The sequence below is a fragment of the Strongylocentrotus purpuratus genome, unplaced genomic scaffold, assembly GCF_000002235.5.
Source record: "Strongylocentrotus purpuratus isolate Spur 01 unplaced genomic scaffold, Spur_5.0 spur5_scaffold_5, whole genome shotgun sequence".
Taxonomy (NCBI): domain Eukaryota; kingdom Metazoa; phylum Echinodermata; class Echinoidea; order Camarodonta; family Strongylocentrotidae; genus Strongylocentrotus; species Strongylocentrotus purpuratus.
This window is the reverse complement of record NW_022145611.1, coordinates 28,695,878-28,955,199: the sequence shown is the minus strand read 5'-3', so window position 1 is coordinate 28,955,199 and position 259,322 is coordinate 28,695,878. Positions and strand designations below refer to the sequence as shown.

Here is a 259,322-nt window from a genome sequence, read left to right as displayed (position 1 = left end):
TTTCTCGCACTTGAAAAGAGGTACTCAGAAAAGAAAAGGGGCACTTTTCCTATGTAAAAAGGGGCACTTTGGGGGTACCTGAAAAAGTGGGGGCACAGTTCTCCCCCCCCCCCACATGGAGTGCCGCCTCTGGCATAATTTTTTTTTGTGTGTAAATCACTGGTATCGAATTAGAAATAAATTACGTTTGAATTTTATTTGGGGGTCAACTGCCCCCCCCCCCCAATCAGTACGCCAGTACGCCAGTATGCAAGCTGCTATATATACAACCTATCACGAAGATGATAAACTAAATCTACAAGCAGAGTGAAGAAGACAGACTTTTCAGGTGCAGTAGGCATTAAACATTGATCTTCGCCGGCGTGCGCCCCAGTTCTAATTTTTTTTTTAGAAAGATTCCATCCCAAGTTCAGGTACATTTCACCTCGACAATTACGAAATTTATTTAGGCACACATACGGCGGCAGTGAAGGGTTTTCATATCCTGTCTTATTTTGATGAGTCCCGTATAACATTCTAGACTCGCTCGCAAAAATTTAAAAGGAGACATAATTAGTAAAGACCAACTAGCCTACTACAGCAAAATAGATGCCACCCCCTCCAAACAAATTGTGCCTGTAAACGTGGTTTGCTTTTTGGATACACCGTGGTAAACGATTCGTGTAATTTGTATCATGCCGCAGGACCAACATTCGTCATAAGGGTTAGAGTTAGAGATAAAGACTAGCCAAGAAAGGGAGTTGGAAGAAATGTGAACAATGTTAGGAACCACTGGCTCACTTTACGATCACTTCTCTCCCCTCTCCTTTTCTTTTTTGCAAGTCACTCTTCTGATTTCTTATTTTAATTGTTATTGTTGTATCTAAGTTGAGGGCTGTAGGCACGTCAAGCTACTTTGCTTATTTTGTAGCCCTCCTCCATATAATGTATGGTAATTATGCATTCAATATATTTGTTTAATTTAGTATTTTATCTGTATCAAATGATATACACTTGAAATATTGTATCAAACTATATTATGTTCATGAAAATGTATGATGAAAAAAAAAAAGATGCAGAAACCAATAAATCGAATCAAGTAAACAAAAAACTACAATCTTGTACATCGAACATGCCAATAATTATCTTGGGAAAAGGTATGTGGTAAATTAGTTCCCCTAATTATATTGCTGTGTACCTGGTTCTCATTTTGATTGTCATCGTGGTGGTCATACTCTTCGCCATGGGCATGGCAGTCGTTCTGCTAGCCATCATCCTGATAGTAATCCTGGTTGCTACCAACTCGGGAGTCACTGTGTCTGCCATCGTCCAGGGGGGTGTTTCACAAAGATCCTAAGTTGAACTTATCTCTAAGTTGGACTTAAAAAATATGGAAAGCCATTAGCATCTTTGAAAATATTTTGTAAAAGTTATTTTGAAAGGCATTCATTGTTTATTGAAATCATTCATATGTTCTATCATCAAGGAGATTTCATGTTCTGGATGTGGAATTAATAAAAAGTCTAAAATACTTGAATTTCTGCTTTTGAATATATTTCATTTAAAGACTCCAACGGCTGTCCATAATTTTTAAGTCCAACTTAGAGTTAAGTTCTACTTAGGATCTTTGTGAAACACACCCCAGGTCGCATTGATATTTGTCACCATCATTATTTTCCCCCGAAGTCATCACCGTGGCCGTCATCGCAGTCGTCACAGGATGGTCACCTGTATAATAATGACAACTCTCTCCAAACCCGCAACAGATTCAACAGATATTTGTCCACACAATACATCCGGTCAATGTGTTTTTACAATCATACTTTTTAAATCGTTCTTTGCATTTCGTAATCATTTATATATATATTGCCTATTTTTAAACTCATTCATTTTTTCTTTTCCTCTTGTTAGTCTTCAGTGTTTTAAATATTCTTTCATATTACCTTTGCATTCCCGTCAAAGTATAATAATGAATATATATAATTACCACATGCATTGTAGCTGTTCAACATCTGCTTCAAAATAATCTTCATCACGAAAAATGTACTCTTGTTCAATCTGCTTTAACTATGTAATAGAATTAGACATTTGGATATTCCACCTAAAATAGTGTTTACGTCCAATCAACAATAAACAAATTCTATCCGTTGAACTTACATAACTTAAATAAATTTCATAAAAATAGGTACTAGATTTATATCATAATCTAAAATGAACATATCTTACTAAACACTTGCAGGAACATGAAGCTCAACTTTCAGGCACTGCTTCCAGTTCAGCCTATTAATTGCGCTGCTGCTACAACATATAATAGCCCTCGTCATCAACATGGTCGTCACCGTTTTCATCATCGTGGTTGTCATCGTGTGGCGTATTCAAATTAGTGATATCCGTCCCCTCTATCTTTTACCTGCATATAATGAGAACTCTCGCAAAAAATGCAACATATTTAATAAATATTTGTTTTCACAATAATTCGAGTGAAACTTTTTCCTTCTTTTTTACTTACCTGATAATACTTACCTACATAGATAAATGACACTTATATTTTCCTGGCAGTGTTGCATCAGGTCCCACTTACAGAAAAAACAAAAAACAATTACAAAGTAGATACAAGGAAGATGGCATCATTAAACTGAGTCTTAATCTTTGAACTCGTTCCGGAGTTGTTGATGGTGTATATATATATATATCAGAGTGGTGGGCCAGATCTTGAAAATGATCGACTTTCTCTTTCCGTAAATGTAGGATGTGAATAAGGTGAACGCAGTCGATGGACGATAGCTGAACGAAGTCGGCGCGGTGGGTCGTACAGGTGCATGAAGTCCTAGGTGCATGAAGTCCTGGATGCATGTAGATATACTGCATTGCAGAACCTGAAAGACATGAAGAGAGCGAGTTCAAGCTATTTTGCAATATCTAAAATGTATCAACACATCTGATGCCAATTTTAGGTCATAATTACATAATACTTGGTAGAGCATGGAACACAAAAGACTGCCAAGGAATAGGTGCTAAAGGAAACTAGTGAAGTGAACAAAGTATGTGATAGATGTTAGTTCTGCCTTCAATGAGTGTTACGACATATATCTCTAAAAAGATCTTCTATTTAGTATCTTCTTCTTTGTCGTATTTCCTCATATTTTCATGAATAGACCTAGTTTAATTGTTATGCTATGAGAGTACCAATACGACACATATCTTTTTAAAACATCTTCTCTTTCTTCTCTACTTCATTGTTGTATTTCTCGTCACATCGGTATGTAGTATAGGATAAGATTTGAATATTTTAATGTGGGGATATTACCAATAGTCATTAATGCCTTGCTAATTACGATTGCTATGCATTTATTCTCTAAAAGACCATTAATTCTAATACAGTATTTGGTAGGAAATGATTTCCACACTGACTGTAAACAGGAGAGCACTTTTTTAATTTAAAAGAATAAAGTAAAGTAATGCTACAATAAATTATATCTTGATAATATTAGGTCTAACTAATTATAAAAAGCTAGTTAACATGGGAATAAGACCATAAAGATGTAAGTATATCTTACCACAGAGAGATTCGTAACGCGACGATAGGTGACGAGAGGTGACGAGAGGTGACGAGAGGTGACGAGAGGTGACGAGGGGTGACGAGATGTGACGAGACTTGATGAGATGTAACGTGGTGTATTCAAATAAGCATGAATATTCAAATTTGCCCCTGATTTTTAGAACGCAAGCCTTCCAGATATGGAACTCTAATTTTTTTGAGATGGGTTAAGATAATATCAAATTAGACCCTTACGCTACATTTCTGTAAATTAGACATAATGATCAACTTCCCCATTGGTGCCATGAACGTGGGATGTGAAGATGCTGTACGTAGTATATGGACGATAGCTTAACGAAGTCGACAAGATCAAAGAAGTCATGGATGTATGCAGGTACACCGCAATGAAAACCTGAAAGACAAAAAGGAGAGCGAATCCAAGCTACTTTGTCGCATCTACGATGTATCAACTATACATCTCCAACTTTATTAAATCCTTAATACTAAGCCTAAAGCTTGAATGAAACGAAATATGAAGGGAATGACAATTCCGATGTCCATTAATGTTCATAATTCCATGATAGCCTACATGGCAAGAAGAAAAATAAAAGACTAATAACTTGAGACTCGTCAGAGTTTATAATGTGATACAAGAAACTAGCATATGCTTTACAGATAAGGAGAGATGTGACTTCTGCACTGAGTGAGTTTTACGACACATATTATCTCTAAAAACAGCTTCTATTTTCTTCTCTTCTTCATTGTCGTATTTTCTCATCACATCAGTTTGTAGAATGTTCGCAGTTTAAATTTAAGGGTGTTATTGATAATCCCATATCTACATTTATACCTAAACGTATCTTCCTTATATTCTCAAGTAAGTCGCAAATGTAATCACGTCGGTAGATAAATATACACACGCGATAGATCTAATTCAATTGCCTCGGCAAGACAATAGAAATATTGCAAATAAGACTATAGGTACATGTCCTCATATTCGTTGATTTTCATATTTTGTGTTAATCAACAAAAAAAAAATCCGATTCCATTTCTAGTATAGCAAGCCTACGAATATGAGACATATCTCTAAGACACATCTTCCTTTTCTTCTTATCTTCATGTGATAGGAACGATCTCTGTCCAATAATCATTATTATGAATAGTATTATTGTTATCATAACGTTGTTAAACATAAATCAAATATTACGGCGATAATCTATCATATATTCTCCAACAAAATAATAATCCATAATATATCTTACCGAAAAGTGTCGTTACGTGAAGAGACGTGACAAGACGCAACGAAACGAAACGAAACGAAACGAAACGAAACGCGGCGAGAGGCAACGAGGCATGGCGAGCCGCGAACATTCGATACGAAACGGAACAAATTCGAAAAGTTAGAAACTTCATAGGTTGCCCATATTTTCTACAACGCAACAATCTTCCTGATATAGAGCTAACCATTTTTGAGATGGGTTAGGGTCAGATTCAAATTAGGCCCTTACACTACATTTATATTAATTAAGCCTAATGTGTAAATGTTATAGTTTATATTTTAAACTTAACTCAAACCCAACCTTGACACATCTCAGTAAATTTCAGAGCTCCATTAAGATCAGAAGTGATATTGTTGTATTGTTTACAGGCTAACCTTCACTTGCCCGGACATCTCAAGGTTCAGTCTCTGCATTCTCCCCTTCAATCCTCTGATCCAGCGGGAATATTATCCAGATAGTAATTCATGAACATTCCATTTGATCCAAAGAAATTGATTATCCAAAGTCCGTCACGTTCCAATATTGTTCCATTTGCAAATGATCAGCAACGGTATTATTCCATATCTTAGGTCGTTGTGTAGATCGAGTATCATAACAATCATAAAGTTTGTCTTAATCTTGAATTTTCCCGGCACAGTCCGATCAACAAACCTCTTGCAAGGTTCGAATCAGTCAGGCCGAATAGGTTAGTTTTCTTCAAGATTCTGACATCAGATACTTCTCAGTTGAATAGTGAAACTTGCTTAGAATCAGCTACATGTTGTAGGGTCGCATTATCTTGCAAGCCTTTTTCTCTGACACAGATCAATCAACAAACCTCTTGCCAGGTTCGTATCAGTCAGGTTGACATTTTTCTCTGGTCCTCGATAGAGTCGCTTTAAGTTCATAATATTTGAGAGAATAGTTCAGTAGTTCAATTATGTTTTATTCCATCGTTAACATATATGGAGATTGTGCTTCCGAAGCAGACGTGGCCGTGTTCATTTGGAGATAACCATGATTGCATATTCATGAGACAATTTAGATTTGTTGCTTGCTTGCTAAATGAGAACACCCGAAGAAACATGATTGTGTTTCTTTCAGAATATAAAAATTCGGACTGCAATATGTTTCGGCATCATCGTACGTAGTATGTCCATCGATGGATGATGATTCCAAGGAAGATTTAATCAGAGAAATTTACAGGTTTTTGGTTGAATGAAATAAAGTCTCCTCGATTATTATACAGAGTAGAGTGTCTTTATATAATTCGTTGCAAATCGCCAATGGGCAAAGAGGTAAATCGTCATGTTCTCATCTCCTGAAAATAAGTTCATGTCCATTATAGAAGTTCTTGTCCACTGGAGAGGTGAAGAGGTACACTGAGTTTGTCTCGGTAAGGTCAATGACCCTGGCTAGATACTGCAACCCCGATTAAGAGTAGTCCGGTGAACATCGCAGACAGCCCTGGAAAACAAAAAGTATATAGAACTGATTATTGTTTAGGTTTTGTTTTTCTAAATTGAAGCATTGTAAATATTTGAAGAATACTCGTTCTTTTATTTTTCTTCTTTCCCTAGTCTCTCTTATCGTAGAAATCCCAGGCACATATTTTAAACTAATCTTTATCATATGAAAACTGATTTCATGAAAATATCCGTTCGCCGATTTGAGGGATAAATTCATTGGCACTGTTGTTTGAATTAATCTGAGCCAACCATCACTAACAGGTGCCAATGATATAAACACCAAAATCGGCGAGCAAATATTGTTATGAATGCAGTTTTCCACATAAAATGACTTGCAACAACAGTAAGTATTAATTTCAATATCAATTTTCACGGTCCTGAAAACAATTAATATGTGGAATAATTTTAAACATTGACCAATTCCTACCAAGTGTAATCCTGGTCGTCTTCATCAGCTTGGTATTCGCTCTAGTAGTGACTCTGGTAGTCGTCCAGTTCGTCGTCGTCGTCTTCTCTACGCTGCAATATAAATGAATATGTTTTTTTAATTAATCTCATCTGCCAGTATTGCTTCGCTCGACCACAGAAACCGCTGTTTCGTACCTCCTTGACGAAACGCCAATTGTAAGAACGTAAATTGTAAAACACAACGAGAGAGCATACCGTCATGATCTTTAATGTATTCATGTGTTACAATGATTTAATTATGTCATTATTGTTTATCTGTTTATGTTCAGGGACGTCACCATAGTCGTTAACCTGGTCGTCACCGCCCTGCTCGTCTCCATCGTCGATTTCAACCTGGTAGGTTTCCATCGTCCTTTGCTGTTGCTGCTGGTCGTCACCCTGGTAGTTATCCTTAAAGTCATCCTGCTCTCCGTGCTGCAACTAAAATGAATAGATAATGTTATACTCTCCTTTAATTCAACGGCAAGGCCAGAAATTGTCGGTTATGAGTTACGACACAAGTCCCGTCCAGTGCACGATGTAGGATCTGACGTTATCATATTCAACTCCTTATGGTCTTCGGCAATACATGGTTCTGGTAGAAAGGGGCAGACTAGAAAGTGTTTCATCGTCTGCTTCTGTTTCTACGACTAAATGGGGATGGATATACATGTAAAATCATGGCTAAAATCAATGTTCCTCTTCAAGAACTTTGATATAGTTAAGTGGTTAAACGGTTCATATAATTTAACTACTGTGTACCTGGTCGTCACCTTTCGTCATCCACGTCATTATCCTTGCCGGCATCAATCTGACAGTCGCCCTACCCGCCGTTATCATGGTAGCCATCCTTCTCGCAATCACGTTGATAGTAGCGCTACCCACCGTCACCCTGGTAGTCATCCTTCTCGCCATCAACCTGAAAGTAACCCCACCCGCCGTCACCCCGGTAGTCATCCTTCTCGCCAACAACCTGAAAATAAGCATACCCGCCGTCACCCTGGTAGTCATCCTTCTCGTCATTAGCCTGAAAATAACCCTACCCGCCGTCAACTTGGTAGTCATCCTTCTCGCCATCAACCTGAAAGAGACCGTACCCGCTGTCACCCTGGTAGTCATCCTTCTCGTCATCAACCTGAAAGTAACCTACCCGCCGACACCCTGGTAGTCATCCTTCTCGCCATCAACCTGAAAGTAACCCCACCCGCCGTCTCCCTGGTAGTCATCCTTCTCGCCATCAACCTGAAAGTAACCCCACCCGCCGTCAACTTGGTAGACATCCTTCTCGCCATCAACCTGAAAGTAACTCTACCCGCCGTCACCCTGGTATTCACCCTTCTCGCCATCAACCTGAAAGTAACCCTACCCGCCGTCACCTTGGTAGTCATCCTTCTCGCCATCAACCTGAAAGTAACCCTACCCGCCGTCACCCTTGAAGTCATCCTTCTCGCCGTCAACCTGAAAGTAACCCCACCCGCCGTCTCCCTGGTAGTCATCCTTCTCGCCATCAACCTGAAAGAGACCGTACCCGCTGTCACCCTGGTAGTCATCCTTCTCGTCATCAACCTGAAAGTAACCCTACCCGCCGTCACCCTGGTAGTCATCCTTCTCGCCATCAACCTGAAAGTAACCCCAGCCGCCGTCAACTTGGTAGTCATCTTTTTCGCCATCAACCTGAAAGTAACCCTACCCGCCGTCACCCTGGTAGTCATCTTTTCGCCATCAACCTGAAAGTAACCATACCCGCCGTCACCCTGGTAGTCATCCTTCTTGCCATCAACCTGAAAGTAACCCTACCCGCCGTCAACTTGGTAGTCATCCTTCTCGCCATCAACCTGAAAGTAACCCTTCCCGCCGTCAACTTGGTAGTCATCCTTCTCGCTTTCAACCTGAAAGTAACCCTACCCGCCGGCACCTTGGTATTCATCCTTCTCGCCGTCAACCTGAAAGTAACTCTACCCGCCGTCACTCTGGTAGTCATCCTTCTCGCCATCAACCTGAAAGTAACCCTACCCGCCGTCAACTTGGTAGTCATCCTTCTCGCCATCAACCTGAAAGTAACCTTACCCGCCGTCACCCTGGTAGTCATCCTTCTCGCCATCAACCTGAAAGTAACCCTACCCGCCGTCACCCTTGAAGTCATCCTTCTCGCCATTCTTCCCGCCATCCTTCTCGCCATCAACCTGAAAGTAACCCTACCCGCCGTCACCCTGGTAGTCATCCTTCTCGCCATCAACCTGAAAGTAACCCTACCCGCCGTCACCCTTGAAGTCATCCTTCTCGCAATCCTTCTCGCCATCAACCTGAAAGGATGCCAACCCGCCGTAAACTTAGTAGTCATCCTTCTCGCCATCAACCTGAAAGTAAACACTACTCGCCGTCACCTTGGTATTCATCCTTCTCGCCATCAACCTGAAAGTAACCCTACCCGCCGTCAACTTGGTAGTCATCCTTCTCGCCATCAACCTGAAAGTAACCCTACCCGCCGTCAACTTGGTAGTCATCATTCTCGCCATCAACCTGAATGTAACCCTACCCGCCGTCACCCTGGTAGTCATCCTTCTCGTCATCAACTTGAAAGTAACCCTACCCGCCGTCACCCTGGTAGTCATCTTTTCGCCATCAACCTGAAAATAACCCCACCCGCCGTCACCCCGGTAGTCATCCTTCTCGCCATCAACCTGAGAGTAACCCCACCCCCCGGCACCTTGGTATTCATCCTTCTCGCCGTCAACCTGAAAGTATCCCCACCCACCGTCAACTTGGTAGTCATCCTTCTCGCCATCAACCTGAAAGTAACCCTACCCGCCGTCAACTTGGTAGTCATCCTTCTCGCCATCAACCTGAAAGTAATCCTACCCGCCGTCACCCTGGTAGTCATCTTTTCGCCATCAACCTGAAAGTAACCCTACCCGCCGTCACCCCGGTAGTCATCTTTCTCGCCATCAACCTGAAAGTAACCCCACCCGCCGTTACCCCGGTAGCCATCCTTCTCGCCACCAACCTGAAAGTAACCCTACTCGCCGTCACCTTGGTATTCATCCTTCTCGCCATCAACCTGAAAGTAACCCCACCCGCCGTCAACTTGGTAGTCATCCTTCTCGCCATCAACCTGAAAGTAACCCTACCCGCCGTCAACTTGGTAGTCATCATTCTCGCCATTAACCTGAAAGAAACCCTACCCGCCGTCACCCTGGTAGTCATCCTTCTCGTCATCAACCTGAAAGTAACCCTACCCGCCGTCACCCTTGAAGTCATCCTTCTCGCCATCCTTCTCGCCATCAACCTGAAAGTAACCCTACCCGCCGTTGCTTTGGTAGTCATCCTTCTCGCCATCAACCTGAAAGTAACCGTACCCGCCGTCACCCTGGTAGTCATCTTTTCGCCATCAACCTGAAAATAACCCTACCCGCCGTCACCCCGGAAGTCATCTTTCTCGCCAGCAACCTGAAAGTAACCCTACCCGCCGTCACCCTGGTAGTCATCTTTTCGCCATCAACCTGAAAATAACCCTACCCGCCGTCACCCTGGTAGTCATCTTTCTCGCCAGCAACCTGAAAGTAACCCCAACCGCCGTCACCCCGGTAGTCATCCTTCTCGCCAACAACCTGAAAGTAACCCTACCCGCCGTCACCCTTGAAGTCATCCTTCTCGCAATCCTTCTCGCCATCAACCTGAAAGGATGCCTACCCGCCGTCAACTTAGTAGTCATCCTTCTCGCCATCAACCTGAAAGTAACCCCACCCGCCGTCACCCCGGTACTCATCCTTATCGCCATCAACCTGAAAGTAACCCTACTCGCCGTCACCTTGGTATTCATCCTTCTCGCCATCAACTTGAAAGTAACCCTACCCGCCGTCAACTTGGTAGTCATCATTCTCGCCATCAACCTGAAAGTAACCCTACCCGCCGTCACCCTTGAAGTCATCCTTCTCGCAATCTTTCTCGCCATCAACCTGAAAGGATGCCTACCCGCCGTCAACTTAGTAGTCATCCTTCTCGCCATCAACCTGAAAGTAACCCCACCCGCCGTCACCCCGGTACTCATCCTTATCGCCATCAACCTGAAAGTAATCCTACTCGCTGTCACCTTGGTATTCATCCTTCTCGCCATCAACCTGAAAGTAACCCTACCCGCCGTCAACTTGGTAGTCATCATTCTCGCCATCAACCTGAAAGTAACCCTACCCGCCGTCACCCTGGTAGTCATCCTTCTCGTCATCAACCTAAAAGTAACCCTACCCGCCGTCACCCTGGTAGTCATCTTTTCGCCATCAACCTGAAAATAACCCTACCCGCCGTCACCCTGGTAGTCATCTTTCTCGCCATCAACCTGAAAGTAACCCCACCCGCCGTCACCCCGGTAGTCATCCTTCTCGCCATCAACCTGAGAGTAACCCTACCCGCCGGCACCTTGGTATTCATCCTTCTCGCCGTCAACCTGAAAGTATCCCCACCCGCCGTCAACTTGGTAGTCATCCTTCTCGCCATCAACCTGAAAGAAACCCTACCCGCCGTCAACTTGGTAGTCATCCTTCTCGCCATCAACCTGAAAGTAACCCTACCCGCCGTCACCCTGGTAGTCATCTTTTCGCCATCAACCTGAAAGTAACCCTACCCGCCGTCACCCCGGTAGTCATCTTTCTCGCCATCAACCTGAAAGTAACCCCACCCGCCGTTACCCCGGTAGCCATCCTTCTCGCCACCAACCTAAAAGTAACCCTACTCGCCGTCACCTTGGTATTCATCCTTCTCGCCATCAACCTGAAAGTAACCCCACCCGCCGTCAACTTGGTAGTCATCCTTCTCGCCATCAACCTGAAAGTAACCCTACCCGCCGTCAACTTGGTAGTCATCATTCTCGCCATTCACCTGAAAGAAACCCTACCCGCCGTCACCCTGGTAGTCATCCTTCTCGTCATCAACCTGAAAGTAACCCTACCCGCCGTCACCCTTGAAGTCATCCTTCTCGCCATCCTTCTCGCCATCAACCTGAAAGTAACCCTACCCGCCGTTGCTTTGGTAGTCATCCTTCTCGCCATCAACCTGAAAGTAACCCTACCCGCCGTCACCCTGGTAGTCATCTTTTCGCCATCAACCTGAAAATAACCCTACCCGCCGTCACCCTGGTAGTCATCTTTCTCGCCAGCAACCTGAAAGTAACCCTACCCGCCGTCACCCTGGTAGTCATCTTTTCGCCATCAACCTGAAAATAACCCTACCCGCCGTCACCCTGGTAGTCATCTTTCTCGCCAGCAACCTGAAAGTACCCCACCCGCCGTCACCCCGGTAGTCATCCTTCTCGCCATCAACCTGAGAGTAACCCCACCCGCCGTCACCCCGGTAGTCATCCTTCTCGCCAACAATCTGAAAATAACCCTACCCGCCGTCACCCTGGTAATCATCCTTCTCGTCATCAACCTGAAAGTAACCCTCCCTGCCGTCACCCTGGTAGTCATCCTTCTCACCATCAACCTAAAAGTAACCCTACCCGCCGTCACCTTGGTAGTCATCCTTCTCGCCATCAACCTGAAAGTAACCCGACCCGCCGTCGCCCTGGTAGTCATCCTTCTCGCCATCAACCTGAAAGTAACTCTACCCGCCGTCACCCTGGCAGTCATCTTTCTCGCCATCAACCTGAAAGTAACCCTGCCCGCCGTCACCCTGGTAGTCATCGTTCTCGCCATCAACCTGAAAGTAACCCAACCCGCCGTCGCCTTGGAGGTCATCCTTATCGCCATCAACCTGAAAGTAACTCTACCCGCCGTCACCCTGGTAGTCATCTTTCTCGCAATCAACCTGAAAGAAACCCTCCCTGCCGTCACCCTGGTAGTCATCCTTCTCACCATCAACCTGAAAGTAACCCTACCCGCCGTCACCCCGGTAGTCATCTTTCTCGCCATCAACCTGAAAGTAACCCTACCCGCCATCACCCTGGAAGTCATCCTTCTCGTCATCAACCTGAAAGTAATCCAACCCGCCGTCGCCCTGGTAGTCATCCTTCTCGCCATCAACCTGAAAGTAACCCTACCCGCCGTCACCTTGGTAGTCATCCTTCTCGCCATCAACCTGAAAGTAACCCTACCCGTCGTCACCCTGGTAGTCATCCTTCTCGCCATCAACCTGAAAGTAACCCTACCCGCCATCCCTTTGGTAGTCATCCTTCTCGCCATCAACCTGAAAGTAACCAGACCCGCCGTTGCCCTGGTAGTCATCCTTCTCGCCATCAACCTGAAAGTAACCCCACCCGCCGTCACCCCGGTAGTCATCCTTCTCGCCAACAATCTGAAAATAACCCTACCCGCCGTCACCCTGGTAATCATCCTTCTCGTCATCAACCTGAAAGTAACCCTCCCTGCCGTCACCCTGGTAGTCATCCTTCTCACCATCAACCTAAAAGTAACCCTACCCGCCGTCACCTTGGTAGTCATCCTTCTCGCCATCAACCTGAAAGTAACCCGACCCGCCGTCGCCCTGGTAGTCATCCTTCTCGCCATCAACCTGAAAGTAACTCTACCCGCCGTCACCCTGGCAGTCATCTTTCTCGCCATCAACCTGAAAGTAACCCTACCCGCCGTCACCCTGGTAGTCATCGTTCTCGCCATCAACCTGAAAGTAACCCAACCCGCCGTCGCCTTGGAGGTCATCCTTATCGCCATCAACCTGAAAGTAACTCTACCCGCCGTCACCCTGGTAGTCATCTTTCTCGCAATCAACCTGAAAGAAACCCTCCCTGCCGTCACCCTGGTAGTCATCCTTCTCGCCATCAACCTGAAAGTAACCCTACCCGCCGTCACCCCGGTAGTCATCTTTCTCGCCATCAACCTGAAAGTAACCCTACCCGCCATCACCCTGGAAGTCATCCTTCTCGCCATCAACCTGAAAGTAATCCAAACCGCCGTCGCCCTGGTAGTCATCCTTCTCGCCATCAACCTGAAAGTAACCCTACCCGCCGTCACCTTGGTAGTCATCCTTCTCGCCATCAACCTGAAAGTAACCCTACCCGTCGTCACCCTGGTAGTCATCCTTCTCGCCATCAACCTGAAAGTAACCCTACCCGCCATCACTTTGGTAGTCATCCTTCTCGCCATCAACCTGAATCTACCCCTACCCGCCGTCACCCTGGTAGTCATCCTTCTCGCCATCAACCTGAAAGTAACTCTACTCGCCGTCACCCTGGTAGTCATCTTTCTCGACATCCTTCTCGCCATCAACCTGAAAGTAACCCTACCCGCCGTCACCTTGGTAGTCATCCTTCTCGCCATCAACCTGAAAGTAACCCTACCCGTCGTCACCCTGGTAGTCATCCTTCTCGCCATCAACCTGAAAGTAACCCTACCCGCCATCCCTTTGGTAGTCATCCTTCTCGCCATCAACCTGAAAGTAACCAGACCCGCCGTTGCCCTTGTAGTCATCCTTCTCGCCATCAACCTGAAAGTAACCGTACCCGCCATCGCCCTGGTCGTCATCCTTCTCGCCATCAATCTAAAAGTAACCCTACCCGCCGTCACCCTGGTAGTCATCCTTCTCGCCATCAACCTGAAAGTAACCCTACCCGCCGTCACTTTGGTAGTCATCCTCGCCATCAACCTGAAAGTAACCCTTCCCGCCGTCACCCTGGTAGTCATCCTTCTCGCCATCAACCTGAAAGTAACCCAACCCGCCGTCGCCCTGGTAGTCATCCTTCTCGCCATCAACCTGAAAGTAACCCAACCCGCCGTCGCCCTGGTAGTCATCCTTCTCGCCATCAACCTGAAAGTAACTCTACCCGCCGTCACCCTGGCAGTCATCCTTCTCGCCATCAACCTGAAGGAAACCCTCCCTGCCGTCACCTTAGTAGTCATCCTTCTCGCCATCACCCTGAAAGTAACCCTACCCGCCGTCACCCCGGTAGTCATCTTTCTCGCCATCAACCTGAAAGTAACCCTCCCTGCCGTCACCCTGGTAGTCATCCTTCTCGCCATCAACCTGAAAGTAACCCTACCCGCCGTCACCTTGGTAGTCATCCTTCTCGCCGTCAACCTGAAAGTAACCCTACCCGCCGTCACCCTAGGAGTCATCCTTCTCGCCATTAACCTGAAAGTAACTCTACCCGCCGTCACCCTGGTAGTCATCTTTCTCGCCATCAACCTGAAAGTAACCCTACCCGCCGTCGCCCTGGTAGTCATCCTTCTCGCCATCAACCTGAAGGAAACCCTCCCTGCCGTCACCCTGGTAGTCATCCTTCTCGCCATCAACCTGAAAGTAACCCTACCCGCCGTCACCTTGGTAGTTATCATTCTCGCCATCAACCTGAAAGTAACCCTACCCGCCGTCACCCTGGGAGTCATCCTTCTCGCCATTAACCTGAAAGTAACTCTACCCGCCGTCACCCTGGTAGTCATCCTTCTCGCCATCAACCTGAAAGTAACCCAACCAGCCGTCGCCCTGGTAGTCATCCTTCTCGCCATCAACCTGAAAGTAACCCTACCCGCCGTCGCCCTGGAAGTCATCCTTCTCGCCATCAACCTGAAAGTAACCCTACCCGCCGTCACCTTGGTAGTCATCCTTCTCGCCGTCAATCTGAAAGTAACTCTATCCTCCGTCACCTTGGTAGTTATCCTTCTCGCCATCAACCTGAAAAGTAACCCTACCCTCCGTCACCTTGGTAGTCATCCCTCTCGTCATCCTTCTCACCATCCTTCTCGCCATCAACCTAAAAGTAATCCTACCCGCCGTCACCCTGGTTGTTAACCTTCTCGCCGTCACCCTGGTAGTTGCCCAGCTCGCAGTCGCCCTTGTGGTCTTCCTTCTCACCGTCACCCTGGTAGTTGCCTTCATTTTCGTCACACTGAAAGTCGTTCTTTTTCAATTATTGCATTGTAAAAGAGTAAAAAATGTTACTTTCCCGTATAATTGACGGTCAAGACAAAGACATTTCCGAATGTCAACAACAATACATGACTTGAAGATGATGAAATCATAAACTGAATCCATGCCAACGTTTGAACTGCATTTTAACTGGGTCATCATCCTATTGGTCACTCTGGTCGTTTTCCTTCCAAGCCACCACCTAAGTAGTCGACATGATTGTAGCCCTCGTCGCTTGCACCCTGGATGTTGCTCTGGTCTTCATCATGGTAGTCACCTTCGTCATCTTCTTTGTGCTGCAATACAAATTAGTATAAATAACAGGCAAGACCAGATATTAGACAAAGAGGATGACATGATGCCAATCTTGGATAGAGTTATTTGGTTTGATACAAGGAGAGGGGAGAATGGAAAGGCATACCCTCATGGCTGCACTTATGCCATTCTTCAAGTCAAATATGTAGTAAATTAATTTCACTAATTCAAGTGAATTTTGCCTAGTCGTCTTCGTAGTTATCATCCTCGACGCCACCCTCCTGATCATACCTGATCGCCGTTACGTATCAATTAAGATATATTGCCCCGTTTTAAAATTCATTCGCTTATATATCTTCTCCTCTCGTAACCCTTTAGTGTTGTATATATTTTCTTTCATATAACCTATGCATTCCTGCTAAAGTATAATAATACTAAGTACAATTATCACGTGGGTTGTTGCAATACAATATCTGTTTCAACAAATTCTTCATCACGGGAAATATACTCCTTTTCATTCCACTTTGATTTAACAGATGCTAAACTAAATCCTAGATTTCGAACATTTGGATATTCCGTCTTAAATTTTCCTTCGTCCTGTCAACAATGATCTAATTCTATCTTCACGATGGTGGAAATTACCTAACTAATATTTACTAGGTTTATGTCGTTATCTAACATGAACAAGTCTTACTTAACGCTTGCAGAAACACGAAGCCTATTCCACTGCTGCTCCAATGTCACCCTCGTTGTCACCGTAGTCATCACCGTGGTCGCCATCGTGTGGCATAGTCAAATCAGTGATCTTCGTCCCCTCTCCTTTCTTTCACCTGTACAATGAGAACTCTTGCCAAAATCGCAACATATATTAGATAGATATTTGTCTTCATAATAATTCGAGTGACTTATTTCCTTCTTTTTGTTTACATTCATACTTTTAAAAATATGTCTTTGCACTTCATAATCACAATACATTTTCCCGGTTGTATTACACATTTATTAACGATTCTTCTTCTCCTGTAGCTCTTCAATATTGTGCATCTCCATTCATACTATGTATTCATCTCAGTCGAATGGCGATTATGAGACGTATGATTGTCACGTGCGTTGTAAAAGTACAACACCTGTTTCAGTATAAACTTTGTCATGAGAAATATACTCGTGTTCATTCTGCCTTGATTATATAGATAATAAAATAATTAGCAAACTTTTGAATACATACCTGATTATACTTACCTACATGTACATAGATAAATGACACTTATATTTTCCGAGAAGTCTTGCATCAGGTCCAACTCACAAAAAGAAGAAAAAATTAATCACATAGTAGATACAAAGTAGGTTTGTAGATGGCATAATTAAACTGAGTCTTAATCTTTGAACTCGTTTCGAAGTGGCTGAGGGTGTATATTTATATCAGAGTGGCGGGCCAGATCTTGAAATGATCGACTTCCTCCTGAGTGCCATGCATGTAGGATGCGAAGATGGTGAACGCAGTCGATGGACGATAGCTGCACGAAGTCAACGTGGTGGTTCGAAGAGGTGAATGAAATCCTGGATGCATGTATATATACTGCATTGCAGAACCTGAAAGACATCAAGAGAGCAAGTTAAAGCTATTTTGTCATATCTAAGATGTATCAAAACATCCTATCACTTTATTAAGTCCCTAGTCGTAGCTCTTCGGCTTGAATCACAAGAGGTATGAAGTAAATGACACTTCTGATGCCGATTTAAGGTCATAATTCCATAAAACTTGGTAAAGTATAGAGCATAAGTTCACAAAAGACCATTAATTCGAATATGTAGGAAATGATTTCCACACTGACTGTAAACAGGAGAGCAGGTTTTTTTTTAAATTTCCCATTTAAATGAATAATGCAAATGAATGCTACAATGATATTAGGTCTAACTAAATATAAAAATCTAACATGAGAATATTACCATAAAGATGTAAGTAAATCTTACCACAGAGTGTCGTTACGTATAACGTGACGTGACGAGATGTGACGAGACTTGATGAGATGTGACGTGGTGTATTCAAATAATTATGAATATTCAAATTTGCCCTTGATTTTTAGAACGCAAGCCTTCCAGATATGGAACTCTAAATGTTCTGAGATGGTTTAGGATAAGATCAAATTAGACCCTTACGCTACATTCATGTAAATTAGTCATACGATTAACTTCCCCATTGGTGCCGTGAACGTGGAATGTGAAGAAGCTGAACGTAGTCTATGGACGAAAGCTTAACGAAGTCGACAAGATCAAAGAAGTCATGGATGTATGCAGGAACACCGCAATGAAAACCTGAAAGACAAAAAGAAAGCGAATCGATGTATCAACCTTACATCTTGTTACTTTATTACATCCTTAAGACTAAGCCTAAAGCTTAAATCAAACGAAATATGAAGGGAATGACAATTCCGATGTCTATTAATCTTCATAATTCCATGATACTTGGTAAGAAGAAAAAAAAGGCTAACAACTTGCTTGAGATTCGCCAAAGTTTATGTGATACAAGAAACTATAGTGCTATGCATCAAGGATAGGAGAGATGTGAGTTCTGCACTGAGTGAGTTTTACGACACATAGTCTCTAAAACATCTTCTTATCGGTAGATAAATAGACAAATTGTATGCAGATAGATCTAATTCAATTGCCTTGGCAAGATAATATAAATATTGCTAATGAGACTATAGGTACATGCCCTACTCATATTCGTCGTATTTTCTTATTCTATGCTAATCAAAAAATTGTCAAATTCCATTTCTAGTATAGCAAGCCTACCAATACGAGACATATCTCTAAGACACATCTTCCTTTTCTTCTTATCTTCATGTGATAGGAACGATCTCTGTCCAATAATCATTAATATTAATAGTATTATTGTTATCATCTTTATGGTTTATCAAGCTCATTAACAAAGCAATCACAGAATATAAATAAATCAAATATAACGGCGATAATCTATCATATATTCACTAACAAAAAGATAATCTATAGTATATCTTACCTAAAAAATGTTACGTGAAGAGACGTGACAAGACGCAACGCAAAGAAACGAAACGAAACGCAACGCAACGAGAGGCAACGAGGAATGCCGAGCCGCGAGGATTCGATACGAAACGTGTCGCATTCGAAAAGTTAGAAACTTTTCTACAACGCAACAATCTTCCTGATATAGAGCTCAACATTTTCTGAGATGGGATAGGGTCAGATTCAAATTAGGCCCTTACACTACATTTATATTAATTAAACCTAATTTGTAAATGTTATAGTTTATATTTTAAACTTAACTCAAACCCAACTTTAACACATCTCAGTAAATTTCAAAGCTCCATTAAGATCAGAAGTGATATTGTTGTATTGTTTACAGGCTAACCTTCACTTGCCCCGACATCTCAAGGTTCAGTCTCTGCATTCTCCCCTTCAATCCTCTGATCCAGCGGGAATATTATCCAAATAGTAATTCATGAACATTCCATTTGATCCTAAAAATTGATTATCCAAAAGTCCGTCACGTTCCAATATTGTTCCATTTGCAAATGATCAGCACCGGTATTATTCCATATCTTAGGTCGTTGTGTAGATCGAGTACTATAACAATCATAAAGTTTGTCTATATCTTGCATGTTTCCGGCACAGTCCGATCAACAAACCTCTTGCAAGGTTCGAATCAGTCAGGCCGAAGTTTGGTTTGGGCTAATTCCTTCGAGTTTCTGACATCAGATATTTCTCAGGAGTATCGCTTTCAATGAATTATATTTTAAAGAATGGTTCAGTAGTTCAATGTTTGATTTCCATCGTTGACATATCTGGAGATTCTGCTTTCGAAGCAAGCGTCGCCATGTTTATTTGGAGATAAGCATGGTTGCAAATCAGAAAAATTTAATTTTATCGATAAATTTGAAGTTGCCTTCGAAATCACAAGTCCTGTTGGAAAATATTAATGTATTTTTTTAAATATAAATATTCAGTCTTTCATATATTCAGGCATCCTCGTAGGTCGTATGTCCATGGATTGCTTAGAAGTCCAAGATCGGTTGAATGCAATCATATGAAATCCAGTGTCCAGAAATTGTTATGCAAAGTAGAGTGTCGTTAGGTATCAGCAAATTCACTTTTAACAATAGACACGGAACAACACGTCGTGTTCTCATCTCCAGACAAGAAGATAATCTTCAGAAAGAAGTTCATCTTTAGAAACAAGTTTATCTTTAGAAGCAAGTTCATCTTCAGAAAAAAGTTCATGTCCAAAAATTGTCCACTGGGGAAATGATGAGGTATATTGGTAACCTCGAAGTCCTTGCCTAGACACAGCAGCACCCTACATGGCAACCGACGAGCTATTCATTCCTGCATTTCAACTTTGTCACATCTTAAGTTTTCCGGCTTATATCTCCAAACGCCCTGAAAAAAACAAAAACAAATTGTTCTTTATAGATTTTTTGTTTGTTTTACATTGAGGTTATGTAAAGCTCTTAGAAAAAATTCAAGTGCTATAACCGTAAGAATTGTCATTACATAATGTATTGCTATGTCGAGCAAGTATTGGGTATAGTCGTCAATGACATTGGCTACTTCGAGATAATGGTACCCTAGGATTACCCCCCCCCCCCCAAAAAAAAAAAAATGCACGTCCACCCATACTCATTTTCATGTATTATCCAGATTAATTCCCTTTTTTTATTTCAGAAATGTTAACACTACGTGACAATGACGTTTGATGCATGTGATTCACTGGCATATCTAGACTTAGGGGTGGGCAAAATCTCCGAGCCACTGCCGATCCATCAAGAACAATTATTTCATGGACTCTAATTTAAAAAAAAAAAAATTTGATCGCATTTAAAAACACACTAATTATGATTTAATTATGATTTAATTTATTATATTATTTCTGTTTAGTGCAGTTTGTTAGCAACAGCACTTTGAAATAATAACTATTGTAAGTGAGCAAAAAGAGCCAGAAAATATTGGATTTACCTTATATGCTAATGAGGAAAGTAACGAGAGTGTGAACTGTTCAAGGATTTCAACCTAAAAAGGCTTTCATACACTAAGGCCCGAATTCACAAAGGAGGTTTGTCGATAAACCAAGGTTTTCATGCGTCATATGATACGTTTCGACGCGTCATGTGACGTACGAAAACCTGGTTTGTCGACAAACCTCCTTTGTGAATTCTGGCCTAAGAGTTTACTGGGGCACGAAATTGAGAGAACCTCAATACAAGCTTGTGAGGGATCAAAGCAACAGACCCAAAGGTGGCAATCCCTGGGGCAAGGGGGTACATACCCCCCCCCCACACACACACACACACATGTTGTGAGGTACCCCAAAAGTGTTTTTTGTTTATTTTATTTTTGTAACCTCAGATAAGTGCCCCTTTATCTATCTAGCAAATGCTCCTCCCCGCCTCGTAAGTGTTCTTTTTCACCTGTGATAAGTGCTTCTAATCAAATCTTTCACTTTTCCACTTTTTCTTTCTCATAAGTGCCCTTTTTCCTTCTGATGAGTACCTTTACCCCTTTCTTATAAATGGACCTTTTCACCTCTGATAAGTGCTCCACTCCAACTCGTTAGGTTCCTCTTTTAATCTTTTCTTTGTAATAAGCGCATCTAAAAGGTCCCCCTTTTCTATTTCTAATGAGTTCCCCTTGTTAAATATAACAAATGCCCCTTGTCACCTATGATAAGTGCCCATGTTACTTTGAAACGTGCCACTTTTCCTTTCTAAAAAGTCCCTTCCCCTTCTTAAAAATATCCCTTTTCACCTCTGATAAGTACCCCTATGAAATATGATAACTTCCTATAATTGCTAATTTCGATAAGTACCACTATTTACCTACGTTTCCCACTGTTACCTACAAATTGTGTCGTTTTGCCGACACATGATCTAAAGAGCCATATCTAGTTTCAAAGGAGGGGGGGGGGGGGGGTGGCAAGGAAACACGAGGTAGAAAGGCCAAACAAATCTGACCATAAAAATCCCTGGATATACTCATTTTCAATTCAATTCTATCAGGGAAAGAGAGTGTGGAATATTTTCTTTTGAGGCCGCCATCCTAGTCAAGCATCGCTTATCATTGCGGTCTCCTGCACTTTTCCCCCAGATAGTTCGGATAATACCGGGGGGGGGGGGGGGGGGGACTCACATATTGAGACATACGGGGGTGCCGCTCTAATGGGTCACATTTTCACACAAAAAATCTCTAAACATGATTCTTATATTTGACAAAAATATCTTTAAACATGGGTCCGCTTTTTCAAAATTGTGACAAATGGGCTTTTCTTCGAGAAGAATCCCAAAATGACCTTTAAAAATGCGTAAGAGTTTTAAGGGCTGGAGCGGCACACCCCAGTCCAAACCAAATATGAGTACCCCCCCCCCCGGATAATACTTTAAATTTATAATAATACGAAATATTAAGTTTCGTTATATATGTAAAAAAAAAAAAAAATTACTGGTTGTTTATTTTGTATTATACATTACGTTTATATGTTCATTGTTATTCAGTTATTATATTTGGAAAAATGCAGATATAAAATCAAAATCAAATTTATCTCGAGTTCATAAAAAAGAATTATGATGGTTTACTTTGCCGAGTGTATCACGGCACACAGTCCCAGCTTGTATAGCGCCATCAATACACGTAGATTGATCGGAAGATAACCTCCGCCCAGTTTGTCTTCCTTTCATAATTCAAAATTGTGGTAGGGAAATATAATTAGAATCAAATTGGAAAATACGGGGTGGATTTATAATTAAATCATTTTACAAATCAAGACACTGACTTTATTATAATTCATTGAAGGAAAATAAGGATAGGCCTACCCAGTGGCGGCGGAGCGTCTTAGAAAGTGTGGGGAGGGGCAGGCGGGCTCCAACAAAAAAGAGCACTTTCTGGTAAATTGCCAACGAAAAAAAAAAAGACTTTATGATCAACCAAAAAATTATATATTAAGGTAAATAATCATCAAAGATCTCTTAAAAACTCATAAATTAGTGTCTATTTGTTTGCGACCTTGCTCATAAAGAGCTATATGACATCATATTTGGAGTAGGGGCGAGATTATTTGACACCTAACATAAATCCCCCCCCCCACTCAGTGTTATTTAGGGTACGCATATGCGTGTTCCCAGCACCCCCCCCTTTTCAGCATAAGTCCGGTGTGTTAAGTCAATACGGGTAGACCTTTTTGGGAACACGCATGTGCGTATGCCCTCTCTCCCATAATGAAGCCAAGGTCCACATACGCCCATGACCAGTCAAATGGAGAGAAAGAGAGCGAGAGAGAGAGAGAGAGAGAGAGAGGGGCGAGGGGGGGGGGGGGGGTAGAGGACATCCCATTGAAACGCGTGTTAAGAATTTAACACACATTTTCGATTGAATGCCAGACTTCATTTGGTTTCATGAAATGCTGGACTGTCCACAACACACAATAAAAGTACTCGCTCGGTATTTGAGATATGCGGCATTCGCGTGCCATGAGTTAATATCACAGGTGTCTCACATTCTTCTCTATCATTATTATCTTGTTAAAGAAATAAAACAAACCATGCGTCAAAGTACATGTTGCAGCCATGCAGTGTACGAGTACAGCGTTTGGCTGCTATATATGAAACAAAATTATTAATTTCGTGCTCCATACAAAATTATTACCAAATATTGTGGAGTTTTAAAAATAGATTCACGTCAATTTTGTAACTTTGCTAACTTTTTTCTGATCTCAGTTCCAGGACGGCTACTTATTGGATAATATAGTCTACACAGATCTAATAAAATTGTAGATGAAACCGGGAACGTATGGGGAATAAACAAATAATGTACTAAAATGATTTTAATCAAATTGCAACACTCAACGTTACCTAAAGTAAATTTTAACTGAATGCAACACTTTGATATAATAAAAATTGGAAAGCAACACTATATTAGGTTCTTCTGCATCATCATCATCATCATCATCATCTCCCTTTTATTCTATTTTTTGTTGTTGTTGGGGGGGGGGTCACTTTCATGTTTTATATTAAAAGTAGAGTCATAAAGGCATCCTTTTACAAAGTTAAAGGCAAGGGATAGGGTGGACTCGACCAAACTTGCAGGTTTTTTCGGGGCATGTGGGTCTACACCCGAAGGTTAGGCCACAATATTTTGTTTTGCCATTGACTTAGACGGTCTCGGATAACAGGCTGAATAATATAGACTGGTCTTCAGGGTAGGCTCTTGGACTTAAATTACACTTCCGTACATGCAGACAAATGCTTCACAATGTGTAAATCCCTATTTTCATAAGCTGCAAGGTTTTATTTATTTAAACTGTCAAATATTTTAATTTTTTTACACAATAGATGAGGACAAAAGAAGCACTTCATCGGACTTTCGCCAATCGGCACACCTGCAAGATTTTGTGGCCCAAAAGTGATGGAGAAAAATGAAATTTCAATCGGCTAAATCAAGAATGTTTTCGGCGAGGTTAAGAATTGTAAAAATTAAGGAACCTACCTCACTCTAGCCCTGTCGGTAAAATAGGATATCAGATCCTTTTTGCGTTGTTTGTTTAAACATTTCCGAAAAACTTGTCGGGAAATGTAGTCCGACATTTCGCGGTTTTCCCCATTAAAATACTCTAGCACTACTTATTTCATTCTAGATTATTCAAATGGAAGAATAAAGCCTGTTAACTAAGTAACTTGGGCAAACACAAAGCTCTCTCCTTAGGCTTAACCAATACATAACTGAATTACCAGCTCACCGTCTCAGGCTCTCACACCGGTTTCTAACTTAGAATGAAGAAAAATCTGTTATTTAATTCAAAAGGATATATTAACTCTCTACCTAAGAATTCTAACTTATTTCTCACCAAACTGGGCGTCTCCAATCTGCTTTTTTCTCTTCAAAGTTGCCCTCCTACAAGTAATTTCTAGAGAAGGCGACAGAACGTACTGCACCTGTTGATGGCGAATGGAATAATAGTGCTGTTCTAAAATTGCACTTTCTTAAAATCTCCGTTATCAGAGCGCTTATAATGCAAAGAGAGCTTAGTCAGAACTCACAGCACGCAAAGCACGAAAAGGGACAAGTAGTACCCCCGATAACGGCAGCTTTGAAACGTAACAAAACAGAGCTTGGTGGTATTTCTTAAACATTAAGGACTTAAAATGTTTTAAAAACTATCTAATCTTACTTTCGTGTAAAATTTAGATTTGAAAAGAATGGAATAAGACATGAAATATCAAGATAAAGGGAAACACCTTTTCACGTATTAACCAATCGTGTCGGTGCCTTCTCGAGGATTATGTACAATAGTTCTTCATTCATTAATCCGCGCACGCTTAGTTGATACTACGAAAAAAGCGGACAGTAAAGTCTCTCTGAAGATGAATCGGATGGTACCTGTTGCCGCGGCTGCCGCGCCGGTGCGTTGGAAGTCGTCTGCTCGGGCATGGTTGCGGAATAATTATGCATATTCTTTTCTTCTTTTCTACAGGTGTGTACGTTCATCCGGGAATGTCAAATTTTTTCCAAAGTAAAAGCGCGGTCCAACCTCCCCGATATCGATAACTTATAACTTACTCAATCGTTTTTGTTTGCTTGATTGTCTGCTTGTTTGTTTCTAAACACATAATAAAGTGTTAAGGATATCAAGATAAGCAATAAACAAAATAAATCGTGGTAATCTCGCAAAATATTGGAAGAGTTATCTTTGTATTTTCCACAGAGCGCGATACAAAACGCAATTAGATCACCAAATGCAAAAACAAATTTCTCTTTGAACCGTTCAAATCAGGATAATCATTTTCGTTAAATCTTCCATTTTTTGTTAAGTTTAGAATTTGTGCAAAATTTATCATACGTCTCCCTTTTCCCCTCCTGAGAGTTAACAAAGTGGAACCTACCTAAGTAATCATAGTTGTATTATTAGGGACTTTTAGAATTGCACGTTGACAGCCTTGACTGCAACGTGTGACGTCATTTTAAGGCACTGCGCATGCGTCACGTCGTCTCAGTCGGCGATCGAGAATGCGTCAACCTTGATTTTCCTAAATCTAGTACGGTACTAGTATATGCCGCGTGCGCATAAAATATACAGTTCCTCAGGTAGACAAAGGAACATCCCTTCCCTGCTATTATGTAAAAATGTGTAGAACAGGTGTCACATGCATGTTCACCTGTTCTACACATTTTTACATAATAGCAGTGAAGGGATGTTCTACCACGTAGCAATAGGCCATTTTCGTAATGTAACCAAATTTAATGCACAGGTCTTTGTGAAGTGCCTCAATACAAACTATTTCATTCACCTGATAGGAATAATAGTATTTCAATAGACAGAATCCTAACTGCATACATTATAGTTGTTGCCAGCTAGGTTGGACAAACATTATGGTTTGACCTACCTAGCAACACTTAATTTATGCAGTTGCATTCTGACTATTGAAATACTATTATTCCTATCAGGTGAATTAAATAATTTGTATTGAGGCACTTCACAAAGACCTATGCATTAAATTTTGTTGCATTACGAAAATGGCCTATTGTTGAGAGTAGAATGAGGAACTGTATATTTTGTCCTCTTTCTTTGTCTGTCATGTTCATATAGTGTTACTTCCTACATGCATGTATATCGTTGAGTGCAATCTAAAAGATTTCTAATTGTAGTCAACATGGGCAGTTGAGTACGTTGACACGCATGGTCAGTTGGCGTTCGTCGTGTTCTCGTCCACTCATTCTAAAAGTCCCTAATATCGGGTAGATGGGGCCGGATCTTACTCACATGTAATATATTCGAATCTTTTATATTCTTCTAACATCTCATAATACGATCATAACAGACCATTTTCAAAATGTATTTAAATTTATTTACGTTTATCCAGCGCGCGCTATTACATACACCCGTTATTATTGTATATGAAGAGTAAAAATGTAAATTGCATACATTAGTTGTTAGTAGGTCGGACAAACACCTTGGTCTGTCTGACATACAATGTCTGCGATGTGCATTCCGACTATTGAAATACAATTAATTATTCTTTACAAGTGAATGGAATAATTCGTAACGAAGCACCGTCAATGACGTCTGAATTAAATGTCATTAGGTTAGGAATATGCCTTGGATGCAATGGCGTAGCAAGGGTTCAAGCCTTGAGGGGCTATTGGCACCAAACAGGGGGAGGGGATGGTGCAGCAGTCTCAATATGTATGTAACAGGCTATTTGAGTATGTACTAGACCATTTTCGAAATTTAACCAATTTATTCTTAAGTGCCTGGATACGAATTATCTATTCACCAGCTGATGCATAATTATATTTCAAAAGTAAGAATGTAAATTACTTTATTGCTTTTAATGTTGCGGTTCCTCCGTTCTCGGAGGGGGGGGGGGGGGGGGGAGGGGCGGGGACAAGACGCGATAAATAACGCGGGCGCGCATAATTTATTATAGAGAGACACCTTTTAGTCACTACCAATCTCTTCTCAGAAAACAGTTTATATTACGACTGAATCATAAAAATATACTATTTAAATATGATTGATTTTCAGTAAAAAAGGGGAACAAAAATTATACAATACAAAATTGCCGAATTTGATTTTTAGTTTTTCAGACCCTCTGGGCTGCAGGTAGAGTCCAATAGGGACTTTTAGATTTGCACGACGAGAACGTGGACTGCCACGTGTGACATCTTTTTAAGGCAATGCGACGTCCTTTTAAGGCACTGGCAGTGTCCGGCAGTGCCTTACAAGGATGTCACACATAGCAGTCCACGTCTCGTCGTGCAAATCTATAAAAGTCCCTAATGTCCCCTGTCCACCCCATGATTTACGCCCATGATATTGTCCATTACTTAATATGACATATTTAAAAAAGTTTAGGTTATAATACCTACAGAGGAAGGAGGGGGGGGGGGCAAGGTGCGAAACGAAGAAATGCATTTATTGAGACTTAGAGAGAACTTCTTATAATAAGTAATGTCCCCTTCCCAGTTGTTGGCGTTTGCCAGCAAAATGTCGGTATAATATTATAGGGATCTCAAAATTATAGGGGAAACCTTTTCTTACACTTACCCATTGGATTTTGTGTTAAAGATCACGAAGCAGATGTACATAACATAGAAGGGTATTTTATTCGTCACAAAGGGCACACTGTATGTGTCACATCAGAATGAGAAATGGGTATTATGTTTGATCGGAGTACTTTTTATAATGGGACTATGAACATCTTTTTCAAAGAAAAGTGGAACTTAAACGAGAGGGCATTACCCCCCTCGGGCCACTTCCTCGTTCTGTCGACGTTGCCGTCGAAGCGAGGAGGACCAGTGAGGCTTTGCAGATGCAAAATGATTTCTATATTGTGATTAACGAGACTGATGTCTTCGCAGATTTATAGCATTTCGGGGCACTATATAGAAACTGTAGAAATCGGAGATATTGCGACATGCTCTCGACTCTCATACCAGAGACCCTGGATTAAATTCTTGCTCGGTACTTGTATCCTTGGAGAAGGTGTTTTACCCATAATTATATTACTTTGCCCCTCTCGACCCAGGTGCTTATTACATTTACATGCTGCGGGAAATAGTAATGGCAGGGCCCTCGGAAAGAGTATTATTAGTATACTCTTGAGACTATCTTTGGTAGATAATAAATTATGCTAGATAATGGACACAAAGAAGAAGAAGAAGAAGAAGAAGAAGAAGAAGAAGAAGAAGAAGAAGAAGAAGAAGAAGAAGAAGGAAAAGAAGAATGAGAAGAAGAAGAAGAAGAAGAAGAAGAAGAAGAAGAAGAAGAAGGAGAAGAAGAATGAGAAGAAGAAGAAGAAGAAGAAGAAGAAGAAGAAGAAGAAGAAGAAGAAGAAAACCGGTACGCTACAAAATATACCTAGAAATATAAAGATCGTCCTGATAACTCTTCCCAGTTTAAAAAGTTCTCACCAAAGGGGTTGGATCCTATAATGGAAGGGGGCGTCAGCAATAGGCCTATATAGTCCGGCGCCGGGCGAAGGGTGCGTGTGAGGGTGTGGGGGGGGGGGGGGGCTGGCTGGTAGTCCACAGTGGATCATTTAAAATCTAATCTCATGCCGTTTAGTATACTAATTAATTAGATAAGTTTTTTTTTTTTTTTAATTTTAATTTTATTTATGTTTTTATTAAGAAATCAAATCATAACATATACAAACTATCCCCAAAAATACAAATGCTGTGTTACAAAAGAAATTAATGACAAATTAAGATATTTACAAACGATTGAGATGATCTTGGGGGGGGGGGGAGGCAGAGTACACGTAATAGAAATAATTAGAATACAAGTACAAAAGCAAGAACCTCGAGATAGCATTGCATCAGAAACTGAATATTTTGTTGGGCCCAAAATGAAGAAAAAGGAGTAAAAATAAGCCATCCACAGGTACAATGGAAACTCCGGACCACCAACAGGTTGGAGGAGCAAAGTCGAGGAATGAGACAATCCGCTTTACCACCCCCCCCCTCACACACACACACACCATTAACACTCTCATACTAACACTCAAACACACAACCGCCCCTCCCCCCTCCCCCACCCCCAACACACACAATCCACACGCAACATTCGGGTAAGACAGATCGCCTCACACCCCGACCCCGCCCACTCCAGACACCCAGTCGGCGAATTGCGCAGACAGAGCGTGGGGAAATCAACTGAAGTGATAAAAATACAACGCATTCCTGAATAGGCAATAAGGAAACACGCGTAAACTGACCCAATTCCAATCGAGGTTATTGTTCATGTTACACAGTGGCACTGCATGGCGTACTGGTGGGGGGGCTAGGGGGGGGCGCCAGCCCCCCCAAATAAAATGAAACCATGACTTAATTTTAATTCCTTACAGGTGATTTATAAATGTTCGTGATAATAACATGATTTTCAACAAAATGTGCGTTTTTCCATTTCTGTTGCAAACTGACACATTCGCAAATAGCAATTTTTTTAATAGTCATTAGTGGCCACTAACAGTAACACTAGTTGAAACTTTCCAGAAGCTATACTGCGACAAGCACTGCCGGGAGATAACATGCTACCCACCACTCGGGCTGTGCATGCACAGATTTGCGAACGATCGTTCCATATACGTACATGTACATCAGTGGGAAACTGAATCCAGACAAGGATTAACGGTACAACGAATCGCCTTCTTTCTCTAATAATTAAATGAAACGTCAAAGCTTCCGCGCTTCGCGCGGAAGGGCGGGGGGGGGGGGGGAGGGAACTGAATTCAGACAAGGACACGATACAATGAATCGTCTTTTGTCTCTAATAATTTAATGGAACGTAATGGAACATGAGCGAAAATGATTTTAGACAAGGATTAAGAGTAATAATTAAATGAAACGTAAAAGCTTCCGCGCTACGCGCGATATGAGCGAAAATGATTTTAGACAAGGATTAAGAGTAATAATTAAATGAAACGTCAAAGGGGGACGGGACTGAATTGAGACAAGGACACGCTACAGTTAATCGTCTATTTTCTCTAATAATTGAATGAAACGTGATAGCTTCCGCGCTTCGCGCGGGAGGGGGGGGGGGACACTGAATTCAGACAAGGACACGGTACAACGAATCGCCATCTTTCTCTAATAAACGTGAAAGCTTCCGCGCTTCCCGCGGGATGGGCGAAAATGAATTCAGACAAGGATTAAGAGTAATAATTTATTGAAACGTCAAAGCTTCCACGCTTCGCGCGGGAGGGGGGGGGGTGGGGAACTGAATTCAGACAATTAGGACACGATACAATAAATCATCTTCTTTCTCTAATAATTTAATGAAACGTGATAGCTTCCGCGCTTCGCGCGGGATGGGCGAAAATGAATTCAGACAAGGATTAAGAGTAATAATTTATTGAAACGTCAAAGCTTCCACGCTTCGCGCGGGAGGGGGCGAACTGAATTCAGGCAAGGATTAAGAGTCGAGAACGGTACAATGAATCGTCTTCTTTCTTTAATATTGTAATGAAACGTCATAGCTTCTGCGCTTCTCGCGGGAGGGGCGGGCAAAACAAGAAAAGTCGAGAACGGTATAACCGATCGTCTCCTTCCTCTAATAATTTAATGAAGTGTCACAGATTCCGCGCTTCGCGCGGGAGGGAAAAACTGAAAAATAACTACTTAGTTCCTGGCCCCGGGTTTATAGGCTTAAATTAGTAGACATTGGGGCAATGGTGTTAATATATTTGTCGGTAATTGGTGGCTAGTTTTGTCAGTTAGCGGTGGCCTCTACAACCCTCCCCCCCCCCCCCCCTGAACGTCTAACCAATCAGAAGGCCTCTTTTTTCCAGGAAGTGCCGGTGAACATTAATGCGCCAAATATGGTTCTCAAATTGCAAAAGATCTCTTGGAGGGGGGAGGAGAAAGCAATTTTACGTCATATTACTCCAGGAAGTGCCTGATGCGTCTAATGTGGTTCTAAAATTGCAACTGCTTCCTACTCGGGGAGGGGGTCAGAACCCCCTCCCAGACCCACCCCCGCTTAGTCGCTCCGCTCCCTCGCCGCTAAAGCCTCGCTCTGTCGCTTTATCGTTTATATATATTTAACCCCATGCCATTTTGTGCCCCCCCCCCGGTAAGAAATTCCTGGAACCGCCACTGTTTTTCCATACCCCTTGAGCTTCGGGGCTCCGCCCCTTGACCCCCGCCGGGGCTTTACCCTTAGACCTCACTTTGACAAACGTTCAGCCCCCCCAAACGTTTTTGCTCATTACGCCACTGCACAGTGGCAATGTGATTTGTAAACAAAAATTATATGCACACACGTAATGTAAACTTATTTGACTATGGGAAATAACTAACAGCAATGTAAAAGGGGAAAAGAAAAAAAAAAGAGGTTGGAGTAACAATAAATACTTGTATCTCTGTAAAGGGGCACAGGAATATGTACAGAAGTAAACATGGGAGTACAAAAGACAAAATATTACATAACAAGATCACTGTAAGATCATATTAAAAACAAAGAGGAAAAAAGAAAGGTCTATATATTATATGATGACACAAAAGCTTAAAGGTTAAAACGCCATTTTTTTTAAAGTGACTAGGCAATTTACTTCTCTTTTTGGCTGACAGATATTCCGATTCTTTTTGTTTCTTAACCAGTGATTTGAACGCTGTGAAATTTGGGAGCATATTTCTAAACTTGCATGAATAAATATGATATTTCAATAATTAGATAAGTTGATGACACCATTTATGGGAACTTGTTCTACTTTATAATACAATTGTTCTTATCGGTCTATATACTTTGTTCGCACTCTCTTGTGAATCAAGAGGGAGTTATATTGTATGGCACGAGTTTAAAACTAGTCTGCGTTGACTATGCCTCTGTGTGAATACAAACATAACGGGTTATAGTCAGGTATTCGGGTAAGGAGAGAAATTACATAAGAGGAGAGGATAGAAGAATAAAGAATGGAAAAGAGAAGAATGGGAGGGGGCTGGAAAGTCATTATGCGGGCTAGTGACGTCAGCACCTCGGCGAAAACGCCCGTCCCGCATCCTCCGATCCTATGAGGTCGACATTGTCCGAATATTGATAGTTTCAAAATTGGCGGAGGAGGAATTGTCTGTAAATCGGGTACCTGCCCCCTCCCCTTCTTTATAAGCTGCGCCTATGATCATTTTCATAAAGCAAGAAAATCTATCAGGAAAGCTAAAGCAAGAAAATCTATCAGGAAAGCTAAAGCAAGAAAATCTATCAGGAAAGCTACATGTGTTTTGCGATTGGTGGGGAACCCCCTGCTCAGAGCGATATGACGTTGATATTCAAGAATGCTAACTGTCGACGTGTATGGCTTCTTTCTTCTTAATTCGAGCGCCATCTCGGACTTATTACACAGGCAGCTCTTTCACACGATCGTATGATTGTGTGTGATTTGTGTGTGCGTTTCCTGCATGCGCTGCTAATGTTCGATAGGACTGCTTCTGTTCAGAACCAAGCAGTGTGCATTCTTCCCGCACGGTCATTTTGGTATTGCTGGGAATTGGCGTTTTTGTGTGCTGTATGTGTATTGAGTGCACAAAATACACCTGTGCTGCTGGATCTGGATTCGCATATTTTGTGATAGACTCTGCCTGTCGGAAATGAGCTAGGACATTTATTCCAACAAGTTTAAATCATCATGGAGCCAGGAAAATACCCGCTGCTTTGACAAGTATGATGTCTTTAGACGAGTTTTCGGAACGTGTGCTACGTGGAACCTGCAAACATAACGGGAAGATATTAGGAGCAAGTCAACAAATGTGGATGGGTGTGTGTGTATGTTGTGGATTGCTCGGTAAATACAATGCAGTCAGCTGCTGGAAAATGAAGTAGACGAATGTCAACTTCGATACACATTGACTGTGTCAAGGATAATGGAATGAATTTATGAAGTATGAGGAATAGGATTATTATTATTATTATTACAAATTTATTGCCAATTTACTCTCTATCTTCCAATTAACATGGCGCAAAACCATGAATTAAGCACCTCGCCCCTGGCAGGTGGTGGGCAGGTTTCACTGACGAGAACGCTTTCAGGGGGCAGTGAGAGCACTAACCACAGTCTAAATCATGGTGTTCTTCCTGTTACAAGTCTATGCACAGCAATGCATGACTATGAATCTACGGCAGACGATGAGCTGACCATTCACAGGGGCGACCTGGTAGAAATAATCTCCAAAGATCACGCCGTTTCTGGCGATGACGGATGGTGGATGGGGAAAGTCGGTGACCAACAAGGGATATTTCCAAATAATTATGTCAGTGATTCACAGTTCATTCTCGAAAAGGAAATTAATTACGGAGTTAACGAAATTGATTTCAACGAAATTCAGCTGAATGAGCTGATCGGTGTGGGCGGTTTTGGCAAGGTATTCCGCGGCTCATGGAGAGGAGAGGAGGTCGCTGTGAAAGCCGCAAAACACGATCCAGAGGAAGATGATAATGTGCGGTCAACTATTGATAACGTCAGACAGGAGGCAAAACTCTTCAGTTTATTATCGCATCCCAACATTATATCACTCCGAGGGGCGTGTCTTAGGGAACCTCATGTGTGTATAGTTATGGAATATGCAAGGGGCGGCTCGCTGAACAGATTACTCTTCGGGAAGAAGATGGCTATGCCGCCAAACGTTCTAGTAAACTGGGCTTACCAAATTGCCGATGGCATGAACTACCTCCACTGGGAAGCTCCAATCCCTCTCATCCATAGGGATCTCAAGTCTAGCAATAGTAAGTATGAACCCTCTCCCTTCCTTAGAAAAGATAACAACAAAACAAAACAACAAACTTCAAATAGACAAATCCTAACCTTTGCTTTGAAGCAACAAATCGTATAATTTGTCACACAACAGTTGTCAAACTTCTTCCAAGTTTGAAAATAGGGGAGCCAATCGACAGTTATCACATTTAAGAAACTTGTGACCACCCTTGTCAAGAGAATTGTTAATTAAAAATAAAAGAAGAAAAACTCATAATAATGTCACAATAGTTTCTGATAAAAAAAAGATGTGATTCTGCCTGTCTGATATTTGGGGATGCAGGAATGATCTTACTTTGCTGCAAACCACTGCATACACATGTACACTGTACATGTGTACATTGTAATTTTATATGTATTTCTTATCCCTTTTATAGTTCAAGGTAATAAATACATGTGTAAGTAATAAGTGCCTGTTTTTTACCCATGTAGTACATTGTATTAGTACTTGAATGGGTCCCCGGTACATACAGACATTAATCCTGCTGCAGAGGGGCATATACATGTGTAAGTAATTATACTTGAAACCCAACATCAAGGTAAATCAAGGTAAACACATTTTAATTAACTCTTGAAGAGATGCATACCGTACATTTAGGACAAGGACACTTTGTATACCGGTATGTGCTGCTACACTCTACATGTTTACCTGTATTACAGTACTTGCAGGAGAAGAGGACTGGCTGGCTAGAGTTAAATTAATGTAACTCAATGTACATGTATTTGTATATTGCCCTGGCATGGGATTTGAATGAATTTGAACGTATTAATTAATGCTGCAAAGGAGAAGGTGCGAGGATGAAGGAAAAGTTCAGTGACTTGATATCAAATTATCAAAGTTGTGTTGCATATTATTTCAGATAATTCACATTTGAAATAATTGGATATAAATTTGATATCATTATCTGATGTCACAAGGAGGTGGGTCGTCCATTATATTAGCATAGTGTTTCGGTTAATTATTCTATTTTGAACATGGGTTCAGATTAAATGGACTCCAGACTACATGTGTACATGGCCCACTTAAAGCCAGTGAGCAGTGAATGAGCAGTTTTATTTGTTTATGAAAAGAGGTGTGACAGACCATTAAGCCTAAGGTCAAAATATAACTGGTTAGGATTAAATATATTTAGATTATAGAAGGCAAATTGTAATCACAATATTGCATGATGGGTCTATGATTTCCAATAATGTGTTGGCCTTATTACTTTATATAAGGAGACAATTGTTATAAATACAGTATACATAGGTAAACTATACAAGTAGGCCTGACTTATCCTTGTCTAGATATTTAGACAAAAAATCTAATGAGCTGCATACAAAAAATACTAATTCAAACTTGCTACACTCTATGTACATAATAATAATGAGTATGAGTTCATATAAAGTGAAATGTGTTGATCTGTCTGACACAGATTTGATGTGACGTATTATGAATGCAGCGTTGGAAGAAAGTAAGAGGAGTCCTCCCATAAACAAGGATTACAGATTGGCAATCCATCACTGGTGGTGTAGTGATTAGTAACAGCTGATGGATACAGGCTTTTTTTAGTTGACCTGAATATGACCTTACTACCAAACATTTCCAGCTGTACATACTTGCCTTCTCCAGTGTCATTGTACTCTTTTTATCCATAACAGGAATTCAGTCACATGTGCCAACAATATATCCACTAGTACATAGCTTCATGCCATGCTTTTATGCCTACATGTACATGGACAAATTTAGAAAATATATTATTTTAAAAAAATGTACAAAGATTTGTATATAATAAATATGGTAGGATTATTCCTTGAAATGCACTGTGTGCTGAAAACAGAGCTCTGCCAGAGCTAAAGCTAGGGTAATAATTTTGAAAGCATTTGGATATTATAATGTGCTATACAAGAACGTCATTAAAAATAATGATACTTGATAAACGTACACTGTACATGAACGCCCTGAATATACTGGGTCTTGTAAATGTACCAATCACCTAAATCTAGTTTAGCTTATATTAAGCTAGAATGTATACAAATTAACCTGAATTTTTTTACCTGGCAATGCAGGTTTCTATAGGTTAAAAGTTAAGAGATAAATGAATAAAAATAAAATAGAGGGTAACCTAAAACTGCGCGTACAGAACCCAAGTCGGACTTGAGTTATGTTCATACCCTGTTCTATACAAGCGCGTAAACGTGTGTCAACTAGTCAACCAGTCATTTTACTGTATTTTGAGAGTAAAATTATCCAGCAATCTCTTTGTTAAGTAATATTTGAAGCTGATATTTTGAATATAGTAAAGTGATATGGAAACTCCTACGTGAACAGTTAAGATCAAAACATTATCTTTTGATAATTGGGACACTTTAACAACAATTAACGTCTGATATTTTTTTTATTTGTCCATCCGAAGGACCTACATGTAAAAAAACATAGAACATTTCTTATAGTTGATGCTGATTGCTGAAGATGGTGAAAGGGAGATTCAAGTTATTTTGCCTGCTGAAAGCCCAGACAAACAGTTTGTGAGAGGTTGATGATTTGTATACAATTGTTATTGTTCCATGTAAAGGGGATGATATTTATTTTTAGAACTGAAAAACATTATATTGATTTTTAGAACTGAAAAACATTGATAGTTGATAGATACATGTACATGTACCGGTATCTACATTAGTTCAGACGATGTACCATATTAGATTTACAAATACCGGTACAGTGTATGTGTACTTGTGTAACCTAAATTAATAGTAGATCTATGTCTACATGTACATGTACATTCATTATATGTTGTACCCATTTTGTCAATAATGTTTTATTTACATTTTTAGGATTACAGACTAATTAATATTATATATTTCATTTTGCATCATAACATTCATTCAAAATCAGATATTCTACAAGGTAATATTCATTTTTATCACTTTAAAAACAATCCGTTTACATAGCAAAATAGCATTAATAGCCTTATATACTGTAAGTAAGTAAGTATGTGCAAACATTGTAGTGTTTTAATGCTAACTGTATGTGTGGTCGCCAATCAAGCGTAATAATGTATGAATTTGAGGCTGCAGAAGTTGTACAGGGCATGCATTACTCCGAGAGTGGAAGTGGTTTGTGTGCTTGCTTAGCTGTATTGTGCGATCAATACAGACCTGTAATGGGTGGCAAATAACAAGGTCTGGCTCTGTTATGCCAGCGTGGTTTCTCCACAAAGTCATTCCCGTTTGGCAATAAGGCACAAATTGAACAATCCATGAACCTGCCTTGCAGTCTGATAATATAAAATGCTTTAATAGTTTCAACCCTATCATATTGCAGAGGTTGGCGTCAAGAAATTGCCTGCTATGAAGCTCAATGTTTGATATAATATATTTCCTTCCAACATACAATTTTGAGCCTGTTAGACATTGGGGGACATTTTGGGTTGAACTATAATACTACTTCATGCATGGCCAGAGATTTGCAAGATGTCCTTGTACTTTGGTAATACAACCCACATCTTATTTATTCAGCTATTTAAAGTCTCTTGTTATTTTTGTAGTTCGATGTCTTACATATTGAATGCAATACTGTGTGTTCTGTGTAGTAATACGTCGGGACATCGTAAGGTACATAAAGCACACACAAAATGGAACTGACATGCTTACATATATGTGTGTGTGTGGTAGTTTGCATAATTTGTAAATTATTGTACCGTGCACCGTGTTGTGAAAGAGATTTCTATACTGAATAAGATAATTGCTTTGTTTATTAAAAATCCCATTTTCCAAACTGTAAATGAACAGAAGTTTAGAAATAAAAATTAGTCACTATAACTCAAGTGGAATATTTCAAACCTTTGTTGTCAGACAACTTGTAATTTACCGATATTCATATTTACATGTAGTTCCCCTCTCCTCAGTCCCATCTATTCAAAAAGAAGATAAAAAAGAGGCACCTTTTGGAGGCACCTTTTTCTCCAAGACCAACTAAAAAACCAGGAATCCAGGACAATTATACAGTACATTTATATGAAACACTCTTTTAACGATAAACTTTTCTGTATTAAATACACTGATCGTTGGATATAATACTCTTTTACTTTTGCATACTATTACTGTATTAGCAAAGATCTATAAAAGTATACCTGATATTGCAGTTATATAGTCAGAAATCAAACCAAGTTTTGCTACAGGTAAATACAAGTACTGTATACTTGTATAGTAGGCATACTATTGTTTGCGAAAGAACCTTAAGGGATGTGGAAAATTTTTAGATATTTTGGAAAGGTCTGATTTGTATACCGGTAGTACTTTATTGTTGGTTCATAGTTGATAGCTCAATACAGTAGTTCAACTATAGTTTGTTTACTGTAGTATAAATTTGCATAATGCTGCAACAAAGCTTTTGTCCTGCAAACAGGTTATACTTTGATTGACAGACACCTTTCTGCATGGATAGAGAAGGATGGAGGGGGTCAGAGCAACATTAGAGGGGAGAAGGGGGAGAGAGGGGAAAGAGGGAGGGGGTAGGAAGTAGAGAAAGAGGGGGGGGGGGTGAGAAAGGAGGGGGGGGAGAGAAAAGAGGGAGAGAGGGAGGGGGTAAGAAGGAGAGAGGGAGAGAGAGGGAGGAAGCAAGCTGCTATCAATATGCTATTAACAAGTACAGGTCAAGTGCTTCCCACATATGCATGAATAAAATACATGTACATGTACATATGTACAGTTTGTATGTAGGCCTAAATGTCCCTCAGTAAGTCTCCCACTCTCTATTCAACTTCATGCTTAGACATTCAGTCTCCTTCTAGCATTAGCTTGAACCTTCCAATGGATTCAACCAAAATCTGCGGAGAGAAGGGATTATGGGTAGAGAAGATCAAGTCTGTAATTTGATTTCTGTGTTTACCTTCTCAGGGCAGAGTAGGAATAGAATGGCTCGGAAACAGGGCAGCAGTTGAAATGTAAATTGACCTTTTAGAGTTTATTATAAATGTTTTCAATATGTTAATTCTTTAAATTATCTTTTAAAGATCATAAGAATACTGACAAAGTCTATTGAAATATTCTTAAGTAACTTTTAAAAATACCCAGAAAACAAATAGGCAACAACTACAAAAAACTTATTTGAGAAAATTCTCAATTGAGAATCAAAGAAGAGATGATGGCAGAAGCTGATTCTTCCACCATCTTGAAACATGGCCACTTTATGGCAGGGTCCATGCTTGAAACATGTGAAATGTTATGTGCTGTAGTATCTATAGTGTATGGGTGAAATGGTTGAATATTCAAATGAGGGTTAGTTATATTTACAACTGTACTATTGTGTCACAATTATTCAACATGTATGTTATTGCTCATCATTTTGCAATATGGTTCTCCGCTTGACACCTTTATTGGTGGAACATGACAGGAGACAACATTGGATCATATGCATACAGTATACAGTATGTACATGTACATGGTTAGGTCATGCCAACACACCTCCACCATACATTCTCAGCATAATTTAATACGTGTCATACACCCATGTTGGCTCTGATCAGCTCTATTTTATATCATAACTTGTACACATTGTTGGACACAAGTGTTTTAATAAGTTACATGTAACGGTCGACTCTGCATGTTTATTCTCCATCAGGGCTGTGCTGGCAGGGAAGATGATTTGAATCAGAATCTCATATCATCTACTGTACCTTCAGGGGCTAACATGTATGATTCATGATTATTGGGGCTGGTACGCTCGATGTCGGTGCAGTTCACATTTGTAACCACCTTCAGGGGCTAACATGTATGATTCATGATTATTGGGACTGGTATGCTCGATGCTGGGGCAGTTTACATAATTTATAACCACTTTCAACAAACATAAACCTACATACAGTGTAGAATAAATCTAAAGATATAACTAATATTGATGATGATGGAGGTCAGCCTACTAGCCTCATCTAGTACTCTTCTGGGTCTCTATCTTCTCACCTGATCTATTTTGTAGTCATACTTTTTATACATTATAATGTAGGTGAATCTCATCAGGTTCATCTCTATGTAATCAGAGGTGTTATTCATTATGCCAGATGGTTTTGTGTTTATTTTATTCTGAACTTTGCTTCCACTATTCAACTCATTTGTACATGTTTGTAGATATACTATAAGTGACACTGTACTTGCATGGTGTACATATCAGTAGAGCTCTATAGGACCCCTCTTCCAAACTAGAGATGGGCATTATAATCTCATTCAATCTGAGGTTGGGTGTGTCTTCATAATTGTCTTGCTTTCAAGCAGTAGGGCTTACATGTATACCTCTAGCTACTTCCAAATGAAAACCTCTGGATATTTGATAGGCAGAACATTTGAAATACTAGAGTTGGCCTCATGCGAGAATGAAAAGATCTGATTGAAAGCATCACAGTTGGATAAGGCATGAGTGATAATAACACGAAACATACTTCAGAATTTAATGACACATCTCATGAGAAATGCATGGATTAGCCTGGTTTGAATTTCCTACATTCACATTAATGGTGTGGATTTTGACAACTTGGCATACCGGTTTATGCATAGGAAAATTTGAAGAGAAAATTTGAAGAGAAAAATTTGAAGAGTTTATTATACACGACACACACATGATGATAACAAAAGTGACTTATTTTCATTCCCTTCTGCCTCAAAGCTCAATTTGTAATGTGCACTTTTATTACCTAATTTGTAACATCATTTTGTCATGCAGAGCATAAAAATAGACAATAAGGCTAACTACTCCATAATATTTTGTTTCTGAACAGAGATGTACGGCTCAAATTTACGCATTCTGTGGCCCTGGGGGAAATTTTTGCGGGTCCCATGAAAGGATCTTGCAAATTTATTAGAGCCATTATTGGATGAAAATTCAATTTGAGGCCATTATACCTGTGTAGGATACCATGGGTTAGAGTTTAGGTAGGATGAATTACATGGATTATAGTACAGACTGGGATAGTATGATACAATGATATCTCCATGTTTATAGACCTATACAGTACATTCCATAAAGTCGTGTGCAAGATAAGACATCAAGTTTACCTCACATTTATATTTAATTTTCCTGTATGTATTCATAAAATGGGAAGATTCTAAATGTATTGTTTTATGAGTTATATCGTATCACTGTTCCTTTTTTATTTTTATTTTTATTATTTTATTTATTTATTTTTGTGTGATTTTTGTGTGATTTTTTTTGGATTTTTTTTTTTGGATTTTTTTGATTTTTTTTGATTTTTTTGATTTTTTGGATTTTTTTTTTTTTTTTTTTTTTTTTTGATTTTTTTTTTTTTTTTTTTTTGGGGGGGGGGGGGGGGAGAGGGGTATTGAATCAATTTTGTTGTATAGGTCTGTAGGGGGGAGCAGTACAGGGGGCACATACCTAAAATGCAATGATAAGTACTATTTATGTTTGATATTGATTACACTTGTTTTTTAATGTATCTCCATGTATGTGATCTATATTCTATAGTGGTCCTGTATTCCAGTAATTCATCAATTAGATATATTTTCAGTGATGTCAAGCTATAAAAATGGGAAACCCATGCATTGATCACAAATGAGTCTTTGCTTTAAAATCTCTCTCTGTGTCATGATGTCAAGGAGGCATGACAATGTTGACTGAGATTCAATGATGATGTAAACAAGGGAAGAGCTTTCTGTGATGGAGAAGAGCTAGGGAAGAGCCGATGGATGTAGATTAATGCTCTCAGATGAGCAGAAGGGTGTGGACCCCAGTGTAGAGATGACTCATCTCTTTATAATATATCGTCCTTTGATAAGAAATTCCAGGGGTGTATTAACTGAGGAAGGGGCTCCCTTTACCCATTTGACAAAAAGCTGTGAGAATGTTGCAATACAAATGTGTAATGCAGTGGAGATAATAGAGTGTATTTAGAATGAAATCAAATATCTTGATTATGCAATTTTACCAGAAAAGATTCTCCAATCTCTGAAACCTGAATCATGTGATTTTCTATTTAAAAAAACAAACAAATAAACTTGAAATCATGTAAAAGTCTATTCATTATTCCATGGAGTTGCTGTACATTGTATGTACCGGTAATGCTACCTGTAGTACCCAAGTTCGTTATCCTTGCCCCCTCCCACCCCCCCCCCCCCCCAAAAAAAAAAAAAAAAGAGAGAAGGAATATAATGGCTCAAAATGTGTCTAAAATATTGCAAAGTTAAGAGGAAAAGAGAATAATTGTTATACATGTATATTACCTGAATTTTCTATTGTGTAGGAGTTAAAAGTTCATCAAGTTCAAGTTTTCTCTATTTTTCTCCGATACAAAATACTGTATAAAAGACATTTTAGACTTCAAGGTACATGTACAGTGTACCTGTAAATAAACATGCAGCCTACATGTGCATTTCCATTTTAATGTGATCATATTACATATATATCTTTAATATTATCTTTACAAAGCACACTAAAAACAATGATATACCGGTATGTTGTGCTTGATGTTTTTTTATATGAGGAAGAAAAAAAAGAGAAGCGTTTTTAATTATATGATATGTACTTGTACTGTACAGTAGGTCTGAAAGGAAAGGGTGATTGCATTTGTTATGATCCAGGGAAAGAGATATATAAGGACCATACTAGTAAAATGTGATGCATGCATTGAATCTACATGTATGTACCGGTATGCACTTCAGTCTATAGACAACTTATGTATTTGGGGTAGTGTACCAGTATTTACATGGGCATATACATGAACATGTATGTGCTTGTTAGTGATCAGACTCCTATATATTATTAGATTCTCCTCTCACAAGTATAATCTGCTAGTGAATACTGCTTGTGCACAGCACATTATAATCCTTTCACATTGCCCGCCAGCCATTTTACCAAGTGTTCCAAAGGTCACTAGCACCCTGTCGGGGGAGTTCACATTGAAGCACACCATCACTGAATGGCACTGGCCGATGTCGTTTTAACCTCAATTGTACAATTATGTTCATGCACATTGCGGAAGGTTTTTTGTTTGTGATTCAGATACAGTGAACTTAAGCTTAATGTGTAATATACATTGTAAGTACATGTACATTGTGGCTGTAGAGATTTACATACTTTGTACATGTATGTTAAACCAAATGAGACTGCATGATGAACAAAGTACATGTGTACTGTTTCTATGCAATAATAATTGTATGGGCATGTACTGTAGATATCTAGGCCCTACAGGTTGTACATTTAATCTTATTTCAGCAAATATATTGTTGTGTACATGTACATTAATGTACATCACCTGGAGCATACATGTACATGTACTTTAAGTTACATTTTTGTTTGCAGAATAGATCCCCCCCTTTTTTTTTGGGGGGGGGGGGGCATTTCTCTAGTGAATATGTCGTGTTAAAAACAAACAGAACATTTCATTTTGATAACTTCACCTCATACATGTTCATGTAGTGTATGTGTATTTTGTAGCAATGTCATGAATATTTGTTGTGTGACCAATCGTATGTACATGTACATGTAGTTATATATAACGAAGAGTACAATTTTATTATTACATTTTTTATACTGCATCTGAACAGTATGAAGTTCAATAACCTCTCAGTCTTCCTCTCCACTCTCTCTCTCTCTCTCTCTCTCTCTCTCTCTCTTGTTTTATGACTGCCAGTATGTCTCACTTATTTCACATCTGCAGAGAATCTGAGAAAATAACAACCGGCATTATTAATTATTCAACATTCAATGTGGGCAAAAGAGGAAAGAAGGCAGTGATATTTTATGTGAAAAATGATGGTCTGAAACACGATATTTTGTGTTGATGAACGGAATACAGTAGGAGTCTTTTTCTAAACCTGTGTCTACCGTCAACATATTCTTCATAATGGAGGAGGGGGTTCATTCCTAAAGATTTTTTCCAGGGCACTCACCAGATAACTCAGTTTTGATCTACTATATATCTGCCTGCAGTGTTCCGAATCCTGCTGCTCTCAGTCACATATCAATTATTGGCTTTCTTTATTTTTAGCCCATCAGTAGGCAGGTCGGTCAGTCAGTTCATGGATTATCTAGTTCTTTATGATTTGTATTCATGGTAAATGATACCTGCGGCCATGGTGCATTGACCGGTGTGATGAGATATGAAATAATTGAGTGCATGCTTGCTACACTGTAGTCTAGATGGCTCCAGCCTCTCTTGAGTGAGTTATTGTAGAGAAATACAGTTGTAGGTGTGATGTAGACTATACTCTAAAATCATAAACTTTTGTGAATTGTAAACAACGACTGTGTTTGTTAATTGTAAAAAGCAGCTGTTATTGTGGCAAGGAAATTTTTGAATTACAAATATTAATTGTTGTATCAGTTTTATTCAATATGACATAAAACTACGGTATTGCAAATCTGAAATCTAATTCACAAACATGTATGTACATGAAAGTTAATAGTAAAGTTAAACTGAATTATTACTCATACCCAATTTCTGCTGAACTGTACATGTATGTCCAGTCTCTTCTTCTGAATAATACAAAATATACACTTGTACAGTACGTGTGTACATTTTTTAACCACATTTTGTTTTGCTTTTTTGAGTGTAGACTGTAGACTACACATGTGAGCTACATGTACCTGTACATAAAGACTACTTCATTTTTCATTAGCACTGATGTTGTGATAATTGTATACTACGGGCCCATGTATTTTTGTGAACCTGTTATTTTGTGAAACGAATCAATAAAGATCTTCAATTCATCTATGTCTCTGTTTGGTAAATGGGAAATCCATACCTGTATATGCGTAGGTTTAATTGAAAAACAAATCCTTTAAAGTATCACTGAATGTTACGTAACTTTAGAATCATGTCAGCCACAAGGGTTGGGGCATCAACATGTACAGTATTTGTGCTTTCCTCTATAAAATGTAATAATTGTCATGTTGATCTGATAGATACAGGTATAGCCACAAATACTTAACTAAGCTACTCTGATGCGATAGCACTTAAGCGAGGAGAATCATGTGACCAAAAAACAGTATCATTCACCAATGTTTTGAGAGTGGGCATTTATATTGCAAAAATCTGTGAAATTTCTGTGGGCGATTAAAAAAAAACACACTCCAAAGGTGGATTTTACGATTTTATTTGCTTGTCGCGTTCGCTGGTAGTTGCTTAGCAACTTATGATGAAACACTGCAATGTGAGAAAATCAATGTAAATGCAGCTTACAGTATGTGTCGGACTGAAAAAAAGAAGTAGACAAATTATTGGGTTCTGAAATGAAACCGGCAAAGTGCTGTTTCTGTACATACATGTACATTATATGTGAATATAGAATATTCATGTACAACTGTAGGAGATAATGAATTTGCACTTTTAAACGTGTGTTGATCACTATACTTGTCCAGAATATGATCGTTCTTAACAATCCACATCTAATAAATCAAACATGTTCCGAAAGTTTGACTTTCAAACTTTTCAAAAGGTACATATTATGCTTGTACTGGTCATATCCTTCACATTTAATTGATTTTTTTAGAAGAAATAGATACTGTGATGTGATCGATAGCTCCTTTGTCTATCAATATTTAAATCTCATTACTGTGTGTAGAAATATTCCTATCATGGAAGACAATTCAACTTACAATATATTTAGATATTAACAGAGAGACATGTACCAGACTTGTTATTTCATCATTAATGACTCATTTATCAGGCATGCAAGAACAATTAAGGAAATGGAGATATCCTGATTTATTAATTTCTTCAAAAATGATGTAGTTAAACAAAAAATCATTCTGGGTGTGGGAGCTTATTATTATATTTGTCTGTTTGGAGCCAGAAGGGTGTTAACTGTTAGTAAAATAATATGAGTTACACGTAACACCCTTCTGGTTCCAATATTTTTTAATCATACATGTAAAGGATGACACCTCCAGGGTAGATTACAATGTATAAAGTATTAAAACGATATACTTCATGTACATGGAAGGTTTCTACATCAAAGGAATATGTACATTACATCAAATATCAAGGTGATATTGAATAAGATTCAAAAAGTGTTAAAAACAATCTTTCGGCTTATCATTTTATAGGTTGAATGCGTACAGGTGTATAGAAGGCTAGAAGCCAAGGTTATGATCATAGAACATGAACTTTGAAGGGAAGTAATTGAATGACATTTCTGTCAAAGATGATTTTTTGAAACTGGCAGGCGAGGGCGCTAATGATTTCTTTGCTCCCACACCTGGAGTAATCAAAGCCCCTCGTCAAATCATCAATATGTGATTGATTAAGGCCTCTGAATCTGTGATTGCCCCGCTTGGATGTGCACACTCCAGCACAATCGTCCTCTAGTCTGTTTGTACATCCCATTTCCCCCTCCGTCCTGCGTATCCGTTACAGGCCCTGGGGATGCTCAAGCTTATCAGGCTTCACGTCAGGCAGGGCCCCGGCCTCCAGATCTTTTTCGGCAACTACTGACGACGGAAAACAACCGGGTGTGCCACGTGTAGTCTCGATGACACTAGTCTTCACCATTTAGGGAATCTGATTTGTATTGGAGACAAGATGAAGTTTGGAATTTTCTTGTTCCTATATGTTTGTAAAAAAAAACTTTTTCAAATGAAGAGCTTTCATGTCATTTTGCAAAGCAATATTTGCAAATTTACTGTCGTGCAGGATTATCATTTGCTTATGATGATTGCACCCTGGAGGTAGTAGAGTACTACTGTAGATAAAATGAACAAATAAAATAAAGAAGTAGCCAGCCTGCTTGTATATGAAGAATACAATACATGGAACTCTAGATGTAAACATTACAAATAGCGGATTTCAGGTATAAGCTCTATTACATACAAGGCTTATGACTGGCTGTACCGGACCAGACTTACATGTTGTAAACTGATCTGACAGAATACACATTGTATGTTTAGAACCAGAAGAGCATTCATTCTGTACATTACAAGAGGATAGGAGTAAAGAACTTTCTGGCTGTAAGCAGATGACAGAAAGTGCAGAGACAGACTTGTATATATGTATATCTGTAGATGCATGTATAAACTGGCCAAACTGGGGTCTTATTGCCTGGAAATGAGGCCCAGAGATCAGGGAGTGTCTCTATGGATGAAACTCAGATCACTGGTCACACCATGGCTTGGAAGAAACCTAAAACATGATTGATCATAGTTAATGAAAACAAGAGACCATGGTGGTAGTTTTCTATATATATATGCACAACTACCACAGTGCGATAGCTGTGCATGAGCTGTTAGAACTGGTACATTAAGATGAAAAACAGTCATTCTTGTAAGGCATATCACTGTTGAGACCATATTTTTGTTCAGAAAAAGATCTAGGTATAAGAGATTTTTGTGTCTGTGGAATGAACTGGTTCAATCTGAGTCTGATGGTCTGATCTTGTAGGGAATGAGGCTGAAAGATGGTTGAGTGTCTCTTTGGAAGAAAAGTTCATATTGCACAACAGAATTTATTAGTCTCTTCTAAAACACTGAAGGGCATCTTCATAATTAAACCTAACTCAAGATATCAAATAAAGCTTCACCTTCAGCAACCTAGAATCACATTTTTAAGAGCTTGAGGTAACTAAACTTCAGGGGGTGTACAGGTGTACACTGTATACAGATTTTAACGAAGAGGCCCCAAACCAGCGTATGAACCTACTTAGGGTCAGGGAAGACACCTGTACAGTATTGTAGACAAGTGGCCTAACCTAAAGCAGAATGGAGTATAAGCCTGGCTGGATCAAGATGATTGAGCATCCATGCAAATGATCCTGTCAGACCTGTGTTAGGTAGGGTCTGATCTCCGTAAGAATAAGGCTGAGCGATGGTCGAGTGTCTCTATGGATGAAGTGGCGTCAGTCTGTGGTTACCCTTTGCAAGGTGGATGGGGATGCAGGGGGGATGCGCACGCTCCTGTGAGCTCACATTCTCCAGGGGGATGGCCCAGATTCCCTTCTCACTGTCACTGTACTGTGGATTGCTATACATGATCGATACCATTATGGTGTGGTGTTACCTAATCCTGTAGCGGTTCATAACATGATAGTGTCTGTTTTGTTCAAAGTGTCCATGCATTTTAACCTGCAAAAATAGGATTCATAGACAGTGCAATTGCTTGAAGGAAGTCAGATCATACTGCAGTATTTATTGCATTTGCAAAAAACAAAGCCTCTCTTTTTAATAGGTGCTCCTATGTAAAAAAAAACAACAACTTTTTTTTGTGTGCATTTTTTGGAGGGGGGGGGGGGGGGGGGACGGCAGAGGGCACACGCTTTTAATATAAAGGTTGGTCTTCTGCTCGTCGAGTTTTAGGACTTGATTTGATTTTCCCTCCTACCTGAAAGGTTTAAAAAATAAGAATATTGTGGTCAGTAATAGTACCGGGTCTTTTTGATACAATTCCAGTCATGGAGGATGTGTAGAAAAAATATTTTTGCTATGGACACAGTTAAAAGGGAATTATTGGTGCATCTCCTGCAAAATGATTTCTAAAACGCTGTTAATCTTTATTGCCTGTGTTGATCAGTGCTTACTTGCCAAGTCTACACATTTGAGTCAATTGAATAAAGATCGCACCATACCGGTACATGGAAATTATACTTCCTGTTTTTTTCATGTCCAATACTACTTGGATGTGTAGATTTACTGTGCTTGAATGCAAGACTATCAAATCGAGACTGGCATGCAAGAATGTAGTGTATAGGTAGGGTTGTGGCAGGTGAACATGCATGCAAGCATGTACTGCCATAGGGAAGATGTAGCATACAATGTTTGCCTATCTCTCTCTCTCTCTCTCTCTCTCTCTCTGTCTATCACGTGCCGAATGTTTTGCACTGTGACCTATTTTCAAGTTCAATGCAATATCCATCGCAATGCAAGGTGGTGTGGTAGCCGGGGACCAATGCCTTCATGCATCTAACATTGGTGCTGGTAAAGTCACTGCGAGGTGTAGTTAATTACACACGCCAGTGAGCTTAGGCAAATCAGAAAATTGAGGAAAGTGGGAGAGGCGTGGGGGAGGAAAATTCGTTGAGGGAGCTATGGAATAGAGATCATAATCCATATTTGTGATTGATTTTTTTTCTTCCTCGTGATGAAGGTTTGCAGTCAAGGCTTGCCTTATTCAAGTGACGTCCTAGGAATGTCAATATTTGTATTTCAGTACTTACAGCACACATGAATATGTTGAAAACATGCAGTTGTATGGATTTGTACATTTTGAAATATTCATTTCTCATAGTTGTCCTATCTATATGTATTCTTTTAACTTTGTTTGTGATTGGCAGATATTGAAGAAAAAACAAAAACACCCTTTTTGTGACTCTCCCCCTTATAGATTGTAAGCATTATGGTTATTACAGTGTATACTACATCCATGCATGTACATGTATGGGGTTCTACCCTTTTTCATCCTAGCCAGTCTTGCCAGACATGCAATTTAAAAAAAAACTCAACATTTTGAATATACCGTACTGTATTTTCTAATTCCTGTATGTTATACAGGACCCAACCAGTTTAGGTAGCGAACAAATATCTAATTATCTTTACAATAGTTCAAGAATGCTTCACATGATCAAATACATTTTTTTCCACCTGAAGAGCAACCTTTTTGTTACTTCTTTTCATACTTAACGCCCCCACATGACAATGGCAGAGACTTGTTTCTGTTATTGCTTGCTGGCTGAAAATTGTGTAATTTTGTGACGTCATTTTTTGCTCAATTAGGCCGATGATTAAGTAATTATCTTTTTTTTTGTGATTGTTTATTTCTTACTTTCCAAAACTACAGTAAAACTAAGATTAGTCAAAAGTGAGGATTATAAAAACAACTTGTTGATAAACTAATATTTTCTTGAGTATTTTATTTTTGAGGATTTTAAATTTCTGTATGGTCACAAACTTGAAAATAAGCTGGCAATGCCTGTGCAAGCATGCATTTTACGTATTAAGTACATGCAGTTTGCATTAATTATTGCATAAACAACCATTCGTGAAAATAGCATTTTATAAAAACTATAGGGTTGTCACTGCAATAGTACTGTACCTCGACAAAGAGTGATATTACAATCACCTCTCAAGGCAGTATACATGTATATTTGTATACTGTCCATTTAATTTACGCTCGTCAAATAGTGAATCCATTCACCAAGTCAAATGTCATGTATCTTTTCAGTTTGAAAGTCATGTTATGAAAGAAGCCAGTGTATCTCATGCTTTATTCTCTAGGGTGCATTCAGATATAAAGGAAGAAGCACAGTGGTATGAACTGTGTCTAATTTCCGTTTTTTTCCCACCCATACCAGAGCAGGTAGATTTTGTAGGTAAAATGAGCTTGGTTGTTTATAGACTGCTCAGTCTCTCATGCATCGCTTGGCAGCACTGTCCTGAACTGATCAGGCAAGAACGCCTACTTTTGTCAAAAACCACAGAGCTGGAATTGAACTTGATTTGCACTGAATCTCAGCAATATTACTCCCACTCCTCTCTCTCTTTCTCTCTCTCTCTCTTTCTCTCTCTCTCTCTCTCTTTCTCTCTCTCTCTCTCTCTCTCTCTCTCTCTCTTATTTCTCACTGTTTTGATCTTCCTTAAAATGTACACCATAGCTTTATCTCTTTCTGTAAATTGCTTTCTCGATGTATTCCTCACTCTTTAGTTCTCCCTGCTATCCTCTTTCTTACTCTCTCAATTTTTTTATCAACATCTATCTGTCTCTGAATTTCTCTATGTTCTTCATATAGTTCTATCTTGATACATTGCTTGGTCTAGATACATCCCTCTCTTTATGAACAGGTACATTGTATCTTACCTTCTCTTCATATCTATTTTTTTACCCTAGCTCTCACAATGTGTTATCATTTTCATTTTTTATTAATTTTTCATTAATTTTTTTTCTGCTACATTTCCTCATTCACTCTCCCTCTCTCTCTCTCTCTCTCTCTCTCTCTGTCTTTCTCTATCTCTCTCTTTCTCTCTTTCTCTCCATTTCACAATGGTGTCACATAGAGGAGGCGAGTCGTTCCATCTGTCTTCTATGTCCTCGTCTATATTACTCTCATGACATTTACAAATAGCTAAATATGAATGCTTACTGCAATTTAAAGAGTAAACAATATATTGCATCTGATCTTAATGCATGTTACCTTCAATTTCAAATGAGTTGTGCAGTTGAGCAAGGCTGCATTTAGATGCAGAATGGGGATAGCTAGAGGATTAGTTACAATATCAAGTGGAAAAAAAAAAGGAAAAAAAAGGGATGCCTGTAGTATTGATTTTAGTTTTAGACAGGATATTACAATTTGTATCAACAAAATCTAACAAGTTTTACTGTTAACTTTGCCAAAATGTTTTATTTAGATGTAATCATTGCATTGCTCATGTCTGTAAATGTAGAATTTTAAGTCCCCTAATATTTATTTTTGATACATGTACATGTAGATGAAATACAGACTTTACAGAATATTATCAAATGTTGGTGAAGTTTTTAGCTCAATTTTTTTAGGTTGGGGAAAATGCTGAAAGTTAATTACATGCAGAACAAAGACCTTGTTATGAAGTGCACATTTTTGTTCTATTGTGGATAGAAACCTCTTGATACTATATGTATACTGTGGTTTTATTCTGCTATAAAATTTCCCTTTCTTTATGTTACGCTTATATATCCTCCCCAACAGACACACCACAGTCCCTCCTATGACCTATCATGTCAGCCCTTTGTCCCAGCGCAATAACTACTCTTCCACTAGATTGCACTTTATTATTACATACAAAACATACCATTCCCTCGTTGCCTTTGAAGTTTGGTCTCTGTGAGGAGGGGATAGAGAAAGAGAAAGAGAGTGAGAGAGAGAGAGAGAAAGAGAGATAGAACGAGGAGCACAAGAGAGAAGAATAAAAAGGAAGGCATTGAAGCAATATGATATTGAATATGGATGGCTATAACTATATACCGGTACGCAATTCTCTTTCCAAGCCCACTCAATTTATTTTATGTAAAGATCCAAAGGTCACAGGTGAAGTCGAATGTAAAGTCCAAGGTGCGGTGATAAATGATATCTTTTGCTTACCTAGTTAGTTTTGAGCCATTCTGTGTGTACTTATTGGCCTCACAGAAATGTATGGAATTTTTTTGAAATGCTGAATACAAATAATGGATGTATTTGTTCTCGAAAAATATTTCTAGACCACAGGTGAAGTTTTTAAATATTTTTATGTCATATGATTGAAATGTATTTTTATGTAATTGTTTTATTTGTATATCATGTGAATGGTCCTTGAATTTGGAAAGATAAGATTTGTTTTTCTGCAACTTTGCTGTAGGATGTGTTTGACATTAATTGGACAAAAAGTAAACTGGCCTGGGCTGATTACCTAGTTTGGTATTGTACAATAGTGAAAACATGCTATACTCCGCCTCTCCAAGGGTTCAGTTTTATGTGGTAATGATAATATACAAAAATGATAATACGATAAAACATCAAAACGTGTGTGAAAGGAACCTGCATATATATTATAGACCACTTTCCTTGTCCATTGAGTGGTATTTGTAGACAGGTTTCACTATAGAAATATATAATCTATTTCAGAATTCTTTGTAAATATTCCAGGACTAAATCTAAGAAAGTCTTGTTGGCATTCCTCTAAGTTGGAGTACTGTTTGCTCTTGTATGTAAAAACAAACTAGACTATGACTGGAAATTGTGTCATATATATATTTTGTTATAACTCTTGATAAATTATGAAATTGTAACTATAGCAGATTTCTCATGTATTGATGTTAACCAAACTAAATACAAGGTTTACCGGTATCTTAATAGGCAATACACAGATCTGTTTATTTATAACATTAAATTCATGATTACGGTGCTACCCTGTCATTTCGCTCGTATTTGATGTTGACGATACCTTTACTTTTCTGTCTTGCAGTTCTCCTTGATCAGAAGGTTGAGCATAGTAACATGTACAACATCCAGCTGAAGATCACCGACTTTGGTCTCGCCCGTGAGATGTACAAGACAACCAGGATGAGTGCTGCAGGGACGTACGCCTGGATGGCTCCAGAAGTAATCAAGTCATCTCTCTTCTCAAAAAGCAGCGATGTCTGGAGGTATGTACCTGCATCGTACCACGGTGCATTTTTAGCCCAGTTTTGATTTACCAGTCTTTTCAGTGGGATGTTTGGAGAAGTTGAGCGCTGGTTCTTGTCACGGTTCATGTAATTAGTTGCCGGTGACGTGTGTGGTGGATGGTGAGAATCGAGTAGGATGTGAATGGATGGAAGATCAAGTAAGGTGGATGGATAGAAGAATGGATACGCTGTAGATGGCTTGCGAGACGAAGAAGCAGATTAGAAAGATACATTTAGATCGATAGATAGATGGATGGATGCAGGGGATGGATGGAGAGTTCAGTTTGGAAAAGAAGATGTGTGAAAATGAATGTGTTTTGATAGATAGTCTGATAGATCAATGGATAGGTGCCTTTAGGTGGATGAATCGCAGAAAAGATGGATTGATGAATGGTATAATAACGACAACAGGAATTGGTGGATCACTGCATGGATGTTTTAATGGATTAATTTAAGAATAAATACATGGAAGAGTAATGTATAATGGATGTAAACTTTAAGTCATATATAGGTGGATGATTTGATAAATCAAATGATTGATTGATAGAACAGTGGATTTAGATTGTTGAGTTTATATTCCATGTACCTGTTACGATAAACTCTGATGTGATGGAGTGAATACATGAAGCTTATTCTACATGTCCTGGTATAAATATACCGGTAAGTGCACTCACGCTGTGTTACTTTTCCAGTCTTGTTTTGCTAGGGCTTGGGCTTGGACTCTCTCATATTATTTAGGGCATGAGTGGATAAGTGATCTATATTAGAGTAACAGATCAATCACAGAGAGACAGCTTCTATCGTTGATGTCGTTGAATCTTGTTTCATCATTTTCATTTTGCAAACTAGGCTAAGTGATATGCATGTCACCATTAACTTATTTTCAAAGAATGCAGTTTGTGGGACTACATTGTAGGTAAATTGCTAGTACATTTCTATTTTCCTTGTCCAAGATTTACAGGGAATTCATGTGTGGTTGTTTACCAAATGCCTTTACATTGTTATGAATAATTGACTTTTCATGTGTAAAATCTGGAATTCATTTTGTTCCCTGGCAGCAAAGAATATGTAGGGTTTTCTTGTGTGTGTGAAGATATTAATATTTGACATATTCACTGGATGTACAATAAATCATAAATGATATTGCCTTTGAGCAATAAGTGGTTAAATGTTTTGATCAAGGCTTAAAGTATTTTAGTAAAAAATAGGATTACTTTTCTCATTTTTTTTCATAATTTAGTGCTTGATTGTCCTTACTAATTTTTGCCAGTGACCTGCATGGACAGTTTAGAAATAGACGAAATTTAAGTTATTTTATGAGTTATTTTTTGTCCTTAAAAAAAAAGAGAGAAATTTCCTACACTGTATGTCAAAGAATTTTGAATATTTTTCTTATCTGTACCTGTTGCTTTCTCTTTGTCTTTTTGTAATAAAAGGAGATTCATGTATATTCATGTGCCTACATGTAGTAATACAATTAACCCCAGTGTGTCCAAAGTCCATTAAAATGAAGTATTTGCAAAATTAATGGCAGCTCCACCTAATTTAAAAGGGAAAATTCAGGCACACAACATGCATAATATGTGACTATGTTGTCATGATGGATAACATCATTATTTTATTAGATTAGCATGATCCCTGAACAACATCAAACACCCGGAAGATATTGAGCAGAAACTGAGAATATGAATTATGTTTAAAGGGGTGATCTGGTTGGATGTACATGTAATATTGGTAAACCTTCTCTCCCTTCTTTCTCTTTCTCCTTCTCCTTCTCCTTCTCTTTCTCTTTCCCTTTCTCTTATTTTTTTCTTTTTCTTTCTCTTGCTCTCTCTTTCTCTGCTATTTCTCTCTTTGTCTGTCTATCTGACTGACTGTCTCTCTCTCTCTCTCTCTCTGTGTCACTTATTTATAATAATCATGAAGTTGAAGTGGAATATCTAACACTTGTGCTACTGTAATGACATATAAAGCACCCTGTAAAGTACAGGGCCACCACATTATTAAGTCAAAGGACCCCTTGTAGCTCACATCGTGATTGTGGAATAGACTTCAATATTTTCTAAACTTCTAAAGTATAGTTTTCTGCTTGATGTAATAATTATAAAAACATCTTTGAAATGCTTCTGTTTTAGTGATTTAAAAAAATTGTCAGAGCTTTCCTTTAATGGGCATTAAAATAAAGGCCTTTACAGAAATCTGTACAGATAGCATGTACATGAATTGTGATGTACCTGCAAATGTTCACGTTTTGCCTGATGTATGTTACAAAAATATTAAATTGTTCATAGTTCATACATTTTATTCAGCCGTAATATTCGGTGCAGTAATATTCTGTTTTGATAACATGTGTACTAAATTCATCAGAAACCAGGTACTAACTCTAATGTTTATGTCTCTGATCATGTTAAAGTTCATAATGTATTAATGAGAAGAATTGAATAATGATGGACCATGCGTATGATATATGATCACCCAGAGTAGCAAATTTAATTAAATCTATTCGTCATTTGCAACATAATTATGACATGGGTTTTGCCGCAGGAATACCAATAACCTGCAAAGCATGGTGTAGCAGTCTCAAGGCTGAGCTACAGACAGCGGAGAGGAGCAGTTAGTTCATGAAAACCAAGATAAAAAAGACCCGTTGACAAATTTCGAGGTCAATTAAACCTCATGTGCGGCCCAAGTGGTTAATTATCAGACATAATTTGCATCGCAGAGCTAGCCCCTTGCCATCTCAAAACAACAGGCAGTGTGGAGAGTTATTTTTACCAGGCCAAATTTGATGTGCTCTACTGTATAAACACATGATGCTACTGTGCATGTAGATGCAGGTCGTAGTAGCATGCTATTCAGCACCCGGCACATTTATGGTAATTTTAAAGAATTATTTTTCACCTCTCTCCAGCACTCAACCTTCTCTTTAACTTTGAAATGGATTTTATCGACCTGTAAAATATGGAGGCAAAAAATTCACCTGAATAAGGGATGATAGAGAATAAAAATTTCTAATACATGAAAGAGGCAGCCATTTTTAAAGGGAATTCGACAACAGTCTCATGTTTTCCTATAATTTCTCAAATTCTCAAATTGATCCAAAACAACATCAGAGAATTTATTGCTATTTTCTATTTTAATACCTAATCCGTGCCTTACAGCATGAAACAGGGATCGTAATTAGATTAGTGAGCCCCCTTTCTCAATTCCTATGTTGTTTGCTTCCCCAATGTATTAAATTTGCAATTAAAATGGTCTTATAATATGGCATTCATATTTCCTTACATGGTGACGATCAGCTTACTTCGTGCTCATGGCTGTTTTTTTTTTTTTTTACATCTGTTTGGTTATGTTCAGCCTTATATCCAGAAATCTATCCCATTTTCGGGCAATTTCCAGCTGCTAATGAAATTTACACAAAAAAGATGTTTCTTTTTTATTTATTTTTTCTACGAAGATCGGCTAAGATCAACACATTTAGATACGTACATACAAATTTTATTTTTTTAAACACCCAACACAAAAAGCTAAAACAAGCAAGCAATTGTTGCAATTCTTTGATGTAGCAATTTAAATTGAAATGTACAAGTTTTCGGATCCAGTGTGTTCTTAAAGTTTTTCCAAACCCATTTTGCCATTGAATTGGGTTTTTGTAATGGTAAGTGTAGTTCCTTTTTTCTTTTCAATAAGTGGTTTGTGTCTACTATATCAACACAAGCTTTCTGCAGAAGTACAGAATAGCAAAATTCAGTTGTGTTTTTGTTTTGTTTGATTTAAAAGATTCTAGCTTTTCATCTTTGGAGATCACTCCTTTAGCAAATATTGATTGTTTTACATGTAAATTACCATTGATAGCAAAGACAATGGCAAAAAGTCAAGAAAAAGTAGCTCACTTGTAGCATTTTTTTTTTAGAGGTCACAAAAGGGTTTGAAACATCCATTTTCTGTCAATAAATCCTTCACATGTAAAATAACTGCGTTCAACTAACTTTTATAGAAAACTACTTTACCATCTAAATTTCAATCAATAATTTATTCCACAATGGCTGCAATAATGTGTCTTTATATTTAACTGGATTGTAGAGCATATTCACTCTGTCCAGGCTTTAAATAAATCGGCCCCACAAAATGAACAGGGCGAGGCATCTGTCACGTCACTCATATGCAAATTACCTTAAAAACAAACACAAATAATTACTATTTACAGTGTCTATTTTTACTCCTGTAAGTTTAAGAAAATTACAGGAGCTTTTAACATGTATCGTCCTCAATCCACCGTCGATATAATTATTATACAGTATATCGTCCCCTGTTTAATGCGATCGGGTTTGCCATTCCATAAAAAGTGAAATACTGTAGCTTCTGCTGTAATATTTTGAAATATTTTTTGTTGTGGCTTTGGAAGAATTCTAAAGAAATATACAAATTTGGGTAGTATTAAAGATTTCATAATGTGATCTTGCCGAGTGAAGACAAGTTGCGACAACTCCAAACTCTTAGTAATCTACATGTACAGTACCTGTTTCATTTAACTTAGTCTGTATTAAAATTCAAGTTATAAAAGTTTTCTTCTTTGTTTAATGATATATGAATTCCAAGATATAGTCTGATAACCAGTTTATATTTATATCCATACATAATCTTATAGTATAAGGTCTTAAACAAACAATGTTGCTTTTTTCAATATTGATATTCAACCCTAAAATGTTTGTAAACAAGGCTAAGATCTCAAAGAATTTCCCCATATTTTATTGATCAGCAGACAGATAAATAAGAGTGTCATCTTTGTAATACCAACTCTGATTTCACTTCCGTTTATTTCAATTTCTCTGACCAAAGTACATTGCTTCAGCCTAATATTAAGAATTGCAGCCCTATCTTACACCTCTTAATAAACAAAAAGGTTGTGATGAATAGCCATTGTTTGTAACACAGCTGGAAATATTTTTGTACATTGTATTAATACTAGAAATGAACTCATGTTTAAAACCCATTGCTTTCAACTTACCCGGTAAGCATACATTCAGAAAATTACATTCAGTACAATTAGTCGCTAGATTGACAAGGCTTGATCTGAAACATTATTCTTTGTACAATATTCAAGAATGTCTGTGAATAATCAATAATCTGATATTTTCACCCATGTGCATGTACCTATTCTTTATGAACCCTCTTTGATCACAGCTTATGATTGATTCCCAAACGTTAAAAAAAGTCTATTTGCAAGCATGTTTGCTATAATCTTATACCGGTAATCTGTATGTTATATTATAATAGCATTCTGAGTTTAGTAAAAGATAATGAAGAAGAAAAAAATCTAGATAGAGAATGTCCATACCACAGATGCCTTTACTCTACTTTAATATGTGACAGACAGTTTGTTAAACCATGGACCTACTTCCATGGTTAAACTAACTTGTGAAAAATGTGAAATGGTCTCATGTTGAGTCAAGTTCTACAACAAACATTCACACTGACACAGGCTTGTCTCAAATTTGACTCAATTTTCAGTTGAAGCTTAACTCATTTATTTCATGTCAGAATGTATTTCCTTCTCTATTATGGTTTGTGACTCTGTGTTCAAGAATACAAATTTAAATGATATGCTTATATGAAGTCATAGAAATAATTCCTAAAGAATATCAGCAATACATGTAAGTGACATTCAATTATTTTTGACAGTTTTTCTTTAAAATGAAAAATGGGGTCTTTAAAAGGTATCTGTACGTTTAATCTATCCTATAAGAAGTGCATTCATGCACTTTGTGATCACATTGAAAACATGTTTTGATGCGAAATAATATGAAGCAAATTGTTGTTGTTAGTTCAGTTGAACACTGCAAGCAAGGAATTGGTTATGGTCAGCTTTTTGACATGAATGAGTGCAAAGTACATGCATTGCATATATTTTGTCATTCTATTTGGGGGAGATAGAACAGTAATGTATCTCTTGCTGACTTTATTGCACTTTTGTAATGTTCATCAATCAGCCATTGATTTACAGACATATAGATATACACAAGTACATGATCAAACATATTACATGTATATGCATATATACGGTATACATCGAGAACATACTTTTCATCTTGCAATGTCTGCATACTGATCAGTTGATTAAATCATGGAATTAATTGAACAGATATGAATTATTTATAATAAAATATCAATCGCTGGGATTGTGTTAAATCTGCTTAAATGACAGATCATACTTCACAGAAGGAACTTTGGATAAAACAACATCTCTCAATTATGGTTAGGAATATTTGAAAACATATATGCTATGACTTGGACATCTATTGTGACAGTGTGTTTGAATTGTCTCCTATTCCTGATTCTTTTATCTTAATCAGATAATGCAGTGACAAAGAAAATTCATTCAAATATTCTTCCCTTAGAAGTTTAGACCTGTAATATTCAGAATCTGTACAAAATAATCAAAAATGTACATTTTTCGTTGTTCTCTTGCTTGGTGAAAAAATGCACATATATTGGCCGGGTCCGTTTTTGACAGTCAGTTTTGTTGGGTGAAAGCAACATTAGCAATCGTTACAAACATTATTAAAGCATTTCAAGGCTGACAAAAACAGATCAGATGGTGAAACAAACATCTACATGTACACCCTGGCTGTTAAAGATGATGTACGCTGTATCCAAATGCTATGGACAATCATGTCTTGTGGGTTTTTCTTTATCCTAAGATAATAGGATTCTGTTAAAAGGAAATTATCTTAAGTCTTGCCTTCAATCACTCCGTCAGCTAGCTTCCCAACCCCCTAGAGAACACTCTATATACAATGATGCATTTAGAAAGTCACCATCTCTTCTCTGCATCAGAAAACACAAGACTTGTCTTCACCAGTTGATCAGATTATGTTACTCTACTCAGGAAACCTGCCTGTCCTTTGCCTATCCAAGCTCTTTGATAGAAATTTAGATAGTGACCCCATGAATATTCTGTAAAACATTCAGTACTTGTTTGTACACCTGTAAGTGTAAGATAGTAATCGTATATGTTTTTAAACATAATTTATCAGTGCTAAAAGAAACATTAGAAAGTTAACTAAATGTACAAGTAACAATATAGATGCTTTTAGAACGTGAATACAATTTATGGTTTTAGGCGCAGTGATAGCTGCAATATAAATCCTTGGTGGAAAATCCAATCTTATAGTCAAGAGACCATCCAACAAAGACATGACTCTGTTCACAATCAATGAGAAGATGGATTTTAATCACATTGGGCCAATTCATCTCTCTTAAGTCCCTTTTCCAATTTTGTCAGATATTTGTTTTCTCAAACAACTTTTTTCTTTGGCAGATTTCCAATCACACTTATCAATCGTCACTTTGTAATAAATGAATCCCCAAACCATAGGTGCAGTACTTGTATTTTTCACAAGCAAGAAATACCAGTAATGGAAAATCAAAAGATCATGAAAATGAGCAGTTTTCATTAGGTTTTTGTACATCTCTCTGATGTTTCTTCTTAATTCCCATAAGGTAGAATAAAAAGAATAGTGGTTTAAAGAAGATTAAACATTTGTACAATTAAAAATTGATACAAGATTACCATGAATGTGAATTCAGATTGATTTCTAGTCCTTTTCTATTGTGGCCTACTGTACATGTACGTAGTAGGCACATTGAACAGCTCTTCACACTAACTCTTTTAGCGAGGGGTCTGGATAAAAAAAAATATGTACCAGTATGTATTAATGTGAATGCATGCCCCCTCCCCCCTGTTCCAGTTTCATTTTTGGGGGGTCCAGAGTTAAAATTCGGGGGACCATGTGTACTGGGCCCTTGTTGATGTTGAGCCCTGCATAATAGGTTATCATTTGGAACGAAGGGTTTCTATTCAAGTATTCAGATGTTGTTTTGAGATAAGATAGTGATAAATGCATCTCTGAATGAACAAATATAATGAATAACAAACATTTGTTTTGGCACATCTGCTATTTATATTGGCAAAATTTATTTTATTCATGAATTAATGAAGTCCCTGGGGGAATTTTCGTACTCAGAACTACAAACCACATTACAACGTACATGTAGCTTAAGGGTGCGTTCAATCGAATTTTCGAAGCTAGAATCACAAACATGAATCAAATTCAAAACGCCGTTACAAAAAGCAAGGTCACTGCGGTTTGCGTTCAAGCGATTTTTCATCAACGCTGATTCTAGCTCATTGCGAGCCAAACCACTGCGCATCACACTGCGCAGTATGGCCCAGGAACTTCGGCGCGCGCTTTCTGGAATTGTTTACGGCCGACTGTCGACTGCTGTTTTGAGCATAGATCGCAATAATAAGACAAAGAATGAGAAGGTGATAGAAGGAAGAAACAAAGAATAACATAAGGAAAGACAGAAAGATAAAGTCGATAGAATGATTAAAACAAAGAATAACATAAGAGAAGGTGAAAGAAGGAAGAATCGAAGAATAACATAAGGAAAGACAGAAAGACAGAAAGAGAGAGTGATAGAATGCTTAAAACAAAGAATAACATAAAAGGTGATATAAGGAAAAAACAAAGCATAACATAAGAATAGAAGGAAGAAACAAAGAATAACAAAAGAGAAGGTAATAGAAGGAAAAAACAAAGAATAACATAAAAATAGAAGGAAGAAACAAAGAATAACATAAGGAAAGACAGAAAGAGAATGTGAAAAAAGGAAGGAACAAAGAATGACATAAGGAAGAACAGAAAGAGAAAGTGATAGAATGATTAAAACAAAGAATAACATAAGAGAAGGTAAAAGAAGGAAGAATCAAAGAATAACATAAGGAAAGATAGAAAGAGAAAGTAACAGAATGATTAAAACAAAGAATAACATAAGAGAAAGTGATAGAATTATAAAAACAAAGAATAACATAAGAGAAGATGATAAAAGGAAGAAACAAAGAATAACATAAAGAAAGACAGAAAGAGAAATTGATAGAATGCTTAAAACAAAGAATTACATAAGAAAAGGTGATAGAAGGAAAAAACAAAGAATAACATAAGTATAGAAGGAAGAAACAAAGAATAACATAAGGAAAGACAGAAAGAGCAAATGATAGAATGATGAAAACAAAGAATAACATAAGAAAAGGTGATAGAAGGAAAAAAACAAAGAATAACATAAGAATAGAAGGAAGAAACAAAGAATAACATAAGGAAAGACAGAAAGAGCAAATGATAGAATGATAAAAACAAAGAAAAGGTGATAGAAGGAAAAAAAACAAAGAATAACATAAGAATAGAAGGAAGAAACAAAGAATAACATAAGGAAAGACAGAAAGAAAAAATGATAGAAGGAAAAACAAGGAATAACATAACGGAACAGGCCACGATGGTATAGTGAACGCAAATTGCATGCAAAGCGGGCGCGCGGTTTTTCCCAAACCGGAAGAGGCTTCGTCATACAATCATGATTGAGAACTCCGTCCGTTCAATCGAATTTTAGCGACCGTGATTCTTTTGAATCATGATACAAAACGCATCTTTTTCAGCGTTTCATGTTTGTGTTTTCAAACACGTTTATTTTTACGACCGACGAAAAAATCGCTTGAACGTATTGCGTTTTAAACTAAACGTCTTTAGAAACCGTGATTTTAGGGTGAAAAAGTGTCGATTAAACGCACCCTAAGATTACTGGCAGTTATAGGGCGCGTTCATGCTTGATTTTGACGGCCAGAATCAGGCATCTGTTACGCGTTTAGTTTAAAACACGATTGCGTTCATGCTCACTTTTGTAGAATCACCGAAAAAAAGCGATCATGATCGCCGATGGTAAACTCACAAAAAGATGCGTTTACAATTTGTAAACGCGTTTAAATGGGGTCAACGCACTGACCTCAAGTGGGTCTACGTAGCATGCACAGTGAAGGTTTGCGAATCCAGCTGGAAGACCAATTAAGGCCACACACGGAGAATTGCCTGGGGAGCCAGAGAAGAGCCAGAGAAGTAAGCATGAACACTACATCGTGGAACTGCGATCACGATGAGCGTTTACGATGAGCGTTTCAGATCGCTCATTCTGCCTTCAAAATTTAAGCATGAACGCAGCCATAGAGACTTAGAGTCGTAGAGCTTAATGGCATCAATAGTCATTGAGTTCGTGCATTAGCATCGTAAGCTTTTAAATATCCAGTCAATTGATACCTTGTCAGTTCCATCAGTTGCTTGATTCCTGATGAATAATTCTAATTTTCTATCCCTCGTCTTGTAATCTTGTTAAACAGGGAATCAATGAATCCAACCTGGCAACGTAGGCGTTACACCAGCTATACAGACACTTGTACATGTACAGTTTATAAATGCAAGGGTACATTCAATGATTTTAGGAAAGGGGGAGGGGGCACCATTCTGAAATTTTAATTACAAAGCATAATAATTGTCATGACCTTATTGGGGTGACTTTTGAGTTTTAAAAATGGAGCAGAAGGGCATATTTTGGGGTTAATTCTGAATTTATACTTTCGTGTACAATATATGCTACTTGGGTCTGAAAGGGGGAGGGGCTTGGGTAGGTTTTGCCCCTCCCCCACCCTCGTTAGCTAAGTCTTTATGTGTCATGCTGATATTCAATTTTATACAGAAATGCATGTTGCCTAAAAATATATTTGGATTGATGTCTGTGCGTATTCAATGAAGCAATTATCCATGGTTGTGTCGGTTTGTGAAATGATAGTTGTCTTTGGCTTTATTCTGGATCAATGCTCATTATATGCATGAAAGTAATAGATCAAATAGATGCAATTAACAGTACATGTAGTACATGGGTACTAAAGAGACTAAAGACAAATTAAAGATTGAAATATTTGTTAAAGGGATTGTCGTGTCATTGGCAGAACAAGTACATGTAAGTATCTTTAAATTTCTGGAAATTAAATCTGATATATTTTGGAAATTAATCATAATTAATATTCTGAACTCCCTTTATGTGACCCTGCCTTCAGATTAGACTACAATGTGTTCAGACTCCTACAATATGTATATTGTTTGTATCACTATAAAAGAATTGTAGCGAAATGATAAGAAAATAACAAAATGGGAGAAATTTAAGGCAAAGCAACTTTGGTGTAAAATAATATGAGATGGATTTCTTCAACAACATAACATAGCCTGACATAAGATTCAAGAATAAAAGCGATGATAGAGGATAAATAAGCACTGTATACATTTACCTGACAAGGAAAAACTGACATGTCATTCATGTAGATTTAGTCGTACGTGTCGTGAGAGAAAATCTTGCGGTTGGGCAGTTCAGTAGAACAGGCAGTGCAAATCTAATTTGAATCACGAAAAGGCATGCTCAGAGCAAGCGCATCACAAAAATAGCTTACTGTAAACATTTCAATCAAATGGACGGCACTCTTTAAGTAGAAGAAGAGAGAAAAAAAGGAGGATTCGCGAGATTGGAAATATGACCTGGTCACTGCACTTACATTGAATATGGAGATGGGCACCAGTACAATGGCCAACAGTCGAGTAGAATTTTTCCTAACATGCGAATGTTTGCTTGCTCTCGATTTTTTTTTTCATGACACTTTTTTTTCTTCTTCACAGCCATTTATATTTTGCCCACAGTCTACACCGGCCCCCTAATATTTTCTCTCAATGTATGTACTATGTATGTTATGTATGTGAATTGGAAATTTGTGTGGTCAACAAGGATTTGTTTAAAAGGTTTTGTGAGTGTGTGGTATACTTTATGGATGTTGCAGATGCAATCTGAATGTTCTGATTCTTGTTGAACTTTTAAGTTTGGTGCTTTTTTAAAATTTCCTTTTATCTTTTGATTGTGCATTATCTGTCAACATGTGTTATGTATTATGTTGAATGTGAAAGAATGATGAATTTAAACGTAGTTTTGTATTTAATCTTTAGTGTTAGTGGGTGGACAGAATGGCAACATTTGATTTTTTTTTCTCCAGAAAATAACCTACAGAAAACTTGCCCATGAACATGCTTACAAATGGCAGGCACATAATCCTACATCAGTTTCTATTTTCTAACCTGTCATGTATATTCATTTGACAGTTGGAGTGTAAACATTGTATATTCTAATGAGTGAATATATATGTTTTTCATATGTGTCCCCTGTGAATTCTTGAGGTGTGCTTAATGATTTGTAGCTGATTGGCACATTAAAGACTCCTAAGAGTTGTTTGCTGGAATAATAAAAGCATTCTTGATTATTTTGTAATATTGAAGGGAAAAAAAGTCATGAATTCTCAATATTTGATTTCCACAAGGTAAATATATGGTGGGGCAGTAGTGTGAGCAAGGCTATGGTATAAATGTCAATGTGTCAATCGTTCACAATTTATTTACAGATATGTCACGATGATCATCTCCAGAGTTTTCATAATATTGATTTTCTTGTTTATTTTCTTGTGACATTTACAGCTTTGGGATCCTGTTATGGGAGCTACTGACGGGAGAGGTCCCTTACAAAGGTATTGACACTCTGGCTGTAGCGTATGGCATCGCTGTCAACAAACTCACACTCCCTATTCCATCAACATGCCCAGAAATCTTCTCAAAAATGCTGTTAGGTAGGTATCTATTTTTGCTTTTTCTTCATCATCTTATTTAAGATATCCATCAAATTCAAGATTGCTATCCATGTTTTATTAATGGTTCCTTTTTATGGAAATCATCTTGAAATTTGTCATGTTCTCTACCTCTCTTCCATTTCTCTTATCTTTTTGCCTTTGTCACCACAATGATTCTACTTCCTTTCTTTCCTCTTTCATTATCTACATCATAATTATTTTGGGTTTTATTCCATCTATTGCTCTTTCAGCCTTGTTCTCTTACTTTCTCTTTTATCAGACAAGTGTAAGATTATTCATCGTGGCCTTTGAAGGCTATTGCCCAAAGTGATTTTAGATTCTGTGATGTATTATTCAGCAGCCAGTAGCTCTAATGTTTCTCCGAAGCCGAGTTGTCCTTGTTGCCGTGTGACATCAGTAGTCACGCTTAATGTCAGGCTTAGAGCTGCCAGTTTGTAAGTAATGTGCTTACAATGTTCATCTAAATCGGTGGAGATTTCCCCGGCGCACATCCAAATGTATGCATCGCCAATTAAGTTTGGCAATTCAGGCATCACTTCTCATTTTTAGGCCTCTAATCTGAGTCATACTGATGGTCTATTTCCATGGATGTCTTTAGTGTGGAGCCCTTCTATGAGATTGATAGGGGACCAGGGGAAGGAGATGTGAAATAAGGAGAGGCAACAGAAGAAATAGAAAGGAGAGATGTGAAATAAGGGAGAGGCAGCAGAAGAAATGGAGAAATAGAAAGGAGAGGAGATGTGTAATAAGGGAGAGGCAACAGAAGAGATGAAGAAATAGAAAGGAGAGGAGATGTGAAATAAGGGAGAGGCAACAGAAGAGATGGAGAAATAGAAAGGAGAGGAGATGTGAAATAAGGGAGAGGCAACAGAAGAGATGAAGAAATAGAAAGGAGAGGAGATGTGTAATAAGGGAGAGACAACAGAAGAGATGGAGAAATAGAAAGGAGAGGAGATGTGAAATAAGGGAGAGGCAACAGAAGAGATGGAGAAATAGAAAGGAGAGGAGATGTGAAATAAGGGAGAGGCAACAGAAGAGATGGGGAATAGAAAGGAGAGGAGATGTGTAATAAGGGAGAGACAACAGAAGAGATGGAGAAATAGAAAGGAGAGGAGATGTGAAATAAGGGAGAGGCAACAGAAGAGATGGAGAAATAGAAAGGAGAGGAGATGTGAAATAAGGGAGAGGCAACAGAAGAGATGGGGAATAGAAAGGAGAGGAGATGTGAAATAAGGGAGAGGCAACAGAAGAGATGGAGAACTAAGAAGGAGAGGAGATGTGAAATAAGGGAGAGACAACAGAAGAGATGGAGAACTAAGAAGGAGAGGAGATGTGAAATAAGGGAGAGACAACAGAAGAGATGGAGAAATAGAAAGGAGAGGAGATGTGAAATAAGGTAGAGACAACAGAAGAGATGGAGAAATAGAAAGGAGAGGAGATGTGAAATAAGGGAGAGGCAACAGAAGAGATGGAGAAATAGAAAGGAGAGGAGATGTGAAATAAGGGAGAGGCAACAGAAGAGATGGAGAAATAGAAAGGAGAGGAGATGTGAAATAAGGGAGAGGCAACAGAAGAGATGAAGAAATAGAAAGGAGAGGAGATGTGAAATAAGGGAGAGGCAACAGAAGAGATGGAGAAATAGAAAGGAGAGGAGATGTGAAATAAGGGAGAGGCAACAGAAGAGATGGAGAAATAGAAAGGAGAGGAGATGTGAAATAAGGGAGAGGCAACAGAAGAGATGGAGAAATAGAAAGGAGAGGAGATGTGAAATAAGGAAGAGGCAACAGAAGAGATGGAAAAATAGAAAGGAGAGGAGATGTGAAATAAGGGAGGCAACAGAATGGATATAGAGAAGAACACAAGGAAGATAAAGAAGTTTGCATCTTGCAAGAGGAAGCTTTTTAAGGTGGAGAAAGGATGAATTAAAGAAAAAGATAATAACAATAAAATCATTAGAAGTAAGAATAGGAAGCTATTCCAGATAGTTTGAGAAGAAACTGGAAGAAGGAAACAAAAGCAGAGTGAATGAAAATGATCATGAAAAACAAATAATATTATATATTTTTTTTAAATTCATAATTTTAATTGAATTCCAGCTCTTTCTATAACAAATGCAGTGATTAACATGGCGTTGATTGGAAATAATCTTTTCCACAAATCTATTCATATTTATGACTTGAAGATAATTTAGAAATAAAATCTATAACATTGTTTCAAAGAACTCAAATCATTTCTTACACATCTTTAATGTCTTAAATAATTTAACGTGGTTTAATTTTAGTACTTCAGAATTGGGAGCGGATAAATTAAATTGCATTTTGCATCTCAATCATGAGTCTGTTCTATTCTCTCATGGAGATCTTGATAACACATTGTTGGAACAGAACAGCTACTATTTCATTTGCTAAATAAAATTAAGTACCAGTCAGAATGCCAATTAATTTTTCATTTTATATCTGCACTGTACAAGTCATCTTTAATGATTTATCATTTGATACGAATCGTAAGGTGCTCATGAAGAGTCTGCATTCTCTGATTGCCTGAATTTGGACAAGCGATATCCTTTAAAGACTTTAAGTTTGGGATGATTGCAAAACTCAAGCTGGTAGCCTCAGGCCAAACAGCAGCATACTGATTATGATCATGGAATATGATCCAGTCATGTTCCCATGTATGATAGTAATCATATCCTCCAGTTATGTATTCAGCCTCGTATTCAATGGCTTACCCGGGACTTGTTGGCGGATGTGTGAAATATCATATTAGCATTACAAATACCTGTGTTTGTCATCTGTGGATAGGAGGAATGAGATGCTCAATGATGGCTGATTGGGTACTGCAAGCAAACATTTTACTTTTTGCATGCATGTAGTCGGGGAAGTAAATCATAAGATTTCTTGCTCTTTCCTCTTGATGTGTTCTGTTTTGTTTGATTCATTTAGTTTGGAGTATTGAGTACAAGCTTAAAAGTGATCATTGCAGATTGTCTTGAATCGTTTTTCCTTTGTCCAACGTTTATTTCTAAATTGTTCCACTGATGGTTCAGTGTGGGAATTAAAAGTTGATTTACCATATGGGGAAGGTGACATTACTTGCCCTTCTGACACCTATCAGGACATTGGACAAGTGATCCTGACATAGCATCTTACAAGGACTTCACTGTATGAAGCACTGACAAATAAACTTGACCTCAAAGAGGAGTCCAGTACGTATCTTCCATTATCTTTGAGAGCATCTGGCTAACCCGAGCGTCACTCGCTTTCATCATCATGATCGTCATCTCTCATCATACCCGATGCTCCGGATGGACGAGACTGGTTATGAATCTCATCATCCGGACACAGTATTCACTCCAGAGTGTCATCTAGGGATGAATATTTCATCTGGGATGAAGGCACCGGCAGAGAGATGCATGATGCAGTCAAGAATTTTAGCAGATCCTCACAAACCTAGTGTTGTTTATGTATTTCCAACTAGGCGAGGAACTGTAATGTAATAGAGCTTGAAACGTTAGAGTATGCAGCAGACGGTCACCAGCTACGATTAGCCCATATTCTCGGCCGATTTGGAGACTTGAACTTGATGTGGTTGCAAATTTGCATCGGTTTGGAAAGAAATGATAGAGAAAGGAAATACAGCCTGCCTGGCAGGTATAAGAGGTCGATATATGACGTTGACTTTGAGAGAAACAGACACTGTAATGTGCACCGATGATGTAAGTTGGTAAGGCAGGAGAGATATCAGTGGATAACCCACTGGCGTCCTAACTGCCTCTCTACTCCCAAACCACCCCCTCATCCCCCCCCCCAAAGGGAAATGAGAGATGAAACCAAAAAAAAAAAAAGACCCCAAAAAAGGAGGAAGAAAAGAACATGAAATGTCATGCAGACTTACATCCTTATAAGCATGAAATTACAGATGTGAGGACAGTGATGACTGATGTGCTTATGTTCTTAGACGAAATCATGATAGGAAATAACTGCACTTATACCCCCTCCCCCCAAAAAAACAACAACAAAAAACAACAAAAAACACAACAACAAACAAACAAACATATGCATTTAACCTTATTGTGATTACTTTATGCTCCAACTCCTCATTTATAGAAAAACAGACAACAAACAAATGAAACTGCATTCTATATTGAACATTAAGCAAAGTAGTTACTTATTTAGGCGAGGCGTCAAAAATAAATATACCAGCCAGCGGCAGCTAACTGCACTTGTGCGTCCTGGCTGCATTTTTTAAATTAGCTCAGCCGGCTACCGCTGGCGGTAGGACCCTCAATTAACTCACGATGTCATCATAATGGTCTCCGAACAAAAGCATGCGCCGGCTGCCGCCTTTCGAATGGAAACCGAGCCTCAGATCCCAGCCTGGCGCAAGCCGGCTGGGCTAATAAGTGAAAAATAATTGCCCCAGCCAGGCTTCGGCCGTAATTGCAGCCTCGATGCGCCAATACGTGAGGCGGCAGCCTGCTGGTATCGATATTTTTGACGCCTCGCCTTAAGCATTTCAACACTTGTAGGAACATGTTTCAAATATATACCATCATTGATGTGTCAGGTGATAATAACAATAAAAATAATAATTGGATTAATGGCAGGACAATAATTGTATTGATAAAATTATTACCATCTTCAATATTCACATTCTATCAAACCATACATGAACATGAACACTTAACACCCATTTAGACACAAGATGGTAAACCAAAAACCACAGGGGCAAAAAATAATGAGATTCTTAACCTAGTGCGAGTCACCAATCTGTATGCAACAACACACAAATAAGTGGGTATGCATAGGGGCCTATTTGCTCGGCCATTTTTTTAATAAAAAACCACAACATTGCATTTTGCTTTTCGTTTACAGTGATGCGATTATTTTACCATGTCATGATGGTATGGACCTTGAGACATATATATTTTTTTGAATGCTATAGAAACTGCATGCACATATTCATGCAGTGCATCTGTGAAACACCATTCCATATTTTTCCTGGCTTAGATTAGATTTTATGCAAGTATATTTTGATTTGATTGAGACATGTTGCAGATATCGAAGCCTTGAAGAAATAAAATCATGATGTTGGTGTTGTTTGTGATCATAATTATCGTCGCTGTTTTCACGAAGTGACGGTAGTGAAAAAAAATTGCATTCACTTTGCGTTACGATTTTTCTCGCTACCGTCACTTCGTGAAAACAAGGACGTTATGTGTGCTGTGCCAAGGGAAATTCACATGCGGACTGAAAGAAATTCGTCCTGGGCATTTAATTATTATGTCGGAAGATATGTGTTGAGTGGAAATGAAAGACTTGTTTTGGATGACACACGATATGGATTTTCATGGTAAGCAACTCGTAATGGATTGAAAACAAAACGTGATGCCGTAAGTGGTAACACAAAAAAAAGGAATGAAAGAGTAAGAGAGAGTAGGAGATGGAGAGAGAGAATGTGAGAAATATCAAGATAGAGAGAGAGAGAGAGGGAGAGAGAGAGAGAGAGAGAAACAGAGGGGGTGGGAATAAATGCAAGTTGATTAAAAAATGCCATAATAGAGGGAGATAGGAAGAACAGCAGAAAGGAACCAAGGAAAGGGGGCAGAGAGAGAAAGAGAGAGAGGGAGAATATAGATTTATAGAAATGTAAAGTGACAGTGGTGTGAAAAATACTCCTTATAGTTGAGTGGAACTTTTATTTTTAGTGTCCTTACAGAAATTTTATGTTTGATATATTCAATAGAGCTGGATTTTTCAGAGCTTTTTTGGCACTTAGCAGAGCAATAAATACTCTCCGCTTCTGTGTAATTTCCACTGATATACAGAGAGACATATGAAGGAAGACGGTACGATAGTATAAAAAAAAGTGAAGGGAATTGAGATAGTAGAAAACAGAGGAAATATTCTTTACGGAATAGACATCTCAGTTGAGTTTGAGAGCGGATTGTATTTCCAATGGCTTCTTCTTCTTGCAGTCGGTCATGGAAGGCATCAGTCTTGCTAGTCTGACTACAAGCATTTTTTCAGTTACGATATTCATGAATTCCATCAAAATAGTACGATTGGATTACATTATGAAGGAAAATTTATAGAGGTTGTCACTTGAATTTGGGTCATCAATGATGTTGTTTTTATCATATCTAGTGACAGAAACACATCGCCTGCCCCCCTCAGACTGTTCACTAGATGTAATCTAAATAAACATATCTATCACACACTAGTATGTTTAAAATTATCCCATGATATAAATGTTTTAGATTTCTTTGCAGGTTTATTCATTTATTACCATATCATGATGAAATGACAACCAGCTTCCAACACCATGTTACATTCCTCATTCAAATGCAATTTCAAGAACATTTCTTCCTGTAGCATGCAAACAAGTTGTTTTAAATTGAAAACAATTGATATTAGGTATATTACCACAAGTGGTACATGCCTTCAAATTTATAGTAAAGTTTGACTTAGTTCTGGCACTTTGTACTCATGAACTCTATGAAAATCCATGCCATAATAGCAAACATATTTGTTATTTGATTTGTAGATACACATGTATATGGCAAGCCAGTAAACTATCTATCTGCAGCCTACTTCACCCACCTGTTTGTTTGTAACAGAGATAACATGAACTATTAATTGAGCTATCACTCCCCTATCATTGAAAACTCCTCTCACTAAATGCTATCGATTTTGCGAAGCTTGGAAATATACAGCTCATCTTAAAATCCATTTTCTGAAGGGTGGAACTCACACCTTCTCTCCTCGTTAGATAGCTTTCGTCCCGCATCCATACACCTGCTACTGTACGTAGGTAGCATTCCATGCAAGTTCATCTCAGGTGAAATAGACATTGGGTCGGTCGTGCAGCCCTACATCTCTGATGCAAAGATAGTCTCAGACACCAAACGCTTCTTTGGAAATTTGATGGGACTGTTTTGGGCATAGTTTGTATTACATGTATTGCAATTGAGCAAAATTTTTAGATTTTTTCTTTGATTCCGAACAAGTTCATATCAGGTTCCCTACTTCTGTAAAATGCTAATGAAAAGATAGTCTCACCCTGGAAGTACAATATGAATGTCTTATTTCAATTGGGGAAGGGGAGGGTTGCCTAGGATATGAAATTGTAATTTGTAAAGTGAAAATGATATCTAAGTTGAGAAGAAAAAAAAGTTTCTGTCCATCTTCTGAATTATCTTTGTATTGGTTACTTATTAAATGAAACATTCTATCTGATTGTTTTATTTTTTATTCAGATGAAATGATGTCTAGATTTTTAGGACAGATAGAAATAAAAGAAATACAGAGGGATTGAATTATCAGATAAAAAATACCATCGAGCTCTTAGAGATCCATATGGATAATTGAAAATGTCCAAGGTACATAACCATTTCAAATTGTATGCACAGTACAATGTAATGATTCCCTTTCAAGGAAAGTTATCAATACAATCAAGAGCCAATCACCAATTCAACTCAACTCGCACAGGTAGTATCCCTTGCTAGCTGAAATTGGCATTTGGACGTACATGCCTGGTATTTAGAAAGGTCATCCCTTGACCACTGCAGGCCATCAGTGGTACTGATCCGCTAAACGAGAATGCCAAAGACTTCTCACAGCTTTGGTGAATTTTAATTAAAATTTTATGCACTTCAATCTATTTTCATTTTCCTTTATTATAAGTTTGACAAGATTAGGGTTTACTCTATTATTTGTTTGAATTGAAAAGGGGACAATCAGGTTAGGTTTTTAGAGAAATCAATTGCTATTTTCATAATACATTTCTGCTCTAAATTGTCTAAAGCAGCAGAGTTTGCAAATAATCGTGTCTGATAGAAAGGGACATGCACATATACACATGAAGTCTTATCCTGTTTGTAATAATTAAGCATTAAGGAAATTACCCTTTTGCATAACATGTTCATTGCCAAAAAGTGGAAAATAATATCCTGTGACATACCTAATGCTCAATAGCTTTGTGTTTACAGTTTGTAAAACACAATGCGAGTATAGAACTATTTGACCCATAGTCAATGTTGATCAACAGAGCAATATCACAAATAAAAATCAAATTATCTTTCGGTTGCCGTGATGTAACTCAAACAAACATACAGAAATTCTGATAAAATTGGAATCATGTTCTACCATGCTGCTGCAAAAATTTCATCCCTACTTCCAAGGAGCAGGAATTCAATTATGTGCCAGGATAATTCATTTATGATATTACATTCAAGCAATTCATGCTAGTTGTATAGAATTTCTTGTTACAATTTCCAGTTTATGTGTTGCTTAGTGCTGCAAAATGCAATATAATATTCCTATCTTGAAAGCAAATCTATATTTGGGGGTATGAGTTTTTGTTCTTAGTTTAACAAGCAAACCAGAACAACCACCCTCCCACACTATCCAGGAGAGCTTTATTTTAAAGGATATATTTCATATTTTGGTGATCGTGGACAGTTCTTGTTAAAATAATAATAAAATAATTTTTCTACATTTCAATTAGGTGTATGTTTCCTTGTGTGACTATGGTAAATGATGGTGGATTAGCTAGAATGCAGTGTTCCATATTGAAGTTTACTAGCAGTTGAACTTTTGACATTTGGATGTATTATGTAGGAAGTAGGATACTTGGCCTTGCTTTGGGCATGACTATTAAACTACATTAGGATTAATGTATGTGTGCATTGGTAATAGATCTTCCACCGACCTCGATCCCATTTCTCCCACATCCCAAATCCCCATTGATATCTCGTTATCAAAGATTCACATCTTCAAGATTAAGCGTTTTCCTGGATACATGGAAAACATCTTAAATTTGTGTTTTGCAGTCATCAAATTGTAGAGAACAATTTTTATGTAGCAGTAGCTGTTTGTAAAAAATCTAGAATAACATATTTGTAGCATACGTTTTTATATATAAACAGTCTTCTATATTTCCAGTCATCTACAATTGCAACTTCGTCCCTATTCTCAACTCTTCTAAGACACCAGTGATAGAAACACCCTTGGGCATTCAGTGATGAAGCTCTAGAAAAGCTGAAGAAGAGCTCTAGTAAAAAATAACAAATGCCTAACATACATGAAGGGACTTTGAGAATCTCATCTATTTGTTTTTATCCAAACATTTGTTGTCGATTTAAATTTTGTGTGTAAATAAACCCTTACCCTTCTCTTCTATTTCTATCCTTGCACTTGACCCCTGCCCTTTCAAGTATTCCATATTGTATCCGAACCATTTGTGTTGCATCATTCTTTGAAATGTGAATATCCCCTTATCTCCTCAACCTTTTCTCAACTCTTTCACATTTACCTGTTCACATGGCTCGCTCATTGATCAAATGACCCATCTTTGGAATAATACCCCAACATTTTTTTCTAGCATCAATCTGTGAATGTGAAGACACCCCTTTCTCTCTTTAACATTTTCTCAGCTCTTTTCACATTTTCTGTTCACTTGACTCGGTCATTGATCAAATGACCCACCTTTGGATTAAAACTCTTAACATTTTTTTCTAGCATCATTCTTTTAAATGGAAGACACCTTATCTTCTCAACCTTTTCTCAAATGTTTCACATTTATCCCAGCACTTGACATGCCTATTTATCAAATGACTGAATAGTACATTAACATTTTATTCTAGCATCATTCTTTGAAATGTGAATACCCCCTTTCTCTCTTCAACTCACCCATCTTCATCTCCTGCTCTCATACTCCTCCGATCTTGATTGATTTCTCTAGCTACTTTTCATCGTACATCGAGGTATCCATTTCTTAATATTGGAGTTGCATGAAGATTTGAGAGTGGTTGGGACAGGTTCACCCTCCAAATGTCATACGTATTCCACTCCTCAATTTAGCTCAATTTACTCTCCTAGATCTGCGTAAGATGCGAAAGATACATTATGTGGATTACACTTTAGTATAGTCTGTTTTCAGCGAGGCCAAGAACAGGTACAAAAGTAGGAGTGGGAGCGAGAAAGTTAAGATAAAAAGCTATATAGAGAGACAAAGAGAGAAAAATGAATTGCAAGGGTAATGCAATAGGGAGTATTATAGAATTGACTACCGGCAGCTTCCTGGGAATAGTTTAAACTTGTAAGAAATTTTGGCTTGCTCCCAGTAAATAAAGACTGTGTGTTCAATCTTGTAATAAAAAGAGTCAGAAAAGATCTTGGAACCAGCGGTATTTGAACCATACATCTACTGCTTGCCGGACAGTGATTCTACTACCAGGCGTTTACTGGTTCTTGGCACAGTCACAATGAACTGGGAACAAATACCTCAGTTCTCCCAATATAGAATTGAGTTGCTTGTATGGATGGGAAGGGGGTATGTCTTAAAAGAGAATATGACTTGAAGTGAAATATCTGCCTTCCTTTTAAACAAATATGTACTGGTACATGTAAGTGGTTTTAATTATATGTCCTTCATCGAATGGTTCATTTCTAATATATATCGACTTTTTTGATTTATTCCTCATGTTCCCATTCAAAATCAAATCGTTGCAAGATACCCGCTCACTCTGTTTCTACCCTATATTTTACCCCTTTCAGACTGCTGGAACTACGACCCCCATGAAAGGCCGACGTTCAGTGAGATCATGCAGCAGCTCAAAGACATCTCTGAGTCTCCGTTCATCAACACGCCTCAGGACTCCTTCCATATCATGCAGCAGGACTGGAAGGAAGAGATTCAAGAGATGTTTGATGAACTCAGGGTCAAGGAAAAGGTTTGTCATAAAGAAGTAAAACATTTATCTGTAAAGGAATCAAATTAGGAGGGTATTTTAAGCTATTTGAAGAAGAAAGAAATGACATTGCCGATTTGATTCAGGAGATGTTTGATAAAGGGTCATAGAAAGGAGTTAACATTTGTCATAATTTGTCCATATAGGGTTGAAAAGAAGGAGGGCATTTGATGGCATTTGAAGGATCGCGAAGGCTTTACAACAAGTCACTGGTAGGATTATTCCGATTATAGGCTGAAATTTAACATTTCCCATTTCTTCTGATAAACTTCTCATTGATCATAATTCCACTCTTTTCTCCTTATGCTTTCAGTGTTTTCTTCTTTGTAAGCAAATATTGAATGATAACTAAATGGATAGTTGCTGAAGGGTACTCATACTACACGTTATGATGATTAGAATCAACAGGACTCGATCACTTTTACCAAGATATATTATTGTGTGAATTGTCTATACTATACTTGTTTCAATATGTATTTATGGATGTACTGCATTGATGATACCTGAGATTTCCAATATTACAATCACAACATTTGCAAAAAAATAAATGAATACATTCAGATAAATAAAATGCTCAAATATGATAGGATGTGTCCTTTCTATGCATTTCACTTGGTTGACAGTTTATCAGTCAACAAATGTTACACATTCTTGATGTAGAATTGCAAGATCCAAAGTTGGACATTTTCATTTGTTAGATAGATAAGTTTCTGTTTATATTGTTCAATTTCGGCTTTCTGTTTCATTCTTGCATTTTAATCTGATGAGTGCAAGATGAAAAGCTTAAGTATGGCTCTTTTCAACGCGATTCTCAGATAGAAAATTTAATAAGAGATAATGCTATGATGATACCTGCAGGAGCTGAGGACGAGAGAGGATGAGCTATCCCAGGCTGAGATCCAGCAGAAGCTCCATGCTGCCCTGCTGAAGAGGAGGGAGCAGGATCTGGCGGAGAGGGAGATCGAGCTCCTGGAGAGGGAACTCAACCTGGTAATCACACAGCAGCAGCAGGACGAGAAACCAGTCCCTAAGAAGAGGCACGGCAAGATCAAGGCTAACAAGCTTAGACGCAGCAACAAACGCATCAGTACTCCTCAAGGTAACTATGTGTAGATGTAGAAGGGTAGTACCCCAGTGATACCCTCAAACTGACTGATAATCATGGCCATTCAGCTTACCGTAATTAACGGTGTATAAACCGCACCTTTTTGCCGCCGAAAAAAATTCAAAGTCGGGGGTGCGGTTTATACACGGTACATCGATTTATGCCCCTCCACCTGGTGCTATGCCTGGCAATGTCTCCCAGCTCAGTAATTGATGTGTTAAATCACCACTCGTAAACTATAACAGCAGTCAATTTGTCTGTCATCTTGGTTTGAAAGTAATCTTTCTGATAGATCTCAATATGTAGTTTATAATAATAATTCCTCCAATTTTTCTTCTATTACACGGCGTACCACAAGGTTCTATCCTAGGTCCTCTACTGTTTTTTAATTTACATTAATGATCTTACACATTCAGCTGTACCTCGCAGTTAAATGAAAGGCCTTCCCGCATGTTTTTTTTAAACACGGACCTGGCTTGCTGCCGACAAAGTCGGCGAATACACGAGGGCGGTTTATAAACCATACAACATGTCGTAAAAATCATACCCAACCTGTGATGTCACACATCTCAGCAGTGTTCAGAGAGCTCCTCAGATGCTATGCCGGGGCTGTATATAAGCGTTTTGTAATTGATAATAATCATTACTTTGAATGTTTCCAAGCATTGAATTTTTATAAAATTGCAATAATGAAAATTAAGTTTTTTTTAAAAATCTTCGCACAGCTACTTTGAAAAATAACATAACGCTTACAAAATCACAGTATGGGAAGAGAAACATAAAAGTCATTAAATAGGTAAAATAATATTATATTACTTAGAAAAGAAGTATGTTTAAAGGGATCTTTCGAAAGTGGCAAGACAGTACATACTTCCAATATCATATAGAATCGTGAAGGAATTCCATCGTGGGGGGGGGGGGGGGACAAAATAAGGTTGAACAATAAATTCATTTTGTGTACAACAATAACCAACCAGGAACTGAATTTTTGCATTAAAAGGAAGTGGTGGGTCTTAGGATTGAACCCTCTATAGTAAATATTTGAGTCTTCATGTCAATACTGTAGAACTAGATAGGCTTCCGGTATGTGTATAGTGATTTCAGCAAATCATGTACTTAAAGGAAACCTCACCCCAAGAAATAAATTTACTTATTTTGAGAGATTCATTTTATTCTTGCCCATTAATCTACAAGATTCCACACCGAGGTGTATGAGAGAGGCATAAAGCAAGAATAATGTACAGTTTTTCAGCATGACATGGGCATCACCATTTTCTTGATAACGTGACGTAATATGAGAATCATATTCAAATTTATGGATGCTTCCTTCACAGGTGTGTGTGGGGTAATGAAGCATTTCATTCACCTGTTATTATCCTTTGTACTACAATTGCCAGAAGACAACTTGCATTAATAAGTTGGTGCTCTTCTGGGATGAAGGTTTCCTAATGAATGTAATAGATTTATCAACTGCTATATTTTAGTATTTTAAAATGAATTAGTTACAATTAGTCCCCTGTTATATTCTTTTCTCAGCTATAATTGTACCCCATTGAAAAGTAAAAGAATTTGTTACTGTTTTAAAAAGTCTTCAAGAAAATGGCTGCGCCCCTGTCATGCTAAAAGGCATTACATCATGCCAAGAATTATCTTCATTTATATATCTCTTTTCTATTTTCGTAAGGAATTATGTATATCAAAGGGCAGGAATACATCTCATGTTTTCAGAATACCTGCACTTATTCTTTGGAGGTGAGGTTTCCTTTAATAATCTTGACTAAAGAGAGTTAGGAAGCCACTTTGAAAGAATTTTCATATGTACTTATTTAAATCATGTGGTTAGCACAGTTGGAATTTACAGTAATTTGGCCCTGCATGCAAAAGTTTTTCATATCAGAGTCAGCAAACTTTTGGGACAACTGTGCCACCATCCAAAGGCAAAGCTATTGTGTTATCCTCTCCTTTGTAGGTTAGGTTTCAACAGTTTTTTTATTATGATTTTTCTGTTTGCCTTTCATGGTGAAGGAAAACATTATAATACATATTATTATGTTGTCAGATTTATAGTGTAGGGAGAATTTTCTTAAAAAGACAACACTTCTTCCCATGGGGGGGGGGGGGGGGGTGTCCAGTAAGGAGCACAACATCAAGGTTTAATAATTTGGTAATTTAGATCTGAATAACAAGTATGTACATCGCAAATAAAGCAAAGAGCATTCTTTGCTGATCAAATAAATCAAAAGTCAAGGGTAAAGTCTATTCAATGAGCTTTCAATTGTAAGAAAATAAGAATAACTTGTTTTCGTTCCAAAGCAAGAAATGTAATCAATGTGACCAGTTCATGGGTTTGTTTATGTCTGTCAAGTTTGGTTACTTTTATAGACTGTGTCAAATTGTATACATTCTTTGAGATATGTCAACTAGGTATTAATACTCTTGGGCTATAATTGATAAATTAATCCAAAGTGTTAGGGCACTATAGTTTAGATATAGACTACAAACTCCAAGTGAATTCCTTCCCAAAATCAAAATTTGTATTCAATTTATAATTTGGGTTTTTGTGCATAAACTTCTTTTATAACACACTGAACAAAAATCATCATACTAGATTTGACAAGGTTTACTTTGTTTTCTTTTTTTTTAGATTTAAGACACCTGTTTATTCATACTTGAAACCACTCTCATTTGAAAGTAAATTGTTAATGTCTCAGCATTGGCATCATATATATTATTAACATGTGGTATACATATCCCTTGTGAAAGTCATGGTAAGGGTATTAGGCTTCTTTCAAAACTTTAACCGGGATGAACTTTAAAAATGCAATCCATTATTAGTAGGTATTGAAGTCACTCATCCATATTTGAAATTCCATTGAGCTTCATGTTTGCCTGATTAACTTGGATAAAAGAGGAATGCCATTTCTCAGTGCACCTGCAATTCATGAACGTAGTCTGTGTCAACAGATCACGTTCAGAGTTTGATTTTGAAAAACTGGTAACCCTTCCAAACGGTGTTTAATGTGCTTCAGTGTTTGGCATTTTCCCCTTTGTGCTGGTTGTGAGTAGCATATGAAGTGTTTGTGGAGGGAGTTCTTTTTCTCCCCTGTGTATGTGTGGGAATATTACGATGAATTGATTGATTTTCTTTTCACCGTCTGTTTACAATTCTTTAAGTAGGTAGAGTTTTATAGGACATGGATGTGAGAGAATGCTGTGGGTTATGTATACCTAAAGGTCTACTGTCATGAGGATAATATGCATCAAAGTTCACAGGGCCTTGTACTTGAAAAGGAAATTCATATTAGGAGGATATATTTAAAATGGAAATCTATCCAAGATCGCTGTCCCTTGATAACTAACATGAGCCGAGTATGAACATTAGCATTACAATAGTTAGGAATTTGATCACGTAGCTTCTTTGTAAATTAGGAGTAGGATTGAATGAGATTGCATCGATTTTCTGCATAAAAGTTCACCTGAGCATTGTAACATTAAGGGATTTATTTGACTGTACCCCCCAAATTTGTTTATCGTGTCTACTCTCAATATCTTCAAAATCAATATTAGATTTCAGTCAGTGTAACATGTATTTTACAGTTAGATGCAATTCATTGTAAGGTGCAATTAATTTTTGCAAGATGTTTGTGTTTTGCAGGACTGAAATCACATATGAACGGGAAGTTACTTGTGGTTAACAAATACAGTGCGGTAGTCGCCTTTTGCAATGGGCAATGGTTTATTTATATGCAGAATGTAATTGATAATATAATTTTGAAAAGATGAACAATTCATTGGCATGCACAACCTCCTCTAAAGAAATGAAATGAAATGTTACATTATTAAACAGAAACCCATCCATGCTTTACTTGTGTATGATTATGATAATGTGACATACCTTTATTTACCTTTAAAGATAATTATAATCGTGGATGATTAAACAAATTATTCCTATGAAAAATGGACCCAAACTCTGCTCATTAAGTTCACGTCTACCCCAGTTTATGTTAATTGCAATTAGTCAATAAATACATTCTTTGTGCATATTGTTCATATCCTGAATTTCATGACACAAATACTCTATTGATATCATTTTTTTTTCTTGGAAACTCCCACCACATCGTCCTATCTTAGGAATCATGCTTTACAGCTTCTGATCAGAATGTGGTTGTTGTGGTTTTTCTGAAAGATTAATTACCTTTTTGAGGTGTGATTTGTCAAATTGCTATGGACTGCTGGACTCATGACGGGATAATTCCTCTGTCAATACACACATTAATCAGTGACATACTGTAGCTTCTCTTGGTCCCCCCTCTATACCAGTAAATTGAAAATGTCCTTTCCTTTGATGGATGTCAATACAATGATGTATGTATATGTGCATAGTAATGATTGTAAATATACAGAGTATATTAAAGCAACAGAAGAGATCTTCAACTGGCAATGGTGTGGCTTACACCTAGAATTGCATCACTAATTTGAGGATGTTAACATGACCTTTCTTCTTTGGAAGAGCATCACATGGTTGCATTTTAGTGAAATATTTTGCCCAGATAACCACCCCTACCCTGCCTTATAAATGTAATTTAGTCTTGTTGAATGCGGATTGATGTTACTGCAGTTATCATCTGGTCTTACTGGAAGCCCTTAATTGTTATGCTGCTTCCGTACATCTTTGAACAACAACAACAACAAAACAAACAAAAAAATGAAACGGAAACAAAATTAAGTCAAAAACTTTTCAAGATTTCATTTCACTACTAGGTTTTATTCACCACTTTGATCTTGTTATGTGTTTTATTCTCTAATCATTGTAATTTGCTTTAAATGTTATTTTGTTTTACTGTTTATTCTTAAATCCCTGTCCAGATTTCCATCATAAATTGACAGTAAAGGCTGACCCCTCCTTCCAGCGTGGCGGAGGAGACCCCCGTTCATCACACCTCAGTCCAGAGGAGAGTCCACCCAAGAGCCCCATTCCTAGGTTACGGGTCTTTGCATGTAAGTATATGCTACTGCATACCTTAAAGAGAAGGTTCAGTTCTGGGAAGAGGTGAACAATATTTTGTGAGCGTTATCATTGTTATTACAGTGTGTAAGAACATCAGATTAAAAATGTTCCCTGAAAAGCATGGCTCTTCAAATGCCTTAATATTCGAAATATGGCATGTATAACAGCATAAAAATTGGACAGATTTTTACGCCATATGTTTGTGTAGTCCCATATCCATTTTTCTGTGTACAGTGCTTGTAACTTTACCAAGACTGGGCCTATTTCTTGTCGTTTTGATGATTCCAAAACCTTGCAAGAAACACCAATACTTATATGCTAGATGATCAACCTTTTCTGATCAGTTCCACACTGTTTCTTTCACACTGCAATTGCATGACAGAACTCAACCTTCTGCATTAACACTTGCAGCGGCAAAGTGCCTTAAAAAAAAATAGGGCAGGAGATATACATTACATAAGTGTAGCACACTTTACGTATCAATATCTTATAAGACAGCGATAAGAAAGTACCCCTAGAGGCATTTATTGCATGCAGCTAATCATTTTCAGACTTGGTTGCCATACTTTTTTCCTTTCAGTTGGTTAACGTCATGTGAGCATGTAAGATCAGACTGACCACATTTTAGAAGAAAAAAGGAGTAGATAAAGGAAAAATAGAAAATATTGATTAATGTTACAAAAAGTCATATAAAAAGTATAATCTAAATTGCTGGGTGTAGGAGGCCCTCTAGTGGTAGAAGAGGCCCAATCAGTTCTGGTTCATGGTGATGTCTGATGGGCATACAGATGGTTTTTATTTTTAGCCGATTATACCTCTTCTATGGCCAGCAGGCATACAATGTCAAATTATTTTCAAATATCTTATTCATTGACCTTATAGAAAATCATTGTGAGCCATGGATTGATTTTTGTTTCCAAGTATGATCAAAGCTGAAGCTATAATTTTAATCTTTTATCATATTATTGTCTAGGCCAACAGGGCCAATGTGGAAAGTAGTTTTGTAAACTGACAATGCTACCCTGTAAAAATAAAACTGCAAATAAATGAATAGATAAATAAATAAATGAAGATGTGCAGTGTGCTTACAACTTTCCTTTTTCAATGTCTCTTTAACAGTCATCAGCAAATCATAAGGAACAAGATGTTGTAGTTGAATGGTATAACTACTTGACGGGAGATGCAAAGCTTGTGGGGTTAGGTCCCTGGCTTGGCACTTAAGCCCTTAAGCAAGGCGTTATAGACGTTGCTTCTCTCTACCCAGGTGTTAAATGGGTACCTAATAGGATGTGAGAATTGTTTGATTATCAAATTGCACCTGTAAGTTGGTGACTGGCTGAAATGAAAAGAATCTTACTAAAGTGACATTCTTAATTATTATATGATATCACTAAATTGTAAGAATTTGAGAAATAAATAATTTTCAGAATATTCTGTTTTGGTTATTGATCAAGAGGTACAGAAAAAGAAAGATAAAGAGTCTAAGTTACCAGTAGAGAGTTCTAAAAAGAGAGCGAGAGAAGCACAAGGAAAGACAATGAGAGAAAATTACAAAGACAGACTAAAAGAACAGAAATGATAGACGTATCATTTACAGTGGGCACAGTAGATTTCTATTGGACACAGAGAGATTGAATTTCAAATAATCAATTTTGTCTCACGCTGCTTACAGTACCAAAGGAACAGCCAAAGGGGAAGACATGGGGTCCAAGCACAATGCAACGGAAAACACGCCAGAAGACATTCCGTCCTCATACACTGTCAGAAGCTACTGCCAAGAAGTTCACTAGCGCCCCCAACCTCATCCATGGCAAGTCGCCACTCTCACCGATGCTAGGTAAGGCTTCAGACAGATGGCTGTGTTGGTCTGTAGCAAATGGGTTACAGGCATGATTGAACTTTGGAGATGGGATGGGATGATGCAAAATGAGACCGAGTATTGGGGGTAGTAAGATAACAAAGAAAACAGCAGTCCGGTGAAATTAACGGATCTCCAAAGAAAACTTTTTTTTTTTATTAGATTAGAAGAAATATGACACCTCCTTTTTCCTGCTTTTGCCAAAAATGAATAAATCAATCAATGTAATAAGAAGGCAAAATGCTTGAAATTCCAAATAATGACAACATTTTTTTTCCTTCAATATTTTCCTCCCCATTGTGAGATAAAATTATACACAATTGATCACAGGAGAGTGTCATAAACATTTCCACCAGTGCATGAACCTTGAAATGTAGCAGATTATGGTAGATAGTCTAATAGAAGGTGATGAAATTGTGTGATTAAATCAACTGATCAAGTGTGACATCTTTCAACTAAATGCAGACCTTGATCAATCACACTTGTACTAGCTAGCAATGGTCTTATGCTGACAAGGAGCATCCAGAATTGCTAATTCACAAGTCTGTTCAAATAAAATTGATGAGAATTATGATCTGATTGAAAGATGTATGGATGATATACTGTTTTTGAATAATCAACAGGTGAAGGAATTGCAGGAATTTCATGAGTGCTATCAAAAGAAATTGTTACTTTTGTGAAAGTTGGTCCAGATTATCAAGGTCATGACCTTATAAGGGCAGCTGTTTAATTGATAGATGTTTAGTTTTATATTGAATCCTAGTTTTAAACATTTTATTATTAAACAGTCAGAAATCACCTCTAACAATTTCAATTTTCTTAATGTTTGTGCTTATTCATAGCATAACTTTTCATATTTTCTGGTACACTGTAGATGGTAACTGGCAAGTGAGTCTAGCCAACCCTAAGCCTAACTGGCTAGACGTTGGTCCCACACCGGACCATGAAGACGAGGACACCCACGACCCTAAGAGAGATTCTCTAAGACGCAAGTCAAGTAAACCAGGAATGGCCGAGACGGGTCTGTACGGCGCTGCTGCAATCCTGGCCTCGGTGGCCCTAGGGTACGATGTCCGCACTACTAATCTGGCCATCTACCAGAGCGGAGAGCTTGAGCATCGGAGAAAGGAATATGCCAAGCAGGCGTCGGCAGACGAGGTCAGCACGCAGACCAGCGACAACGACATGAACGGTTTAGAAGACGAGGACTACCTATCCATCAGCTCGACGGCAAACCTGACAAAGAACTGGGTTGCGGCGCCTCCGAGCACCGGGATGTGGAATGACACGAATGCTACGAACAACCATCAACCACCTCCTCCTACGCAGTTATTAGTGAAACAGAACCCTGCTTACCTTGATCATAGAGACTCGTTACCCAATGACGAACAACCGTTGCCGACGGTCAGGACTCACAGACGCACAGCATCGGCTGATGATAACCTGAACAGTATGCGTAGGACAAGAACACCGTCTGATAGCTCAACACCATCTACCAAGTGGGACAGTACCGGGGATCAGTGGAGTACATGTAGTCCAGGATCGGATGTGTCCTCACCGTTCAGGAGCCCACCTCAAGTTCCTCCCCGCAGGACTAGCTTTGGTAAGTGTGGTCTTTCATCTCCTCCTGCAAGAAACCTAATCTTGAAGTGAATCCCCTCCATTTTTATCAATTTTCAAGCATTGTTTTCATGATTCCCACGTAGTGACACACTTAGAGTGCAGATGCAAGAGTCACATACACAGTAGGTTAGCTCAGATATGGTATCTACATTATAGCTTTTAATCATCTTTATAATAATAATAATAATATTCAGCTTTTATATAGCGCAAATCACAATAAGTCTCTAAGCGCTTCCAAACTTGGATATTATTACGTTATTATGTTAAGTTAAATTCTGGAAATTCATATTGACATTAAACTTGGACTTAGTAATGATAATCAGTGTGTATTTACATTTGACACAGTCCAGTCATGTAGTGTTAGCTTTGACACTTCACCTACAGGCAAAAAATATACCATATCTGAGCTGAATCTGCTCTGTGTTATGAAATTAGAATGTTCGTCTTACATATAGATTTTTTTGTTTTTTGCATGATTCAATTAATTGGCTGCATACTAGTTAGTAGAAGTAGGTCAGTTTTCTAACTGGGTCATGAAATGATTTTAGACTTTTTAATATTTTCTCCTCAATTCAATTCATTGTCTCTTATTGGCAAATTCCTGCAATCTTAATATAGGTTTTGATGAGATTCTAATTAAATATTCAATTTTAAGCTAGTAGGAGTATATGAAATGATGTTCTTTTCTGTCTTTTCATTGATTTATAACTTTTTTCCTCTTTTAATTTACATAAGTTTACTTTAAATTGCTGATATTTCAAATTTGCAAAAGCCAAAAAAAATATATATGTGCAAACACTTTTTTTTAGAAAAGAGAGAAAAGCAAAGCATCAAATATATTTTATGTTAAGAAACAAAAACATTTGACATGAAAACTTACCAAATGTTAGCTAAAAGAAAGACAGTAGAAAGAGCTTTTAATTTTATTAGGATATCATTACTGTCAATTGCTGATATTTATTTGCATATTACAACCATTATGTTTTTAAACATCTTTAAACAGTATTGGATGTGACTATTGAAATAAACACATACAATATATACATGTGTGTTGTCATAGTTTTCAAAAACCTGATAATCGAAAAAATTCCATGGAAACAGATGATGATTTTTTTTCACAAAAAACAAACGCAAATCAGGAAGAGATAATGTAATGCAGTCATTCTAAACAATATTCTTTTGTCACATCACACTTTTCATGATAAGTTTGTCTTGAATGATGACCTTTTCATACTTGCATTGTTGTCTTGAAAAGAATGAATTATGAAAAGATGTTTTTTCCTCTTTAAATGTCAAGCCCTCTAGACTAAGTTGAAACCATGGCACTTTAGCAAATTCATCATCATTAAAATTCATCATACAACATTCACATGACTGTAGATCATACAATGTTCCATCTTCATTAGAGAGCATGTGGGGTGAGATTACAAAGGGATTTCCCCCATTTTCAACCTTTTGTGTGAAATAGAACAAGAAGATTGCCTATTTAGATAATTCATGGCTGCATTCATGCTCGAAGATGAATAGATCTCCATGCCAACAATGGCCCCTTGATACTCTTCTCAACCACATACACACCTTCACACCTGATATTAAAGCCCCATTTAGACCTGATACGGTAAACTCCTTTGATAAAAACCGCCATGGCAAAATAGATTGACTTGAGACTAATTTGCTGTACAAATCTAAATAATTTAACACAGAGATCACAGCCTATGGATGTACACTTTTGTTAGGCACAGCTCTTCTGTTTTTGCTCCCAATTACTGATGTGTTTACACACAAAATGTGTTATTTCACTGAGTCAGTTTTTTTTTAAAGTGGTTTACCTGGTCATGTGTTAATGGGGCTTATTTGTGGTTGATGTGAATGCTGACTGTGTGGTTGTATCTCTGTTGTGCAGTGGGAGATTCACAGATGGAGAGGCCTTCCTCGCTTGACATCTGTGCCCGACCCCGCCCTCACTCCAGAGTATACCTCACACCCCAGAACCAGTCTTCAAATGAATCACCTCATCGTGAGTTCCCTCTATATCTCACACCATAGGGGTGGGTTGACCGTAGCATACTGAGAGAGAGAGATAGTTGTCACACACGCATACAGGCATACATGATCGTGGTTGTAGGTCAAATTATAGAGCTCTGAACAGTTTCCTTCCATGCCCAGTCTCAATGCGAGGGGGAACTATTCAGAGCTCCATTGAATGACTGACCAATCAGGAGTAGTGTCCGTTGACGCAACTATCTCTCTCTCAACTAGCTATGGGTTGACTTAAGGGTTGTCATTAGATATCATCTCATCCATATGCATTCATACTGAAGTATCCTGTGTATAGATTGTGATACCATGGTAGTTGTGAAGTCCTTTATATCCCCGTTTACTCATAGCAAAAGCGCTTTCAACCTTTTTCTCCTATCCTGCTTGTCCGTGCTGCAATGATATTATGCAACATTTTTTCTTCATCTTTATATTCTCTTACTGTTTGATAAATGTTCTCTGCAGCACTCCTCTCTTCTCATTATATCAATATTACTATGCTTCAATTCATATTCCTTGTACTATTCAATAAAGCTTGTATTAATAAAGCTTTTTAATATACTCCTTCTTTTAGAAGATTATCCTAAGACATCTTTATTTCCTAACTTCTCTCACAAATGAGAGAAGTAATGAACTGCACTAAACATATTGAATTTCTCATTGGATATATTAAAACATCAAAGCATAGCATAAGATCCTTACGGTACGCTTACTTATAGGGGCCAGTTTGACTATTCTGCTATGCATCTATAAATGGGAATATGAAATGTGTATCAAAATAAAAGCAAGAACAATAATCTTTTAAAAATAAGCTGGTTTATGTTGCTTATCGCAAAGCTCCTTATAACTCCCTTGCCTAATGATAGCCCACTCGACAATTTACTTGAGTAGCTCAAGCAATATAAAGATTATTATTGATGAATGATGTTCGCTCCATGGCATTTTATTCTCCTGATTGATATATTTATGTAAGTTTTTTTTATTTCTTTTCAAAATCCTATTCTGTTAATTTTTTAGTGTGCTGGTTTTAAGAAGATCAGTTACGCAAATTGCTTTTCATAATAATAGGTTTACATTTTCAAAAAGAAAAGAAAAGAAAAGAAAAGGAATTGACTTAGGCTCGATTGCTATAAGTGCTGAATATTAATTATTCTTTAATTGTATAAATGTATCTAGCTGGACCCTACTTTCCCTTGCAACTGCTTTGAATTTCTCAAGAATGAGACTTAAAACATGTACATGTACCCTATAAAGAACCCATGCACATCATCCTCAGACATTCAATGCTTCTCCACCCTGTTCCAGAATTTGTTGCACATATTTCTAAGGAAATGAATAAAGAATTGATGTGCATGCTGATAATGCTTCATCATACCACTCTTTTGTACATTCCTCTTGCATTGCTGGTTGAATATTTAAGAATCATATCACCTTTCATTCTTGTGTTTATTTTTTATATGCACACTGACTTTATATCCTTAATGCACCTCATTGTGTTTTATGTATCCAATACCCAAATGGACATTGCTCTTTTTAGTTTTTAATAAAGATATCTATAATGTTGCGTGTTCTCATTTTTCATGTAACCATTTAAGGAAGCTTAATCAATGTTAGATTGTGAGTGAAAAGTGTAGACTGATTCACCAAAATTTGTGATGAAATAAATATGGCTATTACATTTCATGATATTTCATGGAGGACATTTATTTCCTTAAAAGAATATATATGATTTTCAGGGCTGAATAAATGTATGGATTGAAAATTAAGTTGATATAGTGGGGAAGATATTGTTTCATCATTGGAAATGTTGAATATCTTTCATTTTGTGTATGTTTTCTCACAAAATTTCCGTCTTTTTATCCACTAGGGAGGGTATCATCATCAGCCAACACTACACCACGTCATAGTTACCACGCAGACTCATCAACAGCCAGCTATAGTAGCCACAGCAGCAGTAATGCCTCAGGTGCCACCTCGCCCCCCTTATCTAATACCACCCCTCACCATGCACCCTTCCAGCACTCCTTCTCCCAGCCTCAAACAACACAGCAGGTGCAGAAGTATCAGCATCAACATCAACAACAACAGCAGCCCTATCAACAGCAGTCCCATGTATATAATGCCCACTACCAGCAACAGTCACAGGTTTCACACCACCAATCATCGCAACATCAGGCAACGCAGCAGCAGCACCACCACCACCACACCACGCCCACCCACCAGCACCAATACCAACACCATCCCCAACACCAACACCACCAGCAGTATCATCAGGGGGTCGTCATCAACAATCGCCCCTCTTTACTGGACCAGGATATGGAGGGACAGAAGAGGGACCCTACCCGCACCCTCGAAGCTAAGCCAACGAAAGAACCTTCAGTAAATGCCCTTATTAAAGAGTTCTTATGATCAAGGCTTTAGCAGAGGAAATGATGGCAAACTTTGTAGGATTAATGTAACCACCACTAGCCAAACAGAAAAGTCTCAGTTTACTGTATAGTTTGTATTCTTCCAACTAACGTATATAATAACAAATATATGAATTGATTTTTTAATTCTAATGAGCCAGTTTGTGAATACTATCTGCGCATTGGCAGGTAAAGGTCATTTGTTCCCAAATTGTAAAACCAGACACATACTGGTATCGTGCTCGTGAAAGTATCAGTATTCATTTATGCACCGACAGTACATTTATACGATACACAGGTGGAAGTATTCTTTTCAAGAGGCAAACAGAAGGTATTCATGAAGCACCTCCATAACTTCGGCAGTAATTATTCTAAAATGCACAAGTGGGACATATCCATCGTGTTAAAGATCAGTGGATATTTGGGGGTCATGTGTACCGAAGCTATATTTACGAACTGGCTTATTGGAATTTGGTGTCGGGGACTTATTTGTATCAACTTCTTGACATTTATGATTTATCTGAACACAATTTCTTTCTGTTGGCAAATACATTATGCTGATGATAGTGGATAAGTAGTAAATGTTCTATGTCATCATTTATATCACTTTGTTCAGACAAGTTTGCCCATTATGAATTATAATGTCATGACTATTCTTTTAAAGTGGCCTCATCATTTTTTGAAATATTTCAATGCCTATTACATATCAAAATAATCCCCCCATCCAATCCTTCATGTCATATAAAACATGATCAAATGTATTGGTATTCAATTCCTTATGTCTGAATTTTGTGTCAATTTCCAGGGAATAATGTTGGATGAGACTGAGAGCTACTTTAGATCTGAGATTTTGTTGATCTCATTATTGATAATTTCATGTTGAATGATATCTTGTCTTTGATTTTTTTTCCAACAAAAAAATTACCTGTCAGATAGCCATAACAATTTGGTCTATTGGTAGCCTCTTTTTTGTTGAAAGAAGTCTCAACCATTTGCAGTTATTGTCAATCTAAAATAATATCCTCATTAGAGAGTTGCATATATCAAATCACGGCATTGAAAAAGAGAAAATGTTATACAGACTCTCAAAGAGTTACTGATTATATTACGACACTTTTAGATAGTTGCAGTATTAGTGAAAGGGTATATTTTTTCACAAAAAAAAAAATTGGGTCCTCTTCTTTTCCGTTTGGATGAAAATTCTTTACAAGTTTGAAAAGTTTTATAAAAATAATTATATCCTCATTTTATGAAACATGTAAAGCAGTCCTGTGTTGATTGTTTCGCTGAAAAGTTAAGCTCAAACGTTCTTTTTATGTTTACTATCTTCCATATTTAGCTTGTGTGGGAGTGTAGTACGTACAATTTGTTTTGGCGTCATCTAGTTGCTTAAAAATGGTTGACACTATCTTAAGACAAAAGGAGGGTTTTCTTGTTAAGTTTTAAAAAAAAGGAGTAGTTTAAGAATGGTTTCCTTGTCTCATCATGAAATGAGGCAAAATGTGTCAAACAGTTATGAAGAGTGGAAAACAGTTTTTAAAAGATGATCTAGCTATCTTAGTGTATGGTTATTTGCTTTAGTGAAAGTGTGAAGATATTTTTGCAGGGAATTATGTATTGCATTATGAGTTGCCTTTTTTTATTGTTTTACTGAATAAGGTGCTGCATTAGTTTAGTAAATGAATGAATGGCTTTCATTCTTAAAAGTAATGCAAGAAAATGTACTTTGATATGTATGTATTTTAATTTTTTCCCCGACATATTGAAAACCATTTATTTTCTCATTTACCGGTAAGCTTGTCATTTATAGTACATATAAGATCAGTGAAGTGATAATGAAACAGAAAATTAAATGCTTTCTGTATTACTTTAAAACAGATTTTTCTAGGTGTTGAATTATGCGTGACCTGTTGGTTGTAAACAGCATTTCTTATGGTCTGTGTCGGCAAATGATGGAATTACCCCACATTCATTTTTCAAAGCCGATTTTGAAGTGTGTTTTATGAAACTTATGAAAAAACCTCGCCCAAATCAAATAAAAAAAATAGAAAAAGACTACCCGGTAATGGTGTTAGAGGAATCCACATCACATTATTTTCAAATACCGGTACACAAAATATTCGTTCTTATTGAAAAAGATAGGTTAGACCGAATCTCTCACTCTAAATTGTGAGCACTCGTCTAGATATCTCTTGCCATTCAATAATACTCTTGTATGCTTGTTTGCACTATTGACACACTCTGTACAAATAAATACTAAGGTGGGTCAGATTAATAACAAGCATTGATAAGGAAGAATGCTCTCTCTCTCTCTCTCTCTCTCCTATTCAGCTGGAGATAGTATTGCTATGTTGTAGTCAAGAATCAGTGTGTTTTTTCCCATAAATATTGTGTTCAGTATTCTTGAAAGCAGACCAACTTTATGCTTTGTGTGTACCAGACTTTAAATAGTCAATAAATTACTGTATAAGCTGTTAGTTTATGGAATTTTGCTATTTTTTGTATTGTAGGGTTGTAAATTTAACAACAAGCAATCCACATGCGAACATGAGCTGGTATGCATTGTGCGAAGATTTATTGTAAGTAGCCTGTGTTACATATTGCAATAACAACTCTTGATAACGACAGTGTTCATGTCATCTTTAAAGTTTCTTTAGGCAAAAGTATCGGCTTAAACAGTAATCTATGAAGTCCCAAGTGTCATCCACTTCGTTCCATGAAAATCTCATGCTGTAAATTAAGGAAAATACAAATATTTAGTAGCTGTAAAGTTCATTTTCATTTTTTTATTTCAAGACCAAATTCTTTTTTCCTTTATGATATTAATGCAATTTTCACTACACTTAATGATATGGAAGGAATTGTTTGACACTTGGCCTCCTCTAAATTAGTGAACACAGTTAATCCTTAGCCTTCGAGAACCGAGTAGTCCCTGTATTATGTCGATAGAACTGATATACCAGTAATTCTGTAGTCGGTGGATTAAGCTTGGCTTATTAAAGTTGGAATGCTTTCAAGAATATGGCCAATGTGGTTTGTTAATCTCAGGTCATGTCAAATAAACCAGTGCTGCAGTCGAGACAATGAAACTAGTGAGAAATATACAATACCGGCCATAGGTGAAGCCAATTAGTGTAGTGTATTATAGATTAATCAAACTTACATATCTTTTTAAGGAGTACTAAGATAGCAGTACTATTAAAAAAAAAAGATAAACATGAATTGTGAAATGAATATTGAGATTGTAATGAGGAATGATCCACATGGACACCAATACTTCACTTGGGATGCACAGAAAGACATACGAGTGTGGAATCCAGTTAAGAGGAGACCTAGCAGCATCTGTGCAGCTTGGGATAGAATATCTTTTCTGATTGACAAAAGAAAAAAATTATAGATATGGGAAGTAAAACCAGATCAACAAGATGTAGGAAGTATGAGAAGATGGTGCAGTGTATTTGAATCATGTTCTATTTCAGGTGTGTTGATAGGATACTGTGATGGAATTGTGTATGAAAGGGCTCTCTTTCAAAGTCTGTACAGCAGTTGGAGAAGAATATTTATTTGAAATATGCCATTCTTGCATTCAGGTGTTGTGGATTTGTAGGATACTGATCGTTATGTGTCGAAATTTTCTGTTTTTAAATGATCAGTATTCGTCAGGTTGATGAAACCAAAAAGGAAATATAGTCATTGTGATTTTTGCTGCTGGTGGTATGAGTACTGATTCAAATTATTTGTTTCTAAAGCAGATACTTAAAGGGTTTGCAGTGATCATTCATAAACATTCAAGTGACTGTGGTCGTATAAAAGTCCAGTGATTTTTTTTGTGGGTGTGTGATCTTTGAGTTCTGATACTCCAAAATCAATGCATCCTGCCTACTAAGCCCTGCTTGCGTGCATACCTGCTGCAAAATGCACAGCTGCATCTACTGTTTACACCCTTCCTATTTCTCTTCTTCTCCTCAAGCCATTACACAAGTCCTATCAAGTACAGGACGTAGAATTTGGCCTTGGGGTCGTACCCAAGGTCTTTGAGAGTACAGGGTTCTGGTAGGAGGGACGGACCAAACGGTGTATTGTTTTGTTCCTCTCCACGGTCAATTGAAAGCATTGAAAGATCTTGTTGTAATCAGTGTCAGGCTTCCACTTCCTTAGTATTTATTTTGACATTTGAAAAACAAATCTAGACTCTGAAAGAAGAAAGAAAGAAGAAATTTTGTATCCCTCTTCAGATATTAGATTGGTGGTATGATAACTAGCATTAACATACATCATTTTTCTTTCCTGAATCAATGCTTATAGTGAAAAAATCTTATTGCAAGGATTACTTTATAAAGATGATTTTGGATTAAAAAAACAAACAAAGTTGGCCACATCTATGAATGATGAGTTTTCTTTAATTTACGGTACCAGCTTGTTATCACCCCCACCTCTCATTCTCACACATGTGGATAACTTCTTCATTATTCTGTGGAGAAGATATCATGTCACGTGCCAAAGATGTCATAAAAGTGATATGAATTTCCAAAAGTGTGAAACACAGCAATTAGGAAACCTTTTTTAAAATTTAATTTTCTTTAAGTTGCAGGAGTTTGAAATATTCCTGACACCCTAATGTATTCACTGATTCACCATTACTGATTTGATTATCAAATACATGTATTCAATATCTCACCTGCTTGTCCTCGCACATGTATTCGCATTATTCACATTTAAGATTAGGAAAGATTTACGACTGCAATACCTCTGATATATTAGCAGTGAAAGTGGTCCATAATTTGATCATCAACTTTTCTACAGATTGTAGGGGGTCAAATTCCATTTGCCACCGAATGAAATAGATCAGAAGTTATGATTACAGTAACATGTAATGTATGAAAATTTAGTCCATCCCGCTATTCAACGTTAATGATCTAAGAAATATCTCAAAACAAATGTCTTTGTTACATTAAAGAAGACATATTTTCTATTGTCCAAAGTTTGATGCCATAGCACTTTTATTTAAGAATATATTTGAAAATATACATTTTGTGGTTCAAAGATAAAATTGAATGTTCAGAAAATCTTAGGTCTTTGAAAGGACATTATTCTTTTACATTGGCAAAAAGTAGTGGGCACTGTGGTAGTAAAAGTTTTGTCTGAGTAAGTGTGTTTAATATTTGTAGAAGAGAGAAATCTGAGAGGGTAATATATTCATAAGTATATGTATGTGTAATGTAATGTACTGAGCGTAATAGTACTAATTGTCTTAGGATGTTATTGTTTTGTATTCATCCTGTGTAATTTCTGGTGCAACTTCACACCCCTATTCACATCGCATTTTATTACCATTGATTCTTATTCCTTTGAATTCCATTCCATCAGAAATTTTGTTGTTATCAACATTGCATTTGCAGAGTCAATATTATGATTTGTAAACTGAATTGTGTCTGTATATATTGCACTTTTGAAAGTAACAGACAAATATATTTTTATGACCAGTTATCCTGGATAGCTTTCTTTATGAAGACCTCTATTGTATGGAGATTCCAGATTATGTATCCTTGTCTGCCTGTGTGTTGTGTTGTTCCTTTTTATATTGTTTTTTTTTTTGTCTTTGGCTTTATGATGATTAATCCTGACTGCGTGTGTAGACCTGGAAATCCATTCAATTGCAGGAAATGTGAAGTTTTCCTTTTCACTTGATATCAAAATGATTATAGATTTCAGTTCTGATATGTGTATGTATGTGTGTGTGTGTATGTGTGCGTGATCTAATACCCATTTATCCATTGGGGTTGTTTGCTCAAAGAAACAATATGGTATCCTTGAAGGGTTATTTTATATTATTTTCACCCACTTACATTGCTTAAGAGGTTATGTTTTGCTGTCATGTTGTGAGATTTTATGATGTTTGATTTCTGCTTTTTGTTTTTTTAAGTTTCTATTTTTTTCCACAGCAGACAGGAAAATGAATTATGTTCTTCACTCAAATGTATTCACTCACATATTACAAGGGAACACTAATTTGACAATGTATTCAGTAATTTTCTTTTAATATTACAATAAGGTTCATTTGAATTTCCAAATAAAACATCTAATTAATTTGCAGGGTAATCTAATAGGATATAATAGGTAATGTTTGTTACTTTACGACTTTGTCTTTCGTGCATATTTCTTTTCTTTTTAAAGATTTTTTTTAATAGACTATGTATATCTTAACCTTTATACTCACCGTTTCTTATAATAGTTTAAATTTTAGCTTTTCACTTGGTTCTATACATTGAAAACTAATAATGATATTATTGGTGTATTCCCCATTTTTCTTTCTACATTTTTTATTTCCCCTTCTCTCTTTGAAAAGATGTGATAAGAGATTCTGTGGTTCAACTCACTGTCTCCTTATCCACTCAGTGATTACGGTATACAAATGTTAACATCAGTGAAAGCCAAAGGGGTCCATGCTGTTTTGCTTTGAAATCTGAATATGAAAAGTTAAAATCTTCACCAATTTCACATGTCTCCCTCTCTCCCATGTACTACTTTACAAATGTGTAGTCTGTTTAAGAAGAGAAATAAATCCACAATGTAAATTCCATGTGTGATTCATGTTTTTAACAAACAAAAATTAAATGCAGTTTTTTTCATTGATGTGAGCAGAAGTATGTAGTTACTGAAGTGAAGTGTATATCGTCTGTTTGGAGCCATAAAGGCATTAACTCTGTGTAAAATGAGATGAGTCAATGCCCTTCTGCCCCAAACAGATGACATTTTCTGTTCAGTGCCAGAAGGGTGTTAATTATGTTCTAAAGTATATGGGTTATTGCCTTTCTGGCTTCAAACGGACGATAGCATGGTTTCCAGTGGGGATTTTGATGCCTGACAAGAGATTCTCATACTTGTAAAGCTTTTCAAAACCACAAACTTTTAGGTTTCGTGATTACCCGTCATCCTCTTGTACCATCTCTTACAATTTGGGGAAACCAGTTTAACAATATTAAAGAATGAAGCCAAATGTGATGTTATAGTAAGATCTTGTGTTTTAGCTTTCAGATAATGTATTTATTATGTTTGTACTAATGCAATACTGACAATGTAATGTGTATGTAAAAATAGGTTTGTTTTAAGTATTCTATTAGTGCTGGATACACACTACTACAGCAAGTTTACCAAAAAAGCAGTTATAATGATATGATAGAAAAAGTCAGTACGTTTAAAAGATTATGTGAGAATGTATAATTTTGCTTCAACGATTTTGTTTTAAAAACAGATAAGTTTGTACTACTGTATGTACAGCATTTTCCTTTTTTCTTTTTTACTTATTTGTGTATATTTGTTCCAGTTTGTACAATATCTATATATCTATACATATATGTATTATTATCCAACCTCACATGTATATCATTCCTGTCATTTTATTATCATTTAATATGATTATATATAGATATATTTGATGATTTGTAAACAGAAGCAGACACAAAAAAATATTGAATTGAAATAAGGATATTAAAAGATGTGAAGTTGGCAGATTTTGTACAAAAAAGATTCAAAACAAGCATTTGATGACCTTTATTTGTGCCATGGTTTATGTTGTGGAATTGACAATGTTGCAGAATGTTGCATGTTTGTGATTGTACTGCTGATGAAGTTTTGTTAATACAAAAAACACTGTTGGTTAACTGGGATTGGATTTTATAATGACTTGCACTTTTGCTTTCCAAATCAAATATAATTTTCTTCCTCAAAATTGTATTACAAATAATTAAATTGTGGTGGTCCTCATCATCAGATAGAGACCGAGGGAGTGGAGGGAGTGGAGAAAGCAGTCCATGAAAAAGTGCTATGGGCCTGGACAAAGTTAAACACTAAATTATGTTTAAAGGATGAGAGAGAAGAGAGAGAGAACGTGAAGAAGCAGAGAGAAAAAAACAAAAATGGATTGGAAGTGGGAAGAATACGAGGATGTGTGGAAGACTTATAGAAAGTTAGATGAATAGTCGTATTCCCTTAAATAGTTTTATGAACAGCCGTTGGCACTTATGAATGAGATAGATTAAAATACTCTTTAACTTCTTAGCCAACATATCTAATCCAATATATTGATTTGACAAAGACTTGTCAGACCACATCTCATGATCAAAATCTTTTTCAAAATACAAATAGATTAATAGTAGGACAAAGATGTAATCAACAGATTCTTTACAGAAGCAAGGCTTCAAAGGCCATCTGCATACTTCCTGTGGTTACATATCGTTCTTCTGAAAGTTCATTAATCCAATACACTAGCATGTTTGGAGGGGGGGGGGGGGGCTTTGAGAGCTGAAGATTTCCTCACACCTGAACCACCCCCCCCCCCCCAAAAAAGGGGGGGGGGGAAGAAAAAGAGACTCACAAATTTAGGACAACATGCAGTAGATAATTCGTTCTCGACAGTCTTGATTACCAGTATACTTTTAACAAGTTGGTAAATTGGACAAGATTTTAGTTACTATCTATCCAGGATAAGGGAAAACAACATAATGCGATCAAATGACAAGTAAGTGTAAGCACAATCTTCTGGGACAAAAAACATGTTTCAACCCCTCCTCCCTCATCACAAAATCCTGCACACGCTCATGCAATGCCTCATCATTCTGAAATTTTATTGGCCGAAAGTTTGTAATTCCTAAATTGAAATTGGGTTCATAACTCTGGAGAATTGTAATTCAAAAAAATGAAATGCCATTAGACCCTTACAGATATATTGCATGTTTGGAAATATGACCCTGTGGAAAAACAAAAGCATTCTTTAGAAATATGCCCCCACCCTTCCCTGTATGGTGACATTAAATGTACATGTACATGTTTTTCACTTGGGTGCCTTAGGAAATCAAATGATTAGATAAGCCTGGATGAAGAAACAACTATGTTGTGCTTTAATATTCTACAATAAAAATGTAATCATATTACAATACTTTTCTTTAAAAAAAAAAAAAGGCATGATGTAATCACTGATGGATTCAGCATCCTCATTCATGGGGGGGGGGGGGTCTGAAAAATCTCTGACAAGTAGGATATAGAGGTCTAGGAAAGAAAAGGAAAGTGAAATTCTACATGGCTATATTTTTGTCTATAACGCAATGTTGGTGTTTATTATTACCTTTCCCTTTTTGTATGACAGATTGGGTTTCAGGCATCCCCCTCCCCTCCCTCTCTCTCTCTCTCCCCTGACCCGCCATTGTACGGCATTCTGTGTTTCCGAGAGTTATTTCACATCAGCCTATGATAGCAAAAAAAGTATATATTACGTAAGAAATACGCCTTCGGAGCGAAGCACGTACGACCACGTAGCATATATTGATCCACCGGCGATCGAGAACGCCAATGCATGAATGCACGTACCGCCCCCGTAGTATATAGCGCCCCTCCACCCATGCCAAGTAAAGCGCCAACTGCAGCAACGTACGGTACGTACACAATTAAAATCGAATCGAGTTCTAGTTAGTTCAATGTGCACAGACGGTACGGCAGTAGTAGTACAATGGCGGGCCCACGGAAAGTTTCCGCCGTTCAGTATGTTGCCAAAATCTTGACCGTGTTCATTGTTTTAGCATCCAAATCGTCTGCCATCAAGATATCGTTTGCGACCCAACAAAATGGAGGCACGGACCCCCCTGTTCATATCAATCTCCACCTCCATTTAGACGGAAACAAGGTAGTAGCGGCTCCCAATCAACTCCACGTCAACCATCAACAGGTCCAGTGCGGCTCCCCACCAAAGAACCTCCCCAGAGGTCCGGCCATAGATATCGACGCGACACCGATAACTGCCCACGAGCTGCAGAAATGGCTGAGCGAGTTTGAGAAGATGTCTGCGGAAGGAGCAGAAGGAGTCCGGCATACTATCTTGGTGGCTTCTCAAGGAGTTGCTCTAGATGGCATATCTCTTCTCCCAGGTTGCGTCGAGGGGCGTAAGTAAACATACCTAGGTCTATATAAGTTATAGCTAAAGCTCTAATAACTAAGTCTAGAGTACTCTAATCATAAGACTTAAGAGGATGGGATGGGGATGGGGATGGGGATGGGGGGGGGGGGGGTGGTTGAGACAATACAGTTTATTATCGATTGTTAAATGTTAAATTAATATCACTCTGATATACTATATGCAGTTCTTTATCCTGTGAATCTCTTGTTGTATAGAAATATTTAAGATAGAGATTCGGCCCAAAAAATTAAAAGTACAGCTGTACATCACATGTACATGTATGATGTACCAAGGGCAATAGACTACCGTAATTAACGGTGTATTAACCGCACCTTTTTGCCGCCGAAAAAAAGTCAGGGGTGCGGTTTATACACGGTACACACACAAAAAAAAAGTTTTGATTTATGTCCCTCCACCTGGCGCTATGCCTGGCAATGTCTCCCAGCTCAGTAATTGGTGTGTTGACTCTCCACTCGGAAACTAAAACAACACTCAAATTTGTCTGTCATCTTGGTTTGAAAGTAATCTTTCTGATAGATTTCAATATAGGCTTGAGTCGGTACGGTCGATCACACCGGGACCCGACCGTTGCCGTCGGGTCCCGGTTTCGTTTTTTGAGAACCGACGCTCCGAAAAAAAATAACGAACTATGTAAGAAATTGCAGTTTTGCACACCACTAAAATCAATCCACCTTAAATCTTAAGTATTTAATTGTTACCAATCATATTCTAGCTCATCCTGAATCAATCCGAACTGCTGATATAAATATGGGTTGCAAGGCAGTTCGCCCCATGGGGTTGTTGTTGCCAGCTGCTATAGCTAGCTACTGTACTGGCCGGGTCTCTCGGCAGGATTAATAAATCAGGTTGAAAAAACATTGATGTTTGAATAATAAAACGGCTTTCTAAAAAGTACTTCTTTACAACATACCGATCGAATAATTTTTAAAAGACAAAATTGGTTTTTTTTTCTTTGATTTTGAACACCGCATGCTTCTTTTAAAAGCTGAAAATTACTTGGTAATCACATAAAGTTTCGATACGGATAGCTGTTGCAAGGCAAGTTCAGACTAGTCTCGGAAAAATGCGCAGTGCTCCTCGTTAGCTGTAATGCATGCCAGAACGAACCCAAACAAAGATGTGATCGTGACGAGAAAAAAAATCATTAAAAATTACGAGAGCACAATTAGAAAGACAACTACTCAAAATTATCGTAAGCAGATACATATATCTTGGAGGAAGAAAACAATAGTTATCCAAGAAAAGCCACATTAATAGTGATAGTTAAGGAGTTACTATAGGTACAATCATCATCGGAAGGGCCTGCTGCAATATCCGAATTACACATGTTTATATTGAACACGAGGCTATACGAGGCAAATACCGCCCTCTACGGTAAAAAGCAGTATAACAAAGGATTCGAGTATTTGCAGCAGGCCCCTTGCGATAAAAATGTACCCAGTTACTCCTCGATTATCACAATTTCTGTGGCATTTCTTGGGCGATTATTGAATTCTTTGTCCAGGTTATCTATCTGATTATGGTAATTTTGAGCAGTAGTTGTCTTTCCAATTGTGCTCTCATAGTTTTTAATGATTTTTGTTCTTGTTATACGATCACGTCTTTGTTTGGGTTCGTTCTGGCACGCATTACAGCTAACGAGGAGCACTGCGCATTTTTCCGAGACTAGTCTGAACTTGCTTTGCAACAGCTATCCGTATCGAAACTCTTGATTACCAAGTAATTTTCAGCTTTTAAAAAAAAGCATGCGATGTTTGAAATAAGAGATAAATATTTATTTTGTCTTTAAAATATTATATGATCGGTATATTGTACAGAAGAAATTTTTAGAAAGCCGTTTTATTATTTTAACATTCATATTTTTTGACCAGATTTATTCAACCTGCATAAATCAAAATGGCGGCTCGAATGTTGTCTTTCTATTTCTGCCCCAGTTTTTTAACTTTTAGAGGTACTAAACATCGCCAATCATGGATGAAAATAATGTCAAATAGAATATCAAGAAGAATATACCGATCTGAGCCGAGGTATGCATGTGTTGATTTATTTGATTGATAAAAAAGGTCACTTTTAAGGGACATACTGATTTTATGCGCTTTTTATAGAGGCAAGTGACAAATCCTGCAAGCTGATTTCGGGACACCGGGTCCCGATCGGTACAAGGCCGTCGGGACCCGGTTTATGAAAATCCCGACATGACTCAGGCCTATTTCAATATGTAGTTGATAAAAATAATTCCTCCAATTTTTCTTCTATTACACGGCGTACCACAAGGTTCTATCCTAGGTCCTCTACTGTTTTTTAAGTCGGCAAAAAAAAGTCGGTTAATACACGAGGGCGGTTTATACAACATTAATTACGGTAGTACACAAATGTTGCGCTTTTAACTGTGTCATAATCCAGTAAACAATAGCTCCCACGATAGGTCTTCCACTCTCCCACCTTTTTTTTTCCTCTCTCTCTCTGGTAAATAGACAATAAAGTAACTACTTACAGATCCATATCATCCATTAGAATGAAAAATTGATATCGTGACGACATAATTAGTAGAGTGCTTTGCCATTATTCCATAATTGCTCATAAAAATATTTGCAGTTACTTCCGTGACGATATCTTCGATTTTTAATGGAATAACAAAGTACATGTACACTGTATGTTTTGCAAAGGTTGAAATTAATCTTTGCAAAGGTTGAAATTACTCTGTGCATGTTAATGTACAGTGTAGTAGTTGCTTCAATGGGAGGTTGTTTCCCTAAGATAGAATTTGTTTTAATTGGAAAGGAAGTTTATTGGATTCAAAATATTTTTTTTTCTAATGGGTAGTTCATGAAAGCATGTGATAGCCTTGTGCTTTATAAGTCAAACTAGATGCAATTTTCTGATGAAATTTGATGAAGTACTACATGAATCAAGTAGTTTTAATCTACAGTAAGTTTGCGCATTGGGATATTTATCTGATTTCTTTTTAATCCATTATCAGGGAAATGTAAGTACTATATTAGCCACTGAATAGAAGTGATGTTTTGATGGAATTGACTCTGGACAGAAAAATATCCAGATTAAAACAGATCAGTATACAGTGTATGTTTTGATTGATCAAGCACAAATTGGTAACTCTGTTTCCTTGCAGCTCTCCATTTGTTTTGGACAACACATTTTATTTATTTTTTCTCTCCAAGAAGAGATTTCTCGTACATGTACCTGTGTGTGCCGAGGTAGTTGTTGTTGTTGTTGAAATTAATGGCGTTTTTCATCGTCGTTGGATGATTTTCTTGGGTTCCCAGATAATGTACAATACATTCATACTACCCCTTTATGAACTAGAGCCATTCTTATTTAACCAAAAGAGCAATCGTTGATAAATTATAATCCTGTTCATAGCAAATTGAGAGCCCTTTTGCTATTAGGGCAAGGACAGGGATGCCAATGTATTTTTGTGTGATTGATTTCAAATGTAAATACAGCTTTCTTCACTATAATATTTCTTCAAATTTTCTCTGACCTGGTTGTGTCATTTTTTTGAAAAATATATATGTATATTAATTCCTTATGGTCAGTGTGGTGACACGTTCTTTACTCTCTCCTTTAAAAAAAAAAATTTCTGATCAAGATGTGCTATTTATTTGCCATTTCTTAAAATTAAGAATGGATTATTGTAGTTTTTGTTGTTTTAATAGCAATGGGCATTGTACAGTATGTTGGGTTTAGAAATCTCAGAAAAATCAATATTTGTATTGCACATGTATATACACTGTATGCAATGTATTATTCCAGGAAAGTGGTTTTGTTTGTGTAAAAAGTTGAGTTCCTTCTTTTGTCCATGATTCATTGGCCTTGAAAAGAGCAGTCATGTAAAGAGTTTTCCTACCAATAAGTAGTCATTGTTGGTGGTATTGTTTATCTTGGCATTCAGCTGTACCTGCATATATAATTATGATTTTTTCCATGTCAAACCAAAAGTAGGTCAATTTTCAGCATATTCTTGCTGATAAGGGTCTTCTATTCTTCAATTAGAAAATAAATAAATAACTAACATGAATAATATAACAATGTGATGTTAATATTGTCTACAGTAGAAACTTGATAATTAAAGTGATATATAACATGTGGAAACTTCCAAGATGTCATACTCTCTTCTGCTGGGACATTCTCATGTGCAGCTTCATTGTTGTTCTAGATTAAGATCACATCATCTCTTTCTACTACTGTAATACTATTGGTAAATTGTAAAAGTTGTTATAACTTGTTTGATAAAGAGAAGGTTGAGTTCTGGGAAGAGGTGAAAAATGATTTGTGAGCATTATCATTGTTATGATGCAAGTGTGGAAGAACTCAGATAAAACAAATTTCCTGAAAAGCATGGCTCTTCAAATACCTTAATATTCTGAATATGGCATGTAACAGCCACATGTTTGTGTAGTCCCATGTACATGTAGTCATGTACTGTACATCTTTCTGTGTATAGTGCTTGTAACTTTACCAAGACTGGGCCAAATTTTCTTATCATTTCAATGATTCCAGAACCTTGCAGTACACACTAATACTTACATGTATATGCTAGATGATCAACCTTTTTTTTTATTGATTCCACACCGTTTCTTTCACAATGCAATCCCATGACCAGAACTCAACTTATCTTTAAGAGCTTTGTATTTATGAAATATTTTTCTGCTCTGGATTTATTTGATGTTTGTCATAAATACATTTATATACTATTACTTCCCAATTTGAATAAGATGAATAAGATTTATTTTACATAATTTTCTGAGAGCCAGGACTCTGTTTCAATATGTTATAAGCTACTGAAATTGTGGCATTTGATCGGCTGAGAGCAAATTTGTCATAGATATTTAGCATTTATTAGAAATAACAAGTTTTATGAAGCAGGGCCCTGAACAGTGTTGCTCTATTATATTTGTCTGTGCGTGTTAATGCCCTTCTGGCTGTCGATCCACAGACAGCATGTGGGAAAATGTTCTTCCTTCCTGCACATGCATGTTGTACTTCTTCCTCCATACTACATGTACATGTACATAATATAGGGTTGTAATCATGGGTCAAGCAAAGTAGCAAACTGATATCTTTTGCATTTTGAATAATAGAGACAGAAAGTGTCTATATGACTTTGAGCAGGATTAATGCAACAGTTTGTGTGAAGTACAAGCATGCCCTATAAATGTACTTGATCAATGATTCCTGATATAAAAATGAATAGGCGCGAGGCTATTATTCTGAAATCACACATTTTGATTATAATCCTTTTTTTTTCCCTTCTTTTTTGTTGTGGGTTGTTGGTTGGTTTTCAGAGGCTGGAGATCCAATGGGAATTAGTGATGATGACAAGGCAAGCCTCCTGGGTTTATGTGGGGCTCAACTACCTGAGTTAGATGGACTAGGGGCTAACAACCAAATTGAAATCAGTCAAGTTAAGGTAAAACAATTTAGCTATGAAATAATTTGTTTCGATTCCCAGTTATTAAGATCAGATTCTCTATGGATATTGTTATTGTAATCCTGATGTAAAATTGAGCACATGTAACCCATCAATTGTGACAACTAGAATCAATGTTAATTCTTTGCGTTTTGCCACCAATATGTGGAATATATCCCACTGTCGCCCATGCAAAGAAATAATCACTCTTTGATATATATATATATATATATATATATATATATATATATATATATAGCTCCTAAAGATATGTCTTTCTCCATTTTCTTTCTATACCTTCCTCTTCCTGCATCCTTCTTCCTTGTCTCATAATCCTGTTCTGTTTTCTTTTGTAGATTTATGCAGGGGTACTCCACAAGAATAATATGGTCCCATTTGCAACTGGAGATGAAGACAAGGACTATAAGCTAGGTGAGAGTGAAAACTCTTATGAAATGTTAATAGCATATATTTAGGATACATGCTACCATCAACGTTTTGGTAAAGGTATTTAGGAAATATCAGCCTCCCTCAGAGAAGGGGAAATTTATGATGTAAAAAGACAAAGCAATTTGTGATAAGGATTGAGGAAATGATATCACAAACTTGTTACCTCTATTAGTTTCCAATTTGTTTCCATGAGATAGCGATCTTAGAATTACTAAAATGTAATAATCCAGTTGTCTGATTCTCTTTCAGTTGGTAGAATTAAAATTATTTTTAGATTGGAGTAATCCTATAATGTAATTGTTGCAATTCTTGACTAGCCTGAGCTCATGTTACTTATTCTTTTCCTAAAGGTTAACAGGATGATGTTTGTGCATTTGATCTAGAACAATTTCACATACTTCAAGGAAGTAGGGACATTTGAAATATCACCTCGTCTGTTGAAATGAATCAATGGTGGTGGGGGAATTTATTGAATTCATGTAATATAATGGATTTCCAAATAGATTTGTAATAGTCACTACTACTGTGATTAGATCAAAGTGAAAGAGCATGATGGTACCTGTAAGTGAAAGTACTAGTGAATGCTAATTAAAGTAAAGACATTTTGAGTACCATGGAAACTTTGTGGAAAAAAACCCTTTGGTTATACTTTTAAGGGACGGTTCAACTACTGTACATGTACAGTTTCAGGGAGGTGGAAATCCAGAGAACAGGTTTCAAAATGAGAGAAATTGATAGTAATTGAAGGTTTTGGACATTTCTATCATATGGTGTGAATTTATTAAAAGTTTTAATCTGTGAAAAAATATTGGATTGATGAATAGGGTTATTTATGAGGAGATATTTGACAACTGTCTGTTTGTCTACAGAGTAAATAAAATACCACTTCCCAAAATGTGTGTTCATCACTTTACGGACATATTCTGTACATGGGGACATATATACCATTGACATAATTCAGTTGCAACGCTGGTACATGTACGTATAAATCACTATGCTGTCATGTACATTGTATAGTAATGCATTATATTTCTATAGTTTTTTTCTCAAAATTTCCTCTTTCATATGTTGTATGTATGATAGGCTTCTCCATTGTCCTGTTGAATACTGGACGTGAAGAAATGGCCCTTGACATGATATCTGCCCTCATCAAACAAGACCCTAAGTTCATAGGGGCGTACCATGCAAGAGCAGTGGCATATTCCAGAAGAGGCATGCAGGTGAGATGCAAGGCAATGTTTTTTTTCTTTGGAATGAAATGATACAAATCAGTCCAAAATGTTGTGGAAAGCAAGATGACTGATGAGAAAATCCCATGTGATGTAAATAATGATGATAATATCAATGGTTACTTCTCTTGTGTAGCACTCATGTACATTACATGTATGTCACTCTTTTAGGTTGGCATATAAATTGAGAAGAGTGTTGGGCCTCTTACAGATCCTTGTGGAACACCCAAATAAGTGCAGAAAGACCAGATTTCGAATCATTGATAATAACAATTTGGAATCCATCTGCCAACTACATGTATGACTTAAACCATTCTAGAGCTTGACCATCTACACTATAGGATTTAGTTCATCAGAATAGTATGATTAACAGTATCAAATATAAAAGATAAATCACAGTCACAAAACAGTGATCTTTTTATCGTCCATGTCCCACAGAATGTCATTTGACAGGATTACAAGCAAAGTCTCTACTCTATGGTGTGGCCTGTACATGTACGCAGACAGTAAAGAATATCCAGAAGATATATATATATATATATATATATATATATATATATATATTTTTTTTTTGGGGGGGGGGATGATTCTTTTAATTATATGGGAACTATTGAGAATCATAAACATTGTGTAGCTCTGAACTTCATAATTTTGGTTTCACTGGTATAGTGAATTACCAGTCAATGTATATGTACAAAGAGGTGTATGGTTTCTATTGTATTTGTTGTTATACAAGTTATACACATACAGCTGTGAGAAAGAGCCCAGCTGTTCATCTACACATGTTGGTAATAGTCCACTATAAACAGCTGGAATGTGAATACTCTGTTGACAATAATACCCAATATTTATATTACCAAGAGCGTTATATTGTGGGATGATCATGGTTATAGTGTTTCATTCTTTCAATTTTCATAGGCAATTTTGAAGGTTGGAATTCTTGCCATTCAGCAAAGTATTTTATCCACAGATATTTCCCTTAACCCCGGTGTATTATAGATGCCCTACTTGATACATCCATCTATTCCTTGAAAATGCTTTTCCCCTAATGAATTCTGCCAGGACCTTTTTAGTATTTATTGTGGAGTTGCAAACAATGGCCATTTTCAGGTATCACCAGACAACTGTGAACAGCTGGTCACATCAGCAGTTACTGTATTGTAATGAGAGTTCACAATAGGGCTATCTAATTAGTTTCATTGTTGCTTTAAAATCCCTCCTGAGTCCTATGAATTTTTTTTGTCTTTTCTTGTCTTCCATTTAACAAATTGCTGGGGTATAAATTCTGCTGTAATATCTCTAATTAAATATGAAATAAGAAAACAAGATGCTGTACTGTGTCTTCTTACTTTCACCATTGGTTTATATTAATTCATAGTGATTGTTACATGGAAGATATTCAAATAAATTTAATCCTTAAAGTCAGTCAGTGTGGGGGAACATCATACTGTAAATCTGTTGAATTCTTACTCTGAGATAACTCAGCTTGGATAAAATGGACAGTGTTATATCAAATAATATTTCACCTAAGCTATTGACAAAATTACATACATGCAATTATACATTGTTACATCAAAAGAATAGAGTAATAGAGAATGTATACAGTGTGAGTCCCAAAAAAGTTTACACCTAGAAAATTGAAAATTATTTAAAAAAAAATCATCTATGAACAGTAAATTATTATACATCGTATGAAAGAGTGTTTTATCCCAAATCATTATGTATCATTTGTTTGTGGTATGTGTTCATGCTTGGATGAACAGAATGCATTGATTAAGAGAGTGCAAAGCTCGACTTTCGCCAGTAATGCTAATGTGATGTTTGAATAAAACAATTGGGATTTGGGTATTATTTTGGTCTTTGCAGTTCCGAATAACATCCCTAACGAAACTAATCATGCCACACATATCAAATATTTAAAGAAGATTTGTGTGCGTGTGTGTGTGACTTTGCTTCTGCAAAAAGCATATATGCAATGCATCTCATAAACATGATAAACAATGCCTCCTGTTCATCCAAGCATAAACACATACCACACAAAAATGATACCAAACGAATCGGGAAATAACACTCTTTCAAAACATGTATGATAACCTATTGTTTATAGCTGACCTTAACAAAAATTATTGACAATTTTTTTGAGTGTAAACTGTTTTTTGACTCACACAGTATACATGGGTACAAAATATCAAAGCTGCTAGGTAGCAGCCAGAAAAGAGGTGACCCTTATACATGTAAGTGGCCGACCTAAAGAATATGTATACTTAAAAGGTAAATATAAGTACTGGATTACAATGACACGATGAAATACAACATTACCACAAAAAAATACACAACACAATGGCTGACATATAATATTACAGATAAAAGTTTCAAATTTGATTAATATTTTTCAAGAATAAACTTTTTTAACCCACTTTTATAAACATTGATAGAGATTCTTCAGAGCATATCCACCAGGTTCAATATTTAACGAATTGAAGTATTAGTGTACAGTAATACTTCAATACAAAGCTGTGATACCGGTACTCTCATATTCCAGCTGCTCACATTTCCTAATGTGTAATTATTACATCTACAAGAGAATTGTTATACCAGCAAAAATTCAATATGCCAGGAAGTAGTCATGCCAATAAATACATTGTGACCTAGTGGTTATTTTATGTTTTCTTTTCTTTTTATTGATTTATTTATTTTATTAATACTCTGAAGCTTTCACAGTAATGTAACTTTTGTGGGAGGCCCTGTACAACATAAAGGTTTAAAAACATAGATTGATCAAAGTGTTAGTACATACATTTAATGTTACAATAACTTCTATTAACAATGTTAATTAAACATAAGGATATATAATGTTATATATGTATAAATATATGACCAGCATAAACATCTTCAATTATGAAAAATAAACGAGAGTATACTAGTGAGTGGGAATTTGATATCTGTGACAGTTTGAATTTAGAAGTAAATTAGCTGTGAAATGCATTCTTTTTTGTTTCTTTTGAATGCTTAGCACCCTTTGAATGCTGCACTGGCTATCCAAGACTTCACCAGGGCTATTGAGCTGGATCCAAGGAACCCAATAGGATGGGAAAAGAGAGCAGAGGTAAGTAAGATGATCACATCACCAATGGTCATTCTTTAAAGTGTACCAATCACCTAACAAATTATTTCTGTGTAGCTCTATCTTGTCAAACTGAAAAACGTTCTGAACGGTTAAGCTAATATGAAGGATATAGAGGATAACAGAACCAAAGTCCGACTTGGGTTCAGGGTGTGCCCTATTCTATGTGAGCATGTACGCGGTCGTCATTTAGTCTTCTCATCAAATGGTTTTACTGATTACTAATAGTGTATTTAAACTGCAATATCTTTTCACGTAACATGCCTTGTTATGTAATGAATATTAAATGTTGCCTTCTGGTCGGCTGGGGTTCTGTGGATGTTATTCTGAATCAGTTGCAGGTAGTTCAAAGAGTCTCTCAAAAATAATGATAGATGGTAAAGATGTTGAATGCAAATAATTTTTCTTTTCAGAGTGATTGCAGAATTACAAATATTTTCAACATCTTGTTCTTTTCTTCTCAAAAGTTGAATTTTTATTTTTTGGATGATTTGAGTCAGGTACAGATGATGAAATTCACACTTTACAGTGAAAGATCTAAACACAATGACCTTATCTTCCTCTACTCAACAATGCTAGGAAGTTAAGGAAATAAAAGATAAACATATATTCCTTTTCTTTAATTTTCACACCTTGCCAAATGCCAGTCTTTATGATTGCCTGTTACTAGATACACCACTGAGGTTATGCTTTAATAATTTCTCAGTAAAACCTGGAGCATACTTGTGCAAAGTAAAAAACATAGTTACTTACTAGAGTAAAGTGTAACTCACATGCAAGTGAAATTTAATACAGCATATCGATAGTAGTGTAACAAATAGGGCATTGCGATGTACATTGTTTTTAATCGCTTTGGTCAAATGAGAGGTTTAGAAAATATTGCAGGTAGGCCTGTTACTCTGTCTTCATTTTGATGAGAAATTATATGCCAGTGGGTTAAAATGAAAGGAGTCTAATAAGAGGAGAACTAACCCCAGTTTGGTTGTTCTGAGAAATTTATTGCATTCTTGCCCATCAATCTACAAGATTCCCCACCAAAGTGTATGAGAAAAGCATAAATTAAGAATAAAGTACAGTTGCTCAGTAAAGACATGGACATTTATCAACTAAATGTGTTCAAATTTATGGATGCTTCCTTCCCAGGTGTTTGCAGAGCTGCCAATCATAACGTTTTTCCTGGAATTATTCAATTGTTTCTCAAAATTAAAATAGTACATATTTCGATATTGTGTGGCCTTTCATTCAGTACCTTTTTATGTCTGTTTTCTAACATACAAGAAGTTTATTCCAATTCACAAGAACAATGCTCCTATTTGTTGCGATAGTATAAAGAAAGTTTACTCTGTTTCTTGCCAGGTTTTTTCGACACAAGGGAGGAATAGAGAGGCATATGGAGATATATCGAAAGCAATTGATTTGAGGCCGACTGCCAAACTGTATAAGTACCGTGGATACATGATGTTTAAAGAGGAGGTTTGTGAATTGTTTTTATTTACTCTAAGATGTGTGAGAGATTTTAACATTACTTTTATGTGTGTCAAGTCTGTCATGTTAATGTAATGACAATGGTAGGGACGTGAAGATGCATCAAATCACTGTCATTTTTTTGGTTTTTGTTGAAAAACAGCAATGAAACTATAAAAAAATGCATGAAATGTAAATTTTGCTGTGAAGTGCGGATCTAAAGTTAAAGGCCAATACGCTCATTGGAATCAAAATCATCTGCGGATTGATTTGATGTTACATATGCATGTATCACATTTGTTACTGGCATTGCCCATTTTAGTTTACCTTTAAGAATAACAGTTATAAACAAAAGAGCTATTTTTGGTAGACAAGATGAAAATGATATTGGTTTATCACAAACTATCTTACGAATAGTATTCTGTCGCAATGCCCCTTGAAATCTCTGCCAAGGACAAAGGGACATTGCCTCCTAGAGCCTTAAACTGGTTGAATTTGTTCCTCGTATACATCCCTTTAATTTTTACTTTTTCAGATTATCTTTGTCTCTGACTGTATACTATAATATAGATCACAGTCTAAGTGTTAAAAAGAAGATATTTTCTTTTAATTTGATTTTTTGTTGTTAATATTTTCCCCTTTTTGTAGAAATATGTGGCAGCAACGAAGGACTTGATGGAATCTGTTAAAGAAGATAAGACACAGGTTGATGTCATGCATCTACTGGCAATATCCCTGTATCATCAAGGCAAACTGCATGTAAGCATTGTACTTCCATAATGAGTAATGTCGAGTTCTGTGATAGATAACATGGAAGGATTATGTTTTATTATGAATCATAAGTGCATAATAAAAGGTTGTTTAGAGTATTGGCCATTGTCAGAATAATGAGGAAGTACGTGTGTTTTAGTACATATTTTGATTAAATATACCACTTCTGACTAGGTGTACTTAAGTTCCGTTGTTTAAAGGTTTGGCTGGAGGTACATTTCACAAAAAAGACAAAACATAATGGCTGTTAACTTATTTTTACCCTTGTAGATGGATGATGTAAAATATAATTTCTTGCATCCTTGTAGGGGATTTAAACAATTTAACAAATAAGCTCTTTCTATTTGCCATTTTTGTCTCGCCTGCGGAGCAAAAAGCGAGACATAGGTGCCACTTTTCCGGTGACGGCGGGGGCGGCGTCAACATTAAAAACTTAACCTAAGGTTAAGTTTTTGAATTTTTGATATAATTTTTAAAGTATAAGTTCTTAGTCAATGAAACTTTGACTATAGGGTAATCAAGTATCCCCAATCATGTGAGTAGAATTTCAGATCACAAAGTCAAGGTCAAAGGTCATTTCAGGTCAACAGACTTGGACTATGTTGTAGCATCATCATCGAAAACTTAACCTAAGGTTAAAGGTACTATGTCCCATTTGCAGGCCAAAAAAATGAAAAAGTTAAATTCCAACTGCATTTGAAAGATAATACTTATATAATCTAATTCATAATCCAAAAGAACTATTACTAAATTTTTTGTCCATGTTCATCACGATTAAAATGTATGATTTTAAATTAGACTGATGAGTGAGTACATTTATGCGTTGAAGCTTATTGGAGAGAATGACTAATGGAGGAGTGGAAAGTGAAAGTTGTATTGTTGAAGTTCCTGTTGAAATTATGGCACAATACATGTATGTGTCCATTTGTTAGATGGGCCTTAATGATGTGGTGTATGTATTATTATATTCCTTTCATTTTGCCATTTCTCATCTCTCTCTCTCTCTCTTGAACAAAGAGCTGACACATGTGTGACTTATATTGTATTAGAATACTGCATAAATGGTCTCACTTGATATGGTGTTGCAACTTTAATATTTCTCTTTATTTCTTGCTTTCTCTCTTTGTCTCTTTCAGTTCTCCCGTCTGTTTCACATTTTCTCTCTCTATATATATTACCATGCCACCTATTTGTGCTTGCACATATAAGTCTACATTGTAAGTTCTTGTTTTTCTTCAAGGGGAATGATTCATATTTCAGAAATTATTCATGTATGATATCTCTTTTCTATTTTTTGTTCTGTAGGAATCCATAAGGATTTTCAAGAAAGCCCTAGAAATAAAGCCTGATTATGTTGATGTATTAAGGAGCCTAGCTCGTGCATACAGGTAAAAGAAAAGTTACTTTAAAAATAAAATTGTCTTTCTTAACTTGTAATTTAAAAAAAATGTTGTATTGTATACTTAAGTTTAATAGTATCTTTATGTATCAGTTAGCTAATAAAGAGAGTTTAATTCATGACTGGATCATTATTTATATAGAACAAAAATATCTGTGCCACACTGTTACCCTAGTCTTTCTAAGCTTGGATCAATTTGTTGTGAACTATATGCCTTATATTCTTTCAATAATTATAAATAACCAAGTTGCAAAATCTCTATTAAAGATCTTCATTATTGCCATGCCATTTTCTCTTCTTCAATACACAGAGAGCTGGGGGATTATGAAAATTCCTTGGATAGTTTCAACAAGGCACTTCACTACAGCCCACATCATGTCCAGTCAATACAGCTGAGAGGTTCACTGCACTACCACACAGGCAAACCTAGGGAGGCACTCAGTGACTTCCAGGTAAGGACATGCAGTGTTAAAAGTTAGTTTGGTTAGTGGTGTGTAAGATATTGATGCTGTATAGTGTGGTGGTGTTAAGTCATTAGAGAAATGTCAATTTGATGCATTTTGTAGTGGAGTAGGCTTTGAGATGCTCAAAAGATATTCATAGAAAGCCCAGGAGAATAAGATGTGTTGGACACAAAGGGACATGTATCTATAGCAGGCAGTCTATGTTTTCTTTTATCTTTCTCTCTCTCTTTCTTATTCTCTCTTTCTTTCTCTTCATTATTTCACTGTTTCTGTCACACTTCTTTTTTTTCTGTTTTGGTTTCCTTGTTTCTGACTCTCAGGCTTTATCCATATTATGAAATTCCAGTTATATATATCTACATATTGGGGTGTTTTATCATTAACTGTTACCCGTTTGGTCATATGGTTGCCAACTTCTGTCAAGATCAGTCATGCAGGGAGGCTGAGTGAAAGCCAGCCAGTGTACTGTGTTATCAAATTTGTTTGAGCCTTTTAAAACCATTGGGAGCCTGGCACGGTGTTAAAATGGTCTTATAAGTAATTTTCCCCTCTCTCTTTCTCCATTTCTTTCAAGTTTTGCCTTGGTTTGGATCCTACCAACGAGGTTTGTCGCTATATGAAAGGCGCGTGCCTGGTTTCCATGGGGCAGTACTACGATGCTGTGAGAACCGTTACCAAACTCATGATACAGCATGACATCACTGCCGGCTATCTGGAGTATGAGAAGGTCAAATATATCAGAGGTGAGAACGAGAGAGAATTTTGTATCCATTGTTTGAAATTGAATGAAATCAAAGTCATAAAAACTTATTCATGACGATATTTAAGCGGCAGATGAAAAACTCCACTACATTTCATATTATCAAAACATAAAATAGTATGTTTTGTGCATCCACTATGGTTCATCATCAGATATCCCTTCTCTTGGCTTTATACCTTAGCTGGAATCTTGTTCACACATCTTTTATTAGTTATTGCTGTAGCTGATAAATCTCATTCTTGCATGAGGGGTACGTTGCATCTTGTGCATATTATTATAATGAACACAATGATAAATGCTGATGATGATTAGATATTGCCTGTATTTAACATCCATATGGCGTACACCATAACCTGATATACATGTCCTTGAGGAATTGTCCATTACAGTTGGTACTCTCCATTTCAATTACCCAACACACCGGCATGACAAGATTACATTAATCTCACATGAGTTAATTGCATATTGACATTTGCATTGCATTTGCTAGAATTGTCCAGATACCTGCATGCTCACTTGGACACCCCTTTCAGTGAATATAGTATGGACCAAGATCTAGATGGCACAATGAAAGACAGATGGGTCAAGAATCTTCCATTCCAGTCAGAGGGGTACAAAGAAATGCCTGGCTTGACCCCAGATATAAGGTAGAGTACAATGTCAAGCCTTGATTCTGATGACCTGAAACAAATGTAAGTGTTTACCGGTATGACACAAGGCATCATAATCCAATTATGAAGGTTTTATGTGATTGAAACAGTAATAAAGTTAATACTGTACAAACCTTAGTTGCATTTTGCTGCATAATGAAACTGTAAAAGGCAGAGGGCTTCATGATCGCATGATGGGAGACATCATCAACGTAAAATGTGTTGTAACTCTGTTTATGAATTTGATTTTCAAATGGAGTGGGGGAAAAACTTTTTTTCATTCATCATCTTTCACAATTACTTATTAAACCTTAAGTCCTATTTTTTTCTTCACATCACATTCACAGTGACGTAGACCATCTAGAATTCCATGACCTATTACCCTCGGTACGCACTCTGATCTGCCGTGCCGCCACGATCGGGCGACTGTCGCAGTATGACGCAGACGGCTTCCTGCCTAACAAGCGCATGCAGCTTGCCCTTGGGCTGGGGTCCCTGGAGGTAGCCCAGACCATGCAGCTTTACTGGAAACATGGAAGAAACTTCCGGAATGGCAATGGAAAGAGGTTTGGATGGAGGGATATGATGGATATAGCTGTCAAGTGGAGAAGGTGAGGACATTAAGTTCATTCACATACGTCATGGTAAATCACTGAGGTTTACCACAGGTGGTATGAATGGCAAGTGCGGATGGAAAAGCTAGCCTTGCGCAAAAAAGATACTATAAAGACCCAATTCTCTCTGTTTTATGATATATGTGAAGTGCACTACGCATGACAAGTTACATGTTATATAATAAGCCACTTCAGAGATACTATCTGCGCATGTACAGATAAAGGTCATTTGTACAAAACTTCAAAACTATGATTGCATACATTTATGTTCAAGAAAGTAATGCAATCATTCTTCATTCATACACTGATGTCACATTCTATGATACACAGGTGGACGTATTGTTTACAAGGGGCCAAACAAAAGGTACTCAGGAAGCACCTCCTTGGCTTTGGCAATGATTATTCTAAAATGCACAGAGTGGGACTTCTCTACAAAGATCTGTGGATATTTTTTACCTAGTGTGCTTTTAAAAAGGTTTGTTTGATTTCTTGTTTGAAGTTTTCTAGAGCTAAATCACTCACTGTTCATGTTTTATGTAAATCTTTTTTTTTCCATCAGGTATGTTGATCCTGACCAACCGGTTTTATGGTTAGAGCAGATGCCTTCATCAAGCTACCAAGCAGGATACAACAGTCACATGAACATAGTACGAGGCCAGCTTCTTGATATACGCTATGCTAGCTACTTTGATACAGTCTTCAATCTTACCAAAAGAATGATTTATCAGCACAGGTAAGAAAGCTAGACAGCCTCACCATGATCCAACTTTTGCTCCAGGCTTTATTTTATCAAAGATAGGGTTCTTGGCTATCTCAGAAATCTGGAATACCATGAAAATGATATCCTTTTCTCCAGTTTGGGAAAAGTCGGACTGAGAGAAAAATGAGTCAAAGTCAGGCAAAAATAAGGTATTTTCATTGGACCGAAAAGAATGTAGTCAATTGTGTATAATTTTGCCTCGTGTCCAAGAAGTGTATCTACTGGATTATTGCCTTTGGTGGCTTATAAAATGACCCATCTGGTATTTACCCATAAACAACATAGAGTTTACATGTACATATATATTAAAAACATTTATTTATTTGGGTCTGTAGTAGTTTACTACCTTATCATTCACAAATGTCTTATTTCTCTGCTTAGTTTATTAAAAAGAGATCGAGGAGAGGAGAGATTGTTGGCTAATCTTGACAAAGTGGCATCGTGTGAGGGTCTGCTATTCCTCGTGAACAAGCTCAAGATGTCTAACGACAAACTCCCAGGGTTTATGATTTCAACGCGGCTAGACAGCTTTCAAAATAGAAATGCTAAACTGGAAGGCGCTGTATTTTCTCTGAGTGGGGAAGTGTAAGTTGTCATATTTCCCCCTTTCACATTGTTTTGATTATTGTTTATTGATATGTATAGATTGTAGTCTGGCTGTATTTACAGTCACTGTTCAATCAATGCACATTGCTAATGTTTATAATCCTGTATTGATAATGTATACATAAGATGAATAATTGAACTCTTACCTTTTCGTCTCAAGAGTTGTTATTGTCACTCTGTAACAAAAGTACATTTCCACATTTAAGTCCAGAAAGATCTGCATGTCCTTTGCATTTTCAGATCAGCTAAAAATGTTTGAGCCAGAGCAATTAAGCTTTATAAACGTTATACTTGTAGAAGACAGTTAGGAGCATACTTCTTTGCATTTGGGATGGAGATGAAGACACAATATTTTTTGCTGACTCTGTGCTCTTATATGCCTGTAGATGTAAACAAATATATAATTGTTCATCTTTCTTTATGTAGGGCTGCTAATATAATGTTTTCCATCGACACGATGACGACCAAACAACGGACGGAACATTACCACACTGAGATAGACTTCATCTGGGCTCTCCTCTCTGATGAGATGCATCACAGGAAAGGAGGGCCAGGATCCTCCAAAGAAATGGTAAGCAAACCAAAACCCTTTATCTTAACTGGGAAGACTGAAATACATGAATCTTGCTAAAAAGGGGATGATTCTATACAGTAGGTGAGCCCTACTGGCTCTCAGGAGATGAAATGTTCAAAGGGTTGAAATCTTTTTACACCATAAAAACTCTACTGTCCTCCTCGTTATGTTATCACAGTATTTTTATTTTATAGTGGTATATGCATGTAAAGTTTAATAAATATAGCCTGATCCTCTATTATTTAGGAGATGGATTTTCTTTTTCATTCTGTTGTTGCCTTGCCATGGGCTATACCAAGAGGTGTATTTTCTGATAATTGCATATGTATCAAATAAAATTAAAAACTGTTAAACAGAATAGTGTTGTATTTGAAACTTTTTCAATGTAATGTATACACAAAATGTTGTTTTTCAATCTTAGTTTTGTGTGTTATTGTATTTTCAGGATCATGAGTCTATTATCAATCTGGTGCTGTCCATGATTTACTATGTGTACAACCTCATGCCTATATCAAGAGGCTCAAGGTGAGAGACAAGTGGAGAAAGATTATAATAATGATTAAATATCCTATCACAACCAGAATATTTTCTATTTTCTGAGAATGCCAGTATGAAATCGACAGGGCTAGGTTAATGATAATGATAACAATAATAATAATAATAATCATATTTGTATAGCACTTAATACTAAGTTTCTTAGCATTTTTCAATGTACATGTACTTTGTATCGCCTGCCAGTTGCTTAACAGGATGCTCAACAGGAAGACTGCTGGGTTATTTGATATGCATGTTATATCAATGATAGAAGTGATTGTGCCTGTAAATAAGCAGCTGATGTACATATAAGAGTGGTAATCTGGCTCTTATATTATTGTACACACTTAGTTGTGTCCTCATAACATATTACTAGTAAATCTGTTCTGACCTGAATCCCTTGAATACTGCCTTCATCCTATAGTTCCATGGCGTACACCATTGTACTTGGCGTGGTGATGGCCTTGGGTCGTGAGGTCACTAACCAGATACCAAAGGGCAAGCTGGTGGAGATAGAGGCTCTACTCTCTGGTACCCCTCAGACGTTTGCTTCTTGGGGTCAAAGTTGGATGAATATCAAAAGGTAAGAGTAAGTAGGGGACCATGTGTGTCCTTAGTGGTGGTATTGCATGGGTGATGGTATGTGTAGTGGGTAATGTACTTTGTTAGAGGTAATGTGTATTTTTGATTTGAATTGACTTGGATTGAATTGGAATGATGGATTCATTTGTCATTATAATAGAAATTCTCCTTCCATTGGTAATAGCAAAAGACATTTCACATCAGAAATATACATAACATTGAAGTGTACAAATACAGTTTATGTGAACCAAATAACAGAAGGAGAACAAACAAGGTTTTAAGGATGTTCCAAAACCAATGTGAGAAGAAAATAATACAAGAAAAGGGTGATGCAAAGTAGGGGGACAATAGATTTTTTTTTTTTGAAAGAAAAAAGAGACAAGTTATTCTGATAGGAAACAACCTCATAAAACTTAAAGGTAAAGACCAGTTTTGGAAACGCAAGCTTTTATTACCAATCATGTGAAAGAATATGTTTTGACTAATAGGTGATGATACAAATTTTGCCGAGAAACCGCCTACTAATTGATATATTTGGTAAATTATTATATCTATTTGGACCTGATAGATATAACGCACGTGTTACGCACGTGTGCATAGTCCCATATACATCTTTATGTGTACAGTGCTTGTAACTTTACCATGACTGGGCTAAATTTCTTATTATTTTGATGATTCCAGAACCTTTGCAGTACACACCAATACTTATATGCTAGATGATCAACCTTTTCTGATCGATTCCAAAATGTTTCTTTCACAATACAATGGCACGACCATAACTGGTCTTTAGCTTTAATTACTATTGATTTCTGAAGCTATTGGTCACAAAAGTTAATTTATAATGTAGTCAGAAAAAGAAACTTGTTAAATGCATTACAAATGAAATGCTGATCATTGTAACTAATAATCTTTCTTCCTTTCTTCCCTCACTTTACATAACTCAATGTCTCTCACCTACTCTATCTTTTTCTATGTCTGTCTGTCTCTCCCTCTCTCTCCATCTCTCCCTCTTTTTCTGTCCCCAACAGGTCTTCCTTCAATCTTGCAGACGTACCCCAGGTATCAGAAGCTATCCCCACCCTACGTTCCATGTTAGAAGCCCTCAACGTAGGAGCAAGCTTCTGCAGTGCAGGTGGGCATTAGATGTGCCCGTTCACGAAGAAGAAAGAATTGAAATAATCATTTTCAACTAGTTCACACCTGCTTTGTAATAGAGGATTTATTCATGAGGAAAATGTCCCTATAAAAAGTTAATACTCAACTCAAGAAATCATAATCTCCAATGCGAATTAAAGGAAAAAGAGAAGTAGTCTGTCTGTAACAATATTTATAAGCTCTTTTATGTCATATGTTCAGGGATATTTCCAATGACAAGATTTCAGATCTTCACTTCTTGCTTTGTAGTAAGATTTTTGTTATCATGGTATGATTTCAACATCTTAATTAAGGATACAAATGTACGTTAAAAATTGAACAACACCTTTAAAGATATTTATCACCTGAAATATAATTTGTTGTATTTAATTATCTGATTTATATCATAGGACCTTGACATAAAAGAATATAATTCAATATGTTTGTATTTAAATGATTTTGATAAAATTAGAGGCAGGTGTAGAGAGGTTGAAATGGGGTACAGTGTGTATGGATTAACAAGCTTTTAGAATAGACAAGTGCAATTTCCTGGCTCATATTTTTTTATATAAATATTTGTTTAATTGAAAAGTACAAAGTTGTCAAGCTGAAGGCCTTGATTTTATTTCAGAGGTATTTCTTGTTTTTATCAAAGTATGTATTTTTGTTTTGAGCTTAATCGTAAGGTGGAGGGTTCTATTCTATAGTTAGAAATTGAGGTTGCCAGAGTCTTTCCTATAACTTGAAGGATATAGTAGGTGCTATTTCATTTTGTTGCTATCAGTTCCAAACATACTTGCCAAGTAGATTATGACAAAAATATCTTGCTTAAATACATCTGTATTTTTTTAGATTGAAATATCACAAATCTAATTAAAATACCCTGAAATTATGATATCATTTCATAAGACATTGCTCACTGTTTTAAATGGGCTTTAGAAAATAGAAGCAGTATGTAGGGATCATGAAATACTTGTATTGTACAATTCTTTGAGATAAAGAAAGATAAGGGAATTTGTACTTCCATGAAACAATGAAAAGGAATTCACAGGAAGGTCAATATGTTGATCACTTGAAAACATGATGAACGTATATTAATGAAAATTGAGCAATTCTTTTGTTTGACATCTCTTATTGATTACTGAGTAAAGGATAAATGAAAACAAAACTGAAATACTGAAGAGGACGGTTTCTTTTATTGCTCTAAAATCCTTGAATTTGAATAGATTTTACTTCATGATAAAACCTTGGTAGATTCTAAATTTTAAAGTATAACGATATAGCTCGTAGTTTATTCAGCAATACGGCAATACATCTCATCTCATAGACGACACAACTCAATTTAAAAAAATTATATATCCTAGTCATTCTATAAATGCGAGTTGGATTTTAGAAGTTGTGCCTCAAAACAGTCCATATCATATGTTGAACTCGCAAAATGATTGCAATAGTGACAGATTTACATGTATGAACTGAATATGAACAAATAGTCTGTGACAGGGTCAAGGGCAAGGGAATGTCTTATAAAAGGCCTTTTAAATAAAGTTGGAAAATACTTTATGTAAGACCAGGATTTTTTAACGTACAGTTTAAAGTTAGAAACATATTAAGTATGTGTATTTTCAAATCCAGCTATCTCACTGAAGAATTCTATTTTGTAAGCACATCTTAGAAAGATTTACAATGTTTTAAAATTATTTGAAGTTTAGTCTCAAAATCTGTTTTGCTCAAAATTTCCAGCTGTTTTAAAAATATGATGACATGTTTTTATAAGACTTATGCTTCCATTCTTTTGAGCTCTCATGATGTCTTTTCAAGTAGGAACGACCTCTGTCATTACCCAAAAGAGAAAGTGCAATATTCATGTTTGGATCATGTGTAATGGCATGTTCCTGTATTAACTCCATACAACTGATCTTTCAAACTGACTGTGGTGTGTGTAATCGGTGAAATCTATCATTAAATTGTTCCATGATTTGGGAATATTTCACTCTAGTTCAAATTCCAATCATGACTTCATTTTGCTTCCATTGGAACATTAGAATTATTATTGAATCATGTGTTGATCGATTTACCCATTGTGTCAGACAAATGATCAGGTTTGTAGAGTGTTTCTTGAAGAATTGAAAAGTTAGACCTGTACAAGTCTTTAAACTTTCACTATGGATTATCTATACATGTGTGATATTCACCTGAAAAGGTATTGAAAGAATCATGTGACTTCGCCAAAAGTTGAAATATTCTTCCGACTTGGTTGCCATCATTATTTTATAAGTGCTATATTTAAAGACTGTATTTCTTGCCCATTATTGATAACAAAGCTCTTACAAAGAGATTATTCTAAATATATTTCTTTATTTAAACTCCTGCTGAGTGATGAATTATCATTTTCAACTGTTAAATCAGTAATGATTGATGTAAAATTTAATATGACGATTGCCAAACAGATAATTGACCGAGTGAAAAGCTCTTTAAAAATATGTAATCAATTTTTGTTAATTAGAATAATCAAATGGTGGCTTTATAGCTATCATGTCACACACATATTTAATCATCTTGTTTCTAATACAGGTGCTTATGGTGAAGCACCATTTTTCTTCCAGATTGATAATGGGTATTCTAAAAACTCTTGCCATTCCAGTTTACTCTCTTCCTTGCACAAATTCACTTGCATACGGTATATCTTAGACGAGGGTTGTTGATTAATCTGAAAGGAGGATAGAAGGAGTAATGTACCTGGATCGGTACGTAATTGATGTCGATGTATAAATGTCACATGTCAAACTGTCACTGGGGAAAATACATACAGTATGAAAGAGTAAAGACAGTACTATTTAAAGACAGTATAATACATGTTTATAATATGTTTGGTCCTGCAAGGGTGACTATTCAAGATGATTTTGCACCTTTTCTTACCCTTTCAGATGTAAAGTACTAAAATCTTTATAAAATTGGTGGGATCATAGAAGTTATTTATAATTTATTCTACTTGTAATGTTATTTTATTTGGGTGATTTCACATTTGTGTTAGTACTGGTGTTTGGTGCTGTATAAGAAGCACATTATACAGCACTGGATTCAACCATCAGTGTAATATTTTCCATCTTGAGCTAACACTGATGTGAAAGCACCCATGGCCTCTGGTTTTTCAGCAATACACCTCTTGTGCTCTCCGCCATTAGGTTGCGCAATCTATTTATTAATGTGGTGTTAAAAGGTTTTGTTTTGTCTTTCATGCACTTCCATTCCTTTGCTTAATGTTTGTAGCTGTGTGTATAATGTTACTTTGTTCTAAAGTATTATTAAATTAACAAAGATGCAAAATTGTATTTGTGTATTGTTGTGTATTTTATGTTTTGTTTTATTCTCAATGCGAAAACAAAAATGAATGACGACACATATTTTTATTCTTTGTATCCTTTAATCAAATGAGAAATGTACATTTATACATCATATTAACATGCCTTTTCCACAATGGAATGGCTTTGACACTCATTCCTAATGCTTTATAAAAAAAAACATAGGTCTTCACAAGTTACCTTTACCTTATCCTTTCACTGTTCTGTGTTGTATGATTGCAAAGTTCTGGACCCATTGCACAAAACTTACCATTGATGGTTACTTTGCCATCGATGGTAACTACCATGGAAACCTTGATTTTGATTTATATATATATAGCGCTTAGAGACTTTGGTGGTAAGCGCTTTATAAGTAACGTTTTTATTATTATCATTTAGTTTGGCTGTTGAGCCCTGTTACCATGGCAGTTGCCATTGATGGCAAATTTTTATGCAACGGGCCCTGATCAAAAGTTAAAATCTTTCTCCTCCACAGACAACTTTCTAACATACACAAGCACATTTCCTAAAAGCTTAAATATCAAGACCACATGCATATTAGCAAAGTGTCTATCATATTGTACGTAGTTTTAACCATGTAACTCGGTCCCCACCTTAAGAAAACAAACAAGCCAAGGAGTAGGCTTTCTTTGCCTTCCTTGTGTAATCGAATATTGAAGAAGAAAAAAACAGTTTCAATGAAATAAGAATAATAGAAGAGGATTAATTGGTTTTGAACATAGTACCTTATTCATTTCTTAATGCACTTCTTACCTCTCAAATTCTTATAATCCTTCATTAGCCAATATAGCTTGACAAATTTTTGACTTTCCAGTATTCAAAGATCAAACAAACATTCAACTGTTTTACATACTTAAATCATAAAGAAAAATCCCAGTAATCTACATGCATATACAATTTGAATCAAAGTACCAAAAACATCTGTAAAACATCAAAATAAAATTGGTGCTAAAGTTGTGCCAATTTCATAATATATTTTTTTCCTAATTCATTTTTGGATGACAGTCCTCCATAGTGATTTTGGTTTTCAATAAAAAGGAAAAAAAACAACATTATTTTTGAAATGAGAACATCTTAATGAAGCACAAAGGAGATGTATCTTGAGCTACACATTTTCCATAAGTAACATATCTTATTTTCATATGGATAATAATAACCAACCATTATCCTTGTCTTAGTAATATGCATTTTGCCAAAGATGTTTCGAAAGTTTCAAGCCAGTATATATCCACCTCTCTATTCATACATGTACATGGATAGATGCCATTCTCCATTGCATTTCACATTCTAATAATATTAACAATAATAGATACATCTACAGTTAACAACTAAATTATTCATTCCCTTGCCAAGTTTTGTAATTTGTTTATGTATGTGAAAAAATTGGATTTGTCCCAATATATATTTCTTGAGAATGTGACACATTATAGCTTACATCTAAAAGTTTTGAACAAAGACCCTAATTCAACCAGTCCACCTTTCATTCTTGACTTATGAAAAACAAAAAAAACATCCAATTTACAAGGGGTATGAATAATTTAGTTGTTAACTGTATATAGCCCAGCTACTATATGAATATACTCTACTGCGCTTAATACAAATTATCATATCATTACCCGGCTGTAGCTGAGCCGACATTATAAAGCGTTAAAGCATTCAAAGAATTTTGTCCTACCGGGTAACCATTTACTTCACCTGGGTGGAGAGTGGCAAATTGTGGTAAATCAATGTCTTGCACACCCTGTGATCCACAGTCCAGTGACGTATCCACTAGCCAATGACACCTCTACCTCTGACATTACCTATTATCCATTTCACAAGTAGCTTTAATCTTGTAAATTTACTGATATCTAATCAACTATTACTTGTGCCTGAAACTACAAATCAAATATCCATAAAATTAACAGAACTTCATCTATAGGTATTACTTGCACTACCATGTGAGGGCCTCCTACCCATCATTTCTCGACCAGTTATACGAACAGTGGCCAGTCCAGTTGTGTAGCTACCTTGCTGCTGTTGCTGCTGTTGCTGCTGTTGTTGCTGCTGCTGCTGTTGCTGCTGTGGCTGCTGCGCTACTGTACCAGGTGGTTGATTGGTAGTACCCTGCTGCTGTTGCTGCTGTTGCTGCCCAACAAAGCCGGACACAGGTTGCATGGCAACATTGCGAGGCACCCCCAAACTCTGTAGCTGCTGGGCAGCGTATTCCTGGGCAATGCTCATCATGGACTTATCAAGAGGAGGCTGACCGGGCGCCGGTTGGCTGCTGGTTGGGGGTGGGTAGTTGGGTACTATACCTGGAGGAGGAGGGGCAGCAGAAGTTGCTGTTGGAGGCACAGCTGGGAAAGGGGTTGTCTCATCTGACTGAGATCTTGAGAAGCTGTACTGGGATTGAGCCACTGGATGGGACACCGGTGGTGTGTGGGATCGGTATTGAGTGGTGGGAGTAGGAATAGGAGGAGTGGGGGGTTGATACTGATTGGGTAAGCTGGGTGGTGCTTGGTTTGGAGGTAGTTGGCCTGGAGGAGGTAATTGACGAGGAGGAAACTGTAGTGGCATGGTTGCCGTTGTCTGTGGCATTCCTGGTACGGCAGGTCTTGGCGGCGGTGGCCGGTAGATGGGTGGTTGCTGGGGTACAGCAGATTGTACGGGTGGTGGCTGATGGTACTGCTGGGCAGGGGTAGTTGCTGGAGGTGGCCTGTAGGCGTGCGGCATGGCTGCAGGTGGAGGGTGGTTCATAAACTGCCCTTGGATCTGGTATGGTGGCTGAGAGGGTGGCAGGTGACCTGAACTTGATACAGGAGCAGGTGCAGGCGCTGGAGGTGGAATCACCGGTTGTGTTTGGGTAGCTGGTGGTAACATTGGTGGCTGGACCGATCCAGTGGAGTAGTGTGGGGCACTGTATTGAGGTGCTGCATATGTGGATACTGGGGGATTTGGGTGCGTATAGGCTGGTACCTGCTGGTAAGGATTTGGGTGTGTCACTGTAGCTGGTGGTGGTGGGACCTGTGGCACTGCTGTCTGCAGAGCTGGTTGGGGTGGTTGATGATGCATAACTGGGGGTTGATGGTGCTGGGTTTGTAGGGGCTGGTGCGGCAGTGCACTATGAGGGACTGGTGTTGGCACTGGGTGTGTCACTATATGTGTGGCTGGGTGTGGTACCTGGTGAGGGACATGTGGTGCCTGAGGGGGAGGTGCCTGTTGTTGAGGTGCTTGATAAGGAGGTACCTGGAGGGGAGGGGCTTGATGAGGTTGTGCCTGCTGTTGAGGAGGTGGTGCCTGCTTTTGAGGAGGTGGCTGTGGTGGTGGTAGTACAGAGGAACCCGGATGGGGTTTGTGAGTACTGGCATTTGAAGGGTATCCACTGGTATGCACACGAGGAGGTGGAGGGGGTGCTGGTGATGCTTGGCGCCTCTCATGCAATGCATTGGCTTGAGAGGGATGGACAGGGGGCGCTGTTCCGGCCGATGGGGGAGGAGGAGGTGGATGTCTCTGCTTCTCTCTTGAATGCTCTTGTTTGATCATCTTTGCCTTTGGATCTAAAAAATGAAAGAAAAAATTCAATACTCTATTACTGCCTGAAAAATAATTATGTAACTTTACTTCAATGTTTTGACCAATGACCAATCAAGACACAAGATAATTTAATAATATTTACACAAATTTGACATTTCACTTAAAAAATCTGCATTCAACAGTTCCTGAATTCTTCTATGCATCAGAACAATCAATGAGAAAATGCTGTTCGGATATGATTTGATAAATTACACACAATACAAGCCTGCACAAAAATCACTTTATAGGCATGGTTTAACAATGTTAAATCTGAGGTGCATGGCCCTACATGTTATCAGTGTCTGTGATATGGTGTAATATTGAAGCCCTAAAAAAAATTGCGGTTCAAAATGATCATGAAGTGCCTCAAAAGAGTAAAAATCTTGGCCGGTTTTACCTGTAGTGTTATGAAAACTGTTAGGAAAACAAAAAATGAAGTTTTGATTTCCACTCATAAATATCTTGATAATCAGACAGACGATCGGCTTGTAAAAGTCATGGGATTCCTGACTGACCTAAAGGTTTTTAATTATGATTACAGCATGAGCTAAATCAAGGATTTTGGTCAGAATCTGAGGCAAAGATACCCAATCCCTTTAAACTTGAATTTACTACTAAATATATATTTTAACAGAAATTGCAAAAGGATGTGTCTTACCTCCATGGCTTCCATCTTGTGCTGATTTCTGTAAAATATTCACAAAAACAAAAAACACACATAAAATTCAAGCCATACAGTATTAAACAGAGATAGGAAGCAGGCAGGTCTTGATATGATAATCATGGATCATACTTTTCATGCAAAATATTCATGTTAAATATGCTCTCTTTATGTCATTTAATGAGACATGATTATCACAACAACAATAATCATTGATAACATAATTTCTCTTGATTAGTAGCATTAATATAATTCTTACAGGAAGACTATGTTGACATCTGGCATTCCATACCGGTAAATCAAATCATAACTCTTCATAATCTGGCTTTAAACCTAGACTAAGCCATTGATCTAAAAAGTATGGCTGATCTTATAACTACCTCTTTAATCATACATACCTATTTAACATACTAAGCTGGGGAGGGCTTAACATTTGAATGAATTTATTAAAAAGTAAAAATGACAGGATACATCATACCGCTTTTGGCCTCCAAAATGTGCTTATTTTTGTTTGATTGATAGTGAATAGTTGTACTTACAGGTTTAGGTCTCTTTGGAGGAGGAGCCTTGGTAGGAGTACCTTGAGAAGTAGGTCCTTTGTGCTGACCAGCTGCATACAAGTCAAGCAACTTGTGACAGATTTCTATGTAAAATATAAAGAAATGAAAAGACATGAAATGCGGGTGCTGTATTCAGCTAATGATATGAAGACTGGCAAATATTGACTCTAGACTCTAGACGAAAACAAAAACTATGGAATTCCTCGTCTTTGAGTTTAGTGCAAAAATATTTCATAATACTGTTCTTTAGGTGTCCTTGTCTAATGGATATGTCTCCAGACTATGGATAACAAGCTATAGGGTTTGAAACCCTGCTATGGCACTACTAGTAACTCCTTTGGTGAAACTTCAATCTAGATTTGCATCTCTCCACCCAGGAGAAGTAAATGGGTACCTATTAGGAAAAAAATTTGTAAAGGCATAAGTGCATTCTTATTTGAACCTCGACTAAAAAAAGGAGTAATAACAATATTTAGTGCTTCGTATTTCCAAGAAAATAACTTCAAAATTCAACAACTACTAGGGTTAGATTATCCCTCAACATACATCTGAACGTGGGGCCTACATTATTTCACCACCGCCTGCTCTATAAACGCAGCCAACACTGACCTTCCATGATGTCCAGAGAAATATCCTCGGTCAGTTGCTCCCACCACTTGCTCTTGCTAGACTTGCCTGACCAGTCCATCAGGTCACTCTTGGACAGTCTGCCTGCCAGGTAGAGGAATCCCACTGCTACAATGTGAGGCTCCCATTGCAGACATAGTCTGGTGCACAGACTAAAGAAAAGGACAGAATAACAGAATAGACTATTTGATACCTGTATATCAAATTATTATTATTATATGAGATGTATTGACATAGCTGCCAACCTTGTGTGACCAAAAAAAGGAACCATGATGGCAAAAAAAAAGGAATTTCAAGCAAGAAAAAGGAATTCATTAAAACAAAACTTACAACCATGTGCTATACACTTCCAATGCAGAAATGTCCATTCCTCATGCAGTTTTTTTTTTCCATATAAGGACCTATAGTTTTTTTACAAGTAGGAATTTTGTTTTTGTTATTTTGGTATTATCGGCATTTCATTCTTTTTGAGAATATTTTTCTCTTCAAGTATGTTTTAACCTTAGTTTTCTATTGACTTTGTGATCCGAATAACATTTTAGGGAAGTTGTTTGACGTGCGGTACGTAAAAAAAAAAAGATAGCATGTTTATAATTGTATACCTCTCCTGTACAGAGTTGCAATCAATATCATTTTTACGTTGATCTGCAATCAATTGAGATCAAATCACAACTCTATCTACAAGTACACGCAGCAGCTAACAATGCAATGGTATGTGTACATTTTTTCTTTTATCTAGCTATTTACTTTATACATCATTCCGTGCTATAAACATAAGCTAGAAAAAAGAAGAATAAAATTATCACATTATTTTCTATGTTATTTACCTGTCATTCACAAAGGTCCAAGCCATTTGAACCAGCTTCTGTATCTTATCCTTGTCTCCCTTAAATGTCTTGGCATACTTGAGGAGGTAGCTATAAGGGTGTTCTACCTGAAGATCAAACTTGATGGTCTGCAGAAGGATCCTTTCATGTGTCATGATCTCCTCCTGTATAATCAATCACATATGAAAATCATTCAATATCTAAAATCACAATAGAATCAATCATCTACTTCTGTTGATTGATTTGATGATGAATTTTAAATTATTTGAATGATTTTGAATTTCCGGCCTTTTTCTTTCCGCCCTTTTCTCCAACTTGGAAGAGCACCAGATGCGTGTGTGTGTAATTGTTTTTTTTACTGATATAAACGTGTATCAATTAGATATGATATGAATGAACCAGCAAAAAAACATGAATAGACTTATATATATATATATATATATATATATATATGTATATTACCGCATAGTTTGTATATTGTATTGTACAGCAGATACCAATGCTTTGTTTACGCTGCATGTGTAAGAGTCTGTGATAAAAAATATCTAAACTTTGCGGACATGCACTTTCATAATTTTTGAAGTACGTTCCGCATGTATTTGGACGTGCAAATATCACGTAACAACTGGATCACAAACTAGATAATACACACGCTATACATATCACGCTAGCAATTTGGGATCCATGCTTGCAGCTGCAGCTCAGGCATGCATGCAGCGCACGTGTGTAGCTGTGTGAGCTAGCGCTAGCGCACGGTCACTGACAGGACTTAACATTTTGTTGACACTTGTTGGAAATTATTATGCATAAACCAATCATGAATGTTTATTTGGATTAACCTGAACTATTGTCTGTGGGACATGTAGAAGCTTTGTTTTGATTGTGTATGACTACATATTGGCATTCAGAGTTCAGTACACATGCCAATGTATTTGGAGATCAAACTTTTTGTTGTTGCAATGCGTGCATAACCGAGTGGAGCCTGAAGTTTACTCCTGCCCAGGTAAGGAATCGATTTGTGTCTTATTTTGTTTTTACATGTATATATTCGTCCAAGACTAAGTCTAGACTACTACTTTTATTGATGACATGATTTGAAAAATTTGTCATGGCGGTTGGAACAGAAATAGATGTCAAAAAAGGATAGGGGAGTGAATGAATAAAATGACAAACAGATATTGAATTATGTCCCCAATGAAGGAACATTCAAACTATACAACCAGCAGCAAGACCATGATCAGACATTGTTCCATATCGCTCACCTTGGGGTCATCACCGAAAGCAGCAAAGTGTTGTTCAGAAAGGATATTCTTTGCAATCTTGATGATGTCCTTGCATTTCTTGGGGGTTTCCTCAACCTTACCTGCTAGAAACAGACAAGCTGCACCCATGATCTACAAACAAGAAATCAAATTAATTAATACCATAAACACATCATGATTGAATTTTCAAAATCATATATGCAGTCAAATGTTGATTTTAATCCGGTATCTAGATAGATATCTAACGTTACATATTTCTAAAAAATCAAGTGTATTATACGATGCAAGTACAGCAATACAAATATGCTCTTAAATTGTTTACCGGTATGTTGAAATAGTTTAATGGTATGCATATTGTGCTATTCAATTTAGTGATTTTAAAATTGCACATTCTTATTCTGAGATCTGCATGTAATATTTGAATATTGTAATGAGTTTTAACATAGCATTTCTAATCCAATATACCGGTATATAATAATTATTGTTTTGTTTTTGTAAAACTGAAAATAAGTTTGATAATCACTTTTCTATCCCACATCAACTATCAGTCTATCACACTTACATATCGGGGAAACTCCTTAAATGAGTGAAACATGTAGAAACGATGAAAGTACACAACTCCAGTTGCCATGGTGTCATAACGTCTGAATCTCAAAATTAAGGAAGATGAACATGAATGTCATACTTATTCTCAATTGTACAGATATAACGCCTATAACTTTTAGAAATATAATCACAAGAATTTTACAAAATAATATCATGGTTTAGCCTTTAAATATTTGAAACACATCCCAATATATATTGGAACCAAACACAATTCTTGCGCCCATTAGATATACATTGTATGTTAAGTCTTATCACAGTGCACAACTTAAATATGTTCTTACATTTACATCATTTTGTACGGCTAAAGATCATATCAGAGAAAAAAGGATACAGTTTCTGTGTAGTTCCAGCCTCAATGATAAAACGTGAGCCCTCTCTGCGATAACGAGCCTCAGTGCCTGGATCTATCCCATCCTTGATAGATGGTGTATGTTCCAGATCCTCCTTCTCATAATACCAACATGGCATGATGCTATTCAATCTCTTCTGACTTCTAGAGAAAAACCTGTATAAAATGAAATAATCAGACTTCATGACTAAAACAGTGAACCAAAAACTGAATGCTCCTGTCAGAAACATGGCCCAACAATAGGTCCAGTTATAAATCCAACATACCGGTAAACAGATTGAAAGATAATAAGATATGCAGAGACGCCAACCTCCAGAACAGAAAATCAGTAATCACAAGGCTCAAAATCAGTAATTTTGTATGCGATGCTAATACCAATACAACACTGCAGGGACGCATGCGTGCATAATGCAGTCAGCTTTGTCATACATGTATACCGGTAATGCATGCCATGTAATGCTATACATTGTAAGCGTGTAATTTGTTAGTTGTGTACACGTCCAGACATACGGTCGGATACATGTACATGTTTTGTTTGTTTTTTCCTGTATAAACATTCAGTTAATCTCTGTGTATAAAACGCACCCCTAATTTTTTTAGAAACGGCCAAGAAAGAAAAAAAATATTGTAAAACTAAATTTAACTAATACCTTGCGTTGTGCAGAAGCATTTTAAAGGTGAAGACCAGTATTGGAAACGCCCCTTTTTCAAAAAATGAAATGGAAGCTCTTATTACCAATCATGTGAAAGAATATGTTTTGACTAATACATGATGATAAAAAATTTGCCGGGAAACTGCCTACCGGTACTAATTAATATATTTGGTAAATTAGTTTATCCATTGGTGTGTGAGAGATAAACGAACGTGTCGCGCACGTGTGCGTATATAGTCCCATCTTTCTGTGTACAGTGCTTGTAACTTTATTTCTTATCATTTTGATTCCAGAACCTTGCAGTACACACCAAATCACCAAGATATGCTAGATGATCAACCTTTTCTGATCGATTTCACAACGTTTCTTTCACAATGCAATCGCATGACCATAACTGGTCTTTATCTTTAAACTGCTACCGTCAATAGATGTGGTCATCTTCCTTCATGCGCAGTAACAGTGTAAAATATGGCTGCAAGAATTTCAACACAGAGTTGAATTTTGATGAAGAAAATTCTGAAAAAGACCTAAACGCATCATTCAGTCAAGCTAGTAAGTGGAACCGAACTGAATCTCCGTTTAAAATCGTATACACAAATTCAGTCGTATCAAATGCATAGCGAGACACGACGGAGGAATATCAGCGATAGTTTCTTCAGTTTTTCTACATATTTTGAGCTGTGAATCAGCTGGAAATTACAGAACTGTATTATTATGGTCATTTACGATAATAGCATCCATTTAAAACTAAAACTATGAAATTGCTGCCTCTCAGCACATTAACAGCGCTAAAGCCTAGAGGTCAATACGCAATTAGGCATTTCCATTGACTAAGTACTAAGTATGAGATCTTACCAATTTTGTTGAGATAGCGAACTTAGGTCACGCGCGATCTACAGTCACACCGCCATACTACAGATCTCGAGAATATGATATCACCCATGGAAAGAGGAACATGAAATTCCCTATAGAGGGAATTTTCTCTGGAATCGGGTGTGAAATATTGAAATATTGACATAAGATTGGCAAATTGTGCGGTTATTTGCGTCCGTTCCAAAAAATTACTAACTTATCGATAAGGGTTTGGAAATCTTCATTTTGAGAGCAGATATCCTCAAAATTGTAAGTAATAAGTGGTACCAACTGATTGTATATCTTGCCTTGCAAATTAGGAAATTACCTTATTTTTGATGGATCGCCTTTTTGTATAAATCAACTGTAAACCCCTGTGCATGAAGTCAGGTCTCATTGTTTTTAAGACTTTTTTAGATGCAGCGCATACGCACGATCGGACATTGATTTTTAGATCGCGATATCTCTGAAATACTTTGATGATAAATTTTCTAGTTGAATCAACTTGTAGTAAAAAACTTTGTCGTCCATTTGGTAATAATTGAAATAAATAAATTTGTGTAGAATATGAGAACTTTAGTTACCCCTCCACTATAACAATGTCTTTGTTTTTAGGAAAAATACTCCAAAAGAGATAAGAAAATTGACACGAAACAGATAGAAACATAACAAATTTAAATCATGACCTTTATTTGAACAATTAGTGAAGATTTAGTTGAGTTTAGTTATGTTTTAATAGTGAATAAAACTTAACAGGTCAAAATCTGGATATGATTCTGAACTACATTGTAGCACCAATTTATTTACTAAGCGGTGCGGCATGGCAATGAGCCAAGGGAAGGGTACTCCTAATGCGTATTGACCTTTAGCGCTATACTTTAACTTGCTGAGAGGCAATTACACACAATACACACACTGCACACAATTGCACACTAATGCACACAATGAATACAAAGTGGCTGATCGGCAAGTTTGACAGTAGGCCCTAGACTAGACCGAATTTTCCGTCTCTTTCGGTCGTTATGCCTCTTATTTGGGTAGGGTCGGCTCTCTCTTTAGAGACGGAAGCCGACTATACGCATTCCCTTGCTAACACCATGGCCATTTATGGCCATATTTTTATGCCCCGAAAATCCCCCCAAATGTCATTTTACCTCGTGCATGTTATATTGTAAATTAGGCCTAGGCTATAATAAATTGGTTCCACTTACTTGACTGAAATAATCCGTTTAATGGTCCCTTTTTAGGAAATGGGTCAAAATCGAAGTCCATGTTGAAAATCTTGCAAGACATGGATTTCGATTTTGACCCATAATTTCCTAAAAAGGGACCATTAAACGGATTATTTCAGTCAAGTCGGTAAGTCGAACCAATTTATTATAGCCTAGAATCTAGGCCTAGATCTAATTTACAATATAGAACATGCACGAGGTAAAATGACATTTGGGGGATTTTCGGGGCATAAAAATATGGCCATAAATGGCCATGGTGTTACTGTTAGCAAGGGAATGCGTAATGTCGGCTTTTGTACAGTTAACAGTGGTGTTTACAATGTTGAGAATCAATATAACAGTTTTTAATACACAGCCAGGATTAGTAATGCAGCTTTGCGTAGGGAAAGGCACTCCAGCAAAACATAGAGTCAATGCTAATGCGTATTCACCTCTAGCACTGCACTACGTGTTAATCGGCAGCATTTGAACACATGAATAGTCAACACACTCATAACACACAGATGAACACAATCATGCCGATGTGGCTGATCGGCAAGTTTGACAGTGGACTCACAATTTGAATTTTTTAATTAGGTCTATTTTTTCTAACGTCGGAAAGTTAAACAAATTGTATTTTACTGCTATTTAGGTGTCATCAATTGTCACTAAAGTACCAATTTTTAGTGAAATCAGTTGAGCTTTGTACAGTGGTGTTTTAAATGTTGAGAATCAATAGAACAGTTTTTAGTACACAGCCAGGAAAGTAATGCAGCTATGTCTATGACTATGTGTAAACTCACCCAGAATCCAGATCACAATCACGATGAAAAGTCCTCCAATACAAACGGCTTGTTAACTCCTGTGAATATTTTTGTTTCCAAAATTTACCTTCAACGGTGAACGAAACTACTGGCAATGCTTTTTGCACCAAGATCCACTAACGCAAGTTTATATTGCGAATTTCCTAGAAGAGTAGAACAGACTAGAGGTCTAAAAAACTCTAACTGTTAGAAGACTTTTACCCTTTTTCCGAGCGTCTTTCGGCGTTTAAGGAAGGTATGGTACCTTCAATGCAAAAACAAAAAGAGAGACAGAGAGAAAACCCAGAACTGAAATATGTTCAGTTCTGTGAGAGAGAAGAGAAAGAAAAAAAAATCAAGAAACAAAAAGAAAGAAACAAACAAACTGAAAGAAAATTGAATCCCTCTTTATTTTGAGAAGTGTCCCTTATCTTTTCCAATAAATCCCTTTCTATTGTGATGAACACCCCTATTCCTTTGTAACAAGTGACACTCCCCCTTTTGTATTAAATTCTTATAAATGCCCCTTTTCACATCTGAGTAGATCTAGTACCCCTTTGGAGTATGATAAATTGATAAGCCTTCCTTTTAACTATGACAAGTGCCTCTTTCCTAACTTATGAGCGCAATCTCCCCTACCGATAAATGCCCCTTTTCAAATTAAACACAGTGCCACATTTTCATATGATGAGGACCCTTTACAAATAAATTCCTCTTAATTGTTATTTGGAAGAAAAAAAGAAATGTCATGTTTCCCTTTTGTTAATTGATAAGTGCACCCTTTCACCTATATTTCCTGTTGTCGCTTAAAGCGGGCCTTGCCCCCCCCCCCTTTGCCAAAAAAAAGAAGAAAAAAAAAGTCGGGCTCCCCTGGCAAAAAAAAAAATTGGTGACCAGAAATTAACCCTTTTTTTTTTCAAGGGGGGGGGGGGGTGTGGAGTAAAACAAAATTTCTTACTATGCCACCCCCACCCCCACTGAGCGAAATATCGGCCTGCGCGACTTTCATATTTCCCGGGGCAAAAAGAAAGAGAAAAATTGGTGCTCACTACCCCCCCCCCCCCACCCCCTTTGTTTGCTTGGTGGCAAAAGCAACCTCACACATACTTTTTGCATGCTCGTTTTGCTCATTGCTTTACTCCTCGCGCATAAATACGTCACTATAGAAAAAGCTGCTCCTTTTTTGACGGGAAATCAATATGTATCGGGGTAATTTTCTGTATTTAAAAAGGACACGTTTTTGATATAGGAATTAGAGGTAAAAGAAACAAAATAAAAGAAATTTCGCACTTAAAAAAGGATTTTTTATGATTCAGGAGACAGGGGAAAAATGTGAAAATGTGACTATAAGGGCAGTAAGGGGGTGCCTTTCAGAAGAGGAAAAGTGCACAGGCTACAGCTGTATTAGCAATAGGAGCACTTTGATAATCAAATGCTCACGGGCCTGGCCTACATCACTAATCAGTGGCGTATCCAGCCTTGGACAAAGGAGGGGGTTAAATCTTAATCAGCTTAATCCATACAGGAAACAACTTGTTGATGTCTCTGTTTTGAGAAGGGGGGGGGGGGGGGTACGGACAGTATATAGGCATAAGCGGTGTGTCTTTTCAGAATGTGCCTATATTTCGTTAGTTTTCATGTTCAATCTTAAAACCTAATAAATACAAATATATCAAATTATTTTTCTGCATATTTTTTCCTATGTCAAAAGATTTTTGAGATTATCTATGACCAGGGGCATATGCGAAAAAAAAAAAAAAAAAAATTATACCCACGGCTAACCTCAAAAAGGTGACCTTACCCCCCCCCCCCACGATGAAAAATGTCAAAATTTGAAATTTCGAGACAAAAAAAAAAAAGGGTCTGCTTACCCCCCCACTGAGCGACTTTTCGGCTGGCTGAGTCGTTGCGATTTTTTTTGGACTCCAAAAAAAAAAAAAAAGTGTCCGCTTACCCCCCCCCCCCCCCCACCCCCCACTGAGCGACTTTTCGGCAGGCACGATTTTCAAATTTTCGGGAGCTAAATATTTTTAAATCCCCCCCCCCCTTGAAAAAATCCTGCGTACGCCCCTGTCTATGACGCACAACGCGTGGTCACTCAGGGCGGCAAGGGCCACCGTGCATGTGCGCCTGTACTGTTTGTATAGCTAATCCGTATAAAGCTTTATTTCTAAAAAGTTAGGCAGGCGAATGACCGTTATGTAGGAGAAAGAGGCTCACCGTTTCCCCCCAAAACTCACACAACCCTCCTTTTCATAAATATGTTAAAATGATTTCAGTTTAAATGTATTTTTATGTATTATAATGCATCGGATAATCAATTAATGAAATTTTATTTTGATATTTAATTTAATCAATTGCTTTGATATAACAACTGGAAGAAAGGCAAAACTGTCTACTTTTTCCTTAGGTTTGTGAAAATTAGTGTTGATCCAGAAGCTTCGGAACGAACGAACGTGCAAAAATGGCAGAAGAGGTAAGATTTGTGCATATTCTGACATTAAACGAAGACAGAATTGGTATCTACATAGATTCTGAAAATGTTTTGATTTATGTGATTTGAACATACATATATAACTTAATTAGTTTGTTTGGTCGTCCGCAGCGGAAATTTCCTTATGATTGTTCGTGTGATTGTGAGTGTGAGCAGAAGAGCGTACTGTCCCCATGTAGGCCTACAGAAGATTGAAGAGCTAGATCTAGGCCTACGTTATTTTGTTCAACGTGCAATGCCAATGTGCGAAACGAAACCCACATGTGTTCGTGTATAATTGTACACGTTCATATTCATGAATCCCTACGTTTTACTATACTTACTATTACTAAATCTAGGAACAAAATGAAGACAAAACCAGAATTCAGAACTCGCCAAAAAATTGGCACTTTCGACTGTTTCGTGACAATTGATGACTTTGTCTTTGTGAATGTGAGTTTGTCTTGTCTCTTGATTCTGAATAAAAAGCAGGAAAATGCAATCTTATCTATTCTGTATTCAGTTCCATTCGACTCATGGATGACGATGTTGTGTTTAAACCAGCGCTTCCAACTTTGGGAACTGCTTGGAGGAAGATTTTTTTTCTTCAGGGGTGATATTGAGCACTTTTTTTTTACTCAACACCCCCCTTAATTTCTTGAGCGTTTTTTAAAACTGAACACCCCCCCCCCCCCCTCATTCATCCGGGCTAACTCGGACCAAGGGACAACTCGGCCCAGCTGCAAAAATGGATAACCCTAACCCTAACCCTAACCCTAACCCTAAACCTAACCCTAAACCTAAACATGCAAAAAATTACCGTTTTCACAGCTGGGCTGAGTTGTCCCCTGGTCCGAGTTAGCCCGACTCCCTTTCAAGTTTCAACAACCCTCCCCATGATCAAAATTTTGTTTACTCAACGTACCCTCTTGAGCTATTTTTTTCCTTCTCAACACCCCCCCCCCCCCCTTGAGCATTTCTTTTTTTACTCACCACCCCCCTCCAACATCCCACCTCGGCCCAATATTGAGAATTTCTCAAAATGCGGGAGGGTTGACACTGACGGCCCTGGTTTAAACAAAAATGAAACAGCCACAGTAGTCAAATGGAAAGGTCCTACAAAACTTATGGAGTCTATGCTTGTTTGTCACATGTTTTAAAGACTAAGTCCACTCCAAAAATAATTTGCTCTGAATAGATGCAGAAAAAAGAGAAACAGCAAAACAAATTTGAGTAAAATCGGATAACTAGTAATAAGGAAGTTATGAATTTTTGAAAAATTATGAAAAACTGGAAAAATAGAAATCACTTCACAAATTGCCACTTTGGTTATCAGTTTGTGACATCATTGCCTCACTATTCAACAATTGCTTTATATATTTTTATCCCATCAATTTCCCTTTTTATCCCCCAAAACTTGATGTCCCCATGCCTTTGCCCAGGTCATGTGATTGATATCATATTGTGGACATGACATTTCACAAAATCTTTTATGAACTTTGAAGAATTGATACTATTTTCTGAATATTGTATATTTATAATCATTGATTTTTATATGAATAATTTATCAAAATTCACAATTTTCATGATTTAACTGAAAAACATTACTCTATATTAGTGAAACCAAAATTACACTTTATTTAAAACCCATTTTAACACTTGCCGATGAATGGACTGAATTTGACAAATGTCTGTTTCCCTCTATCCAGGCTTTGAAACTGAAGGAGCAAGGAAATGCAGAATATAAGAAGAAAAACTTTGATGAAGCCATTGAGCTCTATACCAAAGCCTTTGGGAAAGATGGAACCAACTTATCTTGTATCACTAATAGAGCTGGTAAGTAAAATGAGTTGTATTAAAAATAGTTGGACTATTTCATTTATAAAATTGCTCCATTTGCACAAGATTGTACAAAATTTAATATTTGTTTCAGAACATAGGTACCCTTTTTGTAGGAAAATGCACAATTGTCAGATACACACAACTGAAGTATTACATTTTCATTAAGGATAATGTGGAGGAGAGAATGAGAAAGACGTTTCACTTTATCTTAACAAGCAAGCAAACAAACGACAATACCAACAACAAAACAAACTTGATGATAGTAGTCAAAAGATCTTGTGACTGATTTGCCAATTTGAAACCTTGCATGTGTAGTGATTTTTTTTCAAAACTTTAGAATTTGTAATTTAAATCTATATTGTTGTAAATTTCAAAGATTTTCAATGTTAATTTCCTTGTGACGTAAATTGATGTGACATATGGGTATGGGAAAATAATAATATTTTTATAGTATATATGTATGTTAATATTTCTTTACAAAATGGCATCAGAAAACTTAGTAAATAACATACATATAAGAATATATTTGTGACTTATCTTTTGATTACAGCGGCACATTTTGAGAAAAAAGATTACAGTGCTTGCAGAGAGGACTGTTTGAAAGCAGTAGACCTTGGCAGAGAAAATCGAGCTGATTTCAAAATGATTGCAAAGTAAGAAGTTTGTGTAAGGGTTTTTATACTTTCATTTTAGTACCTCTTTGAGGACAAGTGGATTTGACAGATTTCAATCCTTTAATAGGGTCGATATTGTAGAGATCTTTTATGTGAAAATAAAAACACTACTTATGTTCTTAAAGGGGAAGTCAACCCTAATATCAAATTGGTTTTAATAAAATCATGGAATCTTTGAGACAAATTGGCAATGCGGTCAGAAATTGTGATAACATCCCCTCACAATTCACCACTGATCTGAATGACAGAATGACCCAAAATCTCTATTTCTCTGAATGTTAATTGTAAAGTAGACCTATCTTATATGTAGGTGCATATTGAGATAGGCATGAAGAAAATGTATCTTTTGATCAAAATGGAATTTATTGACATTTCTTGCATACAACAAAGGATAGAGTGTGAGGTGCTGACATCATTTGGAGACTGCGTTCCCAATTTGACTCACAGATTTGAAGTATTTCATGAAAAGTTATGGGTTTAAAAATTCCATACCTTTCTTATTTATTATCCGAATTTTCTCAAACCTTCACTGATCTCTTTTTCACATTTTCCTCCTTGTATTAAAAAAAATTTAGTATTAGGGTGGACTTGCCCTTTAAAATGGATCTTGTTACTTCTATTTCTGAAACCATGTACAAATTTCAGTGCACAGATTTTTATTTCACTTATTTGAGTATATATAGATCTTTTGATATGACACATAAAGAAGGAAAATGAATTTTCACCCTATCTGTGACACTTGTTAATATCATAATTTATTGTCTTTTCAACCATTTTGTTCTGTTGCAGAGCATTTTCCAGAGTTGCTTCATCGTATGCCAAAGAGGGTGATTTTAAAAATGCTGTCCTTTATTATGACAAGTCTCTTGCTGAACACAGAACACCAGAAACACTGAAAAAGAGACAAGAGGTAAAGTAGATACCAGAGTGGGAAATTTTTTGTAATTATTACCTGTGCTGGATTTTAATTTGAAGTATTTATAATGGAATCATATTCAATCATATTCAATTGATTGGGAAAGTGGTTCTCCTCTGAAACATGTATATTACCAGTGGTGGAATACATGTGGCACAGCCTGCAATGTAGTAGCTATTCACTCACAGAACGAGGAGGGGAAGTTTTTAATGACAGTATTTATGAATTACACAATAAGAAGGAAGAAAGAGAAGAAGTATACTAATAAGAATGAAAAGAAGATTAATAGATACATTACAAACGAGGCAAAATCATCATAAATGTATACTATAGGATGATCTTTCTTTTGAAAATAGGCGGAATGTGAATCTGAAGAAAAAGTCTCATAAAACAATCCTATTAGAAATTCTATTGAACATGAGCCTTGAAAATATTGAGATCTTGAATGTCAACAGTGGATGGTGGCAAAGAGTTTCAGTCTGTAAGTGTTTTCAGAAGGAACGAATAATCAAAAGATGTTGGATCCAATTTCAATATAAGACTTATTGCATGATCTCCCTGCTGAACGAGTGACGGGTTGAAGCAGGTCTCGCACTGGAACTGTGAGGTACCCTTCATGAGCTTTGAAGAAGAAGAAGATGAAAGTAGTTAGTCTAGCAACCCTTCTACTTTCAGCGCATGTACTCCAATCAAGATCTTCCAACATGGAAGTAAAACTACTTTGCCTGCTGTAGTCATTCTTGACAAATCTGGAAGCCCTACTTTGCACTGCCTCAACTCGGGATAAGGTTATAACTGTTTTCAAAGAGTTTTAAATTGATGCATAAATTAGCCAGTTTCAATTTTTACTTATACAGACTATTATCATATATGTAAATCCATTCTTTCTTATAATACAGGTTGAGAAGAAGTTGAAAGAGCTAGATAGATTGGCATACGTTGACCCTGAGAAATCAGAGGAAGAAAAGGCTTTAGGGAATGCTGCATTTCAGAAAGGTATGTATGTGGCATGTATCCTCATGATTTGTTAGAACTGGGCAGAACTGCCAATACGACACCCACGAAAATATCACTCAGAGGGAATTTATCAACTGATTCTATATTAAATTGAAAGTGAGTTATCTAATGATTTATTACTGCTTTTATGCCTCCGCAACGAAGTAGCTTTTCAGGTTGTCCGTCCGTCTGTACATTCTCATGATCGGGTTATCTCAAGAACCGATTGATGGATTCCCGCCAAACTTGAGTCATGTATGTATCTTACGGAGCCAATGAACTGATTAGATTGGGGGTCACAAGGTCACAGGGCTCATTATGTATGCAAAAATAGCTTGTGATTGTGTTATCTCAAGGACTGATTGATGGATTCCCGCACATCTTGGGTCATGTATGTATCTTGCAGAGCAAATGAACTAAGTAGATTTGGGTCACAAGGTCAAAGGTCACAGGGCTCCTTATGTATGCAAAAATAGCTTGTGATCGCATTATCATTAGAATCGATTGACGGATTACCATCAAACCCAAAACATGGATGTATCTTGCAGAGCCAATGAACTGATTAGATTCTAGGGTCATGAGGTCAAAGATCAAAGGGTCATACATGTATATGAAAAATAGCTTGTAATCACAATATTCTGAGAACCTGTTAATGGATTACAATCAGTCTTGAATTTAAAAAATTGCTTCTGTTTTGGTTTGTAAAATCGCAGGAGATTACCCCACAGCCAGGAAACATTACACAGAGGCCATCAAAAGGAATCCTGACAATTGTAAAATTTATAGCAACAGAGCTGCCTGCTACACAAAGCTAGCAGAGTTTAGACTGGGTCTAGACGATTGTGAAATGTGTATTAAATTGGATCCTACATTTGGTAAGTGTTTCTTGTTGCTTCAGTTAAGAGGTTGATCATAATCTCAATGTATTAAATTCTATAAATGTTCACATATGAGTTTTGAGATTAGATTGACTGATCTCATAACAGATTCACTTGTTGAATATATAATTGTGCTGTGCATGAATTCCTCTATTCAGAAAGAAAATTTAAATAATTTCCAAATCCACTGCAACCCAAGTATTTTGTATCAATATTTCATGAGCAGCCTTTCAAAAATTAATCTAATTTGGTGCCAGTGTCTTGAAGACCTATGCTCTTATTCAATGACAGTGTTGTGATTGCCTTCCATGTAAGAGACCAAGTAGAGAAAATTAGTAGGTATTCCTTTTTATCCTAATTTAACATTTTTTACCTCTGTTCAAAGACATACCTATGATTGTGCCCTGCACAAGATGAAAGCTGTGTAACAAACAGAGATATATAAAACAGTGCCTTCTCCACCTGTTTCAGTGCTACTCACACTGATCACAGACTATTTATGGCTCTACACATTGACCCACAAAAACCTACACATCTATTTCAAGCATATCTAGATGCACATGTTTTTTTATACAGCTGTCTCATATTTCGTTTATCTCAATGCTTACTCCTAACCACACTTTACCAAGGCTCTAGCACAAGCATTACATTTCCAAAGATGATTGATTTAAATGCTTGCGGTTGGAGGAGCAGTTAACCAACGGTAGCTCTTTGTAAACATAGGTTTAATACAAATCAAGGTTGTAAACTGGTTATTTGGTATATCTGATCGTTGGATCCTAATTTCATTGTTTCACTGGACATCAGCTTAATGTTAAATTTGAATTCAACGTAATTGTATTTGTCATTGTTTGGATCTCTCTTTCTTTTCTATACATACTAATTCCTCTGAAATGTAATGATAGTGGTATTCTTTGTCAAGAATGGAAAATGATATAAATATGTTTCTCTCATTATCTTATTTTCACAGTCAAGGGCTACCTCAGGAAAGGAACTATTCTAATGGGTTTGCATGATTATTCTAAAGCCAGCATAGCATTTAAACAGGCGCTGGAACTTGATAGCAATAATAAGGTAAAACACTTATTTGTCGTGAAGTTTTGTTTGTCATTCTACAATTTTTGAGATGGAGGGGTGCCCATGGAAAGATGTTAGCATTATCCAAGTTTCATTGCCTACAATCCAACTCCATTCAATTTCTTGGCTATAGAATACCATGCACATTAACCTTAATTTTCCTGATGTTCGCAGTAGTGATGTTATAAAAGAAATACATCCCAATGAATTTTAAGCTAAATGATATATACACATTATGGCCAGGTTGTAGGCACAGTTCAATGGAATGAAACAAAAGAAATGTTTGTGAAAACTTTAGATTATCAAAGATGTGCTCATTAGTGGTCTTTAAAATTGATCAAAATCCAGTGACTAGGAAACTACACTGCACAATCTCTTTGAAATATTTAATCAGATATTTTACTCCTGCTCTGTGAGTGTGTTTAAATCTATCGCATAAGTCTTTACATTTTGGTCATCCTGCGTAACAAATTTGATCATGCTTCCAATGACAGGAAGCTCGAGATGGAGTGTATAAATGCTCAACATACTCGATGCCAACGGAAGGTATGAGTGAGGAGGATATCAAGAAGAGAGCTATGGCCAACCCAAGGGTTCAGAAGATCATGGAAGACCCTGCCATGAGGATGATCCTGGAACAGATGCATAGCAACCCAGGGGCTGTCAAAGAGTAAGTAGATCACCAAATGATGGTGTTGTCACATCTGTTTGTTCCTGAATCCTTAACGGGCCAAGTCCTATACATGTAATTCAACACTCCTTATGTGCCTTCACCTCTATGTTCCTACACTTCTGACTCCTGTTTTCCTATTCCCAATGATCCAACACCAGTGTTCTTCTGACACCTTTTTCTCTACAGTTGTATGATCCAACTCTTGTACACATATTCCTAGGCCTCTCTTTAAATATTCCCACACTTCGGTGTCCCAACACCTTTATCTATGTTCCTACAATGCTTTCATCCACCCCAGGATTTCCTACACCCCTAACGATGCAACACATGTACCTGTGTTCTATCACTTCTATGTTCGTACACCTGTCCCTGCACCCCTACGTTACTAAATTTTTGTCAACCAACACCTGCAAGGAAATAGCACTGTAACAAATACTTGTGGAACACCCCTATGATCCAACACCCCTGTTTATTTTAACTTATCATGATATTGGAGGGAAGGGGGGGGGGGTGCTTGGCTAGTGAAGTTATTTGTCATTTGATAAGGAGGTATTTTGTTTAGATAAGAAGTTAGAACTGGTAGTACTAAGTCTGCTCTTTAAAAAAAACTTTAACTCTAATTTTATTTTTCTTTATTTATACAGACATTTACAGAATCCCGAGATTGCAGCCAACATCCAAACCCTCATGGAAGCTGGTCTTATCAGGCTACAGTCCGGTCCTTCGTTTTAGATAACACCCCAACCATATAGATAACACCCCACCCCATATCTGTATAGTATTGTGTGTAATATGTCATTCCCGTAATCTAGGATTGTCTGCTTGTAAAGCAGTGGAAGTGATGGAATCTGCATTCAATTTGTTTCCCTCTTGTTTATCATGATTGTATCCATTGGATGTACATGTTTAATATTGATTTAATTTAGATAAATGCAAAGCAATTCTTGTACCACGTATTTGCTTTCTGCACTGTACAGTCCCCATTTGCTGCTAACATTTATGAAGAAATCAGTTCATGAGAAGTCTTGGCAAAGCTAGATTATTATTCAATTAAATTTTTTTTCAAAGAGAGAGAGATGTAGATATTCAATCATTGTGTTTGAATGTGCTTATGTCTCCATTTCTATTAATCTCAGGTTGGTTATCCATTGTTAGGGTTTAGTATGAGCCTAAGCTGTTGGACTAATAAGTTAATATTGTCTGTTCTGAGCTAGAAGGGTGTTAATTCTGTGTTAGGGCTTGACTTAACATCCTTTTAGCTCCATGACAATCCATTCTATTTTGTTAAATCTGTTCAAAAAATGATTTATAAAATCGGAGAAGAAAAGTATTTTGTTCTTGTAGCATTTTTATTTCATACATCAATTTGATAATATATCAAGTTTGGTGTAAATTCTACTTGATTGGTAGTAAACTATTTTGTTTATGATGTAGCATTTTATTATGCAAATTTTGTAAATGTATCGACAGATGACAGAAATGCATTTGTCATTTCTACTTGTTAGTCCAATGAATCCTATTTATTTTAATAGCTGTAGCTTTGCTTGTAATTGAATGGCAGCATTCAGGGAAGACTAAAAATAATATACCTGTATATCATTGTTCATGTTCCAAGTTTATATCATGTTGAACTGTTTCTCTTTCTAATGTACAGTTTATAATCGGCCAAGAATCATTTATATGCAATCACCTGTCAAATTAATCGTAGAATCAAAACTGCTGTGTGTGTGCGTAGATAACTCATATTTTATTTTATTCGCTTAATATTACAATCCTCTACTAATATCAAATGAAAAGGAGCCTTTAATACCACTATTCAGGGATAAGTAAAACTATAAACAGTGTTCCATCCTTAAAAGATTGCCTGCCATCTTTTTACAAAGCTTAACAGTGCATTGATCAATGAATGGAAAGTCTTGATGGTTAAATTCTGAACAACGTGTACAATATTGTTCTTTGGCACAAGTTCAGTGATTTCCAACTATGTTTGGGTATTCCTGAGAAGTACGCACAAACCTTAGGAAACTTCATGCTGTTATTTCACCCTGGTTTTGTCACCTTGTGATACAAAGAAAAGGAAAATCATTCCAAATGCCTGTTCTGTACAGTACCACATTTGTCATTGAAGTAACCCCGTTTATTTTTTGAATAGGCATATAGTAGCATACTGAATAACTATCTCTCTTAGATCCAGGGATTTTGGGTTTGAAGTATGATCACGGCAGAGGAATGTCTTTGAAACGGTCACAGAACTCGGTGCTAGGATAAAACTTGGTTGAGCAATATTAAGAAGGTCCTATTTCTTTTCTCTTAACCCTATCTTAACTGGGCTATTTCAGACCAGGTTTTTACTGAGGGGGGGTCAATTTGACCCCCCCCTAAGATCTCGGCCGTTTCACCGCCGATCGCCGCGAAAATTTGCATGCATGTCAAGTGAAGTGTAAAGAATACTATGGTAATTTCAATTTTTTGAAAAATTCACTCATTTGCATATTTATGCTAATTTATGCAAATAAGGTCATACAATTCACATTTCTGCCCATAAATCATAGATTATTCATATTTAAGTATTCTTTTTCACTACATATATTTATTAGACCATTTGGAATAATAATACAACACAAAAAATTGGAAGAGCCAGGTTATTACTTATGTTATCTCTTGTTTTGATAATTTCTTATGTATTTCATTGTTTTTTTAACTTATGTATTTTTTTTGTTTTTGTTGTTTTATTTCATTTATAACTACAATTCAACTATTTTGACCCAAAAACAAACATCTAAACTTTAAACAAGACTCAATAACCAATGTTTTATCTATTTTTAGGAAAAATGACTTTTACATATGTTTTGTACACAAATCATGAAAATGAGCGATTTTCGGGCTGACATGCAAAGACAAAAGGTCATGTGACCTTGTAACCGTAGGTCCGATTTTCGAAAAAATTGTTTTAAAAGATGCGTAAGACTCGAAAGTAAAAAGTCGTGAAAGGAAAATTTTATATCTGCCGCGGTTTCGGAGTAGTCGCGAAATTTCTACAGGGGGGGGGTCAAATTGACCCCCCCCCAGTTGACATAGGGTTAAGGTTTCATATTAACTTCTGGTCTTGATTTCACTGTATTGTAATTCAGAAGTTTGCGTATATGTAGATTACTTATTTTGCAGTAGAAATTGTATATTTGTAATTATCAAACATGACGATGGGCACGAGGCTAAATGTCTTGTCAAAAATGGCATTTTTGTTAAAAGTTGATTTCATGCCTAAGATGGATGTGTATACTTGTGAAATTTTGAACAATATCAATAAAAGAAACAATATTTCAGATCTGTAATTTCCATTCAGATGTCTCAATTATATAATATTTTTGTCATTGTCTACACCCCTGTTCTCTCTTTCTCACTCTTTTTCTCTTCTTACTCCACTTATTGCTCCAATCTCTATCTCCTCTTCACCTGTACATCTATCTGTATCATCAAGTAATTAATAATAATCTGACATTCTGGAACAATAGGAAAGGCGATAAAAACATTGAAGTCATTTCACCATAGTACTTTGTATATATTTATTCTTTGCATATATAAAAATACATTTTGTACATGCTGCACAAACAGAGTTGCCTGTAGACAATACCTTGGCAAATTAAGTTATATAATTAGTACTAACATCACATCTCTCATTATGTAGGTTGCTCTATCAAAATATAAATTTGAATTTTAAACAAATGCATGGTTCTATACTTCCAATTGCTCCACAGATAACTTAATTAAAGTACATACTTGATAGGGAAAAAACACAAATGCTTGTTAACACCAATATAATGCTGATGGGTAAATCGGTCACATGCAATTAAAATAGCAAAGTAATCTCATGTAAAAAAAAAAATGAAACGATGATCTGTTGTATATGAACTCTCCCCTGAAATAATCTCCATGAAAATCAATGTTTATATTTGAATCAAATTGATTCCAGTTATGACGGACGAAAACAAAGGAAAAATAAACTAGTTCTTGAGTCGAGCAACCAAAAGTAATCTGTTTTATCCAAGTTTCAATGAGATCAACTAAACCGTTGATTCAGGGTTCTTCTTGGAAAAATATAAACATTCAGTGAGGGAAGCCAAAGACAAGTGGCACATTTACAAGTGATCTCAACTACTGAATATGTGGAACCTCAGATATATTAAACAAGGCAGTCCACCGTTCGGGTTAACGTGCTAGAACATGCATCACCGAAAGGCACATTTACATCTATTTCTTGCTCCACATGGTAGCTTGTGCACTTTACAAGTATTTTCATCCTACACAAATGCACATGAATATGAATAAATGGATTTTATAATGTGTTATGTAGGGTAAATACAGAGTTACAAAGGGTTAACATGTATTAGTTACCATTCTCAATCCTGCTCTGTATAAAAAATAATGAGAAGAAAAAAAGCATTTGTGACGAGAAGCAATTGTTTTGTAAATGACAAAAGCCCATAATAAGGGAAAAGCTATGAAGCAATTGAAGGGAAGAAAAACAATGAATTCGCCTTTCTTTAAACTTTTCAAAGGAAACGGATGTAATAAGTTCCCTGTGCTTTGTTGCTTTATCTGTTAGTATTGGAGAGGTAATGACCTGAACATTTTCACTTCAAAGTGATATTTGGCACATTTAGCAATTGAGTGAAACTGAAACAAGAGGCAGAATGCAAATGAATAAAATAAATTCTGGCCAGTCTAGGCAGTGACAAAACTCGTGATAAAATGTATGATTTTATATTTACAGACAAAATATATCATGATTTAGTGAAAAAGAAAAAGAGATGAAATTATACAAATATTGCACCAACTCAACTTTAAATCTTAGACTTTAATTCTGTTACAAGGTATTTCTGAAACATTTAAGACTACTTTTGTAAGGAAAAATATCAAACTGATATGATTCTCTCTTCCAAGCCTTTCATTTTTTCAGTGAACTAGATATGTAATATAAAACAATTTTGAACACTCTTGTTTCATCCAAAATAATTGCATATAGACTATACATGTAAACTTAGAAAACCAAATTTCCCAATGCAATTTCATTCATAAAGTTCATTCATAAAGCAAACAACCATTTAAGTACTTGATATACGGTATGTTTATATAATGCTTTAATGGCATTGCACCTCAAAATACACAAAGTATAACAAAATAATGTACAAAGCTCATAGTGATTACCGTCTTACAAAAATACATATTTGCAATCTGCAATATCAATAATATGTACACTTGCATGATAGCATAAATGTTAATGAAAATGACATATAAAGTTGTATATTAATTGATCTATATAATAGGTTTGGTATAAGCATAATGGAATTCTCTTCACGGTTATGTGAATATATATCTACACATTGGACGAAAATCAGGATAAATTATTTTCTACTGAATTTTATTTCAAATGCACCCGTTAAAGGCATTCATAGATGGAAGCCTTTAACCCCAACATATTCAACCAGACTGAAAATGTAAAATGTAGCATAATAGATGTTCTAATAGATAGTAAATTCTATTAAATGACACCTTATCTATATATACATGCAACAATAACTCCATATAAATGCTTCTAGAAGACTCACTTTACTAATGCCACTTCTTTGATTTGCTGGAGTGGAAGCCAACTGATTTATTTCAGAGTGTAATAAAATAATTCTACAGCCTGTTAGGATACCATTATAGAGAGAACACAACAATACACACAAGAGACAAAATAGCTCCCAAAGACTGACAAAAGCAAATTACGTGTAGATATTACTGTATTTCAAAGTGAATATAATATGCATTCAAAGCACATTAAATATGGATTAACTACATGTACATGTAATCCATGCTATACTGAGATTGAGAGATGTATACTTCATACTGTAGATGCTCATGTAACGAGTGAGTGTAGATTGTAGAGGGAACATAAACAAACAAGCAACCTATACAAGAGAAGAGCTAACAATGATTTAAAGTCTTTCATTGCGAAAGGCAACTTCTTTCTGAACACAGACCCTCCAAAGTTCAGACCATTGCTCTAAGCATAACACCATTGTGTATCTAAATTGAGAAATAAGCAGTGATGTTATATATACTCAATGGACATTAGAAACAAGAAAGGATGACAAAATTGGCTTTACTGTATATTTTGGGAAAAATAATGTGTTGAATATGAACTTGCTTCGACGAAACAACATTATATTAATCTCACATTGCTAAATTCCTGATAACGCCTCCTATGCTTCAGCCTACAGACTATTGATCAGTAGATAGATATACATGTAACTCAAATCCCTCTCATTTCTGATTTGTAAATTTGTAACTTAGATATATATTGATTTCTATATTAAACTTCTGATGTCTTTCATGATTTTTACTACTTCTGCTTAGTACCACCTCCTCAAATGTCAGAGACAGTAGGACACTGGAAATCCTCTCCTGTAAAATTAGAAAGACTGCACACCGGATTATTTTTCCTTCAACTTTGGCAAGACATACTTGTTTCCAGGTTACTGGTATTCCAAGTACTTTTGGGATGCAGTGATTACTTTGGCACCCTTGTGCCTGTGGTCAGATTCCACGGTTTCTGGGCGCGTTGAGGAAGATTTCAAACTTGGACACCTTTAGGAGCTTTCCTTCTACCTTTGTGAAGACATACTTGCTTCTAGATTACTGCTGCTTCCACTGTTCCTGGGCGCGTTGAGGAAGGCTTCAAACTTGGGCACCTTCTTGTTGGTGTCCTTCTTCCCCCAGGCAATCACCAGACCATCCTCATCACAGGTGAACAGGAAGTGAGAGTCGTGACTGAATGTTAAGCTGTCAAGACAAAAAGGAGAATTAATATTGCAGATTAAAAATAAAACAAGATTGAAAGATAAACCAACAGGAAATGATGAACAGGACAAACTTTTTTGTTTGTTTGTATTACGTAAAAGAAAAGCCATTTACATTATGGTTAAAACTTTGCTCTTGTACTAACATTTCGATATCAAGGTGGAGGTTGCTGCAACTTTCATTGTGACATCACAATGTGGGACCATAGTGTAAACAGGCCTACAGTTTAGATATTTGCTTTTTTTAAATCTCTCATGACAAGAACATCTTGGAAAAGGAAAATTTTCTTTGTTGCCAGAAAAACAAGCAAGATTTTATCAGTAAAAATATTGTTCATGTATGTGAGCATAAACAAGATTGTGATAGAGTACATCAAATACCTAATCCTGTATATAGTTCCACACTGATGGTATTTTTGTTATACGGCCATCAAAAGGTAAAGCCTAATTCATGAGACGTATCACTGAAAAGGCTAATTGCAACTCACCTTGTAATTGGTTGATGCATTTCTGGTGAGATGTTCCTGAGTGGACTCAAATCCAGTGTACTCCACATTCTAATGAAAGAAACATGAAAGAAGAAAGCACACACATGAGAGAGTGAGAGAGAGAGAGAGAGAGATAGAGAGATAACACCTTGTCAAGCAAAAATGCAAAATATGCAAAAATAAAAGTATTTAGAAATGGCATGCTTTGTTTACTACCAAACATAAAAGGCATCTAGTTTAATATACAAAGAAAGGAAATTACAAACAAGACAGTTGGCCAAATAGGTAGTCTTACATTGTATATTTTCTGCTAGCAGACTTTCTTTTAAGACTTAATTCTTATCTTTCTTTCTTTCTCATTATAATGTTGGCCATACCCAAGCATACATACAAATAAAAGGCTCTTACAAACTACTATGTGTCTGTGGTCTGCTACAATCTAAGCCAAGTAGATTTGTGTCAAAATCATTGGAAGTTGAGCCTTACCTGACAATGCCATCATAGCAGCCAGCAGCTATGGCATTGATAGAGATACCCTCAGGGGCGGTGGAGAAGGACAGGCACAGCATACGACTGTGGCAGAACACTCGTCCTATCAGATCAGCATTGATACTCCAGAGTGTTAGTTCACTTACACCTGCCGCTGTCAGAAACATAGAGACATCAGCAGAGGCTGAGGTTAGCCAGGGAAGTGGGGTGCAATGCAGGGGCAAGAGGGTGGTGGGGAAGGTAAGGGATTGGGGAAGGTGGTGATGGGGAGGGGGTGGTGGTGATTAGTAACATTCCAATGATGAAATCATCAATGGGGGTCCAACGAAGAATCAAGGTAAAAGTTAGATACAGAAACAGGTCAGAATCACAACAAGAAGAATGCAATACAGGTTTAATCCCGGCAAAGCATTCACCAATTATAGGACGTGTACCGGTAATGAAGCATAAGATATATAACAGATTGTTGAGAAGTGAGAGATTAACCACATTACAAATGAAGCAAAAATGAACACAGAAGACGAGTACATACACATAAAGGGTAGGGAGTAATGGAAGGAAGATAGAAAATAAAAACATAAACATCAGTAATTGCTTGAAAATATGGCATGATGACATTATATAATTGTAAAATGGAAGCAGCTATCTCATCCCTCCAGACATTTTTTTTTAAAGAGGGAGGTGGGGGGGGGGGGGGGTGTCATGGTCCCATACTCCCTGTTATTTCTTCATTGAAAAATACACTGTCTACAGAAGATGAGACTCCATGGATGTGTACCTATGTATCTTGTCTAAGTTGAAAATTAAACTGATATGTTACTTACAGATTCTACTACTTATACTCATCATTTGACACATGATAATTTATTAAAGAGTAAACTTACCAACATCTGAAGCTGATGCAATGTCACCAGAGACCTCGCTGACAGCTACAGCAGTGATACTACCCCCTCGCTTGGTCTCGTCTTTCAATGATCTCACATAGCAAAGTCTAGAAGAAAACAAAAATTGGGTTACATAACTTTTAGCTTACAACATACAAATGCTTTAGTAACCATAGCTCTTTTGACATAGCAACAACTAATGCAACTAAATCAACCTTTATTGCAATTGTTTGAAGCAATAGAGAATTAAGTTTTATACTTTATCAATAGGCACTTGGAAGAAGCATCTATTAATTTGATTAATTTCTTTACTAGTTGATTACTAATACATGAACACTGTGCACAGAAATATGCCTGTAAAACGAACAATAATCTTTGTGGGTCGGGTCAATGTGTAGTGCCATACATAGTCTGTGATCAGTGTGAGTAGCACTGAAACAGGTGGAGAAGGCACTGCTTTATATATCTCTGTTTGTTACACAGCTTTCATCTTGTGCAGAGCACAATCATAGGTATGTCTTTGAACAGAGGTTTATAGTTATAAATGAATAAATGACTTGATTTTGTTTGTCCCATGTGGTATTTTATTCACCGTTTTATAATTTTGTTCACTGGTGTAAGTTTAGAAATAATAGATATAGTCACAGAATGATACATTATTTGCCCAAACGGAATGAGATAACAGCAGAACAGGCAGAGGGAGAGGGTGAAGGCCTGGTACATGTGTATTTAAATAGAATTTGAACAGAACAATCATAGGTATGCCTGTCTTTGAACAGAGATGAAAACCATAGCAGTAATGATAGTAAAAAGGAAGGCTATCTATGATGATGTCATAGGGGAATTACCTATTGAGATCCCAGATGATGCATGTCCCATCTTGGCTGGCACTGACCAGTATGCTGTATGGTCTGCACACATACAAACAGGTGACCGGTCCTGTGTGACCAAGAAGACGCACCACTGACCGGGTCACTTCAATGCTGCTTTGCTGTAGAAAGGGAAAAAAAGTGGGGAAATAGGTCTTATTTAATCCGTATGGAACTATTTATGGATTTATAATTCCACAAGGGCGATTTTTAATTTTGCAACCGCCACCTTTGGAAATCTGACGGAGGCGATTATGTAGCTCATGTATCGCCCACCGACCCTGTGTATTTTGAGCCTTGTCTAAAATGTATCATCAGTTCCCACCTTTGTCCCTTATCCTACCTTCTCATTTTAATCCTTCTAAATGCCTTTTAAACTATCACAACTAAGATGGCTTCTCCCTCATCAATCTTACGAACAGAAATCAGTGTACTTGAAAGTAGAATCAAAAGTCTTTCAATTAAAATTCTTTTATGGTTCATTTCATCCTGTAATAAACAACTTCATCCTGTAATAAACAACCATAGAATGTAAGTGGTTAATTTCATCCTGTTATCAACAACAGAAGAATTTGGAGTTGTTCATTTCATCCTGTAATTAACAACAAAAGAATCTTGAGAGGAGCAGTTGAACTTGAAATCTACTACAGAAGAATTTTTTGTTCAGAATTTCATTCCCAGTCCACTTGTAGATGCATGTGTAAATCACTTTTACCCGATCACAGATTAATGTACATACAGAGAGATGTAGAAGAAAGTCTAGAGTTCTGCTTGGAGTTATAGAAAAATACACAAAAATACTAGAAATAATGATCCTCTCCACAAAAATATTGTTTTACTAATTTTTTGCCCTTAGAGCTTTGTCAAGTTGAGAATCAATTGAGCTTACCTTGTATTGGTTAAACTTGATATTGTATGCAATGATCATACCAGAGGCCATTCCAGTGAACATCAGACGACAGTCAGACACAGAACTGCATGAGGTAATCTGGTGGGTGGATTGTTGGACAGAAAACGTAGCATCAGAAAGACAATAGATCTTCACTAATCAGTAACAACTGTTTGCATTTCATCATTAATTTTACCAAGATAAGTTGTACGCGCATGATTCTGTGACAATTTCCCTGTGGTTATTTATAGACCTAACTCAAATCCTAACTTTAACCCTGGATCTAACACTACACCCTAATCCTTACTCTTAAATCCTAACCTAAAACCAATTTGGAACCCTGCCCCTACACTTTTGACCAAAATAAAGCCTGGAGGAATTTGTCACAGGAGCAATTGTTGATCACTGACACCCCTTCTCGAGCTCATATCATTCATCCACATAGTAAGACCAAAGCCCCTGATGGCTGGCTCCACACTATACTACTGCCTGTATCCTTACCTCATCATTCGTATTGGACTGCAGGAAGTTGATAGGAGGGGTCTTGGCCTTGTGCTTGAGTCTAAGAATACCATCTGAATGACCCCAGGTCAAGAATCCTGACCATTTGATGTCCACTGCATACATGCTGCTCACACCTGAAAAGAGAAGATCCAAATTTAATACAATATCTTGATATATACCAAATATGTCAACAGACTGTATGTTAAGGGCATAACTCTCTATATGAAGGGTATATCAAATACCCTTTTAAATCCATCATTTTTAAAAATTTGAACTCATTTTCTTTCGTATATTCCAACAAAATGCAATCATTTGATAATGAATTTATACCATGATAATTGTAAGGAAATTTATTCACACAAATTCAAGCAACTGTGCGAACCACACGTTTTACCAGTTGTCTCACAACATGAATAAAAGTACCAATAAAATAAAGTGATATGCAAAGAGAGCAAAGGGGAGAGTAACAAATTTTGTTTGTTTTTAAGGTATTCCCTTTTAAAAAATGACATAGGAATAACAAGCAAATCAGAGGGAGAAATAATAGATATTGTGACAAATTACCATACTTTCCATCAGCATTATTATATATGGTAGATTCTCAGTCACCAAAGACAATACAATTCAAATTTGAAGAACATGTTTTCAATCCTAACGGCAAAACAACCATAAAAGAAGTCATCTTTAAATAAAAAGAATAACAGATAAAGCAGAAGGAAGAGTTTGTACTACATACTTTTCTCCTTGCTGTACATGACAAGCAGACATTGGTTCTCAGCCACACCACACACATTGCCTGTAGGTAGAGGGATGAGCTGATTGGGTGCGGTCATGAAAGCCTGTTGCCACTTTACCATGGGCTCGCTGGAAGCAGGGGATCCAAGGTAGTCTCCCCATCGCATCCCCTTCACGTGAGACACAGGCTCCTGATACAGAGAAAATAGAAGAATAAGTAAGAACTTAAAAGAATGGGCTCTTTCAAGAGATGGTCACTTCTGTAATACCGGCTGCATGGGCGTATAAGCCACCTGCCTATAGTGTATACCTACAAATGTATGTTGTGTCTCTTGGAAGAAACTTGCATTGAAGAACCTGTCTAGAGGGGTCATTGATTACAAAGGCCATTCTTTCTGAAATCCAAAGGCCCTAAGACACATTTTGACTGATCTACAGCAACTTGGTGAATACATTAGACAAGAACAATATTAAAATACACAAACACATTCAGAAAAAGTCTGTCTCTATACATGTATTTGTAAATATAATTCATGAAAAAGTTATGAAAATCTAGGTCACCACACTATCTCTTTATACTATTTCAAATATTTTTCATCCAAGCTTAGGATTCACTTCCTCAAGTTTTAAGAATCTGAATTATATCCTGGCTTGCATAATAGTTGAATACCCCTCTGTTCTTAACTCACTGTCTGAAGTCCTTACTGAATATTAACAAGAATAACAGAACAGCAATTGGTATCCTCAAAACAAAACTCCTCTTTATGATCCTCTATGATCCTCTAGGATTCTTATCAAGACTCACCCTGAAGGTGCCCTTGTCACTAGACAATGATCCCTTAGACCTGGAGGTGAAGGAGGTCAAGAATCCCATGTTGACACTGCCCATCATGGCAGAATCCACAATGACCGGATCAGGATCGTTGTGCTGAGGATGGGGGTTGGTGAACAGCTGCTTAGGGGTCTGGCCATACGTCTTGATCATGGTCTCTACGGCACGTCTCTTGGTGTTGTCCTTGATGGTACGTGTGTCACGACCAAAGTACGTCTGGAAGAAGAAAAAAAATCAGGAACATATTGCAAATCAAACATGAACAAAATCAAATATGTAGTGAACTTTGTTCCTGAAGCTCTTGCAATTTGATATTTTAATGGCTGCACCAAGATTTTGTTGTTCTTAAAAGAAGGTTGAAAGAGGATTAATAATTTGTTTAATCAGAATTCATATCTAACATAAATTTCACATCTCTCTTTCTGGAAAGTAAATTCAATGTGATATTATAATAGAAGAAAAAAAGAACAACTCCACATCGCTCCTATTTGACATCCTGTTGGAAATAGTGGGAAGGTTGAAGAAATGTCTCCAAATGGGATCACATTTGGGCCTTTGGCATGGTACAACAATATTTGTAACAATTGCATAAGCGTGTAAATAAATATAGAATCCCGTATCTACAGCATGGTACAACTCGCTATTTATAATTCACATCAAGAACTTACTGCCGGATGAAATACATTGATGGCATCCACTGCATGCTGGCCAAGCTGCTTGTATCCAAAGACCAAGTCCACCCAACTGTGGAGCTTCTGAGTGACGTACGTTGACTCCAGGGCTTGCTTCATGATCTGGACAAAGAGTCTTGCATCATCCTTGGCCCAAGGGGGTAGGATCACATTGTGCACTGTCTCACCGGACTGACGACAGCCAAAGTCATAGCCTGTTTGGGGTGAAATTTTCAGTACAAACATTAAAAGAATTGTGTACATTTCGGAAATGTGCAATACCTGGTTGACTACATCATGAAAAATATTCAATGCTACTCATACAGTCTTATCTGCTCGCTTGGTATCTTAATATAGGCTTCTTTTTATCAATTCAGATAGATTTCAATGTTCATATTGTTTATCATTCCAAATATATATATATATATATATATATCTCTTTCCCCTTATTCAGATTTGAGTAAACTATTCCTAAAGAATAAAATTACAGTATTTCATCTCACCTGCACTTACGTATTACTTATTGCTATAATAACTGATTTTTTGAAAATAATAACAATATCTTCTGTAGCACTGGAATCCGCCTGCTCAGGTGCTCAAAGCACTTAATGTCATAGGCTTAAATCAGGGTTCGACACTTACAGGAGTTCCTAAAATTCAATTTCGGATCCCTAACATTTTGAAATTTAAACATAGGCCCAATGCAAGCACACCTTAAAACAAATTCAATTGGAGATATGTCATAATTATGATTTTATACTGACCTTGATTGTTCAAGAGAAACTCTGGGAGGAAGAAGAACTCAGGAATGAGTTCTTTAACATCCGTGGTAGATTGAAAGGAAGAAAGAAACCAGGAGGTCTGGATAGAATGAAACGTCCTGTCCGGGAGGTCAAAGTGATTGTCTGTAAGAACAAGGAGAACAAAGATTAGACTCTGAGAGTTCATAACATGATAATAATTTTATACATCATCTGAAAAATAATGTGAACATGGTATAGGTTTAAAAAAAAAAAAAGATTTTGCAAAGATGAAATAATGATGAAATAGTTAGCTAAGTTTTATTATTTCATTATTTAAATTTAATCAAACTTGATCCACATTTGTAATAAACAATACAAAATTTAACAAATGGTGACACTGAATTATTAAACTATACCTTAGATGAATATGTATAGTTTCATACCTCTAGCTGGGTCATGGTCACCATCATCAACATTATACACATTATCATAATCATCATTATCCCCATCATTCCCACCACCATCACCATCACCACCACCATCATCATCCTCACTGCCACCCTTTTCCCATGCACACCTACCTTGGTAGTGCAGAAACATCTGAGTGAACGGCGGGAGTCTGACAAGGTACTGCAAGACTGTGCCACTGTTTGAATAGTGAGAACCGTAGTGGTATGGCCCGATAACCAAAGTGCTGGCCTCCTCTCCCATACGGTGGTTCTTATCGTACTCTTCAAGCAAAGCCTGTCGGGAGCAGAAGAAACAAAGAACAAAAAAAAATCGGAATTAAGTATCTTTGCAACTAATCTATTTGGATTTGAATTCTCTCACACATTAAATTTACTGGAGAAAATTTAAATCATGGCAGATATTACAAATGATATTCATTCCAAAGCAATAGGCTTCTGTCTGTCCAACAGTGTTTTAAATGGTAAATATAAAGATAAATATGATTTTGAATCAAACATTAAAAACAACATGATCTGAGGAAGGAGTTTATCCATCTCATATTTCATAATAGAAAAGAATATAATAATTCTGATTTTCAGACTGTTTCACTTCATTTTCCCCAAAAGACAGAGGAAGTATCAACATAAAGCTCTTAAAAGAGTCATCTAACCATCTGACATGTTTATAGTTATAGTCTCTTATGCAAACCAATTAGCATACACTGTACTTTTGAAATCATTAGAAAGCTATTACCTTGTAGTTTTCCATGTATCTCTCCACCCTGTCCTTATTCTGCACTGCCACTGGCTTGGTGAGATCCCTGAAGCACTTCTCTGTGGTCAGGTCTATCTTCTCATCAATGTAGTTGTTCAGAACAAACGGGAAGACTGGATACTGCATGAGATCATTGAATGAACGTCCACCAAGCTTGTTGAGCTGGGTCAGATACTCAAAGTTGGTCATCTGACCGAGTCGCCACGCCTGGGTGAGCGCAAGGACACTGTCCACTTCGATCAAGTTTGGCAGGTCCATGGACTTGATCTGTTGGAAGATGGTCTGACGCTCCTGGACAAGAACAAAGGTCGAGTAGTTCAAGAATTGAGATTTTCAAGGAAGAAGTTCAGAAATATCCTTTTTGCTACAGCAAGATTTTAAATATTAGATCCTCCCCCCCCCCAAAAAAAAAAAAAATATCAAGATTTCTTATTCTTGGGTTATGTGCTTCTTAAATTTTGAGTTGCACCTAATATCATGCATTATATATTCAATTCATACAAAAAAGAGAAAAGAAATACCACAGCTAGTTTTCTGACCGAAAAAATACAGATATTGGTTAATGAATAAACTTGTTGTCAATCCATTTGGTATTTGTAGATTCACTGCATTATTATTCATCTGATCGTAAGGGGGGGGGGGGGGACCTACCTCAGTGTTGTCAAAGCCAAGCAGTAGAGTCTTGCCATTGGTCAGGAAGATCTCCAGAGCATTATCTCTCAGCTGATACCATCTCAGGTGAAGTTCCTTGATCTCAGTGTATGTCCACCAGATGGTCATCAGATCAGTGTCACCCATAGAGACCTGTAGGGTCAAGGATTCAATTGAGAGCAAATTAGGTCAGTGTTCCCATTGAAAACTACACAGGCGATGAGTCAGATATAAACAGTGCATTATATTCATCACCTACCAATCTACTTTTAAGGGCATTGCTTGGCCACATCTTGGGACTTCAGAAAACAAAGCAAAATATACACAATGGCATATATGATAATTCAGGTTTATACATGTATATTCACATACCTGTGAATGTGAAAAGATTTTATAAGCCATTCTCAATTCCTTGAGCTATTAAAGGCAGATGAAGGGTCAAAGATAAAATGTATTCTGCTGCATGAACTTTTACACATATAGCAGATTCCCAATTCCTTGAGCTAAGGCAGATGAAGGGTCAAACATTACATTTATTCTGCAATATCAATTTTAGCACATATGACAGTTCCAGGGGAAGTGGGAAATTGCAGTCAGCAGAAGATATCACAAGTATGTACGTTTGCAGTTCTTTGAGTAACTGAGAGAAAATACTACCCTAAATTTGAAGGTGACAACAAATTTGCTGAGATGATAGTTGAACAAACCTTAGTGTGACTTGCATCAATAGTGTTCTTCAGAGGCTCTTCACCCACAAAGTACATGCTGTTGTTGCCTAGCAGCAGTTCACCCCTGGTCTCAGTGGCGGGTGTGACATTGACACATGTTGATGAAAGGCTGCAAGGGTGACAGAATGAGAAAGAGAAATAGATTAATTCATTAATATATCGTTACAGCTAATTTTTTGAACAAAAAGTTGTAGTCATTACAAGCTTTGTTTGTGATTCCATAGAGCTAAAGTTCACACTTGGAATGCAAGACAAAAAGATAAGTGACTCAGGTCATTGCAAGTGGATAAGGAAGTCCAAAGAAAATAAACATCCTTTATTGAATAAGTTCTACAGATAATTATTGGTTTCTTTCAAACAGAAGGGGCACTTGTGTGCTCTGACCTTTGAAAGTGACCTTCAATTATAGGTATATCATCTAGCAGAAAATACATAATTCAAAATGAAACAATCTACTGGAAATTCTTTTATCTTTTATTAAAGAGGTCTCTTCATGAAAATCTCCATACTGCATAGCCCAGTAAGTAAATTTGGAATTCATCACTAGCTGAACTCTACCTGATCTTTTCATTCATCTGCAGTCTCCTTTTGAGTTCTGATGAGCTCTGAGACTGTGAGCTGCTGTCAAAGAGATAAGCCAGAGGTCGAGAGCACATCTCTCTGTGTTTGGTTTGTTCGTCCGGTAGGAAGAACTTCTTGGGGATGAGGAGATGACATCTCTGGAGTCTTCTCCTCACCCTCCCTGGTCCTTCTGTTGGATCCAGCTGCCAGCGCGATGGGTAGGTTTCTGGATCAAACCATACAGCTCTACAGAAGACAACAACAGCATGTGATGGAATAGGGAGTATGTGTAAACTTTTCTTGTGAGAGATGCAAGTTTTCTTCCCCAGGTGAAAAGCGTGAACCTTGCAATAAGCTATACTGCTTCTCACACCAATAATACAATCACAAGACAAAATGCATATCTTCATTGTCATATAAGCAATATAAGGGATTGAATACCTTAAGATATACATGTATGTTGATGACCTTAAGGTCACTTATATTAGAGAAATGTATATGAAGCATCCAGAGTACTAGAGGCATAATTACTGGTGATATGATATCTGTGAATGTAAAAGTTTAACTAACATCTCTGAAAGACAGTTTCCATATTACTTAGCCTAAGTGAAATATAATTATGATTCAATTATGCATTTTGTGTTCCAAATATTCACATACTACTATCTTTTGCTAAATTACCCAGAACAAACATTTTGTTAAATCTGAGTGGTCTTTGAAAATGTCTATGCATGAGGACCTACCTCTCATGTGTGAGCTGTTCAATGAGATGTTGCCAAGCTGTCCTTACGTCTAGAGCAGATGACATGGCCTGTTTGATGTGCTCCAAGAACTGAAAACGCTGCTTATTCTGGTATTTACCAACAACCTGTTAGGAAAAGACCATCAAAATAAGAGGCTTACAGATTCAACAGAATGATGGAAAATTCACAAATGAGGTTCTCTAACATCTTGACAGAGTCATGCACCTGCTCCAATCAATCAATCAATCAATTGTTTACTTTCTTCATTTTCATAAAAATAAATTCAAAGCAAATAAACATGTATACAACAAAACAATGAAAATATTGAGTAATTAATGTCATCAGCAATGGATAAAAGATGTTTCACTTTACAATTCATATCAACATGAACTGTACAAGATGATTATGGTACAAAATATTCAATTTAGAGAGACACAACAAGTCCAAATAAAGACTCAATATTGTGTTTACTATTTCTTAAATTTCCTCACATTTTTCATTCATACAAAAAATTTGAGCACCGAAAAAAATTCTACCCCAAAAGGTTGAATTTTCGTATTCAAAACCAAAACATTACGGTATCGTTGTACAATAAAACACTGATCAATCAATCAATATTTTGACAATTTGACTAACCTGAGTGACTTCCATAGCAGAGTGAGTAATCTCCCTGGCGATATCACTCAATCTCTGGTTGAGTCGGGTCGCCTTGTCTAAACGATGTTTGTGCCATGCTGACCTTGCAATATCAATGTCTGTCCAAGATGTCCTCAAGTCCTGAATACGCAAAGGAAATAATAAACTGTATCAACATCATTTTTCTTTTGTCATGCACAACCTTTGTGCAAGGAGCATCAATATTCCCAACACAAATTGATATAAGCTTATAAAATTGGTGAAATATTTTCTCTTCTCATATAACATTGTGTGACATGAATTGTACTCATTTGCCGTTGGTAAATAAATAATCAAATCAAATCAAAACAATGTAAGCTAAATGGTAATCTACGGTAATATAACAACAATATTTACAAGCTAACATCATGATTTATCCAACACAGAGTCAAGCTGCTGAAATAGTTGTAGTAATGCGGTTGCAGCAGAGGAGAGGAAATAAAGACAAAAGAGCACAAGAGAATGAAAAATGAAAAAACAAACTAGATGGAACTTCGACTGCGCGCAGTCGAAAATGATGCCTCCGTCATAGAGCAATTTTACAAACCAAAACAGAAGAAATTTTTCAAATTCAAGTTCAATTGTAATCCATTAACAGGTTTTCAGAATATTGTGATTACAAGCTATTTTTGCATACATAATGAGCCCATGACCTTTGACCTTATGAACCAAGAATCTACTCAGTTCATTGGCTCTGCAAGAAACATACATGACCTAATTTGGCAGGAATCCATCAATCGGTTCTTGAGATAACGCGATCACGAGCTGTTTTTGCATACATAATGTGCCCTGTGATCTTTGAACTTTGACCTTGTGACCCCTACATCTAATCAGTTCATCGGCTCTGCAAGTAACATACATGACCTAAGTTTGGCAGCAATCCATCAATCGGTTCTTCAGATAACGCGATCACAAGCTCGTTTTGCATACATAATGAGCCCTGTGGCCTTTGACCTTTGACCTCGTGACCTCAAAATCTAATCAGTTTTTTGGCTTTGCAAGTAACATACATGACCTAAGTTTGGCAGCAATCCATCAATCGGTTCTTCAGATAATGCGATCACGAGCTCGTTTTGCATACATAATGAGCCCTGTGACCTTTGACCTTTGACCTCGTGACCCCAAAATCTAATCAGTTCATCGGCTTTACAAGATACATACATGACCAAAGTTTGGCAGGAATCCATCAACCAGTTCTTCAGATAACGCGATCACGAGCTCGTTTTGCATACATAATGAGCCCTGTGACCTTTGACCTTTGACCTCGTAACCCCAAAATCTAATCAGTTCATCGGCTCTACAAGATACATACATGACCAAAGTTTGGCAGGAATCCATCAACCAGTTCTTCAGATAACGCGATCACGAGAACGGGACGTACGTACGTACAGACGTACGTACGTACGTACGTACGGACGTACGGACGTACGGACGTACGGACGGACGGACAACCCGAAAACATAATGCCTCCGGCTACTTCGTAACGGAGGCATAAAAATAGAAGAGGAAAGGAAATTGAACACAGGTGTACACACACACACACACACACACACAAATAGAGAATTGGAATGATGAAAGATACCAAATGACGATGCTGAAAATGTCTAGATGACCACAACATTTACATTGTGATGCTGACATCCATGTACATCATTTTATTGCAATCTGACATTTGTCCTGGCAATAATTACCCATGGCTTTAGTTTGTCATAAGCGTAGTAAAGTTTAGTTTTGCAATCTGCTTTAAGGTTACGATTTTAGTTAGGGTTAGGCTTGTTGAGTCCAGGGTTGAAGTTATGAATTTGTTGATTGTATAGAAAATTTACATTGTTGCAGAATCATGTGTCATCCAAGCCATTGTAGAATAAATCCACATGGAGTACAAACTGGGTGGATGTTTCACACAGATCCTGAGTTGAACTTATCTCTAAGTTGGACTTAACAATTATGGAAAGCCGTTTATAGCATCTATAAAAATATTTTGTAAAATTCATATTAAAAGGCATAAAATGTTGATTAAAATCATTCATATTTTCTATTATCGAGGAGATTTCATGTTCTTGATGTGGAATTTATAAAAAGTCTAAAATACTTGAACTTGCTCTTTTGAATATATTTTATTTTAAGGCTACAGATGGCTCTCCATAATTTTTAAGTCCAACTTAGAGTTAAGTTCGACTTAGGATCTTTATGAAACAGGGCCCTGGCCTACCTCTTCCAGACTCTTGATAGCCTGTGGATCATCCTCATCAGGGTTGAACGACTGGAAGCCACATTCCTTGAGAACATCTCCAAGGATCATGCCAAACATACGGTCCGTGTCCGACATGTCCTCACGGTGGTTATGGAGCAGGTCGTACAGATACAGCTCAAGCTTGCTGGCATATTGCTGGTGAGGGGAGAACAACATTAATTTAACCAAGGAGTAAAGAAACACAACCAAATAGATGTCAAAATGCCTTTAAACCTAAAATTTGCTCTCCTCTCCAATAATAATTTACATTCTTGAGAAATAGAGGGATATAAATCTATAATTTATCTACAACCAGGTTCATTACATATTTGGTGACTTTTACTCATCCAAAGCATCTTGACAAAAAGAGAATAATTCTCTAAAAACTTTAGGAGCTCATATCAACATGCAGAATCAAGACAGAATACAATGAAATCATGGATACACTATTACAGATCATTGAAGGAGAAAAAAATTCTATACAACACACATAGTCTTTGTAAAGCAACAATCTCTCTAATGAAACACCTCAAATTGCATGGTTTGGCAAAACTTGAACATTATGTTTTTGAGGAATACTTGCTTATCCAAATCCTAAAAATAGATTGAAAAGCACATGATAGGGATACAAGTATCCTCTTTGCAACTCTGGATTGGAACCCTTGTGCATTTATCTATGGAGTGACCATTTCACACTTTTCTTGTTTGAAAATGAAGATGTAAAATAGAGGAATATGTTGTATGTTTGGAGTCAAAAGGATGTTAAATCTGTGTTAAACTGTATGAGTTTACACCCTTCTGGCTCCAAGCAGTCTATATTTCTGTTCATAAAAAAAATCCTGAAAATGATTCTACCTGCATGCTTGTTTGTAGAACACACTTGAGGATCTGTCTAGACTTGTCCACATGAGCCACTTGCAATGTGAAGATCCGAAGTGTTAGGTCCTGGGCTGGAGACATCATATGGACCAGGAGCCGGGCTAGCTGGAGCTGGAGCGTTTGTCGAGAGGACCAGACAATGCTGTCAAACCGCCGACGCCTGATGCTAACAACCTTCTTCTCCTGAAAAGAAGAACAAGATGTAATTTTAAAAGATTACCATTTATATGGAATAATTTGTCTGGATCTTGTGTATAAAAGAACAATTAGGAACATAATAAAATATTGGCTATTTGCACACTACACATATATTTTAACATCTCTACCAGTCTAATAATATATGAAAAAATGTCAACAATCTAATTTCTTGATAATGACAATACTATTCTAGAAACCAAGAGGGATACGATATGTTTCTGTGTCTTTGCCTTTGCACAGTATCCCATTGACTACTAAATTCTCTCGTTCCAATAGGCTTAACGCAGTTCCTGTAGGCATGGATTAAAACCGAGGTCTATTTCGTGGTCTTTTTGGGAAGAGTCAAAATGGATACTTAGGATATTCCTGATAACTGCTTTCACTCATGGGATCCTTACTAACATCTCCATTGTGCATCATCTTGTATACATCGAATAACCAACTACAATGTCAAGCAATCGCATATTTCTTCAACACTGAAAAAAAAATTGCAAGGACATGAATGTCTAATATGTAAAAACACAAAGCGATTTGACTGGGCCTTACCATGGTGGCACCCATTGCTTCAATGAGTAGATGAAAGAGATCCTTAGTGAGAAGAGTTGGGAGGTCGTCGGTAAGTTGAATGGCTGGACTAGAACCAGGTTGGGTCAGGTCTAACAAAGGAATCAAAACAACAAGAACTGTGTCAGAGTATAGAATCATGGACATATATTCTTTTGATATATATATATGTGTGTATATATATATATATATATATATATATATATATAGCTAACATTATTCATACATGTACCCCTCGTAAATTGTGTTTTTTTTTTGTAACTGGAGGAGGAAAGTTGGACAGGTTGAATTGGGGTCGTTGAATATCTTTAGATGTAAGCTTTAATATGTCACATTCTCAAGAGTCATTAATTGGGACAAATCAATTTTTCACACAATTAAACAATTACAAAAGTTGGTAAGGGTATGAATAATTCATTTTTTAACTGTAGAACACAATCTTCTATGCATGCATACTTGCCTAAAAAATTGCCAGATCATGTTTCTTTGCTATAGATGATCTTTCATCACTCATTAGCGAAAAATCATATCACAGTTAAGAGTCCAGAATCATCTAGATAAACTTCATCGTTCTCTTCATCATCATCATCACCATCATGTCAATTATTATCATTATAATCATCTGTCATCCTCTATATCTTCAACTCCTCTTCTAAGAACCATTTTCATCAAATCATCCCTTTATCATCATCATCATCATCATCATCATCATCATCATCATCATCATCATCATCATCATCATCATCATCATCATGATCATGATCATGATCATCATCATCATCATCATCATCATCATCATCATCATCATCATCATCATCATCATCACCACCATCTTCCTCATCCTCATCACCACACCCCCATCCTTACCAGAGTTTACAACCAGATTGACCGCCAGGAGACAGAGCCTCTGGAACCTCCTTGCCATCTCCTGCTCCGTGGCCTGCCCACCATCTCTGTTCCCACCTCGTCCAGATCCAGCTCCTCTCACACCATCTCCTCTCCTTGATCGCAGCAAAGAGTCTAGGTTGCTTGAATAGCGGCGAGCTGTGTTGGAGGGGACATTTAATTTATCAGTTCCCATTCCACTCTTAGAACAAGTGTGTGTTTCAGTTTCAAATCATCGTTATGACTGTTCTATTTGACTGCATTCATTTTCATCTCCAAAGCTTAAATCTAGGTTAAAGCTTTCATAAAATTGCAAGAACTTCAACTGCTTCACCCTCAGAAAAGCATGTGAAAGCTAGTACCCACAATGTCTCTCGACTTCTCCGTCACTTTTCCACCACCTGAATCCCTTGCGAATAACATTATACCTTTCAGTGCAGTGGGCAGTTTTCACCACAAGATTTTCATATTGTAATTAACAAATTTTACAGGATATCATCTATTGTCTTTTTATTAAAATTCAAATGGCACATCGGTAAAGTTTGATACAATGCAACATTGTCCTAATCAAGAAAGCCAACAAAAATAAGCATAAATGGAATGTTGTTCAGTATGTGCATGTCACCTTGGTGCTACTGCGAGAGTCAACAGCAATACATTTTTTCCAATGACCCATTTTCTTCACCACATGAAATTCTGCCAAAAGTATACCTGTGAGGGCATGCAATGACAGGAGCAACTTATCTGTAATAATATATCTGTAAAGCACTTGGAAATGTCATAGATGTATTATGCGCAATGTGAACCCAGAGCATTACTATCATCAATATCTACTGCAATCCCATGCATGTTAATGTGTGTTAGTACCTGCGGCTGACGGAGGGAGAAGTCCTGTAAAGGAGTAGGAATGGTCTCCATGGACACTTGGCACAGAGGTTCGAGGTCTCCTGTAGTCCCAGATAGGGTCGTTGGTGTATGGCTGATCTCTGCTTTTGCTGTGGATATCAGCTGTGGGGTTAAGAAGCAGGGGAGCGGCAAAATGAAGATGACTGTTAGCCCTAAGCAAGGATAAGTAGGTATATTAGTTTATAAATCCTTTACATTTCTGTTTAAACATTATAAACTGTTATGATAACATTTCTACATATTTCAATGCGTAAACAATATTTTTGTTGTAGTATGAACTAGGCCTACAATAGAAATGCTAGATGCATGCAATATTGGGCAAAGGGCAGTAATGGGATGTGTTACAATTTCAAAAACACACAACACCATCACAATAGTGATCCTGACGTGTTAACATCTTTAATATATTATCAACATCCAGCCAAGGAAAAACCAGAGTAACTCTGATGCATTATATATATATGTGACAGCAGCGGATACTAAGCTACTTTTTTCTCTCTCTCTCTATATATATTTTTGTTTAAATCATTTGTTGCCAAACACACCTCTGTACCTCTGACATTAATGATTTCACTGTTTTAGAGTTAACATGACTTTGGAATATGTTTAATAAATCCCAGAAAACCAAGCAAGCTGAATACATATGCATCATTTATACCACTGGCATGAGAATATATGACCAAAGCTGATTTAAGTTTTTATAATGAGATATGTATAGTTGATGAACAAATTGGTTCCAGATAATCCATGTATATTTCCAATGTAGCAAGACTTTCCTTCTCTCCCATCTAAATTATAATCTCTTTAACAGCAGGAACTCAATGACTAGGTTTAATATACAATATGTATTTGATGAAGCCGACATAGGATGATGAATAAATAGAAACTGATGACCATTGGGAGAAAGGTAAGAAAGAGAAATGAGATGAATAATGACCTGCTTCAGGGTTATCTCCAAGTGATTTCATCCGTTCTCTCCATGTGTATGCATCATACTGGCGCTCTGATAAAAACATGTATTGTATAAATATGAATGCATATGAAAACTATGAATAGTAAAAACATTATCCTGTCACATATCAAGTTTTCTCTCGTAAGATTGGACATTTCAATGAATAGAATTCAAAAGCAGACTGATTAAACGTTACACATTCGTTTATCGGAATCTATCTGTTAAGCGCTTAGAGACATTTGTATTAAGCGCTATATTAAAGAGGATTATTATTATTAATAATCTACAATTTTACATGCAATGAGGAAGTACAGTATAATGGTTGCCTGGTTGAAACCATATCAAATGTCATGTCAATTTCTTCTTCTTTCATACCAACATGAAGTAACACATCATCAAAACAATATTATCTACCGGTATGTGTAGCAGAAAAGGCAAAAGATAATTCAGGTTTTGCTTTTATTATGCTTTGGGGCACACATTAATAATTTAATTTTATATTAATGTTCCTCTTCGAAATTGTTCTAGATATAAACAAATGAAATATGTAGTAAGCATGTAAATGTCTTAAAGTTATGTCATTTTGTGTAATGTAACATTTCAATCTCTATTTCACAAAATCAAAGAAAAGAGATTACCCATAATGTCTTAATTATGTACTTGCAAAATTCAGAGTAATCTGTTTGTTGTAACAAAAAGACAAGCTTTAAGGCACACAAAACTGACTAAATCATTGATGATCAGGGAAATACAATATATCTGTCCTGCATTTTGCTATTATGTAAGGAATAGGTGATGTATTTGAAAAGCACACTCTAAGCCTGTATGTAAAAAAAAAAGAATATACATCTTTTCAGCATTTATAGGGCATTTTGTTCAAGCAAGATATTAAAGGGCAAGCAAATGGTAGCCAAACAAAATCTGAGGAAAATGGTCAAAATATATGAAATACCCGAGTAGCTGATGCTCCGTTGAAGGCTCCCTGATCTGGGACCAGCTGAGAGGCTGGAATCCATGGCCTTGGAAGTAGACTGGAAGTGCTCCAGGACTTCCCTGATGACGTGACACTGGACGTTACAGACCAGACGACATGCCGCGGATTGGGTGCCATAGTTATGCTGGAACATCTCCTCCAGACCCCCCAATAGGGTTAGCATATCTTCTAAGTACTGCAGGTACTGATCGCCAGACAGGCTGTTGTAGGCGATAGAGACACACGCAAGATGAAATGCAAAATATGTTTTTTATTTCATAGTCAGGAAAAGTCAGCAAAGCTAGTATAATTGCCCTTCACAAATGGGCTACTACACCCCACCTGAACTACTAACCCTTGGAAAAACAAACCCTTCCTTAACTAACTCATGGACAATTACTTCCTGATTACCACCTTGAACAATTGTTCCCCCCTCCCCCCAATTACAACCCCTTTACTTTCCCTACGATACGATCCTCCTTCACTGAAGTAGGAGATAAATAGGAGGGGGAGGGGAAGGGGGGAGGGGGTAATTGTCAAAGGGTTCTAGTTTGCCCAAGAGAAGGTATTCCAGGTAGTAGGTGTCCTAGGCTACAATCTTGCTCTGATGTACAAAAAACCTCTTCAATATAATATCAACATCCAGCCAAGGAAAAACCAGAGTAACATTTTATTTGTTCACCAGTGAAATATGATATCATATCTCTTCACAAAACTCAAGAGGGACTGTAGAAGGATTAGAATGTCTGCCCCTCACCTGAAGACCCTGTTGGCAATGCAAGCTATGATATGCCTCACATCATCTAGGAGAACAGTCAAAGACCAGTTCTTCCATTCATAGTCCAGGTCCTCCATGGAGGTGGTACACAGAGATGCTAGCGTGTTCGTTGTGGCTTCCAGAAGACCATTCTCTAGCAGGGCTGGCACCAGCTGAGGACCTCCCTCAAACAGCTGCATGTGAGGAAAAGGAACAATTTGAACTCTCATAATCTAAGTGACTTTTTCTGTATTAAAATGTCATGTCTGCAATACAAATCGTCAACCTCTTATAAGGCACTGTCTTATCATTTACAATTTTTGTTGATGTAAAGTTATCAAAGACAATAATATCCATCAGCTGTACAGATGATGCAATAATCAGTTTTACCAAAATTGGCTTCATGTTTATATTGATTAAAAATTGTGAACATCACATACACATACACAATACAATATTGTTTAAACACATATTTTGTTTTCTGTTCAATAATCTACCTTCTTTACTTATTATAAATTATCAGATGCTGTTTCTCTTTTAATAAATCAGTTATCGTTAAAATGTAATCTGACCTAGTACAGTTACATTCATAAGTTTGGGGTAATCATAGCATGCACTTCTGGCAACCTTGAAATTTAGTTGCAAGCTTTTAAGGTTGGGAGAAACTGAAGCTATATGTTAGTTTGGCCTGGCAAGGATCATAAGGACTCACATGTAATACTGCACATAAAATGCTATGGCAGAGCTTAGCATCGTGGGTGGAGTTCTCCATGAGAGAACAGATAAGAACCACAGAGAGCTGTCTGAACCGAGGGAGGTCTTGAATCAAGGCTAGGTCAAGTCTGTCAAGAGAAAAGGATAACATAAATTCCATAAACATATTCAGAAAGTGTATAGTGAGACAGTTGTATAATATTGCTTACTGCAGGTTAGGTTGAAAAACAAATATGAGAATCCAGTCATATTAAGATTTTCTAAAGCTTTTAGAATTTGAGTCCTAATCTATACATGTGAACTAGAAGTTTTTTCCAAGGAGCTACTTTTTAGTACAAAATTACTGAAAGAAGTTTCATGTAGTGAAAAGAGGAGAAAGACAAAATCAAGACAGTGATATCCTAGAACTCATAACATAGAAATGCATGTGTTTGCATGAGTGAAACCTGTAATAATCAGAACATGGGAAAATATCACAAATTTATGGAAGTGGTCTGAGAATGAGTCAAAGTTGACTTCATTATTTCAATCTAGAAACAAATATAACAGTATCAAACAATTGACAGTAAGTTTGTCCAATTGGAACAAAAAAAATACCAGTAACAATTTAAAGAAATACATGTACATCACTTCCTCTGTTCTTAAATTCAATTTTTTTTTTCTTCTCTAGGGAATGTTGAATGTCTTACTCTTCATTGAGATCCACAGGTTTGCCGAAGGTGATAGTGAGACATGCTTCAGCTAGTTCCTGTGTGGCAGGGTACTGATGAAGCTGATTAGCAAGCTGATGGAAGCCTTGCATCCGAAGGAAGCTGGACAGCTGAGCTTCATTAGCACGGTGGAAGTACACATCAAGCAGCTGCAACAACAAAAACAAAAGAGTTGGAGAGATTTCCATGGAGGAATACAACCTGAGGCTAGGCATTTATGCATTCTCTAAGATATATTTACTTCGGGGAGGAATCATCGATAGTGATAATGATAAAAATGAGGCCTGATAAAGCAATTCACTTTTACATTTCTATACATTACTATTTGTATACCAAACAAGGGTAATGTGTACATATAAGATATTCAAATGAATATTAATCTTTGTTAGAGATTAATTATAGTAGACGATTATGCAAAGATATACTACATGAACATTCAGATGAAGTCTGCATACGATACTTCACATCATGTATCATTGAAATTTTGTTAACATTAAATTTGAATTAAATTTAATAATTTTACAATAAAAATCAAGCACCAATAGACAAACAAAAATCAGTGGGATGTGACAACAGATCCTCTCTAACCTTAACAACACTCGTTCGTATCTCCTCTGAGTGATGGTGTGCTAAGACGATGAGGGTCTCTGGTTTAAGCACAATCCCCAAGACCTTATCCAGCTTGGACTCCGAGATGAAGATGAGGCATTCAGCCAGGAGGTCTAGCAGGCCAGAGCAGAGTCGATTCAATGTGATGTCACGACTGCTGGCATCTAGGCTGTCAAAGCTTGAGACTGCCAGGTTACCATCATCCTCTACCATTGTGGTCTTGTCCCCCGAGGAGCGGTCCTTAGATTCTGAAAGGAAGTCTTCATCTGAGGGCGATGTTGCAATATCATCTTCTGAGAGAGGCAGATCAATGAATTATGAAAACACATTAGAATCAAAATCTGCTAAATTCTCATCATAGACACCATACATTGCACAAAATTTTATCAAGGTATACAAAAAAATTAGAATAATGTCTAAGGTCACTTCAGATCAGCAGCTTACAATAGAAAGTATCTATCAAAATAGAAAAATCTGCTCCTTTGGCTCATCAAAACTGTACATAGGGTTTAGGAAGGATCAAAATTACAAAAAAAGAGGTTGTACCTCTTTGAGAGAGGTCCATAGACGCATCCTCGGGTATGGCAGCCAGTTGCATACCAGCGAAGTTCACACTCTGTGTTCTCCGTTCTCTTACAGTCGGTGACTTTCTCTTTACACCAGGGCCTGCATCATCTTCACCAACATCATCATCGATACCTTCCCCACCTTCCTCATCACCATTTATATGGCAAGCCTTGTGGCCAAGTCCTGCCTCCTCCTCCTCCTCCTCCTCTTTCCTCTGCTCATCTCCACTTGATAAGATCTCACTCTCTCCTGAGGTTGAAGATGATGGTGATGATGAGATTTCATCACTGGTATCGGTGGAAGAAGAATCGGAAGAACTTCTCCTTCTTCGCTCTCTCCCATAATGTCTACCATCTGTTGAATCTTTTGGAGTCCTTTTCTTATGATGGCTGCTTTTTAGTGTCCTTCCACCATCCACTTCATCACCTCCTCCTCCTACGTTCACATCCTCCTCTGCATCTTTTCTTGGCGTATGGACCTCCTCTTGAGATGGGGGGTTGTTGACTGCATTCTGGATGGAAACAGCCTTGTCACCATCCGAGTGCTCAACAGGTGACTGATATTTCACTGAATTCTCTGTAATTTAAACAAAAGATAGAGAGAGAGAGAGAGAGAGAAGAAGAGATATGTTATTCACAGTAAATACCAAATACCCAGAATATTTTTGTCAATATGTATTTTTACTTCCAACTTTAGTAAGCAATTGGAAACATTTAGCAAAGAATCAACATAATTGGAGAAAACAAGTTTCTATATCATCTCAATCTGCTAAGTGTGTCAAACAGTAAACTTTCCAACAGAACTTGAATGCAAAGAGTGAATCTCTAAAATATCTTCTGCAATGTAATATACAATGGACCTGTTTGTTTCATGTTTAATTAGAGTTAAACAAAATGAAGCATCAAAACTTCATTTAATAAAGTGACAGTCACACAAAACTTGATAGGAAAGGTTCCAAAATAACCAGACATCATTAGGAAGATGAAAATACTGAAATACAAAAGCTTACTTTTTTTCATCATCTCCTCTCTTGAAACTGGAGGCAGACCTAGCTTGAAGTCATGACGACGAACGTCATCCATGTCATGTGACGAGATCTCTGATGGTGTGCTGGACCGTGACTTGTACCATTTCCCTGACAAGAAAAAATTTGATAATCTTGGTGTTCACTTATGCTACATTTCCAACATTTATACATCTACATGATCAGGCCATGTATTTTTTTTTTCTCACTCACTCATTCCTGCATCTCCCCCCCCCCCCACACAATCCAAAATTTTCATATAAAATAACGTAATGTACATTTTCATATGATTCCATTTCATCTACCAATTTGTCTCTCAAGAGCAACATTGCCCTTTTGGATGCATGATTCAATACAGAATATATCACTATCAGCTCCTATTCTAATTCAAATAGTTAACGAATGAGGTCTAATTTTTTTGCATTGTGAAAACTGAGCTCAACGCAAAGACTTGCTTTCAAATTTGAGAAGAACAACAGTCATAGAGTCTAATTTCGTATACAAACCTTTGTGTAAGATGAAGAAGAAGCTTGATGGAGCATGGCACACAAAGGTGTTGACTGCAGGATGGACAGCCAGTAGGAAGTCACTGATCTCAGCCATGAGATGAGGGTCAGCTGGTATGCCTACCATAGTCTTAATGATCTCTATCAATGATGAGTATGAGTCAACTGGAAGTGCAGGTAGATCCTCACTGTGTCTCTCCTTACAAAAGAAATATAATCATGTATCAGCTACAATTCACAAGGCAATGAAACAAATTATTGCTGTGTGAGTATGTCTGTAATCATGTGATGAATCATGGAAAATAAACAACACATGAGAAAGTGAAGAGGAAAAGGAAGCTACCCTATCAAGTTCATCTATGGATTTTAACTTTTAATTATAGAATAACGAACAATGGCTGATTAGCTCCAGGTACGAGACAAACAAAAGCAGTTTCCTTACTCTGCATATGGTGAAGAGCTTCTGTACCAGCCCGACCCTCTGCATCTGATTGATGTTGAACGAGTAGAAGGGATGATCATGTCTGATCAGGGCCAGGATGCCTTCTAGGAGTATCCTCCAGGCTCCCTTCGTGGCCCGGTCCCACACCCTCCAGTTAAGAAGCAACTGGGTGAAGAACTCTGTGTCCTGGAGGATGGCTGTCGACTCCTCGTTCACCTTGTAGTGGTGGAGGAGGGAACATTGGAAGACGACTGACTCGCTGCAGCAGGCATCAAATAGCACCTATCATACAGAGAATTTGAATAAAATTTTGTACGAAACACACATCCTCTAAAGCAGTTGTGATGAATAATCTTATATACCATGTCATTAGGTTATGTAATATATTATAATTAAACATGATTGGAAGGATAAAGCAATTCTGTTAAGAGCAAAACAATAAGCTGACACTCATAATGAGGATTCATCCAAGAGTTGAGGCAGCAAGCACACTTATGCTATTTTCATACCACAGCTAATCCCATTGCTTTACTGACAACGGGTACAATGGAAATGTTGTATCAGCTTACCTAACATAATAATAAGATCATTCACACCAGAAATATCCTTTATTCACACTATAAATAACCCCAATACCCATTGTCCATTCAAAATAATACAGAACACCCCTGTATTATCGTACCTTTAACATCTCTGGACCAACATGGCATCTCTCTGAGGCCAACACCTTGGACAACATGAGAGGGCCGGAAATGGAGCGGAACTCTTGGGCCATCTCGTAGCTGCTGTTCTGAAGCTGCATCAAGAGCTGCAGTGCTCTGGCCTGCTGATGACCATCGCTGGATGTCTCAACCACCTGAATAGTGACACAAGGACAGTAGCATTAACACAGTTCATTGCATACATAAACTTGCCTCTGGGAGAAGGTTGAATGAAAGTGAAAACCCAAGGTGCAGAAAAAAAAAACCCAGCTGCATTTGGTAAATACTGGTGTGTAATGCAGATATTTCTACGTGTAATGGATTTCACTGCTATATGTACATGGTACACAGGGACAATAACAAAAATAATTAGAAATGTTTATTTCACCACACTCCACATACAAAAAACAAACATCTTTCATAAGATAAAAAGTTGATAACTTGAAAATAGAATTTCCAGTGCAAAGTTAATTTACAGCATTGTGCAAGGAAAAGACGCTATATCAAATATCTTTTGGATTGGATTGGATTATTAGATCTTACATTTTATTCTTATCGATTGAATAATTATGAAAATTAAAATGACTACCGGTATATTATTTGCGATATATTCATTTGAACTGCAATAAATTTCCATCATCAAAAATCAATAAATGAAAAGAGTACATAGAATAGTGAACAATTTCTAGTTTATGAATATAATACCTTGGCAAAGAGAAACACAAAGACACTGATGCCCCCAACTTGGTAGACGGCCTTGTGTAGTCCCATATGGTGCCTGACGATGGGGTGTGCTTGTTGTATAGCCTGCATGAGGGTTGGTGAGTGCAGGAGGGACGGAGGAATGATCTTTCCTGGGAGAACTTTGCTAAGGGTGCCTGGTGATGTGGATTGATAGAGACTGAAGCTGGACGGGGATGAGGCAGAGTAGGTGGCTACTAGACTCTCCTTCAAGATCCATGAAAAATGGAAGATAAAAGGGAGATGATGGTTATGATGATTTGAAAATATTTTGCATACATCGCTGAGCAAGCACCATGCAGTATTACAACCTTGATACCTATGAAAACTGCAGCTACTGCTATTCATTACTTTCTGTTAAATAATTAAATTTGCTGTCACTCTTTGATTCTATAATTTCATGTATCAACATGCTCACAATAAACACAAGATGAGATCTCAGGAAAATATTTCATCTTCTAATAGGATAATCATAATATATCTTGAAAACTCCGATAAAATTTCAAAAAACACCATATCACTCTTCACCAAAATTTATTGATCTATCTCTCTATTTCAAAATAAAAGGTCACCTTGATCCCTACACCTTTGTTTTTCAATACTCTTACTTCATGAACCTACATATATTGTCATAACGAACCATCATTCTTTAAAAAAAAGTGTCTGGAATCTCCTACTGGCTCACCCTCAACAGTTTCTCATCAATTTCCCTGTCTCCAAAGAGAATATCAGGCTTGATTCCAGCAATCATGATGTCTTTGGTGATCTGACGACTGTAGAGACGGGTGCGTTTGCTGCCCTCACACTGGCTGAGTGCGTACAGGTCAGGTCCCATGGAGAACAAGTGGAAAGCCGCTGCTTCCTTCTGCAATGCGCTGGCATCTATTACCAGAGACAAGGGAGGCATTTCACAAAACTTGTCATCAGTGACAAATGACAGTTTTTGTTATAAGCTACTGAAATCCTTGCTTCTGATTGGTTATCAACAGATTTGTCACTGATATTTGTCATTTGTCATTGAAAAAAGGCTTTGTGAAACGGGTACAGGAACGTTTTGCTTACCGTAAGCATTCTTAGTCAAAGAACAAGGCAGTTCCAACAGCACTGAAAGGAATAATGTATGTTGAGTCACAGGCACGCTCTCGTCCTTATTTGGGGATCTTCCAAGTTTGGCCCCTTCTTGACCAAAAGGAACTACTTGTACTTGGCCAGTGTATGTGGTCATTTGAATGATATTTTAAATTGATTAATTATATTTCTAAAAATCTATTTTTTAAAATTATTTCTTTAACATGAAAACAGTTGAAGTTGGTGACATATATTTTTGTGCTCAGCACCCCAAAATAGGGGAAAAGCTCATAAATCAGAATCTACAGAGTTTTGTGACACTTTGAAATTGTTACAAGGAGCCTTGTAAGTTATAATCTGTACTCAATCCATTTACAATTTTGCATTCTAAATTCATTGCATTCTAAATTCATCCAACGCTGAAAAGACATACTGACCATTAAAGATGTGCATATGTCCAAGACTCCATGCCCCCTGTGGCTTTGCATCATGTCCTTGTGTCTGGCCATTGGTCAAGCAATGACCAATCAGACATAACATGGGTTGCTGGGCAATCTTGACCATGACTGAGGAGTAGTTGTAGTCCACCATCACGTCCTTCCTATGATGACCGTTCACTATCACAGAGATCTGAGGAAATCATTAACAAAAAAGTGATAAATAGTCGACTTCATTGTGCCAGCTCATAAATACCTGAATTCATATTGAAGAGATTTTAATTATTTTCATGAATGAAATATTATATGAAAGGAATACAGATTTCACAAAGTAGACTACAAGCAGATTGTTATTATAAGTATTCACACTGATACTCCTTGCGCTTTAGCCTTCGGAACTTTCACAAACTAAATCATTTCACTAAAAGTTTCACCTCATGTATGGACAAGATATGTCACTCAACTGAATGTGATCTCTTTGTTTAGGTACAATGTCAAGACCAAATTATATAGGAATTCAGTTTTCTTACCATGCCTAGCACCATGGAGTCATCTTTCCTTTCATGATAGGTCACTACTAGATGCTCCCACTGACCACTGGTCAGCATACCAGCACAGGCAGTCTCTGCTAGTAACACAGTCCTCTGATGGTCATTTGATGACTGACCAATTCTGTGAAAAAAGATACAATTAAAAAAAAAATGTATGCATTACTTTTTTTTAAATGTTCTTGCTTTAACTTAGAAATATGCTGAGAATATCCTTGTCAGAATCTCACAGTGTATATATAAACCAAATATAGAATTTTTTTTTTTTATAAAAGAGGGAAAAAATGTCTACATTGCATTATTATGTTTGTATGCATCATTTCATTTTGATGTGTACCAATAAAAATCATTGTTTTTATTTTATTTTATCAAGTTTCATTTGACAATGGAAATCATGAATAAGCAGGGTTTAAAAAAACGGGGGAAAAAAATAATTATGATGGATGCCCATGAAAAAACAAATCTGTTCTGTAAGATTTACCTTCATCTAATGCAATAATATCTCAGTTAATATTAGTACACATGGACAGGTTTTAATACATTAATTTCAATTTGGAGATGTCGTGGCTCTTTGTACAACATACCTGAAGATCAGCTTTGAAGTCTTGGACTCCAGCCAGACCTCAAAGGTCATATCACGGGTACCAAGGGTCACAAGATGGAGGTCAAACTGGTGACCTTTCAACCCTGATTTAGATTGGGATGAGAGGGGGTTTCTGTTCACTGTAAAAAAAAATATATGTGAGGAAAACACAAATATCTATGATACATCTGAACCTCACAATCATGTGTACATTTTTAAAGATTCATTTAAAAAAAAAATATATATTTGTCCTTATTCAGGAAACTTTAACTAAGAGCCATCACAATCAGAAGACATGCTTGATTTCATTATCTGAGAAGACATGGAAAGATATGTCAGTAAAACTAAATTCATGTACACTTTATAATTAGGAAAACACAAGAAATTTAGAGTTCTGAAGAATGAATAACATTTTGTGGATAAATATACATGAACCCAAGAGAATTTGTTTTCCCTTCAATAAATTTGAGTACTGGTATTAACCTTCATACAAATGACAAAGCTTCATATATACACTCTAAACAAAATTGTTTACATCAACTTTGTTTTCTTATCCTCAAATCTCTAAGATTTGAACAAGAAGAAAAGGAAGATTTTCTTACAGCTTGATATTGATGAAGCACTAGATGAGTGGGGCAGGTATCTCGTTCTTGTCTTGCTCTTCTTCATCTTCTCTCCAAATTCTCCTTTCCTCCTCTCCTCTGTCTTCAGCCACATGGCAACACCAACCCCCTTACTGAGTGGAACAGTCCACATGATATTGTTCCTGAGTGGAAGATGTGTTGCTGAAGCATTCCAGGCACTGACTTCTGGTGTGCTGGACAACTCCACTTTCATTGGCAGAGGGGTGTTTGGTCTGGTGGAGGGTTCAGGCATGACTGGAAAGGTGATGGCAGTGGCAGGCTGGGTGACAGCACTACTGGCAATGGTCAAGAGGGTTGACAACAGGCAGCTCTGAAGGTTGAACATTGGGATAGAGAGAAATATTTAGCCACAGTATATGAATGATTGATGAATTCTTTAGAAGAAAAAAACAATAACAACAACACTGTATTATGTTACTATCTAAGTGGCCCTTTTTGTATTAGATAGGGACTGTCAACAGAGTTAGCATCAACACTTTTATGATACGAAAATGGATGTGTGACCAGGAAGATGAAATTATTATCATGGGGTGGGCAGCTCTAGGGGGAGGGGGGGGGGGGGGTACAGAGTGCAGGATATGATTTGTGGAACCCCATACAAACTTCAGGTTGATCCTCTCATAACTTACCATAGGAGATGAAGGTGATTGGAAGAGAGTAAGATATCCCCTGAGCTGAGATGATGTGATACTGTTCTCAACCAGCTCAGAAAACAACTCCAGAAGCAAAGCTCTCTCAACTAAAACATAGAATAAAAGAAGATATAAACAAGTATTTTATTTTAACTCAATCATACACAAAATATTAAATGCAAGATATTTATTAACATCAGACATTCATACGTTCACCTTCCTAACAAACGAGACATAGATATTTACAAGATAAAATTAACAATAACTACTGGTAAGATAAATTTTAAATACAAACAAAAATAACCTAGAAAATTAATGTAAGTACTGTGAGCAGATAGCTTTACAAGACTATTTATCTGTAACAAGGAAGATGAAATAATTCAAGAGAAAGAAGAAAACTTTCATCTCCACACTTTTTGTTTTTCACAGCTTTTAGAGGTTTATATAACCACATTGCTCTTTAATATCTCTAGTGTTTAAGCTGCTTACCACTTGTCTCTTTATCATCTTGCTGTAGAATGGTTTGGTATCCTTCTAAGATGATGGTAGGAACTCCACACTGGTTGAGACTAGCTTTACAAGACTCATTACCCTTCACCAAGGAGATGAGTTGATTGAGGAGAAAGTAAAGGACTTTCTTCCTAGCACATCCGTCAGTGGTTGAGAGAACCTCTAACATTAGCTGACACACCTAAAGGAAAGATATATTTGAAAAAGGTTGAAAAGCTGCATATATTGTTTGATTTCATCATTTCGATTTGCTGAACAGGTATAATTACATCTATTCTTTTATACTAAATACAGAGATGTATTAGATATTTGTATACACACATGTAATGTAACTCTCATGAAAAATCTACCATTTGCTACAATAGGCAAATGGACCTGGTACCATCTCATAATTGTGCCTTTGTCACAACTTTGTCAATTTTTTGTTAAACCCGTGCATTGGTATGAAAATTTCTATGGGCATGTTTACATGTACACTGATACAGATGATCCTCAAATAATTTACTCAAAACGTGACTTCAGTGATGTTCACATCAATACATTTTGTTCAAAGTTACAGTCTGTGAAGTGGGAATTTTTAGATCGTCTTGATGATGTTAATCAGAAGTATGAAAGTTTTCTTGAAATATATGTGAAATTGTATAACGAATGTTTCCAAAAGGTAGAGATAAAAAAAAAGAAACATGCAAACGTTAAACCTTGGATTACAATAGAAATTAAGAAAATGAGTAAACATAAATATATTTTATACAAAAAATATCTTAAAAATCCTACGACATATCGCAGAACGACTTATGTAAATTTTAGAAATAGATTTAATAACTTGATACGTGATACAAAACGTAAATATTATGATAATAAGTTTAAGGATGTAATGAACAATGCAAAGAAAACATGGAATGTTATAAATGAAGTTTTGAACAAAAGAAAAAGTAAGCATGATGTTAATGAAATCGAATATGAAGGTAGATCTATAAAGGATAAATCTCATATTGTAAATTTATTCAATGATTACTTTAGTACAGTTGGACAGAAGATTCATGATAAGTTGGATAGTGCAGTAACTACATCATTTAATAGCTTTTTACAGGGATCTGTTTGTGAGTCTTTATTTTTTAGCCCAATTACAGAATCTACTATAATTAATATTATATCGAGTTTTGATGTAAGTAAATGTCCTGGTTACGATGAAATTAGTGCTAAAATTGTTAAATCTTCTATTAATGCAATTGTGTCTCCTTTGTGCAATATATTTAATTCTTCTCTTGAAAAAGGCATATTTCCTAATGCATTAAAAATAGCTAAAGTTATACCAATTTATAAGAATGGCAGTAAAAATATGTTGAATAATTATAGACCAATCTCTATTTTATCAATTTTTAGTAAAATTTTAGAAAAAATTGTTTATGATAAATTAATATATTTTATTGAAAAACACAATATTTTGCACAATAAACAATTTGGCTTTAGAAAGGGATATAGTACTACCCATGCATTGATTGAATTAACAGATAAAATTGCCAAAGCCTTTGAAAAGAAACACATAGTAATATCTCTCTTTTTAGACCTGTCAAAGGCATTTGACTGTATTGACCATTCAATTTTACTTAAAAAACTGAAATATTATGGAATAAGGGGAAATGCAATACAGTGGTTTGAAAGTTATTTGTGCAATAGGAAGCAATATGTAAGCGTTGATAATTTTAATTCAGAACATAAAAGTATTTCAGTAGGTGTACCTCAGGGATCTAATCTCGGCCCCCTTTTATTTTTACTTTATATTAATGATCTGCAATATGTTAGCAATATTTTATCAGTAATTTTATTTGCAGATGACACAAGTTTATTTTTATCAGGTAAAGATCCAGTTGCATTAAATAATCTATTAAATTCAGAAATGAAAAGCATACAAACTTGGTTTACAGCCAATAAACTCTACATTAATTGCGATAAAACATGTTATATGATATTTAAGAGTAGGAATTGTAGAATACAAGATAATGTAATAAATATTAAACTTAATGATCTAAGTATAAAGAGAGAAACCAGTACTAAATTTCTTGGAGTAATCATTGACGAAAACTTGAACTGGAAGGAACATGTTAATTACATTGCTTTAAAAATATCTAAATCCATTGGAGTCTTTAATATTTTAAAACACATTTTACCTCTGAAGATTTTAACAAATTTGTATAACTGTATGATTCTATCACATTTTATGTATTCTAATATTGTATGGGGTGGATGCTCATTTTATTTATCACAAAAATTGTTTTTACTACAGAAACGTGCAATACGAGCAATTACCAAATCAAACTATTTAGCACATACCCAACAATTATTTAAAAAGTTAAAAATATTGAATATATTTGATATAAATAAATTACAACTAGCATCGTTTATGTTTTCTTATTCTAAACAACTATTGCCCAATAACTTTCATGACTATTTCGAATATAATCGCAACATTAATAAATATAAAACAAGAAACTCCAATAAAATGTATGTACCTTTTTATATTTTTAATTTTTCAAGAACTACAGTAAGTTTTAAAGGCCCACATCTTTGGAATGAGTTGCCAAACATATTAAAAGAAATATCCACTGTTTTTACATTCAGGAAAAAATATAAATGTTATCTTCTTAATTGTGAGTAGTTTTATTTGATCTAATTGCCTTTTATGAGATTTATGTAAATAATTATGTTGTGTTTTTATGTGATTATGCTATGTTATATTATCTGTTCGTTTGATTGTTTTTATTTTTTTATATTTTGTATTTGTATTTTTTTTTTGAAGGGTGGAAATATAGGGGATCAACCTTGACAGGCCAATGGCCTTTGTTGATCCCTCACATCCTCCACCCTTCATCCTTCTTTCATCAGTACAATGTAAATGAATGTTGTTTTTTTGTGTATATATTTATATTGTTTTAATTTATGATTTGTTTGTATATCTTTTGATGTGTTTTTAAAGTGATGTGAAATAAATTGAATACTTGAAATACTTGAATTTGTATTCCATACAGTATTTTATTTTTCTGATAATAAAGAAATGAATGCAAGGGAAATAGAGCAAATGAAAAGTCTTGGATCTAGTGAGTGAAAACAAATTTGCAACAAGGGAAAATATGAATGATAGAAAAAGGGAGAGAAGAAAGCTTAGATAGAAGAAATGTACATAAAGTGAGAAAGAAAGAGAGGTATATACATGTATAACAGACGGGATACACACAAAGAAAATAGAAAAGGAGAGGTAGAGAGACAGAGACAGGAACAGAGGGGTGGGAAAAGAATGAAATTGACACCGTGAGAATATTGTCCACATACATGTATATACAAGAATAAACATGCCTGTAATAACAGTGGATCAAAAATACATCATAAAACACTCCCCATCAACCCTTCAGCAAGTATCATATTTTTCTAATGAAACTCAAAATAAACAAGTTTATACTGGCGATAAAATGTTAGCAGCGGATTTCATGACCGTTACTATGGTAACCATGTAAGAAATGATCAACCTTTGACACTTACCTCAGGGTAGACCAAAGACTGCTGTGATTGGGCAAAAATCAAGTCTTCCCTGTCTGGCTTGTTGTCTGTATTCAAATAAAGAGAAATAATAATATTGAGATGATGTACAAAAAAATGCATTTAGCCTATTGCAGTATACATGGAGATTTAAGGAAACTAATCAAATTTCGTACATGTGGTGGACATGTATCCAGTAAGCTACAATTCAGTCCTGGCAATAAAGTGTCCTTTATTGATACTGTTTGTTAGTATTTTTAGAAATCCTTTTCAGGTTTTATATTTACATGCATACATCTATGATTCTATGGATAGGTTTCAAACAATCATCAAGAAAATAAAAGGGTGGGTGTATTGGTGTATAAATACATTTCCGCACATTGTGTAGTATTCTGACACATTTTCAATACAAACAAATTTTAGAATGGAAAATCAATGATTTGCATATATATGAGTGAAGTCTACAAACTTTTATTGGCACTGTGCATTATCGAGGAAAAGCTCTTGTTTGATATGAAAACTTCCTGGTTTTCTTACAGTTCACCAATTCAAGCACATTTTTATGTCAACATAGAGCGACAGATTCTACATCATTATATTGAAAACTATTCAGGTGTTATTCCTTTGTCAATTTGGTTGTTATATCCTTTGGAAAAACCTTGGATCAAACTTACTTTCAGGTAGCTCGTCTTTTGTTCATGATTTTTTTTCTTCAAAATTACAGGCTATTTTATGTGCAAATTCTAAAATGTGAGTTATTGTCAATGCTTTACCTGAAACCAGCTCAATAGTCCATGACTAGTATTCATACATTGTCTGGCTAATGTACCACATGTGCACATGAAAATTTAAATGGAAACATATTGAGCTATACTGTTGTGTATTTTATTATTTCATACAGTCATTTTTTTTATTTCTTCTTCCATTTTTACTTTATTTCTACAAAAACAACCATGCTAAATTGAGGCAAAAATAAGGATCATCCATCCCATTTAACAAAAACAAATTCGATTTCTATTTTTATTGAGAAAAATCTACATGACTGCATAGTCATGTTTATGTACTATGTACATGAATTGATGGGCAGACTGGATTACTTTGTTTAAGACTCCTACAGAATATGCTCTTATAATCCTTTGTGTTAAAACCACAACAAAACTACCTATGAGATCACTTATAAAAGAGTTCTTAATTCACATTGGATTACGGTCAATAATCTTACTCTGAAGAGCTCTTGAGAAATCAAGTTTCATTTCCACCCAAAACAATACCAACCCAAAAGCTGTCTCAGACTCATAATTGGTCAATATGCTTCTTCTGCTTTATGCTTTAGTTCATGGGTGTCGATCATCCCCCCCTGATGAATAGGTATCAGTTACAGATCGACACCCATGCTTTAGTTTATGTACTATGTACATGAATTGATGGGCAGACTGGATTACTTTGTTTAAGACTTTTTAAAAATTGTTTAATCTTTATTGGGATTTGGTAATAAAAGACTTCAATTCCAAATACTGAAGCATACAAATTGTCAGGGCATCTTCTCTCTTGCTATCAACTTCATAACCTCTTTCAGCACTCCACAAATCGTTCATTTCACTGCTCCAATCATCAAAAGCTTACTGATATTGTAATGTGTTTGTTATTTGTAATTATGGTCAGGGAAAAATTAAAAAAAAAGAAAAGCAATCTTACTTGTCAGGGCATCTTCTCTCTCGTCCCTCTCGCTATCAGCCTCATAACCTCCTTCAGCACTCCATAGATCACTCAGCTCACTGCTCTGATCATCAGAAGCTTCTTGAAGCTCCTCTAGGTTCCAGCTCATTCCATCGACACCATCATCCTTAGGCTAGATAGAAACAAACAAAACAACAGACATTCATAAAACTAGATTGGAATTACATTACAATAATTGGAGACCAGAATATAACTCCTTTAAATTATTGGAGTATTTGAAATATTTTTAACTTGATTCCTTTACACCATCATCCTTGGATGAGAAACAAACAAACAAACAAACTGCCAATTAATGCACAGTAGCATACATTTCTTGATATCTTGTTTACCAAAATAACCTAATTCGTATTGTTCCTAAAGTTTCTGGTTTAAATATTTAAACCAACCAAAGGAAGCCTACATATTTTTAGGAATAAATTAAATCTAGTTCTGTTTACCAGTTTAACCAGTCTCCTTGGGATTATCGTAGTAACTAAATATTGATATTCCATATTAATAAATCATCTACATTACTTTTCAGTCATTCAAAGTGTCAATCACCCTTAGATGCATGCTCAGGCGATTCAATAGGAATGTGAGTTGCCTTGGCAGTAGACTCTCTGGTCTGCCTACACAATGGCCTAGCTAGAATACTTACTGAATTCCTGGAAAGGCTACCGATCTGGTACTGTGATGAGTCCAGGGGTTCTAGTTGGGCCAGCTTGAGCAAGGTGTCAGCTACAGTTCTGCCTGGGCTGGATCCAAGCAGGTCTGACTCTGTCAGGTGATGCTTCACATTGCGAAGGATGTGGCCCATTCCTTCTCCCTAAAAATAGCAATTGTACATTAATCAAATTGCATGCCAATACAAGTATATTTATGATGATAATAATAAACATCATGTATACTCTCGTCTGTACACAGTATCCGGTGCTCCAGGTACTCTAAAATTACTCCAACCTCAAATCCAAATTCTGTTCTATTGTTGTGCATGTAGAGTATCAAATGTAAATTTAGATCATGGTCCCTATGAAACTCAACAATGGACATAAGGTAGGATGAAGCTACATAAAGAAATTTATACTTTTTATGGACTTTACCTTGATCTTGCACAAAACAAATGAAACTATTCAACAAACAAAACAAGTAATAGTAAAGACTAATTGACTACGAACGGCTAGTATTTCTAGTCATTTGAAATCAAATTAAAAACACATTTATATAAATCCTACACCTGTAGATAGCCTCTTCTTCTTAACATGCATGAATAAAATATATTCAAAAGAGCAAATTCAAGTATTTTAGACTATTTATAAATTCCACATCAAGAACATGAAATCTCCTTGATAATAGAAAATATGAATGATTTGAATCAACTTTTCATGCCTTTTAAAATGAATTTTACAAAATATTTTCATAGGTGCTAATGGCTTTCCACAAATGTTAAGTCCGACTTAGAGATAAATTTAACTTAGGATCTTTGTGAAACAACCCCTGGTCTATACCTTTAAATACAACATTGTTACACACACACAAAATCTATACAGGACATGTACACGCAAACATGTGATTTAGAATATTTAAAGAGAAGGTTGAGTTCTGGGAAGAGGTGAAAAATAATTTGTGAGCGTTAATCATTCTTATTATGCAAGTGTGAAAGAACATCAGATAAGACATGTTCCCTGAAAAGCATGGCTCTTCAAATGCCTTAATATTTCAAATATGTCATGTAACATCGTAAAACTCGGGGGTAGGATTTTTACGCCACATGCTTGTGTAGTCCCATATACATCTTTCTGTGTACAGTGTTTGTAACTTTACCAAGACTAGGCCAAATTTCTTATCATTTTGATGATTCCAGAACCTTGCAATACACACAAATCTTATATGCTAAATGATCAACCTTTTCTGGTCGATGCCACACCGTTTCTTTCACAATGCAATCGCATGACCAGAACTCAACTTCATCTTTAAGTATATGGTTTATCTGAAAACTATTAATTTTAGAGGTTTCACATTAAATGTCTCTCTCTAAGAATGTACATACATTAACAACAGGACAATTTTCCGGTCTATGAACAAATCCCTTATAGTAATAACCACATCAAATATTTAGTTTACATAATTATGTACATGTAGTATACAGGTATGAAGTTTGCACATCTGATTAATATATGTATGGTTCTTAATCTGAAGGACAAAGTCCAAAGCTTGATACATACACGTAGCTAATGCAGATATGCAATGTATGAGCAAATATTTGATTGCATATTTATCTCACAATAACTTGGGGTGTCTTACTCAATTATTATTCAAGCTATGAAATACCAGTAAGAATGATTACTTGCTTGGAAACATACTGGCATTATTACTATTTCAAATGTACATCTGTCCCATCTTAAAATCCCCATTTAGGTTTTTAAACTGAAACTGGACATTAGAAACCTGAGTGCATACAAAGAATACAAAGAGCTGAATCCTATTATTAAGCTGTCTTTAGCCAAGCTTCCAAAAGAAGGTACTAGACAGCGCATTTAAAGCCAATTATAAAAGGTTTTCCTCCTACCAGGCACCACTGCACCAGGAATCAATTGTGTATTTAAGGGGGCATTGATTTCTTACATAGATGTAGATAATAATCTTCCTTTGTACTATAAGCATGCACATACACGTACGTAAAATACAAATGCATTAACTAGAAATATCACCCCACAGTTTATCTGTGCTTTTCTCATTACATTGTTCATCACGTCACACAGTTATCATGAACCCTACAATTGTTTCACGTATCAGGATGACCTAGTTACAGGTACATCATGTAAACATGTAGAATACGTGCTGATGTAAACTGGTTGCAAAGGTTATCATTAAACAATTTACTTCATTCTAGATTATGCTTAAGGAAATCACATTCATAGTTAATGGCTTCTGAGCTCACACCTCCCAAATGGATATTATCTCAAGCATGCACATGCTACAGAATAAAACTATAAACATGTTTCTTGTAAAAAAATTATGATGAAAAATCAAACAAGTATATTTCATATCTATCCGGTAATTTGGTTTTACTTTTAAAAGGGTATCACCATATTTGGGTTATTACTTAGGCCAGATCAGCATCCTTTGATGATAAGATTGCTGGTGTTCGACAGTGATCTCCATTTTGATATCGATATTCATCAGCAGTGTAATTTGGGATTGAAATAGACAATCTTTTGACCAATGTGTCACTATGTATTTCAACGGCATGCTGTGCATGCTGTTCTGAAAAATAATTGCAATGATGTAGATAACTCTAGCTTCAAACTTCGTTACTGCAGAGAATAAACGCTGACTAGCAAACTCTTCCAAAAAATATTAAAGAAATTTGCTGTCACTAGGTTAGCAGAGAAGCATCTATTAACTTTAGCACATTGTCATAGTATTCCATTCCGTTTATACTAAAGCTTACAAGTGCCTTTAAAGAGGCAAATACATGCACTTTGTACATTGAAATAAAGTGAGTACATGTACATGTTGCATTTAAACAAACAAATAATGGAACTTTGCCCAAACCACAAAACTGCATTTTCTTGATATCTATTAAACCGAATACAGGAAACCACAGATAATCAATGCAATGATTACAAAGATTAACAGTAAGCTACCGGTAAACAGTAAACAATCTTTCATTAAAATCAATATATCCTAATAACCTTTTGATATAGATATTTCCACAGTCAACTTCCCTTCTCCTTGGTTATCAAAAAGGAGTGTTCACTTTTGGTGAGTTGGTCATGGGTGCTCAAGAAATGTTGTTATAGTTTAAGAGAAACCATCCTTTAGTAACCTTTGTTGGTATGGTTATATAGTTGTATATAAATATATATATATATAAATTATGGAAAAGATTTGGTAGCAGCCAACGAGAAAGAAAGATTGCCTTGTTTCACAACTATGAAAAATAACTGTGGTGTATACCATACCTGCATGACTAAATAAATACAGTTACCTAAAGTTTTCTTAATACTACAAAAATCAGTATTTCTGCTAGGTTTGCAAGGATCATGCATGTTCATCAGATTACTATTTGACCTGTAAAATTGTGTTTTTCATTCATGCTTACCTCAAACTTTCCTGCAGCTACTTCTTTAGACAGTTTGAGTTGTATCCTCATAAGAGAGCCCACAATGCTAAGCATGATATGGAACCTGTCTCTCTTGTTGATCTCATCATCAGTGTAGTTCCTGGTGGTGTCATGGAGAGACTCCAGGCTGATCTCTAACACGTCACATTCCTTGGTGATCTGAGCTAAGGCAAGGAAGGATTCGTTCAAGATCTTGTGGATCTGGTTTGCCACAGAGCTTTGCATGAAATGTTCCGAGAACCCTTGACTGTACACTATGAGATTGGCACAAGTCCTCCAGACATCACTGGCCATGGCAAGTCTTGCATCCGGAAGAACACTGATACTGTCCTGTGGCATGAAGAGCTTTGTCGGTGTCATTGTGTTGGTCTGAGAAGAGTCTGAGCTGTTGCTCTCGGACATTGTTCTTTCGGGCAAGGCTGGCACCCCTTCATGAAGAGTGCCTAGTACTGACTCGATGCTTTGGTGAGTCATACTTTCAAATGGTTCATCCACAATGTCATAGGATGACAACAGTCTGTCAATGGAACGTTCGTGCAGTCCTCCGGATTGATTGTGATAGCTACTGCTATCTGAACTGTCACTCTTAGAGTGAAGGTCCTCAGGGATAACTTCTAGGACAATTCCTGTAAAGGCATCTAGGACACTGACAACTGTGCTTGCATGGTCTCTCTTGCAACGAGAATTGTTGTATCTGAGTTGTGAAGTGGAGCTTGCTGTAGTCACGGATGATGCAGCACTCAGTCCACTATCTGTTGTGTTACTCCTGTCTCGCCTCGTTTTCTCTTCATCGCCTGATAGGATAATGACTTCAAAGACCTGCAGGACATGAGGTCTTGTGGTGTCTAACTGCAGCAAATGCAGGAGCTGATTCAGACCTCCTTGGCTAAGGAACAGCTCCTGGGCAAAAGTAGAGGTCAAAAGGATGGGTAGGGCACTGAAACAGTACTCCAAGACAGTAGATGAAGTAATACGGTATGGCAGCCTGGGAGTAAGTCCAATAGACTCCTCTAAGCCTATCGGTCTTGATGACTCAAAGCATGGCAGATATACATGAAGATATAGTTCTTGCTTGATGTGGTAGTTTCCATGCTTGACAAGATGCAACAGATGCCTTGCCACCTGGACACTCAAAACTTCATTCACTCCACTGGTGATTAGATTGGCATATGTTCCCAAGACCTGCCACCTTGACTTGGTAATATCACCATCCTGGATGCTACCATCACTTCCAATTGCACTATCACTAGTCCTACTATCAGCGATGCTTTCCATGTCTAATTGGCTGCCTGTCAATCTGTGCCTTGCATCTAACTGGACACACTCTGGACACAGGTCAACTGGAACTGCTTCAGCCTTCTCTCCACCACGCAACTGTTCCAGGATCAACTTCGCTATGACACTAAGAAGATAATTTGACAGCGCCAGGGATCTATTTTCGATGGAATGCAACAGTTTGCTGAGGATTATGTGTGGTGGTATGCAACAACAGATCCCTCCTTGTTCTAACATTCCTAGTAACCGCACAAGGGTTACTCGACATTGCACTTTAGAAATCAATTCCAAGACCACATCCACTACTGTGGCAATGCAGCACTTGCTCCTGTTTGCTCTAATGGGATTCCTGTCCATCAATCCACCACTTGCAACATGACCAGAGTCAGAGTGTCCCTGCTTGTCTTCCTCAAAGGCAGTGTAGGTCATTCCTAGCATGCTGTGATGGTGATGCATGTAATGACTGTAATCACAATTACTGTGTGTTCTCTTTAGGCACTGGAATTTATGGAGGTACTCCAACTTGGCTTTCTTGGTAGCAGTGGTGAGCTTACACATGCATGTTACCAAAGAGATAATGATCTCCTTGATGCTGTGAACCTTCTCACCATCATCCTCACCACTAGACAGCAAACCATCCATTGCCTCAATCACCATGAGGAAGAGTTGATATCCTCCATTTTCTTCAAATTCATTCAACATGGCTAATCCCTGCGTCAAAACAGTCTGGTTGTCATGGCAACTGTACATCACATACGAGAGGAGGAGAAGCACACCTTGGAGAATTTCACTGATGTATGTCATACCTGCAGCATCACAATCAAACCTGTTCTTGGCTGAATCCCTTCCATGCGAGCTTCCATGGTCTTCACCTGATCCTTCAAACACAGAGTCTGACACCTCAGGTTCATCTGCCTCATCTCGAGCAAAATCATCTTCTTTCTCCTTTGACCTCTCTGACAGAGAATGCATGATCTTTTGAGCAGAGCTCTTAGCCTCTGATAGGAGTGATTGCAGCAACCCACTGGAAGACAGCTCAAGAATCTTCTGATGCTGTGTCAGGCTGTACAGGCAAACCTTCAACACAATGCGCAGGATAAGTCTCTTAAGTGCTCCCAGGAGTTCTGGTCCCCAGTTGTAGTCCAAGTGGATACCCTGGCCAGAGCACTGGTGATCAATCTTAATAAGCAAGTTGGTAAGCTGTGGCGCTAGGAAGAGACTAAGGGAGTTTCTGTGAGCTGCATTCATGGCTTCACTAGAGCACAACTTCTCCAAGAGGGATAAGAGAGTTATGCACAGGTCGAATGGCGTAGTGCTGGAAAGATCCATACCTGAGAGTCCATCATCAATACTCATCCTGTGCCTGATGATCAGGTTCCCCCCATTCCACTGGTACTTTGGAATAGAGTTCCTGAAGGCCATGAGATAGTTAGCTGTCACTTTGTGCTTTCTAACGTTGCCAGACGCGTGCCTGCCTCTGTACCGTCTTCCAGTCTCATTCTCAGAATCTGTGCTTTCTTGTTCTCTGCCGTGTGGCAGCATGCTCTTCCTACGCTGGCTGCCTACCGCTGTCCTAGGTAGCTTCCCACCTCCCTGGTAGGAAGTAGTTGTGCGTAGAAAGGCTGTTTTTCTGCGATAGACATCATGAGTAAGATGAGACGCCATCGTGGTAGGCGATTCTACTTGACTGGTTCGTCTCCCGTTTAGCTTGGCAGGAAAGCACGTTTCCATCGGTGGCACCAGAGTGGCCACATCTGAAAGAACAATAACGGGAAAGGTATTCCTGTTAGTGGTACTGCTGGGCAGGAAAGGATCATGTTACTTGAATACACAGGAAATGTCAATTCACTGAAAACAGAATTATGCCAAACATTTTTCCATGAATATACCAAATAAATATTCCCTGATTGTTCAACTTATTTGCTCCATAACACTGTCAATAGTAGTTTTAGAATTCTAGTGGAGCATGATCCGTTTCCACACAAATAGTGAATTTGACAAACAAAGAAACACATGAACACTGTGGTAGACCATCCACGCATGAATGATATTTCAGTACAATAAAGAAGAAATAGACAAATGTTGTTATTGGTTAGTTAAGTATACTTAAAAGCACATATGAGCTTCGTTCTAACTGGAGTGTAACTCAAAACAATAATCAGTACATTTCTAATGTATGGACCACAAACCAGGCTAGTTCAACTTTAGGTAGTAATCTGCATCCAAATCAAACTGATATTTGTCACATTTCATCACCTTGCAACTCCAATTCTATAGAATGCACACACGCAGATGGATCGACCTGAAATTCTATTGACTTTACTTCCACTACACTGCAAACATGAGAATTTCAGACTGTAAATATGCACTGAACACTACATTCCTTTTTAACAATGCACTGTGACATTTGACCGCTCTTAACAAACATCCATTTGGGGGGAGGTCAATGTCAAATGCAAGCACCCTCTTTTTCATTGTAGTTAAGAAATAATTTCTTTTCAAGGGTTTACATACATGTTTGTAGAAATGTTTGGAGTCATGCCAGAAATTTTTTACCTACAGGGGAATGCAATGTCATAGAACATCACATCAATTATTTCTTCCAAGAAAGTCACGGGTCACATAAATGTATAAATGTATAGGACATATTACATAGTAGATTCAAAGATGGGTAGGAAGGCTTACAAATACAAAATACATTATTATTATATAAGAATAGTAATTACCTAAATTCAGCTCAGTCAAAAATCTATTCTTACTGAATACTGATGTAATCAGAATTTGATGGGTGTACATGTACTTGTCATCAACACTCAAAGCATTAATGGTGTGTCAAAATCAGATTGAATTCAGCGTGTTGTTAGATGTACATATGAATGAAATTCCACACCGATAGATTGAAAATACAAGAATATATAGGCCGACATATGTTTCTCAAACCATACACAATCCTTCATCTTATTTATGCTAACCGTACTATAAGGATGTACATTGTACTACATGTACAAAAATGCCAACATGTCTTTTGTAAAGCCTACTATAAAACCAGTAACTCCCTCGTACATGACATGTTTGCAAATTTTGCAAGTGGTTTAAATTCACAAAGCTTCATGCTGCAAAATGATTAAATCACAATTGACAAAACATTCAGATTTGCAGAATTTATAAGAGTTTCTTGCTGTGAAAAGTGGCTGTCCTTAAGAATTGGTGAAAGTTTGTCACAAAAGTTAATTTATTGGCATAAAAAAGGTATCCAGGAAAAGAAGGAAAAACATGGGGAAGGTGCGTGGGTCAGAGTCGTAAAACATTACAGTGAGTATGCAAAATCTAGAGATATGTAAATATGACCCTCGCAAACTTTTCAAAATGTGCACGAGTAGGCTTATAGGAAGAGGACTAGGAAGGTGTATTGTTACAGTCCAGGAAGGACCAGGATGCCACTATTTCCTTTAGAAGTCAAAGCATGGTATATGATAAAAATGAGTTACAATCATAAGAGAACTATTTATGATATACACACATCAAACTTTTAACAAAAGAATGATAGAGGAAACAAAATCAATGCAGAGAATAATATGTACTTCACATCCATGGTTCTACCTATTTTACATCTCTGATTTACTCACTGTACTATTCCTTGTTTAGAGTAAGAACTAAGAACAATGGAACAGTTTATAATCATGAACATCTTTGATAATAATCAACTAAATGCCAAGAAGATCCTATGAGTTGATATTGGGGATTGACTGGAACTAATAAGCTTTTACAAGCAGACAAACAAAATACTGGAGCTTTAAAATGAAGATTTAAAATCACCTGAGAAGAATCATCTGTGACCCTATGGCCATAAATTTCACTGCTCTTATCAATAAACATAAAGTCAACATCATAACTATGTATTTATGACAGAGGTTTCAAACTTACAAGGCAAGTTTATGGGTTTAATCCATGCCATTTTATTTATTACATTGCATTGCATGATAAAGAGCGAGTGTAAAGCCAAGATACTTTAATACACAGCATGAAGCTTCCATGTTTCTCAGTAGCTGGGTTTTTATTAAGTCAGTACAGGGGAAACTCCACAATTTTAGATGCAGAGGAAGAAAACATAATTTAAAGGGGGCAGGTATACTAGAGTAAACCAAAATAATAAATTGTCTATTCATTTCATTAATTTATTAATACATTGCAAAAATGTAGAGAATTTCGAGACAAGGAGATGTGTTAAAAAAATATATGGTTCAGTTATGTAAAGATACATCATCTGTACCAAGGAATTCACAAGATCTTGCAGCATTAAAAAAATATCTGTTGATTTCATCTTTTTTCTAAAACAAAGTCCACATAAGTAGATAAATGACGTGTACTCACTCAACGAATATCTATCCACCTCATTAGAAAGGAAATCCATTATTCTGATCAATCTTCAAAACAAGTGGCACAAATTTTCATTTCCACAATCATACAGCCCATCTACACATCCTCCACATCTGTGACTTCTCTCGAATTCCACCACGCGAGTGATTGATATCCATAGGCACACTTGATACATGTCAGTAAACTCAGTTGAATCCAAGAAACATACAACACTGTATCATCCCATCAAAATGTACCAGGTACTGTCAACCTCCAATCCTACATAAAGTACTGTACTCTCAATAAAACAAAATTCATCATATCACTATGTAAATAGTTCAAATCCAATTCAGTAAATGACAATAATTAAAATCCACTCTTTTCTCTAAAGCAGAGAATTCACAGAGAAGCATGCCCAGTCACGATTCATGGTGAAATCTTACATAAGTGACAATGCGCATGGGACGGAGACAAAAATTACGTATAAGAATCATGTCATGTTTACAATATAGGCCTAGCATAAAATACAATACATACATAAATTTCTCCAAGAGCAAACTTATCAAGGGACCAAAGTACGATCATGGAATCTTTCTATTTCAAACATTGACATGGGGAGGCGTATCAAGCTCTACAGATGAAATGAAAAGAGGACTTCAGTGTCATTCTTAGGGAAATAGAGAGGAGGAACAGGCTCTACATATTATATACTTCTTGTCTACCTTTAAGCCTCACTTGATTTCATATATCATGTAAAAGAGTATGTACTTGCAGCACGACTCAAAGTTTTATAATTGCTTTTCTGTTCGCAGGGGCTGCTTTTCTGTTTTCAGGGGTTCCTTTAAGAAATAGTGTTGTACGCGTGCTTTTTTTCTCACAGCGATATTTATATATGTTATTGTTTATTACCAGAGCGATTTTAGAGCTTTTGAGAGCTTAATTCCTCACTTATCACCTCGTCTATTTTTTTCTGAGCAAGAGCAGAAAAAAAACATACCTACTGTAAATACAAAATTTGAATGCATCTAACTTAAAGGTAAAGACCAGTATTGGAAACGCCCCAATTTCAAAAAATGAAATGGAAGCTCTCATTACCAATCATGTGAAAGGATATGCTTTGACTAATACATGATGATAAAAAATTTGCCGGGAAACCGCCTACTAATTCATATATTTGGTAAATTTGTTTCTCTCATGGTCTGTGAGAGATATAGGGTAGTCCCATATACATCTTTCTGTGTATAGTACTTGTAACTTTACGAAGAATGGGCCAAATTTCTTATCATTTTGATGATTCCAGAACCTTGCAGATGCTAGATGCTAGATGATCGACCTTTTCTGATCGATTCCACACCGTTTCTTTCACAATGCAATCGCATGACCATAACTGGTCTTTACCTTTAAGCCAGGATTTCAAAATTGATTGCCCTAATTGGGAAAAAGGTGTCCATGAAATCCATTATATGAATTTGTTAAATAGAATAGAAGTCTCAAAGTATCTTTTGGATGCCTAGACGCCATCCTGGCTAAGATAGAAGCCTCTTTCACATCACCCTTGGTCCCTTGCACTTCCCAACCTTTCAATAGTGCCTTATCATGGAGGCTCAGCTACAGCCAGGGTAATAGTATGATACTCTGCATTGAGCGCAGTAGAGAATATTAACATATAAATGGACATTATTATTATCATTATAAATCAACAAATATGACCCTAGCAGAGTGAACTTTGAAGTTTGCAAATATGATATAACGCTTAATATGCAAACAATTACAACGTAGCAGGTACGGCACGTACCGATGCATAAACTTGTCTATCAATTATACATAATTCCAAAGATTAGTTTTGATACTGGAGGGAAAGTATGAATGCTGTATTTGTAACACAAGTTTGAACACAAGTTTGCAAGCACAAACCCCGGTCAGTCGTAATGGGTCTGAGCCAGGAGACTATCTAAAGACTGCACTTGATACATGTACTTGTAGCCACTGCACTGTAGTATGCTCTCGACAAGGCCAGAGACTGACAGTGCTAGGCTCTGCTCAAGGCTAAAGGAATTGTGGCTAAGTGTCAATGCAGAGTCTGTGCCAGCAGACCAAGTGAACCATGTTTTCATCATTTGAGATGGACCAGGAACAGAAATTAAAAGATTTACATGAACATGTACATGATTACTTTAAACACATACATTCTTTATATTTCATTACAGAAGCTTAAAGGGATCCGGTAACTTTGTCTCAGATTCTGAAACAAAATTCTGGATTTAGCTCATGATGCAATGATAATTATAAACCTTTAGGTCAGTCAGGAACCCCATGACTTTTACAAGCCGATCGCCTGTCTGATTATCAAGATATTTATGATTGGAATTACAAATTTTGAAAACCGTTCGCCTGACGGTTTTCATAGCACTACAGTCTATTGGGGAAAACGAGTATGGTAAAACCGGTCACTCAAAGATTTTTTACTTTTTTGAGGCACTTCTTGATCATTTTGAAGCGCAATTTTTTTAGGGCTTCAATATTACACCATATCACAGACACTGATAACATGTAGTGTCGTGAATCTCAGATTTAACATTGTTAAACGATCCCTTTAAAAGTGTTTTTTTTTAATGGTACTGATAGCTCACTTTTGTCATTCTTTTCATCTGTACATGCGATGAAGAGACATTTGCTCAATGACAACCTCAATGACGAGCATTTTGTCCAAAACTATAAGATCCCTCAAGTTGTTTGAGGAAGAGCTTTAATTGTAGTTTGGGGATTGAATGATTGCTTGTATGTACACAATGTAGATGGGTCCAGATAGGCGAGGCGAAGATGCCATTCATAAAACGAAACCAGTCACAGAACCACTGAATCAGATTTCGCTGTCCTATAGAAATTGCTAATCGATGTAAAGAATTTAACACTTAACATTTTACCATTTGTGTTATACATACCTGTGTAAAATTTGACTTTCGTTTCATTTTTATTTCATGACTTGTTGATGATGATTTTGCTTTTTTGTCCAAAATACAAAAGAAAACAGTAAAGAAATGTATTTGTCTGGAAATATTGCACTGACAAAATAATGAGGCAGAAATAGAAAAGGGGCAGATATATAGAAAGGGGCGAGGTATTAAGCAGCATGCATGGGAAAGCTTTCACTTACTGTCAGTCAAGTAAATAAACCCTAATTGTTTCCCTGTCCTTCTATAAAAGGAAAAGTCTATTTGTATGTGTGCATTGTTGCAGCAGTACATTGTAGCATTCAAGGACTAGAAGCTTTACAGCCACTAAAAGAAACTCCCACTGCATTGCATGAAGTGTCCTAAAATGTCCTTTAATGCCCAAATACTTTGCCAGAAGTTTATCCAACATAGCAATGAATAACATGCTTGAATTAGATGGCTTGTCACCAAGGGTTCTTGGACAGAAGACCCATAACGTTGAATGCGTGAAAAATGTGGACTATTACCTGGAGTTGCCCTCCCATTGCGCTCTCGGCAGATGATGTGTAAACCATTTCATCAGATGATATACACTCTCGTGACAGCAGATTCGATCACTTCTCTAAATAAAACAGCTCTTCAACATTTTTGAACCCAAAACTTGTTGATTTAACCAGCATTCAAGCCACCTTCAATATCATTGATTAAAAATGTAAAAACTAGAATCTGATCATTCAAAAAAGATTCTAATTCTCTTGAGAGTTTTTCTATTCAAATTTGAACAGATTCTATTCATACTTGAAGATATTTTGGTGAGTGTACAGATTTACAAGCACAAATACACAAACACATACCGGTACTACATTTTGTTCTTTGATCGTGTGGGCCATACTTCACTACTGCTTCAGTCTTCAGACTGATTAAACATCAACTTTTTGACCTGATTCATAGTTCTTCAATTCTTTCAAAAGAAAGGAAAGGATATCGGTCAATATGGGATATAGAGAGAAGTGGGACAGTTTACAGCATGCAGTGCTATTCAAAAAGTTTGTGTCTATTGCTAAGTAGAGTTCACACTATTTAAGAGATACTGTAGGTGAATTCCATGCGGTACACCAGCATGTACCGGTATACATGTAAGTATGTACACAATACTGATAATTTGGTCTAAATTTTAACTTGAAAATATTCAATGTTTGTATCGATTCATTAACATGGGCCTCTTGCATAAAGGTTTTAATTAAATTCAATTTAAACCTTCAAACAACTACAGTAGATTATGTAGGACTTCTGTTTAATTGCAACTTACAAAAGTGGATGTTGTACAAATGTTATATATTGTGTATCTTATTGAATGGTCTATCTTTCTATCTGTGTAAAATTGAGAGCACTTATGGAATTTCAACATTTTCTCTTCTTTTCACTGCACTTTTTCATTGCTCTTTTAAAGTTTTCCAGAGCTCCATTCACTCTTTTGTATACCGGTACGTCTTTTAGCTGTTTGTGTGTTAGTAGGAAGGTAGGGGAGGGGTTCCAGGGCAATTCTTCATTACAGGATACTCTTGATAAAAACTTCATCATAATAGTACTAAATGTACCAGCATTTCTTCTAAGATAGTAAAACCCATGTTAGGATCCATTTCTGAACATTCAGCTTCGCATCACAATTGAGCAATTGCTACTTGACGTGGTCCAAATACCAACCAAGAGAGACACACATGAACATATAATAATACATGGTCTAATCAAAGTTGAAAGGAGACGTTAACTTACCTCGAATGGGTCTAGATTTCACAGGCACCTTAAGGGCTTCTTCCAGGAGAGCGATCAGCAGACGGATAAATTCAACATGGTGTGATAGGGCCTGCAATGAGAAATACAAAGAAATCTTACAATTAATTGAAATTGAATTGAAATGAATGGAATGGATCTTGCCTAGTCATGGAAAAGACATGCAAGAGTAGATATGTATCAATGATTGAACCAAATTGCAGTGAGATGGTATTTATTACACTTCTTTTGCAGCCCTATGGCTGTATTACAGCAGATTTCACAAGGTAATGACTTGATAAAAAGATACATATTGTACTAATGCTATTCAAAGCAAATAAATAAAATTTCTTCATAAGTCACCTGGGCATAAGTACAAGTCCACCCATATGGTGTTTATTTTAATAATACACAAGTTTCAATTGGTTATCAACTAACTTGTACTTATGATGGTTTCGTGAAATGCTGCCCTGATTTGGGGGGGGGGGGGTGAGAAGAGAGTGATGAGGAAGTGTATAAATGAGACAGAGGGGAAAGAATGGATGTTGGCAAGTAAAATAATTTGGTACCAGAAACAGTGAAGCATTAATAAAACACTTGTTAATTTATTTATATTAAAGTACTTTACAATAGAGCTTGCATCCACTTGAAGAACTTGTACAATGTACTATGCATCATATTGATTGTACTCAGCAATTGTTTCCGCACTGTCATTTTGTAAATGATAAATGATAATCACACATTACATTTGGTCCCTCTTTCTCTTTAAAGCCTTGCTCACACATGCCACGGTAAAACAACACCGTTTACTGCAGGTTTTTTTTTTTTTATTGTTCCGGACACCATGGGGGGGGGGGGGGGGGTACACAAGACTGAGAGATTCATTCTTGTCGCTACGTAAGACAAGGATAGACCCTCTTGATGAACACGGCCCTAGACTTATGCAATAGGAACCCAACTCCAATGAAGGAGGCGCAGGCACGTCAGAAACAGTTGTAAATCTAGTCAAGGACTATAGAATTTGACATTCACAACAAAGCAACAATTTACACAGAAATACATGTTCTATGCATGTACATGTATGTGTACTTCTCATTCATGAATACTGCACAAAATACAGACATATATCTAAATTTGTTACAGCAGAGAGGTGGTGCAAGATACAGCTTAACTTCTTTAATCCCCACATGCCATTCATTTCGTACAAAAAGAAGCTGCTGCATTTTACTGCAGCTTACAGAATGACCTTGAATAGTGAAAGAATACCAAGGAGCAGAGAGAAAATTTAACTCTTCAATGAAAGCTTTCAGAAAACTTTGATTTAAAATAGAAGAGGACTGGACAAAGTGAAAATTGCCTCTAAAGTTTATGTCACCCAACAAAACTACACTCATTTTCCTGTAATGTTTACAACAGTTATGACAATCCAAATGGTAACTAAAAAAAAAAGAGCTAAAATGATCATGCACTATTCATCAAGACGCAATCATGGAATTCAAAAGGATGTTCCCAGGAGAAGAAAAAAATTGTGTAAAATTTACAAGAAAATTTAAAGTTCAATCAAGGATTCAAGGGCTGTGCAAAACAGAACTATGACACCTTTTGTCTACAAAGGATCATAAATAATTGACTACAAGCCTTATCCTTTGATGAGTACATGTAGGTCACTGAACTTTATGAACACCATCCTTTATTAGATAAGGATCGGAATGTTTGTTTTGACCATTATCTAGATTGTAATTACTCCTTATCATGACTCACACCAAAGTAAACATAAAGATGTACAGTCAAGAATGTAGATACCATTTCTAGTGGTCATGAGAGCTTTCCAATAAACAAGATTGCATAATTGATATTTCAAAGCAGGAATTAAACCATTCAAGTTTTATCAAAGCTTCTTGAAGATTTGCAGGGCTGTTTTGACGCAGCATTCCAGACTCTTTCTCTCTTTTCCTCTCTCTCCATTTTATTTTAGTGCATTATTTTCACTGGAAAGCCATCTTCATTTTGCTTTCCCATTTGCAGGCCAAAAAAATGATAAGGTTAGATTCCAAAGTCATTTGAAAGATAATACTAATTTAGAACTTCCCTCAAAACAAAAGGGCTTGAAAATGTCTTTTTTTTGTGAGAAAATAATGACCTTTAGTTGTAGATTTGAATGTAGCGAACGAGCTCGTTTAATTAAATAGTCTGATTTTCAGACCCTTGTACCGAATGGTCGTACATTATGTGCTGCGCAAAGATGCAATCACTTTGGGTTTGATTGACCATGACTTAAAAAGTTCACAATTTCCTTTTTTTTTTATTGGACTCTGCTCAAACTTGTATTGATCTGTTTTTCTCATTTCTCTGCTAACAAAACCTCACACTAAATATCAGCAGGGAATTCCCCTTTGAATAGAAACAATGGAAGGATTTTTAATTAGCTCTTCTCTGAGCATGTATGAGCAAATAAGCTAAGAGGCCAAATTTTTCTTTTTAAAGGTACATGTACATGTAGTCTTTACAGCGGAGCTAGTTTTCCTTTATCATATAATCCAATTATCCCAAGGCAGTGAAGTTGTATTTCCTTCTACTGTTCACAATAAATTGTCACAAAATACAAATTGTACGTTTAGGTGAATTCGTGAATCTCTTGACAGACTAATGAAAAGTGTGGAAAAAATATCACATCTGCATTCTTCATGCATTACTTTTTCTATTTGAAAAAGTCCATTATCTCAATTTAAAAAATGGAGAAACAGCATACGTTTTTGTGATCATGTTTGAAGAAAGGAAGGATGGAATAATTTCAGCATTTCATTTAATTCCATTACTTGGCCAAAGTAGAAAAAAAAAGTAAGCAGCTTTAGAATAGTGGAAAACTTGTTATTCACCATCAGAAACGATCAAACTCTAAAATAGGAGAAGAAACATTTCTGCTTACCAATGATGTATATTCACAAGTTAAATTAACATGCATACAGTACCATATGTTTCTAGATCAACATTTTCAAAGTTGGCTGTTGTTAGGATTTGTTCAGATATCCCATATCTTCTTCCTCTCACATGACTAAATCACATGTATCATTGATACTAATCATGCCATCAGTCCAATTAGTCTGTCATTATACAAAGCTACATATCATTAATTATGTTGCAATTAGAGTGAAATTAAAGGAGGAGATCACACTTATCATCAAACTTACTTTAATAAAAGTAGAAAACGAAAGAACAGATTGGTGAAAATTCGACAAACAACTTAGAAGTTCTCAAGTTATGATCTAGAGTCTACAAGACAATGGTGATCATTTCCGAGGAAACTGGCAACTGTAAATGTAATTTCCCTTGCAAGCAGCTATCCATTTCTGTCTACTGTTCTTTCCTTCTTTCTCTCTGCACTACATTTATTTTGATATACAGTACTTACATGTACATAGCCAAAACAATATTTTCTATGGAAAGTTTGACCAAAAAGCTCTGCCTTAAAGTGTACACAAACAAAACATTTTTTGCCCATTCACAAATCGTCAATACAGCCTCTAGCAATAATATGATTCATAACTGATAGTTCATTGTCATGAAAAAAGTTTTAGCAAATTCAAAGCAAATACATATTAAAAGCCTGTTATACATGTAAGTAATGAAATAGAATGATAAAGTACCTTTTCAACTTAGATCAGTTAAAGCCAGGTGTGCAACAGGTGAACATTTTTACAAAACTTGCCAATTATAAGACTTAATCCTCTTCCTAAAGGTGCACAAATACATGTAGCATACAAGACTAGACTTCCAAGTTCCAACATTGTAGCTTTGACCCCCAAATCATGTGACAAAAACAAATGTGACCTTTTGGAAGTCAGGGTCAAACTCAAATTTACATTCTGAAGTTTGGGGCCAATATACAGACATGTGACAATGACTTGTACGTACAGTATATACAGGCCAAAAGTTCAGGAAGTTTGTCAGAATTCACACTCGTCTTTTCCTCAAATTGTTCATATACTCCTACATGTTTATATTTCATTAATCACCAGATGGAAATATGATGGCTTAATCCCAATCTTTAGGCCTACTATAGTATCTCATTAAAATATTCACTCTGTACAATTGGTAGGAAAACTGCAGTGTTGTTGCATTTACATAAATTGTACAAGTATAAAAGCAACATCAAACATGACATATTGAACATCAACATGAGCTATCTCATATGTTATATAAAAGCACATTCAGTCACACACATTTTCTTTTTCGAGAGTTCTTCTATTGATACTGTCATAACAGATTTAAGACTCATCAAATTAGACGTATAAACTTACCGGTACCGGTACTTTGTTTTAGCAGAAGTTGCTCAGAATGGCTCACAATGATTGATAGTTCCAAATATTCAATAAATTCTCATCACTTTATGTTCCATCCAAGCTGATCCATTTGATAACTAGTTCAGCAAATCAATCAATGATTATAAATTTCCCTACTACACAACTGACTGCAGAGAACAGGGTTGTACAATAGTACATCGCACTCCCTGCATACTGCATGTGAAAAGCCTTCAATACCGGTAAGAGCTCCTAACCCTCAATACCTGTGTGGTAAGCCATTATGACGTTAGTGCATTGGTAATGGTATGGAGATGAAGAACAATAGGTGTGTTTGCTTCAAGGGTTTCCATGCCTGAGAGGATTCACATGGAGAGATCTAGTCTGGCTTCCAGCATGACTCAATATTTCTCCCTTCTCAAACAGAAGACATTTAAAGCCCCACTGCACCACTTATAGCTACTTGTGCCCTCTATATAGCAAACAACATAATCAGTGACCATTGGTCCCCCATGATCCTCTTTTTCTTATGTTAATTGAGAGATGATTTGATGAGATAACCACCTGTTATGTAAGTGACCTTGCAGGGTGGTCTAATCCTTCCTGTAAACTAGTACAGTCATTTAAACTGTATATTCAATGTTGACTTTAAATAGACAAAGACAAGTGTGTACCCATTCAGGTACAGTCACACTGGCAAACATTCCTGGGAATATGAGTTGTGGGATATTTATTTCAGGAATTTTTTCCAGTCTGACCACAATTTTCCTGAAACCATACCATAGGAGCAAAATTCCTAACATATATATTCATGAGAGATTAGATTTTTGCAATTTTGATTCCAGGGATATTAATATGCTAGGCAGCCAAATAACTTTGATAAGTTAGTCACACAACTGGGATAATTTATTACTCATGCACATGATTCATGTCATTTTTAGTGTGCACAGGAGTGATTAAATTCCTGGAGCTGACATTTCAGGGTTTTTTAAACTGTACTGTGAATGTAAAGTAGAGACTGTGGAAATAACAATGAATAAAATATCCTAGAGTATTTCCAAATGTGACCACACCTTTCTTGGAATAGACTGGGTTACTAACATATTTCGAATGTATCGATGTTTCTTTCCTTGGGACCTAGTTAGTGACAAGTTATTCCATTAACCTGTATTTAATGAACGAATTACAATACTTGGAATCCAGTCTGCATACATTACTTGTTGCTATGTTGGACAAGCCTCTGGCAAGCTTTCAGGTTATCAAGCACAACCTTTGTTTTCAAAATTATGCATACACTTTGAATATGTTAATAAACCAGTCAATTGTAACAACATATCAAAGGAATGGAGTATACACAGGATAAATAAAATTTTGATTAAAGTAAAGGTTTATTTTCAACAACGCACTTTCAAAAATCAAATCATACATCAATTTTCCAAGACGGCAAAAGAGCAATAAATAATCACACATATCCTCAGTCATTCTGTTTCTGTCACTTATATTAATTACCCACATCACACAGCACCATGAGAAACACAATTTAGAATATACATTTCAGTAATGAAGGAATAATGACAAAGTTGATTGATTCAATTTGAAGCAGGGCAAGTGGTTTTGTTTTTGAAATATAGAACTGCAAATCAAATAAGCATTTAAATCAAATGAATAAAATGAATTAATTTCATTCACTGACTTAATTACCAATATTTCAATCAATTCTTATTTTGAATCATAAGCAATGATTCAAATTGGCATTGACTGTTATCACTAGCCCTGTTTTTAAGCCTTTGATGCATCCCACACCCCTTATGTAATACATCAAGTATCTCACCTGTGTGGCGAGTATAGACATAGCATTGAGAAGCAGCCATCCTCTCCCGTGCATCAGAAAGTCCATCAAATCAGCCTGTGGAAGCTCTGGGGATACCTGACTAGAGATGGCGCTGTCTAGAGTTCTGTGGAAATCAGTCATTGAAGCCGGCGCCGCCAAGGCTGCCGGTGGCTTGGTGGAAATGTCCTTCACAGAGGTCATGAACTCAAGGGCAAGTATATTGAAGGTGCTGTGTACATCATTGCTGTCAATGATTAAGAAATACATGTACAAATAAAAAGGTAATACAATATTTTTGGAAATTTTGAAAATTTGGTGGATAGTGATTCTTTACAATTTTGATATATTTGGATGCCCCTGTGGATGTATTATAAGCACTACAATTGTTGGCTTCTAAAACACTTCTGCTTTCAAGAAAATTTGAATATAAAAATTTACCGGTGCTCCCGGTAAATTTTGATAAATTTCAAATAGCGCCTACGGCCGTACAATGGTAATGTAGCTGCGACCATGAAAATCTCAGAATATGTATAATTTCCAAATGGAAATAGCTAATCGGTTTATTTTAGTCAAGAAACATTGTTTTATAGCTTAATTAATATCTTGACCTTGAGAGGGAGCTATACAACATAAAGTGCATATTATTTACAATTTCATTTCTTTAGTTTAGACTCAATTTTAACCGCGACAACGATCACTGAATATTGTAGGATCGCATATACTTCCAATATGTTCATTTGAACCAAATTCATGACCGGCCCATTCCAAAACTTTATATTACAGTACCTTTAAAGTTTAATAGACATTATCTTTGGCAAACAATAAGTTTGCTTCAAAAGCACTGTACAGGTGAGTAGATATGCATTTTGCCTAATGGGTGGTATTCTCAAACTCTTCCTATTATTAAGAGATAATTTAATTGTTCAAACACATCTAAACTATGGCTGGTCAATGGTTAATGACTGTGTATACAGCCATACACACACGATACTGGGTAAAGGGATATTGCACCATTATGAGCTCTAATACAAAGGTGCAATCTGAATATTTTATGATGAACAAAATAATGTTAAAAACATTTTTCAGAATGCTACTCCAGAATAATAATACAGGATCTTGCTTTCTGGCCACTTTAATACTCAACAGAGAAAGTCAAAACATATAACACTAACAGTAACCTTAAAAGAGGCTAATTCATGTCATGACTACTGGAATCCATAAGGGGGTGATGCCCAGGCTTACTTTTTAAGACTTTAAAATTTTACAATTATATGAAAGGGCTTTGATAGGGGAAAACCCCATTTCACCCTTAGGAGGATTCATTTATTGATTTATTGATTTCTAATCTTTTGCCAGGGTAGCCCATTCACCAATAAGTAGTGGTCTTCCATGGGGCCCTGAATAAATAAGAACATAGTTACATGTACATCAAAAAGCACGTTTATAAAGAACAGTTAAAATAACATTCCATTGTACATTTAGAAAGATATAAGATGTGGTTATGGATCCTGGTTTAGCTTCAAGGCGACTGTAAAATTCCATTTTTCCTACATTTGAATTTGTGTGTTTCTTATATCATGCCCTAATAAATATTGTCATGGATTTTAAATTAAATAAATGAATTAAACTGAAATTCTTCTTTGGACCGGAATTAGTCTTCCTGAAAATTCTACCAGATCAACAGAATCCACCAAAAGAATATGAACTGAATTTAAACAAGCACTTAGAGATTATTGAAGATCAAAACAAAGTTGCAACAATTTTTTCTTACAACCAGCAAATGTAAAGCTATCCCATTTAACGACTATGCATACTGTATACATTACATATATTCATGAACTGCACTGAAACAAGCACTTTAAAGGTGAAATTTAAAGAAAATCACAAATATGTCAACTAAAGTATCACTAGAAACTTGTAAGCTAACAGATGGCCATCGTACAAGTTTTAGGTCAACTACACATCGGGTGAAATATAAAAATACAAATACAACCACCTCCATAGCAGCTGGGATATATACGCGAGATTCGCTGGAAAAATAACAATGTTTTAATGACGTCACTATATGGACCAATACTGTCCAAGCAGACGACATCCCATAAAGAATGAACATAATTGCAAAGCTATTATTTCTCAAATTATAATGAGTCTAGTGTTTATAAATGTAATAGCATGTCAAACCATTCATAAGGGGATATGACCCGATTCTGATAACTAAAATCTTTTGCTTGTAAATTCACAGGATAGGGGTTAATTAACAACCAAAGAAACCAGACTTTCAAATTGAAAAACCCCCGGAATGGTATTAAGGACGGCATTTGTTCCCTCTTGAAACGCCGAACATACCGCGGTGTGTGCAGCTGAATATACAATGGCGTCTCATTTTGTTTACAAGCGACAGATTCCTTTATTTTTGTATCGCTGCATTTGTCATCAAATGAAACCATGCGCGGGGTTTAGAGTGAGGCAATAGATTACACATTTAGCCTGACGGTAGTGAAGTAAGAGAAAGAACTCAAGAGAAGATGAAAACACAGGTACTGAAAATGTGTGAGATGTCATGGGACATCGTCTGCTTGTGCAAATCATGTCCATACTGTGATCTCACACATCTCAGCAGCGTTCGGAGAGCTCTTCAGGTGCTATGCCGGGGCTGTATTTAAGCGTTTTGTTATTTATAATATTCATTACTTCGAATGTATCCAAGCATTGAATTTTGATAACCTTGTCGAATCAAAGTTTCAACTTTGCAATAATGAAAATAAAGTTAGTTTTTAAAATCAATGCATATCTACTTTAAATATTATTATGAAAAAGTAACTAAATTATCTCACCAGGGGAGTGTTTCACAAAGATTAAGATTGACTTAAGTTGTACTTTAACTACTGTATGGCTGGCCGTTCATGCCACTGGTTGCTCTCACTATTCCTGGCATTGGTCTCTCAAGGGACGTACAAATTGTGGTCACAAATCTACAGAATTTACTCTTTTTTTATAGTTCATTATTGAAGGAAAAAAATTATCTAAATATCATAATTTCTAAGGTTTTTTAAATTTTCCCTCTAATTTTACATACGGTTTAGGGCTTTTTATAGGCATTAATCACCTATCATAGTATAAGTCCAAGTCCAAGTCTTGAATTAACTTCAGTTTACAATGTAAGTAACTTTTTTTCTTCCAACAATAAACTATCAAAAAATGTAATTTCTGTAGATTTGTGACATCCCTTGAGAGACCAATGGTGAGAGCAACCAGTGGCATGAATGGCCTGCCATAGTTCAATTTCAACTTAAGTCGATCGTAGTCTTTGTAAACAACCGCCCCGCAATAGTAAAGTTGAATCTTGGCTGGCTGTAGATAGGCACAACTACCACAAAATTTCTTCATCAGCTCACAATATCAAAAATACAGCAACAAATAAAAATGACAGAGACTCACCAAAAGTTGTAAAGATCCTCCGTATCTATAGAAGAATTCATGGACATTGAAATGAGATGTTCCAGGAAGTCACCAAGGTATTCAGACTTCTTCTGTAAACATGGGGAAAAAAATGGAGGAAAACTCTGTAACTAGTATCAACTGTAACTGGTATTCTCATAATTTAAGCTGGGACTAAGTCCAGACTAAACAAGAAATTAGTACACACTTGTATGGAATGCTAGGTTTCATCTCCCTCCTTCAATATTCATGACAACGATAATCTACCAAATACTTTGTTGAAATTCAGTTCATACTCATTTAATTTTGTTTTTCCTATTTCATTGCAAAAGTAGTTTTTTGGACACTTTTCATTGCAGGATTAAAATAATCTGTACAGGGTAAATGAGTTGGCAACAGGCACTCCATAAAAGTGTGGACTAAGTTAAGCCAGGCTTAACTTAGTACACGCTATTGGAATACCACCCATTGTGGTCTAAATAGACACAAAATAAGGGAATCGGATAAAAATTGGAGATTAAACAATAAACATCTTATCTTCTGAGATTGGGGAAATATCTTTTAACAAATTGTTGACACATGCACACGATGTAGACGATAAAAACAAGGGGTGTCAAGTTTTTAGAAAATCAATTAAATTGCTGAATATCAGAAATCAGATCTTTTCAAGCACTTCCTGACACTTAGATAATTGAATCTATTACCTTTAATTTGGTGTGAAAATGACAAACAACAAATTTTGGTTAGTGCCTAAATCTCATATTGACATAAAATTGAACAATGTACTTGACCCTCGAACAACTAGATAAAAGATATTAGTGATGACACAAAATGGCCTAGTGAAGGAGATTAAGATAAACATTTAGATTACACTTTTATATGACCTTGGGGGGAGTGCAGGTCCACGAAAACAAGTGACATTTGACCTATATAATTACATACTGTACTGTTCCCTACTTAACAACTTGTGTGATTTACAGTAGCAGCACATTTGAATGCTATCATGCACTTGTACTAAAACAACAGTAGTGTAATTCTACAATGAATCCACATTCTTTCAAAGATTAACATGATACATGGATATAGAGACAAAATGATGATCCTCCTTTCTCAGAGTTCAGTCAGGAGCTAGGTTATCTGTATGTGCAAATAACATCCATCACTTAAGATAGAGGGAACACAAAGAGTTTAGTGATTGTTTGGAGGTCTGTTGAAGCTGTAGATCATTTGCTCAAACATCATTTGATGTCTTGATACAGTTTATATTGCTAAAACATACATGTACATGTATAACATACTAACACTGGTTTGATCCAGTTTTAAACAGTAAATTAAAGATACCTCAAAACATACATGTACGTAGGTAAACCTCAAAATCACTTTTAAACAAATCTTGATTTATGCAATTCTATTGGATGGGTGAGGGTAAACAAACATTCATATTTCAGTAGGAAAGCCAAAACTGATGACTGAAGTATATCACCAATGACATATAAATTATTGTTATTTCTAATTATAGCACAATAAAACGAATTATAATTCAACTCATTACATATGAAAAGATATTTCAAAATATATTTGCAGATGTTCAAAACCCCTCAAAGTATTTATTTTCTGTGATGCTCTTTTATACTGTATGCAAATTTTTCTTATTGTCCATGTGAATTGAGGTATTACTAGATGATAAATATATAGGGGCTCCCCATAGAGGGCTCCAACATTGGGTATTTTAGCTCATACAGTTGTAGTCTTAGGGGCGATTGCACCCTGAATTCTCACATGTTTTTTAGCACAATGAACTACAATCAGCATACCGTCCTGCATGTACATGTACATATCAAGCAAGAATTAGAAGCATACAAATGCAATACAATAATTCGTCCCTATTTTCACGAAGTGACGGTAATGAGGATACAATTTGCGTAACGATTTTCCTCACTACCGTCACTTCGTGAAAATAGGGACAAATTGATTGGTTGTGGATTGTATACTTGTATAGTATATATGAATCTGAACAACAAATATATAAAACAAAGGGAAAGAAATCAATCAGTATCAATGTTTATGTGTACAATAAAATTACATGTTCATGTATGGAATCCTGTTCTTTAAATTAACTTATTATTAAGTTATTGATAATGGCTACGATAAAAGGCCTTTAAGTAAGAAGAATTTACCTCAGACTGTGTTTCCTGGTTACAGGACGTGTAACGGTCCCATCGAACCTTGAGATTCTGATGTAGTCCCCGTCCGGTCTCCATCTTGGAGGAGATATCACACCCGATCCGGATCTTAGAAAGGTGTCATCAGGTATATCCTGTCAGAACACAACATGATATAACATTATCAAATCCTGAGAAAATCATATACAGTAAGATTAATACTTGTTGCATTGTTGGGCTAATAAAACTCTTCAAAATATGAGAACGAAAATTAGCCTGATATTCCAATTGAATTAAGCTATTTATCTCAGAAATTCATTTCTGAAGACAAATACAAGAACATTTCATTCAATAGTTAGTCAGAAGCCTCGTACGTCTTAATGATAAATGATGGTTATCTCATCTCATCTCCATACAGTGTATGACGACATCTGGCACAATAATTCCTCTTTACTTTTAAGTGAACTCACTTTAAATACACAACTCTAATAAATGGGAAAGCATGCTGCTTTTTGGACTTACACATCTAGAGATATGGCAACAAAGTAGTCTTTGGAAAATAACACATCACATTGTCCAGCTTGAATACTCTTCCACAAAACGATGATACTAATGAATCTTTTCATCAGATTTCTTTGAAAAGAAAGGCACACTCTTAGTTCCCTTCATGCATGGAATGTCCCGGGCTGCGATTTGTGAAAGTTTATCTACTCAAGAATAGAGAACTCTCTTTTTGTTGGCAAGAAGAACCCAAACCATTCAACATCTGGTGAAAGGAGTTTGAAACTTTTAGTGAAGAAAACAGATCATCAGAAAAAAAACAAGAGGAAGGAAAGAGTGGCCAAGTTGATAGCAAAATAAGTTCCTTGAAATCAAAGAATCAACATCCTGGAAAAACATAAATGATTGGATTACAAAATGACAAAAGTTTCTTCTATTTACAAGAATGTGTATTTAATACACATTCTTGTACAGTAAATAGAAGAAACTTGTAAACTTTGTTTGAAGACGCATGTATCATACAGAATTATTCTAGGCCTACAGCTGTTGGGTAATACAATACCTTTTTAATCTCATATGTTTCATATTAATGTAAATTATAAAAGAAATTACTCATAACTAATTGTAGCTGAAGATCAGCTGTCGACATATTAGTTATACTTTTAACAAAAAACAAATCAATTATCAAAGCCTACTCAATCTAGTCAATAAAATCCAAATCTCTCTCCATGTGGTCTCCCTTTATCATCCTGAACAAGGCACGAGGTGGAATACATGGTTTGTTAGGATTCTGGTTATTACTTGTACAATGTTGCTGAGTCTTAAAGGGACTTTGTAACATTGTTCAGATGAGAGATAGTGGTGCTAAGGTAGTGACTTCAATGCTAGATGTACAATTACAGATAATCTGAAAATTTGAGTGAAAACAGATCATTATTCATCGTACAAATTTGGAAAAACTGATCTGATCGATTCCTTAATTCTCCCAACTACAGTATATCATTCTACTTCTATTCTGCTACTTGTCAAAGCCTGTTCAGCATCAAGACAAGGACAATTTAATTACATTTTAGGTGAATGTAAATCTCACAAAGCAATAAAATGGCTCTACGTTCCATTCCAGACAGTTAAGTGTTGACAGATTTTATAGCCTGTTTTATGTATTTTTCTCATGGAAAAACGGTTGCGAAAATTCAAAAATGGTTGGGAGAATTTACTGTTAATCACTGTTAGAGGGTGCCTCACATCGACGCCTTCAAAGAAAACCATAAATATCTTCGTGGTTTGAGAATTTGTTCAGGATTTTTTGCATGTCAGAGGATAAGTATACTAGAAGGAATATAATAATAATAATAATAATAATAATAATAATAATAGCCTAATAGTCCACTCCAAATTTTATTAAACCGAAACGGAAATTCTTTTTGCCCAATTGATCGTGAGCCCGGCAGCCACTGAGCAGCGCCAGATCGACGTTGCTCTAACATTTAATACAAAAATTAAGCAATTTTTTTCATCAACCTTCAACAATGTTACCAAGTCACTTTAATGCCCTTCTGGCTTTATAAGTAGACAACATGTATGGTAGCTTTAAGTTTCAGAAATGTAATATTCCTATGTGTAGGACTCCATACAATCATTTAACTTTTACAATGTCAATGATAAAAATCATATAAAAATCATTTTTCCTACCAAAAGTTGAGCAGCTCTATGTTTATCTGGTGAAAATGCTGAGTGATTTGATCTTCCCAACTGCTTTAGAAATAACACTGCTTGTTTTGGGAAAGCTATAACCTTGGCATGGTTGCACTCAAAAGCAGCCAGCCTTTACGAAAATCAATTAATTTATAACGCTAGTATGCTACTGGTATCTACCAGATGTATTTAAAGGTACACATAGAATAAAGTTGATTATATTTAAATTGAATATGAGCACTTGATTAACAATTATTCATTCCTTTCTTAATCAAATGCTAATACAATAACTAATACTCACAAATTTATATGTGCAATAAATATTAACAGCTCTCAATATCTGTCACACCAAGTTCCTTGCTGGACGCTACTACACGCTTACAGACTAATCATGTACCATGACAGACGGGATCTGCCTTCTTGTACCCTGTCACCTGACACACATGTGTTTGTTCTAACAATTCTATTTGAACAAGACAAGATATAAAAGGAATGGGGAGACATTTCAGCCAAAGCTCCTCTGAATGTTTGTATCAGACAATTATCTGAATGTTTGTATTATAATACAATCAATGACCATGATATTAAAAAAAAAAATGCCAGAATTACATCATGCAATCAAATTGAATGACTCATCAATTTTGAGCTGGAGGTATATTTATCAGGAGGTGATGCCTACAAGAAATTCTGGAGACTTTATGCAATAGCATAATTATCTAATAACATGTTACATGTACATGGTAGCTGTTACCTTGTAAATGATTGAAAAATTTTAATTTACATTCCAATACTGGTTTCACTCAAGGAATCATGACTATTTCCTACATTTTATTTTCTGGACATAAAAAATATATTACAGTGGCGGATCCAAGGGGGGGGGGGCACGGACCCCCACCCCTGGCAAAAAAAAAGAAGATTTGTATTTTTGTATTTAAAGAAGACAGGCCCCCACCCCTGGGAACCTATAATCTACAAGCTGAGCTTTTTAATAGGTTCCTCACATTTCACCCTGTTTAACCTTCTATTTAATTTCAACGTCTTTTCAAAGAATTAATTATATAATGTGACACTTTTAGTATATTTCATATTATGTTCTAATTTTGTCAATTATGTGAATTCTTTTTTTGTGAAATGTGAAACAAATAAAATAAACTTGAAGGCTACTTGAAACTCAAAAAGTATTAAAAAAAGATGTTAACCACAATTTTTCCTTTTTTTGTTGCTCAAATTTATTCGCCACTAAATATTTTTTCATGAATTGGCATTTTTGCTATCACGGGTCAGAGCTTCAGAATGAGTTTTTTCCTCTTCTTACTCCATTAGTACAAAAAATTATTTCGTTAGTTATTTTGTCGGTTCCAATAGAGTTGTTACTTCATAATACCCATTAGAAAATACAGAATAACTTCTGAAAAGTGTCTTTCAATACACAATCTTCCAACCAGAACCCATCACAACCTTTAAAAAGGAATCAGGAAAAGCTATTTTTGTATGGAGACCAGCTTTCATTAAATCACCATGTCACATTCAGAATGTCACACCTCAAGAGTCAGTCTCATTAGACGTCGGCAAAGGGCCTGCTGTCAACAAATCTTCAGTGGACCATGGACGATGATTTGCTAGCGAGGTCAACAATATGTCTGAGACCGGTAGCCCAGGTAATTGAATCAAAATACAGTGTAAAAATATAGAGGAAAAGCAACGTAGGACGATGAAATACAACAGTACTGTATGCAGCATTACATTGGGGATGTAACAAAAAGGTGTTTTTCCCCTTATCTTATGCATTTACCCTGAGAATGATAATCCTGCATTAAATTTCAATTTCAGTACATATCAAATTATATCAAAATATCAAACTATAGCAATGTAATACATACATGTACATGAAAAAACACTCAAGAGCTTGAGTATTTTAAATGATTTGTCTCTTGCTATGTCATGTAAATATCTGCTAAATATCTGTAACAACATGCAAATATTTACTAAGTACCATTCTGAATGGTACATATACCGGTAAACATCACTTTTGTTAAAGAGTCTGAACTTTGCGACAAGCCAGCAATCTGTGTTTTCTCATGATAAGATACCAACCTCTTGCACCATTAGAGGAAATTGGGACCTTGAATCCACTATTAGCTTAACAAATAAATTTGAGATATATATGAGAGTAACAAAATATTATTAGGATCTGAACTTTTTATTTGTCCTGAATTATATTGAGGTCTAGAAAAAATTAGATCAATGTGCATAATGATAATACAGCATTGGTATATCATTGCTTCATGTAGCTGAGGTACTTCCAACACTACGTGTATTTGCGGTAAATATGTACAAAAAAAAGCAAATACAAATTCGCTGCTCGATCATGCAGCAATTGAACGCATGCAATATGTGAACTCTATAAATGCGGTACATGGTAAATCCCACGAAAAAAGAAAAAAAGAAAAAAGAAAAAATATTCGGTCATTCAGAAATTTGAAAATTAAGTCGGAACAGTTAGAAGGTATCATTCCTGTTAGATGGGTGATTTAAACTGATTTGATACATTTTATGTTAATTGGTTACAGCAAGCGTGAATATCTCTATACATGTCAACAAACATGATTGTCTTACAAAATCTTGGTCCATATGGCATACATGTATGCTGGCTGATTCATGTGTATGATTAACTTTTTAAAGGCTGACCTTTATGTCAAATTGTCAGAAGCTATGACATCAATTTACTAGTCACCCATAACAGATCAGTAGATATTTCTTTACCTTTGGAGCTGCCTTTGGAGCTGATTTCGACCTGGACGACCATAAAAAATATCAGAATATGCTTCTGACAGAATATGTGTCTTAAGGCATTTCGAGGACATTGTTGGAATGTCAAAATTCAAATCCATTTAATATATTTACAACTAATTTTGTTTTATAAATAACATATCATTTCAATCAGTAATTAATTAATACATACATGTACTTTACACTGTATATTACATGGGTTCCATTTGTACTGTCACCATGGATTTGCACTAAGCAGTCAAGCCTCCTTATTTTGATGATTGAAAATATGAAGGGAAAGGGTACCATAAATCTCTGTGTATAAGGCGCACCTGTGTATAAGGCGCACCCCTATTTTGAAGACAAAAACAAAACAAAACAAAAAAAAATCAGGGAAAAAAAAATTCTGTCATCATTATTAGTAGGTCTAACTTAGTTCACAAGCACTTCAACTGTACCTCTTAATAAAATGAAAGTATTTTCGAACACTGAAATAAGAGCCGATCTGATCTGGTTAACAAAAAGCCAAAAAAGCCACAGAAAAGCTATCTGGGCTCTTTTGGCTTGTTGTTAACCAGATCAGATCGGCTCTCAATTCAGTGTTCAAAAATACTTTCATTTTATTACGAGGCACAGTTGAAGTGCTTGTGAACTAAGTTTGACCTAGTAACAATGTTGTTTTTAAAACTAAAGATGACAAAAAAAATGTCCTCCGAGTCCAAACAGAAATTTCGACAAGCTAGTTTCGTGAGTGAGTGAGCTGCATGATACAGGTGAGTGAGCTGAAGACACGGGAGAGCTTCGGCCGGCAAAGTGCTTTGTGCTTTGTGAAGGGGCATAATTTATCGTGACTGAAAAAGAAAAAAAAAAAAAAAACTCTCTTCCCTTCAAATTAGGAACGTAGTTTAACTTCAAATAGTAGATCCTATTCTTTATTTGCATTATGTGATTCATCTTGAGACACAGAGATTTTCGAAAACCACTAAAAAGTAGCATTTTGAGGACTGAAAATATCCTGTACCTGTGTAAAAGACGCACCCCCGACTTTTGATTTTTGCAGACGGAAAAAAAGTGTGCCTTATACACGGAGATTTACGGTATTTTCAAACTGTAATCGCATGTGATTCCTTTAAGCTAGCGAAAAATAAGCCCATAGGTATATTCCTTGCGTCTGGAACTACTTATCCCTCAAAGGGACAGTTCATGAATTTCAGAGCTACAATGGAATCAATGTCGTCATGATGCTATGCCTCTACTAACATCCCTTTGTTGGTTGGCAATCAAACAGAGGATTGTTTTTAAGATTCTTTTATTTGTATACAAATTTTTTTCATGATCAGACGCCAGAGTATTTTACTGACTGTCTTTGAGTTGTATCGACCTGTACGTACAAACCTTCGCTCCAATGCAGACCCATTTCGATTGACTTTTCATGTGGCTCGTAGTAAGGCAGGAGATTGCACATTCACTGTTGCAGCAGCTAAGGAGTGGAATAATCTTCCCTCCAGAATAAAAGCTGCTCCATCAGTGGATGTTTTTAAGAAACTCCTTAAAACCTACTTATTTCCTACTTGATTCGCTATTATTTTTGTTTGTTCAATGTTATGTTAAGATTTGTGGTTATATTGTTATATTGCATATTATTGTAAGCGCTGTGATATAGTGTACAATGAATAGCATAGCTAAATGCCTAATAATAATAAAAATAATGTTTTAATTGCTGTTTTTTAGCGAGATATTTTCAGAGTTCTGAGTTGACCCTCAATGGCATCTGAAGCAAAACGCAGGGGTATATATATAGGTGCCAATTAAGGCTAGGTGATATCAAAATCATATTTCATATAAAATGAAGTAAAAAAAATTCAGTTTGCAGCAACAAGACCTAGCCACAGAGAGAAATGATGGTTAAATCACCACAATCAATGCATCATCAGACTGACATTTTATCGTCAGTAGTACGACAGGCCGAAAGAATGGGAATGTACAGTGATGATAGGTTAAACTGGTCAATGTCGCGGTTCATGACATGGTCAAGTTGTTTCGGAGGAAATCGTTGAAGAAATTGCGGCTATTACTCTAGATAATAGCAAAGTACTGGTGTCTTTCGTCGTCCTCAGTCTCTTCACCAACACTCCCATCGACCGATCTCTCAACATCAGGGAAAAAGTTATTTAAAAAATTTGGGGGGCTACTTTTCAACCTTGCTTGCATGAAAATAACACTCTTTAATTTGTTTTGCATTGAACTCTATGCAAATTTTTGGGGGCTCTTTTATGACTTTCTGGGGATCTTTTTTGCATTTCGTGGGCTCGTTCGCCCTGAGCCCCAATGTATTTTTTTCACTGCTCAACATCATAAGAGAACGTCAGGACAGGACTAATCTCTTGGTAGACGATATCATGGAATTGTTGAACTTCATACTCTCCACCACCTATTTACAACTCGACGGCCGATGGGCAATCCAGTCTCCCCCATTGTAGTAGGTTACGGAGCAACTTGAAGAGACAGTCCTTTCTACCGCCACCCCCAACTTCAAGCCCAGATTATGGAAGGGTTATGTGGATGTCGTACATGTACTTGCTATCTTCAAAGTGGAATCTGTAGACGAACTCAAGGATCATCTCAACCAAGTAGACACCACTCGGAGCATCAAGTTCACACATGAAACGGAAGAAGATAATTTCATCCCATTTCTGGACACACGTATCACAAAAAACCGTATTGTAGTGTCAAGCTCTTTGTCTACCTTACAAAAGCCCATACAAGTCAAAACCTCCACTTCACCCCACACCAACCCCGGTACCAGAAAATGGCAGAAACTCAGGGTATTCCGCACACTCGTGGACAGAGCCCAAAGCATCATCACAGACCTTGATGATCTAGAGACAGAAACCAACCACATCAAATCAAGCCTTAAGAGATGTGGCTACCCGGATTAGGCCTTCAGGAGAACGGAAGCAGCCATGAAACCCCGACCCCTAAACCAGAACCAACCTGTAACACTAGACGGAAAGGAGTGTTAGATTGGTTACCACTCCATACATGTATATCAATGATTCCTTATTGCATATCTTCTTCTTCTTCTTCTTCTTCTTCTTCTTCTTCTTCAAGATAATCTGCCTCCTTCAATACTGAAGATTCTTGCAGATGCCGTATACTCGGCCTGGTTGGGGTATGCAGGTGGACCATTACACCGGGGTTTCCCCCTACTCTTATATGAATAGTGCAATGGGTTCTTAACGTGCATGGGTGGTGACTCTCCTGTACACGGGGCCTCCATTTAACGTCCTATCCGAGGGACGGAGTGTTTTCCACTTGACATAACCTGCATCTGTGAACAAGGGAAGGGGTACGTTAACACACAACGCAGGCTTCAGTCATCCGCCTGGGTGGGATAAGCGAACAATGAAAGACATCTCAGGGATTGTGTACAACATATCATGTAATAATTGTAATTAAGGCTGCGACGAGTAGGCGAAAGTCTCAGTCACAGGTAAAACAAATTTTTTTATCGTGAATTTTTGTGATACAATGATAATTCAATTTATGGAATAACTACCGGTACAGGACCTAAATTCTAGGATTACCACATAGAACTTTAGATTACTTGCACTTTAATCCAGCAGCAAGGATCAGCACCATCTCTACGCTAGCCTATAGCTCTGCAACTCAAACTGAAGCCATCAGTCCAAAATTACGCAAACTTCTTGTATGGGTTATGGTATCGTGCATGCACGTAATACCATAAACCATACGAGAAGTTTGCATAATTTTGGACTGTTAGCTTCAGTTTGAGTTGCAGAGCTATAGTGTAGAGACAGTACTGAGCGACGACGTCAACATCGAAGCTCTAAACGGATACAGAATTACACTAGCACCGTCTTTTTCAGCTATACGGCGGCGTCAACGTTTTCCCTAAAAAGGGGTGTTTTTCAAGCACTGATCGCACAAAAACCAAAAAAAGGGTACCTTTTCAGGAACACAGGTTTCAACGTTTTCTTAAAAAAGGGTCATTTCAGGAAAAGTGTGATATGCCATAAGGGTTCATTTCAGATGTTGATCGACACGGTTGGGTAGGATTTGTGTATGAGAGTCAGTCAATGCGCAAAGTTCTTCGTGCTTACCAGGCGCTGCGACGGGCCGGGTTCGAGTTCGGCGCGGCAGGCACGGGGAGCGCGAGGGGAGGTCGGGGCGAGGGCGAGCAGGAGAATCAAACACACACACACGCTCATGCAAGGATGGGAATGAAGTGAATCTAGACTAAATCTCAGCCAAAACTAATTAGGACTAGTCCTAAACGAAAGCATTAAATGTTTCCATACAGTACCACATTCTCTCTATCATTTTAAACTTTACATTGCAATACTTACTCATTCAAAAATCTGTCTCTGCATCTGGTACGGTACATCAGCAAAAAAATAATAACAACTTTCAGCTGTGTAATTTTAGTCCGTGTAGATTAGTCTTTCATTCATTCATTCGCTTTCTCATATTTATTTCTGATTTTAACTCGCGCCTTGGTCAATTTTTTAAATGCATAAATACATATTACACTTTTCATTATTTTTCATACTTGAAAAAATGGCTATCTGTATATTTAGCTTTGTTGTATTTTATGTTTAATGAGTGGAAATAAATTTGATTTTGACTTGACTTTCAGGAGTGAGACTACATATACACAATATTCGCATATTCGCACGCACGTAAATGATGGTGTTCACAAAAGACACGCAACCGAGCCAAGGGGGAAGTCTGGGGGGGGGGGGGGGGTCAACCTAGCTGGAAAAGAAACCAATTTTCATGTCCACGGATGTAAAGATCCAATAGCCCCACATCAGGCGTGCCGGAAACAGTTTGGGATGGGGGGGGGGGGGCAAACATTCCAGCGGGCGGCTCACTTTCCAGTCGCAGTGGCGTAATGAGCAAAAACGTTTGGAAGGGGGGGGGGGAGGGGGCAGACAAAAAATCTGCATCACCTATACTCTTACAAGCAGGCCCCGCGGAGCGTTTTTCAGGTAGAGCGTGAATTGGCGTGGGGTCCGCCTTAGGGCCGTTGGTGGGGTCCAGGGGGCAGAGCCCCGGAAGCACGGGGGTTTTAGGTGTTTCATTACAGTCAGATGAGCACCCAGCGGCCCGCCTTACGGCCTTTAGTGGGGTCAAGGGGGCAGAGTCCCCGGAAGCTCGGGGGTTTAGGTGTTCAATTACGGTCAGATGAGCATCCAGGGGCCCGCCTTAGGGCCTTTGGTTAGGTCGGGGGCGGAGCCCACGTAAGGTTTTTGGGTTTTAGGCATTTAATTACGGTCAGATGAGCATATTTTGATACCTCATTTGTGACATTGGCAGGTCACTAATTTGTTCTCTCTCTTTCTCTCTTTTTCTCTGTAACATGCTTTTTCAAAAAGTGAGGGGGGCTCGAGCCCCCTAGCCCAGCCGTTCTGCAGGCCCTGACATGAAGGCTTCTAAATAAGCATATTTTTCGCCCGACTGTAAACTTGGGAATTTCTAATTTTCCACAAACGCATAAAAAGGTTTGACTTTCCAAAAGAATTAAGAAAAAATACCTGAAAATCATGTCATTTCAGCAACATTTTGTAAATCACTGGTACTGAATACCCCCCCCCCCCCCCCATCAGTACTCCAGCGTTCAAGGGCTCATTTCTTCTCATTCTCTTTTTATTATTGTTGTGTTCTTTTGGGTTAAAAATACAAACCATCTTTACTCCTTTACTGCCTTTTCTTCTTTTTTTTGGAGGGAGGGGGGCGTTTTTTTTTTTTTTTTTTTTTTTTTTTTTTTGGGGGGGGGGGGGGGTGTAAAATTCGTTTCCCCCCAAAATTTTTGGTTAGGGGGGGGGGCAAGTGCCCCCCCCCCCGCCACCCCACTTCCGGCGCCTATGCCCCACCTAACGAATTGACCGTCTGGCATGTCCCAAATGGTGCGTGTGGCCAGGGGGAGGACCTAACGCGGTCAAAAAATTGAGCTATAGATCAGCTGGAAAGGAAACCCTATGACACCCATTTAAGAAGATTCGCTGTAGTCTCAAGGTACACATACATGGACAATGCAAGACGTTTTAAGTGGGGGAAGGTGCCCGCCATACGCACCAAAAGATGTCAAAAAATTGAGCTAGATCAGCTGGAAAGGAAACCCCATGAAACAAATGGGAAATTGTTCGGCAGAGTCCACAGATACACAAATAACCACTACCAGACGATTTAAGTGGTGGGGAGTGCCTGCAAGACGCCCCTAAAGTACCCCAATCCCCAAAATTGAGCTAGATCAGCTCGAAAAGAAACCCAATGGAACCTATTATGATCATGATTCTCCTTCTCTTTGCGAGACTTAGGCCTAAGTCCTGTGCTACTGTAAAAGTCAATGACGAACTTTTTCAAAATCTATCTACCTTTACCTATAGGCCTAACAGTAATAATTTGTTATTTAGTTATTACAATTTACAAAAACAATGTCCAACCAAATGCTTTGTTTCTGAAGGCAATATCAGAACGCAACACATATGTTTTTAACATCAAGGAAAAATCCATCTGAGATCAAACAAAACAATATTAAAACATGTCCATTTATAAAAACGTAACACATAGTTTTCCAGAAACATTGTGCTTCTTGAGTTGGATCGTATATGGTAGCCTACATAATCAGCTTGAAATGATCAGTTGTAGCAAATGAGCCTTCCATGCAGATTTCCACTTGAGAAATTGCTGATATAAAAGCTAAGCACATTTAGCACATTGACATAATTTTCTTATCCGCCCATTTCCTGGCAATATAATATTATTGTAAAGAAAAAATCTAGCCTGTTACTCCTTTTCAAATGTTTATTCCAACCTATCCATCTCATTCACTCTGAAATAAACATAATACTTTAAGACAATATTTGTGACTAAATACTCAAACACAGTCGAACAAAAATGTATCTGTATACGAATTGTATTACCTAAATCAAAAGGAAAACATAAAATACATCCCATGCATCGGGTTACTTTATGAATGAAAAGTGAAGATTGTATTAACAGCGTATAAGGTATTACTTTGTTTTGTTGCGGCTTTTCTGTATAATAAGCAAAATTATGATGAACAAGTATTCCTATATATATCATTATACTGCAAATATAATGAGTTGATAAGTACGATATCAATCAGTCATATTACGCTATTCATGTTGATACATTATTGATAACCCGCAGACGATCTTGAAAATGTCTTAAAATACATTAACTTTACAATACACTTTGGGACTGAAATACCTTTGCTCTTACCAAGATTTTATGGCCATTTTAAGGAACAATGACTTGGTATGAACTATATACAACACAATATCTGATGAATTGATCACCATTTCCAGTCTGCACAGTCATCATTTGCCATGTTTTCCTTTATAAATAACACTTCTATCATGTTCATGCTTCTTGGTTTCTCTAACTTGGTGGAGTTGTAGCCCGTGCCTATGATGAAATACATGTAACAGCTTATCATATATTATAGTGTAATCACATTGTAGTAGTCGTTGTCAAACTCTTACAAATAAATTCTACCTAAAGGCAATGTGGCGTATATTAGCAGCATAAACTACATGTTAAAAATTCCTATATAAACAATTGTTTAATGTTCATTCTGTAATAAATATAATATTGGTACTCATCATTATTGAAAAGTATCAAATTTTCTTTTTTTACTAAGATGTGACAGAGAATCTACGTGATGATAAAGTATAGAAATTTGGGACTATTAACGTTACAATTTCCGCGGAGAGAAGACACACAAATCATGTTTGAACTTCAAAGTCTACAAATACGAAACAGATTTCAGGTGTTTAGTTTTAATGTCAATTAGTTAACATTTCAAAACTTTTAAAGACTTTCAACACTTTTACACTATAAATGAAGCCATTCACTCTTACCCTATACCAGTAATTCCTCAATTTTTCATCTAGTCAACCCGAAATAACTTATTGCCCATAGATCCATTAGAAATCATGGTCCAGACCTATGGAAATCTCTCCCATAATCTATTAAATCATGTTGCTCCCTTTACTCATTAATAAGGCCAAAGTTAAAACGATGATATTTCAATTCAATTCATTTTTCAATTCATTTATTTATTCAACCATCAAAATTTATAAACATGTACAATCAAAATAAGTAACATCAAAAATTTAGCAGAACACAATGATGGTTTGGTGACCCCGGAGAAAGCATGGCTTATAAAAAGGGGCGACCAAATTGAAATACATAAAAAGATCAATAATACACCATCAAGCTTTAATATAAACGAGGAAAAAAGAGAAGTACACTTCTTCCAGCAGCAGCAAGGTTTATATTTACATGTATATATGAGGGCAAAGAGAAAAGAAGGGCAAACAACAATATCAGGAACATATTATAAAGAAGTTAAGATTTCCCTGCTTAGCTTTTTTAATCTGAAGAGGGTTGAACTATTTCAAATATCGTTGGAGAGTTTATTCCATAACTTAGGGAAATGAATTTTAAATGAATTTAAGGCAACGGGAGATGTAAGTGTATTAAATTACTTTGGTGAATATATTAAAAATGAACTGAGGAATTCAGAACAAAGATATCGCTAATAGGAGAGGAGGCAATATTTTGGCATGAAATTTATACACAAGGGAATTCAAGATTATCAAGTCCTTTAATGGTAATATATTTGACTGTGAAAACAGATATTAAAATATAATAATTGTTTACAATTTTGGAGTCTTATCATTGTTGTTGATGAAAAAAAGAAAGAAAATAGGGACCTATTGCGGGGGGAGCAATGTAGAAAAAACTACAAGGGAGCCTCGGGCGTGGTCATTCCTTAAAAGGGATCTTTGCGGGGAACGGTAGCTGCGCCAGTCGTCAGTGAAGAGAATCCAATACTCCCCATGAATCAAATAAAGTCTGAGAATCTCAATCCATATATTTACAAATAATTCAAATATTTTGCTGGGAAAGCCAGATATTAAAAATAATCATTTATTTCTTCCAATTTTGGAGTTACATACAAATTGTTATCGATCCAATAGGTCATATAGAAAAACCAATGATATTACTGATTATTAATTGGAAACTGTCCACCAACAGGCAGGCGCGTACGCAGGATTTTTTCAAGGGGGGGGGGGGGGGGTTAACATTTTTGAATCGGGCCGAAAATTTGAGTCTATCAACAAATTTTGTTGAAAGGCCTTTTAATAAATTTTGCAACAAACTTGCCTGAAAAAAAAGCAAAATAGGGCGTTTTGGGTTTTTGCTTTTTTTTCCAAATCTAATCTCATTAAAGTTCAACAAATTTTGTTGAAAGGCCTTTTAATAAATTTTGCAACAAACTTGCCTGAAAAAAAAAGCAAAATAGGGCGTTTTGGGGACTTAAAAAGCATGAAAACCCAGGGGTTTCAGGGGCGTTGCTCCTGTCCTGGACATCTATAGCCGTTAAGCAAACGAACCTCTTAATTGAAAACTCTGGTTACGGGCGGCTGTTGATGACACTTCGTCCCCTAAGAAAAAATAAACCACAACACTCTCAGGGACTACACGTACTCCTGAAAAATCTAATCTCATTAAAGTTCATTCATCCTCAAGACCTAAACCAATCTACGTAATGGCCGCTGCTTAAACTCCTCATATACATGAGCTTATAAATATTTGTAAATAAACTGTATTGTAATGTAAATAGCACTCGAATGGACGTAAATTTCGGTTAACACGCACACACACACGCATATAGTTTGCAAGAATCTTCAATCAATTCAAGGATGCATAATTAATCAGAAGAAGAAGACTCAAGAAGAAGAAGAAACTCAAGAATTGAGTGTGAGTGTGTGTGTGTGTGTGTGCGTGTGTGTGTGTGTGTGTGTGTGCGTGTGTGTGCGTGTTTATGGGTGCATGAGTGCGTGCCTGTTTTGTAGTTTTAAGATGATATTATATTTTATATTGCTGCTTTTACTCTGTTAATTTTTCAGAAAAAACAATAAAAACAGAAAGAAAAAAAAGAAAAAAAGAAGAAACTCAAGAAGAGATCTAGAAGAAGTAACACAAGAAGTACACCCGTTGTATTTGTACTCTCGGCTTGCCAAAACTCAAACTAACTTTAGATCTACTTTAGATTGATTTAGAACTGTACGATCTGGGCCTCAAGGCTCAAGAAGGTCCTGTTATAGAACCATGTTAAGCTGTATAGCACGACATGATTCACATCAACTATATTTAAAGCCAATTTGATTGTTAATATGCCACACTGGCGCAGAAGGATAATTTTTATAGTCTATGCTTTATTCAACGAACTTTTTGTCGATGCATGCAGCATTTTGTCCGGTTGAAGATACCGTATAATTGGATTCAGTGCAGTGCAGTGGCTTGCACGTTTTCCGATCCTGTGTGGCGGTTGCTTGTGCTAAATACGAGCTTTACGACGATGGTGAGCTGTAGTCTCTCAGTTAAATTCGAACAGTTTGCTCTTAGGCTACGTATGATAATTTGTGCCAATTAAAATGTGATATTTTGATGAATTGTTTGATTTGTTTCAGAGGTTGACACTGCCACTGGCACTGGCATTTATTTCAGTCCCATGCCTTGCTTTCCCCGCTAGTGGAATTCCCACCGCGGATCCTCTTATGAGCTTGCATGCTGCGCCGTCACGCGCCCCAGCCGCCCCGCCGCCCTCGCTCAGCCTCGGCTCACGTCTGTTAGTCGGGCACGCGATGAGCCAGGTTTTGACACTCATATATGTAGAAGCATGAGGCAACTCTACAGTACCGTAAATATCTGTGTATAAGGCACACCTGTGTATTCGCACCCCTATTTTGAAGACAAAAAAAAATAAAAAAATCTAGATCTAGATCTAGGAAAAAAAAAATTTGGAAAAAAAAAAAATCTGTCATCTTTAGTTTTAAAAAACAACCTTATTACTAAGTCTAACTTAGTTCACAAGCACTTCATAATGCAAATAATGCACATAATGCAAATAAAGAATAGAATCTAGGCCTACTATATGAAGTAAAAAACTACGTTCCTAATTTGAAGGGAAGATGCTTTGTTTTTGGTTTTTTTTAGTCTCGATAAATTATGCCCCTCACAAAGCACTTTGCCGACCAAAGCTCTCCCGTGTCTTCAGCTCACTCACCTGTATCATGCAGCTCACTAACATGGGGGATAAAAAATCACCACTCAAAAACTAGCCTGTCCAAATTTCTGTTTGGACTCAGAGGAAACATTTTCTGTCATCTATAGTTTAAAAACAACATTGTACTAGGTCTAACTTAGTTCACAAGCACTTCAACTGTGCCTGTAATAAAATGAAAGGATTTTTCAAACACTGAAATGAGAGGCCGATCTGCTCTGGTTTTAAAGCCAAAAATGCCATACACAAAAGCCAACAAAGAAAATTGGCTGTGCGTTGACTTGTTTTAATTGTCTTTTTAATACTGGTACTGAATAATAAAACAATTAATAGGCTCTTATTTTTCTGTCTATTTGTTGTTGACCTCCATCATCCATGATCTCATGGCATTCTGAATCATGTGAGTGGCATGAATTTTTTGTTCTTTCTTATTTCAATCATTCCTCTTGGCTTATTTGATTCTTTTATGCTATGCATTTAACTGGCCTTGTTAATCTTTCTCTCGTCATTCTTTTTCCTGGCGCAGCTATGATGATGCAATAGTATTGATATTTTGTAATAGAACGTTAGAAGTAGATTCTATGGATATGCGATTGATGACTCCATGACAGTCATATCTTTGTCGCCAACCTACGGAGATGTCATGAAGTGGATAAACCGTTTCACAAAGCCATGACAGACATGACATCGATATATTGTATTGTAATACTAGCAGCTCAAGAACATAATCTTTGTCACGATCCATTTGATTTATCACGAATAACCCAAAACAAGTTTTGGGGCTAAAATTGTTCAAAATAGACCGCCGGGTGAACCCTCAAAAGTGCCTTAGTTTTTGTGTTTCGTGACCTATCCTCGGCATCTACTTGAAAATAACCTCTAATGTGTAGAAAAATATACTGAAGATGATGGTGCAACTCGTCAGTAGAAAAAATTGCACACAAATTAATAATGTCCAGATTAATTTTTAATAAATATGACAAACGCCCTCTTGGGTCCAGTCTGAGACAGCAGTGTATTATGCTATGGGAAAATGACTTGTATTGATATCGAGCAAAGCTGCAGTGCACTCAAAATATTCACCTTTCCCTTTCCTTCCCTTTCTCTCTCTTTCCTAATCCCCCTCTCTTTCTCTCCTTATCCCCTCTCATCCCCCTCCCATTTTTCCTCATTCCCCTCTCTCTCTTCATCTCTTTCTTCCTCTTTCCTCACCCCCCCCCTCTCTCTCACTCTTCATCCCATTCCCTCCCTTTCTTTTGTTTCCTTAACTGCTCTCTCTTTCCCATTCCCTCCCCCCCCCCCCCCCTCTTTCCCACCTCTCTATCTCTTTCTATGTCATACCCTTCAATATATATTTCAGGGAATGGCATATCTTTAAATAAAATAAATCACAATTTAAAACAAAGTTTGTAAGGCATGTTTGACCAATTATAATCTGGTTTCACATCAAATATATGACATATTACTATCTCATATTCTCAAAATACATGGTCAATAAAATTGTAAGCCTGCTTGACTACATGGATACTGCTCTTTGGGTTGATGTAGAGAAATGATTCATCATCAGTTATACAGCACATTGTCAATTCACATTGAAATATTTTCAATAACAAACATTCTTTCAAGCGATCACATGTATGTATGTTTTAGCAAAAATACACATAAAATATACATTATAGATAATAAAAATTATATATTCATGGATGGCAGGGTCGCAGCCTCTGCTATTCTTCTTCAGTCTAATATACATCAGGCCTAATATACATATCTAAATCATGTTCTTTAACATTTCCAGCAGGTAATTTCATACATTTGTCCAAATGCCATTTAGTAAAAGTTATCTGCTTTATCGAATCTGGCGGATATTGGCAAAATAGAGCATCGCAATAAAGGTCTTTACATTGAATTTCCAAAAAAGGCTTTACATTTACAAGTAATATTTTCAATAACAAACATTCCTTCAAGCAATTGCTCAAAAAGCATTACTACATGTATGTACCGGTATGTATTAGCAAAAACACACATAAAATATACATTGTAAATAAAATTTAAAAATTCATGGATGACAGGGTCCCAGCCTCTGCTATTCTTCTTCAGTCTAATATATCTAAATCATGTTCTTTAAAATTTCCAGCAGGTAATTTCATACATTTATCCAAATACCATTTAATAAAAGTTATCTGTTTTATCGAATCTGACGGAAATTGGCAAAATAGAGCATCACAAGAAAGGTCTTTACATTGAATTTCCTAAAAAAGCTTTACATTTACAAGTAATGTGACATACAATGAGTTAAATATTGTTCCTTATTTGCCTTGATGTCATCTGTGCTCACTTGTTTGTTGTAATGTTGCAGAAGTGCCTGTAGCAGCCCGCATGGTATCCTGGTTGGACATACCTTTATTGAAAATAAATAAAAGCAAGGATCATTTAATATCATATAAAAAAGAATAGGTCTATAGTTCTACGAGACAGACATACTGAAGTATTCATCACTACAAAACCTACAGTACGAGTCGAATCTAGCATATAACTATCATCAAAATACAAATTAAAAAAAATATCTGTGCTGACTGGTTACTGTCTCCAACTGAACGGACTGGACATCAGTGACACTAACAGTGGAAATTATTCAGAACTGCTTATTAGAAAACGTAAGGAGGTGTCTCATATTTTTATGAAGTGTTTTTTTTGTGTGTAGAGCATGGAGGGCATAGGGTACTGTAATACATTTTTCATCATGAATGAAAAAGATCACCAGGGCAAGGGCAAGACTCATTCTCCAACACAAGTGGCATATTAATTTAAATGTGTCAAATATTGACGGGGACTGTGGGCCTCACCATGCAGAATTTTTCAAACATGCAAAAAAAAAAAAAAAAAAAAAAAACCACTTTGATTGTGGAAATTTAAGGGGACAGTGGCCCCTCCCCCCCCCCCCCCCGAAAAAAAACCCACCAGTACGCTGTTCTCAGACGATACCGTAATCGATATGTGGACAATAAATACCCACATTAATTATGAAGACCTGATCTGTACTAATGTAGTATAGAATCAAGCCTGACCAGTATCCAATTTGACTTGATCAACCACTTTGATCAAGTCAGCTAGGCCTCAATTTCGAGAGCATAGCATTTTTTTAGAAAGTAGAAATTACCCGGTAGATATTCTAATCTAGACTCTCTTTTTTCTTGATTCTAGTTGTAACGTTTAGGGCCGGGAAATAGACATATGACATCTAGACAAAGATCCCGGGTTCGACTCCCACCCAGGCGGATGACCGAGGCCTGCGTTGTGCGTTACTGTTAACGTGCCCCTTCCCTTGTTAGACACAGGTTATGTCAAGTGGAAAACACTCTGTCCCTCCGATAGGACGTTAAATGGAGGCACGTTAAGAACCCATTGCACTATTCGTATAAGACTAAGAGTAAGAGTAGGGGGAAACCCCGGTGTAATAAGTGCAAGAATCTTCACTTCAGTCTTCAGTATTATTTGAGGGAGGCCGGAGGCAGATTATCTCGAAGAAGAAGAAGAAGAAGAAGAATAGGATCAGAGTTATTCTGAACATGCTGAAAAAGTTAATACAATCATTTCTTCGGAATGGAATGACATAGATCTAGGCCTAGAAATATCTACCTCTTTTTTGTTGAACTTGTTGCAGCTCGAACACCTCCCTGGCCTGGTACACTCCTCCGCCGGCCGCCCGAGGCGCCGGGCGAGTACTGCTCTGTCTGCAGCTCGAACGAGTCGAAGTCGAAGTTGACCGCAATCGCAGCAATTTTGTTTTCTAGTTCAAACCCAAAACTGACGTCCTTCCAAAGATCTGCTCACTCCTTGAATTTTCTGTAACTCTTCCCACTGAAAGATATCACCTTACTTTGAGTCAAAATTGTATGCATACAGCAAAAACCTGTGTTTTCCTCTGAAACATTCAGTTGTTGACGACAGATTACTACACCTGAAGCTCGAAATAGCGCGCGCCAGTGGTACGTGCACAACACTGCCTGTGATTGGCTAAAAAGCTTGAGGCGCTGTAACATTTACTTGATACATGCACAGTGATTGGACAACCTCCGTGAAGAAAAAAAAAAGATTTTAGGCACCTTTTTTCCATTTTTTGAGCTTATATGCATTTTTTTCGATTGACGAGTTGTGACTATAATATCAAAATATATTCTTTAATAATATCCACTATTAAAAAAGTAGATGCCGAGCCGAGGTCACGAAACTGACGAATTTGGGGGCTCACCCGGCGGTCTAAAAAGAAACATTTACATATTAATTCTCCTAAAATAAATAACAAATAATATAATTATCAAATGTAGATCATTAAACGATTTGCATATTTCTGTATAGATTCTTAAATTGAAGAAAAACCGGTGAGGTTTTTTTCTCGACCATTCACTCAAAAGATAGTTGAAGGATACCGTAATGTGATAGTTTATCAATACGTACTTTTTTTGTTTATTGTAACGAGGAATTTTAGGCAAAATACCTTTTCTCAGCCAGTTTTTATTCTAGAGTCTGATAATACTCGTTATATAATTGATTTGATATTGAAAATATAATTTGAAAGAAGTAATTAGAGAGGGAATAATAATGCACATAGGCCCCAAAGGTATGATGGTATCCTAAGAAAGACTGGATTGACTATGGACAACGGTGTGTAACATTCTTATCTCTTTTATTTATATCTTATAGTTTCATGATTTGTGATTTAATGTTTATATTGAGCTTTTTAAAATTTCTGTATAATTTGTATTATCACTTCTGTACATTTGCATTTCACATCCCAGAGAATTACGTACCGAACTCGGCTATATTTTTCTCAAAATGATAGTGAAACTAATCGTACATTTCGCGGCCCATGGAATACCAACAAACTGACTTGTGATGGCGCTTTACAGCAATTAAAAAGATATGATGGGTCCGGAGCAGTGACAACTCATTGTCGCTCATCTTGGCAAAGACGGCTTCGTGAAACACTTTGCTGACAAGTTGCGCGACAGTGGCGAGATGTCGTTGATCTTGTAGTTATGACGGTTTCGAGAAACGGCCCCCAGGATATCTGAAGTTAATAAAACTTTCAGGAATATTACAGCACCTCTAGCTTTCAAGCACATCCCCTCCCCTAAGGAACCTGGAAATTGAGATGTCTAGCTAGTTTTATGAGTAAAATTCTGTGAAGTTGAAAACTGAAATTGAATGTAGTTTGTGTTTTTGCTGGTTTAAAGGCAAGGGCAAGGTTATAGGGTTAGACTTGACTCAAAATATTGTAGGAAAACCATTCTTTGGTCATGCAGCTTTGTCGAACCCCTACAAATTTCAATGACTAATATTGCTCTCGTCAAATAATTGCAGGATGATGAATCAAAAACTGTACTGATGCTGCGCAGCCTCCACTGTTGTCAGAGGTGTGTCCTGAGATTCTTGGGAAGGAAGCATATTCATGTCTATGCTAACCCTTTAGAGGTAATACTTTTATAGTTAATATTAAGGCATAATATATATATTTATGTCCCTTTGATAAGTAGATTTTCATAATTGTGATAGCATTTCTTAGAGAACACAGGAATCTTCAATTTCACAGTGTCATTGTTTCAGCACTCTTGACTGAAAGTGACACAACTAATCTTTTGAGAGCTAGCAAGTGCTTTGAAACTGTGCTTTAGGAATTGTGTAGAATCATTAAACTAGGGTGCAATAAATTGATGTTTTTTAAAGGTAATCGATTGTAGTTACTGCACTGAAGAACGCACTCTAGTTTGTCAAGTTGAAGATTTTTTATGTTCAGAGCCAAAAGGGTGTTAACTTTGTATTAAAGTATGAGTTAACATCCTTCTGACTCCAAACAAGCAATATGCGTAACTCAATCAGATTGATAATCACGTACAAAGAATACCTGTATGATGATGTAATATTTCACTCTACTTGGATTTGCAAACAAAAGACAGGCCTTGTCAGTAATGTATTCTAGAAATTGAAAAATCAAAGTACTGTAGCGTATTCAAATTGCAACAATTTACAACTTCTTTGATTTATTGCAGTCCTGCCCATCTTTATGGAAACTAGAAGTGAGAGAAGGAGGTCCACAGGAAGATAGCCCAATTACTGATCAAGCTGAACAGCCCGAGATACCAAAGGAAGGAAGCAAAGGGGAAGAAATCTGCCCCGCAGATCAGTCTGAGTCGCCAAAAGAAGGGATTAAAGGGGAAGAAATCTGCCCAGCTGATCAGCCTGAGTCGCCAAAAGAAGGGATTAAAGGGGAAGAAATCTGCTCAGCTGATCAGCCCGAGTTACCAAAAGAAGGGATTAAAGGGGAAGAAATCTGCCCCGCTGATCAGTCTGAGTCGCCAAAAGAAAGGATTAAAGGGGAAGAAATCTGCTCAGCTGATCAGCCCGAGTTACCAAAGGAATCGTGCAAAGGGGAAGACATCTGCCCAGCTGAACAGCCTGAGTTACCAAAAGAAGGGAGCAATGGGGAACAGACCTGTCCAGCTTGTCTTGGTATACTCCAAACATTGTGCAATGAAGAGACTGTGGAAAAGGTAATTGGCTTATGTGAGAATGAAATTAATTTTGAACACAATTCATTTTTTTGTAAATTAATGTCTGATTTGATACATGTCGCCATGGCAAAGATGTTTGCTATGCTTTATTAATAACAGTGCGATATATATTTCCTTGTTTTAAAGGTAAAGACCAGTAATGGTCATGCGATTGCATTGTGAAAGAAACGTTGTGGAATCGATCAGAAAAGGTTGATCATCTAGCATCTAGCATCTGCAAGGTTCTGGAATCATCAAAATGATAAGAAATTTGGCCCATTCTTCGTAAAGTTACAAGCACTATACACAGAAAGATGTATATGGGACTACCCTATCTCTCTCACCAGACCATGAGAGAAATAAGTTTACCAAATATATGAATTAGTAGGCGGTTTCCCGGCAAATTTGTTATCATCATGTATTAGTCAAAACATATTCTTTCACATGATTGGTAATGAGAGCTTCCATTTCATTTTTTGAAATTGGGGCGTTGCCAATACTGGTCTTTACCTTTAATAATGCTTTTTATGCATGAAATTTTAATTCAATTACAGGCCAATAAAATAAATATATTTTCCATTCAATTAAATTATTGAAAACAAATCTTTACTTAAACTTGACCTATTTATATTAATATTTCTTTTTTGTTTGTTTACTTTTTTCATATATACGTTTAGATTTGTTCTGATGTGGAAGCCTTGAACTACGATTTCAAGAATTACATGCTGACTCTTGCACTCCCTCTTCAGTTGGATATTAGACAGGTAGAGTACTTTGTGATCTTTGCTCTATTTTTGTTTGATCATTGAAGTGATATTGAAGGTTCCAACCAATAAAGCATGCTACCAATGTGCATTGTTAAAGCAGAGATGCCAACCCTATATGATGGTTGTCAGGAACATTTACCACATTTTCCAGTAACAAATTGGGGTCTTTCAGTAACACATGACAACATAGCATATTTTTTGTGCAAAAATGCGCACAAACACCCAATCACTCTTATTACATTTCAAGCATACCATTTTAAGTTTAAAATAATAATAATAATAATAATAATAATAATAATAGCCTAATAAGTCCACTCCAAATTTTATTAAACCGAAACGGAAATTCTTTTTGCCCAATTGATCGTGAGCCCTGCAGCCACTGAGCAGCACCAGATCGACGTTGCTCGAAATAAAGATGTGCATCAAAAAAATCTGCTTGCAGTCATAAGATCTGAGAGTTCTGTAAGTTGGTCCTTTCATCAACTCTTCATTTGACTCAACATGAAAATATTTCAGCTGCAGTGGTAACATCTCCATCAGATACCATCTTAATGGAAGTTGTGCTACCCATCATCAGACTGTTGCATCCTCCATTTGGATCCATGCTTCTGTAGACTCCCTATCCTGGTTTTTACAGGCATGCCCACTGTTTAGTGTAAATACCAGCCACCTTGCACTGTTTTGCATCATTTCATGCACTGTCACTTTGCTGACACACTGCACAGACATCCCAGTTTTAGCTGTATGACAAGCTGACATCAGGATTATTTCTACAAAATTACATGGTTCTCCTCATACCAATTCTATCTGGACTTTGCATTCACAGGGAAATAATGGAAAATAAAACTCTCACAGTTTGCATTGCTCTTTATTCTTTAAGTAGGTTGCTCCCTTCATTCGCTTTAAGTCGTCATTGGACATGTCCTGATTGTATCAATGCCCTCTGTAGTTAGCCTTAACTATGAGGATGCTTTCTAGTGTCTTGTCCCCAAGATTCGGTCTAAAGTCTGGAGTTCTTACGGACTAGGGAGATCACTCTCTCACAATCAGCATTGCTGTGAGGTATCACAAAAAAACTCTTTAATACTTGGGCCAAGTTCCTGTACTTGAGCACGCCATTGCTCTCCTTCAACTGGCCGATAAGATACCATTGCTTGTCGGTCCTATCACACTCAATGATCTCATCAGGAAAGTCGAGATCGATCTGGTACATGCAAAACTCCTCTTCCAGAACATCTACAGAGCAAGGAGGATCCCTTTGGAGTAGGCACATGATCTTTCGACAAAGAACTTGATGGAGGCAAAGGAAGCTTCTTCTCTCCTGTTGACATCCAGGACCTCACTATGTAGGAGAACTTTGTCAGAGAGAGGAAGATTACTCTTGGCATAATCACATGCTTTGACACAGAACTTCCTCACATTGCCATAGAATTTCATCTTCTCCTGAACAGTACACTCCTCCAGCAACCTCTTGATATCATCTCCTACCATCAAGTCAATGTCCTCCTTCTGGTTCTCCACTTCACTGTATTCTACTTGCAGTTTACTTTGAAGTAGGATGAGCTCAGAGCATCACTAACTCTTCTGACACGGTCAGGGCGGTAATTGCTCCCTGCAGAGATTGTTCCAGGAGTCAATGCTGGCTAAGCAGACTTATCAACCTTGGTGGATGCCACAGGTTTGGTAGACTTCTGAACCTTGATTACAGGTTTTGTTGCAGTGCCTGTCAGGAGCCTGAAAGATGCCTGCAGGTTGCTTACATTGTTACATTGAAAAAAAAATTATATGTTACAAAAATAGTGATCCTCTTTTCTCTTTTACACCCTTTTATTACTCCTGACAGAGATACATTTAAAAACAAATATCACTGTAATGATATGCTATTGCTATGTCAGTTACTTGAGCTTGACCTGATTAGCATGCCCAGTTGGTGTGTGTGACTTGGATGTTTCAGGCTTGGTGAGTGTTGAAGCTGTGCCACTCTTTTGAGGCTTGGTAGATCTGATGGTGGATGGCTGGGGTTAAAACATACAGATAGTTATCAGAATTCAGTCACTTGTAATATTTTAATGATCAAACCGAATATTTAAATCATGCTTTGTTTGTTTGTTTGTTTGTTTTATTTAACCATGGTTAAAAAACCTGCTATCAGCCATACGGCTGTTTTTCAGCAAGGCCATTAAAAAACATTTGCACAATATACATAAACAAAACAAATATAATTCATAATACAAATTTAAATATTAAAATTTCCACTAGAATTTCCTCTGCTTCCAGTGCACTCCCTGTTTTCTTTGCACATAAGAGCAAAAGATGACAAGGACACCCATATAGGTAAATCTGTGGATGCTGTTTCCTGATGGACGCAATGACTCCCTTGTTGCAACCTGTCATGACGCTTGCATTGTCGCTGCTGAATGGAATACAGTTTCTCCATGGTTTGCCCCTTTTTTCCATTTCGTGATCCAATACTTCATATATGCCTCAAGCTGTTGCATCGGTATTGCATGTTGGTACCGATAACATTGATACATTGATCATCATATCATCTTCATTCCAATTTCGAATAACGACTGGATACATCTTTGGCTTGTCTGTGCTACCATCTGTACTCATACTGAAAGGCTTATCCATTTGAGCAGTTAGTTTTACTTGCATGTCTTTCGACATCTGGCCCGTTATTCCTGTTGACTTGGTTCTCGTGCAGCTGTACCCTTTTGCAATATTTGAGTCAGGAAACATTCACTTGAACAATTTACTTGCATGGTCAGCTGCAGACAGAGTGATGTTGTGTTCCACCAGAAAATGTGTGAATAATGTCTCGCCCTGTATTATTCCGTGATCCCCTGATGATGTGGACTGAAAAAAGGTGTCCATCCTAGCAGACTTAGACGTCAATTTGGCACAATCTTGATGCCTTTTTGTCGCTACGTGTCTTCGACAGTCATCAGGTCCTCCATGTGCAACAGAAAAGTTGAAACGACAAAGTCATGGAATTTTATTTGGCAAAAAGTGTACGAACCCTGACTAGTTTGCATAATATGTGTGTCTGCTCAAAAAATTCATTAATGCCTCTATTCATTCTTATTATGTGCATTTCTTTCTCATTTTTGCAGCATTGTTTGCTTACCCATCTCAATGAAATCTGCAAGTAAGTCCAAATTTGTTTACTAGAAATGTTTCATACCATCACCCTTTTGTCCCTTGAAAGTGCATTAGAGTAAATTACATTGATTTGTTGTGTATTACTATGCCGATGTCTGATTGCAATCATAACCTGCATGAATCAAACTGTGCTCAATCACTTCTCAAGTTTATAAACCTGCTTTTACTTTAAGTATATGTGAGAGTTGATACATGTTTATTGGTGTTTGTCAGATTATCTCTGAAGTCCACTGACATCACCCCAATCAAGGATGTCTTCAAGTGGGTTTGTGGTCGGCTCTTCAGCACTCGCTTCCAGGTCAGATTCTCACCAAAGGTCAGTGATTATTATCAAACCTTTAATACAGAAAGGAAGACTTGACAATGACACTCTAAATTAACAGGTTAACCCTTAGAAATGTAGAATTTTTATTTATTTTTGTCAGTTAGTGTAGATTTTAGGGTGAATGAGCCATCACCCCCAACCCCTCGCTCTTTGAAAGAGCTCCAAACGGTGAACCCCAGTTATGAATATGGTGACAATATTAAAAAGATGGAAAAAGGATTTTTGTAGAAAAAAGTAGGCTTGATAAAGATGACATCGCATAGTGATATTGAATTAGGTGAAGATATATTTACCTCTGCTATTTAATTTTTGTTGTTGTTGAAAAAAGGGTATTTTTACCTATTGATCTTTCAGTACAGTCAGATATAGATGGTTTACCTTTTAAAGTACATGTACTTTAAAATTCAGGATTTTCACTACAGTGTTTTTATGAATGTATGTTGCTTATGTTTATATGTCTTTCCTTCAGAGCCCTTTTGAAGTTGGCTTGAGTTTTCAGCATGGGGAGACGCAAGGAGAGGTAGACACATTGTAAGTGCAAGACATATACATAGCATGACAGAATAACATTTTACTTTCTAATATATGAGTGAAATGTTGAAGAGAGAAATTGTTTTAATCTTATCAATGTCATTTGCACTAGAAAAGTTCTTTTGTTTTGTAGATGAAATTATTCATGTGTTTCTGACATGTGACCATCATGATGACTAATGACCGATACATAATTGCCGAGTATACAGGTTTTACTTTGCTATATGTTCTAAAGGCCTCTCTTATGAATGAAGGAGTATGTTTTAGACTGAACTGTATAATAAGCAGATACTAATTTCATTTGTCAGGACTATCAATTTTGTCCAGTGGGAAAAGTCATTTTAATCAAGCTGAACTTAGAGTTAGAGAGATGATAAAGCCTTTGTTATTTGAGATGTCCAAGAGAAATAAAATATACATATTTACAAGATGGGAATGATAAGAGATTTCAGAATCATGCTCTCTAATCGTGAGGTTTAACAAGTTGCTGCAGACCCTTTCATTGTGTCGACTAGATTTGGGTAAATTTTAATCCATACAGGATAGGAAAATAGAGAAACTAATGCTGTCTTTGTCTTCCAAGTGTCCTTTTTAGAATAATAAAAACTCTTGTTTTATAGTAATGGTAATGTATTTTCATATGATATATTCATATAATAATCATTTTTCTTTGAAATAGTTGATGCATTTTATACTATTATTTTATTTATTAGGTATGATGAGGTAACTGATAAAGAACCAGCAAACAAAAGACGGAAGGTAAGTTGACATGATGGTTGGTTTCATTTTCTTTCTTAAATATCTCTTTAAAAAAAAAAAAAGCATCAAGGAATAAGTATCAGAGAATTCACTGCTCATTGTATATCACATATTTTTACCCATTACATCTATTATTGTACAATATAAATCATTTATTTTATCAGTTTAGTCACAAACTATAAGTCATTACATACTGTACTTTTGTTTGATACATATTTTTTTGGAAAATTTAGTCAGAGATATTCCAGGGCCCTTTGTCAAAGGGTCAAAATATGGGGACAATAATAATAATAATAATAATGGTGGCTTCTTATATAGCGCACATGTCCGTCACTTTGTGACGCTCCTGGCGCTGCCCTGATTATTACTCTGGCTTTAGCAAGGCAGCCACTGCGGCGCTCTAGCATTTCAAGGAATATAAAGGTAACTTTGATATCTAAACTTGAACTCTACATGGTTTGTATTTCATTATGTTTCTCTTAGTTTGGAAGGTATGCTCACAAGAAGAAGAAAGAAGAAGGACCAACCAGACAAGTCATTGAAAGTGCTCTTAGAGGTCTTACCAGCAGGCATCTTAAGAGGTAAGGGATATTATTGTGTTTTTTGCTATATATATGTACATATGAAAACGTATATTATGAATCGAAGACCTCCATATCCATTGTATCAGGTTTTGATAAAGACTCATGAAATATTGGTTCTGAGTCCTGCTGCAAAACCTTAAAAATGCTTTAATACTCCTTCTTGTAATAGTATCAATTCCTGTTTGTCATGTGATATGTCAAGTGCAGAGTGATTGCTACAAAGCAGATGATAAAATCAGTGAAGATTTGTTGTTTTATGTGAAAATGACATAAAAACTCAGTGATATTAAGTAATTGTGTACATCTCTTCCCAGTTATCATTCCAGGATTGAGAATAGCATCAGAACTGTTACAACTGTGACACTTAGTATTTCTCAATGCCTACAAATGTATAAATGTCTCTTAAATTTGTTGGCTCCACTCACAATTTTGTGTTAGTTCATTCTATAAGTTTGATGATGTGGTCATTACAACTGGTAATTGTTTATTTGTTATTTTGTTATATGTAACTAGATTGCTTCCACACCCACCCACCATGCCTCAGAGTGGGTCTTCATATTCCATTGAATGTCTACATGAACCTGTTTTCCTTGCAGGTAAGTCAATCATCACATCAATGATGAATGGATGGGTTGTTCAATTCAATTCAATTCAATTTATTTATGTTTCCAACAAAACATTACAAATCAATTTTAAACATTTACAACAGATGTAGAAATACAGATTGGAAAAAGAGGAGTCCACTAGAAGCAATGCTTGTACGAATCCCAAATGATATTTATGAATAATGAGTAATTATTTTAACAAGTTTGTAACTACAAAAGGAACTACAAACTCGGGGGAAAAAAGGTGGACGCTTTATCTGTCGTACCCCACCTGATAAGGAGAGCAAAACTGTACTTGTAACTTAAGTTGTAAGTATGAGATAAGCTCCAGGAGATTTATAGTGTTCATTTCTTACCAAGGGAGTAGGTATTTGAGGATGTATGATGTAACGTAAGGCACTACTTCACCGACTTGGTTGTTCTGTTTCAAAAACTTTTATCTGCGGAACCACACTGCAACCTCATGTTATCTTTACTTAGAGATGATGACTTTGAATGGAAGAGTTTATTGGACAGCAGATAAAAGGAATTACATTCTATCAAACATAAATGAATCATAGTCATGGTTTTCGTAGAATTTGTAAAAAAGTGAATCCTGAGTTGCAGTTGATAGGCAAGTCACTGATGTTCATATACCGTATCCAGTCATCGATAGATTTCTTGACTCGTTTTTGAAGATTTTGTCTAATTGACTGTAGTGGGGTGCCAACACCATTGTACTAGCACCACACTAACACTGAAATGAACCATACCTGTTACCCTCATACAGGGCGTTACACCAAGCACTCTCGTCACCTGTCACAAACACCATGGATCCTAGAAGGTGAAAGGAAAACAGAATCCTCTGTAGAGGAGCATATATGTCAACCAATTCAGGAAACCTTGAGAGCAGTAGGTTAGTGTAATCCTCCAATTTTATTCTAAAATTATTACACTGTACAGGTTTCCAAGGTTTCCTCCTCATTACTGTAGATTATTGTTAGCATCGTTTGCATTTAATGACTTGCAAAAAATTGTTTTTACTGTTGCAATACCACCTATCTATCGAATGTATATACATGTTTTGCTAGCTTGTATATGCGTTGCTTTGTTAATTCTTTTCATATGTAGTTAATGTGGAAATAAAACCTAAATTAAATGAACCTGTGACTGACACAATTTTGACATTGTTGGGAACATAATTCATGTAAAAAGAAGTATTGATTATGGTTTCTTTTTCTTCCAGATTATCGATTTGCTTCATCTGGTAGAGAGGATGTTGATGTAAGAACATTAGGGAAAGGTGAGTTTGAAATTTGATCTTGAATTACAGATGTATGTTCGTGTAATCTTCTAGAACTTATGAAATAAATATTGTTTTCATTCTGTTATGACAAATTTGTCGCTAATGTATCCAATCTGGTAGATAGTGTTGTGAATTTTGTAGATAATGCTGTGAATTATTGCCAGTTCCTTTTGCTACTCATTCAAATTATTGTTCAAAAATATCTTAAATCTTAAAGGCCAAGAAGTATTGAGACATCCATATTGTATGCATGACATTTATATTACACCCTATGGTTTGCCTTTCAATTTACTTTAGGGAGACCATTTGTGGTAGAGGTTCTCAATCCACGTAAGAATGTTGTCTGCACAGAAGCATGTAAGGAACTTCAAGAGGTGGGTTGAAAGTTTGTGTTATTTCAATTTCCATAGACTTAACACATGCTTCATGGAAATATATATATGTATATATATATATATATATATATATATAGTCATGTAGAGAGACATCAGTCTGTTGGATGAGACAGATATTTCCCTGCCCTTTTGTGAGATGCATGGACACAAAGTCAAATAACCAGACAAGTTTTGAAGAAAAATAGTTTTCAGACAGTGTTGAAAGATGGGGAAATTTCATATACTACTGTCCTCCTCGGATTTGTAGGTATGTGCACATGGCGCCTTCAAAGGATGAGGTGCTATTGGTCATGTAGCACTGCTTTATTGAGTGACACAAATCAATACGCAGTACAGATCGATGACCTTTGATAACAACAGTTAAACATAAATAAACATTCTTGCTATTTGTACGAAATATAATTGATGTACCGGTGTACACAATTTTGATGGCATTCTTTTCATTTGTGTTGCCACAGGAGATTAATAGAAGAACCACAGATGTTGGTGTGAGAGATCTTCAGATTGTTGGCAGGTAAGTCATGTATGCAAGCGAACTCTTACATAATATTTCATATCCTTCTTTAAACATCCTTTCGTGAATCAATACCTAGTGATCTTCAATCCTTCAACTATTCATTCCAATTTATTCCATTTAATTTTTGATTTCTTTGAGTTCATTCTTTACTTTTTGTCTCGCCTGCGTAGCAAAAAGCGAGACATAGGCGCCGCTTTTCCGGTGACGGCGGCGGCGACGGCGACGGCGTCAACATCAAAAACTTAACCTAAGGTTAAGTTTTTGAATTTTTGGTATAATTTTTAAAGTATAAGTTCTTAGTCAATTAAACTTTGACTATAGGGTAATCAAGTATCCCCAATCATGTGAGTAGAATTTTTAATCACAAAGTCAAGGTCAAAGGTCATTTCAGGTCAACAGACTTGGACGATGTTGTAGCATCATCATCGAAAACTTAACCTAAGGTTAAGTTTTTGAATTTTCGATATAATTTTGAAAGTATAAGTTCTTAGTCAATGAAACTTGGACTATAGGGTTATCAAGTCTCCCCAATCATGTGAGTAGAATTTCAGGTCACTAAGTTAAGGTCAAAGGCCATTTAAGGTCAACAAACTTAGACTTTGTTGTGGCATCAACATTAAGATTTTCAAAATGCTTCTTCTTCGTTATTTTTCAACCGATTTTGATTCTGATTGTTTCATATGATAGGGCTAGGAGGGAATTTAAAATTTATACACAGAATCGTGAAATTCATTATCTATGCTAATTTATGCAAATTTATTCGAAATCACAAAAAAGGTTTCTTCTCCTTCATTTCTCGACCGATTTTGATTTGGTTTGCTTTATATCGTAGAGCTAACTTTGGTACACTAAACTTCTACACAGAATTTTGAAATTGTTCTCCATTAATTAATTATGGTAATTTATGCAAATTTATTCCAAAAATAACAAAAATTGCTTCTTTTCCCTCATTTGTTGACCGATTTTGCCTTATCTGGTAGAGCTAAATTTGGAACAATAAACTTCTACACAGAATTGTGAGATTTTGCTCCATTGATTATTTATGGTACTTTATGTAAATGAAATGAAATTATGTCCCTTCCAGGGCATCAAATTTCTATTTTTTGACCAGTTCAAAAGTGTACCACATAAAATTTACGATATTTGTTGTTGTGAGATGCGGATGAGCGCTACGTCATTGACGTTCTGGTTTATCATATTGAATTGCGTTATGCAGGCGAGACCGCCGAGAGCGTTTCCCTTGTTTTTCTTCTTCAAAGCTTCAAGATTGGAGATATGTCAATGAACCAGGGAAATTTAGAAAGCCAAGCATTGTCAGTTAGTATCCTTTGTCAACAGCGAAAAAACGATTTAAGGACTCTCATAACAGCTCACAATATCCTTAAAGGCAATTTTATTAAACGTGATGCTGCAATTGAAAAAATACCTTGAATTTTATATCAGATGTGAGAGTGCAGTTGACTGGTGTGCAAGAGTCCCTGGTCTTGTGAACCTCTAAGTGCAGTGAGTGTATTTTTTTAATGATAAACTATCGTGCTTGATGTTTCAACAGAGATGCGACTATGAAACTAAAGGAAGGAGAGACTGAGAAGAGCAAGTCTTACATGGCCTTGGTGAGAGTAGCATCACCAGTCAGCCAAGAAGATCTGCAATTACTCAATACTGATCAAGTAATTTTAATCCTCTTTCTATTTCAAATGTTTAAACAGAAGGTTTGCAGGCAAATTCATGGCCCATTCTGAAGGACCTTATATAAGACAAATGTATGAAGGGTATGATTTGGGTATGCTGTGTTTGAAAAATCAAAGAATTCAGGATGAAAGTGCATACGCAAATCAAATGTATTGTGATTTTGTAAGTATTTACTCATGTTGTAGAGGAGTGACACTCACATGCACTTTTAAATGAATTGAATATACGCAAATCATACGCAAATCAAATGTATTGTGATTTTGTAAGTATTTACTCATGTTGTAGAGGAGTGACACTCACATGCACTTTTAAATGAATTGAATATAATTTTTCAAAGATCAACCGGAATTAGTGAAAATTAGGATGGATTAATGAAAGAACTGTCCCCCAGAAACATTACCACAAAATATGTTGTTTTATGTTTTCAGGAAGTAGTTCTGAAGCAGAAAACTCCAATCCGAGTTCTTCACAGACGTCCACTTGCTACGAGGGAGCGTTCTGTATACTCCATGTCAACAGAAAGAGTAGATGACCTTAACTTTAAACTCTTTTTATGCACACAAGCAGGAACGTATCCTTTCAAATCAACGATGTTGGAGATGGATTTAAACAAATTTATATTATGCTTTGTTATAGTGCTGTAAACTTTATATAGAGTGAAACTCTAATTTTCCAAGATATTTCTGCAAATGTAGGCCTGCTTTACATTCAAGAGAAATTTCTGAACTTTTTCATAGACTGCAAAAAACGGGTTGTTTTTTTAAGTCCTCAAGCATAGATATACCCTCTTACTTCAAATTTTGTAGCATGTTAAAAGAGAACATTTAAAAAGTATTGCCATGTTGTAAGGTATATACATTTCCTGACAGAGAAAGGATGCTACCCATTTTATGGAAATTTTGACTTTTTATGTCAAAGGAATTACCCATCATGTATGTAGGAAATTCAGGCCCAACAGATATGAAATAAAAGTTTTTTTACGAAAGATGTGTAACACTGTACATTTTAAACAAATTTTCATGTTTGTGTATACTTTATTAACTCTAACACTATTGCAACCAATCATTTTAACAAGGCAGCATTGGGTGTATTTTCCTTCATGGAGATGTCAGATATATTAAGGAGTTTGTACATGGGGACCTTGGCAGAACCCAGCCTAACGTAGGAACAATACTCAAGACAGATGCTGATATTACCATGCTGGATGTCACAGTAAGTATACTAACATTGTATAGTCTCTACAAAGAGACTCTCTACTTTGCAGTGCGATATGATTTAACAAACACATCACATTGTACGTTGAAATACAAATTTGACACTTAAGTATCAAAAATGAAGTTTTCAAGTATATCCAAGCACAAATAAAAACTTCTGTCATCATCTGCAGAGCTTTCCTATGTTTTTTAGTCTCCCATATCTCTTTCATTTGACTCGGACCTCAGCACTGTATTTGGAACATTTGTCTGCAGATGAAACCGACACAGCAAATGTAATGTATTTCTCCTTCAGTGGCTGGTAAAAATATTCAATATGTATTCTGTTCAATGTTGATGACTGAATAATGCTCCACTAATGCTCAAAACTTGTTCTTTATTTTTGTTTAAACCCCACTTTGCAGGCTGTGCATGTAGAGTGGCCACCAGAATTACCAGTAGATGACTAGATACGATTCCAAAGAGGTAACAAACCAAACAACAGCAACAAAGGGCAGCCAAATTGAGAACAGTAGTAGCTACTATGTACAAGCTTTATTGTATAAAAATGTTACAGGTGTCAGAGCTACAAACATTTTACAGGAACAGATCAAAAGGCACAACAATTACAGGGTGAAAGGTAGTTGACCTTATGTAATATTACACTTTACATTGCTGAATGTTAAATGGAAATTATACGAAATAATTATTCTGTTAACTAGCAAAGGAAAGGCAAATATTTTGAGATATTTTTTGAAATATTTTTTAGAATTTGAATATTAGTAGTGCAGATTAAGTTGTCATTGATTTTTTTTAAACAGTTGTTTTCATCCTACAACTAATAAATTGGTAGCGCTTTGATATTTTCTCCAATGATGCCTAATCATTATTAATTTGACAATCATGATTGTACTTGGTTTGTGATGAAGGATGTCTCATATAGCACTGAATTTATGACCAAAAAATCATCAATTTACATGTGATATTCAGAATATGCTACAAAGGCAAGGCAAGCTAAAAAAAACAAAAACATGACTACTGGTAAGCTGAAAGTGAAAGCATAGTACGGAAACAAGTTGTTTATTAAAATCATGGAATGATTAAAATATTAAAATAACTATTGCTTACATTATTTGATTTTATTATTTGAATTTTATATTATGTCAAAATATAAACAAAAGAGCACAGAAATATACAAGTTTTTTATGTTTATCTTCAAACTGATTGCTATTTGATATATTGAATTTTTGCCTACTTTATAATGGCCTTTTACTTGCTATAACTTGTATTCCACTCAATCCAGAAGCTGCATTCAGAAAATAAACTTGCTTGGAACTCATTTCTAAGATATTAATGGTCAAATGCATTAAAAAATATAGGTAAAACTCATATGGTTAACTAAACTGTGATCATGCTGAAAATGTGTATAGTCTAAACTTTAAATCAAGATCATATTTAACTGATACTATAAATTCTGGACCAAGTTGTTTCACAAGGTCTTCAAATCCTCTGAAATCAGTTTACAGAAAAATTGCCAAAATTACATTTATCAACATTAAATATTAATTTGAGGTTTAATTGTCAGTTGTGATTTTTTTTATTTCATTAAAGTACTAATTTTGATCATACATTTTGTATCATTGTTAATGTGTTACATCTAAGTAAGAAGTTATTTCATACACATGTGTTGGAACAGATTTAGATTTTTTTCTTCAAATAGATTTTTTCTTTTTCATTTTTCATTTACATATCTTTCTTGATAAAATGCATGTAGGCATCTTGTGGTTGCCTAGCACAGCAAACGATGTTCCTCGTCACCCATCAAGATCCTGCAAGAACATAGAAGAGGAGAAAATATGACTAAGAATAATCTTTCTGACAATTTTTAAAGAAGAACATTAGATATTTTTCAACACGGAGACCAAGGTTGTGTTTTATTCCTCCATAAGCTCTAGAGAGACCATTTACATCACAGCAGTCTGACAAATTATTAAATTTATGTTCTTTTTTTATATCCAATCAACTTTAGAGTGTAAAATCTGTGAATTTAATGCAACTATAAGCCTCTATCATATTATGTTGCTGGTTTTGTGAAATGATGATTACATAGGCTTAAGCACTGCAGATTTGTCAGATCGCAAAAAACAAGGGATGTGGGTGATTGAAAAAGGTTGGTTGGGTTGGTTGGATGTTAAGACTATTTTTCCATTACCTGGGAGACCTAAGAATAGATACACCCATGTACATGCATGTACTTTGATGTAATGAAATTGCGAATGGAGTCATTGCTTGTCGATCTTGACTGTTTGTGAGATGATGACTATGCAAATAAATCACCTTTATTGGGATAGCTTGCCTTAGGTAATACTTTTTGTTCCTTTTTATTTGTAATCGTCACCATCATTTGCTGAGAGTGAGAAGGTGTTAAATCGTAGTAATTTACATATTGAATCAGTGGAAATGTATGTCAAATGAATATTACCCTTTATGCTGTTTACTTACTTTAGCCATCCAATTATTGTTAGAGACTATTTTTTATACCTAGTTATAGTTCTAGCTTTATATGTTTTTGCTTGTCAGAATTTGCATATATATATATCATGCCCCCCCCCCCCCCTGTCAGAAAAACTACCCCCTAAAAAGGAACTATTAACTGACCTGAATAGGAGTGAGGCGATACCAGCTCCAGCCATAGGCCCCACCCAGTAGATGTAATGAGCATCCCAAACCTGGGAAACAATGGCACTGCCAAAACTCACGGCTGGGTTGAAGCCAGCACCTGCTGTGTAGAATCTGAATACAACATAAGATAAAGTGGCATTATTAGTAATTGCATGCATGTATAAAATAAAATGGAAAACGGGTGTATGAATAGTGAAATGAGTGTATAATGTATCAGTTGTGGAGGCTCAAAAGAACAAGGATAGTAATTTATTTTTTCCTTCATTATACACCAGAGCAGAGAATACAGGTTGTCAGCAGCAAGAAAGAAAATATCCTCATCATCATGATTGTGTGCATAAATAAAACTTTTCAGGGAATCTTATCAACAAAACAAAAAAGAGGAGTGTTGCCCAAACTGTATACATGTATATGATTACAATATGACCATGTTTTTTTGGAATCATAATTTTAATAATGTATCAACAAGGTCAAATATAACAAGATGGGAGGGGGGAGATATATTAAAGAGAGTGAGAGAATGATTGTAGAACATGAATAAAATGGCAGAAAACACAATTGAAAAAGAGAATAGGGAGTAAATGGCCAAAGCATGGGGAAAAGCATTCTTACGAGGCAAGAGTAACGGATGCGATGGCGAGACCGTACACCATTGGGTCCTTCTTCTTGCCTGCTCTGCGGTCATCGACATTGGCCTGCAGGTAAGCCATGATGACCATGGTAGAGAGGATGGTCTCCGTGATCATGCCGAGGATGGGGGACGTGTCCCAGTTGTTGACCTTCATCCAATCGTTGAAGCCATTGACGAGATGGTTGCCGCGAAACACATTTGCCCCGCCCTTGATCTCGGTGTAGGATGGTTCATAGATGACGCCCTGTAATATACATGAATGGTTAATGGGAAAAATTAGAATTACGTAGAGTTGGTGGCAAGGCAATGGCCCGCCCATAGAGAGGGCTCTGGTGCCATGCATCATGGGAAGGGGGGCATTGGTCATATTACTTGGATGGAATGAAATAGAACAAGGCCATCGAGGGAGAGAAGAGTCTGGGAGAGGGAGGGGTTGTATTATCTTTGACTCTTCCTCTGCTCTCTCTCTCTCTGTCTATATCTCTCTCTTTCCCACTCTGTATTGTTTATTTATTTATTTTCGATGTCAGGGTGGGGGATCGATGCACCTTGTACATTACATCTTACAAAATTATAAAAATAAGCTTTTTGAATTGGCATGATTATTTATAAAAAAAGTCATGCTTTCGAAATGGATTTTCAAGACCCCTAGGAGCTGTCTTGGGATGTTCATTTTTGTTTTGTTTTGGTATATCAGTAATTAGCAAATCATTTTATTTTCTTCCTTTTTAATGTGTCCATTGTTATAGCATGAGAGATATGTGGACAGTGTTTCTACAAAGCAGCTTAACTTCTCTTTATTGATTTCAATTTCTGATGTCTGTTAATTTCTTGCATTTGAATCAAGTAAAAAAGGTATTTATATATGAATCATTAACTACTTGTGTGTCTTCTTATGTATACGCTGAGATATTCAACTCAAATTAGATTGATGTTTAATCACTTGCTTATACCCGTCTTGCTAAAGAATGATAAAACAAGACTGAGAATGATATATGAACACCATTATTCTGAAAACTTTTAATTTCTTATTTTTTATTACACTCCCAAATAATTGGGACAGATGAAAATGTTATTTTGCATTAATCGCATCATCATTTTCTCTCTAAGGTAAACCAAAGTCTTAAAATTACATAGTTCTATTCATGTTTTCTGTAATGTTTAATAATGACATTGAGGCAGTTGGGGTTCTAGAATATATATACATATATTTATTGGGGGCGGGGGACTTGTGGTTCATTTCCTTCATTTGCCTCGTTTTAATTCCTTTTGGGGAGGGGGGCTGGAAAGATATTGGGAGGGGGGCTATAAGTCTAACCTTCACGAATGCAGCTCCAAGAATGGCACCGATGATCTGCAGAGGGACGTATGTTAAAAGATTGATGACATGAAGTCCACCAGACACGAAGGTCGCTAGACTGACCGCTGGATTGAAGTGACCACCACTGAATGGGCAAACAAAGTTTAGAATTATGGCGAAAATGGCACATACAACATACATGTATAATATCATTTATTAGTGGATACAGATTATTTTGAGCATTTTGTCCATGTTATATATTTCTAGACAGAAAATTACGGTGATTAGACATTAGCTTTATTATTCATATAACGCTGAAGCTAGGATGCTCGAATCTTATCGGACAGAGCCACATATGAATTCATAATGCACTAACATTTTTTTCTAACACAAAAAATATTTAAATTCAATGAAAACAGCTTGATGAAAGAATAATATTCAATGAACTTCAGAGATGAAATCATGAACAACATCAGTGGCTTTTCACTCTTGACTATTGAGTTTTAGAGTTTGAATGATTCTGGCCAGGTGTTTTCTCTTCAGACAATACTATTCATTTAACTGCCTCTCGACTTATCGTAAATTAGATTACAATGATCTATCATTATTAATCTTAAAACTTGAAACTGACTGATTTCAATTCTAATTTCAATTTAATCAATTATAAACATTTACAACAAATGTAGGAAAACATATTGGAAACAGAGGGTTCCACTATTAAAAAAGCAATGCTTGTACAAGTGTATACCCCTCAAATGATTCTTAGGAATAATGAGTAATTAAATTAACAAGCCCGTAACTACAAAAGGAACTACAAAATAGGGGAAAGGGGATGCCAACAGAGACGAGAACGGGACAAGACAGTACTTTACATGACAAAGATAGAAGAACACGGTCATAATACAAAGAGTAGACAATGCCTAACAAGGAGTGAGAGATCGGGGGTACAGAAAATAATACAAATGATGAGAAATGTGCATTAGAAAGGAGACAAGCTTGAGGAGACACAATATAATTATATCAAATTACATTTTGAGTCAGCGAGTAGAGAATTATCTTGTATTCAACAAAACAACAACAACAACTTATACTTTAATGAGGTTTATATGATTGTACAATAAAAACACTTTCATTTTTTTTTATTGTTAAAAGTATTTATTCTATTTCATTACTTAAAGATCTACTATCGTGCTCAAAACGACTAAGCCAAAGCAAATAATTCCAAGTACTAAAGTGACTTAGTAACTGTAATTTAGACATATCGTAAACATAATTTATAATGTTATTTTCATATATAATGATGAAATAATATTGTCTTCAAGTTCCGAATACGATCCATTTACGACATTAAATATGGAGGCAAAGATTTCATTTTGGTCGTATTGATTCATCTTAATCGTCTTGAAATAATAAAGAATCCGATTGGTTATGTTTTTCCACTGTTGTTATTGTGCCACCATATCTTTCAATGAGCTTTCATTAAGAAGATCAGACGAGTACATAAAGCTGAATGTTAATACAAACTTAATGCTTTAGTAAACATCCTGGATTCTTTTTGTCGAGAACCAGCATACGTTACTCAGTTTGATACTTGTAAGATAACGCCCTTCCGGCATTCGGTTTTTATGAGAGCGCTTGAACATGCAAAGCAGTAAGAAGCAGATGTGTCTAAGAATAATTTCAACAATCTTTTATTATATTTAAATGAATTCCTGTAATACTTAGATAAATTACCTGATATTGACGAAACTGATGCAAAGAGCTGCGATCCCGAAGCCACTTGCAAGAGCAAATTGGAATACATCCTGGGCTGTAACGGCCAGGCATACCACAAAGGTATAACACAGGGTTCCAATAAACTCCGCAAAAGCTGGCTGGATGATGCTTTCCCACAAATTCTCTTCTTCTGCCTCTTTTTGGTAATCTCGAGGTCTTCCTCTATCTGTCGGCAGGTCATCCTTCTGGGCTTTTCTTACATTTCCAGACATATTGACTGGTAGAAGAGAACTATTGCTTGTATGCAAAATTAATCAATCCAAATGAATGCCTTGAAACAAAATGGATGCCAACTTTTATTTTATTTTGGCGGCTCGAAGTTCACGCACGGCGCCTTGCATTTGCTGAAATTTAGAGCATCAAAATGCGATGAGAAATATATCATGATTACTTATTAACATGTTTGATAGACTTTGTATTATCCGTTTGTTAGGTCAAGATCTTTGTTTTGCTGCACATGTTTTAGGATGCTTTATTTGAGAAGCCACGGGACAAGCCTATACAGTAAACATTGGGAAAATCTGAGTTAATATTAACCAGTAAGTCAACAAGACGGCATAACGAAATGTCTCTCGGCGGTATATTTATCTGCATAAACAACTACGATGACTAACAACAATGATATTCATTCAATCCGAACATGTCTATATTTTCCTCATTTTCAAGTGAAAAAAATAATGTTTGATAAGTCTGGTTTCTTGATTGCTATAGAAAAGGTGAATTCTTAATTCTAAAAAAAAAAAACGTTTACATAGTTCGGTATTATATGTTTTATGTAAGATATACAAGAATATATGATACAAAATGGTTGTAGTTATCTACACAATATAAAAAATTCTTCTTGTAATGGTAACGCATGAGTCAGTCAATTCAATTTCAATGAAAAGGTTGAGGGTTCGAATCCAATCGCCGACACTAGTCCCTACTATCGTCGAGACAGCTAAAATCTTTGATTTTCAAACTCCACCATAATTTTTTTTTTGATGCTTTAGTTTTTTACTACCTTGACAACGTGGATATAATGTCTTGATATGTTCGTTTACCAAATACCACCCGCCCCCCGTTCCCCATCCCCACCATCCGTGCACAAATTTACGACAAAACATTGCAAAAAGGCTCCTAAAATGTGAACCTCTTTCCTTCTTTCATGCTGTTCATGCTTTTTGAAACACCAGAACGTGTATAATATAATGTTTGATTAGCGTGAGTCCACAAGCTGAGGGGGCGGGGGCGGTATTGGAACGATTGGGGGTAGGGGCACCGGTCCGAGGGTTGCGGGAGATGTTCCAGGCGTCATCTTTTCTCTTCCTTTTACAATCTATTCTTTTCCTTCCTCTCCTTTCTCGCCTTTTCTTTCTCGTTGTTTTGTTTTTACCAATTCAATTAGGGGCACGTGCCCCCACTGTGATGCTGCATGTACATGTAGCTACGCTAGCTTTGATTATGTTGGTTTAAGCTGAGTAATACCAAGCACTATGTTTTATCTCGCTATTATGACCCGACAAACAACGCTGCTAAAACATTAATTGCTGTGATCTTTATTTTGCCTAAAATAACTAACAGGGCTGGTATAATACTAGTAGTAGGCCAGGGGCGTAAACATTAACCGCGGGTCGGGGGGGGGGGGGGGGGGGGAGGCGGGGCCCGGGATGGTGTGGCGGTTTATTTTAAATCAATGCTATACTGAATCGAAAGATTACTTTTGTCGCTAGACAATCGATGCAACCGACAGTGTTTTTAAATTTGAACGCCATAATGAAAACAAATACTTGGCCTCTGGTACGTGCAGGCGTGCCGGAAGCAGTTTTGGACTGGGGGGGGGGGGGGGGGGGGGGCATTCCCCCCTTTTATTCACCGGCTGGCTGACCCCCAAAATGCCCCCCAAAATGCCTCTTACCCCCCCCCCCCACACTTATTCACCGGCTGGCTGTTTCGCTGCTCAATATTTTCTCACGAATTTGGCCCCCTCTTTGGCCCCCTCCCCTGTCGTCGGCTGGATCCGCGTCCGGGCTCTTTTTTTGGGGGGGGGGGGAAAGAAAAATCTGCATCGCATGCAGGCCCCGCCGAACGTTTTCCAAAGTGGAGTATGACCGATCAGGTAGAGGCTAGCAAGCGAAGTGAGTGGCGTGGGGTCCAGGGGCTTTGCCCCGGAGTATAAGTACATGTATAAGTATATTTTTTGTTAGAAAATAAAAAATTTACTCCTTTACTGATGAAAATGCTTTTTTCGTTGTTTTTTTTTTGGGGGGGGGGGGGGGGCGAACGCCCCCTTTCTCCCCACTTTCGCTTTTGCTCTTTGTGCCCTGTTAAGGTCCATTCTCTTAATGCAAACAAATCAAAGTTAATCTCCTCTTTCCATTTTGATTTGCATGCGGAAGGAAAAAGAAAAGGCTCATCCACGCGGGAATACAACCAGCCCTAAAAAATGCCCCTAAAATAAATGGAGGTTAGTAATTGGTTGGATGAATTTCTTTTCTAGCATTAAAAAACTAACAAACAAACAATCATGGGCCTATATACATTAATGAAAAAAATATGGCTGGATAATTGTTGGCTTTCTGTTTTTTCTATTCATATAGGTTCAGCTGAGGGGGCCTAGCTAGGGGCTGCGTTTTGTTTTGTTTTTTTCTTAATGGAAAAAGCGGAAAATGCTTCCATCTCAAGCATGTTGGAGACGCGGATGGGAAGCGTATGCTTGAATATTCATCAAGACAGTAATTACTAGGCTAGCCGGATTTTTTTTTGCCAGACAGCCTGAGACAGGAAACCTGAGGGGATCTTTCACCCGCATCTAATCCCATTGATCACACGTGGGAGATTTGCATGTACAATTAAATTCATTCAATTCAATCAAGGTTTATTAAAGACAAGTCATGAATGGCAGTCATGGACAGAATTGTAGGCCTACATGCTTTTACAGTGCAAGTAAAATACAAAGCAAGTATATGAAATAATAACATGAGATCAGGAAAAATGGAATGAAATATAATGTGTACAAGCATAATTTGAAATTTGATTGGTGAAATGATATTAAAATGTATACGGAATTTAACATGACTGATTGATATTGATTCACTTTTAAAAATAACATAATATTACACAATTGAGCTTGGATTTGCATAGTGAAGTGAGATCACTATCCTGGAATCTCGTAATTTGACAAGAAAATCCTTGATACTTATATTGACGCTTCGTAATTTGTATTTGTTGGTTATCTGTGGCGGTAACCATGATTTGCACGGTAAATTCGTTTGTAGTGCAATATCTTTGGTGAGATTTTCTCTTCGAGTCACAAGCTAGGATTAGCAATTTCAGTCTTTCTAGAGCATTGTCAAAGTCAAACGACCGGAAAATAGAGGTAATACACAGTAGGTCTATGTACTCGATCAGGCGCGTACGCAGGGGGGAGGGGGGGGGGGGGGTGGGGGTTACCCCCCTTCATTTTTGTTATGTTTGTGTTTTGGAGGAAAAAAAACCCTTTCGTTTTTTTTTTAATAAAAAAGGTGACCTTACCCACCCCCCCCCCCACGGAATGAAATGTTGATCGGTCAAATTTTCAAATTTCGGGACCCCCCAAAAAGAGAAATGTCCTCTTACCCCCCCCCCCCCCCCCCCCACCCCGGCTGGCTGAGGCGTTGCGAAATTTTCGGCCCGATTTGAAATTGTTAACCCCCCCCCCCCCCCTTGAAAAAAATCCTGCATACGCGCATGGGTCTACTCCACAATTGGTCTATACGGTATACCGTATATGCACTTTTAACAAATCACACTCGGGTAGGTTATAAACTTTCAATATTTCTATCACTTTTCTTCATCAATTCAGTATCATGCGTATTCTATTTGAGG

General features: G+C 36.8%; 7 protein-coding genes and 1 long non-coding RNA gene across 15 annotated transcripts; 4 read left to right on the top strand and 4 right to left on the bottom strand.

Annotated features, from left to right (window-relative positions):
- Positions 1 to 32,675: 32,675 nt before the first annotated feature.
- LOC582769 (mitogen-activated protein kinase kinase kinase 11) lies at positions 32,676 to 98,043 on the top strand. 2 transcript variants are annotated; one of them, XM_782710.5, is made up of 10 exons: positions 32,676 to 34,035; positions 52,953 to 53,133; positions 65,553 to 65,701; positions 76,282 to 76,457; positions 77,334 to 77,574; positions 82,447 to 82,578; positions 84,261 to 84,425; positions 85,321 to 86,049; positions 87,973 to 88,086; positions 89,974 to 98,043. In XM_782710.5, exons 1-10 carry the CDS (start codon positions 33,267 to 33,269, stop codon positions 90,513 to 90,515), a joined length of 3,198 nt encoding a protein of 1,065 aa, XP_787803.3. In that variant the 5' UTR covers positions 32,676 to 33,266; the 3' UTR covers positions 90,516 to 98,043. The 2 variants fall into 2 exon arrangements, with proteins under 2 accessions (XP_787803.3, XP_011676119.1); XM_011677817.2 differs by lacking the exon at positions 87,973 to 88,086 and having other exon boundaries at positions 32,677 to 34,035.
- Positions 98,044 to 99,994: 1,951 nt separating this feature from the next.
- Positions 99,995 to 124,356, top strand: LOC582740 (tetratricopeptide repeat protein 13). Its single transcript, XM_782682.5, has 18 exons — positions 99,995 to 100,446; positions 105,788 to 105,912; positions 106,269 to 106,344; positions 107,446 to 107,582; positions 110,605 to 110,697; positions 112,072 to 112,188; positions 112,828 to 112,938; positions 114,256 to 114,338; positions 114,660 to 114,801; positions 115,388 to 115,556; positions 116,064 to 116,220; positions 116,571 to 116,834; positions 117,397 to 117,570; positions 117,979 to 118,182; positions 118,630 to 118,774; positions 119,223 to 119,302; positions 119,736 to 119,894; positions 120,922 to 124,356. Exons 1-18 carry the CDS (start codon positions 100,017 to 100,019, stop codon positions 121,034 to 121,036), a joined length of 2,781 nt encoding a protein of 926 aa, XP_787775.4. The 5' UTR covers positions 99,995 to 100,016; the 3' UTR covers positions 121,037 to 124,356.
- Positions 124,357 to 125,020: 664 nt separating this feature from the next.
- On the bottom strand, positions 125,021 to 136,546 carry LOC591068 (cyclin-K). 2 transcript variants are annotated; one of them, XM_790647.5, is made up of 9 exons: positions 136,353 to 136,546; positions 132,816 to 132,989; positions 132,441 to 132,522; positions 131,879 to 132,010; positions 130,617 to 130,780; positions 129,772 to 129,941; positions 129,142 to 129,245; positions 128,600 to 128,627; positions 125,021 to 127,925 (listed from the first exon to the last, which is right to left on the bottom strand). In XM_790647.5, the coding sequence occupies exons 2-9, from the start codon at positions 132,950 to 132,952 to the stop codon at positions 126,298 to 126,300; spliced, it is 2,445 nt and encodes an 814-aa protein (XP_795740.4). In that variant the 5' UTR covers positions 132,953 to 132,989; positions 136,353 to 136,546; the 3' UTR covers positions 125,021 to 126,297. The 2 variants fall into 2 exon arrangements, with proteins under 2 accessions (XP_795740.4, XP_030854183.1); XM_030998323.1 differs by having other exon boundaries at positions 136,441 to 136,546.
- Positions 136,547 to 138,724: 2,178 nt separating this feature from the next.
- On the top strand, positions 138,725 to 147,272 carry LOC765087 (stress-induced-phosphoprotein 1). Its single transcript, XM_030998898.1, has 9 exons — positions 138,725 to 138,828; positions 140,535 to 140,661; positions 141,218 to 141,320; positions 142,131 to 142,251; positions 143,157 to 143,253; positions 143,967 to 144,128; positions 145,102 to 145,205; positions 145,703 to 145,878; positions 146,526 to 147,272. The coding sequence occupies exons 1-9, from the start codon at positions 138,817 to 138,819 to the stop codon at positions 146,611 to 146,613; spliced, it is 990 nt and encodes a 329-aa protein (XP_030854758.1). The 5' UTR covers positions 138,725 to 138,816; the 3' UTR covers positions 146,614 to 147,272.
- Positions 147,273 to 149,416: 2,144 nt separating this feature from the next.
- LOC105447140 (lysosomal-trafficking regulator) lies at positions 149,417 to 224,056 on the bottom strand. Of its 6 annotated transcripts, none has more exons than XM_030998892.1 (51): positions 223,964 to 224,056; positions 214,644 to 214,783; positions 212,467 to 212,558; positions 209,029 to 209,272; positions 202,903 to 202,993; positions 192,545 to 195,594; positions 189,098 to 189,265; positions 188,419 to 188,572; positions 186,727 to 186,791; positions 183,172 to 183,373; positions 182,680 to 182,789; positions 182,009 to 182,360; positions 181,408 to 181,546; positions 180,806 to 180,947; positions 180,276 to 180,468; positions 179,456 to 179,652; positions 178,735 to 178,977; positions 178,011 to 178,184; positions 177,329 to 177,610; positions 176,887 to 177,085; positions 176,366 to 176,491; positions 175,336 to 175,932; positions 174,769 to 175,082; positions 174,160 to 174,329; positions 173,469 to 173,598; positions 172,757 to 172,950; positions 171,979 to 172,220; positions 171,012 to 171,077; positions 170,036 to 170,176; positions 169,151 to 169,327; positions 168,266 to 168,375; positions 167,498 to 167,704; positions 166,622 to 166,798; positions 164,371 to 164,511; positions 163,735 to 163,859; positions 162,989 to 163,237; positions 162,410 to 162,539; positions 161,703 to 161,855; positions 161,031 to 161,342; positions 160,409 to 160,571; positions 159,849 to 159,989; positions 159,082 to 159,299; positions 158,387 to 158,629; positions 157,583 to 157,772; positions 156,844 to 156,980; positions 156,343 to 156,441; positions 155,433 to 155,575; positions 154,585 to 154,691; positions 153,698 to 153,884; positions 153,212 to 153,280; positions 149,417 to 152,706 (listed from the first exon to the last, which is right to left on the bottom strand). In XM_030998892.1, the coding sequence occupies exons 2-51, from the start codon at positions 214,725 to 214,727 to the stop codon at positions 152,529 to 152,531; spliced, it is 11,817 nt and encodes a 3,938-aa protein (XP_030854752.1). In that variant the 5' UTR covers positions 214,728 to 214,783; positions 223,964 to 224,056; the 3' UTR covers positions 149,417 to 152,528. The 6 variants fall into 6 exon arrangements, with proteins under 6 accessions (XP_030854752.1, XP_030854753.1, XP_030854755.1 ...); XM_030998893.1 differs by having other exon boundaries at positions 153,698 to 153,854; XM_030998895.1 differs by lacking the exon at positions 170,036 to 170,176.
- A 5,828-nt stretch (positions 224,057 to 229,884) lies between these two features.
- On the top strand, positions 229,885 to 251,452 carry LOC582476 (putative tRNA pseudouridine synthase Pus10). Its single transcript, XM_030999160.1, has 18 exons — positions 229,885 to 230,019; positions 236,083 to 236,193; positions 236,769 to 237,269; positions 237,947 to 238,033; positions 241,153 to 241,187; positions 241,415 to 241,517; positions 241,996 to 242,057; positions 242,771 to 242,816; positions 243,300 to 243,397; positions 243,914 to 243,996; positions 244,775 to 244,900; positions 245,231 to 245,287; positions 245,546 to 245,664; positions 246,144 to 246,199; positions 247,755 to 247,872; positions 248,323 to 248,465; positions 249,007 to 249,106; positions 249,513 to 251,452. The coding sequence occupies exons 1-18, from the start codon at positions 229,900 to 229,902 to the stop codon at positions 249,555 to 249,557; spliced, it is 2,010 nt and encodes a 669-aa protein (XP_030855020.1). The 5' UTR covers positions 229,885 to 229,899; the 3' UTR covers positions 249,558 to 251,452.
- LOC115929582 lies at positions 232,128 to 234,977 on the bottom strand. The gene is made up of 2 exons (XR_004066566.1): positions 234,358 to 234,977; positions 232,128 to 233,119 (listed from the first exon to the last, which is right to left on the bottom strand). It is a non-coding gene; the product is annotated as an uncharacterized LOC115929582 (long non-coding RNA).
- LOC762564 (aquaporin-8) lies at positions 249,624 to 255,834 on the bottom strand. Its single transcript, XM_030999056.1, has 5 exons — positions 255,435 to 255,834; positions 253,719 to 253,845; positions 252,382 to 252,644; positions 251,746 to 251,880; positions 249,624 to 250,916 (listed from the first exon to the last, which is right to left on the bottom strand). The coding sequence occupies exons 1-5, from the start codon at positions 255,686 to 255,688 to the stop codon at positions 250,877 to 250,879; spliced, it is 819 nt and encodes a 272-aa protein (XP_030854916.1). The 5' UTR covers positions 255,689 to 255,834; the 3' UTR covers positions 249,624 to 250,876.
- Positions 255,835 to 259,322: the final 3,488 nt, after the last annotated feature.

Excerpts from the sequence above, each read along its gene's own strand:
- LOC582769 (XM_782710.5), top strand. The coding sequence starts at position 33,267 with ATGGCGCAAAACCATGAATTAAGCACCTCGCCCCTGGCAGGTGGTGGG. Across the intron at positions 77,575-82,446 it reads ACGCATCAGTACTCCTCAAG|ATTTCCATCATAAATTGACA; the intron begins GTAACTATGTGT and ends ATCCCTGTCCAG. Across the intron at positions 86,050-87,972 it reads TCCCCGCAGGACTAGCTTTG|TGGGAGATTCACAGATGGAG; the intron begins GTAAGTGTGGTC and ends TCTGTTGTGCAG.
- LOC582740 (XM_782682.5), top strand. The coding sequence starts at position 100,017 with ATGGCGGGCCCACGGAAAGTTTCCGCCGTTCAGTATGTTGCCAAAATC. Across the intron at positions 106,345-107,445 it reads AGACAAGGACTATAAGCTAG|GCTTCTCCATTGTCCTGTTG; the intron begins GTGAGAGTGAAA and ends TATGTATGATAG. Across the intron at positions 118,183-118,629 it reads TTTTCTCTGAGTGGGGAAGT|GGCTGCTAATATAATGTTTT; the intron begins GTAAGTTGTCAT and ends TTCTTTATGTAG.
- LOC591068 (XM_790647.5), bottom strand. The coding sequence starts at position 132,952 with ATGCCATGTTGGTATTATGAGAAGGAGGATCTGGAACATACACCATCT. Across the intron at positions 132,011-132,440 it reads TTAAGGAGTTTCCCCGATAT|ATCATGGGTGCAGCTTGTCT; the intron begins GTAAGTGTGATA and ends TCTTGTTTGTAG. Across the intron at positions 128,628-129,141 it reads CTCCAAAGAGACCTAAACCT|AAATCAGCACAAGATGGAAG; the intron begins GTAAGTACAACT and ends AATATTTTACAG.
- LOC765087 (XM_030998898.1), top strand. Across the intron at positions 140,662-141,217 it reads TTGTATCACTAATAGAGCTG|CGGCACATTTTGAGAAAAAA; the intron begins GTAAGTAAAATG and ends TTTTGATTACAG. Across the intron at positions 144,129-145,101 it reads TAAATTGGATCCTACATTTG|TCAAGGGCTACCTCAGGAAA; the intron begins GTAAGTGTTTCT and ends TTATTTTCACAG.
- LOC105447140 (XM_030998892.1), bottom strand. The coding sequence starts at position 214,727 with ATGGAGACCGGACGGGGACTACATCAGAATCTCAAGGTTCGATGGGAC. Across the intron at positions 174,330-174,768 it reads TACGAACGAGTGTTGTTAAG|CTGCTTGATGTGTACTTCCA; the intron begins GTTAGAGAGGAT and ends TTGTTGTTGCAG. Across the intron at positions 161,343-161,702 it reads TTGGCTTTGACAACACTGAG|GAGCGTCAGACCATCTTCCA; the intron begins GTAGGTCCCCCC and ends GTTCTTGTCCAG.
- LOC582476 (XM_030999160.1), top strand. The coding sequence starts at position 229,900 with ATGCAGCATTTTGTCCGGTTGAAGATACCGTATAATTGGATTCAGTGC. Across the intron at positions 242,058-242,770 it reads CAAGGAGAGGTAGACACATT|GTATGATGAGGTAACTGATA; the intron begins GTAAGTGCAAGA and ends TTTATTTATTAG. Across the intron at positions 244,901-245,230 it reads GGAAACCTTGAGAGCAGTAG|ATTATCGATTTGCTTCATCT; the intron begins GTTAGTGTAATC and ends TTTTTCTTCCAG.
- LOC762564 (XM_030999056.1), bottom strand. The coding sequence starts at position 255,688 with ATGTCTGGAAATGTAAGAAAAGCCCAGAAGGATGACCTGCCGACAGAT. Across the intron at positions 252,645-253,718 it reads TTGGAGCTGCATTCGTGAAG|GGCGTCATCTATGAACCATC; the intron begins GTTAGACTTATA and ends TGTATATTACAG. Across the intron at positions 250,917-251,745 it reads ATCGCCTCACTCCTATTCAG|GATCTTGATGGGTGACGAGG; the intron begins GTCAGTTAATAG and ends ATGTTCTTGCAG.